The sequence below is a fragment of the Nomascus leucogenys genome, chromosome 14, assembly GCF_006542625.1.
Source record: "Nomascus leucogenys isolate Asia chromosome 14, Asia_NLE_v1, whole genome shotgun sequence".
Classification (NCBI taxonomy): Eukaryota; Metazoa; Chordata; class Mammalia; order Primates; family Hylobatidae; genus Nomascus; species Nomascus leucogenys.
The window spans coordinates 81938145-82226502 of record NC_044394.1 but is presented as its reverse complement, the minus strand read 5'-3'; the positions used below and the strand labels follow the sequence as shown (position 1 = coordinate 82226502).

Genomic DNA, 288358 nt, shown 5'->3' with positions numbered 1-288358 from the left:
CCGGGGCTGGGCTCCCTTTCTTAGGGAGTTTCTCCAGCTAGACTGACTCAGGGATATCCTACTCTAACAAAATCCTTCCCTTGATTCTGCCTTCCCCTGAAGCTACTATCCTATCTTATCCCGGAAACTTCTTGAAAGAAAGGAATCACCATCCCAGACCATTTTGTGTGTCTCTCCCTGACCTAACACACCTGGCTCCCTGCACCCCACTGCACCAATGACATCATCCTCCGAAAGATCACCAGCAACTTCCTGATGTCAAAACCCAGCAGCTTTCTGTCAGCCCCGCTCCTCACTGACCTCTTGCCTAGCTATTTACACTGGCAGCCACCCGTCACTGGGGGGATGCACTTTGCTTCTGTGACTCTACTTCCTGCTTCTCCCACCACCTCTCTGATGCTTCTGTGCTGTCTCTGAGAACTCTTCCACCTATTCCTGTTCTTCTTAAGGAAGACGGTTGTGTCAGTCTTTCAGGGCTGCTAATACAAGGTACCATGACTGGGGGTTTAAACAACAAGAATCCACTTTCTCGAAGCTCTGGAGGCTGGAAGTCTGAGATCAAGGTGTTGGCAGAGCTGGTTCCTTCTTTTTTTTTGAGATGGAGTCTCGCTCTGTTGCTCAGGCTGGAGTGCAATGACATCATCTCGGCTCACTGCAGCCTCTGCCTCCTGGGTTCAAGTGATTCTCCTGCCTCGGCCTCCTGAGTAGCTAGGATTACAGGCATGAGCCACCATGCTTGGTTAATTTTTGTGTTTTTGGTAGAGAAGGGGTTTCACCATGTTGGCCAGGCTGGTCTCGAACTCCTGACCTTAAGTAATCCTCCCACTTCGGCCTCCCAAAGTGCTGGGATTACATGTGTGAGCCACCGCACCCAGCCCCTTCCTTCTGAGACCTCTCTCTGCTTGTAGATATGAGCTTCTCCCTTTGTGTCCACGGTCCTCCCTCAGTGTGTGCCTGTGTCCTGATCTCCTCGTCTAAGGACAGCAGTCATATTGGATTAGGGCCCTCCCTAATGACCTCATTTTAACTTAATCACCTCTGTAATGACCTTATCTCCAAATATATAGTCACATTCTGAGGTACTAGGGGTTAGGACTTGAACATATGAATTTTGGGAGGTAGGGGGACAAAATCTATTTATTTATTTGTTCGTTTACTGATTTATTTTCATTATTTGTAGAGATGGGGGTCTCGCTGTGTTACCCAGGCTGGTCTCAACCTCCTGGCTTCAAGTGATCCTCCCACCTCTGCCTCCCAAGGTGCTGGGGTTACTGGTGTGAGCCACCAGGCCTGGCTGAAGGGACACAATTTTGTCCTTAACAATGGTCTTCCAGATTTGGCTCTTGATCCTTTCAAACATTTAGTTTCATGTATTATTGTTGAATAAACAATTTTATTAATTTCATTATTTAAATTACAGAAGTAATGTATTTTATTTCATTAAAATGAAGTATAATTTCTTTTTTTTTTTTTTTTGAAACAGAGTCGCCCAGGCTAGAGTGCAGTGGTGTGATCTCGGGTCCCTGCAACCTCTGCCTCCCGGATTCAAGCAATCCTCCTGCCTCAGCCTCCTGAGTAGCTGGGATTACAGGCACGCACCACCATGCCCAGCTAATTTCTGTATTTTTAGTAGAGATGGGGTTTCACCGTGTTGGTCAGGATGGTCTCAAACTCCTGACCTCAAGTGATCCACCCACCTCGGTCTCCCAAAGTGCTGGGATCACAGACGTGAGCCACCGTGCCCAGCCAGAAGATGATATAATTTCTGAATAAATAAATTGCTCAAAGTTCTTTACTGAGCTGTAAGATCGAATTCCCAAAGCATTATCGCGGGTCTCCCAACATGGCTGTCCTATCACACGCGGTGTGTTGTCTCCCAAACACCATCTTACTTCTTATCTCCTCTCTGACATCTAAATTCCCCACAGCTTTTTCAGTTCTTTCTCTCCTCTGCCCCACTTCATAGCCAAACATTTTGCTGGTCTCTCTCTCAAGGCTGGTCACAGAATTTGAGAGAACCAGGTCAGAATTGTGGGGCTTCTTGTTCAAAGCCAATTCAGAGTTTCAACAGAGTGATAGCAGAGCATTACGCCAAGCGAGTGAGGGCTCTCCTGCCGCAAGCTGTGAGGCCAGCCCAGACCTCCCTGCCTATCCCTCCTCCACACATTTCTTTCCATCCACCATACCCTGGCCACCACCTGCTCATATTTCCACCGCAGCCTCCTGTGACCCCCACATCCGTCTTATCTTCCTCCCACCCCGTCTGCCTGGTTACTCCTACCCAAGGACGCCAGCCCTTTGAGCCTGTGCTCAGAGCCTCTGGTATTTCAACATTTCTTTAGTAAACTGGGCACAGTCTCTTTGGACCAGCATCTGAGGCCCTCATTTCCTGGTTTGACTTCTACTCGGTCCCCAACCAAACGCAAAGCTCGAGGCCAGTGTTTCCCTGTACAACGCAGCCTCTGTTCTTTGGTGCAGCTGTGCCATTTCTGTGAAGTCTTACCCACCCCACCTGTGTCATCACAACCCCTCCAAAGATCAAGGCCTATCTCTGTTGAGAAGCACGTCCTGGTCTCTGACCAGGGTCTGATCATTTCTCTCTGGTCAGTCCTACATGCTCAGGGACGACCATGCTGAGCCCCTGCTGCACACCGGGCACCCTGCTAAGGGTTCATGTGCTTTTATCATTTACATCTTTAACATCCCTACCAGGAAGGTTATATCAGTACCCTTTCGGGACTCCAACGGGCTGAGTGAGTTGCACAAGGCCACTTATACTGGCAAGTGGTGGACTGGAGTTCAAACCCCACTGTCTGGCTCAAGGTCCACGCCCATGTTGTGCCTTATGGGGCTGACATTGGTGCATTTCTCTTGGCAATACGGTCTTGGAAGAAAATAGATCCTTCTCATTTTTGTTTTCCTGGAGGAGCTTTCTCTATCCCCACATTCAGCCCTTACTGTTACTGTGATGGAGCAGTAGCAGGCCTTCAAACTTTGGGTTAGCCAGGGAAGATGCAGTGAGCAACTAGATCACCTTATCTTTCCCAAAACTCAACCAATTATGGATTCCCTGGAGTGAAAATATCCCCTTTCAAAAGCAACATACCTTGGGCACTATTTAGGGAATGTGTATTTGTCAATCACACTTGACTGTGAATTGTCAGATTCAACTCAGAACTGGCTTGCCTTCCTTCCTTCCAACTGAGAGCAGCCCCTAGGGAATTTCTGGTTGGAGGGAGGCAGGCGAGCTCCCCACGTTCATCCTGTTTGGTTTTGTGCTAAGCTCTGTCTCTGACTTAAACTCCTCTCTGAGGCTCGGGGTAAAGGAGGAAGCCAGACTTCTTTGCTGTTGTTTTGAGACAGAGTCTTGCTCTGTTGCCCAGGCTGGAGTACAGTGGCACCACCACAGCTCACCATAACCTCAAACTTCTGGGGTCAAGGGATCCTCCTGCCTTAGCCTCCCAAGTAGCTGGGATTACAGGTGTGCAGCACCACTCCCAGCTAATTCATTATTATTTTGTAGAGATTGGGTCTCCCTGTGTTGCCCAGGCTGGTCACAAACTCCTGGTGTCAAGTGATCCTCCCACCTCATCCTCCCAAAGTGCTGGGATTATAGACGTGAGCCACTGTGCTTAGCCAGATTTCTTAGCTCCTAATATTTCTTTTCTTCTCACTGGCACTGGGGGAGCCAACTTCTTTCAGAACTTCTGTGGGGCCCAAATGGAAATAGTGCTCATCCCTCCTCTTTGTTTCCTTCCCTGCCCAAAAAGCAGCTCCACCATGATGCAGAGTGAAAACTGCGGCAGGTTTCAGTGGAAGGAGCACCTGACCAACAAAAGTTAGAGAATGTGCAACCGTTAACTACTGCGTTGGGCTGGGCGCAGTGGCTCAAACCTATAATCCCAGCACTGCAGGAGGCCAAGGTGGGTGGATCACCTGAGGTCAGGAGTTCGAGACCAGCCTGGCCAACATGGTGAAAACCCACCTCTACTAAAAATACAAAAATTAGCCGGCCTGGTGGCAGGTGCCTGTAATCCCAGCTACTCAGGAGGCTGAGACAGGAGAATCGCTTGAACCTGGGAGGCAGAGGATGCAGTGAGCCAAGATCATGCCACTGCACTCCAGCCTGGGTGAAGGAGCAAGACTCCCTGTCTCAAAAAATAAAGAAATAAATACTGCACTGCAAAATAATATTTCATGATATGGAAAATGTCCATCACATACTATAAGCAGATTACAAAGCAGTATGTGTAACAGGATCCCGCTCTTCTATTTAAATAAATGCGCATATTATACACAGAAATTAAATGTGTATTGTAAAACGGTAGACATACTTTTCCAAAGATATTCACCAAAATGTTTTCAGCAGTTGGATCTGGGTGGCAGATTTTGAATGAAATTGTCTAACCTTTGCAAAGTGTATTTTAATAATTTTTTTTTTTTACCGTTAAGGTGTATCTCTCAGGGACCTGTGCACAAGCTCTGTGCTGAGCTGTAAGCTAAGAGACAAATCTGCATGTGGCCTTTTGGCCTCCGGATCTGGCACCTGCCTCTACACTTCGCACAATCCCCACCCTGGCAGCTGCCAGGAAGAATAATATGCCACCAAAGGCCCTTCACCTGCGGTCTGCAGGCATGTGAGCGCCTTTGCCAGCAGGAACTTGGTCAGGAGTGTACCACTTCCCCTTTGTTGGGAATTCCAGGCTGACGTGGGGATGTGATTTGAGGGTGTGACCAACCCGGAGGAAAACAGGGAGTTGGGCCGCGTTCTTCTGACTCACCGTCTTGTGTTTGCGCCACACTGCCTGTGAGGTTGGAACAGGGGACAATGGCTCACAGGGGTCTTTCCACCCTGCCAGCCAATGCCTCCTTCTCTGCCTGGCTCGTCCTCACGCCAAGAGTGCCTGCTTCTGACCTCTTCGTGGTCCACCCGGGCTAGCCCATGGTTGGCATTCTAGAAATGCTGCTCAAAGGACCAGGCCTCCATGCTCTCCCTATTTCACTCTGACTCCACATTACCTGTTACATCTCTGCTTGGACAGAAACCCCTTAACAACTCCAGCCCTCTCCCACCCCATGCTGGAAATCCAACTTGGTATGGGAAAGGTCTCGCTGAAAAGAACACCACATTCCCGCCCTTCCACACCCCCCAGCTTCAGACAGATGGAAGGGTGAGGAAAAAGCACAAGCACATGAAACAAGCCAAGAAGAAGCAGACGCTGGACGCTGCGTCTCTGATCACACCGTCAGAACGGGCATTCCCCTGGGCCCGTGCTCAGGCCACTCGCCGGCCTGGACTGCTCTGCCTTCTTCTTCCTCTGGCCCATCCTTCTCAGCCCACTGCAGCCCACAAAAGCGTCTTGTGACAGCGCTTGTATTATGATTTCACTGTTCCATTGTTTATACTTTTTTTTTTGTTTGAGACGGAGTCTTGCTCTGTTGCCCAGGCTGGAGTGCAGTGGCAAGATGTTGGCTCACTGCAACCTCCACCTCCCAAGTTCAAGCGATTCTCCTGCCTCGGCCTCTGGAGTAGCTGGGATTACAGGTGCGCCACCACACCCAGCTAATTTTTGTATTTTTAGTAGAGATGGGGTTTCACCATGTTGGTCAGGCTGGTCTCAAACTCCTGACCTCAAGTGATCCACCTGCTTCGGCCTCCCAAATTGCTGGAATTACAGGCATGAGCCACCACACCCAGCCAACTGTTTACATTTTATCTCCTCCAGATACTAAGGTTTGAGGACAGAAATCCCATTCCTGAAAGCAGCAAAGTGTATCGGGCTTAAGACTGAGACCAGGGCAAGATTCCTGGCTCAGCCTCTTAGTAGTTATATGGCCACAGGTAGATTGGTTGAACTACTTGAAAGCCAATAGAAATCTCCACCTCATAGGACTAGTGGAAAGAGTAAATGCAAAAATATATGTAAGGGTCCTGATAACTAGTTATCCCTCCAACTTTTAATAGCTTCCTATCCTTTACAATACCTGTCCCAGGGCCTTTCAGGTTGTCCAATAAATATTGGTTGGTTGATTGACAGACAGGTGGTGGTTTAAACTCCATTCCTCCCTGAATCTCATCTGCCTATCTCAGAGAGCTGCTCCTCAGGAATGTATTACGGAAAAGTTCTTGTGGATATACCCTGATACTCACAAGAAATTAGAGGTAAACATCACTGATTATTTTTTAACAATCTACCTACGAAATAGTATTTTTGTTGTTGTTTCACCAGCTTCCTGTTCCCAGAGAAAAATAACATGTCTTTTGATTTGTCCTAATTGTCTGTCACATTACAATTTGTATGAGGCCTGTCACTCTAGCTAGTATAAGACCCATTTCCTTCATTGCAAGGGTTATTAATAAAATATAATTAAATAGGGTTTGAGAAAAAGTCCATTCCAACCACTTCTAATGTAGTAGAATTTGTGTGAGCAATTAGTAGTCTCTTCCACAAAAGAGATTTAAGAAAATATAGGGGCCGGGCATGGTAGCTTACACCTGTAGTCCCAACATCTTAGGAGGCCGAGGTGGGTGGATCACCTGAGGTCAGGTGTTCAAGACCAGCCTGCTCAGTGTGGTGAAACCCCATCTCTACTAAAAATACAAAAACTAGCGGGGCATGGTGGCACATACCTGTAATCCCAGCCACTTGGGAGGTTGAGGCAGGAGAATCGCTTGAACCCCAGAGGTGGAGGTTGCAGTAAGCCGAGATCGTGACACTGCACTCCAGCCTGGGTGACAGAGCAAGACTCCATCAAAAAAAAGCCAAACAAACCAAAAACCCATCAAACTCCATCAAAAAATGAGGAAGAAGAAGAAGAAGAAGAGGAGGAAGAAGAAGAAGAAGAGGAGAAGAAGAAGAGGAGGAGGAGGAGGAGGAAGAAAAAGAAAATGTGATCCATCCAATATTGAAATTAGTTCTTATGAAAACTCAACTTGAGGCTGGGCGTGGTGGCTCATGCCTATAATCCTAGCACTTTGGGAGGCCGAGGCAGGCGGATTGCCTAAGCTCAGGAATTCGAAACCTGCATGGGCAACACGGTGAAACTTCGTCTCTACTAAAAATACATAAAAATTAGCCGGGTATGGTGGCGTGTGCCTGTAGTCCCAGCTACTCGGGAGGCTGAGGCAAGAGAATTGCTTAAATCCGGGAGGTGGAGGTTGCAGTGAGCCGAGATAGCGCCACTACACTCCAGCCTGGCTGACAGGGTGAGACTCCATCTCAATAAAAAAAAAAAAAGAAGAAAAAGATAAAAGAAAACTCAACTCGGCCAGGCACAGTGGCTCAGGCCTGTAATCCCAGCACTTTGGGAGGCTGAGGCGGGTGGATCACCTGAGGTCAGGAGTTTGAGACCAGCCTGACCAACATGGTGAAACCCCGTCTCTACTAAAAGTACAAAAATTAGCTGGGCATGGTGGTGGGCACATCTGTAATCCCTTCCTACTTGGGATGCTAAGGCAGGAGAATCGCTTGAACCCGGGAGACAGAGGTTGCAGTGAGCCAAGATCTCGCCACTGCACTCCAGCCTGGGCAACAAGAGCGAAACTCCGTCTCAAAAAAAAAAAAAGAAAAGAAAACTCAACTTATCAACTCTTTTGGAATGCAGCTAAAAGAATACTTATGGGAACATTAGAGCTTTAAATACATATATTACAAAACAAAAAAATCTGTAAATTAATGAGCTAGGTGTTTAACTCATGACGCTGGGGAAAAATAACAATGAATTTGGTATTTGTCTTAAGGAGTATTACACTTCAGTGGGATCACCCACACACACACATATTTTCATACAGTGTGCAGCAAATTTATAAGGTGCTTTTCTGAGTTTTGTAGCTGTTTTGCTTACTTCAGAGCTGGGAACATGTCAGTTTCTCAATAAATGCTCGATGAATGAATGGATAAGTGAATGCTCAAGGCATTTCCCATTTCCTAGAAGCCACGTTAAAAAAATGTAAAAGCACAAAACAGGTAAAATTAATTTTAATATTATATTTTGCTTAAGTCAGTGTATCAAAAATATTGTCACTTTAAAATATAATCAATATAAAAAATCATTGAGACATTTTGCCTTCTTTTTTTTCATATTCCTAAGCTCTCAAAAGTCAGTGTGTATTTTACACGTAAAGAATATCTAAATTCAGATGCTAAATTTTCATCAGAAACACCATATCAAGCTTTATATTTCATAAAATTTACGTTGAAAAGCACTTCCAGATACCCAGACACCCAAGTTGTTTGAAACTTACTTAAAAGTTTTCCATAACTGAATGGAGAGTTAAGTTTTTGAACTTAAATTTAAATACTAAAATTAAATACAATTAAACATTCAATCCACATTGTAAGTGCTCAAGAGCCACAGAGAGCTAAAGGCTCCTGTATTGGACAATGTCGTCCTAGTACATGCAATATTTATACAGTGAGTGATTGTGTCTTTCAAAGTGTTCCACTTTGCCTCAGCTGTCTGCTGGCCCATGTTAAGATATGGAACTTTCCATTCTGACCTCAATCAAAAGCAAATGGCTGGGTGTGGTGGCTCATGCCTGTAATCCCAGCAGTTTGGGAGGCTGAGGTGGGTGGATTGCTTCAGCTCAGGACTTCAAGATCAGCCTGGGCAACATGGTGAATCAAGAAAGAAAGAAAGAAAGGAGAAAGAAAGAAAGAGAGAGAGAGAGAGAAAAAAGAAAGAAAGAAAGAAAGAAAGAGAAAGAAAGAAAGAAAGAAGGAAGGAAGGGAAGAAAGAAGGAAGGAAGGAAAGAAAGAGGGAGGGAGGAATGAAAGAAAGAAAGAAGGAAGGAGGGAGGGAGGAAGGAAATAACCTTCCTTCCTAAGTTACTCTGTAGAAGTAAGGAAGCCTCAGATTATCAAAGCATCCCCTCCCAATATTTTATGTGAATTTCTATTTGACAATAGCACTAAGCATGCTATTGTCTTTCTTTTTCAAGGATCGGTAAATTACACTTCAAAAATATTAATAACTGTGTGCGACTGAAGCCGTAGGTTAATGTGCAAACAAATTCATAGCATTTCATTTCAGAGGACACCAACAAAAAGGAGATGAGAGTTTCCTGGGTCAGTCCTTTCCCCAAACCCCAAATGGGGTGCTTTGGAGAATGAAGCAGAAGAGCACACAGCAACGTTGCTCCCTGAGCTTGAGATCACCACCTACTACCTGCTCAGAGCTTCATGACAGGCCCCACACAGGGCAACACACAGGGCCACCTGTCTCCTCCTTCCCCAGCTTGGCTTAGTCAGAAAAGAGGAGGGCTTATTTCAGCTAAAGGAATTGAACCCCCAATCAGGTCATGCTTTGTGCTGTGGCATAAATGCAAGACTTGCAAAACCCTTGGAAGGCTCTTCCCCAAATGGCTTTGCCCACTCATGGCTGGTCCTTCCAGCTTGTAGAAGGAAATTCAGAGAAGCAGTTTGAGGGCCCGGCTTTAGGAATTGACACTGACTTGCAGTGAAACCCAGGGCAAGTCTTTATGGCTGAGTTTCTAAAGCAGGAATAATAAAGCCTTCCCTACTTACTCCATGACTACTGTGAAGACCCAAGGAGAATATGCATTCTGTGTAAAAATACCTAGAAAAGCACAGAGTACTTTACACACCAAAAGTATCATTGTAAAAATCACATTGGTGGCCGGGAGCGGTGGCTCACGCCTGTAATCCCAGCACTTTGGGAGGCTGAGGCAGGTGGATCACGAAGTCAGGAGATTGAGACCATCCTAGCTAACATGGTGAAACTCCGTCTCTACTAAAAATAGAAAAAATTAGCTGGGCATGGTGGTGGGTGCCTGTAGTCCCAGCTACTCGGGAGGCTGAGGCAGGAGAATGGCGTGAACCTGGGAGGCGGAGCTTGCAGTGCGCCGAGATCGCGTCACTGCACTCCAGCCTGGGCGACAGAGCAAGACTCTGTCTCAAAAAAAAAAAAAAAAAAAAAAAAAAAAATCACACTGGCTGCAAATCTTCCAACATATGCCAAGAAAGACTTAAAACAGGGGTCCGCAGCCCCCAGGCCCTGGACCCGTATGGGTCCCTGGCCTGTTAGGAACAGGGTCGCATAGCAGGAGGTGAGCAGCGGCCTAGTGAGCTAAGCTACATCTGTATTTACAGCTGCTCCTCATCACTAGCATTACCGCCTGAGCTCTGCCTCTTGTCAGATCAGCAGCAGAATTAGATTCTCACAGAAGTGTGAACCCTATTGTGAACTGTGCATGTGAGGGATGTAGGTTGCATGCTCCTCATGAGAATCTGATGCCTGATGATCTGTCTCCATCTCCCATCACCTCCAGGTGGGACCATCTAGTTGCAGAAAAACAAGCTCAGGGCTCCCACTGATTCTATATTATGGTGTGTTGTATAATTATTTCATTATATATTACAATGTAATAATAATACAAACAAAGTGCGCAATAAATGTTATGTGTTTAAATCATCCTGAAAACCCATATCTCCCCCTCCCTCCCACCCAGTTTCAATGGAAAGAAAAAATTGGTCCTTCCCACGAAAACTGATCCCTGGGGCCAAAAAGGTTGTGGACCACTAACTGAAAAGATACGTAAGCTCTGTAGGCCTTCTCAGTTCATGTTGGGAGTACAAATCAGAAAATAACAACTTTTTGGAGGAAAATTTGGCATTATCTATCAATGTTAAATGTTCATGTCCCTAGACCCATAAATTCCACGTCTAAGAGTAACCCGAGGGCCGGGTGCCGTGACTCATGCCTGTAATCCTACCACTTTGGGAGGCCGAGGCAAATGGATCACTTGAGGTCAGGAGTTTGAAACCAGCCTGGCCAACATGGTGAAAACCCATCTCTACTGAAAATACACATACGAACACACACACACACACACACGGATTAGCCAGGTGTGGTGGCATGCACCTGTAATCCCAGCTACTCCGGAGGCTGAGGCAGGAGAATCACTTGAATCTGGGAGGCAGAGGTTGCACTGAGCTGAGATCGCACCACTGCACTCCAGCCTGGGTGACAGAGCAAGACTCTGTCTCAAAAAAAAAAAGTAACCTGAGAAATACATATTGAAGATGTATATACAAGGATTTTACTTCAGTGTGATTTGACATAGCAAGAATTGAATCCTTCCTGAAATTTTAACAGTGAGAGGTAATAAATAGACCGTGCAGCTGCTAGAGAATAAAGGAGACTTATGTGTATCTATGTGCAAATGAAGCCATGCATTTCACTAGTTTTTTTCTTTTCTCTTTTAAAACATTTTTTTTTGTAGAGGCAAGGTCTCACTACACTGACTAGGCTGGTCTCAAACTCCTGGACTCAAGTGATCCCCCTGCCTCAGCCTCCCAAAGTGCTAGGATTACAGGTGTGAGTCACTGGGCACAGCCATTTCACCAGTTTTTAAAAGCAGATTACAGACTGAATGGATAAAATAGTATCAATATGTTATTCTTATTGCATTAAAACCATGGAAAGATATCAGCAAATAACCTCTAGAAAGATGGACCTAGGTGGACCTTACACTTTCTACTTTATGTTTCTATATTGTTTAAATGTTTGCATTGAGCATATGTCACTTTTTAATTAGCAAGAGCAGTAAAAATATCTCCATCTTTAAAAACAGTGAAAGATAAATAATTTTGCCAAAAATGTACTAGGCAATGGGAATTTGAAATTTTTAAATATGATCCATTTCTTTGAGGAACTCACAAAATAGCCAGGCATATTTAAAAGGAAACAGATTTCGCCTTTCTTCCGAATAATTATCTCAGTCTTCCAAATCGCTTTGTAAATTTTATTTTAAAATTACTATACTTCCACTGTTTTTAAAGTTCTTTTAAAGTACTTCCACTGAAGCTTTGAAGTCTCAAGATACTCTTTACTTCACTTTTTCCTTTGTTCATTCAAGAAATATTTACAATTCACCCCACAGCCAAGGTGTTGTACTGTGTGCTAGCGTGGGACAAGAAGATTTCTTATTCTGATTATGGGGAGTTTGCAGCCTGATGGGATACACAAGAGGTTCATATAAATAATAATAACATAAGGGAGACAGGATGATAAATGCAGGAGGAGATGGACCAAATGGAGTGTCCTCTGTTTTAAAGAGCATGCCCTGGGGATCGCAACAAGCAGGATGGCCAGGGCTCTGTGAAAGGGCACTTGACTTGCATTGTGAAGGAGTGGTGGGATTTGGGAAAGTCAGTATTACTTGCCAAATTTAGCAATTAACTGAGAAACGTGTAGTAGCTGGGGCAAGTGCTGAAGCTTACCACTCTTGGTTTTGTTGTTTTTGTTTTTGAGATAGGCCTCACTCTGCCGCCCAGGCTGGAGGGCAGTGGGGGTGATCTCTGCTCACTGCAACCTCCGCATCCTGGGCTCAAAGACATCTTCTCACCTCAGCAACCCCAGTAGCTGGGACCACAGGTGTGCCAGGATACCCAGCTCATTTTTAAAATTTTTTGTAGAGACAGGGTTTTACCATGTTGTCCAGGCTGGTCTCGAACTGCTGGCCTCAAGCAATTCACCCACCTTGGCCTCCCAAAGTGCTGGGATTACAGGCATGAGCCACCGCGCCCAGCTACCACTCATGATTTTAATTCCAGTGACCAAACCAGTTCTCTGCCACACCACCACCCCTTTGTGTTAACCAAAAGGTGAGCCCTTACATGCACTTGGTGGTCCTGGTGGCATGGAGGGAGCTCATGGCTGAGGGATTACAGTGCTGGTCCAGGCTTACCACCCCTCCCCACCAAAACCAGCTCTTGGATAGATTTTTCTGGTCATTGGAAATCTCTCGGCAGACTTGATCTCCAAACTGAGTTTAAAGTCACATGTGTGTGCAAACCACACCCCCTCTCCTGCACATCAGGAGGCAGCTCATGCTCACAGGGCCCTGACATACAGCCAGTGTGACCTTTGTGTGCCGAACCACAGCGTGCCTGGCTCGATGGAACCACGCCCTTAAGCAAAGGCTCCTCTCTGGAACAGTAGTTCCAACTATTTCCTCCCAAATCCTGATTTCAACATTCTAGAACATCCCTCCATAAAGACGTTCACTTTCCCCTATTTTACTTTGTTCTTAGGACAGTTTAAGGAACGCTTGTGTGAAGGTCACCGCTTCCTCTTGTAGTCGTGCTGCATCCTGGTAAACAAGAGGATCTAGTCACAAGGCTAGCAGCTTGGATTGGGGAAAACATCATTCTAGCAATTATTTTGGGAACCACCACAACTGTGAGCAGCAGATGCTCACAGACACAGTTAGCCAGGATTTATTAAGCAGTTAATATGTACCAGGCGTAGGGGATGCAAAAATGAATGGCCTGATCCTTCACCTCTAGGAGTCTGCCGTCTGATAGAGGAGACACTGTTGCAAATCATATTAATAGCTACCATTATTTGGGACACCTCTGAGTCAGGCATTATGTCAGTATGATTTCAGTCATACCCTCTCCAACCCTGCCAGATAGGTTTGGTGAGTCTCCTTCCATACGGGCAGAAGCAGAGGCCCAGGGAAGTCAAGCCTGGAGGAGCACAGAGAAGGTGCTCATAGCCCAGGACGGCCCAGGTAAAGGCTGGGCTGGATCTGTCCCACATATGAGCTGGAAGTGCATGCAAGGCCTGCTGTGAGTAGCAAGGAGTGTGCAGAAGCTGGGAGTGCTAGTAAGGCAGAAAAGGCTGTAAGAGGCATGAGACAGATAGGCAAGCAGCCCCAAGGTTGAGAAGCTTGCAGGAACTGCAGGTTCATGAAGATGGCGGCATCTCTGGCCAACAAACACAGCAGGGCTTTGCTTCCAGAGCAGAGATGGCCTGAGCCCTGACTTCTTTTGTCTAGCCCCGCTTCCCCCGGTAGCCAGTGGCACCTTGGTCAGCCATCTTCAAGCTCAAGGAGGACAAACAGAAGAGCGACGCAGAAGCACGGCTTATCTACTTTCCTGGAAGGGTGATGCTCCCCTGGGAGGGACTTGGCAGAATCACTTCACATAGAACACAGCCACTGTGTGTCTGCCACAGACCAAATGCTCCAGTGGGAAGGAGTGGGCCCACGAGCTGGTCAAATTTACCCCAGTCCACGAGGTTTATTTACCTTTCCTTCCAATTCCTGAAAACGCTGCATGTAGTGGCCAAACTTGATCTGACACTGGGCAAAACACATTACCTGTTGATGCTTGTTTACTCATCTGTAGGAACTGTGAGGTCGGACTTGATAATTTCCAAGGCCTCTCCCTGCTCTAAACATCCACACGCCTAAGCCAGCATCTGGAGAAGCAAGATGAATTCCCACACTCCACCTCTATTTGATGGGCTATTTTTACTGCAATAATCAACTTTTTTTTTTGAGACAGAGTTTCGCTTTTGTCACCCAGGCTAACATGCAGTGGTGCGATCTCAGCTCACTGCAACCCCCACCTCCTGGATTCAAGCGATTCTCCCGCCTCAGCCTCCTGAGTAGCTGGAATTACAGGCATGTACCACCACACCCAGCTAATTTTTGTATTTTTAGTAGAGATGGGGTTTCACCACGTTGGCCAGGCTGATCTTGAACTCCTGACCTCAGGTGATCCACCCACCTAGGCCTTCTAAGGTGCTGGGGTTACAGGCGTGAGCCACCGTGCCTGGCCTACAATAATCAACTTCTACAGATGGAAAACAGTTATTCTACACCATAAACCTGTCGACAGAATATGGTAATGTGAATCTTGAAGATTTTTCAAGTATTTGGTGTCAGAGGATCCATGTTTTAATCTAGGTTTCATCACCTATTGGCTACTGAGCATTAGATGCACTGTGCCCAAACCCGTTCCTACATCTGTCAACTGTAGGAAAGCATCTTACCATGCAGAGTTAGTGGAAGGACCACCTGAGATGATAGATACAGAAGAGGTTTTTGGAAAGTATGTTAGGAATATCATTTCCAGCATTAAATTTTAGGTGGGCCAAAATTTGGTAAGCATGTAAAAGACAAAAGGAAAGGAATTATGGGTGAACACAGCAATTATAGATCAGGACCCATCAGTAAAGTGAGGGAAAGCGCTTGCTGACAAATAAGAATAACAGTGATTTGATTCACTTGAGAAGAGAGGGAGGAACCTATGGTGAGCAGTACTGAGGACTTTAACAGTCCAGGTAGATTTCCCTTAAGCAGGTTCTTCCTTAGGTAAATGTATCGTTCCCTACTGGAAACCAAGCACCGGGGTCAGAGAGTACTGGAGTTCATGTTGCTTCTCAGATTGCTCACTTTGGGATCATATGGCTGCGCCAACTGTGGCATTTAAGTTTGAGGAAACAGGCCAGGGAAGGTGAGATGACTTACCTGAGGTCAAAGGAATAGAAGCATACTCAAAGGGCCTCGGGAGAATTCCATCAGACGATGAGGGAACATGGCCTGAGCCAGAGCAGGGGCTGTGCAGAGGGCAGATCTCGCCTGATTCTAAAGGGGCTGTACTCGATCCCACTAGAAAAGGATTTTTTCCTCAAACATTAGAATTACGAGGCAAACTCTTCTTGTGTGAGAAGCAGGCTGGACCAAACAGGAAATATATCTTAAGCTGTGTCAAGCTGGGTTCAACGATGAAAATGTGAGTTTCTACAGGCATACCTCAGAGACATTGCAAGTTTCTTTCCAGACCACTGCAGTAAAGCAAGTCACACAAATGTTTTGGTTTCCCATTGCATATAAAATTTATGTTTACACTCTGCTATGCTCTATTAAATGTGCAATAGCATTGTGTCTAAAAAAATGTACATACCCTAATTAAAAATACTTTATTGTGGGCCAGGTGTAGGTAGCTCATGCCTGTAATCTCAGTACTTTGGGAGGCTGAGGTGGGTGGATTTCTTGAAGCCAGGAGTTTGAGATGAGGCCGGCCAACATGGTGAAACCTCGTCTCTACTAAAAATACAAAAATTAGCCAGGCATGGTGGTGCTGCACACCCATAATCCCAGCTACTCAGGAAGCTGAGGGACAAGAATCTTTTGAACCCTGGAGGTGGAGGTTACAGTGAGCTGAGATCATGCCACTGCACTCCAACCTGGGCAATAGAGTGAGACTCTGTCTCAATCAATCAATCAATCAATCAATAAAAATACTTTATTGCTAAACAATGCTAATGATCATCTGAGCCTTCATCGAGTTGTCATCTTTTTGCTGGTAAAGGGTCTTGCCTAGATCTTGATGGCTGCTGACTGATCAGGGTGGTGGTTGCTAAAAATTGGGGTGGCTGTAGCAATTTCTTAAAACAAAACAATGAAGTTTCCCTCATTGATTGACACTCTTTTTCATGAAAGATGTTTTTCTGTAGTATGTGGTGCTGTATTATAACATTTTACCCACAGCAGAACTTCCTTCGAAATTGGAGTCAATCCTTTCAAACTCTGTTGCTGCTTTATCAATTAAATTTATGGAATATTCTAAATCCCTTGCTGTCATTTCAACAGTGTTCACAGAGTCTTCACCAGGAGTAATTTCCATCTCAAGAAACCACTTTCTATGCATATCAATAAGAAGCAACTCTTCGTCTTTCAAATTTCATCATGAGATTGCAGCAATTCAGTCACTTCTTCAGGCTCCACTTCTAATTCTAGTGCTCTTGCTATTTTTCCACCACATCTGCAGTGACTTTCTTTTTTTTTTTTTTTTTTTTTGAGACGGAGTCTCGCATTTTCACCCAGGCTGGAGTGCAGTGGCTCAATCTCAGCTCACTGCAAGCTCCGCCTCCCGAGTTCACGCCATTCTCCTGCCTCAGCCTCTCTGAGTAGCTGGGACTACAGGCGCCCGCCACCACGCCCGGCTAATTTTTTGTATTTTTAGTAGAGATGAGGTTTCACCGTGGTCTCGATCTCCTGACCTCGTGATCCGCCCACCTCGGCCTCCCAAAGTGCTGGGATTACAAGTGTGAGCCACCGCGCCCGGCCGACTTTCTTCACTGAAGTCTTGAACCCCTCAAAGTCATCCATGAGGGTTGGAATCAACTTCTTACAAACACCTGTTAATGTTGATATTTTGACCTCCCCCCAAGAATCATGAATGTTCTTAAAGGCATCTAGAATGGTGAATGCTTTCCAGCAGGTTTTCAACTTACTTTGCCCAGATCTATTACTATCTGTGGCAGCTATAGCTTTACAAAATGCATTTCTTAAATAATAAGACTTGAAAGCTGAAATCACTCCTTGATCCATGGGCTGCAGACATGGAAACAACATTAATCTCCTTGTACATCTCCATCAGAACTTTTGGGTGACCAGCTACATTGTCAATGAGCAGTAATATTTTGAAAATAATTTTTTTTTTTTTTGAGATGGAGTCTCACTCTGTCACCCAGGCTGGAGTGCAGTGGCATGATCTCGGCTAACTGCAGGCTCTGCCTCCCAGGTTCAAGCGATTCTCCTGCCTCAGTCTCCCAAACAGCTGGGACTACAGGCGCATGCCACCAGGCCCAGCTAATTTTTTGTATTTTTAGTAGAGACGGGGTTTCACTATGTTAGCCAGGATGGTCTCGATCTCCTGACCTCATGATCTGCCCACCTCAGCCTCCCAAAGTGCTGGGATTTCAGGCATGAGAAAGGAATTTTTTTTTTCCAACCAGTAGGTCTCAACAGTGGGTTTCAAATATTCAGTAAACCACGCTGTAAACATAGGTGCTGTCATCCAGGCTTTGCTGTTTCATTTTCAGAGCATAGGCAGAGGAGACTTAGCATAATTCTTAGGTGCCCTACGATTTTCAAAATAGAAATGAGCATTGGCTTCAACTTAAAGGCACCAGCTGCATTAGCTCCTAACAAATCAGCCTGTCCTTTGAAGCTTTGAAGTCAAGCATTGACCTCTCTCTGGCTGTGAAAGTCCTACATGGCATCTTCTTCCAAAAGAAGGCTATTGCATCTACATTAAAAATCTGTGTGGCCACCTTCATCAATGATCTTAGCTAGATCGTCTAGATAGCTTGCTGCAGCTTCTCCATCAGCACTTGCTGCTTTACCTTGCATTTTTTTTTGTTATGGAGACAGCTTTTTTCCTTAAACCTCAAGAACCAACATCTGTTAGCTTTCAACTGTTCTGCAGCTTTCTCACTTCTCTTAGACTTCACAGAATTGAAGAGTCAGGGCCTTGCTCTGGATTAGACTTTGGCTTAAGAGAATGTTGTGGCTGGTTTGATCTTCCATCCAGACCACTAAAATTTTCTCCACATCAGCAATAAGTCTGTTTCTTTTTCTTATCATTCATGTATTCATGGAGTAGCACTTTTAATTTCCTTCAAGAAGTTTTCCTTTGCATCCATAAATTGGCTACTTGGTGCAAGAGGCCTAGCTTTCTTCCTGTTTTGGCTTTTGACATGCCTTCTTTACAAAGCTTAACCATTTCTACCTTTTGACTTAAAATGACAGGTGTGGGACTCTTCCTTTCATTTCAACACTTAGAGGCCACTATGAGGTTTTTTTGTTTGTTTGTTTTTTGAGATGGAGTTTCACTCTTGTTGCCCAGGCTAGAGTGCAATGCCGCGATCTTGGCTCACCGCAACCTCTGCTTCCCAGGTTCAAGCAATTCTCCTGCCTCAGCCTCCTGAGTAGCTGGGATTACAGGCATGCACCACCATCCCAGGCTAATTTTGTATTTTTAGTAGAGATGGGGTTTCTCCATGTTGGTAAGGCTGGTCTCAAACTCCTGACCTCAGGCGATCCTCCCGCCTTGGCCTCCCAAAGTGTCGGGATTACAGGTGTGAGACACCGCACCCTGCCATTGTGAGATTATTAACTGACTTAATTTCAATATCCTTGTGCCTCAAGGAAAAGGGAGGTCCAAGAAGCGGGAGAGAAATGGGGAAATGGCTGGTCAGTGAGGTGGTCAGAATACATGCAACATTTAACTTTTGTTTGCCTTTTTATATGGGCGTGGTTCGTGTTCCTCCAAAACAATTATAATAGTAACATCAAAGATGACTGACCACAGATCGCCCTAACAGACATAGTAATAATAAAAACGTTTAAAATATTGTGATAATTGTGTCAAAATTTGACACAGAGACACAAAGTGGGCACATACTGAATGAAGCCAATAGACTTGCTTGACACAGGGTTGCCACAAATCTTCAGTCTGTAAAAAAGGCAATATAGGCTGGGCATGGTGGCTCATGCCTGTAATCCCAGCACTTTGGGAGGCCGACGTGGGCAGATTGCCTGGGGTCAGGAGTTTGAGACCAGCCTTACCAACATGGTGAAACCCCATCTCTACTAAAAATACAAAAATCAGCCAGGCATGGTGGCACGTGCCTGTAGTCCCAGCTACTCGGGAGGCTGAGGCATGAGAATTGCTTGAACCCGGGAGATGGAGATTGCAGCAAGCCACGATCGCACCACTGCACTCCAGCCTGGGTGACAGAAAGAGACTCCATCTTGGAAAAAAAAAAAGACAATATATGGGAAGCATAATACATTACCTACCTCTCTATAGCATTAGTGGGGTCCTCATATAACTGTACTCTAGGTGGCTTCCCTGGGCATAGAATATGCAAACCAGCCACTAACAATTGCTTTGTTGGTGTCATCTCCAGTAGAGTGGTGGAAAATATGATTATTGTTATATTATTATGGTTATTATATTCTCAGGGCCTTTCATGTATTCCATGCTATGCTATTATCTCCATGAACTCCAACCTGCACAATGACCCAGTCATGTAGGTATTTGCAGTAAATCTGCTGAGGCTCAGAAAAGTTCGGAAATTTGCCTGAGGTCACATAGCTGGTAAACAACTGAACTAAGGTTTAAACTCAGTTATGCCTGGTTCCAAAGCCCCACCAGTGTTCCTCCCACTTCTTCATATTGCCACAGGGACAGCAGACAAGCAACTGCAATAGTCAAAACCCCAGAGTTCTTGTATCCAAATCACCAAACCAACTGAAAGGTTAAGTGTAAAGTCAGTAATCAAAAGTCATTATTTCTGCAATGTACTACCTAACTACTGTTCTATTTAGTTGAAGCTGCCACTTATTAAGTTTGGTATAGAGAGTAATTGTGCCAAGGTAGAAGCAGTTTCATTAATGTAGGGTCTCAGAGTAATGAAAACCCATGCTCATGGAGCATAGAGCATGCCACAGGAAAATGTTTATTCTCAGGTAGCATGAGCTGAGTCAGTTCAACAAGCATGCCTGGAGCAGCAACACATACTAAATTCTGGGTACACTATCTGGGAATCAGTGATTTCTCCAGGAAGACCTAGAGGTGACATGTAAAAAGACAGTATCATTATATCAGACTAGTGCTTGTTAAGTGTCTCAGTACTCTTTTTAAAGATAATCTTGGCTGGGTAAGGTGGCTCATGTCTATAATCTCAGCACTTTAGGAAGCTGAGGTTGATGGATCACGAGGTCAGAAGATAGAAACCATCCTGGCCAACATGGTGAAACTCCGTCTGTACTAAAAATACAAAAACTAGCCACGCGTGGTGGCAGGCGCCTGTAATCCCAGCTACCCGGGAGGCTGAGGCAGGAGAATCGCTTGAACCCCAGAGGCGGAGGTTGCAGTGAGTCGAGATCAAGCCACTGCACTCCAGCTTGGCGACAGAGCTAGACTCTGTCTCCAAAAAAAAAAAAAGAAAGATAATCTTTATTAGCTGACAATAATTTCATCCAGCTGGATCACTTAGAGAAATGATTTAAGCCCTATTTTTTTTTTTTTTTTTTTTGAGACGGAGTGTCACTCTGTTGCCCAGGCTAGAGTGCAATGGTGCGACCTTGACTCACCGCAACCTCCGCCTTCCAGGTTCAAGTGATTCTCCTGCCTTAGCCTTCTGAGTAGCTGGGATTACTGGCACCCGCCACCACACCCAGCGAATTTTTGTATTTTTAGTAGAGATGGGGTTTCACCATGTTGGCCAGGCTGGTCTCAAAACTCCCGAACTGAAGTGATCCGCCCGCCTCGGCCTCCCAAAGTGCTGGGATTACAGAAGTGAGCCACTGTGCCTAGCCAAGAAGCCCTATTTTCATAACATTATTTAAAGGTCTAGAAGTAAAGACTTAATATAATTCAAGTGACAAATTTGGAGACATGAATCAGTGCCTTAGGCAAAATGAAGGCGAGCATAGTGGCCCAAGACAAGAGTAATGAGAACAGAGTCTCTATGTTGCTGCTATGGGGATGGCCAGAGGTACAGGCCTTAAGACAGCAGCTACTTGCACATCTTGCTGCCTCCAATGGCATATGCATTATTCCTTCACAAATACCAGGAAGCAGGGAAGAGTGGGGAGCCCTCAGAAAGGTGGCAGGCAAGCCAAGCTGGAAAGAGATGAGTGATGAAGGCCTATAAGGTAATACTGAGTCTTAGGGGTCACTGACTCTATTTCAGGAACCTTTAAAAAATATCCAGCCTGAGTAACAGAGTGAGACCCCATCTCTACAAAAATAAAATAAAATAAAATTAGCCAGGCATGAGGTGCACGCCTATGGTCCCAGCTACTGGGGAGGCTGAGGTGGGAGGATGGCTTGAGCCCAAAAGGTGGAAGCTGCAGTGAGCCATGATTGTGCTACTGCACTCCAGCCTGGGTGATAGAGGGAGACCCTGTCCCAAAAAGAAAAAAAAAAAAAAAAAAGCCTGACTGCAGTGGCTCCCACCTATAATCCCAACACTTTGGGAGGCTGAGGCAGGCAGATCACCTGAGGTCAAGAGTTTGAGACCAGCCTGGCCAACATGGCAAACCCCCATCTCTACTAAAAATACAAAAATTAGCTGGGCATGGTGGTGAGTGCCTGTAATCCCAGCTACTTGGGAGGCTGAGGCAGGACAATCACTTGTACCAGTGAGGCAGAGGTTGCAGTGAGCTGAGATTGCACCACTGCACTCCAGCCTGGGTGATAGAGCAAGACTCTGTCTTAAAACAACAACAAAAAAATCCATTAGCAGACTCAGGCTGCAGGATCACATGAGGGCAGGAGTTTGAGACCAGCCTGGAACATAGCAAGACCCTGTATCAAAAGAGAAAATTCATTAATAGGTCAGGTGTGGTGGTTCACACCTATAGTCACAACTACTTGGGAGGCTGAGGCGGCAGGACTGCTTGAGCCCGGGAGTTCAAGACTGCAGTGAGCTATGATCGGGGCACTGCATTCCAGCCTGGGTGACAGACCAAGGCCCTGTCTCTAAAATAAATGAATAAAATACAAATATCCATTAGTAAGAATAATAAAACTAGCATTTATTAAATACCTACTAACAGCCAGACTGTAGCAATGTCTACAGACACTATTTTTATTCTTTATCAACTAATCTATGACCTAGGTTTTAGAGTCTGATTTTTTAGACAAGAAAAAAGCATAAACTAAGTGAGGTTAACTTGCCCAAGTTTGCAAATGCAGGATTTCCATCCTTATTTTCCTAATTCTAAAACCGAGGCATTTCCCACTGTCTCGTTCAAACTTCCCCTCTTCAAGCCAAGCAACATTTACTGAACCTTCATGTTGAAGAGTCAGAAAGCATTGCCAAGGAATTCAAGGAAGCAAAAAGCATACTTCTGGACACCAGGAAGCTTAAAATCTGGAAGAGAAGACAGATTCACCTATGAAGATAACTAACACTACTACCAAACAATAAAGAGATCATTAAACACATGAAAAGGGGGCCCCATGGCACACAGGTGGGGAGTGTTACCCTAGTTAGAGAAGCAGTGTGTAGGTTGCCCCTGAGGTGGTGCTGAAGAATGAGTAGACATTAGACAGGAACAAAGGTGGGGTCACATATATTCTAGCAGAAAAACTTCGCACACAGTGAACTTCCCCACTCCAAAGATAGCAACAACTAATATCTCAGTACTTTTGAAGATTGTGGGAGACACAGGAAGAACATTTTGAGGACATTTGGAAAGACTTGCTCATTTAATTTTCTTTTTAGTTAAAATTTGCATAGAGTGGAATGCATAGATCTTAAGTATAAATTCAATGATTTTGATAAATGCATACACCTGGATAATCACCACCCCAATGAAAATATAGAACATTTATTTCTATTAACCAGAAAGCCCTCTTGTGCCCTTTCTTAATCCTTCTCATCCCTACGGGCAGCCACTGTTCTGATTTCTGCATCTATAGATTAGAACTTCTTAGGAAAAGAATCATACAGTGCGCACTATTTGGTTTCTGACGTCTTCAGTGCAGCATAATGCTTTTGAGGTTAGTTCCAGTTATTTATGTATCTATCGTTCATTTATTTTCATTTCTGAGTAGCATTCCATTGTATGGATATACCATAATTTGTTATTCATTAGTCTTCTGTTGGTGGTCATTTGGGTTGTGTCCAGTTTTGAGTGATGATGAATAAAGCTGCTATCTATGAACATTGCTGTCTTCCCCGATACTGTTTTAAAAATCCATTTTCTGACTGGGCGTGGTGGCTCACGTCTGTAATCCCAGCACTTTGGGAGGCTGAGGCGGGCAGATCACAAGGTCAGGAGATCGAGACTATCCTGGTTAACACGGTGAAACCCCATCTCTACTAAAAATACAAAAAATTAGCCGGGCAAGGTGGCAGGCACCTGTAGTCCCAGCTACGCGGGAGGCTGAGGCAGGAGAATGGCGTGAACCCCTGGGGGGCAGAGCCTGCAGTGAGCCGAGATCGCGCCACTGCACTCCAGCCTGGGTGACAGCGAGACTCTGTCTCAAAAAAAAAAAAAAAATCCATTTTCTGTTCTCTTGCTTTTTTCTCCCTTGTTTACTTTCTTTCTTTTTCTTTTTTGAGATGGAGTCTCGCTCTGTTGCCCAGGCTGGAGTGCAGTGGTGCAATCTCAGCTCACTGCGCAATCTCGGCTCACTGAAAGCTCCACCTCCCGGGTTCACGCCATTCCCCTGCCTCAGCCTCCCGAGTAGCTGGGACTACAGGCGCCCACCACCACGCCCGGCTAATTTTTTGCGTTTTTAGTAGAGACAGGGTTTCACCATGTTAGCCAGGATGGTCTCGATCTCCTGACCTTGTGATCCACCTGCCTCGGCCTCCCAAAGTACTGGGATTACAGGCGTGAGCCACCACGCCCAGCTCCCTTGTTTATTTTCTTAAAATCCCGATGACTCTACCACAGACACCAAGTGACCTGGAGCTGAGGCCCATTCCCTGGTAGAATAATCATGCAGATGAGAGCCTTTGTGTTCAAACCTACCACACAAACCAAGAAAATATCAATAATTTACATGACCTTGTTGTATTTATCAAGAGTTTTGATGAACTTGGTAGTTAAAATGTGAAGGCAGTACCTTGGTAGTTAACTACCACAACATTCTTTCTAAGCAATGTTACAGAAACAATTTCCCCTATACACACACAAGGATGTCTCACTCACCCATTTATGAACCCATGGTGTTAAAAATAAAAGAGGTGAGCCGGGCGTGGTGGCTCACGCCTGTCACCCCAGCACTTTGGGAAGCCAGGGCGAGCAGATCACTTGAGGTCAGGAGTTCGAGACCAGCCTGACCAACAAGGCAAAACCCCATCACTACTAAAAATACAAAAATTAGCTGAGTGTGACGGTGTGCACCTGTAATCCCAGCTACTTAGGAGGCTGAGGCAGGGAGAATTGCTTGAACCCTGGAGGTGGAGGTTGCAGTGAGCCGAGATCATGCCATTGCATTCCAGCCTGGGCAACAGAGTGAGACTCTGTCTCACACACACAAAAAAATAAAAATAAAAATAAAAAATAAAAGAGGTAAAAGATGAAAGTTACATTTCTTTCTTCTTCTTCCATTTGCAACAAACTAAGAGTCAAAGACGTTAAGAAACTAGTAACAAGGAGAAATTTGGCCCGGAATCAGTCCTCTTTCCATACGCCACTTCAGTCTTCCTCTCCATTCCCCCGCCTCAAGCTCAGTCGGTGCTCTATGGATTGCGAATGCTCCATAAGTGCTGAAGATTGACCGCCTCTGTGATGTGGCCGCCATCCGTCCTTCAGTCACTCACATCCAAGGTGACTTTTCTTGTCATCCAACATCCATGTTTGAAGACCTTTCTCATTACCAGAACTTCTGATCCACTTAGGAAGGCCTCTAGAGGGATATATAGTTAAATATGGTAGATGGAATTATGTGTTTACCTCCATTCCCTCCAAAACCTTCACTCAAATACCAGATATGAGACTTAAAAGAATGAAAAAAAGGACGCAGAGCAAGATAGAAAATGACAGCAATGACATTTGGGAGCCTAGAAATCATGAGTTTGTGCTAATGGATTTAGCACCCTTGAGAAAGCCAAAATCTAAACTGGCAGAGGAAGAAATTCAGAAGTAGGCTGGTTTGTACAGCAGAAAGTCAGAAAGACTCAAGAACTAGAGGTACTAGGTGACTTTAAAAGTAGGGGTCCAAGTGAGACTAAAAATAAGTATACTGGTTAAAAGTCACTCTCAGAATCCATTACACCTGAATTTCCCCTCCATGTTTAAGCAACCAGGCAACTGCCCCAGCCCACACTGGGAAGAAGACCTCAGGTTCACTCTCTGGAGAGGCAGGACCAGAGGGATTCCGGGCCCGCAAGAACAGTGGGAAATGGTGTTCCCATACTGAAAACAGGGGATTAAGGATGACACTTGAGAGTGTGACAGCTCTCATCCCTTCTTCAATCTGACTCCAAGAACACAGGCAGCCAGGCTCATATCTCCCAGGAGGAGACAGGAAACTTCCTCCCTTGTAGAAATAACCTGACTTTCAGCCTCCAGAGCTTCGAGAAAGTGGACTACTGTTATTTAAGCACCCCCAAGCCGTGGTACCTTGTTATAGCAGCCCTGAAAGACTGACACAACCATCTTCCTTAAGAAGAACAGGAGGCCCGGTATGGCGGCTCACGCCTGTAATCCCAGCACTTTGGGAGGCCGAGGCGGGCGGATCACGAGGTCAGGAGATTGAGACCATCCCGGCTAACACGGTGAAGCCTCGTCTCTACTGAAAATATAAAAAATTAGTCAGGCGTAGTGGCGGGCACTTGTAGTCCCAGCTACTCGGGAGGCTGAGGCAGGAGAATAGCATGAACCCGAGAGGCAGAGCTTGCAGTGAGCCGAGATCAAGCCATTGCACTCCAGCCGGGGCAACAGAGTGAGATACTGTCTCAAAAAAAAAAAAAAAAGAAAGAAAGAAAAAGAAAAAAGTAGAAGAACAGGAATAGGTCTGGGCCTGGTGGCTCATGCCTGTAATCCCAGCACTTTGGGAGACCAAGGCAGGCAGATCACTTGAGGTCAGGAGTTGGAGACTGGCCTGGCCAACAAGGTGAAACCCCGTCTCCACTAAAAATACAAAAAAATTATCTGAGCGTGGTGGTGTATGCTTGTCATCCCAGCTACTTGAGAGGCTGAGGCAGTAGAATCGCTTGAACACGGGAGGCAGAGGTTGCCGTGAGCCTAGATCGCACCACTGCACTCCAGCCTGGGTGACACAGCCAGATTCTGTCTCAAAAAAAAAAAAAAGAGAGAAATAACCTGCCTGAGAGAAAACACCTACCATTTACATTTGGGGATTTCCCAGTGAAACAGCCCAGCCAGAGAACTGTAAGTGAAGTGCACCGACCAATAAGCCTCACCTACCCTCACAGAATTTCCACTCTTATGACAAATGGATAGCCAAGGATCACCAGACATTTGAGAAATGCTTCTTTTTTTTTTTTTTTTTTTTTTTTTTTTTTTTGAGATGGAGTCTCGCTCTGTCACCAGGCTGGAGTGCAGTGGCGCAATCTCGGCTCACTACAAGCTCCGCCTCCGGTTCACGCCATTCTCCTGCCTTAGCCTCTCCGAGTAGCTGGACTACAGGCGCCCCCACCCCGGCTAATTTTTTGTATTTTTTAGTAGAGACGGGTTTCACTGTGGTCTCGATCTCCTGACCTCGTGATCCGCCCGCCTCGGCTCCAAAGTGCTGGATTACAAGCGTGAGCCACCGCCCGCTTGAGAAATGCTTCTAAGATGAACCACAAAGATTAAAGTAAAAGCAAGTTGGTGAGGGGGAGAGAAATAGGCAAAGAGCAAAAACAAACAAACAAACAAAAGAATCAATAGAGTTAACATCCTTAAAGAGCTAAGGATAGATATTGCACCCAAGAGACAAGAACGAGAGGTTATAGACAAAATTTTTGACAAGAGGACTCTTAGGAATTAAAAATGTGAGAGCAGATATGCAGAAGTCAATAAAAGGGTTAGAAAATAACATTAGGAAATATCACAGACATAGAACAATAACCGAGAAAAAAGGATGAAACAAGATTTTTAAAATACTAGCAAATGGCCGGGTGTGGTCGCTAATGCCTGTAATTCCAGCACTTTGGGAGGCCAAGGTGGGCAGATTGCTTGAGCTCGGGTGTTCAAGACCAGCCTGGGCAACATGGCAAAACTCCATCTCTACTAAAAATACAAAAATTAGCCTGGCGTGGTGGCGCATGCCCATCTTCCCAGCTACTCAGGAGGCTGAGGCCAGAGGATCACTTAAGCTCAGGAAGCAGAAGTTGCAGTGAGGCGAGATTGCATCACTGCACTCCAGCCTGGTGACAGAGTGACCCTGTCTCAAAAAAATAAAGAAAAATAAACATCAATAAGTTCAGATTGTCCAATATCTGGAAGGGAGTTCAAGATGAATAAACAGAGAAAAGTGAGGAAAAGAAATGAAGCAAACCATCATAAGAGACAACTTCTGGAATGGAAGGATGTGCGTTTGTAGATGGAGAGGGTTCACCAAGCGCCCAGAGCTAGGGAGGAATGACAGTTCAGAGGTCACAGGAAATCTCAGAACACCAAGGACACAGAAAACCTCAACAGCTTCCAACAAGTTAAAGAAAGAAAGAAAAAAAGACACAGTCAAAGCCTTAGGGAAAGACTGGGAATCAGAGTGGGTCAGACTCCTTGTCAGTGACCACCGGAAGACAAGGATTACACATCTTCAAATTCTAGGGGAAATGGCGTCAAACTAAAATTCTACATCCAAGCAACCACCATCAGTCTAGGGTGAGGGTAGAATAAAATCTCAAAAAACTTTACCTTCCTGTCCCTATTTTTCGTTTAAGGACAGATATACTCCACTACATGAGGGAATGCTTGAAGCACAGGCAAGCTCAGGGTCCAGGCATGGGAAGGCACTGCCCATGCTGGAGGCTAGGGCTGTCCTGCAGTGACAGTGACCTGCAGGCCTGGAGTGCTATTGAATTGAAACCGACCCAATAGTCCCATAGACATGTGTTTTTTTGTTTTGTTTTGTTTCGGATAAACATAGAAATTGACCCTTCTGATGCTAAAGCTTGAAATTTATATTTGTTTTATCTAAGTTCCTTCCCTGGGAAAATACCCTCAGACCTCTCAAAAAATAGTATCAAAGAACTGCAACTCACCAGATCATTGCATCAGCCATTGAGATGCCAGACCCCTCATTCATCACAATTGCTTCCTTACCCCTCCCTAGTTCCTGTTTTCCTACACATTGTTACTTTTCTTCCCTGCTATGTAAACCCCTAATTTTAGTCCATCAGGGAGGTGGATTTGAGACTGATCTCCCATCTCCTAGGCTGCAGCACCCAGTTAAAGCCTTCTTCCTTGGAAATAATCGCTCAGTGATTGGGTGTTCTATTCGGTGAGCAGTAGGACCTAGACGGAACCCCTGGTATTTCCCTAACAGAATCAGTCTGAAACAAGAGGACAGAGGGTTACAGGAGGGGTGGCCCCAAGGGAAAAGAAAATTGATAAATTATCTACTGTGTTTGAATGTATGGAGAAGCAATTTACATTTTAGGAGATTTGTAAGAATGAAGATAAATTAGCAATTGGCACATAAAAATCTAAAAAGAAAAATTATCTTAGGAAAGCAAAAAAGAAAAAAAGCGTGGTATGAGAAAGAAAATGTAGTTAATTATATAGTATACCACGTGGCTAAGCTTTGAATAGTATTTCCACAGTCATAGTAATATAAATACTGGTAACAGTTGACCAAAGTATTTTTTATTTTATTTATATTGGGAGGGAAATTGTAGTGTATGAGAGCCAATTATTCTCTTCTGCGGAAGGAAGACAAAGGATAGTATTAAAGTAGAAAAATAAAGAAATAGCAGCATAAGCAAGTTATTTAAAAATATGAAGGCAAAAATCAAAATAAACAGCTGAACTAATTGAAACTGGTATTGCCTGTAGTGGGAATGAGGAGTAGAAAACTGGTACAGGAGCTGCTGCTTTTGTTAGAAGCTTGTACAATGATTTCACTTATTAATGTATCTGTCACTCTAAGAATTAAGATTTTCTAAAGAAAAGAAAAAATAGGCTTGAGGGTATTTTTTTTTTTTGAGACAGAACCTTGCTCTGTCGCCCAGGCTGCAGTGCAATGGCATGAGAGCAACAGCTCACTGTAGCTCTGCCTCCTGGGTTCAAGCGATTCTTGTGCCTCAGCCTCCTGAGTAGCTGGGACTATAGGTGCGCACCACCAGGCCCAGCTAATTTTTGTATTTTTGGTAGAGACAGAGTTTCAAGATATTGGCCAGGCTGGTCTCGAACTCCTGGCCTCAAGTGATCCGCCCGCCTTGGCCTCCCAAAGTGCTGGGATTATAGGCGTGAGCCACCGTGCCCAGTGGCTTGTGGACACCTTTTGGTGTCTGGAGACATGAGCACATTGAGTAATGTGGGATCTTACGCATATCCAAACCCCTATCCTGCTGGATGCACCCACCCACAAGTCCCCAGTGTAGTCTAAGACGCCTCAAGGACTCCAGTCTGCGTCTGGTTCCTCCTTCCAAGTTGTTGTAGAGGTCACTAACCAGAAAGACCGATTTCTCTTTGGTGGTTTATCCCCAGTAGCCAGAACACACTATAGATGCAGTGCTATCTTTTTTAGCATGTGAAAGAAATGCATAGGTTGCCAGGCTAATTAACTAAATGTTATATTTAGCTGGGAAGATAACATAGCCCTAGTGTTTGGATTTATCAAAACAAATTCCAGATGGCACACAAGCCACAGAGAGAGGGGCCATCTGGTAAGAAAAAGCAGGGCTCATTTTTTCTAAAGGTGAAAGGTAGTAAATGTCAACACTTTTTTTTTTTTTTTTTCTTGAGGTGGAGTCTTGCTCTGTCACCCAGGCTGGAATGCAGTGGCATGATCTCGGCTCACTGCATTCTGGGTTCAAGTGATTCTCCTGCCTCAGCCTCCTGAGTAGCTGGGATTATAGGCACCTGTCACCACACCTGGTTAATTTTTGTATTTTTAGTAGAGATGGGGTTTCACCATGTTGGCCAGGCTGGTCTTGAACTCCTGACCTCAGGTGATCCACCCACCTTGGCCTTTCAAAGTGCTGGGATTACAAGTGCGAGCCACCATGCTCGACCGTAAATGTCAAAACTTTCTATGGTGAAAATATATCTAGCTGTTGCTCTCCTGGAGGAGCATTCCTCAGCCTCATATCTTTGCTAATTCAAATACCTGTAACATTATGCTCTTACAAATAACTGAATGATTAAGTATGGTGAGTATAAGTGATTAACACTTGGTGAGTATTGTAAGGTTTCAGCATATACCTGTTAAATATATTTTGTACAGTGATAGCTGCAGGCATTAATAACACCATTTAACAGACTCTACAATTACACAAATTCTTTGAGTATATAAACCAATAAAAACTGAAATTATTTTTTTCCTAAATGATTTAAGATGTTGCTGCCATTTTTTTATTTAGCTCAGTAGTGGTATTTTTAGTGCGTTTTCTGTTTAACAGGATGTTTCTTGCACATATTTTCTTCTCTCCATATTCCCACTGTTCCTCTGAAACTAATCATTACCTGCCTGTATTTATTCACCAGTTTCCCACCCCCCTCCCCCTGGCCCCACTTGCACACAACTGCCAGCTTAATCTTCTTTAAACATTGCACTGTTTATATAACTTCGAAGCTCAAAAAACAGTCAATACCCCTCTGATGTCCAGAAGATAATGTGCAGGCTTCTGCTCACAGACACCTCAACCTCGTCACCCAACCCCCTCAGTGCGAGTCCCCCACACCCCAGGGCTGCAGCCAGGCTATCACCCCATGAACTGGAGCTCTGTGCCCAACCTCAGTGCCTTGGCTGGGACCAGATCCTCTCTCTGCTGGGCCCAAACAGCCTTCTCCTTAAGAAGTCTGGGCCCTGCTCCGTCTATCTTGAGCTGAATCCAAGATGATTCAGCATGAAGGTGGGAATTGTGCCCACAGAGAGGCTTCTTGCTCGAGCCCACCTCCAGGTCTGTTTCCAGGGTCGAGGTCATTAGCCCAGATTTTATGTGATGGGAACAGTTGGCTATCCTTGGTGGTAAGCACAATAATAATGTCCCCTTACCCTACAATGTCTACAGCCTAATCCCCAGAATCTGTGAATTTGTTACATTACATGGCCAAAGAGACTTTATGATTAAGTTAAAGATCTTGAGATAGGGAGATGATGATACTGGATTAGCCCTGTAGGCCCAATGTAATCATAAGGGTCCTTATCAGAGCGAGGCAGGAGGGTCAGACTCAGAGAAGGCGATGTGAGGACAGAAGCAGAGGTCAGAGAGAAAGGGAGATTTTGAAGATGCTAAGGGCTGGCTTTGAAGACGGAGGAGGGGGCTATGAGCAGAAGAATGCAGGCAGCCTCTGGAAACCGAAAGGAATGGATTCTTCCCCGCCCTCCAAAGGAGCCAGCCCTGCCAACACCTAACTTTAGCCTAACTCATAAGACTAATTGAGATTTCTGACCTCCAGAACTGTAAGACAAGAAATCTGTGTTGTTTTAAGCCACGAAGTTTGTAGTAATTTGTTCCAGCATCAATAGGAAAATACTAAACTCCCTTTGCAGGCTCTCCTGGTCCCAGTCCTAATAATCCTGGCCTGCACTCTGATGTATCTATTACCAGGCTTTCAGGCTGAGTCTGATAAAGGCTAAAACCCGCACAGTCCAATACATTCACCACCAGTCACATGCAACTATTTATAATTAAACTTAAACCAGCCATAATGGCTCACATCTGTAATCCCAGCACTTTAGAAGGCTGAGGTGGGAGAATTGCTTAAGCCCAGGAATTTGAGACCAGCCTGGACAACACAGTGAGACCTAGTCTCTACAAATAAAAAAAGTAATAGGGCGTGGTGGTGTGTACCTGTGGTCCCGGCTACTCCAAGGGCTGAAGTGGGAGGATTGTTTGAGCCTGGAAGGTCGAGGCTGCAATGAGCCATGATCTTGCCACTGCACTCTAGCCTGGGTGATAGAGCAAGACTCCATCTCAAAATAATTTAATTAACTAATTGGTGTAATTAAATTAAAATAAAACATTCAGTTCCTCTGTTATGCTAGCCATATTTTCGGTGTTTAATAGCCACATATGGGTAGTTGTTACCAAACTGGATAGTGGAGACAGAATAATTCCATTCTCTTGGAAAGTTCTATTGGACAGTGCTGGTTATAATGATATGGCATGTACCACTAGTTTTTATAAGCCACTGAACCCATTTGAATAAGTCGAATGAAATCTCAAGTGGAAGCCAAATATGTTACAGAAACAAAGTCAGAAGTACTTTTATGAGTGCTTTTGTGTCCTCCTTTTTTCCTTTTTTTTTTTTTTTTTTTGAGATAGAGTCTCACTCTGTCACCCAGTCTGGAGTGCAGTGGAGTGATCTTGGCTCACTGCAGCCTTATATATTCTTCTAAATACGGAGGCCTGGTGTTTTTGGGTCCCAGGAATCGGTGTTAACTCAGACATGGTTTAAAAGCCCCTGAAGATATGGTTTCACCTTCCCCCACCAGGAGGCTGTAAATAGCATAAGTCTCTTGGGGGACCTCCCAGGCTTAGGAAACAGGGCTTAGAGGGGACTGATGTGAGCACACTGGAGTGCTTGGCCCTGGCCCAGGACTGCCGCCTGACACCAGAGAGCACTTCTGGTCTGCTGTGTTGCTTAGAAAGTCTGTCCTTGGTAAGGTGATTCAAACATCTTCACCATTTTCTTCTAAGTTTGGATGTTTTCATTCGAACACTTTTTTTTTCTCTGTCACCCAGGCTGAAGTGCAGTGGCACGATTATGGTTCACTGCAACCTTGACCTCCCACTTCAGCCCTCTGTGTAACTGGGACCACAGGTTCGCACCACCATGACCAGCTAATTTTTTTTTTTTTTAATTTTTGGTAGAGATAGGGTCTTGCTTCATTGCCCAGGCTGGTCTCGAACTCCTGGGCTCAAGTGATCCACTCACCTTGGCCTCCCAAAGAGCTGGGAATAGAGGCATGAGCTACTGAACCCAGACATTTTCTTTAATTTGTCTGGTATTTGTCTGTATAATATGAGGTAGTGATCTAGGTTTATTTTCTTCAGCAGATAGCAAATATCCTATCATCTCCCCCCACTAACTTGAGATGCCACTTTGGTGATGTAAGTTCCCATGTAAAAATGGATGTTTGTCTTTTTATCTCTCCCTGCAAGGTTATAACCCTGTTTAATTTCTATAGCCTTGCAGTTTATTTTGTTCTCTGGCAGGGCAGTTCTTCTCCCATTATTCTTATTTTTCAATATTTTGTCCTTTCTTCTTAGTTTCCTCTTCCTGAAGCACTTTAGCATCTGTTTGCCAAGTTTCTTCTAAACAGCCAGTTGAAAGTTATTGGAATTGACAAACTAATGAGATAATTGACATCATAAAAACACTGAGTCTCCAGATTTAGGAACGCCATTTGCTGTTCTGTTTATTTAGGTGCTTATTTTTTTGCTTCTTAAAGTTTTATACTTGTCTTCATTTCATTGTAAGTCAATTTTAAGGCATTTGTTGTTGCTAATGTGAAAGGGTTTTGGGTTCCATACCCCCCATGGATTTTTAAATCACTTAATGAGAGTACACAGAAAAATGAGATTTTTGTGTGTGTGGCTGTCTTACTGAATACTCTATTTTTTTTCTGTCAATTCTCAGAAATTTTCTAAACAAGACTATGATACCATATACAACTATGAGAGTTTCTCCTTTCTTCTCCCTGGTATTTTTATCTTTTACTTCTTTTCTTGGCTTACCTTATTGGAATATCCAGCATGGGGTTGGAGTGGGAATAGCAAGTACCCCTCTATCTTCTTGCCTTTTAATGAGAGCACTTCTATCTTCTCACAATTAAGTATAATGTTTGCTGAAAAAATGTCTCCGTTTTTCTAATTTGCTCAGAAAGTGATGTTGAAATTTAACCAAAATACTGTTTCACATTTGAGATTATTATATTTTTTTCTTTCTTAAATTGGAAGTGTTGAATTCTAATAAGAGATCTCCTAATATCGAAGTAGCTTTATATTCCTGGAATAAACCCTATTTGGCCAATCACTTTAGAATTAATCTTTAGATATATGGGTAAATTCTATTTGCCAGTATTTTATTTGAATTCCCACTTAGGATTTTTGTGTATAGATAGATAGATAGATAGATAGATAGATAGATAGATAGATAGATAGAGATATATCTATCTATATAATATACAGAGATATCTATATATATATAGATATTTTTTGTTGTTGTTGTTGAGACGGAATCTCGCTCTGTCACCCAGGCTGGAGTGCAGTGGCGCGATCTCTGCCCACTGCAAGCTCCGCCTCCCAGGTTCACTCCATTCTCCTGTCTCAGCCTCCCAAGTAGCTGGGACTACAGGCACCTGCCACCACGCCTGGCTAATTTTTTGTATTTTTAGTAGGGATGGGGTTTCACCGTGTTAGCCAGGATGGTCTCCATCTCCTGACCTCGTGATCCGCTCGCCTCGGCCTCCCAAAGTGCTGGGATTACAGGCGTGAGCCACGGTGCCCAGCCGTGTCTATATTTTTAAGAGATGTTCCTTTATAGTTTTCTTTTTTCAGGCTATTTATTTTAAAGTTTCTCTAGACAGCAAGACTGTGTTAGCCTTGTGGAATAATTTGGGAAACTTTCCATCTTTTTCTAGCCTCTGAATCCTTTCTATGTCCTAAGGTCTGAGAGAGCTTTCCTGTAATTGTCTGAGACAAACAGCTTTTTCAGGATGGATTTTTCAGTAACTTTAATTTCTACTGTAGTAATTGGCTTATTCTGTTTTTCTACCTCTTTTTTTTTTTTTTTTTTTTTTGACGGAGTCTCGCTCTGTCGCCCAGGCTGGAGTGCAGTGGTGCCATCTCGGTTCACTGCAACCTCTACCTCCCAGGTTCAAGTAGTTCTCCACCTCCTGAGTAGCTGGAATTACAGGCACGTGCCACCACGCCCGGCTAATTTTTGTATTCTTAGTAGAGATGCGGTTTCACCATGTTGGCCAGGCTGGTCTCGAACTCCTGACCGATCCACCAGCCTCGGCCTCCCAAAGTGTTGGGATTACAGGCGTAAGCCACCGCACCTGGCCTTTTTTTTCCTCTTTAAATGTCACTTTTGGCCCCGATGTTCATTACAGTGTTATTCACGATAGCCAAAAGGTGGAAACAATCCAAGTGTCTATCAACAGATGAATGGATAAACAAAATGTGGTACATACATACAATAGGATAGTATTCATCCTTTAAGAGAAATGAAATTCCGACACATGCTACAATATGGACGATCCTTGAGAACATGCTAACTGAAATAAACCACTCACAAAGAGACAGTATATGATTCTACTTATATGAAATGTCTAGAAAAGGCATTTTCATAGAGGCAGAAAGTAGATTAGAGGTGACCAAGGGCTGGGAGAAGAGAGGAATAGGGAATTACTGCCTAAAGGTCACAAAGTCTCTGTTTAGGGTGATGGAAAAGATTTGAAAACAGATAGTGGTGAGGGCTGCACAACAGTGTGAATATAATTAACGCCACTGAATTATACACTTAAACTGGTTAAAATGGCGTATTTCATGTTACATGTATTTTATCAAAATAAAAACTTTTCGAATCCACATAAAGTGCTTTTTGTTTTAGAAAATAATCACTTTTGATAATTTATGTCTTCTTAGAATATCTTCCATTTCATCTAGCAGCTTAATGTTTTTGGTATGAATTTATAATTTTGTCCCTTTTCTTAATTTTATTGATATGCCTTCCCGTTTTTGTTGTTCGGGCTTGTCTAAAACTTGTCTATTGCCCCCACTTCGGCACCCCCACACAAAACAGTTTTCGGTTTAATTGATTTAATATGCCGGGTTTTTCTCCTTTTCAATTAATTCCTCCTACTAACTATACTTTTCTTTTTTTTTTGAGACGGAGTCTTGCTCTGTCGCCCAGGCTGGAGTGTAGTAGCGCAATCTCGGCTCACTGCAAGCTCCGCCTCCCAGGTTCACGCCATTCTCCTGCCTCAGCCTCCCAAGTAGCTGGGACTACAGGCGTGTGCCACCACACCCAGCTAATTTTTTGTATTTTTTAGTAGAGACAGGGTTTCACCATGTTAGCCAGGAAGGTCTTGATCTCCTGACCTCGTGATCCACCTGCCTCGGCCTCCCAAAGTGCTGGGATTACAGGCGTGAGCCACTGCACCCAGCCCTAACTGCACATTTCTTTTTTAATAATTATTTTCAAGCTTCCTGTGGTTTGTTATGTGGTACTCCCTCTCTCCTTTATTTAAGAAGTTAATGATTTTAGTTATTTCTTATTTTATCCTAGAGGTTGAACTTTTTTTTTTTGAGACAGTTTCACTTTGTTGCCCAGGCTGGAGTGCAATGGCATGACCTCAGCTCACTGCAACCTCCACCTCCCAAGTTCAAGCAATTCTCGTGTCTCAGCCTCCCACGTAGCTGGGATTACAGGCACCCGCCACCACGCCTGGCTTTTTTTTGTATTTTAATAGAGATGGGGTTTCACTATGTTAGCCAGGCTGGTCTGGAACTCCTGACATCCATCTGCCTGCCTCGGCCTCCCAAAGTGCTGGGATTACAGGCATGAGCCACTGCGCCTTGCCGAGAGTAAACATTTTTTGAAAATTTAAAAGCTAATTGATTTCTTTTTTCTTTTTCTTTTTTTTGCTACCCTTTTACTACTATTTCTGATTTTATTGCCTCATAGCCAGAGACTGAATGCATGGCCATGTACATATAATTTGTACTTTTTGAAGTACATTGAAATTTTCTTTTATTTATTACTAAATTTCTTAAAAATATATTTTTATATAGAGACAGGTCTCACTGTGTTGCTCAGGCTGGTCTCCAACTCCTGGGCTAAAGCTATTCTCCTGCCTCAGCCTCCCAAAGTGCTGGGATTACAGATGTGAGACACCGCCCAACCTATATTGAGATTTTCTATGTAGCCTAATTCATAGAGGCTACATAGAGGCTCAGGAGTATTCTGAGGTCAACTGAAAAGACTGCATGTGAATATATACGTATATATGTATGTATAAATATATGTGCATAGGTGTGTATGTATGTATATCCATTATATATAAAATCCAGTCATTTATATTATTCAAATCTTCCATGTGCATGCAGAATTAATTTTTTGTCTTTTATTTGTCAATTTTTGAGAAAGGTATGTTGAAGTGTCCCACTAAGATTTTGATTGTCAATTTTTTTTGCATATTTGCATGTATATTAAAGCTTTGTTATTACAAGGGGAAAGGCTCATGAAAATATATTTCTAGGCATATAGTGTCTTTTATCATTGTGAAATATCTTTTCTCTATCTAATACTTTTGGTTAAAATTCTATTTTGTCCGACATTATTTTGCAAAACTTACTGTCTTTTTTTAATTTTTATTTTTTGGAGACGGAGTCTTGCCCTGTAGCCAGGCTGGAATGCGGTGGCGTGATCCCGGCTGACTGCAATCTCCACCTCCCGGATTCAAGTGATTCTCCTGCCTCAGCCTCCCAAATACCTGGGATTATAGGCATGTGACACCACACCCAGATAATTTTTTTCTATTTTTAGTAGAGACAGGGTTTCACCATGTTGGCCAGGATGGTCTCGATCTCCTGACCTCGTGATATGCCTGCCTTGGCCTCCCAAAGGGCTGGGATTACAGGCGTGAGCCACCGTGCCCGGCCTGAGCCATCGCGCCTGGCCAAAACTTGTCTTTATTTATTTATTTATTTAATTTGAGCCAGAATCTCGCTCTGTTGTCCAGGCTGGAGGGCAGTGGTGTGATCTCAGCTCACTGCAACGTCCACCTCCTGGGGTCAAGGGATTCTCCTACCTCAGTCTCCAGAGTAGCTGGGACTACAGGCATGTACCACCACGCCCAGCTAATTTTTATATATATTTTTAGTAGAGACTGGGTTTCACTATGTTGGCCAGGCTGGTCACAAACTCCTGACCTTAAGTGATCCTCCCGCCTCAGCCTCCCAAAGTGCTGAGATTACAGGCATGAGCTACTATGCCCGGCCTCTTACTGTCTTTACTTTTTAATCTGTATAAATTTTAGTTTACGTGTGCAAATGGTTTTAAAAATCAAATATAAGATTTAAAATGGCCAGGCATAGTGGCTCACGTGTGTAATCCTAGCACTTTGGGAGGCTGAAGTGGGAGGATTGCTTGAGCACAGGAGTTTGAGACCAGGTTGGGCAACGTAGGGAGAACCTGTCTTTACAAAAAATAATTTTAAAAAATGAGCCAGGCATGGTGGTACACACCTGTAGTCCCAGCTACTCAGCAGGCTGAGATGGGAGGATAGCCTCAGCCCAGGAGGACATCATGTCTGCAGTGTGTTATGATCTTCCTACTGCACTGGGCAACAGAGTGAGACCCTGTCTCAAAAAAAAAAAAAAAAAAGAAATGTCTTGCCTCAACCCAACCCCCACTCGATTTTCTCAACCTAGAGACAATCACTTATTACATTGTTTTCAATAATTGCTTCCACATTTCTAAATAATAATCTTCCACCCGGCGTGGTGGCTCACACCTGTAATCCCAGCACTTTGGGAGGCCAAGGTGGGTGGATCACCTGGGGTCAGGAATTCGAGATCAGCTTGGCCAACATGGTGAAACCCCTTCTCTACTAAAAAAATACAACAACAAAAAATTAGCCAACCATGGCAGCTCATGCCTGTAATCCCAGCTCCTCAGAAGGCTGAGGCAGGAGAATCGCTTGAACCTGGGATCTGGAGGTTGCAGTGAGCTGAGATGGCGCCACTGCACTCTAGCCTGGGTGACAGAGCAAGACTCCGTCTCAAAATGAAAAAATAAAAATAAATAAATAAATAATCTTCCCACCACTGAAATCCCTTGAATTTTCAGTTTTATGTTTTCTTCATTTCCTGTTGTCGAACATTATTTTGTTCTCTTACATGACCCCATTGCATTTCCATTTCCATTCTTCACATCCTCCCAAAATAGTGATAATTTTTGGTTAGATCAATATCCAATATTCATTATTACGTCTAGGAAGATGTGATTCACAGCCAACTTATTTCATACACTGTGATTATATATCATTTTCAGATACCTTTCTATTTTCTCAGGAGTTAATGGATTTCCCTCTGCTTGGATCCAAACTTCTTACAACAGCCTACGTGAGGGTAGCCTGTGGAAAAATGTCCTTATTCTACTCTTACATTTGATTGATAATTTGGGGGTACCTGTAGATTTCTAGATTGGAAATCATTTTCTTTCTTTTTTAAGATGGGAGTCTCGCTCTGTCGCCCAGGCTGGAGTGCAGTGGCACAATTGCGGCTCACTGCAACCTCCGCCTTCCAGGTTCTTGCCATTCTCCTGCCTCAGCCTCCTGACTAGCTGGGACTACAGGCACACGCCACCATGCCCAACTAATTTTTTGTATTTTTAGTAGAGATGGGGTTTCACCATATTGGCCAGGCTGGTCTCACTCAAGTGATCCACCCACCTCAGCCTCCCAAAAGTGCTGGGATTACAAAGTGTGAGCCACCTTGCCCAGCCTGGGATGTCATTTTCCCTCAGGATTTTGAAAGGATTGCTGGTTCTAGTTATGTTCTTGAGGCATGTTAGCCAACCTGATCCCCACTCCTTCGTCTATGGCCTGTTTTGTTTCCTGGAAGCTTTTGTGTCCAGAATTGGTGGGTTCTTGGTCTCACTGACTTCAAGAATGAAGCCGCAGACCCTCACGGTGAGTGTTACAGTTCTAAAGGCAGCGTGTCCAGAGTTTGTTCCTTCTGATGTTCAGATGTGTTTGGAGTTTGTTCCTTCTGGTGGGTTCGTGGTCTCGCTGGCTCAGGAGTGAAACTGCAGGCCTTCGCAGTGAGTGTTACAGCTGTTAAGGCGGCAGATCTGGAGTTGTTCGTTCCTCCCAGTGGGCTCGTGGTCTCACTGGCTTCAAGAGTGAAGCTGCAGACCTTCACGGTGAGTGTTACAGCTCATAAGAGCAGCATGGACCCAAAGAGTGAGCAGTAGCAAGACTTATTGCAAACAGCAAAACAACATAGCGCCCACAACGTGGAAAGAAACCCGAGCGGCTCGGGCAGCCTGCTTTTATTCTCTTATCTGGCCCCACCCACATACTGCTGATTGGTAGAGCTGAGTGGTCTGTATTGACAGGGTGCTGATTGGTGCGTTTACCATCCCTGAGCTAGACATAAAAGTCCTCCACGTCCTCGTCAGATCGTCAGATCAGTTAGATACGGAGTATAAACACAAAGGTTTTCCAAGGCCCCACCAGAGCAGCTAGATACAGAGCGTCGATTGGTGTATTTACAATCCTTGAGCTAGACATAAAGGTTCTCCAAGGCCCCACCAGGGCAGCTAGATACAGAGTGTGGATTGGTGTATTCACAATCCCTGAGCTAGACATAAAGGTTCTCCACATCTCCACCAGACTCAGGAGCCCAGCTGGCCCCACCCAGCGGATCCCGCACCAGGGCCGCAGGGGGAGCTGCCCGCCAGTCCTGCGCCGTGCGCTCGCACTCCTCAGCCCCTGGGTGGTCGATGGGACTGGGCGCCATGGAGCAGGGGGTGGCGCCTGCCAGGGAGGCCCGGGCCGCACAGGAGCCCACGGAGCGGGTGGGAGGCTCAGGCATGGCGGGCTGCAGGTCCGGAGCCCTTCCCGGCAGTGAGGCAGCCAAGGTCCCGTGAGAAATCGAGCGCAGCGCCGGTGGATCGGTACTGCTGCGGGACCCAGCACACCCTCCGCAGCCGCCGGCCTGGGCGCCAAGCCCCCCACTGCCCAGGGCCGGCAGGACTGGCCGGTGGCTCCGAGTCGGGGGCCCGCCAAGCCCACGCCCACCCGGAACTCCAGCCAGCCTGCAAGCGCCGCGCGCAGCCCCGGTTCCCGCCCGCGCCTCTCCCTCCACACCTACCTGCAAGCTGAGGGAGCCGGCTCCCACCTTGGTCAGCCCAGAAAGGGGCTCCCATAGTGCAGCGGTGGGCTGAAGGGCTCCTCAAGTGCCACCAAAGTGGGAGCCCAGGCAGAGGAGGCGCCGAGAGCGAGCGAGGGCTGTGAGGACTGCCAGCATGCTGTCACCTCTCACTTTCAGTATCTTTCTTTTGTCCTAAGTGCTCTGAAATTTCACAATGAGTTGCCTTAGTAGGGGTTTATTTTCATCCACTCTGCTAGGCACTAGTGAAACGGGAAAATTTCCTTGTCCCCCTTGCAGGGCGTGTGATGGGGGTGTGGCTTGCTTCTTGGGTGCCCCGATGCTCAAGCCCCTAGGGGTAGCATGCAGACGGGCAGGTTGTGGGGCTCCGACCCCACGGCAGTGTCTACGGGTGAACGTTTACAGCTCCTGAGGCCCCAGTGGGCGCGTGTTACAGGGTGCTCTTTTAGTTTAGCTGTCAGTAGTCAGTTTATGTTAGTCAGCTCAATTAGACCCTCTGCCTTACCACAAAGACAGAGGGCTTTCTGTATCCCGGGGTTTCTTGCCTTGGTGTACCTGAAGAATCGGAATACACCTGGGCTTGGAGAATGAGTGCAAGTTTTTATTGTGTGGAAGAAGCTCTCAGCAGATGGGGGAGCCAGAAGGGGATGGAGTGGGAAGGTGGTTTTCCCCTGGAATCGGGCAGCTCAGTGGACCGGAGTGCCCTCCCACCATCCTGACCAAACTCCGCGATGGCTTGCCGGTGTCTGTGGATGTGCTCTTACGCTAATGTGTTCCTCTTGAAGTCCAGCCACTTGTGACTTCTTCCAGCGATAAGCTCCTCTGCGTGTGCAGCTGCGTGTGTCTCTGCCTGCTAGGGTCTTGCGGGTTTTATAGGCATAGGATGGGGGCGTGTTGGGAAATGCAGCATTTGGGCAGGAAAACAGAAACAGAACATAGGTTCGTGGGCACAGGCCCGGGGTCCTAGCCAGGGACCATGCCTTTCCCTTCCCAGCACTTCCCTGCCCTACTCCTGTATCATCGGTTGGTACTTTCTATCTAGAAACACATGTCTTTTATGTCTGAGAGAGCTCTTAAATTGTTGACTTGATAATTTTTGTCTCCTTTGTTTTCTCTCTGGAACTCCTGTTCCTCAGTAGCCTGCCACACTGATGCACTGATCTTCTATCACTCTAGCCAATTTTCATCCTCTTTCTTACCCAAGCTCTTTTTTTCTTCCATGTCTTATGGAATTTTCTCAAATGTCTCTTCATTGAATTTTTTCATTAAAATTTTTTTTTCAGTTTTTTTATTTCATTGAAAAATTCATCAAATTTTTTATATGTGCTATTGTATTTTTAATTTTTAAGACAGCTGGTCTTCCTATCTTTTTAAATAGATACAATTATCAGGCTGAGCGTGGTGGCTCACTTCTGCAATCCCAGCACTTTGGGAGGTCGAGGAGCGCATCATTTGAGCTCAGGAGTTTGAGACCAGCCTAGGCAACATGGCGAAACCCCGTCTACACAAAATAGAAAGAAATTAGCTGGGCATGGCCAGGCCCAGTGGCTCACGCCCGTAATCCCAGCACTTTGGGAGGCTGAGGTGGGTGGATCACAAGGTCAGGAGTTTGAGACCAACCTGGCTGATATGGTGAAACCCTGTCTCTACTAAAAAGTACAAAAATTAGCCGGGTGTGGTGTCAGGTGCCTGTAATCCCAGCTACTTGGGAGGCTGAGGCAGGAGAATTGCTTGAACCCAGGAGGCGGAGGTTGCAGTAAGCTGAGATTGTACCACTGCACTCCAGCCTGGGTGACAGAGAGAGACTCCATCTCAAAAAAAAAAAAAAAAAGATTTTTCAAAATAAGGTTGTAGATTAAAAAAAAAAAAGAAAGAAAGAAATTAGCTGGGCATGATGGTGTCCTCCTATACCCAGCTACTTGAAAGGCCAGAGTGGGAGGATCACTTGAGCCCAAGAGGTTGAGGCTGCAGTGAGCTGGGGTGGTCATACTGCACTCCAGCCTGGGCAACAGAGTGAGACCCTATCTCAAAAAATATACAAATAAATAAAAATAGATACAGTTATTATATTTTACCTCTTCGAAAATAATGTTCTGTTTTGCTTTCAAAATTTCTTATGTTTCTGCATCATTTCTGGTTCCTCAATTTTATTTTCTCTTTGTTAGTTTTTTGTTTTGATTTGTGCTTTTATTTGTGTATTTATTTATTTTGAGACGGGGTCTCACTCTGTTGCCCAGGCTGGAGTACAGTGGCCTGATCATAGCTCACTACAGCCTCACTGCTCAAGTGATCCTCCCACCTCAGCCTCCCATGTAGTTAGGACTACAGATGCGTGCCACCATCCCAGCTATTTTTTGTAGAGATGGGGTCTTGCCATGTTGCCCAGCCTGGTCTTGAACTCCTGGGCTCAAGTGATCCTCCTGCCAGGGCCTCCCAAAGTGCTGGGACTACAGGTGTAAGCCACTGGGCCTGGCCGATTTTTGCTTTTATGTGGAAAGTTTCCTTAACTAACTGTCAATCCTTAGATGATCATTTTATTCACAGTTAGGAGTGAGTACTTAAAGCATATAGGGGGAAAAAAGCTTAATGGGAGCTCTCTATGAGTGGGTGTGGCTTATTTCCTAGCGGAATTACTATGAGATCTGTCTGGGCAGCGTAGTTGGGGGACTGCAGCCATTAATATTGGAAGGTCTTTTCTTAGGCTAATCCTGCCTGAGAAGGAATGGTCTCCAATGCCTGAGACTAATAGAGTAGGCTACCAGTATTCTTGGAGCCCAGTGGAGGACGGGGACTAGAGGTCTCACATTCCATAGTGTACAGCATTTCCCTTAACTCTATTGTGTTCAGTATGTGCCCTCATTCCTCGCCTAAGCCCTAAGTCCAGGGTCACTCTAGTTCATTCTCTCTAGTCTTCTATGGAGACAGAGTTAGAGATCTAACTGCATCCTATATGGACTTTCAATCAATAATCCCATTTCCAGCCTCATAGTCACTTCATCCTCTTTATCCAGAGTGGTGCCTCCCATACTTGAGATTTTCTGGTGGTTTGTGGCACAAAGCTGCCTACTTCTGGGTTTCAAACAGACATTAGCCTTTTCTGGTCATTTAAGTATTAACCAATTAGATGTCTAATTGCTTTCCTTTTGCTAAGATGTTGTTGCATCTCTTTGTCCTTATGAGCTTATGCGTATTAAAAAATTACTGTATCATTAGTGGGTTTTCAAGTAGGAGTGGGAGCATCTTTAATTCATAATGTTTAATTCCATGTTTTTATTTTATTTTATTTTTTGAGATAGGATCTCCCTCTGTCACCCGGGCTGGAGTGCAGTGGTACGATCATAGCTCATTGCAGCCTCAAACTCCTGGGCTCAGGTGATCCTCCTGCCTCAGCCTCCTGAGTAGCTAGGACTACAGGCATGCACCAGCATGCCCAGCTTACTTTTAAATTTTTTTCTAGGGAGGGTCTCACCATATTGCCCAGGCTATTTTCTGTGGAAGAGGTCTTGCTATGTTGCCTGAGCTGTTTTGTTTATGTAGAAACATAAGAAATTTTGAAAGCAAAACAAAACTCCTGGCTTTAAGCAATCCTCCCTCCTTGGCCTCCCAAAATGCTGGGATTGCAAGTGGGAGCCACCACACCTGACCTCTTTGTTTTCATTAGTATTTTCTTGTTCTATCTTTATTTGTTCCTCCATTTTCACACTTTAAACCTGTCATTTTTTTTCAGGTATCTCTTTATAGTAACAGTAATAGCCAACATTAAGCACTATTCGCCAGGCACTTTTCATGCAATCCTTGTATGGTATTGTCCATATAGTAGAGTACAGGTACTTATTTATTAATTTATTATTATTATTTATATTATTATATATATTCATTTTTTTTTGAGACAGAGTCTCGCTCTGTCACCCAGGCTGGAGTGCAGTGGTGCAATCTCGGCTCACTGCAAGCTCTGCCTCCTGGGTTCACGCCATTCTGCCTCAGCCTCCCCAGCAGCTGGGACTACAGGCTCCTGCCGCCACTCCCGGCTAATTTTTGTATTTTTAGGAGAGACAGGGTTTCTCTGTGTTAGCCAGGATGGTCTCGATCTCCTGACCTTGTGATCCGCCCACCTCGGCCTCCCAAAGTGCTGGGATTACAGGCGTGAGCCACCGTGCCCGGCCAAACTTGTATTATATATTATATATAATATATCAATATTATTTATTAATCACAGTAACTCTATTCAGTATGTAGTAGATACTATTCATATGCTCACTTTACATATATCTAATAGGTGGAGGACCCAGGATGGAAATCCAGAGCCTGTAGTGCTATGCTAATCACTGTACTACTAGTAATGGCATCTAGATTTTTTCTTTAATTCATTAGAGTTTTTGTCCTTTAACTGGGGAATTTCAACTCATCACGTTTATTGGGATAACTAATATGGATGAATGTATTCTTACTATCTGGGGTAAATTGTATTATTACTAACAAATATTCACTCTCTTTTCCACCTAAGACAGGGTTCTACTTCAGTGCCTCTCTGATGATGGGCTTGGACATGTGCTTTCCTTTAGCCAGTGGGGTGTGGGTAGCCTCTCTCTCCTTGCCCCTCTGCCATGAAAATAAGTATGTCTCGGTGGCTCACACCCATAATCCCAACACTTTGGGAGTCCCAGGCAGGTGAATCATGAGGTCAGGAGATTGAGACCATCCTGGCTAACACGGTGAAACCCCATCTCTACTAAAAATACAAAAAATTAGCCGAGCATGGTGGCGGGCCCCTGTAGTCCCAGCTACTCAGGAGGCTGAGCCAAGAGAATGGCGTGAACCCAGGAGGTGGAGCTTCCAGTGAGCGGAGACTGCACCACTGCACTCCAGTCTGGTAACAGAGGGAAACTCTGTCTCAGAAAAAAAAAAAAAAAAAAAAAAAAGAAAGAAAATAAGTATGCCTCAGATAAGGGTGCTCTATCATTACAAGTCCTAAAATGAGAAAATACATGGAACAGACCCACATCCTGAGGCAGAGACAAAGTCAACTCATGACCATCGAGTGATGTGAGCTGGAAATAAATTTTTACCATCCTAGCTGCTTATTGATATTTTTGAATGTTTGGTACTGTAAGAAACTTAATATGTCATTTTGTATCTTCCAGTTACCATTCTTTTTTGTTATAGTTATTTTTCTTTTTCTATCCTCATTGAATTGATGACATTTCCTTTATTCCATTTTCTTTCTTTCCTTCTTTAATTTGGCAGGTATTTGTATTAGTCTGTTCTTGCATTGCTATAAAGAACTACCTGAGACTGAGTAATGTATAAAGAAAAGGGGTTTCATTGACTCAGAGTCCTGCAGGCTATACAGGAAGCATGGCTGAGGAGGCCTCAGGAAACTTAGAATCATGGCAGAAGGTGAAGGGGAAGCAGGCACATCTTACATGGCTGGAGAAGGAGGAAAAGAGAGCACAGATGGGAAGGTGCTACACACTTTTAAAAAACAAGCAAACAAACAAACAAACAAACAAAAAACAACCAACCAGATCTTGTGAGAACTCACTCACTATCATGAGAACAGCAAGGGAGAAATCAGCCCCCATGATCCAGTCACCTCTCACCAGGCCCCTCATCCAACACTGGGGATTACAACTCGACATGAAATTTTGGCAGAGACAAAAATCTAAATCATATCATTATTTATTCTGTTTCTAATTTTCTAGCAATTACCCTCAAATTAGTAACAATATAATTATTATTCAACAGATTTAAACTTACATGTTTTTAAAACAGAGTAAATCAGTATCTATATCTTGAAAAAGACAAGTCAGATTTACCCCAAATTTACCACCCCCATGTTGAAAATAGTCGGAATTTAACTCCAGAGTATTAAGAAAATTATACTCTATTATCCACCAACAATTATTTAAACTTTTGTTTTTCTGACCTTCTTGTTCACTCTTTTCTCTTGCATCCCTTATCTTCTAATTTCTATGATAATTTGTTTTCTTTTTCTGAAATACATTCTGTAATATTATCTTGTAAAAGCCCTGTGGGATGTAAACTTTAAAAATCTTTAATGTCCAAAAATGTCATTTTTTTTACATTAAAAAACTTTATTTGCAGCTGAGTTTAACAACGTGACATAAGAAAAGCATTGTAGGCCGGGCGCGGTGGCTCACACCTGTAATCCCAGCACTTTGGGAGGCCGAGGCAGGCGGATCATGAGGTCAGGAGATTTGAGACCATCCTGGCTAACACGATGAAACCCCAACCCTACTAAAAATACAAAAAATTAGCCAGGCTTAGTGGCAGCAGCCTGTAGTCCCAGCTACTGGGGAGGCTGAGGCGGGAGAATGGCGTGAACCCAGGAGGCGGAGCTTGCAGTGAGCCTAGATCGTGCCACTGCACTCCAGCCTGGGCGACAGAGTGAGACTCCGTCTCAAAAAAAAAAAACAAAGAAAAAAGAAAAGCATTGTATATTGCAAAACTTGTAACTGACTCTGCCACTTAAAATATCTCTTTATAAAACCACACTAGCATGCCTCAGACACAGGCAATGTGGTTCACCAAAAGTTATAAAGAAATAGGAAAATGGGAGTAAGGAAGAGAAGATTTTAGTTTCTGTTTTTACAGAAGCATTAAGAACATTTGAATGCCAATGACCTGGAAAACAGAAAATGAAAGCAGCTTTTCGTCTTACTGCTGGCTAAAGAGACCTTTCTAAATTTCAGGGCATTAAAATAAAATATGTGCTACCTACCACAGGAAGTTGTTTAAAGTAAAGGTTTACTTTTTGTGTTTTTACATTACTCTGAAAGATGTCAGGACAGAGCTATAAAAGAAAGTGATATACTCCTATTATGTTTGATTTATCAGATTAACTAGATTTTTATACATATGAACAATATGTGCCAAATTTCAATGCATACTAATTACCAAGGGTGATTACTCAGTTACCCTAACTGAGTGGGTTCACTAAAAGTTCAAACTGAACAGTAAAACCAGGCCGTTTCATAAAGATATCTTTATTTTGACCTCCCACTTGAATGTTACTTTGGCTGCATATAAAATTTGAAGTTCAAAGTAACTTCCACTCAAAATTTTGAAGTTAATTTTTCCTTTTTTCTCCCTTATGCTGATCTACTGTTTCCATGCTGATCTGATTATCCTTTCTTTCTAGATAACCTGGTTGTTGGTGGCGGGGTGGGGCGGGGGTTGTCTTTTGGAAGTTTTAAGAATTTCTCTTTAGCCTTGGAGCTTTAAAAATTTAAGATGACACTTCTGGATTATTTTTCTTTTTTTCTTGCTCAACACACAGTAGACTCTTAAATCTGAAAATTTATATTTTCCATCAGTTCTGAAAAATGTGCAATTATTTATTTGAATAATTCTTCCCCTCTTTTCCATGTTATCTTTAGAAAGCTTATAGGAAAAATGTCCAATTACCTGTCTTCCATGTCATTTACTATCTCATAATTGTCATTACTTTATATTTGAGTGCTATATTTAGGGAGAATTTCTTGGGTCAATCTTTCCTCGGGGAGGCTTGGGCCGCACAGGAGCCCATGGAGGGAGTGGGAGGCTCAGGCACGGCGGGCTGCAGGTCCCGAGCCCTGCCCCGTGGGAAGGCAGCTAAGGCCTGGTGAGAAATCGAGCGCAGCGCCGGTGGGCTGGCACTGCTGGGGGACCCAGTACACCCTCCGCAGCCACTGGCCCGGGTGCTAAGCCCCTCATTGCCCGGGGCCAGCAGGGCCTGCCGGCTGCCCTGAGTGAGGGGCCCGCCAAGCCCACGCCCACCCGGAACTCCAGCTGGCCCGCAAGCGCCGCGCGCAGCCCCGGTTCCCGCTCGCGCCTCTCCCTCCACACCTCCCTGCAAGCTGAGGGAGCCAGCTCCCGCCTTGGCCAGCCCAGAAAGGGGTTCCCACAGTGCAGCGGTGGGCTGAGGGCCTCAGCCTCCCAAGCAGCTGTGATTACAGGCATGTGCCACAAAGCCTGGCTAATTTTGTATTTTTAGTAGAGATGGGGTTTCTCCATGTTGGTCAGGCTGGTCTCGAACTCCCTACCTCAGGTGATCTGCCCGCCTCTGCCTCCCAAAGTGCTGGGATTATAGGCATGAGCCACCATGCCCGACTAATTTTTTTAACTAATATTGTTATTAAGCCAGATGGGTTTGATATCACTCCACCTTGTATTTCCAGCTTTTGTTGAAAGTATGTGAGACCAGGCTGGGCGCGGTGCCTCACGCTTGTAATCCCAGCACTTTGGGAGGCCAAGGCGGGCGGATAACGAGGTCAGCAGATCGAGACCACTGTGACACCCCATCTCTACTAAAAATATAAAAAATTAGCCGGGCATGGTGGCGGGCGCCTGTAATCCCAGCTACCTGAGGCAGGAGAATGGGGTGAACCCGGGAGGCGGAGCTTGCAGTGAGCTGAGATCGCGCCACTGCACTCCAGCACTCCAGCCTGGGTGACAGAGCGAGACTCTGTCTCAAAAAAAAAAAAAAAAAGTATGTGAGACCTATGTTGTGAACAGAGGCCTCACCTTAACATATGATTGCCTCTGGAGGATAATCCTTTTCAGACTCACTGTATTTAACACGTCCTAATTTCAAGGATGGCTTGCAAGCACGCTTGCTGACAAAACAAAGTGCTCAGAGAAGGAACGCCTTGGGACAGCTAATTTATTCTGGTCTTGGGGATAATGGAAGAAATATTTTATGTTCTTGTCTTGCCAGCCACTTTTTGTACCACCCAGTTAGGCTGAAGCCCACGGTGATCTCTGAGGTGTAACTGTCAGGATCATTGGGAAATATGGGAAATTATAGGAAAGATGCATGTAAAACATGGACAGGAGATAGGTGAGCAGTCCCCCACAGAGCGTTTAGAAAGTGGTCTGAACACTCTTGCTACAGTGGACTTGTACTATACTGTACAGTATAAATCCATAACTATTTATTTTGAGAAATTCAATGAGTATTTGCATTGCATTTTGGAGGAATGAGGTTAAAAAAATTGCATGTTGGCCAGGCGCAGTGGCTCACGCCTGTAATCCCAGCACTTTGGGAGGCTGAGGCAGGCAGATCATGAGGTCAGGAGATCGAGACCATACTGGCTAACACAGTGAAACCCCCTATCTACTAAAAAAAAATAAAAAAATTAGCCGGGCATGGTGGCGGGCGCCTGTAGTCCCAGCTACTCGGGAGGCTGAGGCAGGAGAATGGCATGAACCCAGGAGGCAGAGCTTGCAGTGAGCCGAGATCACGCCACTGCACTCCAGCCTGGGCGACAGAGTGAGACTCCGTCTCAAAAAAAAAAAAAAAAATTGCATGTTTAGTAAGAAATTAAATATCAAATTTCTATTTTTCATTAATGTTAATGATGAACTTATAACCTTGCACAAAATATTTGTTGACATCAACCAACCCCCATGGGGACCTTAATGATTTCACTGATCAAATGCAAACTGAAAGACATATGTCTGCCAAGGACGCATCAGTATCTACTTGAATATTAGTAGGTATTTTAAGATCACTGTGCCCCAAAACAATATTTTAACTTGGGTGATATAGAATGTGCATTTACATATTACTCTGTGAAACATGAGTTTTCATTTATATCAAATGGTTCTTCTAAATTTATTTTATGAGTGAAAAATGAAAAGATAACCGTTAATACATTGGATCAATCAAAAGAAGAAATCTGAAAAGACTTTTAAATGATGCCGGTTTGCATTTGCAAATGACACTTCAAATAGAAAATTAGCTAATTCTAGTAATGATTATTTTTCCCTTCCAACCAAGTCAAGAAATGAAAATATAGTATTTGGGAGTTCATTATGTCGGGAGTGAAACACTTGACATTGTTAATGCTACTGTAAATTCAAGTTGACTCTTTGGTGAACCCAGGCCATTTGTAGGATATCCCACATTTCTTCATGTTGTCATTTAACTTGTTCCTCTGTTCCCTGTATTTCTTGTAAATAGGAGGTTAAGTCTTGACAAGGCTTGATTAGTTCTTATTAAGTATTTTTATCAAGAAGATCTCAATCTCTTTATTTTATTGGCCAAGAAACAGGAATTTGGAAGCAGGCTTATGTATATGGCATTTGGTTTTGAGTCAGAAGGTCTGAGTTGAAAACAAGCTTTACCCTAGCATCTAGACAATTTGCTTTACTACTTTCAAGCTTATTTTCCTCTGTAAAGAGGAAGTGTCAGAACAGACGGTCCCTAGTGTGTTTCTGATTGCAGGTTACATGTCCATTTACACATAATTAGTTTGGTGAGCTTGGACATGACAACTCTAATCTACATTCCCCTGATTCACAGTGCTTTTGACTTTATCATGTATATGTAGACACACACACACACATATATATTTATATATGGTATACATATTTATAATATATATTTGTATATGGTATATATTTATATATGGTGTGTGTGTGTGTGTGTAAATATATATATACATATATATATATATTTGAGACAGGGTCTTGCTCTGTCACCCTTCAGCCTTAACCACCTGGGCTCAAAGTGATCCTCCCACCTCAACCTCCTGAGTAGCTAGAACTACAAAAGTGCACCACCACCACACCTGGCTGATTTATTTATTTATCTTTTTTTTTTTTTTTTTTTTGAGACAGAGTCTCGCTCTGTCTCCCAGGCTGGAGTGCAGTGGCACGATCTCGGCTCACTGCAAGCTCTGCCTCCTGGGTTCACGCCATTCTCCTGCCTCAGCCTCCCAAGTAGCTGGGACCACAGGCGCCTGCCACCAAGCCCGGCTAATTTTTTGTATTTTTAGTAGAGACGGGGTTTCACCGTGTTAGCCAGGATGGTCTCAATCTCCTGACCTCGTGATCCACCCGCCTTGGCCTCTGGAAGTGCTGGGATTACAGGCGTGAGCCACCGCGCCCGGCCCAATTTGAAAACATTTTTTTTTGTAGAGATGAGGTCTCACTATGTTGCCCAGGCTGACTTTTGATTCCTATCAAATACTTTTGACCTTACTGATTCCCATCAAACCCTTAGCAATGTTTGTTTATTTGTTTGTTTTAACTGAGGTATAACACAGTAATATGTGCTAATCTAAGTGTACACCATGATAAATTTTTGCATTCGTATACCAGCATGTAACCCACCAGGCAGGTTAAGTTATAGAATACATTAGCAGTGACAGACTAACCTAGTTGTTTTACTACTACTAAGTTTAGAATGAGTAAGCAGCCCACTGTAGTATGACCTGATATATAAAACGCAAGAAAGATGCAGAGTTCTACCACAGTTTTGAGTTAGAAGTCAGAATAATAGATTTGCCATACTATTACTATCTTTTCATGTGCTTTCTGGAGCCATCTATGTAGAAACACCATGACAAAATAGATTTTAATGTTAATTAAGTATGCTTTGTTATATGCAAATTAAAAAAATATTAAGGCCCCTGTGTTAGCAAACTTTATTACTCACCTCCCTGCCCCCCATGAGAGTCAGTGTCAGGGTTCGATATGTTGTCCTCCTCTTTTGGGTGCTGACCACAGTCACTTTGGGCTTTTTGTTTGTCTGTTTGCTTTAAGATGGAGTCTCACTCTGTCGCCCAGGCTGGAGGGTAACGGCGCCATCTTGGCTCACTGCAACCTCTGCCTCCCGGGTTCAAGCGATTCTCCTGCCTCAGCTGGGATTACGGGCGTGCGCCACCACGCCTATGTCATTTTTGTATTTTTAGTGGAGACAGAGTTTCGCCATGTTGGCCAGACTGGTCTCGAACTCTTGACCTCAAGTGATTCGCCCACCTCGGCCTCCCAGAGTGCTGAGATTATAGGCATGAGTCACCGGCACCCAGCCTGACCACAGTCACTTTGGATGCAGAAGCAACCAATCCCAAAAAGCAGCCAAGTCCATGAGAGACTATGGCTACAAATCACTTCTTTTACAGATTGTCTCATGCTTCTTATTTCTGACCTGCTTTAATAGTATGTAAGAAAAGCAGGTATTTGGTAGTTTAAATCATGTGTGTGCATAATATATTAACCACATCTGAAGTGAATAGGCACATCTGGAAATCTAAGGTTTTGGTTTTCTCCACATTTAGCGAACATAAGTGTGTACCACACACCAAGATCCCTGCCTTGTTTCAACATTACAAAATGGCACACAGAATCGTGCTAGGGGTTGAGCCTTGTTTGCCTTTATTCGAGTGAACAAACTGGGCATTGTCTTTGCACAGTCAGTCAGAGCTGTAAATAGTTGTCAAGAATGTGTAACCAGACATATAATTACCAAGAGTGCCCTTTTTCAGACCCCATTTCAACTAAGTGCATTCCCCTCATTTCTCATATTTGCCAGGCTTGTCGGTTTCTCAAGATTGCAAGCCCAAAGTCTTGAGACCCTCTGTATCTTGGACAGCATCTATTGTGTGGTTGGAATTCAGCAAATGTTGAAAAATAGAGATAATTACTCGTAAAGCAAGTTCAAGGGTTCCTTGATATAATGCCCAGTATTTATTTCCACTTGTTGAGGGGGAGAATCTTTGACACAGGGACTTTTTTCCTTGAGGAGAGACAGACAGCCTTATGCAGGAGAGTAGAACAGGGTCTGGGCTTCTCTGCATAGGGTGGTGTGACCTCACTTAAATCTGAATCTCTCTCAGCAAAATGCCAGTGGTTGTAAAGCTGCATCATTCCAGGGCTGTGATCAGAGGAAACAGTAGGCAGGAAAATCCTTTGTTTTCCTAGGAACTGCCTTTTCATCTTCTGGCTTTCCTACTGCTATGGTTCTCCATGCTTCTCAGGGACCACCGAACTTACAGCCTTGAGTGGGCAGGCAGTGCAGAGCCCTGATGTTACATCCTCTGTTCCAGGTCTTCTCTGACAGACCTAGGGTCTTTCTTGGTTCCCACAGAAAGACAGCAGGTGGCTGCCCATGAGGTATGTCTTGAGAAGTGACCATGCTCTACATTCCCCATGGTATCTCCCTCGAGAGCCTGTATTAGAATCTGAAGTCCCCTCACCTTTAAACTGCTCCTCAGGTCGGGCGCGGTGGCTCATGCCTGTAATCCTAGCACTTTGGGAGACCATGTCGGGCAGATACTTGAGGTCAGGAGTTCAAGACCAACCTGGCCAATATGGCAAAACTCGCTGTCTACTAAAAATACAAAAAAAATTAGCCGGACATGTTGGCGCCTGCCTGTAGTCTCAGCTACTTAGGAGGCTGAGGCAGGAGAATCGCTTGAACCCGGGAGGTGGAGGTTGCAGTGAGCTGAGATCGGCCACTGCACTCCAGCCTGGGTGACAGAGTGAGACTCTGTCTCAAAAAAAAACCAAAAAAACAAAACTCCTCCTCTTATAACTTGGCAGAGCCTTTTTGGAGGGAGTTTGACAAAATGTTCCAAGAACCTAACAGATATTCGTAGCCTTTTTGTTTTGTTTTTGTTTTTTTGTTTTGTTTTGCTTCATTATGTTTTGAGACAGAGTCTTGCTCTGTCACCTAGGCTGGAGTATGGTGGCCAATCTTGGCTCACTGCAACCTCTGCCTCCCAGGTTCAAGTGATTCTCCTGCCTCAGCCTCCCGAGTAGTTGGGACTACAGGCATGCACCACCATGCCCAGCTAATTTTTGTATTTTTAGTGGAGACAGGATTTCACCATGTTGACCAGGCTGGTCTTGAACTCCTGACCTCAGGTGATCCATCTGCCTTGGCCTCCCAAAGTGCTGGGATTACAGGAGTGAGCCACTGTGCCCAGCCTCATAGTCGCTGAATCTGCCATTCCTTGTCAATAATTTGCTTAGGGAAATTACTAGCATGTGTGGTATTTAAAATAGTGACTGATGAGAAACAACCTAGCTACCCAAAACCACAGAAATGGTGAAATAAATTATATTACAGTCAATATAGCCATTAAAAATTAGGTTGTAACATGGTATTTAATGATGTGAGAATTTTAGCAATATATGAAGTCAAAAGAAGCAGGTTACCAAACAGTACAATTCAGATTACATTTATAAATAAATAAACCTAACATGCTTAGGAAAAAGAACAAAGATGTTAATGATTGTTGGTAAGGATTGTAGGTGAATTTTATTTTTTTACTTTATACTTTTCTGTATTTTCTTCAATGAATATGTTATTTTTGAATACATTTTTTAAAAATAATGGATCTTGCTACATTGTCCAGGCTGGCCTCAAACTCCTGGGCTGAAAAATATGCCTGCCTCAGCCTTCTGAATAGCTGGATTATAGGCGTGAGCCCTCATGCCCAGCAAATATGTGTTATTTTTATAATGTGAAAAAACTTCATAAAGTTCCCCTTTTATGTTCCTTTATGTCAAGGAACTGGATCTTCCAAGGCTTGGTTAAAATGCATAAGTTGGCCAGGTGTGGTGGTTCATGCCTGTAATCCGAGCACTTTGGGAGGCCAAGGCAGGCAGATCACTTAAGGCCAGGAGTTCGAGAGCAGCCTGGCTGAATGGTTAAACCCCCATCTCTACTTAAAAAACAAAAATTAGCCAGGTATCGTGGTACATGCCCATAATCCCAGCTACTCGGGAGGCTGAGACATGAAAATCACTTGAACCCGGGAGATGGAGGTTGCAGTGAGCCAAGATGGTGCCACTACATTCCAGCCTGGGCAACAGAGTGAGACTGTCTCAAAAAAAAAAAAAAAGCATAAGTTACCTGAAACTCAGAGGTCAAAACTGTGAGTTGTCCAGATTAGTCTGGTTTTTAATCCTAGATTTGCTATTTTCCGTAAAGGTGCAATCATGGGCAAGTTACTCAATGTCCCTAAGTCTTGGTTTTCTCCTCCATGAAATAGGGATAATGGAAGTGTTTGTTACACAGAGCAGTGAGAGGATTAAATGAAATAGTGCAGGAAAAGTGCTGTGTAGAGTAGCTGGCACCTGATAAATGGGGACTGCTAACAATAGTAATAGTAGTGCTGGGAGAGCTACCACACTGTGCTGCCAACTATCCATGCCATATCAGCACGAGTAGTTTAATTTCTGTGAGTTAATTTCTGGCCGCCTTCTTGTAGGACAGACAAGAGGAGTTGAGAGTCCAAGAGGTTGAGGTCCCAGGAGACTCAGAGCTGGTAGGTACACTCTCCCCAGCTGGTTGGGTCAGCCCTGCCCATGTCCTGTGCACCGAGTGGGGAGAAGTGATATTCTTATCTCCTAGCAAAATTCACACAAGGAAAAACTGTCCCACTTTAACTTTTCTGTCATGTAATGTTCAGAATAGCTAAATACCAGCTCCTGGGAGAACAACAAATTCTAATTTCCTGGCTTACATGTAGTAAAGTTTAATTGTATTGGCATAGCTTTGCCAATTTAAGGAATTTAATTTCCTTAGCTTTTTAAACACAAACAAAGCACTCCCAACAAGAAAAATGGAAATAAAAGGGTATAACTGCACAATGGAATACACATACCAATTTGAAGATGTCACTGACATTCTCATAATTACTCATTAAAATAAATGCATGCAGGCTGGGTGTGGTGGCTCACGCCTATAATCCCAGCACTTTGGGAGGCCGAGGCGGGGGATCACCTGAGGTCAGGAGTTCGAGACCAGCCTGGCCAAGATGATGAAACCCTGTCTCTATTAAAAATACAAAAATTGGCAGGGTGTGTTGGCATGAGCCTGTAGTCCCAGCCACTCAGCAGGCTGAGGCAGGAGGATTGCTTAAACCTGGCAGGTGGAGGTTGCAGTGAGCCGAGATTGTGCCACTGCATTGCAGCCTGGGCGACAGAGTGAGACTCCGTCTAAAAAAAAATAAATAAATAAAAAATAAATAAATGCATATAACAAGAGAAATAAATACTTTTACTTTCAAAGGCATGCAGCAACAATATAACCATATTCAGGGAATATAAACTCATGCTTGCTTTATCCATAGTTCCTTATTTATATTTTTATGTCAAGCAATTCTGTCAAATTTAGCAAAAGACATGATTCTTCCAAAAAATTAAATAAACATGCTTAGATCTCAATATAAAGAAGAAAATTATTTCTGGCACAGCAGTAGAAAAAGTCACCAAAAAAAGTTCAAAGCCAGTAAGACACTATTTTAAAACATTAGCTAATTCAAAAATATCCCCACCAAACTGGACATTACTCAATGCTGAAAAAATATTCCTTTTGGCAAAATCAACTTCTATTTCCATCTGTTTCTATCTTAGTTTTCTTCCTTCTTTTTTCCCTATTAGTCTCTTCCCTGTCATCTGCTATGTGTATGTAAAAAGGTCTAAGAAATTTTTTTACAACTTAATTTTTAAATATTATTATTATTATTTAGAGACAGGGTCTCACTCTATCACCGAGGCTGGAGTACGGTGGCAAAATCATAGCTCACTGCTGCTTCCAACTCCTGGGTTTAGCATCCTGAGTAGTTGGGACTACAGGTGCAGGCCACCATGCCCAGCTATTTTTTTTTTTTTTTTTACTTTTTGTAGTGACGGGGTCTCACTATGGTGCTCAGGCTGGTCTTGAACTCCTGGCCTCAAGTGATCCTCCTGCCTCAGGCTCCCAAAGTGCTGGGATTACAAGCATGAGCCACCCTGACTGGGCCAAAGATATTCTTTATAGTGATTCATAAATTGTAGTTACTTGTTTTGTTTGTTTTTTGAGAGGGAGTCTCACTCTGTTGCCCAGGCTGGAGTGCAGTGGCGTGATCTTGGCTCACTGCAACCTCCACCTCCCAGGTTCACGCAATTCTCCTGCCTCAGCCTCCCGAGTAACTGGGATTACAGGTACCCATCACCATGCCCAACTAGTTTTTGTATTTTAGTAGAGATGGGGTTTTGCCATGTTGGCCAGGTTGGTCTCAAACTTCTGACCTCAGGTGATCAGCCTGCCTCAGTGGCCTCCCAAAGTGCTAGGATTACAGGCATGAGCCACCGCACTTAGCCTTGTAGTTACTTGTTTAAAAGTCAACCTATTTGAAAACTATGGTATAAATGAAAGTAACTTGATTGTTAGAAGAGAGTTTTGTCAGATTTATCTTGATAGATTAAAACAGTGCTATGAACTTGGTATGTGCCTAATTACAATAGTCCCCCCTTATTCACGCTTTTGCTTTCAGTGGTTTCAGGTACCTGTGGTCAACTATGGTCTGAAAATAAGTGACTACTGCACAATAACAATTCTGAGAGAAAGGGAGAGCCATATTCACGTAACTTAATGAACATGGTCTCTCCCACATTCAGGAGCAGGAGAGAGTGAGAATAGGGGAGAGGTGCCACACACTTTTTTTTTTTTTTTTTTTTTGAGACGGAGTCTCGCTCTTTCACCCAGGCTGGAGTGCAGTGGCGCGATCTCGGCTCACTGCAAGCTCCGCCTCCCGGGTTCACGCCATTCTCCTGCCTCAGCCTCTCCGAGTAGCTGGGACTACAGGCGCCCGCCACCACGCCCGGCTAATTTTTTGTATTTTTAGTAGAGACGGGGTTTCACCGTGGTCTTGATCTCCTGACCTCGTGATCCGCCCGCCTCGGCCTCCCAAAGTGCTGGGATTACAAGCGTGAGCCACCGTGCCCGGCCAAGGTGCCACACACTTTTAAAGGACCAGATCTTGCAGGAACTCACTCACTATCGTGAAGACAGCACCCAGCCATAAGGGATCTGCCCCCATGATCCAAACACAACATCTTATTATAATAGTTCTATTTTTAGTTATTGCTGCTAATCTCTTACTGTGCCTAATTTATACATTAAACTTTATCACAGGTATGTATGTATAGGAAAAAACAGTATATTTAGGGTTCGCTACTGTCTTTGGTTTCAGGAGTCCCCATGTGTCTTAGAACATATCCCCTGGAAATAAAGTGGGGGACTACTATAAATACATGTTAGACAATGAGAGGAGTGGCTAGAGAGAAAGTGAGGGGTCACAGCAAAAACTACCCAAAGCACCACTTTCCTAAACCACCCATGTGCTAAAGTATGGAAATCATCACATTAGGGTGAGAAAGAATAAGGGTCTTCAATTGCTGCATGAAACATCAAAATCTGCCAGGTGCAGTGGCTCACACCTGTGATCCCAGCACCTTAGGAGGCTGAGGTGGGTGGATCACGAGGTCAGGAGTTTGAGACCAGCCTGGCCAACATGGTGAAACCCTGTCTCTACTAACAATACAAAAATTAGCTGGGCATGGCGGCACCCGCTACTCTGGAGGCTGAGACAGGAGAATCGCTTGAACCCAGGAGGTGGAGGTTGTAGTGGGCTGAGATTGCGCCACTGCATGCCAGCCTGGGCAACAGAGTGAGACTCTGTCTCCAAAAAAAAAAAAAAGAAAAGAAAAGAAAAGAAAAAAAGAAACATCAAAATTGTTAAAAATCACTGCTATGGTTTGAATTTCATCTCCCCAATATCCCCAAAAAGGTATGTTAAAGTCCTAACCCCCAGAACCTCATAATGTGACCTTACTGGGAAACAGGGTAATTGCAGATATAATTATGGTGGTACCTGCGGTGAATCCCTACAGGTCTGCAGCAACCTCAATTATTGCCTCCTCAGAAGAAAGAATTTGACTGAGGGGCATAAGGCAGAAGGAGAGACCAAGGCAAGTTTTAGAGCAGGAGTGAGTTTATTAAAAAGATTTAGCGCAGGAATGAAAGGAAGTAAAGTACACTCGGAAGAAGGCCAAGTGGGTGACTTGAGAGATCAACTTTGTAGTCTGACCGTTGACTTGGGGTTTTTTTGTTTGTTTTCTTTTTCAGACAGAGTCTCACTCTGTTGCCAGGCTGGAGTGCAGTGGTGCAATCTAGGCTCACTGCAACCTCCGCCTCCCGGGTTCAAGCAATTTCCCTGCCTCAGCCTCCGGAGTAGCTGGGACTACAGGCAGGCGCCACAACGCCCAGCTAATTTTTCTGTATTTTAGTAGAGACCGGATTTCATCATCTGGGCCAGGATGGTCTCGATCTCTGACCTCGTGATCTGCCCGTCTCAGCCTCCCAAAGTGCTGGGATTACAGGCGTGAGCCACCGCGCCCGACCTGACCTGGGGTTTTATATGTTGGCATGCCTTGGGGGTCTGGGGTGGAGGTGGGGTTGCCTGCCTTCTTTCCTAATTCTTCCCTTGGGGTGGGCTGCCCGCATGCGCAGTGGCCTGCTAGCCCTTGGGAGGGGACCATGCACATTGTGTTTACTGGAGTTGCACACATGCTCGCCTGAGGCGTCCTTCCCTTACCAGTCTAGCATTCCTAGAGGAAGGTCGTGTACCAGTTAAACTAACATTTTGTCTCTCAATGTGCATGATTAAGCCCACTCGTCCAACTCCTGAAATCTTATGGGAAGCTGCTGATCACCAGTTTTAGGTGTTTTTTGTTTTGGGAGATGGCCCTTCCCTGGTGCCTGCTGTGACCAATTATTATTTTAGAGAGACAGTTAACAAAACCGTCTGACCATCACTTGATGGTCCCCTGACATTCCTGGTGTGTGTACCTGCGTGTGCGCAGGGGTGGGGGTCAAGGTGGGGAAGTGGGGTGGGATGGGAGTTGGGGGAGCCCTCTTCTGCCTCGCTCATACCTGTCTAGCTACCTACTGTAACAATAGGTCATACTGGAGTAGGGTGGGCTCTTAATCCAATATGACTGGAGTCCTTGTAAGAAGACAGCCATGTGAAGACACAGACACACAGGGTGAGCAGCATGGGATGACAGAGGCAGAAATGGGAGTGATGCAGCTGCAAGCTGAGGAACAGCACATGCTGGCAACCCCCAGAAGCCAGGAAGAGGCAAGGAAGGACCCCCTTCCAGGCTTTAGAGGGAGCAGGCCCTGCTGACCCCTTAATCTCAGACTCCCAGCCTCCAGGACTATAAGGCAACACAGTTCTGCTGTTTTAAGCCATGCAGTCTATGGTAATTTGAGTAGCCCTAGGAAATTAATACAATTACTTTATTTCATTTTATTTTAAAAGCTATTTAAGGCCGGGTGCAGGGGCTCACGCCTGTAATCCCAGCACTTTGGGAGGCTGTGGTGGGTGGATCACCTGAGGTAAGGAGTTCAAGACCAGCTTGGCCAAAATGGTGAAACCCCTGTCGCTACGGAAAAAAAAAAAATATTAGCCAGGCGTGGTGGTGCAGGCCTGTAATCCCAGCTACTCGGGAAGGCTGAGGCAAGAGGATCACTTGAACCAGGGAGGTGGAGGTTGCAGTGGGCTGAGATTGCACCTCTGCACTCCAGCCTGCGCGACAGAGTGAAACTCCGTCTTGAAGAAAAAAAAAATTCACATTTTGAAAGGAAAAAAAACAGTTTTGTCAGTGAAAAACTACTAAAATTTCATGTATTTCTGGCCATTATCTTTCCTCTGAATAGTTTTAAAATTTTACATAGCTATGACCATAATCTCATACAAATTTTGTAGTGATATTTTCAATTCATAACATTCATTCTGTTATTACAAACCTTTTGTAAATATCCTTTAAATTTTTCAATATAGTCAATGTTACCTAGATTATTGTTCAGCAGCTTTTTTTTCTATTTCTATTTTTATTATTATAGACAGTGTCTTGGATCTGACTCTTGAAGGAGTTAAAAATGCTTTTGATTATCCTATCAGTTCCGTAAAATGTGCTCTGAGCAAAATAGGAGGTACGTTATTTAATTAAAAAGCAGGCTACCAAATAGGCCCTAATAGACTGAGCTCACATTTAAATAAACTGGAATGGGGTCACAACTCACTCTCAGGTCTATGTGTTAGTATGAGAACGAAGTGTCAGATAGTTAATGCATACTTAGTCCAAATGTGTCTGGAATTGGCGGGTTCTTGGTCCCCCTGACTTCAAGAATGAAGCTGCGGACCCTCGCGGTGAGTGTCACAGCTCTTAAGGCGGCGCGTCTGGAGTTGTTCGTTCCTCCCGATGGGTTCGTGGTCTGGCTGGCTTCAGGAGTGAAGCTGCAGACCTTCGCGGTGAGTGTTACAGCTCATAAACGCAGTGTGGACCCAAAGAGTGTGCAGCAGCAAGATTTATTGCAAAGAGGGGAAGAACAAAGATTCCACAGTGTGGAAGGGGACGCGAGCGGGTTGCCACCGCTGGCTGGGGCAGCCTGCTTTTATTCTCTTATCTGGCCCCACCCACATCCTGCAGATTGGTAGAGCCGAGTGGTCTGTTTTGAAAGGGTACTGATTGGTGCCTTTACAATTCCTGAGCTAGACACAAAGGTTCTCCACCTCCCCACCAGATTAGCTAGATACAGAGTGTCGACACAAAGGTTCTCCAAGTCCCCACCAGAGTAGCTAGATACAGAGTGTCAATTGGTGCATTCACAAACCCTGAGCTAGACACAGGGTGCTGATTGGTGTGTTTACAAACCTTGAGCTAGATACAGAGTGCCGATTGGTGTATTTACAATCCCTGAGCTAGACATAAAGGTTCTCCACGTCCCCACCAGACTAAAGCCCAGCTGGTTTCACCCAGTGGATCCCGCACGGGGGGCTGCAGGTGGAGCTGCCTGCCAGTCCCGCGCCGTGCTCCTGCACTCCTCAGCCCTTGGGTGGTGGATGGGACTGGGTGCCATGGAGCAGGGGGCGGTGCTCGTCGGGGAGGCTTAGGCTGCACAGGAGCCCACGGAGGCGGGGGGAGCTCAGGCATGGCGGGCTGCAGGTCCCGAGCCCTGCCCCACGGGGAGGCAGCTAAGGCCCCGCAAGAAATCAAGGGCAGTGCCGGTACGCTGGCACTGCTAGGAGACCAGTACAACCTCCGCAGCCGCTGGTCCGGGGGCTAAGCGCCTCACTGCCCAGGGCCGGCAGGGCCGGCATGGCCGGCCAGCCACTTCAAGTGCGGGGTCTGCCAAGCCCACGCCCACCCGGAACTCGCGCTGACCTGCAAGCACCGCGCGCAGCCCCGGTTCCCGCCCGCGCCTCTCCCTCCACACCTCCTCGCAAGCTGAGGGAGCCGGCTCCGGCCTTGGCCAGCCCAGAAAGGGGCTCCCACAGTGCAGCGGCGGGCTGAAGGGCTCCTCAAGTGCCGCCAAAGTGGGAGCCCAGGCCGAGGAGGCGCCGAGAGCGATGGAGAGCTGTGAGGACTGTCAGCACGCTGTCACCTCTCACCAAGATACCAGGTTGGGTGATGTAACCACTATGACAGGGTAGATTCTGGTAAAACCAAATCCAAAGCCCAGGTTCCTGGATTCCCTCCCTTGCACCATTTCTTTTTTTTTTTTTTTTTTTTTGAGATAAGAGTCTCACTCGGTCGCCCAGGCTGGAGTGCAGTGGTGCGATCTCGGCTCACTGCAAGCTCCACCTCCCAGGTTCATGCCATTCTCCTGCCTTAGCCTCCTGAGTAGCTGGGACTACAGGCGTCCGCCACCACGCCCGGCTAATTTTTTTTTTTTTTTGTATTTTTAGTAGAGACGGGGTTCACTGTGTTAGCCAGGATGGTCTCGATCTCCTGACCTTGTGATCCGCCTGCCTTGGCCTCCCAAAAGTGCTGGGATTACAGGCGTGAGCCACCGCACTCGGCCCCTCCCCTGCGTCATTTCTATTTCTTTACTCAGGTCATGGCAATGATTCCAAAAAATGTTTAAAGTTGACATAGTTTGGATATTTTTCCCGACCCAAACCACATGTTGAATTGTAACCCCCAATGAAGGAGGTGGGGCCTGGTGGGAGATGTTTGGATCATGGGGGTGGATCCCTCATGGCTTGGTGCCGTCTTCAAGACAGTGAGTGAGTCATTGTGAGATCTTTTAAAGTGTGTTGCAGGGCTGGGCATGGTGGCTCTTGCCTGTAATCCTAGTCCATTGGGAGGCTGAGGCGGGTGGATTGCTGAGTTCAGAAGTTCGAGACCAGCCTGGGCAACATGGTGAACATGGTGAAACCCTGTCTCTAATTAAAAAAAAAAAAAAATTAGCCAGGCGTGATGGCATGCACACCTGTGGTCCCAGCTACTTGGGAGGCTGAGGCAAGAGAATCGCCTGAACCGAGGAAGCAGAGACTGCAGTGAGCTGAGATCATGCCACTGCACTCCAGCCTGGGTGACAGAGTGAGATTCTGTCTCCAAAATAATAATAATAAATAACAACAATAATAAGATAAACATGTGTTACACCTCTCCCCCACTCTCTCTTGCTCCTGCTTTTGCCATGTGATGTGCCTGCTTCTACTTCGCTTTCTGCCATGAATAAAAGCTCCCTGAGGCCTCCCCAGAAGCCAAGCGATGTCAGCATCATGCTTGTACAGCCTGCAGAACTGTGAGCCAATTAAACCTCCTTAGAAATTACCCAGTCTTGGGTATTTCTTTGCAGCAAACAAGAACAGCCTAATACAAATGTGTTGCTTAGTTTTGAGCTCATCAAAAATATATTTAATAGATATCTCTGCCATGTGATTATGCAAGTCTTGGTTTCAAGTACACTTTAACTCAGGGTTTTTAAACTTCTCTTAGCAGTGGAAATCTCATCTTAAAAAATATTATGAACATTCGTAATTTATAAAATCTAAAAAAGCAGAACTTGTGTGGTGGAAGAAGGGAGGGCCGGGCAATTAGCTCAGCAGTCCTATTACTAGCTCCTCAGACCTCCCCTGGAATATTCAGGAGGACCTGAACCATCTGTAGGGAACCTTAGGGCACTGAGGAACACAGTTTGTACAACAGAACACATATTCTATTTTTCATCCACTCTGCATGGAACGGCAGGGCAGAAAGGGACATTCTTAGAGGTCTGATTCTTTCTAAACAATTAATAGTTCTGAAAAATAGCTTTGAAATTTTTTTCTAGATAACTGGTTCTCTCTTCTGAGTGCCTGACTTGTTCTCAGTTCCTGGAAATTTCAAAATGAGTGGTGACATTTATCAGTGGCGTATGTTGAGGCCATGTCCATATCATTCCATCTTTAATTCCTCTTGCTGTCTACTGACATCCGGCTTCCCCTGCATTTTCTCTTATCTATGTAACTAAAGAGCTAAGCTATGACTCTAAAGATGATGCTTGTGTGACAACTCTCCACAAGTACTATTTCAAATCTGAATATATATATTCTTACAACCCAGGCAGCAAATAGTGATAAGTTCCAATGCAATAAAAGATGCAATGCTGTGAGAATAAGTAGCCCTTCCTTTTTGTGACTCTGAGTTGCATTTCCAGGAGTTGTAGACTTTGTACCCATCCAGACACACTTTGTTTTCTTTTATTTTTTCTTTTTTTTTGAGACAGAGTTTCACTTTTGTCACCCAGGCTGGAGTGCAATGGTGCAATCTCAGCTCATTGCAACCTCAACTTACTGGGTTCAAGCAATTCTTCTGCCTCAGCCTCCCGAGTAGCTGGGATTACAGGCACCCACCACCACGCCCGGTTAATTTTTGTCTTTTTAGTAGAGATGGGGTTTCACTATGTTGGCCAGGGTGGTCTCAAACTCCTGACCGCAGGAGATCTGCCCCCTCAGCCTCCCAAAGTTACAGGCATGAGCCACTGTGCTTGGCCCAGACACACTTTCTCATCCAATTCTTTCCCTCCACCAACACCTCCCTACTCCTCAACTCCCAAATAACCTCCTGGAGTTGTCTGTAGCCAAGAATTAGGACAAATCCAGGTGACCCATGTCAGTCCTGCTGGTCTCTTCACCCAGTTTTTACTATCTTTTCTAACTAGTTGCCCACAGAATATAGAATGAAGATATGGAAAAGAAGATGAAGATAATTATGTTTATTTAAAACAGCAAGAAACACTTCAGAGTCTGTAATTTATAAACATGGCATTTTCAGTTCATAGTTTATCGTTGGTATGTCACCACTTAATCTTTTGTTATAGGACATATTTTAGAAGGTTTTGAGATTGGAATCACTATAATTAACTGAAAACTGTAAATCAATAGGATAGGTGAGCTTGCAGTATCACTAATGGAGCCTTGTGGTTCATTCATTTTTAAAGGGATCAACTTGATTATGACTGAACCTCCTCTTCAATGAGGGCTCTTATGCATGGTGGCCAGGATCTGATGCATGATGTTCCAACTCATGATTCTATTTCAGTTGTGATATATTAAATGTCTGAGCATAAGAGAGGACCACTGGTCTGGTCAATTTTGAGATTTAGCCGCACAGGGTGAGGACACAAATATTTGACCAAGTGTGAATAAAAGTCCATTATCTCCTTAGCTAGCAGGTCTAGCTCAGCCTTTCCTTGGCAGAGTCCCTGATTCCCTTCACCCAAGCACCTAACAAAACTAGACAAACCTGACAATCATTAACATCCTCATCCGGCTTTGCCCAACTACTTCCTACAATCCCATCTAGATTTCCAAAGCTAGGGCTATCTCTGACCCAATCTTTGAGGCCCTTTGAGGATTTCACAGGTAAAGGACTTTATACTATTTAACTTAATTTAAGCAATCCTGATATATAAAAATTTATATAAATTTATAAAAAGGATAAGTTAAGAAACAGTAATTCTCCTTATAAAATGTTTCAAATAGGTCTTCTATAAATAGCAAGTTCCTCTGCATTTAAAATACTATTCTGGGCCAGGCACGGTGGCTCATGCCTGTAATCCCAGCAGTTGGGAAGGCTGATGTGGGTAGCTCACTTGAGCCCAGGAGTTCATGACCAGCCTGTGCAACATAGCAAAACCCTGTCTCTACAAAAAAAAATACAAAAATTAGTCGGGTGTGGAGCCGCACACCTGTAGTTCCAACTACTCGGGAGGCTGAAGTGGGAGGACTGCCTTAGCCCAGGAGGTTGAGGCTATGGTGAACCATGATTGTGCCACTGCACTCCAGCCTGGGTGACAGAGACCCTGTCTCAACAAACAAAACAAAAAACCCAAACAACAACAACAACAAGAAAAACACAGTAAATTCCTATTCTTTTTTTTTTTTTTTTAAACTGGGGTCTTGCTTTGTTGCCCAGGCTGGAATGCAGTGGTGCAGACATAGCTCATTGCTGTCTTGAATTTCTCGGCTCAAAGGATCCTCCTGCCTCATCCTCCTGAGCAGCTGGGACTACAGGTGTGCACCACCATGCCCAGCTAATTAAAAAAAAAAAATTTGTGTGTGTCGGGTCTCACCACCTTGCCCGGGTTGTCTGGAACTCCTGGGCTCAAGCGATCCTCCTGCCTCAGCCTCCCAAAGTGTTAGGATTACAGGTGTAAGCCACCATGCCTAGCTTATTCTGTTTTTTATAAAATGTTCACAAAAACCTTTTCCATGAATAAACCTGTTTTTAAAAAAGTTTTCTAGCAAGCTAAGTTCATCTAGCCCAGCTGCCTGCAGTGGTAACCTGCTCACTAACACTCATTAGCTCATCCCCATTCCATTTTTCACTTTCCCTTCTCTTTGACTTGTGCTTCTGGGATCGTCTCCCAAATAAACTGCACCAAAATTCTTGTCTCAGGATCTGTCTTTGAGAGACCCAAACTAAGCTAACTTCCTCTTGGCAGACGTGGCAACGTCCATGGCTCTGGTGGTTAGGGTAGGGTGTTGGAGCTGCCCTGTCTGCTGCTTCTTTTCCTGCCCTTTGTTCTGTTTCTGCATCCCACACCTTCCATCCTGTTGTGCACTAGAGTAGTTGCTTCCTTTTAATTCAACTGAGGCACTAGTTAAAAAGACTTTGAATCTACCAATGGTCATAGATGGTCTTTCAAGAGCTGAACCTGGCTGCCAAATCTACAGTACTATCCATGTACCATTAACAACTTTCATCACTCATGCCACTGTCTTCCACCCTGGCTAAGAGATGTGAACTGTCATATGGTTGAGGCCAGGGTTGAACAGATCAGTGTCTCAAAGGCTCTCAGAGGACCTTTCGATCATTTCATCTAATCCCCTAATCTCACATGTTAGAAAACGGAGGGGCAGAGAAGATGAGCATTTGCTCAACACGTTGTCAACCAGTGAATAAAAAATCAGGTCTGTGGCCGGGCGTGGTGGCTCACGCCTGTAATCCCAGCACTTTGGGAGGCCGAGGCGGGCGGATCACGAGGTTAGGAGATCCAGACCATCCTGGCTAACACGGTGAAACCCCGTCTCTACTAAAAATACAAAAAATTAGCCAGGCGTGGTGGTGGGCGCCTGTAGTCCCAGGTACTCGGGAGGCTGAGGCAGGAGAATGGCTTGAACCTGGGAGGTGGAGCTTGCAGTGAGCCGAGATTGCGCCACCGCACTCCAGCCTGGGCGACAGAGCGAGACTCCGTCTCAAAAAAAAAAAAAAAAAAAAAATCAGGAGGTCTGCGCTCTTCCCTTTTAAGCTTTTTCTGAACCCACCCCATTTCTTTGCTTGTTTGCCTCATTACGCTTGCTCACCAATACTTTATTTCCAGTTGACCTAAGTCCTCAATGAGTTATGTCTATGCAATCCTCTGCCCTCCTTACCCTGCCCCATTTTGAGGTTGAAAATCTATTTCCCACCACATTTTTCAACAAAGTAAAACCTAGGCACTAAAGTGGTGGACAGGAGGTTGTTGCTGTTCACTTAAGGCTCTTGCATGATTAAGCTCTCCCTAGAATTTGTGTGTGGGTGTGAGAGGACTGCCAGTTTGGTCCATTGTACCCCAGGAAGATAAGCATTCATAGCTCATGGCCTGCCGAGCTCAGGAGAAGCTCATCTGCCATCCAAACTCTGGGGAGCCAAGGCTAGGCTGTTTCTCACTTGATCTAATTGATCATCTGGGTTCTGTTTTCAATTGTGACACTGGGTCCCTGCCTCAGCTTTGCTTTCTGGTTCCACCTAACATGTCTCGCTTTCTTGCTTTCCTTCTTTCTTTCTCTCTCTCTGTCTTGATGGAGTCTCGCTCTGTTGCTGAGGTTGGAGTGCAGTGGCACGATCTTGGCTCACTGCAACCTCCGCCTCCCAGGTTCAAGCAATTCTTCTGCCTCAACCTCCCGAATAGCTGGGATTACAGGCACGCATCACCACTCCTGACTAATTTTTGTATTTTTAGTCGAGACAGAGTTTCACCATATTGGCTAGGCTGGTCTCGAACTCCTGACTTTGTGATCCACCTGCCTCGGCCTCCCCAAAGTGCTGGGATTATAGGCATGAGCCACCATGCATGGCTGGCCTTCCTTCCTTTCTCTCGCTTTCTTACTTTTTTTTTTTTGAGAGAGTCTTGCTCCATTGCCCAGGCTGGAGTGCAGTGGAGTATAGTGGTGCAATCTTGGCTCACTGCAACCTCTACCTTCCGGGTTCAAGTGATTTTCTTGCCTCAGCCTCCCAAGTAGCTGGGACTACAGGTGCAGACCACCACCATGCCTGGCTAATTTTTGTGTTTTTAGTAGAGATGGAGTTTCTCCATGTTGGCCAGGTTGGTCTCGAACTCCTGGGCTCAAGTGATCTGCCTGCCTCAGCCTCTCAAAGTGCTGGGATTACAGGCGTGAGCCACAATGTCCAGCCATCTTGCTCTGTTTCTCAAAGTTCTCTGAACTGAGTCCTCTGCCCAGTGGGACCAGTCTCCTCATTCTTTTAACTTCTTATTCTTTGTCCAAGCAAGCTATATTGTTCTCCTCCCCATGTAAAATGTCAAATTGGTATTTATTTTCCACTGTATCACCTTGATTGTCCTTTTGGGTGGATTTATTTTGTGTCCTCAACAGATTATTAAGGACAAAGGCAGTGACAAGTCTACCTCCTGGCATCATGTACTGCACACAGCTTATTATGAACTGAGCACTTGTGTCCCCTCCCCCAATCCCTCCATTCATTTGTTGAAGCTCCAATCCCTAGTGTGGCTGTGTTTGGAGACAGGGCCTCTAAGGAAGTAATTAAGGTTAAGCAAGGTCTTAAGGGTGGGGCCCTGATGGATAGGATTAGTGCCTCATAAGAGACACCAGAGAGCTCATTCTCCTCAAGCGTGCTGAGGAAAGGCCATGTGCAAACATAGTAAGGAGGCTGCCTGCTAGCCAGAAAGAGAACCCTCACCAGAAATCGATTTGGTGAGAACTCTGATCTTGGACTTCTAGCCTCCAGAACTGCAAGAAAATAATTTTCTGTTATTTGAGCCACCCAGGCTGTAGTATTTTGTAATGGCAGCCCAAGCTAATACATGGGTGTTGATTGAAAACATGGCCCCTATGCTGGGCGCTAGAGTGGAGTTTCAAGCTCGGCATGTGTACACTGCTCCTGCATGAAAAGGTAATTAACTTTGGTTTTGGGTTCAAAACTAAATCTTCCTTTATCGCTACCATTTAATAATTCCCATCCTTTACTCTGTTGTGACAGCATCCTCCCAAGTGTGGACATCCTCCCAAGCTCTGAACCACAAACAAATCTCTTACTTTTCTACACTGCCTTCTGGCATCATATGAGATGCCAAGCCTTAGAGAATCTACTGTCTCAAGACCTCTTGTATTAATATCTCCTGTCACCCTTTATTACCCTGGCGTAGGCTCTTGCCTCTTGCTTGTTCTTCTCATTTCCAGTCTTCATCTGATATGCAGAGGAGGAAAAGGAGGCTCAGAAGAAACACATGCAAGGTTGCACAACTGACCAATAACTAGGGTTCAAACCCAGTTCAATTTTGCCCCAAATCCAGCATACTTTCCACTAGACCTGTTTAGTACTCTTTCCATCTTGCTAAAATCGACACTGTTCTGCTTTGTACTATGGTTATGAAGCTGTCTTATGCCCATTATCAGTGTGTAAGCTCTTTCAGGGTAGTCTGTCTTGATCTTCCTGATATCCCAGGCAATGGCTAAACCAATGCCTTGCATTGTGTAGGCACTTCCAGAATAGGTAATGACTCTAAAGTGGGAGATAATGGTCACAATGGTGATATAGACGATAGCAGCTTAGGAGAGAGACAGATTTAAAGAAAGCCTGCAGGAGAAGGAAGAGATGATTTTGAGTTGGGCTTGAGGTGATGAAGGAATTTGGATAGATGGAGAGGAAGGGGTGGTGTGAGGTGGGCTTCAATGTCATGGGTTTGGAGTTGAACCTGTGGAAGGAGGCTGCTTTGGAGGGGGCCCTGGCATTTCTGCATCAGTTCTAGTTGTGCACAGTGAGCAAGTTACTGAACTTTTTTAAGTGCTAGTTTTCTAACATATAAAGTGGGAATAATGGAGTGTCATTTGGAATTAAGAGCAGAATAATGAGATAATATATGTGAAGGACTTAGCACATTGTATCATCTATTATTAATAATAAACACTATTAAAATGTTAGCAACAGGCCAGGCATGGTGGCTCATGCCTGTAATCCAGCACTTTGGGAAGCTGAGGTGGGTGGATCACCTGAGGTCAGGAGTTCAAGACCAGCCTGGCCAACATGGTGAAACCCTGTCTCTACTAAAAATAAAAAATTAGCTGGGCATGGTGGCAGGCACCTGTAGTCCCAGCTACTGGGGAGGCTGAGGCTGGAGAATTGCTGGAACCCAGGAGGCAGAGGTTGCAGTGAGCTGAGAGCACTCCACTGCACTCCAGCTTGGGTGACAGAGCAAGATTCTGTCTCAAAACAAACAAACAAACAAACAAAAAGCAATGTTATCAATAGTAAGATAGCCTGAAAGTTCAGATGTGTTTCTGTCTAGTTCTCTAAGTAAATTATTTTATTTACACTCATAGATAATGCCATTGCTGCTGACAAAAACCTAAATTATCTAAAAGCACCAACACATTCATAGGAATACTTGGTTACTGTAATTTTCCTTATAAATGGATACCAGGAGCCCCTCAATATATTTTACCCTTACCAGGGATTCTCACAGTCAAAAATTTCGGAAGCCAAACTGTCGGGAAGCAGGAGAGTGCTATACATATTCTGGGTAGAGCTAACTTGGCTGAATCAGAGATCTGGATTTTGGGAACAGGCTAACCTGGTGAAAATCCCTGCTCCACTTCCAGGCTGTGCTTTTAAGGAATTTGGACATATTCCTTATCTTTCAGTACTTTGCTTTCTTTACCTAAAAAGAGGATAACATTCCTTCAAGGCTGTAAATAGAGTGCTGTGTGTAAAGGACTCGGCACAACGTGTTTGTGTGGGGGAGACACAGTATGTGCATAAGAATCGGTAGATGATGAAGGTGATGCTTATGAAAATCCAATCATGAATAGCCGGAGGCCACTTGTCAACGAGTGATCCCTCTAACAGCCACGTTAGCTTCACTGAGAACTTACACATGCACATTCTCAGGCCCATTGCAGACCTCCTGAAACGAGAACTCGGGAGGCAGGGCCAGGCAATTGGCACTTTGCCTGAAGCACTCACGTTTTGAGAACACCTGTCAGGTAACAGGGAACCACTGAAAGTTTTTGGACGGTGGAGGAATGCGATATAAATGACTGTTGATTCACTGGCATTAAAGTGCCTAACTACCGACTGGCTTCCGAGGTTGCCGGAAGAAACCTGTTGGTTGATCCTTAGTGATCTCCAGGTTACAAAACGCGGGTTGGTACTAAGGGCCCCAAATACAGTGCTCACCTACTGAGCGCAGCCAGGAGCGCAGCGCCAGACAATTCCAGGAGCTGTTTTGGATATGGCGGGGCAGCCCAGCGATGCTCAGCGAATCCCGCAACTACAACCACAACCGTACCACACATTTAGCCTGCAAAAGCAGAGAAAGGAAAAGAAAACCGTGCAGGGAAGCCGGAAACGAGGGACTTAAGGGTCTCCTCTGTAGGGGGTGGGAGAGAGGGGGATGGGGCGAGTGGGGCGAGGAGGGGGCGAGGATCGAGAGAGGCCCCTCCTCCGCTCGGCAACACCCGGTTCGGGTCTCTCTAGAGCCGGGGCGCGGTGGGCGGGACACACCCTTGCCCTGGGAGACGCGAGGGTCCATGGCCTCTTAGTGTCGGTCCAGCTCAGTTTCATGTCATTTGTTGTTAGCGCGAGGTAGGGGCGTTTCCCCACCCCAGCTCCTCCCCGGGGAAATCCCAGCCCGTTTCCTCCCCGCTCCTGCTGTTTTCCGGAGCGCCGTGCGGAGTCGAGCGCCGAGGCTCGACCTGGGCGCCCGGCGTCGTGTCGGGGCCGCTGCCCGCGCTGCCCGCCGGCGCGGCCATTGTTCGGTCCCCACCCCTGATGAATATTCACGCCGCGCGGGCGCCTCGGCCCGCGCCCTCCCCGGCAGGGCTCGGGGTGTGAGTGCGTTTCCGCCCGTTTTTCCTGCCTGAGGAGGAAAGGGGGAGCTGTTTTCTCTCCTCAGAATATATTTTTGTTGTCCCGTTTCTCCTCCTCCAGCGCCGCCGCCGCCCCCTCCCTCCCCACCTCGCTCCCCGCCTCCGCCTCCGCCTCCGCCTCCCGGGTTATCTTTGTCTCGCTGCCTCGCGCTCACTCGCTCAACTCTCGGCGCCGCCGCGGCCCCACGCTCCGGGCCCGTCCTCGAGGCGCGCGGCGCGGGGCGCGGGCGCCGGGGCCTGAGGCGGCGGGCGACGCCCGGGGGCCTGACGGCCGGCCCCGCGCCATGGTGTGAGCGCCGCCGCCGCCCGCGCACGCTCCGTCCGCCCTCCGCGCGGCCCGGCCGGCCGAGAGCCCTGAGCGGCCCGAGAGCGCAGCCGAGCCCGCCGCCGCCGCCCCCGGCCCCGCGAGTAGAGTCCCGGGCCGGCCCGGCTGCTGCGCGAGGAGCGCGGTCGGCGGCCTGGTCTGCGGCTGAGATACACAGAGCGACAGAGACATTTATTGTTACTTGTTTTTTGGTGGCAAAAAGGGAAAATGGCGAACGACTCCCCTGCAAAAAGTCTGGTGGACATCGACCTCTCCTCCCTGCGGGTGAGTGGGCCCGCGAGCGGGCGCGCGGGGAGCGGGCAGCCGGCAGCCGGCAGCCGGGGCCGCGCCCTGGTCGGCCGGGCGCTTGGGCGCCGCCGTGGGCAGAGCCGCGGGCGCGGCGGCCCCTTTGTCTGCTTGTGCGGGCTGGTGCGGGGCGGGCGCTACCTTCCACCGCCCCAACGCCCCGAGCCTGCCGCGCAACCCCCGGGCGCTGGGGGACCGCGCGGGGCGAAGCCTACCTCTTTTGTCACCGCCCTTTCTCTCCAACTGCCCTGCTTGATTTATTCATTTTTTTGTCTTCTTTTAAATGATAACCCCTCCCCTCCTTCCTCTCCAGGATCCTGCTGGGATTTTTGAGCTGGTGGAAGTGGTTGGAAATGGCACCTATGGACAAGTCTATAAGGTCGGTGTGGGCGCCTTCTTTGTTTCCCATGGCATGTGGAAACTTCTTGTTGGGGGACGAGGAGAGGGTGATAAACATGCTGACTGGAGGCCACGCCGCTTGGCCAAAATTGGGAGAGGGGTTTCGCCTTGTAGTCCCTCTGTTTTTGCACACTTGAGTTTATATTCAGACTGGCCTTAAAAGACCTCATTTCCTGGCTTTGAGATAAGGAAATAAGCTACACTCTTAGGCATGCACTTTATTTCGATAAAATGGAAAAGCATTTTTTAAAAATAAGGCAACCTGAATTTTTTCTTTTTTTCCCCAAATCTGGCCTTCTGAGTTTGTGTGTAAATTAAAATACAGTGGAGGCGGGCCTTGCCTCTGACGATCCTAAACCACTGCTTTGGCCGTCGTGAAAATTGTCATCATGTTTCAGCCTCCACTCAGTGCTTGCCAGTTGCTCAAGGTGGGGAGTTTGGCGTTACCTGGGAATACTTTATAACTGTGGCTGTCATCCTTTCTATTGATGGATACGTATTTTGGGGAAGCAGGGAGGAGTGTGTGTTTGGGCAACAGCAGCAGGAAGAATTACAGTGTGGGGATTATAAAATCTGAATTCCAGGAATAACCTGTTTGACAGCTGTGTAATTGAAACAGAAATGACGGAGAGCGAAGAGAATATAGAGGATGCCCTGGTTTCACACCCACCCAGGTCTTTCTCTTTTTTAAAAATTTTAACACCCACCCTCCACCCCAGCGATAAATGAAACTAGCAAATCTGGAGACTGAGTCTGCGCTGAGTAGCTGACACCTGATGTGACTAACAGTGTTCATTTTATACATTGCACAGTCTAGAGATTATGAAAGATACGTAGGGAATGGAGGCGCAGGCCTTGAAAATTCAGAACAGAATGTTAAATTCTTCCTGTCTTGATTTGTTTCTCATTACTGACCGTTTTCTAAAAGTTTAATCTGCACTGGGGGAGTGTTCTGTTAGAGTCGGTACAAGGTTAGGGAAGCAGGGCTCTGTGGTTCACCATGAAGAATTGTCATTGTCTCATTAAAAATGGGTGGAGTTGGGGGGGTTGGAAGCCGACTGTAGACCTTTTCTTAGGCTAGATTAAGTGTGGATCTTATTGTCTCTTTTCTGCGTTGTGAGTAGAGTTTATCACTTGAACGCCTCTCATCAGCCTAGACTTCTAGCCTGGGTACTTTACTGACTGGACTGTGGTCCAAACTTGGGTCAGTATTCTTAGATGATCTCAAGTGTATTAGCTTGTGTTTTGTTGGTTAACTGTTGGGGCCGGGGCCAGATTTTTGAATTTGAAAGAGAGCCCCGTTAACTCAGCTTGCCCGGCTCAACTGAATTTGGAAGGCTTTGGAAAATTTTGGAAAAGATTGTGTTGCAACTCACTGAGTGGTTGGTAACTGGCTAAAAGACATTCTCCCCGGTCTCTTGTTTGTTTAAGCACCAGTCATTTTTTTTCTAACCCAGTTTTTTTCTCGCCAAATCTAAGTGGTGATTGTAGTCTTCCAAGTGAATTAGCCAGAGCTTGTTTTTGACCTGGCTACACAGTAGTTGGATTGTTTGTGTCTTATTTGGTCAGCATGGATGTTAAGGGCAGAGAAGAAGTAAGCTTGAAGGCAATATAGTCTTTAAACCTTAAGATAAAGGAAAGAATGAAACCCCAGTTTGTCTTTATTGGTTTTAAGAGGTGGGAGCTGTTTATGGTAAGAGTTTAGTCAGGTTCATTGTTATTTCCCCTCATTGCCATTTTGGTTCCATTCCCCCCAACCTTTCCAAGCTTTTGAACTAGGTTTGCTGAGTGCTATGTTTGGCAAGTATTTGGGATACTGGCATGACACAGCTCTCTGACTACAAAGTCGGTACAGTTGAGAATTTCTCTAATTATGCAAACCTAGGGAATTAAATCTGTGCAAAAGTTGCCTACAGTCCAGAACAAAATAGTGCCTGAGATTTTGCTCATAAGCAGTTACATTTTTATATTATTATGGAAAATTTCTAACATAAAGACTAGAGAGCTCAGTTTATAAGCAGATGACTAATCTTGTCTCTTGATTCTTCTCTGTATTCTTCTTCTCCTTTATTTTAATGTAAACCCCAAATGCTATTGCAGCCGTAAATACTTTAGAATGTTTGTTTTTTACACAATCACATTGCTATCACACTTAGAAAAATGTCTTATATTCACTGTTAACATTTTCCTGATTGTCTCATGCATCAGTAAAATGTTTTTTTACTATAACAAGAAGTTCTTTAATGTTTACAAGCAGGTACTGGGAACTTCAATCTTAGAGGTGATGAAAATAGCAGAACATCTCTTTTTTCCTCTTTTTAACTATTTAATTTCTAGAACCATTTACAATTCATAGGAGTTAATTTAGGATTTTTGTTGGTATGATTTGCTTGTGGTAGATTTGGGATTACATTATTAACACTTTAGAGTTTGTTTATTGCTGCTAAACATCCTTTAGGATGAATAGCATTAAAGTTTGAAAAATATTTGTTGCTGAATTGTTATTTATAAAAGGGTCTTTATTTTTAAATATAATTTCAGGTAAAAAAAATCTGTAAGCTGAACAACTTGTAGTAATTTATTTTAGTGTCCTATTTTCTATTTTTCATTAGCGCAGAGGTTGCTTATTTTGAGGCAACTATATTTACATGAAGTGAGTGAGTTGAAAGAGAGTTTTCCGAGATTTGATATGTCGTATGAAATAGCTTTTTTTGGGGCAAACGACTCCCCTGCAAAACTGTGCTAATGGTAGATCCCTTATTTATGGAAGAAAGGGAGGGGGGGGGTGTATGTGTGGCGGTAGGGCTAAGAGTTACCTTTGGGAATTTCAAGGAGATATTATTTGGACTTGAGGAGAGACATCTTTAAGCATTGAGGAACCACTGAAAGGTTTTTTTGGAATTGGGGATCCCTGAGAGTGGGGGACTCGATCCAGTTTTTTGGGGGATAACTTTGAATTTTCTGTATCTCTGACAACAGTGGTAAATGGTCTGGTATAGTTGAACGTTGAACAGTATATAACTGCATCTTAAGGAGGTGAAAAACGGCATATTCTGTTTAGAGAAATTTATTTTCACCCTTAGGTTTTTGAGAGAAGGATACTCATAAACTTAAAATTGTAAATTTCTCTTCACAAGGTTACATTCAGAGTACCATATATTTATAAAAGAAGTGTCTGGTATGATCAGTGAGGAGAATGATAGTGTGAAAAATTAAAACCAGAAATAAATCAAGTTTGTTTCCATGTTATTTTGGATTTTATTGTTATTTTCAGACGGAGATTTGCTCTGTAGCCCAGGCTGGAGTGCAGTGGCACCATCTCCGCTCACTGTAACCTCCGTCTCCTGGTTTCAAGTGATTCTCCTGCCTCAGCCTCCTGAGCAGCTGGGATTACAGGTGCGTGCCATCACGCCTAGCTAATGTTTGTATATAGAAACAGGGTTTCACCATGTTGGCTAGGCTGGTCTTGAACTCCTGGCCTCAAGTGATCTGCACGCCTCGGCCTCCCAAAATGCTGGGATTGTATACAGGCATGAGCCACTGCACCCGGCCTTATTGTTATTTTAAATATTTATTTGACCATTTTTGTGTTCTTCTTGGGGTAACTACTGTTATTTTGCATTTTGTGAGCATGTGATGGCTGGTGTTCCAAATGTCTTGAATAAAAGATTGTCAGCCGGGCGCGGTGGCTTACGCTTGTAAATCCCAGCACTTTGAGTGGCCCAGGCAGGCGGATCACCTGAGGTCAGGAGTTCGAGACCAGCCTGGCCAACATGGTGAAACCCCGTCTTTACTAAAAATACCGAAAAATTAGCCGGGTGTAGTGGCAGGTGCCTGTAATCCCAGCTACTCAGGAGGCTGAGACAGGAGAATCACTTGAACCTGGGAAGTGGAAGTTGGAGTGAGCCGAGATTGTGCCGTTGCACTCCAGCCTGGGCAACAAGAGTGAAACTCTGTCTCAAAAAAAAAAAAAGAAGATTGCCAGCCTGAGGACAATTCTGAGTCTTGGAGGCCTGACAGAGGGGAAATCCGGTAACAGTAACGTGGAAGTCAGGGAGTTTAGAATCCAGCAGGTAAAATGTCAGAAATCAAGGTTCACTCAAAGGAGGGACCATAGATTTTATAGAAGACTGACCCATTCTGATCTTGTCATTGGAGGAAGGGTATAATGTGGACCTTGGAGATTGAGGACGAGGGTACCCTAGGTCCAAAGACCTTGATGGTAAGGGGAGCTAACACTAAGAGTTTGCTCTTTCGACGCCCATTTGACACTGTGCTAATGGTAGACCCCTCATTTATTGAAGAAAGGGAAGGGAGAGGTGTTTGTGTGTGGCAGTAGGGCTAAGAGTGACCTTTGGGAACGGTAGAAAGGTTAGGGAGTAGTGGGAATTTCAAGGAGGTATTATTTGGACTTGAGGAGAGACATCTTCTTTAAGCATTGAGGAGTCACTGAAAGATTTTGTTGGAATTGGAGATCCCTTAGAGTAGGGGACTTGATCCAGATGTGTGTTGGGAAGGAGCTGGTAAGATGGTTGGCCTTGGGCAGTGGTCCAGCGACAGGAGGTGAAGGCCGAGGCGGGATAGTGGCAGTGGTGGTAGAGAGGAGGAGAGGTTGGGGTGGATACTTGGGCATTACTCTTTGCTAGGTTTAACTTGTTGAATTCACTCGTTCTCTGCAGGCTTTGGTATGTCCCTTTAAGTGGTGGGTACACGGTTTGCCCACGGTATTAGGAGGAGCTTTGGGATTCCCAGCACTTTGGGAGGCCCAGACGGGCAGATCACCTGAGGTCAGGAGTTGGAGACCAGCCTAGCCAACATGGCGAAACCCCATCTCTACTAAAAAAACAAAAAAATTAGCCGGGCGTGGTGGCATATGCCTGTAATCCCAGCTACTTGGGAGGCTGAGGCAGGAGAATCGCTTGAACCTAGGAGGCGGAGGTTGCAGAGAACTGAGATCATGGCACTGCACTCCAGCCTGGGCAACAGAGTGAGACTCTGTCTCAAAAAAAAAAAAAAAAAAAAAAAAAAAAAAAAAGGGCGGGGGCGGGGTGGTTAAAGTGCTAAAATTGTTTTTGATTGCTCAGTGGTAAAGTGCCATATAGATTGTCTGGCTTTTAAAAATCATTAGGGGCCGGGCGCAGTGGCTCACACTTGTAATCCCAGCATTTTGGGAAGCCGAGGCAGGCGGATCCCAAAGTCAGGAGTTCAGGACCAGCCTATCAACATGGTGAAACCCCATCTGTACTAAAAATACAAAAATTAGCCTGGCATGGTGGCGCGTGCCTCTAGTCCCAGCTACCCAGGAGGCTGAGGCAGAAGAATTGCTTGAACTTCCCCAGGAGGTGGAGGTTGAAGTAAGCTGAGATAGCACCACTGCACTCTAGCCTGGGCGACAGAGCCAGACTCCTCCAAAAAAAAAATAAAATAAAAAAATTTGCATTTTGGAGCAAGTACTTAAACTTTTGTGAAGGATTCTCTAAATGTTGTCTTTTAAGTGTAGCATCTCTTGTTCTTAATTGGAGGTAAAGACATCCACTGGGGCAAAATGAATTTTGTAGAACTAGATGTTTTCATTAGGAGGAGATTGTATCAGCTGATCTGCCACTGAGAGGCATGTTCAGGCTTGTTCTGCGACATAGATTTCCTTCATGCTGGAAGATTCTGGACTCGGGCAAGGTGGGAGGAAGCCAGCCCTGTTGAGCAAGCCCTGCTCTCTTAAAGAGTTTCAACCCCAAACTTTCAAAAACTGTTTTACTAACTCAGAAACATCAAAAGCTCTACAGAAAAGCCAACCACCAAACAAAACCCTGCTGATGATGGGTTTTTAACTCCTTACTGCTTAAAACTTTGTGATAAATGTACATTCATTTGCCTAGCTGCAAACTCAATTTGTATTTTGCCTTTTTTCTTAAGCAATTTTTTATGTATATACATATATGTATGTGCGTGTGTGTGTATATATATATATATATATATTTTATTTTTTTTATTTTTATTTTTTTTTTTGAGACGGTGTCTCACTCTGTCGCCCAGGCTGGAGTGCAGTGATGCGATCTCAGCTCACTGCAAGCTCCGCCTCCCAGGTTCAAGCGACTCTCCTGAGTTGCTGGGACTACAGGTGCACGCCACCATGCCTGGCTAATTTTTGTATTTTTAGTAGAGATGGGGTTTCACCATGTTGTCCAGGCTGGTCTCGAACTCGAGTCAGGGTAAAGTTTTTAGACATACGGGGAAAGATGACTAGGAAGAAAATGGAGAAGGCCAAGGTAATCTTATATTTATTACCAGTGACCATTGTGGCAGCAATGGTTGTTAGGTTTTATAATGTTATATCACTGCTCACCAAACAGTTTGTTCTTTTGTTATGCAGCAGGTTCAGTAATAAGAGTTGGTGAGTATTATTCAGAAGAGAAGCTGCCTCTTGGGTTGAGTAATTAATAAAGTGATTCATTGGGAGGTAGTTTTTTTCTGTAAGAATCTCTAAGGAATGATCACAATGATAAGTTTTAGGACATCCCGTTTTAAAAACTGGACTCTTACAAACTTTGATATCTAGATAGCATTAGGTATAACTAAATTGGGGAGACAAAAGTGAAAAATGATTAACCATGCAAGGGTGGTTTCATGCAGGTACTGTGGATGTATGCTGGGCCCTGTTCTGAGAGTTAGATACACAGTGGTAAATGAAGCAGATGATATATCTACCCTTATGGAACTCAAGAAAAACGGGGATGGACACAAAATGCCAGATGTGGGATGTCAGTCATACATTCTGTGTTGTCTGCATCTCCCTGGGTCCTCTGCCCAGCACACGTGTGTTCAGACACAATGAATGCACTGACACATGGAAACAGCACATACTGCAATGTGTTCATTTTAAGTGGCTCAGCCTCATCAGCAGGGCTTCTCTGTGCTTTAAATTACAGTAAAAACAAATGAAAAGTGAAATGAAAAGGTAGACATATAAAATATCAGTCTACTTTTTTGACTTGCAGAATCTAAAGACGTTTTTCCCCTGTCAAATTGCTGTAAAAGTTTTTGTTTTTGTTTTCTTTTTAAAAAAGTATAAGAAACTCAGGTGGTATAAAAGTTTTTATATACTTTTAATTTCAGAAATGATATTGCTGTGGTCAGCAGACCACACTTTGAGGAACACTGAACTGGCAGGATTGAATTTGTAGCAGGGCTCTTAGTAGACTCTGGGTGGTTGGTGTGTTAGTGAGCTGGAGAATTGAGAACTGTTGTTTGTGCCTAGTAGTTGGTTCTCCCACCCTTTGAACATTGGGGAGCTAGAGCAGGTGCTGCTTACAGCTTTATGCTTTAGTGCCAAAACGTCTTTGACCCCTGTGCTTTGGAACTGTCTCAGATATGGCTAAATATGAACAAGTTATCCTATTAAATTTAAATAAGTGAAAGAAAAACCCCTCTTTTACATTATAACTTTAAAAAATCCTTCATATGATAAATAGGGCCTTAACTTACCAGTTATGAATCCATAGTTATAATCAAATGATACTAAAGTGCTCATATCAAAAGTTGGAGTCATCGTGTTCTCCAGAAGCATCTGTTTTCAGTGATTTTAGCTGCTACATCTGAAATTTACTGCTATATTTCTAAATTAGGTACTTATGTGGCCATTTCTTCATTTATCAGTTTTATACATTTATTGACTTCCTCTAGCAGTAGTTGTAGTTATTGAACTACTTAGTTCAATAGTAGTTGAATATTTAACTCCTATACTTGCTGCCTCCCTTAAGTGGGCATACCATAATTTTGGGTTAAAGTGATAGTTGTTTCTTTTATCATGACTATGTAAATACCATTTATATGTGAGCTAAACAGTCTCATACGATTACATTTCCTTTTTTAAACAACACCCCTACCCCCACATCGCTTTTAGTTTTTCATTTGCTTAGTTTTCTTTGTACCTATCATCACCTTCCTCCTCAGATACTCTAAAAGATATAACAAGTGCCTAGCAAAGTTTAGTCTTTATCACATTTTCCAAATGCTTAATTTAACACCACACATCAGATAATTATATTGTTGCAGATAACCTGTTGATTTCAATTTTTTCTCCCTGGAGTTTCCTCATAGCTGTGCAGGTATGGTTGCCCCTGGACCTGGCATGTAGCTATTGTCCTGGAATGTCTGTTTCCTGGATACTGCAGTCTTCCTTTTTGGTTTACCATCTTATTTTCCTGAAGCACATCCTCTAGTAGTTTTAAAAGAAAGGGTATATGGGTATTAAGGTTTTAAGTCCTTGTATGGCTGAAAATCGCTTTTTCTTATCACTGCCTCATCTCCTCTTGTCTGGAACATAACTGCTTTCAATTTCTTTAGGGACTAAATCTCTGGTTTCCTGTGGGTATGGAGTGATGTGAGACAGTTACCAGACTGTGTAAGGCAAAGAAAGGGGACCTGGGGCTTTCAACCACCAAATATGCAAACTTTGATCAGTTCTGATTTTGGCCTTGCACCTCACTTGGTATTGGTTTATTCCAAATGATGACCTTCTCAGGGTTTTGTAGGTCTGACTGTCTCACTTCTTTTTGGTATCCTTAGTAGACACTTAGGTTGTAGTTTTTACTTCTTAGTTACTACTCCATCCACTTTTATTTTATCTTTTTTTTTTTTTTTTTTTTTTTTTGAGACACAGTCTCACTGTTGCCTAGGCTGGAATGCAGTGGCGCCATCTCAGTTTACCGCAGCCTCGGCCTTGTGGGTTCAAGTGATTCTCCTGCCTCAGCCTCCCAAGTAGCTGGGACTGCAGGTGCAGACCACCATGCTTGGCTAATATTTGTATGTTTAGTAGAAATGGGGTTTGACTGTGTTGGCCAGGCCGTTCTCTAACTCCTGACCTCAGGTGATCCCTCTGCCTGGGCCTCCCAAAGTGCTGGGATTACAGGCATGAGCCACTGCCCCTGGTCTGCCTGTCTGTCTGTCTGTCTTTTGAGACAGGGTTTTGCTCTGTCTCCCAGGCTGCAGTACAGTGGTGTGTGATCACAGCTCACTGCAGCCTCGACCTCCTGGGCTCAAGCAAACTTCCCACATCAGCCTCTTGAATAGCTGGGACTACAGGTGTGCACCACCATGTCCAGCTAAGTTTTTTTTTTTTTTTTTTTTTTGAGGTGGAGTCTCACTCTGTCGCCCAGGCTGGAGTGCAGTGGTGCAATCTCGGCTCACTGCAAGCTCCACCTCCCAGGTTCATGCCATTCTCCTGCCTCAGCCTCCCGGGTAGCTGGGACTATAGGCGCCTGCCACCATGCCTGGCTCATTTTTTTTTTTTTTTTGTATTTTTAGTAGAGATGGGGTTTCACCGTGTTAGCCAGGATAGTCTGTATCTCCTGACCTCGTGATCCTCCCGCCTCGGCCTCCCAAAGTGCTGGGATTACAGGAGTGAGCCACCGCGCCTGGCCCATGTCCAGCTAATTTTTTTTTTTTTTTTTTTTGAGGCGAAGTCTTGCTCTGTCACCCAGGCTGGCGTGCAGTGGCGCAATGTCGGCTCACTGCAAGCTCCGCCTCCCGGGTTCACGCCATTCTCCTGCCTCAGCCTCTCCGAGTAGCTGGGACTACAGGCGCCCGCCACCACGCCCGGCTAATTTTTTGTATTTTTTAGTAGAGACAGGGTTTCACCGTGGTCTCGATCTCCTGACCTCGTGATCCGCCCGCCTCGGCCTCCCAAAGTGCTGGGACTACAAGCGTGAGCCACCGTGCCTGGCCAATCCAGCTAATTTTAAAAATTTTTAGTAGAGATGGTATTTGACCATCTTGCCCAGGTTACTGGACTAAAGTGGTCTGCCTACCTCTGCCTCTCACCATCCACTTTTTAGCTGTCAAAACCTGATAGAAATGATCTCTACTGCCTCTCTTCCCCTTTATCTTTTTATTCTTTTGTTTACTTTAAAATCATTTTTATGGGAATTAATTCTTAATAACTCATGTGATCAGTCCACCATGTTTAACCAAAAGTTGTGTCTTTGATTTTAGACTTAGGGTTTTGCTCAGGTGTTTGTTTCCTTTCATCCAGAACAATAACAATACCAACAGAACAATAACAATACCAACGAAACAATAACAACAAATAAAAAATGAAAACAAGGATAAGCAATGCATAACCTCTGTGACCTTACTGCGTGACCTCTATCAGAGATACTTAATTTGGGAGGTGCAAGCCGAGGGAGATGAGGATGAGGAATAAGGAAAGTGAGGCAGGATGCCAAGCAGTGCCATGATATGTATTAATTACCATGCTGGCTGCTGCTTTGAACAAACCTATGAGAGACAGAGGAGTTTGTTCAGCAGTATTTTTTTTTAAAGCAGCTTTATTGAGGTATATTTTCTGTATTATGAAATTAACCCAATTCAAGCTTACATTTCAGTGATATTTAGTAAATTTACTGAGTGGCACAACCATCACCACAAATCAATATTGGAACACTTTGATCATGCCAATAAGATTCCTCATAGTGATTTACAGTTAATCCCCATTCCAACCCAGAGCCCCAGGCAACCACTAATCTGTCAGTATTAATTTGCCTTTTTTGAACATTTCATTTAAATGGAATCCTACAATGTGTGGTCACCTGTGTTTAATGTTTTTGAGGTTCGACCATGTAGCAGTGTGGTTCTTTGTTCCTTTTTATTACTGAATTTTAGGCTATGGTTGTACCACATTTGTTACCTGTTCACCAATTGATAGGCATGATGTTGATGGAACTGCACCTTAAGTCATCCACAGAAGGGAGAAAGGAGGGGGAATTTGTCTGTTTGGGTCTTCTTGTTTCTCTTTAGTGTAACCAAACACTTGGTTGTGATGACCCTGAGTGACTGTCTGGATGAGGGAAAAGCAGTTGGAAGTTTTGCGTCCCTGAATCCTTTATCTTACCCACTCTTATTATTAGTCATTACTGTGAGTTTATTTATTTTTTGAGATGGAGCCTCACTCTGTCGCCCAGGCTGGAGTGCAGTGGCACGATCTCGGCTCACTGCAGCCTCCACCTCCTGGGTTCAAGTGATTATCCTGCTTCAGCCTCCCAAGTAGCTGAGATTACAAGTGTGAGCCACCACGCCCAGCTAATTTTTGCATTTTTAGTAGAGATGGGGTTTTGCCCTGTTGGCAAGGCTAGTCTCGAACTCCTCACCTCAGGTGATCCACCCGCCTCGGCCTCCCAAAGTGCTGGGATTGTAGGCATGAGCCACTGCGCCTGGCCTTAAGTCATTTTTGAAAACATGAATACAGCTTCTTTCTTATCACTATGAAGACAAACTATTCACTATCAGCGAAGGTCACTGGTACTAGGAACTAGGCCAAACTAGTTCTTCCTTCTATTTTTTGGGGGAATTCCCTTGTATAATAGCCAGCTATTTACCATGTGATGCTAGACTGCAGTTTTCCTTTATCTCAAGCAGAAGCTGTTGTCTTGCCTGGATTTTAAAAAAACAAAGCAAAATATGTTATCTTTGGTCAGAAGGATGTATCCCAAGTTAAATAAATGATTTGCTATGTGTTTTGGGGGAATAAGTTTGCTCATTTGTTTCAAGTGTATTTTTAAGAGTATTTTTCTTATATTTTATTCTTAAGTTTTTTTGTGATACCTTTTGTTAGGGCCTTATTGCATTCAGATTACATAAAATTAAGTAATAGTTTACTTTTTGAAAATTCTTATACTGGAGAGCTTTCATTCTTACTTGCTGTGACAGTGACAGAATACTGTTGACTACCAGAGCCCTTCCCCCTCTGAGTTTTTCTAAGACTCTTTATGTAATTGGTGTGTAGTTTTATGACTTCAATTTTGAGAGGTATGTCAAAGACTGAGTATTATCTGAGTTAGGGCTGTGCATCAAGGTACTTAATAATTTGTTGGAGATCCCGGGTTAGACACTGAATATTGCCTGAGGTTGAGTGTGTACATTTAAGTGACACAATTCGTTGGGTGTATTCATTCACCTGCTAGGGCATGACTCAAATTCTAGGGCCATTCCAGTTTGAACTTGGCATATTAGAGCATCTTAGTTCTCTATATGTACACGTTTTCTCATTTATTCTTGTTCCCTTCCTTGATTCCCAGAAAAATCTGACAGGTGTTCAGTGCTTTACTCTTCAGTGATTTCAAGACTTGATTGCTGTTTCTTGTTTCACTGTCTACAGATATTTTGAGACCGTTCTGCTAGTCAAGATTTCCTTTATTTATTTATCTAATACTTAATGTGTTTATAATATGTGCCAGGCACCATGTGAGGCTTGCTCACTGGTGACAATGGACAAGAAAGGCAGTCAGCTTATGCCCTTGTGTAGCGTGTAGCCTAATATGTAAGGCAGAAAATGAACACACAGTTAAAGAGGATGATATTGCAGATGGGGAACAGCAGGGGCCTATGGGAGTGTGTGACATGATAGCTAAGTTAGAGCTGATAAAACAGATACGGTGGTACGCACAGTGAAGCTTTATGATTTCAATTCAGATGCTCTAGATGAGGCATAGATGTATGTGGAGCAGTGAACAGTCTGCTAGGAGTTCAACCCACTGAGCTGATGATTCATCATCTTGGTTAATACTGCTTTGAATAAAGATAGGAGGGGTGTCTTCCATTGATTATGGTAATTGACTGTCTCCATTCAGTTTGCCTTGAGCCAGCTGTCTCAGGAAGCCTTGCCTCCCACGTCTGCACTGTTTGGTGCTCCTTGCTTTTGAATCTCCTGTATCAGTTAGAAGTTAGCATCCTGAACATTCTCATATGGGTGAAGGAGGGGCCTTCATCAGGCCTCAGATTGTTTTATGAGCAATATCTGGAATAATATTTGGTAAACAGCTGGCCTTAAGTAGGCCACATTCTGCCCTACATTACACATGGGGAGACTGCTTTGTTCAGCTGCTGGTCCCCATGATGTTAGGGCTGAAAGGGACCTCTGTAAAATGGGAACAATGGTGTACAGGTTTGTGATATTCACATAGTTTTTAATAAGTTTCTGTAGTTCCGGTTATATAAAAAATAATTAAAAGATAAAGTTTTTCTGCTTTTTTTTTTTTTTTTTTTTTTGAAGACAGAGCTGCAACCTCTGCCTCCAGGGTTCAAGCAATTCTCCTGCCTCAGACTCTCATGTAGCTGGGATTACAGGCATGCAGCACCATGCCTGGCTAATTTTTGTATTTTTGGTAGAGATGGGTTTTCACCATGTTGATGAGGCTGGTCTCCAAATCCTGACCTCAAGTGATCTACCTGCCTCGGCCTCCCAAAGTGCTGGGATTACAGGCGTGAGCCATTGGGGCTGGCCTTGCTCTTTGATAATATGGACAAAAGAGAATTTTCTTTTTCTAATCTGATTAGGTAAAATGACATTGTGGCTTTTTTTTGATGTTGAGTGAGATATTTCTAACCATTCTGTAATCATACTGGAAAATGGGACTTTGTTGTTACTAATGCTGGCTTTCAAAATGTGAAATTCTTTTTGCATTATTTTGTATTGGCAAGGGCTTTGTCAGTCATCAACTCCAAGATTGTATTAGACGTTTCATTAGTTTTCTAGTTAATTAGCTGAAAATATATTCTTATTGTTATATGAAAAAAGCGACTTAAATGTTGAATTTTAAATAGGATGCTTATTTATTTTTTTCTTGTCTTTATACTGTTTATTTTCTTGCTGGCTCTATCAGCTGAGGACTTGATCTTATTGGTAGTCTGTCTTGCCCTTTTTTTTTTTTTTGCTTGTTAATGATTCCTTTTGCTGGCTTATTACCTATAACTTCTACTTAGGTTATTTTATAGGTTGCTTTAGGTTTGTAGCACATGTTTTTAACTTACTACAGTCTACCTTCAAATGATATTAAACCTTACTATGGTGTACCTCCATTTCTACCCACTTGGCCTTACAGTTTTTTAGTATACATTTTACTTTTATTTATTATTTATTTATTTATTTATTTTTATTTTTTTGAGATGGAGTGTCGCTCTGTCGCCCAGGCTGGAGTACAGTGGTGTGATCTCAGCTCACTGCAATCTCTGCCTCCCTGGTTCAAGTGATTCTCCTGCCTCAGCCTCCTGAGTAGCTGGGACTACGGGCGCGGGCCACTACACCCGGCGAATTTTTTGTATTTTTAGTAGAGACGGGGTTTCACCGTGTTAGCCAAGATGGTCTCAATCTCCTGACCTCGTGATCTGCCTTCCTTGGCCTCCCAAAGTGCTGGGATTACAGGCGTGAGCCACTGCACCCGGCCCTATTTTTTATTTTATTTTTTTTTTGAGACAGTATCTCCCTTTGTCACCCAGGCTGGAGTGCAGTGGCATGATCTTGGCTCACTGCAACCTCCATCTCCCAGGTTCAAGTGATTCTTGTGCCTCAGCCTCCTGAGTAGCTGGGATTACAGGTGTGTACCACCATGCCTGGCTAATTTATTTTTAGTACAGATGGATTGTCACCATGTTAGCCAGGCTGGTCTCGAACTCCTGATCTCAGGTGATCCACCCATCTCGGCCTCTCCAAGTGCAGGCATTACAGGTGTGAGCCACTGCGCCAGGCCGAGAAATTTGTTTGTTGAGGAATATCAAAGACCCTGGCCTTGGAACATTGATAGTTCACTTTGAACTTCAAGGGTTGATTAATTAAAAGTTTCTGTTAAACCAAAATCTTTTTTTTTTTTTTTTTTCTTTGAGACAGAGTCTCACTCTGTCACCCAAGTTGGAGTGCAGTGGGCGCCATCTTGGCTCACTGCAACCTCCACCTCCTGGGTTCAGGCAGTTCTCGTGCCTCAGCCTCCTGAGTAGCTGGGATTACAGGTGCCTGCCACCACGCCTTGGCTAATTTTTGTATTTTTAGTAGAGACGGGGTTTCATCATGTTGGCCAGGCTGATCTCAAACTCCTGACCTCAGGTGATCCACTCGCCTCCTCGGCCTCTTAAAGTGCTGGGATTACAGGTGTGAACCACTGCGCTTGGCCTTAAACCAAAATCTTGATTGTGCTTAAAATATTTAAGTAAAAAGGTACTTTGCTATCCCAGTGTTCCAGTTTGACAGTGATCAGTTAAAAAATTTTTAATCCCTCTGCTGAGTGCAGTGGCTCATTCCTGTAATCCCAGCACTTTGGGAGGCTTAGGTGGGCGATCATTTGAGGTCAGGAGTTCAAGACCAGGCTGGCCAAATAAATGGTGAAACTCATCTCTACTAAAAGTACAAAAAAAAATGAGCCGGGCATAGTGGCGCATGCTTGTAATCCCAGCTACTTGGGAGGCTGAGGCATGAGAATTGCTTGAACTCAGGAGGCAGAGGTTGCAGTGAGCCGAGATCATGCCACTGCACTCCAGCCTGGGGTGACAGAGTGAGACCTTGTCTAAAAAAAAAAAAAAAAAGGCTGGGTGCGGTGGCTCACACCTGTAATTCCAGCACTTTGGGAGGCTGGGGCAGGTGGATTGCTTGAGGTCAGGAATTCAAGACCAGCCTCATCAGCACGGTGAAACCCCGTCTCTACTAAAAATACAAAAATTAGATGGGCATGGTGGGGGTGCCTGTAATCCCAGCTGCTCGGGAGACTGAGGCAGGAGAATTGCTGGAACCCGGGAGATGGAGGTAGCAGCGAGCTGAGGTCGCGCCAGTGCACTCCAGCCTGGGCGACAGAGCGAGACTCCATCTAAAAAAAAAAAAAAAAAAAAAAAAGTTTTCTAATTTCCCATCATCTGATCCTACCAAAAATAACAAATACCTGGGGAGTTTTTCATTTCATTTACAATCTGGAACTTCAGATGGCCTTATGACAAGAGCCAATATTTTAATATCTTTGTCTTAGAACCTCACTCATGCAATAGAGACAAACCTCAAATCCAATCCAGAGAGCGTTGCTTCAAGGAACAGTGGTGACTTAAGATAGGTTGGAAGTCTGATGGTGCTACATGAATGCTAAACAATCAAGCCTCTTCAGGTTTAGTTTAATAGTTATTATTCTTATACTTTCAAAACAATTTTCACGTATTTTTTTTCAACTATTTATTAAATGTTAGTAAAAGAGGAACTACCTGAACACAGATTTTGTCCAAGCAACCTGTTTAGAATAAATTATAGGGAAGGAAGTTTTCGCTAAAATGCATTTCCTGTACTTGTGAAGAAACTTGTTGAGAAATTAACTTTGAGAAAGTTATGCCATCTTTATGCAACATATTTATATAGTTAAGAAACATAATTTTCTTACATTTCAAAAGAGGCTGTTTGACAAAAACGGCTAGAAAACCCCTCCCTATACAGTGAGAAATAATATTCTACAATTATGTTATATAACTAATCATAATAATTTTATTTTCTCCAAATAACTATAAGAACCTTATCTTCCCCTTTATCAAAAAACCATGAGAAAACGAGCCTTCCTAAGAAGTTCGACACTGATACCAGCCAACTCTAAATCAAAATGGAAATTAACATTCCTTCTAAATCATGTGCAGAATTCATTTGAACATTCTGATACTTTCCATGTAAACTCTGATACATAAATGTTGGGGCTAGGAGGAGGCTTGAAGATTATCTTGTTCAAACTCTCTGGTAAAAGAATGGATCTAAGATTTGTTCCATAGGCTGCAGTCCACTTCCAGAATCACAGAACTCATCAGTCACATAAATGGAACTAAAATACCTTTTCCTAGTTAAAAAAACAGCTTAAGAAATTCTTGCCACCCAACTTTTCCTCTATGAATCTCTCAATAAGTTTTTGCTATTCAGAGAATGTAAAAATAAGAGGCGTCAAGACCCAAGAGAACGAATGTATGGGAACTCCATACCTGCATTAGTTTGTTAGGGCTGCCGTAACAAAATGTCACAGGCTGGGGGCTTCAGTAATATAGATCATTTTCTCATAGTTTTAGAGGACAGAAGTCCAAGATTGAGGTGTTGACAGAGTTGGTTTTTCCTGAGGCTTCTTTTTCTAATTTGCAAATGGCCAGCTTCTTAGCCTTTCCTTTTGTGCACCCCTCCCTGGTGTCTGTGTCCAGCTTTCTTCTTAACAAGGACAGCAGTCAGATTGGATTAAGGTACACTCTAATAGCCTTATTTTATTTCAGTCACTTCTTCAAAAGGCCTTGTTTCTAAGTCTCAATCATTTTCTGAGGTACTGGAGATGAGAGTTTCAACATGTCAGTAATTTTTGGGGGATCACGGTTCCAGCCCATAACAATACCGTAAAGTTTTTCTTGTACTGAAGACACAGAAAATAACTTTACTCTAAAGTGCTAATGATTTATTAACTAACACAGGTAGAATATCCCTTATCTGAAATGCTTTGGACCAGAAGTAGTTCAGATTTTTTTGGATTTTGGAATGTTCGTATTATATTTAATGGTATAATATCTCTAATCCAAAAGTCTGAAATCCAGAATGCTCCAGTGAACATTTAGTTTGAGAGTCATGTTGATGCTCAAATGGTTTCAAATTTTGGATTAGGGATACTTAACCTGAAAATTTTGAACCTTGTTTTTTTAAACTAAAAAATACATAGGGTCTTCTAATCCAGGGGTCCCCAACTTCCGAGTTTCAGACCAGTACTGGTCCTTGACCTAATAGGAGCCAGTCCCCACAGCAGGAGGTAAGCAGTGGACAAGCGATTGAAGCTTTATTTGTATTTATAGCCGCTCCCCATTGCTCGCATTACTGCCTGAGCTTCACCTCCTGTCAGATCAGTGGTGGCATTAGATTCTCAAAGGAGCATGAACCCCATTGTGAACTGTGCATATGAAGGATCTAGGTTGTACACTCTTTCTGAGGATCTAATGCCTGATGATCTGTCACTGTCTCCCACCACTGCCACCCCCCGCCCACTTTTGTGGAAAAAGTTTCTTCTATGAAACTGGTCCCTGTGCCAAAAAGGTTGGGACTGCTGTTCTAATCAGATAAATAGCATATTCATTAGTATATTCATTGAACACAAAAATACTACAGATGGCCGGGCACAGTGGCTCACGCCTGTAATCCCAGCACTTTGGGAGGCTGAGGTGGGTGGATCACAAGGTCAGGAGATTGAGACCATCCTGGCTAACACGGTGAAACCCTGTCTCTACTAAAAATACAAAAAATTAGCTGGGTGTGGTGGCGGGTGCCTGTAGTCCCAGCTGCTCGGGAGGCTGAGGCAGAAGAACGACATGAACCTGGGAGGCGGAGCTTGCAGTGAGCCGAGATTGTGTCACTGCATTCCAGCCTGTGCAACAGAGCGAGACTCCATCTCAAAACAAAAACAAAAACAAAAAAAACTACAGATGCTATTCTAGATGATGGAGATAAAGAATTGGTAAAAAAAGAAAAAAGATACAGTTCGTGTTTTCATGGGGTTTAAGAAGACAGTAAACCCATCAGATGGTGGTAATATATCAGTTAGCCTTTGCTGGGTAGCAAACCATGCCTGAAACTTGCTGGCTTCATGTTGTATAAGCATCATCATCTTTGCTCATACTTTTGTAGGTCAGTAATTTGGATTGGGGCATACTCAGTGTGGTAGTGTGGTGGCTCTTCTGTCCATCTCTTCTAGGATCCCTCCGGAAGCTGAAGTCAGCCAGCAGTTAACTGGGGGCTGCATGGTGTGACTTGGGTTGGCCGACTTTTTAAGCACCCTGGCCTTTTTCCCATATCTCCGTTTTCTCTTTGTCTCCTCTCTTCCTTTTGTTGTTCACTAAGGAATATTTAAAAAGTTTCGAGTATTACAAAACATTCAACTTTTGGGGAATGAGATGGAGATATAATAAATGGAGATAAATATGTACATTTAATATCTTCATTTTACAAAAGAATCTAATCACCATTAATTACAGTGTTACAGTATGCCCTGTTACAGCTGAGAGTTAGGGTTTTGCATCCACTAATTTGGGTAGGATGATAATAGCAAAATGATAAATAAGTCATGAATTTTGCCTGGGCTTTTGGTGCTCAAATACCTTAATTCATGGATGGCAACACTCTACCTGCTTTTCTTAGCTCGACAGGAAATGAGAGTAGGGCTTGGGCAGGAGGAAGTCATGCATACCCAGCTCTCAGCATGCGGCCTTCTCATTGGTTGTTTAGGAGAGCAAACGAAGCTTATCTCCTTCCCCAAAATGTTGATAATGAAGGCAAAATGAGATATAGCTACAGGTAAACTAGATTGAATCTGCTGTTTGTGTGTTGGAAGATGATGTTTGAAGATGAGTTTTAGTTCTTAGTACCAATACAACAAATGATGGGATTTGAGGTTTAAGTGCCTAAGTTTAAGGCTCTCATATAATAACTCTTAATTTCTTTTTGTGTCAGGAAAAGAACAAACTCTTGCCTTGAATTAACCATGCTCAAAGGGGTATGAACCCCATTGTGAACTGTGCATATGAAGGATCTAGGTTGTACACTCTTTCTGAGGATCTAATGCCTGATGATCTGTCACTGTCTCCCACCACTGCCACCCCCAGCCCACTTTCGTGGAAAAAGTTTGTTCTATGAAACTGGTCCCTGTGCCAAAAAGGTTGGGACTGCTGTTCTAATCAGATGAATAGCATGTTCATTAGTATATTCAAAAGTATATTCATTAGTATATTCATTAGTATAATCCAAAAAATCATAGACTTCTCTCATTAGAGGAAACGGCCTGAACTCCTTTACCAGGTGACTTTTTAGCTTTAGTGGGTGGCACATGGGACTGTCTGTGGTGTGCCATCTGCAGTGCACAAGCCATTTGTTTCTAGAAACAGTCTCACAAGCAATGATTTTGGTGAGTTTAGAAATGAATCAGGATATGCTAAGCTCAATGAGGACTCATTAGCCTTGGATAATGTGATTCTATAAATGAACAGAATGGAGACGATGAAGACTCAGGAGTACAGAGAAAATAGGAAGACACTGGAAGCTAGGCTGATTGGTGGGAGTTTTGGAATCAATGTGCTTCAACTATTAGTTGAATAAGCATATAGTTGAATTAGTAAAGAGTGAGAGACTTGGCCCTTGACTGTGTGTTATAAAAAAAAAAGCTATCTTGGCTGGGCATGGTGGCTTATGCCTGTAATCCCAGCACTTTGGGGGGCTGAGGTGGGCAGATCACCTGAGGTTGGGAGTTCGAGACCAGCCTGACCAACATGGAGAAACCCCATCTCTACTAAAAATACAAAATTAGCCGGGCATCATGGCACATGCCTGTAATCCCAGCTACTAGGGAGGCTGAGGCAGGAGAATCGCTTGAATCTGGGAGGCCGAGGCTGCAGTGAGCCAAGATCGTGCCATTGCACTCCAGCCTGGGTGACATGAGCGAGACTCTGTCTCAAAAAAAAAAAAAAAAAAAAAAAAAAAGCTATCTTGAGTACTGACATGGTCCACCATCTCTTTTATGTACATTTCCTTACCTTAATTTTTCTTTTGTATATGCATGGAGAGGTTAGGTAACTTGCCTAAAGACACATAGCTAGGAAGCAATTGGAGAAACCAAGTGTTAAGGCATTTCAGTCCTGACTTCTAAGTTTAGCTCTTAACCTTTTTGCCAGATTGTTTCCCAGGGTATCGACAGGTTTGATTGGTAGGTAAGATGTGATTTGGCAGAGAGAGCTTGCGAGGGTTTAAGGCCAGGGCTGTGGGGGTGGGGGGTGGGGGGTGGGGTGGTGGTGGGGTGGATGGGTTAAGGGTGGGATTGAGAGGCAAAGGAGGTGCTGAGAGGAGCAGAAGTTGCCAGTCCTGAAGCTTTCCTTTTTCTCTACTTTTCTTTTTTTTTTTTTGAGACGGAGTCTTGCTCTGTGCCCCAGGCTGGAGTGCAGTGGCGCGATCTCGGCTCACTGCAAGCTCCGCCTCCCGGGTTCACGCCATTCTCCTGCCTCAGCCTCCCGAGTAGCTGGGACTACAGGCGCCCGCCAACACACCTGGCTAATTTTTTGTATTTTTAGTAGAGACAGGGTTTCACTGTGTTAGCCAGGATGGTCTCGATCTCCTGACCTCGTGATCCGCCCGCCTCGGCCTTCCAAAGTGCTGGGATTACAGGCTTGAGCCACCGCGCCTGGCCGTTCTCTACTTTTCTGTGTCTTCCTCAGAGCCTCTCATACTCTAATGTACACTCAGTCATCTTGGGAGCTTGTGAAAATGCAGATTCTGATTTCTCTGCATCTGGGAATCTGCATTTCTAATATGCTTCCCCAGTGATGCTACTTAATTCCATACTTTCAATAATAAGGAATAGTAGGGCAAAGAAGTTAGCATGGGAAGTGTTGGTAGTTCACTGGAACACAGCTGCTAGGGTGGGTTATTTGGACTAGGGTTATGTCTTATCCATGTGGTGTAAAGTGTCTTGGGTATCTGTACATTCAAATAAATGATTTTGTGAACAGATTACAACTTTCAGTTAGGGCTGTAGTCTTTCTGAGGCTCACAGGATGTTGATGTAGGAAGGGGTGTTAGAGAATGTGTAGCTCAGCCCCTTAGCTTACAGAGAGTGAGGGACTTTGTGGCCTAGTCAGAGCTAGGGTTGCAGATCTGGCCTCTTACGCTTTCACTCTTCGTCTGTCTGGGTTGGGTTGGAAGGCAGTGCAGCGAAGTGCTACTGTCTTCCCCCCTACTATTTGATGATTTGGTGACATCACAAGGTCATAAATGGATTATGATTCTCAAATTCCATTTCAGTTTGTAGTACATTTCCTGAACAAAAGTAAGTGTTTGTGAGAGTGAACGAATAAAAGGGCTGGTTTCTGGGTGAGGTGGCTCACAGAGTGGGTCAGAGGCCGGGACTGCCCCTAAACCATGGCAGTAAGTTTCTAGTGAAAATAGATGACAGTCATTGTGGTGTTTTGGAGAAGGCAGCAGACCCAGACAGTGGCAGGCTTTCAGGCAACAGCTGTGTTTTGAGGCCCCAGGAAAGAGGGGGAAAGTGGGCAGGTGTAAGTACAATCAGGGAGAACCTGGGGAAAGACTTTTAGGGAAGCTTTTTGTTTCTTGATTATGTGGTCTCTCTTGAACCTAGGAAAGCAGACGGTAAAAAGTGTCGTTGTTGGAATAGAAAATTGAAGCGCCTGATTGTGAGAATAAGAGTTCAAAAAGGGGGCCAGGCGTGGTGGCTCACGCCTGTAATCCCAGTGCACTTGGGAAGGCCAAGGTGGGCGGATCACAAGGTCAGGAGTTCAAGACCAGTCTGGCCAATATGGTGAAACCCCTTCTCTACTAAAAATACAGAAATTAGCTGGGTGTGGTGGCGGGCGCCTGTAGTCCCAGCCACTTGGGAGGCTGAGGCAGGAGAATTGCTTGAAACCGGGAGGCGGAGCTTGCAGTGAGCCGAGATCACGCCACTGCACTCCAGCCTGGGCGACAGAGTGAGACTAGGTCTCAAAAAAAAAAAGAGTTCAAAAAGGGGAGAACAGTGGATGGAAGGTAGAAAGAGTTTGAAGCTTTGAAATACCGTTGAGAAAGAAACAAGGAAAAAAATCAGTCTGGACAGGTATTTGTACAGCACAGTTGTACTTAAGTGTTTTGTTTGTGTTTTTTTGGGGCGGTGGCGGGTAAGGTCAGTGGTGTTTTTTTTTTTTTTTTTTAAGACCCCTGTTGCCCAGGCTGGAGTGCAGTGGCATGACCTCAGCTTGCTGCAACCTCCACCTCCCAGGTTCAAGCCATTCTTCTCCCTCAGCTTCCTGAGTCGCCAGGATTACAGGCATCCGCCACCACGCCTGGCTAATTTTTTTGTATTTTTAGTAGAGACGGGGTTTCACCATGTTGGCCAGGCTGGATTTGAACACCTTAAGGTCAGTGGTTTTTATGTTGAAGTCCTGGACTATAGAATGATAGTTCTGGAAGGAACTTGAGAGAGCCTCTATGCATCTCCCTCGTTTTTCCTGGAGAAACCTCCAAGGACCCAGTGAGGTGGAGGGACTAACTGGCTAAAAGATATGTCAGCGTATAGTAGACTGCCAAATGGACCTTCACATTTTTACCTCAGATGATTAGAGGACACTCTGGGTTTCTCTCATCTTACTCATTAAAACAAAATACAACACTTTTACTGAGTGCCCTTTATGAGCGGGCACTGATCTTTTTATCATTTTTCTTTGATTTTTAGATTGTGTTTTCTGAAAATTCAGATATTCAAGTTAAATAATGTTTTGTTACTGTTTTCTTGATGGGGAATAATTACTAGATCTAGCTCTTGTAGGTCTTAATTTGGAAAAAGAAGTTGAATTATCGCTGAATTTTTGGTTTAGGCATAGTTGATAACATATTTTGCATTTTGTTGCATCAGGTCAGTCTTTAGAGAATAACATTTTTAATACTTCATTTTTCCTATGAGTCACATTAGTAAAAACCACATTTAAAATTTTGTCCTTTCAAAGCACTGTACTGTGGCTGAATTGCATTTAGCGCTACTCATAGGATTTTTACTAGCATTAATTCAGATCTTCCAGTTATTTGAAAGTAGAGAAAAAACATTCCTGTTTTGCAAATAAGCCTTTACAATTTAGTTTCCACTATGGAGCAGGTCAGTAGACGATGAGGTTTAAAAAAGAGAATAAAAACTGATAGTAGAAATTGTCAGTACATCATGCAACACATTGATACAGAGATAATCCCTTAAAGCAGACTTGAGAATTCAAATCCACTTCTGAATGGCTTTGGAGAGGTGCATTTTTTTTCTCTAGGGCAGTGTGAAAAACCATTTCCAAAGAGGAGATTGCCCAAGTTTTGTAAAGGAGGGATAGCTGATTGGGCAGGACAAGAAATAGCCTGTCTGAAATATCTTTGAGTAGCGTGTTAAGGGGTTGGGTAGTATATTGCTTTTTTTTTTTTTTTTTTGAGATGGAGTGTTGCTCTGTTGCCCAGGCTGGAGTGCAGTGGCGCGATCTTGGCTCACTGCCGCCTCCGCTTCCCGGGTTCAAGCGATTCGCCTGCCTCAGCCTCCTGAGTAGATTGGATTACAGGCTCTCACCACCATGCCTGGCTAATTTTTGTATTTTTAGTAGAGACGGTTTCACCATATTGGTCAGGCTGGTCTTGAACTCCTGACCTCGTGATCCACCCGCCTCGGCCACCCAAAGTGCTGGGGTTACAGGCATGAGTCACTGGTGCCCGGCCCTTGCTTTTTGTTTTTACTAAAGCCTTTCGACCCACCTGCTCAGAAGGAGGTGGTAATTGGTTGAGAATTCAAGAATTGTTAAAAAGCAAGGGTGTGTTTTCTTCAGCTTTCCCTAGCAAATATAGTATTTAGAGCAGAGCCTGCCCCTGCAAATCACCTAAACCCAATGAAAGCCAGCAAGACAATAAGCCCATCTTCAGCTGATAGCAACTTCTTTGGCTAGTTGTATTCCGTAACTCCTGCTGCAGCTGACGAACAGAGTGCCTGCTGAGACCTTCCTGTGGGCCTTGAACCTGACCTTGGTTTACAATAGAGGAAGATATGAGTGAGAAATCTGAAAGAATAGCATGGCAGAGGCTCTCAGCTCTGGTGCATCTTGGTATATCTTGGGGAGCTTTAAAGTCTCACTGTAAAGCAGAGAGTCCTAACCATGTCTGTAATTTGCAGTCACTTGAGGAGGCAAGAAAAGGATTGATGCCTTTGCTGCAACCCCAGGATTGGGTATTGGGGTTTTCAAAACCTCATGGATTATTTTGATGTGCCTTTGAGCTTTTAAAACATTGAGTTTGGACGGTATCTGTCTACTGGAATTGGCCAGTTTTGGCCCTGCAACTCTGATGAAGGGTGAATTCGAACGTTTTTTTTTGTGAATTTTTCTCTCGTTTTGTTTCTTTTACCTTCATTTATGATAGCCCAATTTTGGGAAACAGATTCAGTTCACTGTGGAAATTTGCTTCTTAGCTAGTTTTATATTTGAGAGAAAGAGATAAATAAAGGTTTGCGTTTTTCTTTCCTTTCCCTCATTCTCCCATCCCTGCGATAGAAAGATCATGAGTTACAGTTGATTTTCTGATTAGCTTAAAGTTTCCAACTAGGATTATGTTGGAAGTTCTTCCTTTGAGAGTGTATTGTTTTCACAGTTTGTAAAGCCCTTATCTCATAAATACAACTTTACATGTAACTTCACTAGAGGACGCTTTCTAAAGGATACCTGTGTTGTTTTTGGAGGAAGAGGATTCAGAAGGCTAAGGACTAAAATTTTGGTTTCAGAATTTATTTCCTATCCATGTTCTCTATGTTGTACAGAATCACTCATAGTTGAGTTGAACTTGCATACATCACACATTGGCACTGTAGTAGCAGTATACAGCATCTGTATTAGTCCATTCTCACACTGCTATAGAGAACTCCCTGAGACTGGGCAGTTTAGAAAGGAAAGAGGTTGAATTGGCTCACAGTTCCACATGGCTGGGGAGGCCTCAGGAAACTTACAATCTTGGCGGAAGGCAAAGGAGAAGCCAGACATCTCCTTCACAAGGCGTCAGGAGGGAGAATGAATGCAGGAGGAACTGCCAAACACTTAGAAAACTGCCAGATCTTGTGAGAACTCACTCACTGTCACGAGAACAGCATGTGGGAAACACCATGATTCAGTTACCTCCACCTGGTCTCTTCCTTGAAATTTATGGGGATTACAATTCAAGATGAGATTTTGGGTAGGGACACAGCCAAACCATATCAGCATCTTATTGAGGATGTTCACCTCCTTTTTGCATATAATACAGACATCTCATTGTATAAACTAATATGCTAGTAACATATTGTAAATATTTGTACTAAGTGTAGGAGAGAGTTGCTGAAGATGTTTAGATGCATATCTTACATGGTAAGGGTAAGAAAAATAGGCTTTGGATAAGCACAGATGGTAGATAAAGTAGGTTCTAATTTGCTTTTTGCCCAACCTCTGGAGAACTGTGAGAGTCACTGTTTGTCTTCTGTTGGGTTTGGCTTAAGAAAGCCTCTCCCCTTGTGTAGCTTGTGTGCCTTGAGTGGCTGAGCTCCTGGGCCAGAATCCAGGTGAGTTCTCAGTAAGGATAAGTCTAGAGTTTTCACATTAAGAAGCTTAGAAATGATCTTTTGAAGGTTTGAAGCATTAACTACTTGTTTTTAAATGCTTTTTGTTGCCAGCCTTGCTTTGTTTTCTACACTTTGAGAGAGATTGAGAAGAAACCATAAACTGGTCTGGTGGAGTTAAGTAAGCTCTTGACCCTAGAATTGGAGGAGGAGATTTTAGGTTAACTAGTCAAACTTCCTGTTTCGGTTCAGGAAACCCTCTCACAGCATCTCGTGCCAGTCCTTTGCCCTTTTCTCTTGCAGACTCCTAGGGACAGGGGCTCCTGGCCACCATTGTTTACTGTATCACTCACAATTAGGAAGGTCGGCTGACATTTTCTTCCCTGTAACTTCTGCTCTAGTAAGTGATGACTAGCCAGATAGTGAAGACCTCAATCATGTTTCCCTAAGGCTTCTTAGCTGTAGACTGAGCATCTTTAGTTCTTACTATGTTTGACATGTCTTTTTTTTCTGTCTTACATGATACTTACGGATGTGCTTTAGTTTGATGATGACTTATTTAAAAACGGTGGTGCTTGGGGATGGACCCAGCATTCCAGCCAACCAGTCAGTGTGCAATGTCCTGTGCACTTGCTTGCCAGGTTCTGGACACTGGAACAGCCTAAGATGACAGGCAAACAGGCAAAGCTGTGAGGTTAGTGAGTGGCAGTTTCTCAAGGGGCCAGGAGGAATTTCCCTCAGTAGTACACTGGCAGGATTAGTTATCTTGAGCCAGATCATGTCATCTGTTTAGGCCTCGGGTTCCTTTTATACAAAAGGAGGGATGGGTCAGTATGGGCTCTCATTCCTCTTTAAAATGTTGAGTGCTTTCAAAAGGCAGCTGTTTCTGAAACCTCTAATATAGGGATTTAATATAAGGTGATTGGGATTTATTGGGCTCCTGGTTCCACTCAAAGGCTAATGCCAGTGTTTTAGGTCTTCATTTGTCACTTGGTTTGGTATTTCTGCCACACTTTCCACATTCTGATTTCTCTCTTAGGAGGGAATGAAAACAGGATCAGCTTTGCCTTTAGAACTTAAGGAATATGTAGTTCTCTTCCACCTGTGGGTGATTCGCCTTGAGAGATTACAAAACAAAACTGATTCTAGTACTACTCCTGTTAGGCAACAGGGGTACCTTAATGGCGCCGGTTCCGGGTTCTTCTCCCCTCCTTGACCGGGCACTGTCTGAACCCGCCAAAGGAGGGCCAATCAGAAAGAAGCGTCTCCTGCCTTCCCTTGGGCCCGCCCCACGTAGGCCCAAGGGATATAAAACCCAGCACACCAGCAGCTCTCTCTCTTCTCTTCTCCTCTCTTCTCTTCCTTCTCTGCTCGATACCTCCAATAAAGATCTCTTGACCGCGACCGGTGTAGTCTGATCCTTGCCCGGCCTCTTTCAACTCCTACATAGATCTATGGATGAGGCTCAGAAATCTGTATTTTTTTTAAAGCTGGCAAGTGACTGCATAGCCAGGTTTGGGAAGTATAGTTATGTGCACATAAGGATGTGTCCATGATGGACCTAATATATGATGGTGGTCCTATAAGATTATAATATTGTTTTTTACTCTATGTTTTCTGTGTTTAGATACGTGTAGATACACAAATTATAAATAGTACTCAGTATATTGACATGCTGTGCAGGTTTGTAGCCTAGGAACAGTAGCTAGACCATGTAGCCTTGGTGTGGAGTAGGCCATACCATTGAGGATTGAGGAAATACACTCTGTGATGTGATGTTTCTCACATGGATGAAATTGCCTTTCACAGGACGTGTCCTCATGTCAAGCAACACGTGACTGTACTAATTTTAAAAGTATTTGCTTCTTACAAATAGTGAAGTATTTGCAGATAGGGTGGTATATACCTAGAATTTGCTTCAGAATAGCTCAGTACAAGGAAGAGTTGTGGGTAGGAATAAAGATGAAATAGATGTAGCCAGGCTTTCATAATTAGTCAAGCTATAGCCATAGGTGCACAGGGTTCATTCTTCTAATGTCTACTTTTATTGTGTGCTTGAAGTTTTCCAGACTAAAAGATAAGCAAAAAAAAAAAAAAAAAAAAAAAAAAAACCAAAACAAAACATATGTTTTGTTTTCTGAAATAATTTACTCTTGTCCATTTTGTTTATTCTGTAATCACAAAAGGTAAATGGTAAGGTATGTACCATAGTCATCTCGTTTAAGACTGACGTGAATTACATCCCTTGCATAATCAAGCCTTTTCCCTTGGCCTCTGCCTTGGCTCTGTGCAGTACACTTGAACTGTGGGGTGAGTGGAATGTCATGATGGCCATCACCATTTTGGCTTCAAGTCTGTAAGATGACATGAAGCTAGACATTCTCTCACACAATGCCCTGGGCCACAGTCACCATCTCATCAACACTTTTGAGGTGTGACAGGAACGCTCTGGTTGGTGCATGTGTGGCTGGTGACTTGAGGAGGAGCCAGGAGGCCTATGGGCACGTCGTGATCTCACATGGCATTCTGTCCTCTTCAGGGCAGGCTCTGTAGTTGATGTGGTGGGTTCTGTCTCTTCCACATAAACCCACCTTGTCTTCCCCTTACAGCCTATTTTTTTGTGGCCACTTCACGTTTATTTTGGTAGAAATCTGGATAAAAGCTGAGTGTTCTTATGAGTCTCCTGCATGTCTAGTGTCCCCTGTTGGGGATCCTTTATGTGGAGTGTCTTTTAGCTTCACCGCTTCCTCAGGTTGGGTATTGCTGCTAGAATGAATGTGGACTTTGGCTTGGGATAACTCATTTAGCCATTTCATCTCTTACTCTTTACTGTGAAGATAAACCAATCAAATTGATTTCTGTATTAGTTGCAAATTTAAGAGTTTTGAAGCTGCTTGCAACTGTTAACTTTGAGAGTTCAGAATTAAAAAGGGTCTTTGCGCTTATTTCTAGTGATTCAAGGACTTTTGCAGAATTTTGATGACTGCTTCTGAATTAAGGTGGATTTAAAAACTGATGTAAGCATCACTGTACTCAGAGGCTAAGTGGTCTGTCATGGGCGGTTATACAGGTAAATGTGGACACTGTGCCACAGAGAACTGCCAGCAATTAATTTATGAGCCTTCTTTCTTCCTTAGTATTTTAATTTTGATTTTATTGTTGACTAAAAGTCCACTATTACTAGTTAAGTATCAGCTAATATTCATGAATTGTCTGAGTTAGTTGCAGGCCTTCGATGGTTAGTAAGCGGTCCTTAGTTTACTTTTCTCTCCTGAAGTTGGCCTAGTTTAGCTGATGCTTTATATTTCATTATCAAGACCTCAAGTTTTACTTAGAACTAACTTTATTTTGGACTTAAAGAGCCTTAATGGACAGGAGTATAGAATATATTCCTTAAACTACATGGGAAAGAGCAAAATGTTTTGTGGTTTGTTTGGCTGGATTGTTTGACATGAGATAGAAGAGGAATTCATTTTGACCCTCTCAGTCCTTTTTTTGTTGCTCATAATAGAATACCTGAAACTGGGTAATTTATGAAGAAAAGGGATTTGTTGTTTCTTACACTCGTGGAAGCTGAGAAGTTCAAGAATAAGGGACCAAATCTGGTGGGAGACTTTCTTGTTGATGGGGGCTCTCTGCAGAGTCCTGGTGCAGGGTATCACCTGGCGAGGGGGGTGAGCAGGCTAACTCATGTCTCTTTTCCTCTTGACCACCAGTCCCACTCCCATGATAACCTATTAATCCATGAATTAATCCATGAATGGATTAACCCATTTATGAAGACAGGGTCCTCATGGCCCAGTCACCTCTTAAAGGCCCCACCTCAATATTGCCACATTGGAGATTAAATTTCAATATGAATTTTGGAGGAGACAAATATTGAAGCCATAACACCTTCTCATAGCTTTCTAATGAGTTTTCTAACATGTTTGGATGGTATACAGATGGTCTGTAGAAATGTAAACAGTGAAAACACTTAGCATTTACTCATGTACTACCATCTTCAAAAAGAAAAGGATTTGCTTCTGCAAAACTCAGTGGACTGTATTTTAAAGCTGCTATGAGAGTTTACAAAAAATATTATTTCCACAAATACTATTAATATAATCTCAAAATACCTGGAAGTATAAAGAACCTTGTATAGTCAGTGAGGTTGTCTATTGATTGTAATTGCAGAACTCCTTAAAGATAAAGCCAGTATTATCTGAAATAAAATGATTTTTGTCCAACATAGATTACCAAGTAAATGGCCTGTGAGTCTGTGTTTTAGACTCTTAAAATTTTGGGGGGAAGTATATACAGGTTAATATAAGATGAAAGAGAAATAGGCAATTGCCTCTTTATTTGGCATTTAGCTCTCATGTTAAAAACTGTGAAACAGAAAGAAGGTGGTAATGATCGGGCACAGTGGTTCATGCCTGTAATCCTAGCACACGGGAGGCCGAGGCAGGTGGATCACTTGAGGTCAGGTGTTCAAGACCAGCCTGGCCAACATGGTGAAACCCTGTCTCTACTAAAAATACAAAAATCAGCCAGGCATGGTGGCATGAGCCTATAGTCCCAGCTACTCAGGAGGTTGAGGCAGGAGGATCGCTTGAACCCGGGAGGCAGAGGTTGCAGTGAGCCGAGATCACGCCACCACACTCCAGCCTGGGCGACAGAGCGAGACTCTGTCTTGAAAGAAGGTGGCAAGACCAAATAAGGAGCACACTAAGGACTCCAGGGAGAAAACGTGTAGCATCAGAGAGTTAGAAGGTTGTCATGGTAAACTTGCTCTCATTAAATAACTGAGGAAACACCCAGGTTACCTCTTTAAGTACAGCCTAAGTAATCTCCCTATTTCCCAGTCTAGAATGCTCTTGAAGTGTGGATCCCAAAGTACAGATTGTCGTAGCATATTTCTCTGCAGCATGCTAGCAAGATTTTTATCAGTGGTTCCTCTCCCCTGAGGGGCTTGTTAGACATAGATTACTGGGCCCCATCCCACAGTTTTTGGTCCAGTAGTTCTGAGGTAGGACTGAGAATCTGCATTTCTAACAAATTATGAAGCACTGCAGAGGCTACTTACTGGTCTGGAGACCACACTTTGAGATAATGTTTGTACATTTTAATCACCTGGGAAGCTTTCCTCTCAACATTTTATTATGAAAAATTTCAAACCTATAGTAAAGTTGAGAGGTGTAAAATGAATACCCACCTCCTAGATTTTATAGTAACACTTTTTTTTTGAGATGGAGTCTTGCTCTGTCACCCAGGCTGGGGTGCAGTGGTGCGACCATGGCTCACTGCAACTCTGCCTCACAGGTTCGAGCAGTTCTTCTGCCTCAGCTTCCTGAGTAGCTGGGACTACAGGCGTGCGCCACCATGCCTGGTTAATTTTTGTATTTTTAGTGCAGACGGGGTTTCACCAAGTTGTCCAGGCTGGTCTCAAACTCCTGACCTCAAGTGATCCACCCACTGCTGCCTCCCAAAGTGCTGGGATTACAGGCGTGAGCCACCGTGCCCGACAAATCCCCTAGTTGATTTTAATGTGCAACATGTTTAGAGACTAGCTCTAGCTGCTCCTATATCTTGTAGTACGTGAGAGAAACTGATTTATATTCAGAAACCTGGCAAAATTAAGAATAAAATCAATCTGTTGACATGAAGAAAAATTGGTGAGTGTTGCACAAATGTTCAGCTTTCAGGAAATTGTGAAGATGTAATGAATGAAACAGATGAAAGCAGAAGCAACTTAAGAGTTATGGCTCAGAAAATGATTAGAGAGAGAAGAGAGAGAGAGAGAGAGTGTGTGTGTGTGTGTGTGTGTGTGTGTGTGTGTCCTGCTCCCACTCTCTCTATCTTTTTTTCCTGTAAGGCCTTCCCTGGAAATAATCTGCTCGATGTTGTAGAAGACATTATACTCAGAAAATATAATTTTTATTTAATATTATGCTTACAATCTCTTTCCTTTATTTTTGCCAGCTTTTCACAAAGTGACAGAGTGGACAGTGCGCCTCTAGTTGTAGGGTACAATCTGTTTGTGTGTAGTATAGCCAGTTTATTTGGTCAAGACTAGCATCTTTTAATTGAATAGAAAATAGAGTGCATCACATATGCTAAGAGTGTTTTGTAAAACCTTTATTTTGGTTAAAAATACATGTTATAGGTGTCTTGGGTGGTGATTTTAACTGTATTTTTTATTATAGACTGCCATCAAGATAGTTTGAAAGCTACTGTACTGGGAGATGCTAGGTTCCTTTTAGCAAAAGTGAAGAATGGTTTTAAAAAATGCAACTGAATAAACATTTATCTTGAAATGAGATCCAGCCACATTGCCCACTGTCACCTGCAGTGTGATCCTCTTTTTGTTTTGTTCTAGCTTGACTCAGGGCCTCACTGTGTCTACATCCCTCCAGGTAACTCCTCTTGCCCACATGTGTCTAACTGAGGACCCACACCACCCGCTTCTTGATTTGGCATTCCTTGTCTCCAAGCCAAAGGCCCTTCTCTGGTGAAATCCTGTTATGGCTCCTGCCTTCTCCATCTGTTGGTACTCTGGGTGTTTTCCTGTCTTGAGGGTTATCTTGACTAGCTTTGAGGGCAGGTTTGTGTTTCCTACAACCCTCAACACAACATCAGATGGTGTGTAAAGCTGCCAGGAACCTGTCTTTGTGTCTCCTCCTGCAGCTCCATGGGGCCTTCATGAGTGCCCCAGCATGAGACAGAACATCTTCTGGGGCAGCTAGAGTTGGTCCAGGGGCCCTCTCCTTAAGATGCGTCAGTAGACCTAGGACGGGGGAAAGTAAAGGCTTATTATAAGGTTTAGATACTGCTTTGTTCATGTACTTTGTATCTGAAACCTTTTTTCATATTCTTAGTCTTCCTTCTTTGAAATGGCTATGTGGCATTCTGTCAGGTTTCTGAAATAATTGGTAGATGGTCTTTACGGATTATATTCATGACTTAAAAACTCCTTTCCTGCCTTGTGATATGATCATAAGTCTGGGGTGGAGAAGTTTGTAAATGGGGGCCAGCTCTCCACGACTGGAAACTGAAGGGCACACCTTCTGTCTTGCCCCACTACCCTTTTTGGGGTTGTGGTAGGGACAGTTTTTCAGATCATATGTTGGTTATAGCAAAAGAAGGCAGGAGGTTAAACTCATGGCCAGCTAGTGGCAGAGACACTCTTGTTTAAGAAGGTTGGGTGGGGGAAGGAGCTGGTGCCCTATTGTCCCTTGGGTCTTTGTTACAGACACCAGGTCACTAACTCCAGAGCTCTGGTGGGATGAATGCCCAGCAGCACTGGACGCGTGGTCAGTATGGGGGTATTTCCGTCATCTCCAGAGCACATTCACATGGCTTCAGTAGGGTTAAGCATACGTTTTTGAATTTTTCCCCTTAAGATTATTACAAATCCTTAAAACTTAATTCCTGTGAATCACGTTGACTTAGAAATATGTTGAATAGTGGCCGGGCGCGGTGGCTCATGCCTATAATCCCAGCACTTTGGGAGGCTGAGGCAGGCAGATCATGAGGTCAGGAGATCGAGACCATCCTGGCTAACACAGTGAAACCTCGTCTCTTCAAAAAATACAAAAAATTAGCTGGGTGCGATGGCGGGCGCCTGTAGTCCCAGCTACTCGGGAGGCTGAGGCAGGAAAATAGCATGAACCCGGGAGGCGGAGCATGTAGTGAGCCGAGATTGCGCCACTGCACTCTAGCCTGGGCGACAGAGCGAGACTGTCTCAAAAGTAAAAAACAAAAAATAAAAAATGTTGAATAGTATATATTTACATTGTTTTGAATGTGACAGTAATTTAATTTTTTTTTTGAGACACAGTTTCATTCTGCTGCCCAGGCTGGAATGCAGTGGCGTGATCTTGGCTCACTGCAACCTCCACCCCCCAGATTCAAGTGATTCTGTTGCCTCAGCCTCCCGAGTAGCTGGGATTACAGGTGTGTGCCACCACGCCTGGCTCATTTTTGTATTTTTAGTAGAGATGGGGTTTCACCATGTTGGCCAGGCTGGCCTTGAACTCCTGACCTCAAGTGATCTGCCTGCCTTGGCCTTCCAAAGTGCTGGGATTACAGGGTGAGCCACCACCCCTGGCCGACAGTAATTTTTTAAAAATTATAAAGCAAAGAGCAGAGAATGATCTTAAAAAAATGAAATGGGCTGGGTGTGGTGGCTCACGCCTGTAATCCAAGCACTTTGGGAGGCCAGGGTGGGCAGATTGCCAGAGCTTAGGAGTTTGAGACCAACCTGGGCAACATGATGAAACCCTGTCTCTACAAAAACATACAAAAATTAGCCGGGCGTCATGGTGTGCACCAGCTACTGGAGGGCCTGAGGTGGGAGGATAGCTTGAGCTCAGGAGGTCAAGGCTACAGTGAGCTGTGTTGGTGCCACTGCATTCCAGCCTGGGTGACAAAGGGAGACCCTGTCTGAAAAAAACAAAAAAACAAAAAAACGATGGAAGGGAGGGGTAGGGGAAAATAAAAGGGTTTTTGAAAATAAACCAGAATAATGCACCCGGTTCCTGTTTTTCATTCACTCAGGATTCCTTTTAAATGAAAAAGTTTTGGTTCCTGGATACCTTTTGGTTAGTGGATACATTCCTTCTCTTTTCAGAAATAACTAGGAAAATTGTTAAAAGTCCCATAATTTTGTGTGGATTTACCAATATTGTGAACCTTTCCCTTAATTTTGAATTATTCTTCAGAACTGGGGAGGTGAAGCTGGTTCTGCAAGTTTTTGTGGTAACATGTATGTAAAACAGCACTGAAGGAGTAGGGATGGATTTTTAATATGATTTATTATTATTTATAAACTCTGTGGGAAATGAAATGGGCTTAGAAAACCCACAGAAGTAGCTGGTTTGTAATTTACCATGGCCCTGGGGCTGAAGTAACCCACACACCCTTCCTTCATCAACTTTCCAGAATTTATTTAGGTTTATGTTGATTTTATTCCTTTGAGAACTGATTACCCCTCAGGAGTGTAATTAAGATGGGCTTGTGTGGGGTGGGGCCAAAGGGAGAATGGCAGGCAGCCATCTCAGAGAAAGTGGTTTTACCATCTCGAGGTGAGTAATGTTTAAAGTTTTAGCTGCTGTGAAATGGGATGCTATAAAATTCGGGGGAGTTTTCCTTCTACCCGGTTTCATTCCCCCGTCCCCTAGCCCCATGAAACTGCATTTCCCCTCTTCTGTGCTGAGAGAAAGAAAAGCTGCCTCTCCTTTCTTGGTTTTGTAGCATGGCTTCCAGTACCTGTTAGTCATCTCCTTGCACCTTTTTTTTTTTGAGACAGAGTCTCACTCTGTTGCCAGGCTGGAGTTCAGTGGCACCATCTCACTGCAATCTCTGCCTCCCGGGTTCAAGCTATCTCCTGCCTCAGCCTCCTGAGTAGCTGAGACTACAGGCTCACACCACCACGCCCAGCTAATTTTTGTATTTTTAGTAGAGACAGAGTTTCACCATGTTGGACAGGATGGTCTCGATCTCTTGACCTTGTGATCTGCCTGCCTTGGCCTCCCAAAGTGTTGGGATTACAGGCGTGAGCCACCGCATCCAGCCCTCCTTGCTCCCATTTTAAGTGCTGGTGGATTTGGAAAGATGGATATGTAGTCTCTGGGATCATTGTCTTTGATGTATTTAGGGCTTAGCAGCTGCCCTGTCAGCCCGAGCCCTGTGTCACTCGGCATCTCTGCCAATGTTACTACGTCCCAAGAAGCTTTTCAGGTGGCTTCCAGGTCTGTATTGGAAGCGATGACCTACCTGTGTTGTGAGATATCCCAGGAGCCAGCCTCTGTCACTCACAGGCTCACAGATTGCTCTGCCCTGGCCTGGGGTCTCTGTCTGAAGAAGAGCATGAAAGCAGCTGGCCCCAACCCTGCAGGGTACACCTGAGCCTTTGACTGTGAGGAAGGAAATGGCGATGGGGGGATGCAGGGATGATGAGGAAAGGCCTCACTCCTTGAGTGTGTGATGAGAGGGAAAGGATGTCAGGAAGCCACTGAGCAAAAGGCTGTTACAGCTGACCTCAAGAGGTCAGCCGATCCTTTAGCTGCATGGGGCCCAGAGAGGGTGAAGTTCTTTCATTAGATCATGCAGCAAGTTTGTGTCAAGTCTAGAATTAGAACTTGGGTCTCTTTGACCCTGACAGCGGGAGATGAGCAATGGCCATTAGGTGTGGTGGTGGTTGTAGGAGCAGCCACAGGCACTCTGAAATTGAGGGAGAAGAGAAGAGGCAGTGTAGCTGGTTGACTTGTCAGCTCCCTGAGGCTCTCACCTTGTCACACCAAAGGGCAAAATGTATGGAGCGTGCATGGGATAGTAGAAAGAATGGAGGTTTCAGGGCCAGACAAACCCATCAAGCCTTACTCTCAGAAGAACTGCTCTGTGCGCAGGTAGCCACGTGTAGTGCCAGCCGGTGGTTTCCTTCTCCAGGGCTCTCTGGCTCCAGGGAATCTGTTCTGTGAGAGGAGTGTCAGGCCCTGTTACAGGAAGAGCACAGATCAGGAGTCTGATGTTTCTGAGCCAGTTCTTTCACATACTAGCTGTGTGACCTTGAAAAAGTCAGCCTGCTGGAGCCTTTGTTCCCTGAACCACAGCCTGGCCACAGCAGTCCTGGCCTCAGAGGTTAGGGGATGAAACTAGGGACCTATCACACTATGTGGCACCTAGTGTACGTTTCATAAATTCAACCGAGGTTGGTGCTCCCCACACCCCCCAAGTGTCTGGTAATAATTCTTCATCATCTTTTTCCCATTATTATTGACACTATTGATAGAAAATAAATCCCATGAGTGAGTTGATTCCTTATCCATTATACAGGGTATCATACTACAATTTCTTTAATAATAGAAAAGGTTAAAGTTTCAGAATTACTCTTACTTGAAAATCTGTACAGAGTTAACATATTAAGGAAAATGTAAAATAATATAGTAACTTGATAAAATGTGCACCTCCCCTCATTTTGTCTTTTACTGTGTAGAAGCTGATTATGTGTTCAGAACTTACTATTGTATTTAAAACAAAACTGAAAAGTCACAGATAAATCCGAGGCACATAATTACGTTATGACTGTTGTGCTGAGTGGTAATTTATTATGGATATCAGGTAGTTTACTTAAAAGATTGTAATTATCCTTATTACACTGCAAGTCAAAGATTTTAAAATTTACATTCTTTCGTATCAGCAAATACATACCAGTTCAGCTGTCATTAGTTTGTCAAACAGCTAGTGCTTGGTTGTTACCCATTTACCTGCGCACACATCAGAGCCAGCTCTGCATGTTGCTCCGTGAGAACTGACCTGTTCTCTCCACACTCTAGCCTGTGCACCGCCTGGTGGCCAGTGGGCTGGTTGCTTTGTCTCTGTGAGCCAATCCTTCTTTGCCTGACTTCTGTTGCTTTTTCTTGAGAGAGAGATTGCAGCAGTAGAAATCCTGGGTCTGTGCCCTTGGCCTGCTGTTCAGGGAACGGCATGATCCCCATGCTGGCGTTTGGCTGGAGCCTTAGCCTGGGGTGATTGTGGAGGAGAGAAGGCTCTTGGGAAAATGGACGCAGAAGTCCTCAGCATCTAAAACTCTTAGAACAGAATATTGCAGAGGCTAGGAGTCAAAGGGGCTAGGCCCAGTTAACTAATGTTTTGACTTGTTCATGAGCAGGGTGTTGTTCAGAAGACAATGAAAATGCACCAGACTGAAATTGTACTATCTCCCCTCTCACTGGTTAGAACTTAACATTTATTTGTCCAGCACGAAAGCCCTTTATTTTCCCTCGATTAAGAGGCTTAATATGCAAATGTACAGTGTAGTGACTGAGTTTCAGTGGTTGTATGAATGAGACCACTGTTACCATACCATGGCAAGGAGGATTTAGGCCAGAAAAGCAGGAAGGTTCTGGTGCTAGGGCAGAAAGGGGGTGTAGAAAGTATGTGGGGGCTTTCTCACAGGGGCAAATGGTCACCTACAGTAAACTTCTGACTAATCCTTTTTGCCAACGCTAGCCCTATTTATCTTCATCCCTGTACTAGACAGCTGGAAGTTGTCAGAGGGCCAAAGGTATTTATTTCTTGGACAGTGAGCAGAAGTTTTCTTCTGTTCAATGCCCAGTCAGGGTACCAAGTAGGGGCCACCTGCTTTATTTTTTTACTAGGGTTTTCTGGTAAGGTCATATGAAAAAATCTGTAGGTTTTGGAGTAAACACCTCCCGGAATACTCTAAGTCACTCTTCTTAGTCATTTGTTGGGGTGGCCAAGGTCAAGGCAAAAAGGTGGGCTGGGGCCTGCCCATGGGAGGCCGTCTTTGTCAAACCAAGGAATTCAGGCTTCATTCTGAAGCCTCAGGATGAAGAATTTGAAGCAGAAGAGGGAGACCACTCCAGCAATAGTAGGGTGGGTCCCATGGAACAGAGTATGATTGAGTCAAGGAGACCAGTTTGGATGTTGTTGGATTAGGAGCTAGAAAAGAAAATAGAAATGGAAGTAGATAGAAGGGTATAAATGAGTTCTGGCTGATAGGTCAAATTGTGATGGGGACGCAGAAGTCTCAGAATGGCTTTGAATGGTTGCTGACAGATACTCTCAGGATGAATGATGTGAGTGATACTTTTCCACAGGGAAGAAATCTGTTTCCTACAGCCTTCTATTTACTGATGGTGTTTTCCCTGTTAAACTTTCCAGACGCCTACTAGTTACAGGTGTTTTGTTCCACCAGAAGCAAATTGACATCAAATATTTTGAATGTTAAAAATCGCAGAGCTGCTGCAGCTGCTGCTGCAGTCAGAATTCCTTCCCACTTGTTTTTACACAGTCCACTGTGATAACCTCCATCCTAGCTGGCCCCTACATCTGATCTGCTCCCTAACTTTCAGCTGTCCAAATCAGTTCAATCTGTCCAAAACAGTTCCCTTCCATCAGTGGTTTTCCATTGCTGACAGGATAAAGGCCAAGCTCTTTAATGTGACTCTAGGCCCACCTAATGCGTGGCCCTCCTTATCTCCTTGTTGCTGCCACACTGGCCTCTGCCATCCCCTGCTTCTTGCCCATCTCCTGCCTGCCAGGCACTTCTGTATGCCTGTCTCTGCCTTCCCCAGCTGGGTCCTGGTCATGAATACAGGCACTTTTAGCACTGTGTCTCTTGCTGTCATAGCACTTGGCACAGTGGTGTTTTTACATTTGTTTGTGCCATCTTTGGTTAGTAATGGAGAGGGATCATTTGCTTATCGCAATGCCTGGCATGTAGCTGATCCTTATGTATTTTGAGTGTAATAACTTGTTCTATTGCTGACCCTCAGTCATTCAAAAATGTTACATTCAGTATGTTTTTTTCTGATTGTCCTGTACAAGTAAGCCCCTTTGCAGTGTGCCCTTTAGGACCCTGTTCTAACTTTGTAACATCCCTCACTGCTTCTTGTGAGTAATTGTTGATTCTTCCTGCCAGAAAGTAAGTTCTGGGTTGCAGAGTTAGTGCTTGTGACACTTGGTACCTGGTGGGTACTTAATAACAGTTTGTTGACTGAAAGAACAGTTTAGAAAGTTGTCTATTAAATTTAAAGCAGTTAAAGCCCTGGCAGCACAAGTGTTCATCAATCTCCTTCCTCCCTCATTCCTTCCTTTCTGTCTTTGACAACTCATTTGTACTATCACAGTATTACGTACTTGCTCTGTTATGAGCTGTCCATGTACAGGAAAAAGGGGCTATTGGGCAATCGGAGTTTTGATTATGAAAAGTTAGTCATTATGACAAAGCCATGAAACACAGATGATAAAGCTCCTAGTAAAATTTAATCTTTTGAAATTATTTGTCACCTGGGAGAGGTGCCATTCTGACACTTAGTGCTTTTTAAAATCATTCAGGTGTGTATGTACTTCTGTTGGTCAGAGATTGTGAGTGCGTGTGTGGTTTCTGGGAGACCTGAAAATGGGGCCAGGGCTATGGGTTTTCTGTAGCACTAACAAGCTGCCACCCTTATTTTGGTGATGAGGCTTGTGCCCGCTTTTTAATTTTTTGATTAAATTGTGCTGATTACATGGTTCCAAAGAACTTAGGGAATGCACAGTATTGCTCCAGATTACTAGTCAGTTAGGATTTACCTATTGTGAGATATATATATATATATATATATATATATTTTTTTTTTTTTTTTTTTTTTTGCTATTAGTCATTGTTGTCTCATTTGATGGATCAGAGTGTGAGATTGGGAAATGTTACGTATTAATATCAGGAAAAGAGACAGGCCTGGAGTAGGTCTGGAGGTAGGGCTGCTTAGTGTTTTATTAACCATGCTGATGAATGCACACATTCAAGATAATCTGTTTCCTTCCCATTCTCTGCCACTCCTTTTGAATTGCTCAAGGCTGGGATCCTATGTTTAGAACAGGTGACTCAGATGAAATAAAATTTGAAAAGGAAAAAAACCCTGTCATTTTCTGGTTACTCATTATCATTCAGGGTCCAGATTCTGCCTTTTCTCTCTACTCTCTCCCCCTTCTTTCTCCCTCACTTAGGCTCCTGTCACCTTTAACTTTCTCACCACACTTTTTAAAAGTTGGCCAGGAATGAATGGAAATGGTGAGGAATGCCATGAATTAATACTTGTTGATCCTCTGTTCTGTGGCAGGCTCTGGAAGTATTTTGAGATTCGGAGAGGTTACCTAACATGCTAGCATCATATGGCTTGTAGGTGGCAGGGCTGTGCTTGAATCCAAGATTGACTCAGGACCTATTTCTGGACCATGTTGCCTCCAGTGCTTTCTCATCCTGGTTGGACAAGGAGAAACTGTCTTAAAAGTCACCCGCTACATCCCCAAGAAGAGAAAGCCCCTTGTACTTTTTTTTCTTCTCTGAAGTCACAAAAATGCATTCCTAGGTAAAGACTGGGATATTTCCAACACCAAAGAGTATCTACACATGTATGGTTTCTCTCTTAGTCCAATGAACAAAAGAAGTTAGGTAAACAGCTTCTGATCAGAAACTGACTTGGATTCTTAATGAACATTAGGGCCAACCTGAGGGGTAAAACAATTTTAGGCAGGATATGTTGAGAAAGAAAGGCCTTCAGTCAATACTAGAAGTAACTTACATGCAGATTTTTTTAAAAAGCAGTAGGATGCCTTTTTAAATTTTTTTAATATGGGGCAGTTGAAGTCAGTTTGGGTTGAATAGAATCGATAGTTACTGCCTTTGGGAGTCGATTTGTAGAGTGAAAGAAATCGACTTGTAGAATGAAAGAAATAATGATCTGCAGAAGGTTTTTTTTGGCCCAGTGATTTTTTAAAGACATCTTGCACCTGTCTTGTTCTCTCACTGTTCTCCTATGCTTTGGATTGCTGTAAGGACCTTGACTCAGGTGTTGCTTCCTTGCAGATCTGATGACCACTCTTTTCTTTTCTTGCCCTCTGCTTGCTTTCTGGGTTCCTGTCCTTGTGTTTATGCAGTTTAAGGGAAGTACAGTGGTGGAAAGATCACTGTCTGCCTGGCTGCCGCCATATTGGTGGTGACCTTGGGAAAGAGACTGAACCCAAGAATCCATTTTTGTAGTTGCAAATTAGGGTTGATTGTAATAGTCCTATTTCATGGGTGGTTGTGAGGATTAAATGAAACAGCATTCATAAAGTGACACATATGTAATGGTGCAGTGAATACGGTTGCTGCTGGACATCATTATTCCTTGGTACCTCTGGTAAGGCATTTGTTTTATTGTTCTTTTTAGCGTGGTTGTCTACTGTTACACATAATATCTAGAAGGTAGAATCTGTGACTTATGAATAGTACAGGGCATGGTAGGCGGGATAGGAGGCGAACCTACTTAGTCCACAAGCATCTTTGCAGTTGACTCAAATAATTATCTGGCAGTCAACACAATGCTTTTCTTCCTTGCACACATCTGATGTTCAGAAAACAAATCTTTAAATGTGGACAGTAGTTCCCAAAAGTGTTACTTCTGTTGCCTTCAGGTTACAGCATGGATGACCCAAAAGTAAAAACATTTATGAAGTCATTTTAGTGTATAAATGGAAACATTTATTATCTTCATGGATAGGAGTCCTAAAGTCTTTTTTTTCCCTAAAATATCATTTAATTCTAAAGCTTCTGTTTACTTTTCTTACAATTTAAGAAATACAGGCAGAGCATTACCTCTGTAATACTCGGTGTGCTGTGCTATGGGTTTTTAGTGGTTGTAATTTAAGTTCTCTGGAGGTTGTCAGCTACCTTCTCAGAAAAATCTGAGTGCTCAGTGCCTTATTGAACTAGGGCTTATTGGATATATTTACTTTTTAAACTCTATTGACTAAATAAAGAATAAAAAAAACCCTATCCTTACTCTGAAAACTTGTTTCCTTTACAACTAGTAGATAGGAGAATTTCCAGTGAATCTTTAATTCACCTCTAGAAATGAATTCAGAATTCACTTGGATTAGAGTTGTTAATTACGTCTTTGTTCAGCCAACATTATTTGAGTAGTCAGCTATAGAGGTATTAGGAGAACCAACCTTGGGACCATCAGAATGGCTTCTGCCTGTTAACCTGTAAATGAGACAGACTTTATAAATCTTTTGTTAGTAGGGCAGTCACTCTCTCATCTCTCCTTATGTCTGAGATTCTGGCCCTTCCTATGCTTTGGGGAGGTCCATTATTTTACACTAAAGGGAGGAAGGGTGATGGAGAATTGTTGACACATTTGCTTTTGGGCATGTTGACCACAGGTCATAGGCCCCAGGGATGCAGATGTTGAATATCCTGGGAGGATGGAAAGTACTACTGAACCTTCAACACAACATCTGTTGCTTTCTTGGCTTCAAAGTTGCTTTATATCATCTTGATATTTCCCCCTCAGCCATCATAATTTAAAGCCTGCATTGCTGTATTGTGCCTCTAATTTATTATATAAATCTGGAATTCTGCACTAATAAGGTCATTTGCTGTTTCCAGTAGAATAAAAACTTGAAGCCATGCTTTTTGACCTTGATGTCTACAGTAACTGTTCTTTTCAAGCTTGCTGAGAAGACAGAAAGGAATGTTGACTTTCAAGGGGGAAAATAAATATATGAAGATAGGGTTTAGTTGTCTCAGTTTGCACTGTCAGCATAAGCAAAGACCTTCCCTTATTCGCTTTGAAAAAAAACCCTTATTTTTAGAGTAAGGGAAGGAAACATGTCTGTTGAGAAAACCTTGCTAAATTTTGTGGAAGTGGAAAATTCTCTCCTTAGTCCTTCTCTCCTTTTCTGTAGCTAAGAACAGTAACAGTGATTACAGTCAGCATTTGAATGTGTATGAGCCAGACCCTGAACTGAGTGTTTACCCTTAAAATACCTCTGTTAGTTATTACTCTCATTGCTACAAATGATGAGACTGAGGTCTAGAGAGGTTATTTATCATTTAAGGCCATAAAGAGTTAAAAGTGGATCTGAGAATCAAATTCAACTTTGATGCTTGAGGACTCTTGGAACACTACTGTATTATAAACTTTGAAATTTTGACCCTCCTTTGCTGTACATGGGGAAGTGTGGAGGGTAGTAGGTATTTTTTTTTCTTTTTAAGACAGAGTCTCGCTCTGTCACCCAGGCTGGAGTGCGGTGGCGCGATCTTGGCTCACTGCAAGCTTCGCCTTCCGGGTTCACATCATTCTCCTGCTTCAGCCTCCCAAGTAGCTGGGACTACAGGTGCCTGCCACCACACCCGGCTAATTTTTTTGTATTTTTATTAGAGACGGGGTTTCACCATGTTAGCCAGGATGGTCTCAATCTCCTGACCTCGTGATCCGCCCGCCTCAGCCTCCCAAAGTGCTGGGATTACAGGCGTGAGCCACTGCACCTGGCCAGTGGTAGGTATTTTTCTTAAGGATACCACAGACTCCATGTTAATGAAGAGGAGTTCCCTGCCCACTTGCTAAATTAGATCAAGGACATTTTACTCTATCCCCCCGCCAGCCCCCAACCTTAATCTTGCAGTTTTAATTTCTAATGTGGTAAATATTGATATAATCCAGCTAAACATAAAGTTATTTGAAGTTTTCAATTTTTATGAGTGCAAAAAAGTCCTGAGGCTAAAAATTTTGAGAACTACTGGTTTAGTGTTTAAAACATAGGCTTTGGGTCAGCAGGCCCTGGGTTTGAGTCCCTTTTCTAGCATTTACCAGCTATGGGCCTTTGTGAAAGTTATTTTTCTGATTCTCAGTGTACTTATTTGAAAAATAGAAAAAAATTGAAAAATTCGTTAAATGGGGTTGTGAGAACTAAATAGTACATGCCAAGTGTTTCACTTCAGGCTAGGTGCTCTTAGGAATGCCATGCTGCTGTGCTAGATAGTGTGGCTGAAAGGTGAGTGTGTGTTTGTAGATGGTTTAGTGAGGGGTCTAAGTGAAGAGCACGCCCTTTGTATCTCTTTGGTTGTGAAGAAACTGTTGTCAAGAGCACAGGAGGGCTGTGTGACCTGGTTCCAGGGCCCCCGGGCTCCAGTGGGTCATCTGGGTGGGAGAAAGAATTGTACAGGACCCTTCAGAGTCCCGCACTCTTGGGTTGGGCTCAGCCTGACTCAGGAGGCAGAGTGCTGTCCAGGAGAGAATCTGAGCGCTGAGATTTCCTTTGGAGGCTTCCCAGGCAGGTACAGGCAGGTTCTGACCTTTATTTCTTTAGGCAGACTGAGGAGGCAGCAAAGCTGTACTGAAAGCTCATTGGTAACTTAGGGTGTGTCTTTTGTCTTCAGTGGCCTCTTAGGACTGGTTCTGTTTTCCTTAAGCCTTTAGAATAAAATTGCCTCTTTCCTGCTCCTTGGCTTCCTGAGCCACGCTGCCTGTGCGCCCGCCCTTAGCTTGCTTCTCTCTCAGCCTCTTTGTGCCTGCCTGACTTCTCCCTCTAGGATGCTTACAATAAATGTGTGCCAGAGAGTGAAGCCCCTGTAACACAGTGTTAACTTTGGCTTGAGTAAAATGAGTGAGGACTAAAGCCAGCACCGCTTTCTCACTTCCTCTGGCCCCACTTTCTTTTTATGGAAAAAGTCCTGTCCCTGATTGTTTTTCAGCTGGAGGTCTTGCTCACAAGCCTTCTTTCTGCAGTAGTTTCATTGCAGGGTCAAGCAGGTAAAGGAGAGAGAATATTGACTACTTAGGATGACATATTACTCCTAATTGTATTTCCTGGAATGGGAGAAAGAAGAGTAATGAGTTATTAATATCTCCATTAAAAATAGAGTAGCGAGAACTAGCTCTACCTTCCTGCCTAAGCATGTCGATTATAGTTTAGAAGTCTGAAAGAGAAAACCCATTTCTTTTCAGATTTTAAATTCTAAAGGGAGAGGCTTTTTATCAGGCCCACATCCTGTTCTTTTTGAAAGAGGTTTTATTTACTTTAAACTATTAAAATTATAAATCTGTTTATATTCAGTTCTAACTTGTCTTCAAGTTTTCTGCTTGGAAGGACTGGTGAGACTGGAGCAAGATGAACTCAGTTTTCCCCATGAAAGATTGTTAGGGCTATGTGAGCAGAAGGTAGGTTAACCACATGTTAACATACCTTCGGGAGTGTGGCAAGGTGGCTGCCTTAATTTTCAGGGCAACTCAGATGCTTCCATCTATCTGACCTGAGCATGAGCAGATAGATGTTGATTAATGCTCTTTTGCCTTGTTTTTTGGCTTTTTTGGGGGGTTTACATTTGGTAAGCAATATTTCTAACACAGTGAAAGTAACAAAACGACAGAGTTCTCTGTGACAGAACTGTGACCCTTGACTCAATAATAAGAGCGTTGATTTGGCCGTTCATTTTTGGATCCAGTGTTTGTTAAGGCCCTAACTCTCAGTAACAGCCATCCTTTTCAGTCAGTGTGTTGTCTGTTCCCTATTCATGTGACAGGGTCTTGTTGAGCTTTTCATGGGCACTTGCCTTTCACTGACAGGATGCTGTCGTCCTTTATTTCCATTCTGCCCTCCCCACTTCAGACATGATAACATGTTTACTAGGGGGAAAATACTTCACATTTTAAACCACTCCCAGGAGCAGACAATACTTTTTTTTTCTTTTTTGAGACAGAGTCTTGCTCTGTCACCCAGGCTGGAGTGCAGTGGTGTGATCTCAGGTCACTGCAACCGCTTCCTTCTGGGTTCAAGCGATTCTCCTGCCTCAGCCTCCTGAGTAGCTGGGACTATAGCCGCACACCACCACACCCGGCTAATTTTTGTATTTGTAGTACATACAGAGTTTCACCTTGTTGGCCAGGCTGGTCTCAAACTCCTGACCTCAGGTGATCCGCCCTCCTTGGTCTCCCAAAGTGCTGTGATTACAGGTGTGAGCCACCATGCCCAGCCCAGATAATACTTTCAAGAAGAAAAATGTGATAAAGGTAGGACTGCCTATTTTCTTGTTTCTAGCACCTCTCTTTACTCTTATGGCAATGAGGAATCTGGCTGTTAAACACTGAGTGGAAGATTAGCGTGAAACTTGTCTTAGCCTTGTAAAACAAAATGGCAGGGAAGTCTTCAAGCCTCCAGGCAGCACTGCCCACTAGAACTGATGTGAGCCACACAGAGACTTTTCCAGTGTATGCATAAAAACCTAAAAAGAAAGAGGCGAAATTAATTTTAAGAGTAGATTTTATTTAACCTGTTTTAGCCATACTGTTGTCACTTCAACACATCATTTAACAAATACATTAATTAGGCAATTTACATTCTTTTTTGAAATGCAGTGTGTAGTATACATTTACAGCACATCTCAGTTGAGACCCATCATTGTCCAAGTGCCCACTAGCCACATGTGGCTTAATGGCTCTTGAAGTCCGACAGAGCAGATTAAGAGACATTCCTTGCTCTTTTTACTACTTAATGAACTTTAGTTTTCTTTTTTTCTGGTTACTGAATTCTAGATGTTAGATTTGTAGAGCCTACCTTTTGACCAGCACAAGGGGTTCTGATGTCCCTTGAGCTTGGGAGAGATAAGGAGGCCTGAGCCAGTCTGTGGTCTTCTCCTTGGGCCGAGGGTGTGTGAGGAGTGGATGGGGCCAGCGTACCTCACTGGCAGGTCCTAGGCGAGCTGGGCTTTACCTTCTCTCCAAGAGACCTGCCAGCCTCTTCCCTCACTTGAAGACACCAGGGGTGCAGAAGTCATTTTCTGGCCAACTGTTCTTTGCTGATCTCTTTATCCTAAGAACAAAATTGAGTGGCTTAAAACTAAATGTAGCTAGCCTATAGTTCCAAACCTTTAAAGCCTCTGTTATTTAATAAAGGCTGGAAAGGAATTATTCTGAATAGCCAGAGTTTCTCAGAGAGCAACTCTTTAAGCACCAGGAGTTTAGTAACTTTCATGGTGGGAAGAGTTCTAAGTGTTCTAGGTACTTTTGTCATCTATATGGGGTGGAAAATTTTAATTTCACTTTGTTGATGGTGTAGCATCACCTTTTTAGTATGCTGCTTCACTCACTGGATGAGTAGCTAGTGTAGCAGATTTAAAAGTGTGAGATCAAAAGCTGAATATAGATAGAATGGTGACGTTGGGACTTGATTTGTTGACAAGTATTTGATGGTGTGTTTCTTTGGTGTATTTGATGGTGTGTTTCTTCGGTTTATTTGCATCTTTTTCAGAGGTGAAATACAGCATATGCATATGCAGCCGTAAAGGTGTGTGGTTCTAGATTAATTTTCATAAGATTTCTTCTGTAAAATTTCATATTATAAAATAAATTGAATCAGAAATATGGAAAAAAGTGAAAATATCACCCCCTCACAATACTGCTGTCCTCCCTCCTCCCAAATAATACTATTTAAGGGTAGTGTCTGGTCTCTGGTGATTTCCTATGTACAATGCCAAGATTTGCCGCCAGGTAAAAAAACAAAAGTATTAGAATCTACATCTTCTGACTATAAATCCCAAATTTCTATATTTTATATAGCTACCTTTGGGCCATGAGTTCTAAGCTTTTTCTTATTGTATGTGTAACTCTGATGTGTCCAAGTTTGAAATGCCACAGCCATACTTACCTGCACACTTTTGGGGGCTCATTTAGAGCATTGAGTCTGAAGCGCCTTCCAATTATTAGCATAGAATGTATGCAAACAGCCATCCATAAGCTGTTAAGTGCCTAGCTGAATATCAGTGTGTAAAGATGTGGTTAAAACTGCCTGTCTGGTTGTGCATTACTAAATTATTTCTGGATCCACTAGCCTGTAAAACACTGCCCTAGAATGTAAATAAACCCGTTACAAAAAGTTTGTTGCCTACTTTTTTTTCCTTCAAGCGAGTCTGCTACTCAGCTTCTTACTTGTATTGGCCCCCATTTGGTTCTCTGCTGTGGTTGATATCTGTCAGTCTACACTCAGATCAAATTATTTGAAATCCTGTTTCCTTTGTGTTTTTTTTTTTTCTTAAATAAGTTTCGCTTTGTCACACAAGCTGGAATACAGTGATGTGATCATAGCTCACTGCAGCCTTGAACTCCAGGGCTCAAGTGATCTCCCACTTCACCCTCCTGAGTAGTTGGGACCGCAGGGCCATACCACTACACCCAGCTAATTTTTAGTTTTAGCAGAGACATGCTCTTGTTATGTTGCCCAAGCTGGTCTTCAACTCCTGGGCTCCAACTCCTGGGCTCAAGTGATCCTCAGTCTTAGCCTCCCAAAGCACTGTGATTGCAGGTGTGAGCCACTGTGCCTGGCCCTGATTTTTTTTTTTTTCTTCCATGTAAGTGTATACTGATTTTAAAATTTTGGTATGGTGAATAAATATGGTTTTTATTGGCTTAGGGCACCTGTTACTGAGAAACTTAATTTTTTCATGTTTTGTAAGTTTAATAAATGGCTTTTTTTATGCTGGATTTGGATTTGTTTTTCTGCCATGTTAATACATACTATATTCAGGAGAACTGACTACCTCTCACAGCTGAGTCACAGACAGGAAGCTGACTCTCCATGTTGTCCTCTAGAATTTTAATTTTGTGGGATTACTTTTCTTATTGTAGAATGAGACCTTGCTATAAAAATGTTGTCCTTGGGGTCTTGCACATTTTTGGTCTATGTGTTTAACTGTAAATGTTGATTTAAGGAGATTTTAAGCTCACTTTAAAACTAAATTATATTTTGCTTCTGAGAAAAGCCCTTTGGGAAAAAAGATTTTTAGGCCAAATGTGGAGCTGTTTCCTTAAGTTTGTTTTTTTTTCTCCCTTGACTTAGGTAGGTAGGTTTTGTCTTCGCCGCCCCTCCCTCCAACAAGTTCTTTATAGAAACCTGTGATTTCTAGCCCAGTGTGTATTGTTGCTTAAACATACAGAATATTGAGGAACCCAAGTTTTACTGGAAGAGTTCTTAGCAACTGCCTTAGGTAGACAAAACATTCTGCCCCGTGTCCTCCTACTCTTTTTGCTCAGATGCAGGTTGAGGTTGGCATCCTGACATCCTGAGGGTAGAGTGGACTGTGAGAGTTTAGGACAAGACCAGGAGAGACATCTGAGGGTTTCTCCTGTGACTGCTTTTGTGTCCATATTCTTTTTTTTGTTTTGTTTTGTTTTGTTCTGTTTTGTTTTTTGAGATGGAGTCTCACTCTGTTGCCCAGGCTGGAGTGCAGTGGCGCGATTTTGGCTCAGCACAACCTCCGCCTCCTGGGTTCATGCGATCCTCCTGCCTCAGCCTCTTGAGTTCTTGAGTGGCTGGGATTACAGGCACCTGATACCAGGCCCAGCTAATTTTTGTATTTTTAATAGAGACGGGGTTTCACCATGTTGGCCAGGCTGGTCTTGAACTCCTGACCTCAGGTGGTAGGCCCGCCTAGGGCTCCAAAGTGCCGGGATTACATTCGTGAGTCACCGTGCCCGGCCTTGTGTCCATATTCTTAGTCAAGAATGGTATATATTTCTTTTAGGTTTGGGAAGGGGAGAGTGATGTATCTGGTCCCCATAGCAGGGGGTAGGAATTTTCAAGGGTGGAGTAATTAAAGACTTCTTTAAAGGAACAGATATTCCCACCTTCTAATTAGAGAAGATCTGCACTGTAAGTTACCACAAATTAAAACAGCTCAGTGGGGACAGAAGATTGGATGTCATGTCCCAGCAGCCTTATTTATCTCTTTTTCCTTCCAAGGTTTTTTTTTTTTTTTTTTTCCCCCCTTCTTAGCTTTAGATAGAGGTTAGAAAAGCTGTCTGAGGAAAAAATTAACCAGCAAACAAAACAGATCCCAAATATCATTTTAATACTATGTCTAGTTTGGTACAAGAAATAGGCTTGGTTAATCTTTGCAGCAGCCTTTGAAAATGAATGGAAATACTAAGGAGGGTAAACTGCTTATACTTTTTGGCACCTCTTCTGCCTCCAGTGAAGAAATGCTCTGTAGGTGCTTGAGGAACTGGAATGGCACCATCAAAGTGAAGGGTCGAGCTCTTTTTTTCCGATAAGCAGAATGACTTTTAACGTCTGTAGCACATTGATGTGCTATATCAGTTGTATACATTGTAGTCTGTTTTCTATATCCTGTTATTCAGAGGAGTAGCCACAACTCCAGTCTCTGGTGTGAAACAGAGCATCTTAGTATTGCATAGAATTTTTGAGAGAATGTTGGCTGGCTCTGTTTGTAAATACTGTACCTTGCATTTTGGCTTCTGAAGAATAGTCTAAAGTTTACCAAGTGAAGCTGATTAAGCAAGGAAGCACCCAAATAGATTTCCATTTGCACATCTTCAAAAAAGTGTGTGTGGGTATGTGCCTCTGTGTGTATATGGAAGTAACAAATGCTTCCGGTATTTGCCTTTTAAAAGCAAGCAAACAAAACAAAACAACAGCTTCTACTGTTCTGCTTTGGGAAAGCAGGATTTTCTGTCAGATGACAAATTTGTTGAAGAACTTTCATGCGTCCACATAATTTCTATTTCCCATCTCTTGACTCTGAACTTGGAATACAACAAGATTGCTTTTAGAAATAAGGAATGAGGCCAGGTGCATTGGCTGTCATCTGTAATCCCAGCACTTTGAGAGGCTGAGGCGGGTGGATCTCTTGAGCCCAGGAGTTCGAGACTAGCATCAGTGACATGGCGAAACCCCATCTATACAAAAAATACGAAAGTTAGCCAGGCGTGGTGGTGCGGGCCTGTAATCCTAGCTATTCGGGAGGCTGAGATGAGAAAATTGCCTGAGCCCAGGAAGTGGAGGTTGTAATGAGCCAAGATTGCACCACTTGCACTCTGGCCTGGGTGACAGAGCGAGACCCTGTCTAAAAAAAAAAAGAAGGAACGAAGAGACATACCTAGGATCAGCAGGATAATCTCACAAAGGAATGGGGGGTCATCAAGATTGTGTATTCAGATAATGTTTGCTTCTGCTGTGAGTCCTCTACCTTTTTATTTTTCACTTCCTTTTGTTTTGAATTTGGGGACCAGTCCAGGCTCCACAGCCTGGGCACAACACTGATACCTGCCACTAGGAAGGGATGTAGCCTTTCTTGTTTCGTTGGGGTGTGTGTGTGCTGCTTCCATCTCCCTGTTGGTGTGTTGGAAAGTATGATGGGGTTTTAATAACAGCTTTTCAGCTATGCATTGGCATTTTTGTAAAGAATCCAGTGTTCAACAGTTGTACATACACACATTCTTATCAGGTGAAGAAGCATGAAGTTAACTAAAAGGAAAAGAGGAAACACACTGAAGAAACTGGTAAACGTTCGGTGGAACATATTCACTAGGATACCGCCTTTGTAGAAATGATCTTTCTCCTCCCTTTTTACTTTTATACAACAGAGAGGCGGAATACTCTGACACGAGACTGATCCTCTCCTGCTTCCCAGTGCTGCTTTCAAGTCCCAGCTTGTAGTTGGGAACACAGTAGCTTAATCCCTAGAGTCTCAATGTCTCATCTGTAAAATGGGACTCAGACAAAAGGCCAGAGGGGGTGATACCTTAAGGTGCCTTTCTTCATTCAGCACATTATTGGGTACATACTGAGTACTAGGCACTGCTGTTTCCATGTATTTAAATGGAAGGAAATGCGTGGCCTCTGTCTGACCTCATGGAGCAGAGAGGGAAGACTGGCATTAAGCAGACAACTCCTAAATCAGTGGTTACATGACCTGCAAGTTAAGGAACTGTTAGGAGGTGCTGAAACTAAACTGGCTTTCATTTAAAGACAGGTGAGTTGGTAGGGGCTCGACTACAGACACCTGTAGGTAGGATAGACTGGGCATTCTGTCTACCTTCAAGGTATGAATCTTCGCTATGGTCTGGACAGTGTGTCCCATTTATGTATACACTGGCATTGCTTTCTTTTATACTGTTTTGTTTCAGTTTGGTCCCAAAGGAGCCCCGGCACAAAGGAGTTCATCATTCAGGGGGAGGTGTCAGCTGTCATTCTACTGTTTTCCGTATCAATGTTTTACATTTTAGTTTTGAGCATTCTGATCCTCATAGAGCAGGTGACCTCTGTGTTTGTAGGGTGAGCCGTGTGAACGTCTCCGGGGCTGCTGGGGGAGAGCACTGCTTTCCAAAGCTTACGATGTTTCAGTTCCCTATTTGTTTTTTGTTATCTTTTTCTTCTGAACCTCCCTGTTTTTTCAGGGTTGTAGAGTGGATTAAAACTAATTTTATATTGAAATGGAAACTTTTATAACATGCCCAAGGATAAATGAGGTCACAACAAGGTAGTGAATGAAAGATTTCTTGAAAGTTGATGAAAATAAAGTAGTATGGGAATCACACTTGGTCATACAGTTTTAAATTCCTCAGGTTGTATTCACAGTGCACCAGCTTGTCTCTTACGGAGTGCTTAGTTTCTCAGCAGTTCATGTTCTTGTATGAAGGGTGGGATTATCTCAATAGAATTGGTTCATTCTTAGTTCAGGAGAGAATGCCACTCCTTATATCAATCTGCATTTTCTCATATCCTTATTCATATAGTGCCTAGCCCATTTTCTGCCAATCATAGCTAAGCTCACCCTGTGTACCAGAAGTCACATAGTACTGGGAAGTTCCAGGGTAAGGGAGGGAAAGAAAGAGGATGACATTGATGGTGTCTTCAGCTGGGCACTGTGCTAGCGCTTTCACCTCTGAGGATAAATTTGAGGTAATGCTATATTCCCATTTAGCTGAAGAAAAAACTGAAGGCTTAGCAAGGTTAATTTACCTGTCTGTGGTCATACAGATTGGAGGTGCTGAGTTAGAATTCAAGCTTATTCCATAAAACGGCACCAGGAGTTTTACTGGCTGTGTCCACATTCCACATCATTATCGCTACCGGCCACTGTCCACGTCTGTGTATGAAACCGTGTGAGGCTCAGGAGACCTGTTTCTATTTCTACTGGTGCCAGGCTCCGACTGTAGGGAGCATTGGCAGCTCACATAGATAGTCATGGCATTCAAGGCAAAAGCAGACTGCAGGACAATGCCAGTTCTGTGTTTATTGCAGAGTAAATGATGACAGTAACAATAAGCATTTATTGTGTGTTTTATTCACTCCAGGAGTTGTGGAGCATACTTGTACATGCAATATCTCATTTAATCTCTCAAATTAATGCTATGAAGCAGGCACTGTTTTTATTTCCATTTTTTAGATGATGAAACTGAAGCTTAGAGGTATTTGTGCAGTTTGCCTGATATAAGTACAGAGCTGCTTAAGTAGCAGAGCTGTGATTTGACTTCCTTGCCAAGCTTAAATGCCTCCCCAAATTTGCCTTTGATTTAAAGAGTTAATCAGTTTCTACAGCTCACCCTCCCCACCTGCCCTTTTCCCTTGCCTACCCCATAACGTGCATTTTCAAAGAAAATCTTTGTTTGAAATAGTTTTTGAAATGTGCCTTTGGCATTTTGAACATAAACATTCTTATTGTGCTGCTTGCAGGCAAGAGGCTGTGGAAATGCATTCCCTGGAGGATTTAGCAAAATAGAGTAGATATCCATCTTTTTTTGTTGAGGTTCTGGAGTTTGAAAAATCAAGTCAGTGGCATTCTAAGATCTCATCTAGCTCTGATTTATGAAACTCAGTGAGATACGGATTTCAACAAGTATGGGAACCACTTTTAGCATTTTATGAATTACCTTTCAGACATTTTTGTCCACAAGTATACAGTTTTTTTTTTTCCCCTTAGCCCAGCAAAATCCTTTCCAGGCTTTAGTCTGGAAGACAGTCTGTTTGTCTCAAGGAGTGTTCATTATAGAAACTACCAAGGGATTTTGGTGACTGTTTTGGATTTAACCAGTAATGCACTTTTAGGAAAGTACCTCAGTCTTTGGTGGCTTGAGAGTTAAACCATCTTGGTGTGAATGGCTCTTTCAGGTTGGCTTTCTCTGTGGGGTTTGCAGGAACCACTAAAGTTCAACACCCACAATGGCCCCTGTCCAGAAGGGTGGACAGCTAGCCCCTGGGGTCTTGATTATTAGTAGTGGCTATTTCCAGTTAAAGGAAGAGAAGGAGATGATTGACAAGCCGAATATGGCATTTGGTTTTCTTTCTTTCTGTTAACTGGAAAGGCTCAAATAATGACATTACTTTTGTTTTTCAGTGTTAGACACTAGTTAATACTAATCTAGCCCTATCTGCATCTTCTGTTATATGTGAATGTGAAATGCCTTCAAGGGGAAGATAATCTGCAGGGCATCTCAGTAAGTCAGTATGTTTTCATGTCTTCATAGTGCCACCCGATTCTGCCAACTCTGAGAAATCACTTTCAAGGTATGGATTATGACATCGTTCTATTCACGGTGTATTAGAGGCTTTGAGTTGGGAAGCTTGAGATGGAATCTTATCTTGCTCTGTCACCCGGGCTAGAGTGCAGTGGTGCAATCTCAGCTCACTGCAGTCTCCACCTCCTGAGTTCAAGCGAATCTCCTGCCTCAGTTTCCCAAGTAGCTGGGACTACAGATGTGTACTACCTTGCCCAGCTGATTTTTGTATTCTTAGTAGAGATGGGGTTTCACCATATGTTGGCCAGGCTGGTCTTGAACTCCTGACCTCAAGTGATCTGCCTGCGTCAGCCTCCCAGAGTGCTGGGATTATAGGCATGAGCCACCACGTCCAGCCTAGTTGGAAAGCATTGTTGATGTAAGTTTTCATCAAGCAGAGTTAATTCAAACACAGCCCTGGGAATATGCCCAGAGAATGTAAGGTGGCTTACTGGCTGACAGTAAAAGAAATGCCGACTTCTCAGTCCTCAGCAGCTCCATGTTGGAGCAAGAAAGGCTTTTTTGCATTATGAGTTGTTAGGAGGGAAAGCCCTGGAATGGAAGGCAGACAAGTGTGAAGATGAGGGGAAGGAGTCCAGAATATTGTTAATCGTGGCCACAAAAACCCAGTGAGTTGTATGAGGTCTCACAATGGTAAAGTAACATGATATGATGCAATGTAAATATTTGTTTTTATTTATTTATGCCTTGCTCCAGAAATAATTTAAGGTCTATATGGGCAGCTGCTTCATTTATATTAGCTAAGAAAAGTTAGAGGAATTCGCTTTGTTTGCTAGATTTGGTAATCACTAATGACTAAGAATGACAGTGTTTGTCAAATACTTAAAAAAAAATTTAGTTTGTTGTTTTGATGCCCCTTCCTCCCTTTTTTTTTTTTTTTTTTTTTTTTTGCCTTAAAAGCAGAGTGAAAAATTCTTGTATTCTGGGCTAAAATTCTTAAAGGTTTTCTTGTGGACCTCCTAGTAAAGGCCCTTTGTCTGTTATGAAGAGTCTGAATTCACATGACCACTGCTGGGGAATAAATAACTGCTTAAATACAGCAAAGGAAAAGGCTGGCTGGTCTTCTTGCTCCTTTCATACTTGTTTATCTCCCACCCCGAGTTCCTGACCCCAAGAGAAACTCTTGTGGAAGAAAAGCTTTACTGAAATTAGTGGGCGGCCTGAGACAACTGTTGAAGGAACAGAAACTCCAGAAAGTGATACTCTGAGTATCATCTTTATGTCTGACAGATGAAAAGTTTTTGGTCTCTTTCTGTCTGTCTGTCCCTCTCTCCTCTTTGCTAGCTGCCCACTCTTTTCTTCTTCTTTACTTATTTATTTTTGCATTAATCCACTCTCCCTCTGCTCCTCATCTGCCTCTTAAGTTTCTCTATTTAACAGAGTAGATTGTTGTGAACTCGAAATCAATAGCTGATTTAGGCCTGCCCCCTGCCTTGTTACATGGACTTGTCTTGGACAGAGTACTTTGTGCAAACGGGTACTTGTATTTACTGCCTGTCTTTTCTTTCACTAGGTGACTTTAGTAGGTGCACATCTGTCTATAGTAGCTGTTACTGTGTTTTGATGCATGCAGGGAAACTTTATTTATAGTATGAATTCTTTTTTTTGTTTTTTTTTTTGAGACAAGAGTCTTGCCCTGTTGCCCAGGCTGGAGTGCAGTGGCGCGATGTTGGCTCACTGCAAGCTCCGCCTCCCGGGTTCACACCATTCTCCCGCCTTAGCCTCCTAAGTAGCTAGGACTGCAGGCACCTGCCACCACGTCTGGCTAATTTTGTTTTTGTATTTTTAGTAGAGACAGGGTTTTACCGTGTTAGCCAGGATGGTCTGGATCTCCTGACCTCATGATCCGCCTGCCTCGGCCTCCCAAAGTGCTGGGATTACAGGTGTGAGCCACCGTGCCTGGCTGACACTTTGATCTTAATTAAGTCATAGGATCCAAGTGCTGCTGCCTAGACCCTCTTGCAAAATTTCACCGTGGGTGCTAATACAAATTGAATTAAGCCAATAGGGAATCTGGAAGCTGAGTAGATGCCATCTACTCCAGCCCATTTCCTATTTTGCAGCTAGGACTATCCGTGCCTTCTCTGTAGTAGTTGAAAAATACTGTTGACATATTATTGAAGGTCAGACGTACATACAGGTCATTAGTGACAGGACTGGACTCTGACCTGTGTCCTCTGGGATCTGGTTCATCTTTACTACAGGTATGTTTTTTTTGTTGTTGTTGTTACTTATTTTTGAGACAGCCTCACTTTGTTGCTTATGCTGGAGTGCAGTGGCTTGATCACAGCTCGCTACAGCTTGGACCTCCTGGGTTCAGGTGGGTGATCCTCCCACCTCAGCTTCCTGAGTAGCTGGGACTGTGGGCACGCACCACCATGCCCAGCTAATTTTTGGATTTTTTTTGGTAGAAACAGGGTCTCAACATGTTGTCCAGGCTGGTCATGAACTCCTGGGCTCAAGTGATCTGCCTGGCTCAGCCTCCCAAAGTGCTAGGATTATAGGCGTGAGCTGCTGCACCAAGCCATACAGGGGTATTGTGTTAGCAGAATGACCTCCATCACTTAGAAATAAATTACTCTGCTATGAAAAGGTTTCACCTGAGTATTTATTGGGAGTTGTGTTTGGGAAAGATCTTTAACACCATTATTGATTCTTCATTTTACTTCATGCAGAGCACAGTGGTACAGGGTTTGTTCGACTTCTGAGGTGTCATTCAGCTCTTGAGATGGCTTCACAACTATCTGTGTGTACCTTTGGAGTAAGGGATAAGAAGGACGGGGATGTCTTTCATGTGGGATGCTTGGGGCATAAAGAGCCTTGGGACTTTGTTTTGTAACAATTAGTGTCATCGGAAACTCATTGAAATAATTATAGTTTGACAAATGCTTTTTGGAATAATGATATGTTAACTTTATACTTTTATATTATTCTCTGTTAGTAACTCCAGATTACTTGTTACAGGTTTCAGAAATAGCATATATAATCTGTATTTCTGCGTTTATCTCCTTTTCTACAAAATTTGAGAACACCTTCCTAGCAAATCATTGGTAAATACTATAAGTAAATCGACTAGATCTACAGAAAACCAGTCAAATCTGTAGCTCACAAATGGTAGAAGACCTGAACCCAGATCATATTTTAAAAAATAAATCAGATATACAGTAATAATGACAGATTATTTAATACAGACTCAATAGAGATATGAAATTTTAAAAATAACACAGTCCTCCCTTATCCGTGGGGGATACATTCCAAGATCCCCAGTGGATGCCTGAAACTGAGGATAGTACTGAACCCCATGGTTTTCCTATACATACATAGCTAAAATTTAATTTGTAAGTTAGGTACAGTAAGAGATTAACAACAAAAGCTAATAATAAAATACAAAGATAGGCTGGATGTGGTGGCTCACGCCTGTAATCCCAGCACTTTGGGAGGCCGAGGCAGGTGGATTGCTTGGGGCCAGGAGTTCAAGACCAACCTGACCAACATGGTGAAATCCTGTCTCTACTAAAAATAGAAAAAATTATTTTTACAGGCGTGGTGGTACACGCCTGTAATCCCAGCTACTCGAGAGGCTGAGGCACGAGAATAGCTTGAACCTGGGAGATGGAGGTTGCAGTGAGGCGAGATTGCACCACTGCACTCCAGCCTGAGTGACAGAGCGAGACTCCATCTCAAAAAACAAACAAACAAAAACGATAGCAATACATGGTAAGAAAAGTTATGTGAATGTGGGCTCTCTCAAAATATCTTACTGTATATAATACTTTTAGAGTGTGGTTGACTGTGCATAACTAAAACCATGGAAAGTGAAACCTCGGGTAAGGGGGGTACTGCTGTTGTCTATCTTACAGTAATGAACATAGTCATGGAACCCTCTATTCTTGGAAGATGACAAAGCAAAAGTATCTGTCAAATTTGTGGTTACAGTAGCTGTTTTACATTTTTTATTTGAGAAGAGATGCTACAGAAGGATTTAAGGACACATCGTGAGGGTTGTCTTACTCTCTGTTTGGCAGTATAGTACAGTTCACCTTTGAACAACATGGATTTGAACTGTGTGTGGGTCCACTTATATATGCTCAGATGTTTTTCAGCCAAATGCATATTGAAAATACAGTATATGCAGGATGTGAAACCTGTGTATAAGGAGGAGCAACTTCTCCTATAGGCAAGTTCCACAGAGCGTCTATGGGAATTGACTAAGTGCGGATTTGGGTATACTTGGGGGTCTTGGAACCATTCCCCTGAGTCTATCGAGGGAGGACTGTGTATGAAATTTACACTTTCCAGCTGTGTCCTTTGAGAACCATAACCCTGACTGATCCCATAGCTTTCCTTTTAGGAGGAACCACGTGGTCTGAAGAAAGGAAAGAAAACATGAGAAATTTGGCAAAAGTCGGGAATACAGGCATTAGAAATAATCACACTCACATCCCAGGTGGCACACTTTCTTGGAGTTTCAATAAAATTGATCTCTTACGGGTATTCGCCACTATAAAGAAGGGTTGCTGGCGGGACGTGGTGGTTCACACCTGTAATCCCAGCACTTTGGGAGGCCGAGGCGGTCGGATCATGAGGTCAGGAGATCGAGCCCATCCTGGCTAACGTGTTGAAACCCCGTCTGTACTAAAAGTACAAAAAATTAGCCGGGCGTGGTGGCGGGCACCTGTAGTCCCAGCTACTCGGGAGGCTGAGGCAGGAGAATGGCGTGAACCCTGGAGGTGGAGCTTGCAGTGAGCCGAGATCGTGCCACTGCACTCCAGCCTGGGTGACAGAGCAAGACTCCATCTCAAAAAAAAAAAAAAAGGGTTGCCATTTCGTTTTGGGGTTCTTGTTTTAGTTTTCAGTAGACTATAAGGGGTCATTCAGTTAGGTTAGGCTTTTCTGTCTGTGAACAAAGTTTGCTTCCTTTGCTTTCCTTGGTCATTTTTCTCCTAGAAAGAGCTCTTATCTGTTTTCTTTTAAGGAGTCTTTCATGACACCATTTCCTTGGCATTTCCTCTGAGTTGGCGGTGCTGAATTTCCCAGCCAAGAGGAAGGGTTTGTTTGTGAAGGGGAGCTGTAACATCAGTGAAATGAGCTTTTTCTTTCCCTTTCCCTTTCCTTTTCCCTTTCCCTTTCCCTCTTCCCTTTCCCTTTCCCTCTTCCCTCCCCTCCCCTCTCCCCTCTCCCCTCTCCTGCCCATTCCCCTCCCCCTCCCCTCCTCTCCCTCTCCCCCTCCCCTCCCCATTCTCATCCCCATTCCCCTCCCTTCCCCTTCCCCTCCCCATTCCCATCCCCTTTCCCCCCTTCCCCTTTCCTCTCCCCCACCTCCCCTTCCCCCATCCTCTCCCCCTCCCTTCTGCCTTCCCTCCCCTTCCCTTCCCTTCCCCCTTCTCTTCCGTTTTCCTTTTCCATCCGTCTCCTCTGTCTTGACGGAGTCTCACTCTGTCAGCCAGGCTGGAGTGCAATGGCACAATCTCATCTCACTGCAGCCTCTGACTCCTGGGCCCAGGTGATTCTCCTACCTCAGTGTCCCGAGTAGCTGGGAATACAGGTGCACGCCACCACACCTGGCTAATTTTTTGTGTTTTTTTTGTAGAGATGGGGTTTCACCATGTTGGCCAGGCTGGTCCCGAACTCCTGACCTCAGGTGATTTGCTGGCCTTGGCCTCCCAAAGTGTTGGGATCACAGGCACGAGCCACTGTGTCAGCCAGCTTTTTCTTTTCTTTTTCTTTCTTTTTTTTTTTTAGATTTAGACAATATTTTAAGTTTTTAAAATATTTTTATAGGCCAGGTGCGGAGGCTCACCCCTGTAATCCCAGCACATTAGGCGACCAAGGCAGGAGGATCACGAGGTCAAGAGATTGAGACCATCTTGGCCAACATGGTAAAACCCCATCTCTACTAAAAATAGAAAAATTAGCCATATGTGGTGGCGTGAGCCTGTAGTCCCAGCTACTTGGGAGGCTGAGGCAGGAGAATTGCTTGAACCTGGGAGGCAGAGGTTGCAGTGAGCTGAGATTGTGCTGCTGCACTCCAGCCTGGCGACAGAGCAAGACTCCATCTCAAAAAAAAAAAAAAATTTTATATATGTGTGTGTGTGTATATGTATTTATATTCTCACACTGTTTTGGTTCTTAAACTGGCTCCCATACACATTGAGACTTTTGTATTTGAACTAGATAAGATGTTCTTCTATTTAAAAAATAAAGTTTAGAGAGGCAGAGGTAAAATACTGTTAGAATAATATAAGAAAATCGTTGGCCAGGCACAGTGGCTCATGCCTATAATCCCACCACTTTGGGAGGCCGAAGCGGGCAGATCACCTGAGGTTGGGAGTTCGCGACCAGGCTGACCAACATGGAGAAGCCCCATCTCTACTAAAAATACAAAATTAGCTGGGCGTGGTGGCGCATGCCTGTAATCCCACCTACTGGGGAGGCTGAGGCAGCAGAGTCGCTTGAACGTGGGAGGTGGAGGTTGCCGTGAGCTGAGATCGCGCCATTGCACTCCAGCCTGGGCAACAAGAGCAAAACTCTGTCTCAAAAAAAGAAAGATTGTTTAAAGTGGAGTGTTCAACATGTTGGCAATTTAGATAAAAAAGATTAGGTTGAATCCAAAGAACCGACTTAAAAAAATGTGGAATTATACTTCTTCCTAGAACAAAATGTCAAGGCTATAATAATCACAGTTGTAAAGTGAAACATTTCTGTTTTGTGAACTTGCTATAGAAGTTAAAGATACTATTGTTGTGATGTGATTTTCTTTTCTTTTGGTTTTGGTATAAATGAAGTACTTCATATTTAAAATTATGTAAATTAAGGTTTTCAGGTTTGCTGTTATTCGATGTATTTTTTCTTAAAAAATTTTTTTTTATGATAGTGTACATTGTTTAGCTGATGTTGCTTAGTCTTTTCCAGTGAATGGTGTGAGGTTTTGCTTGGGCCCAGTCATCTAGCACACATCAATTTGGTGTGTTTTGTGTGTCTGGCATCACACTAGGTCCTGGGGACATATAGAGAGGAGAGTCCTTGCCTTCAGGATTCTCTCACTTTACAGACAGGTAATTCAGTTACAGGGAGTATGGGAGCATTCCTTTTTTTTTCTTTTGAGACGAAGTCTCACTCTTATTGCCAGACTGGAGTGCAATGGCTTGATCTCAGCTCACTGAAACCTCTGCCTTCCAGGTCGAAGCAATTCTCCTGTTGAAGCCTCCTGAGTGGCTGGGATTACAGGTGCGTGCCACCACACCCGGCTAATTTTTTTGTATTTTTAATAGAGACAGGGTTTCACTATGTTGGCCAGGCTGGTCTCGAACTCCTGACTGCAAGTGATCCACCAGCCTCGGTCTCCCAAAGTGCTGGGATTACAGGCGTCAGCCACCACACCCCCCTGAGTATCGGAGCATTTTAATCCCTATCCTGCACCATCTGCCACCCTCACCGAGGTATATTCAGTGCTGGTGCGGAGTCAGGACAGACATAATTGGAGAACAGTGGGTTAGGCTGTGTGATTGTGTAGACCTGGGTGGACTGAGATAGGTCTGTAAGCTTGGGCAACTCACATAACCCCTCTCAGTCTATTTCCTTGTCTGAAAAAATAGAACCGGGAGTCTCTTCCAAGTAGGGTTGTTTTCAGGATTAGAAGGTATATGGATGGAAAGTGAATTGACTTTTAGTTAAGGATTCAGTAGATGGTGTTTCTGTGATCTTGGTGATGACCTCTGGCATCAGAAATTGTGTATCCCACATTTAAAGGCACCTCATTTAAAATGTCTGGAAGAAATCCTCAGTAAGAGAATATGGAGTCTGGCAAATTGCCACACCTGGGTAAGATGCTTAATCGACCCTTAATCTTCGCTGTGGTGACAAATCCATGCCTGGCATAGGTAGCCCAGTTGGTCTTGTCCCCTGCATCCTTGTCCCCCTGGGTAGTGAAGAATTTTCCTTGCAGTGACTTGAATTCCTGGTATTTGGAACGCCAGAGGAGTTTTCAAAGGAGGCCCTTCTGAATAGAAGCTCTGTCCGGTCCAGGCTCTCATACTCCCATTCAACCCTGAGTACAGAAGTACTTTTGATACCATCTGCTGAGTTGTCAGCTCTTGTGGAGGTAAAACGGCTAAGTGGCACAGGGGAAGATTATTAAGGGCATGGCCATCTAAATGGGAGCTCTTTAACAAAAGTCTGGCAGTAAATGAAATTTCCTCATTCTAAATTGCTGTGAAGAAAACCCCCAAGCATGTGTTGCACAAAGCTGTACTGTTGTCTCACTGGGGCAAGCAGAGGGCTGTGAAGCTCTCTCTGACTTGATAAAATCCCTCCTCCTAGGCTTTTCAGTGCTTGGCCCTCCCTGTGTGGGTGTAATTGGAACTGGGAGAGGAAAGGATTATGGAAAGCAATAGTCTGCTTTCTGCTAGTTTCCAGCAGCTGTTTTGGGCTGGTGGGGGCTGGGGTGTTATGTGTGTGGTGGTGAATTTGAGTGGCCGCCATTTGTGGAAATGTGACAACATGTCATCAACTGATAGGTAGCTAGACATGAGGAATGTGAGGCCAGAAGATTCTAGCTGCAAAGGGCCCCAGCTCTGCAGCCCCAGATGCAGGGTCAGACCTCTGCTCTACTGCTTTTAGCCCCTGCTGTGACCTCGGGCAGTGCACCTGGGTGGGGTAGGATGTGTAAGTCCACTCTGTCATTAGCCCAGTCTTCCAGGAAAGAATCCTGTGAGACAGAAGAATCCGGTGAGACTGAGAGACACAAGAAGCAGAAGTTGTGTAGCACTTATTCTTACCACACCAGCCAGTGGATAAAGGCGCTTTTCTCAGGGTTGCTGTAGAGCTAGACAGGAGTTAGTTCATGACAGAACCACATTGCAAAGAGAAATAAAACACAGTTAAGTTATTAATATATACCCACTTTACAAGTCGTGACCAGGTCAGATGACTTTGGATACAATATGTACATATCATTTTCTTTTGAGTTTTATCTTGATGATTGTGATTTTTCTAGGGTTTTGGTGGCCAAGTTACTGGGCTTATAAGTTTTAAATTAATTTTTTCTTGATTAAAGAATTACCAGAGTTGTTATGCAAATGTCCACAAATGTGCACAAGTCCTCCTTGCATCTTCTAGCAAAAGGAAGTGTGAATGAAGCAGCAATTTCCAGAAGGTTTTAAATATACCAGGAGTGCTGGCACAGAAGGCCTTGGCATTCATGGACTCTAGACTTAATAGAATCTCAGGGAGATGAACTAACTTGAAGAGTGTCTTACCACAATTTCTATGAGAAACAAAGGTGAGGAATTCATAGAATTCTAATCTGAATGTTGCTGTGAAATACAGTTATTTTGTAATTTTGGAAATGCCTTTAACTTAAAAAGTTATCTCCAGATGTATTTACAACATAATCTGACTTAAAAAAAAATCAGTGTTTCATCACGAGGCTATGGCTGGAGAGGTGGCTGGAGAGGATCCTGAGAGGTCAGGGTGCATGCAGTGTGGCTGTGTGATTTTGCCTGAGAAATAGGAATTTATGATGGCATTGTGTCACATCTTTTCATCTTTGTCACGTGGGGCTATAGTGACACAACTGTATTTACAAGGAAGTCTGTGGGTTTGGTATTCCCTAAGGAGGGTTTATTTAACATACTTACAACATTGTTTACTCAGATAAGGAAACATTGAGATGTTAAAAAAAAAGATTGTGCATGTATGTATGTGATATGCGTAAGGGTTTACCTTCCTTTTATAAAATATGAGTGTCATACATGTGTAGCATTGCACTGTAATGTCATACGTAAAGTTCTTTCTCAAAAATTATACCCAAATTGAACCTTGCGGTTAAATTCATAGTTCATTTTGTTAGAAAGGCCATTATACTGAGTGTAAAATGACTTGGAATTTAACCTTAGTTTTGACACTGTGTTCCTGGCTGAATCTTTGCCTTGAGCTCAAATTCCCATTGGTAAAATTAAGATGAGAACATTCTCATCCTGCCTACCTCTTTGAAGTTGATTTATGATGATCCATTGTGTGAATATATTAATATGTGCAAAGACATGTTTGAAAAGTATGTAATGACTTAGGAGATGGTATGCCATATGTATTGCATTTTAAACCTTTATTTTAATGATACCTAAGGAATTAGTTGTAGGGATAGTTTTGCATTGTTATTAATCATCTAATAATTGTGTCTGGTTTTAAAGCTCTTAGATTTCTGTAAAGCAGATTATAGTTGAATTAATATAAGCCCTGTACCTTCTTGCCACTCATAACCTAGAGTAATATAACCAAGACTTTGACCTCTTTGATATTTTGGCTCATCTCCTTCTTTTTGTTAATATTTCCCTTTTCTCCTGCATTCTCTCTCGTTTATAAACATATCCCTTGAAATCCTAGATGCTTTTAAGTGAAATAATCTCTGATTAAAATATTTATTTCACTATTTAAGTGATGAAATTTATAAACATTATTAGTTGGACATTATGTAATTCCCTTGCAATGCTGTAGGTAACATACCATTATCAGATGGTCTAAAAAATGTTAATCAGAATTTAAGTAAGCAAGGTAAACTTGAGGATAAAGGAACAAATTAACAACACAAATAATGCAAGGGAATACTCAGATAATTCAAAATGTGAGACCCAACTGGCCAGTTTCTTTAAAAAGTCAATGCCATGGAATCAAAGGGGGATTTGAAGAAACAAGCTAAAAAAAAAAAAAAAAAGTATGTAGGGAGGAGGGGGTATTGGGAATATTTGAATGTAGACTGGATATTGTGGATATTGGATAATACAAGGATTGTTGTTTTTCTTAGCTGTGCTAATGGCATGTGATAATGGCAAGATACTCGTAACTATTTTTAGAAATGAAGTATTTTTTGTTTGTGTGTTTGTTTTGAGCCTGGAGTGCAGGGGCGCAATCACGGCTCTCTGCAGCCACCATCTCCCGGACTCAGGTGACCCTCTCACCTCAGCCTCCCAAGTAGCTGGGAGGTGCGCGCCACCATGTCCAGCTAATTTTTGTATTTTTTGTAGAGATGGGGTTTCATGGTACTGCCCAGGCTGGTGTCAAACCCCTGAGCTCAAGCAGTCCGCCTGTCTCAGCCTCCCAAAGTGCTGGGATTACAGGTGTAAGCCACTCTGCCTGGCCTTAGAAATGAAGTATCTTGATCTCTGTATTTTATTTTTGAAATGATTCAATGAGGAAATCTATCTTACTAGGAGAAAGATAAATTTGTCAAAATATTAACAAGTGTTGAATCTAGGTATTAAGTAATCAGATATTCATTATATTTAGGACTATTCCTTTTACTTTTCTGTATGTTTAGAAATTTTACAATTAAAAGTAGACAAAATAGTATTTCAGTTTATGAGACAATTACTCTGTGAGGTATATTTTAAAGTGTAGACCCGGTTGAATTTCTCTAAAGGTATTTCTTTGCCTTAGTGAACTTCTGCCTCTTTTCAGCTTGCTTGTTTCATCTTAAATTAAAAAAAAATTAAAAAATTTAAGTGGAAATTTAAAAAAGGTTACATACCCTATTCGGAGACATGGGTGGATGAAAAGTGTGGACACTTTCATTGGCCCTGGCTGTCTCACAGACCCAGTTTTACCTTCACCAAAGTTAAGGGACCATTTTTATCTTTGACTGCTTCTGAGAAAACTTTATCCCTTGCCTGATGAATTGAACTAATGTGGATACCCACTTTCTATGCACGCACATATAAGAATTTGTAGATCTTACGAATTTCTGAAATTACAGAAAAATGAACTGGTCTGATTTTTCCTCTTCTTTATGAGTGCTGGGGGCTGGAGAGGAGGTAAGCTGGTGGTGGTCACCTGGGCTTAGTGGGAAGGATGTCACTGCTTTAGAAGTTATGTCAATCAAATAAATTGACTGGATTTCTGCTTTATGATAAGCGTTATCATAAATGTCTTATAGGCGGTCTGTGGGAGGACTCTGGAGACCTGGAGCAGTCCCTGGCTCACAGTCTTTGGGGGTGTGTCTTGGGTCTTTTAACAGTTACTTCATGGCAATATAAATATAGTTCACGTGATTTGTATTGGTTGGGTAATTTTGGAGGAAATAAACCCTAAGCCACCAATTTCCAGCTTTGTTCAGATTTAGAGCCTTTTGTCTTGACTTTTTTTTTTTCATTTCAAAGTTTTCTTTAACAAAAGTTAAACACTGGATGTTTTTTCCTAACTTGTTTCCGGCTTTGGCATCTCTAAGCTCATTTCCCTTTATGTTTCCTGTTCTAGGAAATAATTATTTCAAACTTCGTCTGTTGCATAGGTTGAGGTACCTTCTCCATGTTACTGGTGGAGGGTGTCCAGGTTCTTGGCACTTTGAACAAAGATTTGGACAAAATGCACAAACAAAGCAAGGAAAGAATGAAACAACAAAAGCAGAGACTTACTGAAAATGAAAGCACACTCCACAGGATGGGAGCGGGCTCTAGCTAGCAGCTTAAAGGCCTGGTTACAGAATTTTCTGGGGTTTAAATACCCTCTAGAGGTTTTCCATTGATTACTTGGTGTGCACCCTATGTAAATGAAGTAGTGGCCTGCAATCAGTCTGATTGGTCACTTTCCGTAACTAATCAGAGGTTGAAGTGAAGTTAGAAAGTTATACCCTGTGCAAACATGTAATTGGTTGTGGAAGGCAACCAATTCTCCTGCCTCACTTCCCACTGGAGGGGTTTGTTGACTATGAAAAGGGGATATATCGCTAAGTGAAACACTGGGCAAGTGGCTCAGTCTGGTGAGAAAAAGCCAAAGTGACATGTTTGGTATCCTCCTTTAGGAAGAGCAAACCGAGAGCCACACATACTTGCAAATATGTTATCTCACTGGGAGTTGGGTGGAGAGGCCCTATGATTTAACCTGGCTTTTATTAGAATTTTTTTTTTTTATTAGCTCACAATTGGGAAGAGTTTCTCTCCTCTCCTAAGTGTATGGTCTTTTGAAAGCTCTTCAGTTAGGAATTTCAGAGGGAGCTTTTGAACACAAAGACTCTCCTTCTGTATGACAACTTGCTTTGGCATGTCTTTGGCTTTTGTTTGCGCTGTAATCTATTTATCTCCAGAGTGGCCTTGCCTTTTAACTTTGAGACCTCAGAAAGTACACCAGTGCTAATCATTTGGTGGGAACCAATGTCTCACCTTTAGAGATGGGTCTGCGTCTGTTTTTATCCAGTTCAGCGTCCCTAGCAGGCAGAGTTCATGCACTGCTGGCTCCAGACTGGTCTCCTCGCAGAGAGAGATGCTCCCCTCTAACTGACACCCAAGTGGAGTATATGACAGGTTGTCATAGCCTTTAATTAGGCAGAAAATTCGCTTTAATAATTGCTGTGACAGCTGGGCCTGCTAATAACTGGGTTAGAATGAGCTGTAATATTCTGTTGCTTGTGTTCAGATCTGTTCCCCGCCCCCCGCCCTTACTTTTCCACAAATGAAATGGCCTTTTGGATTTGGTGGACTTACTATAAATCGAAACCGTTGTTGTTCCAATAAAAGATTGGTTTTCAGGAGTGTTTTGGAGTAGGTAATTGAAACACAGATTTTCTTTTTTTCTTCATTGTACTTGTTTGTATACTTCCTTTTTACACACGGCTTATTAGCTGCAGTTCCTTAAGCTGCCTTTCTAAGAATATGGTTATCTTGTATCATAATGATAGTAATATTTTAATATATAATGAATCGGGGGCACTAAAGTGACTTAAAAATTTGCATTTTCTGCGTCCAATTAAGGGGTATACCATGCCCCTTTCAGTAAAATTTTGATCTGTTTCCTCTATAATTGACCCCAGTGGGCTTGGGAAATAACTGAGCATCATGATATTTAATATATATTGCTTTTCTTTTGATACTACTAACTGCTTTTAACAAAGAATAGATTGTTGGATTAGAGAAGACAAAGCTCTCAAGGAGCAAATGAGTCCTGCGTGCAGTTCTAAAACACCACATTGCTGTCGTCAGTGTTGATTAAGGTTTTGCTTAGGTATTGTATGCTTTTGATTATAGTCCTGACATTTTAGTTTTGTATGCTTTTTCTTAATACTAACCCCACAGTCTACTTCTTTTCTGTTGCAGACCTTAAGGCAATGTAGTAATACATCTTTTACCCATCCCCCAAATAACAGTGTACACAGTGTGTTTTTTCCCCTTAGTGGAGTGAGCAGTATATGAGTGGGGTTGGGGTTAGGTGAGCATCTAGATTTGTTACACAGAGAAGGGTGTTTCCAGCCAGTATCAGTGATGTTGGTACTTCTTGAACAATCTAAGTCTAAGGGTTTTAGGAGCCTGTGTAGTTAAGTGATAAGAAGATACCCTTGTCTGGTGTTTCTTTCAGTGCTGCCTCTTCATCTTTTAGCAGAAGGCACAAATGCCTTTTATTTGCTCTGTGGTGAAAAGCTTCCAGTTCTCAATAGGCACAGGATGTCAGGGGCCACAGTTGGTGTAAGCCTGTTCGAAGTCTTATAATTTGAAACTGTGGTGGTGTTTAGTTTATAAAGCTAAAAGAAGAATCTGTGAGGGTCTGGGATTGTATTTGTGTGTGAATTTTGTGACTTTTAGATGAGAAAGAAAACCTTTGCTTTTGCCAAAATCTTGTGCCCATGTTTGTTATATCGCTTCCTGGAAATAACTGCAGTTCACTATTAAAGTGTCGTTAAGTGACTTGGCTTTTTTAAAATGTGAAAATTAACTGATTCATTATTGTGGTCTCATTTGTTCTTGTATCATTATTATTTAAATAAAAAGGTAGAATGAATTTCAGCTCATTTTCACAAATATTTACCATTAGCCAGTTCTAGAGCTCTAATAGTGAAAATTCAGCAAGGTAAGGTCCCTGGCCTCCTGGTGCTTACAGACATAAAAGTTTGTTCTTAAATAGAGGGATGGAAGTGGTCATAACAGAATTTTGAGAATAAGGATGAGTTAATGGGAGTGGAGAAGAATGGGAAAGTTACTCAAGATTTTTGCAGTATATACCTCTACGGTTTATTTGAAGTGAATTCAATTCTCATGTTTGGATACTAAGCAATAATGAGATTGTGTTATGACAATCATCCAGTAATGTCTTTTTTTTTTTTTTCCTGAGGTGGAGTCTCACTCTGTTGCCCAGGCTGGAGTGCAGTGGTGCAATCTCGGCTCACTGCAACCTCCGCCTCCCGGGTTCAAACAATTCTCCTGCCTCAACCTCCTGAGTAGCTGGGATTACAGGCACCAGCCACCACGCCCGGCTAATTTTTGTGTTTTTAGTAGAGACGGGGTTTCACCATGTTGGCCAGGCTGGTCTCAAACTCCTGACCTCAGGTGATCCACCCACCTTGGCCTCCCAGAGTGCTGGGATTACAGGCATGAGCCACTGTGCCTGGCCCAGAAATGTCTTGAGTCATGGTTTTGAGCCATTTGTTGGGGATTGTGTATTTAAAGGTAAGTCTGGAGGGAAATCGGAGACAACCACCAACCCTAACAGCTGAGATATATCAGTGAGGTAAAATGTTCTGGCTTTTACTAATTAATCAGCAAAATTATATTTCATAAACATTTACTAGGAGGATGAACTCACTTCATATCTCTTCAGTTACTGTGAGTGTATTACATCCCTTGTTCTTTTTCAACAAATAAGTTTTGGAGATATCATTAACATGTAGTTTTCACCTTCAAAGATGAACATTTAAAAACGGTCTTAGGTCTGAATTTCAAAAAAGTTACACTTCTGTTCATTCTGATTTTTTTTTTTTTTTTTTTTGAGACAGAGTTTCGCTCTTGTTGCCCAGGCTGGAGTGCAGGGGCATGATCTTGGCTCACTGCAGTCTCCGCCTCCCGAGTTCAAGTGATTCTCCTGTCTCAGCCTTCCGAGTAGCTGGGATTGCAGGTGCCTGCCACCATACCCGGCTAATTTTTTGTATGTTTAGTAGAGACGGCATTTCGCCATGTTGGGCAGGCTGGTCTCGAACTCCTGACCTCAGGTGATCCACCCACATCGGCCTCCCAAAGTGTTGGGATTACAGGTGTGAACCACCGCACCCCTCGGCCTGTTCATTCTAATTTTTATAGAATAAAAATACTATAGTATGAAGCTCAGTAATGCAAATAATATGATTGGCAATGGCTGGTCTTCCACATAGCTTCATTTCTTAAATAGAGAGTAGGTCTTCATGTCCGCAGTATTCTCGTCTACTGCCCATGGATTGAACTGGGAAGCCTTACCTGGGATTCTTGGAATTGCTGTTGCTGTCTTGTGTGGCAGCCAGCCACAGGACCCATAATTGTCCCAGTGGACATAGAAGCTGGAGTAGACAACTGTCACCAGATGGCGCTAAATTGTGACCAGAATCTAGATGAATGTGGTTCGCACAAATAGCCCCACAGTTGCATGCCTCTCATGTGTCCTGTCTACCAGCTGTGTAGGCTCTACCTGATTGATTCATTCAGTAACCATCCAAGTTGAATATTTTGGACCCCGCTTACAGCCTCATGGCAGGAGTTTACACAACTAAAACAGTATCTGCTTTTAAAAAGTAATAAAATAGTAGTTGGATATATCACCATGTTCACATAAATAGCACACCTTGATTTTATCATACTGAGCTCTCCATGTTGTTTTCCTGCTCTCGGCCTATCCTAAGGTTGGGGGATGGTGGAGGGGGGCTATTTATAAAAACCAGAAAGCCTGGATCTGTAGTAGGGACGAAATGCTGATGCTGAATTGGGTGACCAGGATGGGAAAAGGAAGGAGCAAGAGCAAACCTTCTTGTACCTTTTGGTGTCCTGATTAACATTCCAGGGAGAAATTTGCTTAGACCACCAGGATCTAAAGTGAGATAAGATGGCAGTGGAACTGTGCCATTTTAGTTAGTTGCATTCCCCTTTTCTGTGCTTATGCTTTTGTCTTTAAGCATACCAGCACCTCCCCTTTTGTTCCACCCAGTTATGTAAGCATGTTCTTCTTTCATGTGTTTTCCTCTGAACCAGCTGCTCAATCTTCACTGAGATTTTTCAGGTGCCTTTTGGAGAGAAGGGGGAGGGTTTTTTCACTTAACATTTTCCTAGCCCTCAACTTCCCTAGTTGAATTTTATTAAGTCCACTATATTCTTAAGTGCACGGAGGCTGCGTAATGTGCAGACATGCAGTTTAGTTGTACAATGACTCCAGCAATTAATGAGGCCAGATTGATCTTTGCTGTTCCCTCATTTACATGAGGAGTTGAGCTGCCTGGTGCTCCAGGATGGACACATCATTTGAAGAATTGAAAACTATAATGAGAAGACTCCCAGTTGACCCTACTTACTGTCCTTCTTTAAATAGAAGCAAAATCCCTACATAATTTGCTAGAGTACCAAGAGTGAAACACAATAGCTTGATGACTGGTGATTGATGGTTTGGAAATCTGATTGCTGGTGGTCCTGTGCTGTGGTCCATGGTGGGAAACCCAGCAGGGTTTCTCTGTGGGCCTCTGAAGTCTCCCTCAGCCTGGCAAGGCCAGGCCTCTAGGAAGCCCTATTGTCCCTGTGCTGTGTGATTGTTCTGCCAGGGTTCAAAAGTCTGTTGGCTCAGTGTGTGTTGAAAGGACATTGCCCAAATAAACATGGTTGTCCTTGGACTCTACTTGGGTATGGCCCCTGATGGAGAATACTGGAGGCCCAGATCTGTACTCAACATCTCAGCCACCTGAAAATCATTCAGAAATAAATTCCTTGGTTTTTATTCCCTGGAAGGGCCAATTGTCTCTCCAGGTGTCCCCCATTTTAAACCCTACCTATGTCTGAAGTTGCAGTTGACACAGCTGAAAAAGGATATCCAACAAAATTTCTTTAAACTTTTTAGTGAATGTTGTAAACAATTCTTTGATCCAAGTAACAGCTTAGGCACACACCTGCTGACTGAAAAGAGGCATATCTATAGAAATATTTGTTTCCACGTGAATTTTGTTCTCTTTAAATTGTGGACCATTATGACTCCCTTTCCAAAGACCTAAATGCAATTATTTTATATATCTTCACCCAAGAAAGGATGAGAAAGAAAAGTTATTGCTGATTTTCTCAGTTATCCACTTAGTCTTGTATAGTAGCATGCTTCACTTTCAGCTTTACACTGGAAAAGTGTGCATAACACAAAACTAAATGAAATCTTTTTTTGGCATTCACAATGCAAAATGTTTCATCAGTTTCATGTAATATAAAGAATTGCTTAGGCGTTATGGTAATTGACATTTCTTTATCTTGCCCTGCACCTGGGCACTGTGCTAAACCTCACAAACGTGAAGATGTCAGTCTTCATCTTCACTCCTTGATGTGGGTACAGATGAGGGGACTGGGCTCTGGAAGTTGGTAATGTTACTCACTGCCTCCCTGTCTGAACCCATGCTGCTCACTTGCTTTTCGGTGTAACCCTTCCTTGATTTATCTGGGTTGACAAAGTTGGTTTCTTTGCATTGGGTTTTCAGAAAGTGGAGTACACCATCTTCACATTGGTGTAGGGTAGTGCCTTGTAAATGCTACTGACTCCAAGACCCCCTTCCATGGGCTTCTCTGTGCCCTAGTGGACCCTCAGCACTTCTCCTTGGACCTAATGGACCCCAGCACTTCCTCCTTGATTGTAGCACTAGAGGCAGGAATTATACCTGTTCTGGTTTTGATATTTTCCCAACTCAAGACCCTAAATCACTAGAGACTCTGAATCAACTTTCTTGCTTGACAATGTGGTAAGAATAGGAAAAGGGAGGGTAGCAAGGGGGAGGGAACAAAGACAATGCCAGCAAAGCAAAATCCCTAAGCAGATGTGTCTGTCTGTTGAGGGGCCTCTCACTGAGCAAACAGGAAAATAGGCTGAAGGCCCAGAGGCGACCTGGGTTCCCCACCCCCCAATTGCCTTCAATTTTTTCTTGTGAGTACACAGTAGAAAAGATTTTATGGATACATAGTAGGTGTATATATTTATGGGTTACATGAGATGATGTTCTGATACAGGCATGCAATGCGTAATAGTCACATCATGGAAAATAGGGTATCCATCCCCTCATGCATTTATCCTTTGTATTAGAAACAATCCAGTTATACTGTTTTAGTTACTTAAAATGTACAATTAAATTATTATTGATTATAGGCACCCTGTTATGCTATTAAATACTAGGTCTTATTTATTCTAACTATCTTTTTTGTACCCACTAACCCCCCTCCCCAACCACACTTACCTTCTCCCAGCCTCTGGTAACCATCCTTCTACTGTGTTTCCATGAGTTCAATTGGTTTGATTTTTAGCTCCTAGAAGTAAATGAACATCCAATGTCTGTCTTTCTGTGCCTGGCTTCTTTTGCTTAACATAGTGATCTCCAGTTCCATCCATATTGTTGCAAATGGCAGGATCTTATACTCCATTGTGTATAAGTACATTTTCTTTATCCATTCGTGTTAATGGACACTTAGGTTGCTTCCAAATCTTAGCTATTGTGAACAGTGCAGCAACAAACATGGGAGTGCAGATGTCTCTTCGATACTCTGATTTCCTTTCTTGTGGGTATATACCCAGCAGTGGGATTACTGGATCATATGGTAGCTCTATTTTTAGATTTTTGAGGGACCTCCAAACAGTTCTCCATAGTAGTTGTACTAGTTTACATTCCCACCAACAGTATACGGTTCCCTTTTCTCCTCATCCTCACCAGCATTTGTGATTGCCTGTCTTTTGGATATGAGCCATTTTAACTGGGGTGAGATGATATCTCATTGTAGTTTTGATTTGCATTTCTCTGATGATCAGTGATGTTGAGCACTTTTTCATATATGTGTGTGCCATTTGTATGTCTTCATTTGAGAAGTGTCTGTTGAAGTCTTTTTTTTTTTTTTTTTGAGAAGGAGTCTCGCTCTTTCACCCAGGCTGGAGTGCAGTGGCGCAATCTCCGCTCACTGCAGGCTCCGCCCCCCGGGGTTCAAGCCATTCTTCTGCCTCAGCCTCCCGCGTAGCTGGGACTACAGGCGCCCGCCACCTCGCCCGGCTAATTTTTTGTAGAGACGGGGTTTCACCGTGTTAGCCAGGATGGTCTTGATCTCCTGACCTCGTGATCCGCCCGCCTCGGCCTCCCAAAGTGCTGGGATTAAAGTCTTTGGCCCATTTTAAAATCAGATTATTAGATTTTTTTCCTATAGAGTTGTTTGAGCTCGTTACATATTCTGGTTATCAATCCCTTGTCAGATGGTTAGTTTGCAAATATTGTCTCATTCTGTGGGTTGTCTCTCCACTTTGTTGATTGTTACATTAGCAGTGCAAGAAGCTTATTAACTTTATGTTATCTTGTTTGTCCATTTTTCCTTTGGTTGCCTGTGATTGTGAGGTAACCTGAGTTTTGAATCATTGCTGCCTCTCTTCAGTTTTTTATTTGATTAAAAAACTATCATAAAGTTAAATTGACTTAGTTTTCTTTTGATATACAAGTCTGTAGAGTTTTAACATGTGTATAGATTTATGTAGCCATAATCAGAATGCAGAACAGTTTCATCACCCCAAAAGCCCCTCATGCAGTTCCTTTTGGTTCTGATTTCAAAGGCATGTCTTAGTGCTGAGGAGACTGGACTCCTAGGTAGACTCTTGGGTGTGGTGGAATTTGGGCAGCCCCGGAAGGACTTCTCTAGAGGCCTGGAGTTCACTCTCAGGTAGGGTGGAGGCCTCTCCACCTAGGTCGTCTTGCTTATTTTATCACTTCCGCCCATTTTGTTTATCAATCTAACAAAAACCTAGGGTTTCCTGTCCCCTCTTTATTTTTTAAAGGGGCTGAATGATGGTTGTAGGCATTCATGGATTTTGTAGCAGTATTTCAGGACGTCCCCGCATTAGTCTTAACCTTCACACTTCCTGCATGTTGTTGCTGAGTGGCTTTGTGGGGCCATTACTGGTACAGTTTAGAAGATGAGTTTCTGGGGGCAGCTGGCCTATATCCACAAACAACAACATGGGGTGTTTGGCGCTAGAGAGAGAAGCCTTGTCCGTCACAGAGGCAGTTGAGTCAACTCTTAGGTCATATTTAGCCTCCTCTGCTTGTATTCCCTGTGAAAAATTTGTATCTCACCAAATGTATTTCTGAATGGCCTATTCAAGTGGGGTAACTGCTGTGGTGGACTTGCCAGGAAGCCTTCTTAAAGGAGAGATCATCTGAGAGGTTTGAAGGTTGTACCTCCTATTTGAGATTGTTTGTAAAGGTCTGTGTTTACAAATTACTGAATATGTTTGTCATACAGCACCTGTTAGCCTCTTGATTATTCTTTGAAAAACCATTTACTGAGGGCCTGCTGTGTGTAGGCCCTGGGCTAGTGCTGGGGGTGAGAACTTAGAATCCAATAATTAGTGATTTGCCATCTGTTTTGTTTTTTTTTTTCCTTGAAAAAAATTCTTCAAATTCTCGAAGCCCAGGAAAGGATGGGTGACCATAACCTTCTGTGTGCCCCGAGGCAGCCCTGGTTCACAGCTGGTGTCCTGGCGTACATACTCTTAGTGCCCCATTCACGCTCAAGTGCCCTGTTGGGATGATAGATTAATGTGGTCAGGCCAGTGAAGGGGGAACAGAGTCAGGGTGCTTGTGTGGCCACTCACTGTAGGTCAGTGTTTTTGTTGGAGTGTTATGTGGTGTCTGCTATTTGGGCTTTTCCCATGCTGTCAGGGCCAAACCTGTTTGTTTTCACATGTCGGGGAGATAGAATTGCAGTTAATGAGCTGCCTTATGCTTAACTTACTGTAACATGGGATCCAGGGTGGTGGTGTTTTGGAGGGCTTTCAATTTCTTATTGGGAATGTGAGTTTTGGTGGTCCATATAGACTGGAGCCTTTCTGACATTATTCCCCATCAAGCCATAGTTGCAGTTATTCTGAATTATTTAGAAGTTGATTACAGATTCTCAGGCCCCTCACCTAGGGATTTTGATCCAGTAGATCTGGTTGAGGCCCAGGCATATTTAATTAAAAGTAAAACAAAAAACTCCCAACAATAACAACAAAAAGCTCTCCCAGTGACTGATGGTCAGCCAAGGTTGAAGAGCCATTGCTGTTCTACACTCAAGAATATTGGGCCCACGCTTTTCAGGTTCATGTGTGAGCATTCTGAGTGATCAGGCCTGTGGGGACGCTGGACAGCTCCTGCTGGTCTAACGGGGCAGTTCCCACTGGACTCTAGACATTATTTTCTTGGGCCTAGTCTAGAGGCTCAGCTTTAACAAATCTATTTTTCAAGAGAAGATAGAAATCTGGGTTTAAAAAAAATGTACAGCTTTCTAATTTTTGGAATGTTCAATTAAAAAGACAAAAAATGCACCCCCACCCCCCGAAAAGAAAAACACTATGGGAAATGTTACGTCCAATTTAGTCAATGAATTACTAGGGAGGATTTATTACCAGGGAGAAGAACCCTGCTATTAGCACCTAGAGAGTAGTTTCTGGCTGGAAACTCAGAGCCAAGTGCCTTAATCAGATGCCAGGGTAATTTGAAGTGGAAAAAGTGCAACCATAAGAGGACACACAGAGGCTATTTTTAATATGGCTCTGTTAATTGGCTCTTGTTAATTTATTCCACAATTGAATTTTGCAATCTCATAACCCAAATAACCACATACCAAATAATAATAAGCAATGTTGTGGACCTAAATTTAGGATTTTATTTTTAAATTAAAAATATGTATTTTTCTTTTTCTGACTATTGTCCTTACAGAAAGGAGGGAGACTTTGCTTTCCGTGCTTAATTAGAAAGTCATAGCCAGGCTTTGCCAATATAGGCCTTAGACCTTAACCATGAGTAGAAAGTCATAGCCAGGCTCTGCCAATATAGGCCTCAGACCTTAACCCTGAGTATGAGTTCCGCTTGAAAAGTGACTGAAGAGATGTGTAGTCAGGTGGTGAATGGAGAAGTCTTGTAGCATTTTTAAGCTAAAGCCTCTCATGGTCCTTTCTCTATAACCCAAGCATGAGCTTTGTGTGAGGAAGTAGCTGCTATTGGGAATGACTTGGACATGCCCACAGAGAGTCCTGCTCTGTGCAGTGCCTGTTTTCATAGCGGCACACAGCACTGGGTGTGCTTTGGGCACTGTGTCTGCTATTGACAAGAAGGAATGGAGAACCTGAAGCTTGAGCAGAACCACCACATTACCTTCAAACAGTATGGTAGTAGAGCTAGTGTATCCCACTTTCGGTGCTGGCTCAAGGTTTTCTGTGTAGATTAATTTTGGCTCACAAGGTCCTGCAGGGCAAGTGGCAAGACAGAGTCATTCATTGCCTCCATCTGCTCTCTGCCCAAATGACAAGGTATCAGAGAAACCTCCCTGACCATGCATGTAAATGCAACCTCCCCATCTCTCACATTCCCTTTCCTCAGTGCTCTGCCAGGGTTTTCCCTGTAGCTTATTTCAATCCTTTTTCTTTTAGCTATGAGAATGTATTCAGAAGAGCAGAAGGTGTATTGCTTGATTTTGCTTATATACCCCTTCAAGAACTAGAGCACAGATTTTGCACGCTTTTGTTCACTGTTGTATCCCTAGCGTCTAGACCACTGTCTTGTATATCAGAATGTTGGCCTCAGAATCATGACCGTTTTATAGTGAGATGGCCACACTTGCAAGAAGTGAAGAGGCTTGTTCAGGTTCTTCAGTTTAGTGGCAGAGCAGTTGACTCAGATGATCAGAATTTCTTTTTACTTTTAATATTATGGATTTATCTTAGGAAGACAGATTTTGGTGTACTTGTTGCTGGAAGAGTTTCAATTCAGTGTTCTCCTTCTACCCGTAATTCCGTAGGGGTAATTTTGGATGCTTGTGGGCTGTAAGTTCAGTGGAATGACTTCCTGGAGCAGCAAGTCAGACAGACGTCCTCTCATCAAAGGTTGATGAAGGGGACCTGTGGGTCTGGGGGGAACCACAAGGTGGAGCTCTGAATCCCGGGGAAGAAGCTGTACTGGCATTTCTCCCTCCATTGCAAGTTAAATATGCTGAAAGCTCCTTAGGCAGTTCCATAGGGCTGTGAGTGCTCACCTGTGCTTGTCTCTGATTCGTGTGGCCAGCACAGTGTGTGGGGTCCCCACCTAATCTCCAGGCAGTTGTGAAATTGCTTTTGTATCTTTTTTGTAGTCATTTCCTTTACACTGATAGCCCAGGCTTTACACTGGTAGCCCAGGCTTTGCCCACACCACACACAGGGTGGACAGCATGCAGAGGTGTTTTGTGGGGTAGGGGGTGGCACTTTGGGGGGATACCTTGGCAGCTGGCAGGCTTCTCAAGGTGCCTTGGTTGGTCGAGGCTGTGGACCGAGTCAGGGGTTGAGTGAAAAGCAGGGGCAGGGTTAAGAGGAGTCGGAGAGGGTCTTCAGAAAACAGCCAGTGGAAGATTCTGGCTACCTGAAGGGCACCCAGGGGGAAGGGCAGGGAGTCATATGAAGGGACATACCAATCCCTGACTGCCCGGGTGCTTTTTCCTCCTCAGAGTTTACATCTTGACCTTTACCTACAGGCTGCTGTTGGTGCCTGAGTGGGGTGGAAGCAGGTTCTGGAACACAGACCTTTGATTTTAAATCTCTGTGGCCGGTAAGGAAAAGTGCTGATCCAAATCAGTGATCCGGTACCTGGAGCTTTGAAGCCAGACACACCTGAGTCAGAATTCCACCTCACCCCTCTTTCTAGCTGTGTGACCTTGGGCTCGTTTTTCTAATTTCATGGAGCCTCCACTTTCTTTCTGTAAAATAGGGATGTTTTTCTTCATTGTAACTTGGTTGCAATTACTGCCTGAATTATGTATTAAAAGTATTTGTACACTTCTATGTGCCAGGCACAATAAATAAATGGATATTTATTAAATATATTTGTTGAGAGAATGAACACACAGTGAGTGCTTCTTTATCGGCCCTTCCTTTGTGGAGCGAGAGAGGAGGTTTGTTTATTGATAGGGAGGAGGAGGAGGAGAGGAGGGTGCTGAAAAATAGAGGGAAGCATAAAGCTCATCAAAATTTCCCTTTGCCTGTTCTTTTAGTTATGTAATGTGATTATTGCATGGCCTCATTATACAGAGTAGTCAGGGAAGGTGGTTAGAGCACTGACTTTATCAACTCCACTAGATGTATTTAAGCCTTAGTGAAGCTATAAAACTGCCCTTTTGTTTTCTTATTCATGGTCTTTCATTGTGATTCTTATTCTGAGAAAGTGATGATGGGTTGAGTGTACAACTCAAAAAGAAATGGTTATATAACACTGAGGAAAACTCATCTGTTATAATAATACGGTTACTTGTAACTGATGATTTTTAACAAAAGATGATGCTTTGAGGAGGGAATTTTCTGTTTCACATGCCGAGACAAGAGATCTTTCTGTCTCCATTTTTTTTCTTTTAATTTTGGCCAAGATAAATTTTAGATGGACATGGTATGAGTTTGCATGAGAGTGCTCTGGCTTTGGAAACCTGAGTTGATGGCATGGGTGCATTATTTCTGGTAAGGGATACTATCACATGTAACCTCAAAAGAAAACTCGGAAGGTGGGGTTTCTCTTTCACCTCTTTTTTTTTTTTAAAGGAGGGACAATACAGTTATGAGTAGTGAGTAAAATATGATTATACAGCATAGGCAAATTAAGAGCTGTGTACAGACTTTGAATACCAGAAGGAAAACAAATTTTGTTGTCAGAGACCACGTGCAGGAAAGGAATGTGTCTTCTAAACCATGCTACTGGCTGCAATACAACAACAAAAGTAGTTTAGGTTCACAGACCAGATTATACTTGTTTTTACAATAGTTCAGGGACACACAAAGCTGCTTACAGTTGACTTTATATGAATAGTGTAAATGTACGTAGGTTCAAGGGCAGTGTATTTTAGAGTTAGCTTCTTGATGTGCTGAGAAAGAAGTTAAGAAACAGTTTGAAACCTTAATTGAAGGTTGAGTTGGTAGTGAGTGGAAGGGACCATGGGTGGATGAGGAGCCCAGAATGGAATCTGAATCCCTTCACCCCTTTATCTCTTGCCTTTTGATTTGTGTATGAAACTTTCAATTTTTTTCTCTAAGCCAATGAGAAGAGTTCAGTTTGAGTGCTTTAGTGATGCTTGAAGTGATATTTCAATATTGAAGTTACACTGTGGATATAATTATGAGAAATCTAGTATACTGTGAAGTCACATGGGAGAAATGTAGGGAAACTTCTTGGGATTGAGGAAGGGGACCCCACATAATTCTGTGTTTTGTTTTTTGTTCTGGATAAATGCTTAGCCATTATAATAAAAAAGCTTTTTATTAGAATCCACTCAGTTATTTTGTGTATGATGTCTTCTGATGTCGTATGGAATCATAGACTCTTGGGTTCCAGTGCTACATCTGCCCTAGCTTTACAGTGCGTGTTTTTCTTGTGTAACCTGGGTTCCCCACTTGGTCACTAAGAGGCATAGTCCATTGGATTGTCACCTGGGAGAAGCTCCCTTTCTCATTGGTCAGTTAATGATCTTTTATTTAGTGCTGAATTAAATTATCTTCAAGAGTAGAGTATTTTTAACGTATCTTGACTGAGTCAGATGATTGAATTTCATGGTTTGTATTACCATATTGACTACTTACTTGGCTGTTGAATACTATATTTTTTAGTGGCTAAAATAAACGAATAACTTTATACGTAAGTTTGCCTATAGTAAAAAATGGGAAATTTTTCTTGCTGTTAGACAGAAATTACTGGGTCTTTAGCCAGTTGGGTTTTTCAAGTGAGCAAAGAGCAGCTGCATATGTGTAGTAAATACTAGTGATGGCTGCTTGTAGAATCTGAAATCTCCATTGTTTTAGATGCTCTGACATGAAGACTTGTCAGTGCCCTTTGACTGTTGATGAAAGAAAGCATGTGGTAATCCTTTTTTCTGACCATTTAGTTCATGATTTTTTATTTGCCAGTCTCCCTCTTCAAACTTAGTTCCTCACACTTGATGTTGTAGTAGAGACTGCAAGGCTGTTACAACACACCTTGGAAGGGGCGCTATCCTTTTTAATGCATCTTCACCAGATATCTCTAAAACTCTTCTGCCCGTTTTCCCCACCTGACCCACTGCCTAGCCAGATCTTCCCTCCCCTTTTGTCTTAGTCCATTTTGTGCTGCTGTAGTAGACCACCACAGAATGGGTACTTTAAGTGAACAGGAGTTTATTGGCTCATGACTCTGGAGGCTGAGAAGTCAAAGGTCGAGGGGCTGGCATCTGATGTCTGGTGAAGGCCTTTTTGCTGCATCATAACGTGGAAGGCATCGCGTGGTGAGAGGGAGGGGGAAGGGGACTGAACTTCCCCTTTTATAATAAACTCGCTCTGGACATAACTAACCCACTCTCTTAGACTAACCTTTTTACTCCTCCCTCCTGGCCTTACACCTCTTATGAGGCCCCAGCTCCCAACACTGTTGCGTCGGTAATTAAGTTTTCAACACATGAACTTTGGGGACATTCAAACCACAGCACCCTTTTTGAATGAATTACTCATAAACTCTCATGGCCGGATTTCTTCTCTTACAGCCTTCATTATCTGTTCGTTTAAATTGTCTCCACTTCTCTAACACAGAGGTGATTTTTACTACAGTGATAGCTCCACGAACTGGAACCGAGCTTGCTGTCTGGTCGCCCCACCTGCCATCTGTCCTAGAACACAGCACACAGCTGTAAATGACTGAACAAGCATGCAGAGCCCAAATAACTGGGCCCTTTCTTTGTTGGAGTCAGAGTATTACTGCCTGACGTAATATTCCCGGAGGCTATCCCTTAATTGCAAAGACTGGATAGTAATTAGTGTTCATAATGATTTCCCTGGGCCATTAAGAAAAGTACGTTTAATGTGCTCAAGAATTCAGGGTTTAGAAAGATTTCCATCCAGATTGGCTCCTTAAAGAAAAAAGATGCGGTGCATAATTTATTTTACTTTTAGTTATCTGCTAATGCAGCTATGCAAAATGACTTATTTATTGGGGAGTGGGTGGTGGCATTAGGTAAAGTCTTACCATATTGTCTATTTTGACTGTTTCATTCTTAATAGAAGTCTACACATTCCCTGAAATTGAGGTATAATTTTCTTTAAAGGGAGTGTTTTTTCAGATAAGGTAGCTGCGACCTAAGAAAGGAATAATTCTATGTTGATTTTAAGCTCTTTAGGGAATGGAAGCACTGTCTATTAATTGGAAAGTCCCAACTGATAGCACTGACATATTCATGTGCTTCCTTTGCCTGCCTGCTCATCTGCAGCCCTGATCACAGAAGGAACGGAGAAGTAGATAAGAAATAGTAGTTATGAGGATGAAACGTACACACATAGGAGTCCTCTCACGTTAGACTTGGTTTGGGATCTGGAGGCACATGATGAGAACAGCAGTGGATCTGTGGGCTCATGTTTCCTTACTCCTGCTCTGTTAGGACTCCAGTCTGAAGGGATGATCTAGTACCAACCAGGAGATGTTTAGAAGACCGAGATGTTTCCTGAAGTACTCTGAGCTGTCTCAGGTTGATTACATGCTTTCTTATCTTAGATGGCTCCTGGAGAGCTGTCTGGGTAATATGCTCTCCCACTTTGGTAATTTTGGATTTTTTGCAGATGCTTTTTGGAAAAGAACACCTATGAGTGAGGCCTATGGTTTTGGGGTTTACAGTGCACAACCAGTCAAGCTGGTCTTTGCCTTTTGGGTGGATGGATATAGAAAGAGTGGTCAGTAGATTTCCCAGTGCTGTACTCATGCCATTCAGCTCATGGTCACATAGGTTTCCATATTTGCTAGTAAAAATAAGAAAATTCGGAAAGGGGAGTAGATTGGAATTGTCAAGTTGAACTGTGAATGGTATGGATGAGATATTCTGGGGAGAGAATGGACAGACCAGGTTTGGCTTAGCTACTAGGTGAGTGTCCTTCTAGCTCTCTGGGATTTCTTTCTAATCTGTAAAATCACCTGTTTTGTTGAAGTAGGCTTGCCTGTCCTTTCAGTTCTTGGACATTTCAGAACATAAGCTATGTGTTTTTCTGGAAAAAAAAAAAGGATATTTGTTAAAATTAGAATTTACTTGTTATGAATCTAACCTTCACACACCAAACCCCCAGCTGAGACAGTAAGTTGCATATATAATTATAATAAATACTATGTAAGTCTGAAAGGGGAAAGAGAACTTGAGTTTGAGACTTTTCTTATAATCTTGAAGAAGTAATTCCCAAACTTCAGAGTGTGTAAGAAATCACTAGAATGCTAGCTTAAAAAGGCATGGATTCCTATACCCCAGTTACACAGTTCTTATGGCCTGGGATAGAGCCTGGAAGTCTGCATGTCACAGGTGAAAGGGAGTGATTTTTGTTACTGAAATTGACATGCCTGATAGAAAAACGCAACATACTTTACCCCAGTAAATCTCTTAAATCCAAAATATTAACACTCCCAAACCAACAGCACACCACTAAAAAGTCAACGAACAAATATCAAGAAACAAAGCTTCCCAGTTGGTTGGGAATGAGAAGCAGCCAGGTCTTCTCCCTTGTGTTGCAGGCACACGTCACACCACCATGGAATCTTGTCTTTCGACTTGGTGAGAGAGACTGGCGTCTTCTAGATGTGCAGTATATGACAAGCTTCTCTCATCCTTGCATGTCTGTAGAGATGTGACATGGTTTTGTGACACAGCTTCTAGTCTTGGGGGGAATCATCGTGCTCACCCTTTTTTTCCTGGCCAGTTGCTAACTCAAACCTGTCCCGTCCTGGGATTTAGAAAGGATTGTTTGCAGCTTACATCTTGAGAGATCCATGTTCTGTCCTTTGATGATCTTCAGTGCCACCCAGGCATCCTTGAAGGCTCAGCCACAGCCTCCATGGTGGGTCCATACCACTAGCCCCATAGTGATGTGTCCTTCCTGAACAGCTGCTTTTACACATCCTATGAAAGCAGAGCAAATTGGTTTCACACTGTCTTCTTTCCTAAGTGTTTCTACTCTAGGGCACGGTATTTCTCTGTGATGCTCTTCGTGTGTGTGTGTGTGTGTGTGTGTGTGTATGTGTTTTTTTAAACACCGCTTTAAATTATAAGCTCCCTGCAGGCAGGTTGCTGTATTTTATCTCCTCAGCGGTATGGGGCATGTCGTGAGCACTGGTTAAAGGTAGTCTTCAGGTTACTGAGATGTGCATTAATAGGCTTCACTATTAAGCAAACGTAAAGCCAATTTCAGGCAATTAATCTCTGAAACTTTTGTTTCAGATTAAACTCAACAGATAAAAGGAAGCATTAATTTATGATGAGATAAAGATGGGAACAAATAAAAGCCTCTTACAGTTTCAGAAAGCCGTGGACCAGAGTGGCTTGTGAATGTGTATACACATGCCTTCATGTTCCCTAAACAATTCCTGTGGGATGTTCTTTCTTTATCACAAGAATAAAAAGGCCAGGGGTTGAAAATAAGTTTTTATTATTGGTTACTGTATTGCCATGTTTGATTATATCTATTAGAATATGTTATAGAATAGTATACTTGGCAGTTCCTATGTAAGTTGGTTAATAGGACATTTGTGGTCATTTTTGTTCCAGGTCCACAGCCTGGTATAGAGAACCAGTCTAGGTGTGACTCTTGAGCTTATTAACCTAGCCCCCTCTAAGCTTTAGTTTCTCCATCTGTGAGTTGAGGATAATGATACTTGCGTTGTGTGGGGAGTAAACAACAATGCATATAAAATGCTTGTTCTCTAACTGCCCCAAGAGTAGGGCCAACGTGGTTCCTGTGTCCTGTTTTTACAGTCCCACCTCAGGACTGTAATGCTCTCCGGTGTCACAGGATATGCTTGCTGGAGTTTATGCTGTGTGTGTGCACCCCTCTGGGCTATTTAGGGACGAAGGCGTTTGTTATTCCTAACTTGTGTGTTTATTTACCTTACATAGTGTCATAAACATGATAAATTTTCCTTGTCTCCTATTTATTCTTAGGCTGTATGAGTACGAAAGTTTTATGATTCTGGAAAAAGGTGAAATTTAGGGAGAAAGCACTATGAATGGAAAAAGTGCTGTTGAGTCACGTGCAGTTTCTTGCTAAGATGTGAGGTGGTGGCACCATTTAATAGCAAGGCTCTGTGAGGGAAGGTTGGAGGATGAGTGGTGAAACTTTTTGCTAGAGTGGTTGGTATTAGACCATCTCTTCAGATTGGAGTCTTGAGGTGAAGGCTTTTTCATTTCTTGAATTTATTCACTTTTCAAAGTTCCTCTTAATATGGATGAGACCAATGGAATTTGCCTCTCAACGAATATATTTAATCATCAGATGTGTTTTAAAGGGGTAATTGGAGTTTAGGTAAAGATTATGCAGCATGAAGTTACCTAGCCTTTAGTGATAGTAGAACATTTGAGAAGATAGGAACATTGCCATCTTTCTTTTTTCTTTCTTTCTTTCTTTCTTTCTTTCTTTCTTTCTTTCTTTCCTTCCTTCCTTCCTTCCTTCCTTCCTTCCTTCCTTCCTTCCTTCCTTCCTTCCTTCTTTCTTCTTTTTCTTTTTTTTGAGTTGGAGTCTTGCTCTGTCACCCAGGCTGGAGTGCAGTGGCACGATCTTGGCTCACTGCAACCTCTGTCTCCCAGATTGAAGTGCTTCTTGTGTCTCAGCCTCCCTGAGTAGCTGGGATTATAGGCGCCGCCACCATGCCTGGCTAATTTTTGTATTTTTAGTAGAGACGGGGTTTCACCATATTAGCCAGGCTGGTTTCGAACTCCTGACCTGAATTGATCCACCTGCTTCGGCCTCCCAAAGTGCTGGGATTACAGGTGTGAGCCATTGCACCCGGCAGGCATCTTTTTCTTTTGGGATTTAAAAGCCTCCTTTTGAATGCTGTTTCTTCTACCTCTAGGCTCCTCTCTATGGGCCAGGGACAGATTTCATTAGAGGCAGACAGGCTGCCATAGTGCCCTGCATTTAAAACCATGTGGGATGGGTTTTCTAGTGCAATGGATTTTCGAGTGTGAGGTGGCAATTTTGACTTGGTTAGAAACATAAAGGAGAGTTGAAAATCAGGCCATTTTCTTCATCTTGGACCTCTATTAAGAATAGTTTGAGTTTTCTTCTTAAAAAAAAAAATACATTTTTTCTGAAATTTAAAGACTAAAAATGAACCAGAAACTAAGAAGGTTGCTCTATCAAAGGGGATAACGGTTCTGGTTATTTGAGCCATTCAAGCTACGTGAAATGATGTTGATTGGAAGAAAAATTTTAATTCTAAATCATGCTATGTCTGCTAACCCTTAAAAGCATAGAGGGGAAATAACTTAAGCTGTTTCTTTGAAAACAAAATATTTTGATAGAAATTTGACGGGTTAGTAGCAACAGTAGGAGTCCCTCTCTTGAAGTATATATATAAAATCACTGTGGAAAGGGGATCCTGCTGCCATTGTACCGTGGGCAGATAACTGAAGAAAATTCAAAGTTCCTCATCTGTAGAATAGGCTAGTGACCTGCTTTGTTGCCCTCATAGGATTTTTTAGGATCCGTTGAGAAAATAGATGTAAATAGTATTTGGGGGCTTTTAAATCACTAATTGTCTTAAAAACACATTAATGTTTACATGGTACTGTATAAATAAAGCAAACCATGAATCTTTAATCTCTGCCATCTGGCATTTTATATTTATTTTATCGCTGGATGGGATACTGTGCCCAAGAAATGTAGATAATAGGACAAGAGAGTAACATTCATAAATGGATGCTAGGTATGTATATTTAATACTGACCAAGTAATTTACTGACATATTTAAAGAATGGATGATACAAGGGAAAAAAAAGACCCTGTTAAATATTAAATTCAAAATCTCTCCATGCACAAAGTTAGGTGTTTGAGTGACCCAGCATCAGGTGGGTCCAGAGTGATCCAGTAATCTAGAGTTAGGTGAAGGAACGTGATTTATTGCTCATCTTCAGTGAGTAGGCTGGATGAAGCAGCCCTTAAGAAACATTATAGAGGCCAAAATGGGATGATATAATAGATGTCTAGCCCCAAACATCAGTGAGTAATGCCTTTTCCTGTGTCCTTAAGTTCCCAGCATAATGCAGTCCATTTATGGTTACGTGCATTTTCATTTTCTCTTTAAATGTCCTTCAGGTGGTATGAAGGAGGGTCGTGTGTTGTAGCTAAAGAGATGCCAGGAGAGGTGTGGTAAGGGTCTCCCTTGTGAGTTGGGCCACCCAGCTAGCGCAGGCTTAAGCTTGTAGCTTACCCTGAGAGGAGAGTCAGTATATTCCCTCTTGGGTAGTATTGAATAAATCACAGGCAAACTTTTGTCCTTAAAAAACTCTTGGTGTAGCTTCCTTAGCACACAATTATATGAATATTAACATTCAGTACATTGAGTCCTGGCTTTAGTTTTTCTCCCAAGACTATTTTTGCTGGCCATTTTGGTTCCTTTACACAAAGGTGACCCATCTCAGCAGGTAGATGATTACTATTAGTTTCAAATTTAGAAGTTTGCTTTTTTTTTTTTTTTTTTTTTTTTTTTGAGACAGAGTCTTGCTCTGTCACCCAGACTGGAGTGCAGTGGCACGATCTCAGCTCACTGCAACCTCCACCTCCCGGGTTCAAGCGATTCTCCTGCCTCAGCCTCCTGAGTAGCTGGGATTACAGGTGCACGCCACCACGCTGGGCTAATTTTTGTATTTTTAGTAGATTCGGGGTTTCACCATGTTGGCCAGGCTGGTCTTGAACTCCTGACCGCAGGTGATCCACCGCCTTGGCCTCCCAAAGTTCTGGGATTACAGGTGTGAGCCACTGCACCCGGCCCTTTTTTTTTTTTTTTAAATAGAGAAGTACATTATTTTAGCACCCCATTCCCTCCCCTTATATTGGCCATTCCTTTCAAAAATTAGAAATGGACCTACATTGACTACATTTGAGACAATTGCAGTCTACAAGAAGAAAGGAGAAAGGAAATCAGCATGGGCCTTTGTTGGAGTTGAATGAGGATGAATCCCTGCCAAGAGCCCACTGGGTGTCAGGGTCAGGGCTAAGGCCTTACAGACTCTCTGCACTTGATCTACCACCTGCCTGACTCTCGAACGGGGGCGAGGCACCTGAACACGGGGTCAGAAACTCCTAGAACTTAAGCAACTTTCCTGAGGAAATACAGTGATGGGGTGATGGACAAGGAAAGAGAGCTTAAAGCTGCCTGGGTCCCAGATTAATTTTTCCCGGTACAGTGTCTTGTTTGAAAGGAGGAAGGCAGAATTCTTAGATGATTTTCTGGTTTAAATCTAAAATGGATCTAATTTGGAGACCTAGTAAGTGATAATGAAGACTGATGCTGTCACATGGTCTGGCCTCATCACAAAAATAATTGATTAGTTTTTAGTTCCTGATACTGTATTCCCTTAGTAAGGGAAACTCATGTTTTTTATAAAGCAGATGCTGAGTGAATTCACAGTTCTCAACTTCTATGCCACTTTCTGACTAAGTCTTGAGGATACACACTTGTGGTCTTGAGTTTAGGCATAGAGGGAAGCATAGACCGTTTTCTGTTGCTCCTTATGGCTTTATTTATGTTAAGATTTGTTTGAAAAAAGAAATAAAAAGGTACTACTCTATAAATGTCTGGGGAGGCTTTTTCATAGACCTGTGGATTTTCTTGATTTGTAGGGATCTTAGGTGTTACCATATCAGATACTCAGAAAACCCTTCCATCCCCAACATTTTACTAACACATTGCCAATGCAGTATACTTAACCCTCTTGAAAAGAGGGAAAGCCGGGACAGTGCATGTGACATTTTCCCTCATCATTTGTTTTCTGTCAGCGAGAAATATGCTTTAGTAATTTGGAAATAAACTCACTGCAGGGGGTGAATAACAGGTTTGAAGGTTGGTTAGTTGCCAAGGAGATGAACTTTGTATGCTTATGTGGAAAGTATGAGAGGATCACTTAATACTATATCCTCTGAAGTTCTACTCTTTCTCCTTGGGTTCAAGAAGATCATCATTTGGTTTCAGGTTGTGTTGGCAGTCACAACTACGGGAGCTATCATTAATTTAGGGAAACAAGGTTCCAGGGTTGTGCTTGACCACTGACCATGTGCCACACAATGTTCTTTGTGCCCCATTTATTGTACACAGAAGCCCTATGAAGTGGACACTACTATGATCTCACTTATATAGATAGGAGCCTGAGGCACACCAAGTGGTGTCTTACCCAGGTACAGTTACTCAGTGTCATAGTTGTAATACAGTGTCATTTTCATAGAGTTGCTTTGTCCAAGTTGTAACTTGAGTTCCTACACAAACTCTCCTCAGATTTGAAGTTTCAAAGTTCACAACTCTTTAAGTCATGAGAGCACAAGAGGGACAGGCTTTGGAAAATATAGGGATGTTCTTTCTGTTTTACATATGTTGCAGAAGGACCATTTCTCACAAAGTTGTTAAGTAGATCATGCTCAGCATATTTGGATGCTCCTTGCTACTGGCCTGAGAAATGACCAGCAGGGCATTGTGAAGAGTGGGTAGAGAGTAACAAGACTGACAGTAATTAAACCCAGTACTCCTCATCTGGGTGAAAGGAAAATGATATCAAGTATGTCTGAAATCTAGTGATATAAATGGGTTACAGGATTTTAGATTCTAGGTGAGGCATTATAATACACCTGTAAGAAACCTGTCTCCCTCGTCCCCCCAATTTCTTTATACACTTAAAAAAAATTCCAGAATTTTAAAGAAGTGTATAAAGAAATTGGTGGGAGGAGGGAAATAATTTTAAAAAATGAATTTGTTCGATAGTTTCCTCATGTTATGCTTTAGCTTATTTCTTTCTTGCAGTCCCTGTATTGGGACTACAGGAGAGCTTCAAAGAAGACTTTCAGTGTAATTCTTGTGAAATAAAGGAATGGGTATTGGGAATACACAGGGAAAAGTTACAGTTATCCATTTTTGACAATAAAATGTCTAGAGGGTTTTTTGGGGTCATTTTTTTTTTCCTGTAGCAAGTTAAGAAGGAAAGGAAGGCCAACATGATTTGTAGGAAAAAAAGTTTCTTCGAGATAGTGTTATGTAAATTAAACCTGTGAAGGAAAGAAGTGTAAAATATAGGAAAATATAAAGAAAAAGTTAAATCCTTATTAGAAAAAAAAAAGTTTCTTCGAGATAGTGTTATGTAAATTAAACCTTTAAAGGAAAGAAGTAATTGATGCTTTATCAAAAACTCATTTGTTCAACGAGTTGTCTTGCTTATTAAGTGTGGTTCATTATAAACCATATTGTTATATTAGAGAGCACAGGACTATTTCATCATCACTTTTGGTTAGTAAGAGATAAGTATAGATGAGATACGATTTGTTGGAAACTTCAGCCATTTTGTTCTAATGATTGTGCAAAAAATTTGGTGCCGATTTTTGATCTATTTTTTCTGTTTTTCAGGGTCGACATGTTAAAACGGGTCAGTTGGCAGCCATCAAAGTTATGGATGTCACTGAGGTAAGATTGAGTCACACACGTTTTTAAATAAATTGGTAGATGGAAGACAAAGATACCCCCAACAACATAGAGTATTACTCTGTTTGGAAAATCTGATTACTTGAACAAATTGCCCTCCTGTGACATTGTGGGTTCATAGGTCCAGTGGACTAGTTGGCCTAAATTGTAGTACATGGTCTCCAAGTAACTAAAAGGCAGTAGCATTTTCTCAAAACACACGCAGTGCACACACACATCTGAGCGATGTCATCCTTGGCAACGTAATGGGACATAATTGGAAACATCTTCTCTAATGGAAAAGAAAAAATTTGAAAAGGGATCATGGAGGTCACATGAATAGGGAGATGGAGAGTTTCGAGTGGAGAAAAGCTTCTCTAGGGTATTAGGCCACATTTGTGCCATTTCTTTTATTTTTAACACGGGGGAGGAAAACAGACCCAGCCAAGTTCCCAGAGGTTGGAAAACAGAAACATCTGCTAGAATGCTGAGCAGATTGTTGGCAAAATTTAGTAGCAAAAAATAGTTCTTGAAATGGTTGCATGAGGATTTACTGTGCAGCTTTAGATGGGAAAGAGGAGAACGTGACCGAGACAGAAAGTAAGTGTACGTGTGCCCGTGTGTGTGCATGTAATATATGCACGAGCCCATATTTAAATTCTTTAAAAATAGTAATAGATTATAATGAACTAAATCAATTTTATTTTAAATTATTTTTATCTGAAATTTTACTTCATGCTCATGTTTGCCCCTAACTTGCCTAGTTATGAGTAGGATTCAATATCATATTTCACAGATTCTAGAAAGAGTTCACTCGTAGCATTGGAGATTTGGGATAACTTTAAATCCAGCCATAATTTCCCCAAGTCTGGGGTCTGTCAAGGGAGATACTGGCTAACCTGATCTCCTGTGTGCTATCCAGAGAGCAAAATCTCCTCCTTTGCCTTGCTGTCTGCTGGGTCTCTGACAATATGGTCATCTTCAGCATGGGTATTTGTCAGTAAGAATTGGAAAACACTGTTGTCTCTGGACCACAGGACAACTGATGGAGCCTTTCATAAGTATTTGAAGATGTGACATTTTATGAGGTGACCACTCTCTTTTCTCTGTTAAAGAGAATAATGGGTACTTTAAAATGAAAATGTACCATTGCTTGAATGGCCAAAAGATTCTCCTTGACATACTGTGATGTAGACTATTCTGTTGTATTATAGTGATCCTATCTTGGTGTACAGCTCAGTGGGAAATTGGATGCTTTCCAATAAAATATTATTTTAAGATGATTTTAAATTTTACTGAAGGAACAGTAACTTCTTATTTATAATTTAAATACAGTAGTTGAGCTATTTATGAAGTACCCTCTTTGTGAATGGAATTATCAATACCATCTTCCTACCAAAGTCTCCATTCCGAATGCTGTGCATCTTGCCGGTGCCGTGTTGGGAGTGGTATTGCTGGAAAATACGGTCTTTGCATATTTATTAACACACTTTTTGACTTGTTTACTGGCAGACTTGTAGGTACAATTTTAAATGTAATCTTTTGGAATTTTATGAACTTAGAGTTCACCCTTATGGTGTCATTCAATCTGTGCTGCCTCCCCTGACACAGCTGTTGTGGCCGGTCAGGATATGTCCTCTTTCACATCTCTAATGGAATCTAAATGTGGTTTGCCTTCTCTGTAGAGCTCTTCTTCACCTAAGCCTGGCTCTGATTATAAGTGTGCAATACGTGATCACTGTAAAAAAAAAAGTGTAAAATATAGGAAAATATAAGGAAAAAGTTAAATCCTTATACTTCTGCCACCTTCTCCTCCTCCTCCTCCTCCTCCTCCCTTCTTCCTTCTCCCTTCTCCCTTCTTCCTTCTTCCTTCTTCCTTCTTCCTTCTTCCTTCTTCCTTCTTCCTTCTTTCTTCTTATTTTTTGAGATGGAGTCTTCACTCTGTCACCCAGGCTAGAGTGCTGTAGCGCAGTCTCTGCTCATTGCAACCTCCACCTCCTGGGTTCAAGCAGTTTTCCTGCCTCGGCCTCTGTAGTAGCTGGGATTACAGGCTCCCACTGCCACGCCCAGCTAACTTTTTTATTTTAGTAAGACAGGGTTTCACCATATTGGCCAGGCTGGTCTTGGACTCCTGACTTCAAGCAATTCACCTGCCTCAGCCTCCCAAAGTGCTGGGATTACAGGTGTGAGCCACCGCGTCTGGCCCTCTGCTACCTTATAATAGCTATTGTTAGTGCTTTGGTGAATTTCCTTTCAATCATGTCTCTGTGAACATGACTATAAAATACATACTGATATGTGTAATGGATGCTTTTGTATCCCACTTTTGTTGAGTTGTGTACAAAAGGTATTTTCTTGCCTGAAAAATCAGGCAATGTTGGATACATGCGTGATACAAGTAGTTTTGGGACTCCTTTAAAAGCAATTATTGCAAAACCCATGTATTCAGGTAAAATGAAAACCAGATGGTGAGTCCTCAAATAAGTATTACACAAACACAATCAACTATTTACCATATTGTCCATGTTTCTTGTGTGCTGTTTTCATACAGTGACCTTTGCTATAGCATGGGGCACAGTCATTGCCCGTAGTAAGTGTTGCTTATGGATAGAGGGCCATGTACAGCAGGCAGCCTGCAAAACATGCCCTTGCCAAGCCTGCATGTCAAAGCCCCTCTTAGCTCCTCTTGTGCAGTTGTAGGTATTGGCCTGGCTGGGACCTGGGAGCAAGTGGGGAGCAGGCTGACTGAGAGAGATTTTGCAGCATGTGCTTCTGGTTCCAACTCCAGCAGGAGGGGTTGTTGGAGCGTGTTCTCTTGATGAGAACAGGACTCTTCATGGTTTTTTTTTTTTGTTTTTGTTTTTTTTTTTACCTCCACTTAGTTTCATCTCAGGAGGAAAAAGGTGCAAATACTTGTTTTTCGGAAAAATCACAGATTTGTTCTGACTCTTCAGGTGAAAGTGAGAGGCAGTTACCAGGCCACTAGTTATTCCTCAGGCCCAGAAGGCAAGAATTGTAGCAGATGTGGGAAATTGAATGGTGTGGCTGCTCTTCTCCCGAGCTGTCAGCTGTTGGCAGGCTGAATGAATCCAGCTCTGGAGCTGGCTGCAGACAATGCAAAGATGTGGGCCCACTTCGCTTGCTTTACTTGATTATGTGAATCTGGAAAACAAAAGCAGCTGAGAATTCAGATTTCATCCTGGGGTGAGGTGACAAGGGACTATGGAGGAAACCAAGGGGTCTGGAAGTGGGGAGGCATTTATTTGCAAGAGATGTCAAGTTCTCTTCAAATTTTGTGTGTGAGTACTTTAGCTGTATTAAGAATTGACTATCCTTAGGATTTTGAAAGGCTCTTTTTAGGGAAAGCATGTCTTTTATCTGATTGGTTTTGGGAAGGGCTTAAGGAACAGATTAAGGATGTGCTCAAAGTGGATGGTATTAGGACAGCAGATCTATAATGTGGTTTGTTTTTTGTTTTAAATAATGACAGATTCAGAGGATTTGCAGAAAAATGTATAGGGAGGTCTTATGTACCCTTCATTCAGTTTTCCTGATAAAATCTTGCATAACTATAGTACAATATTATAACTTAAGTACACGCACAAAACAAAGCAAGGCAAATGATTGCTTTTACCAGTGATTTCTCAACTTGGAGTTCATAAACTCTTTGAGGTTTGTCTCTGAGAACAGAATTTTATTTTGCATTTTGATAGTATCCCCCAACTTTTTATTATGAAAAAGTTCATACATCCAGAACTGTTGAAAGAATGAACACTCTCACCTCTTGACTTACATTCAACATTTGTTAACATTTTGTTCGTGTGTGTATACTGTTATTGAAAATAATTACAGCTATCACCATGACACTTCACCTGAAAATACTTGAGCATGCTTGTCTTAAAGACAGTCTTCTATGTATCATAAAATTTTTCCTAATGTTCAGTCTACATTCATATATCTTTGATTGTGCCAAGAATGTTTTTATAACTCTTTTCGAATCATAGTCCAGGTTTATGCACTATACTTAGTTATCTTATCATTTATTTTTAAGCAGTAAGTTTCTCTTTACTTTCCTGCCTCCATTTTTATTTTTATTTTTTTAAAGAAAATTGACTTTTGTAAGAATTTAGCCAAATTGTTTGTAAAGTATCCTGTATTCTGGATTTGATGGTTTCCTCATGTTATGCTTGAACTTGTTCCTTTCCCTCCTATATTTCCTGTAAACTGGAAATATGTTGAGAGGTTTGATTAGATGCAGATTAAATATTTTTTGGCAAGAACACCTCAGTGGTGGTATTGGGTACTTCATACTGCCTCACGTCGGGGGGTACGTCAGTTCTAGGTGAAGCCCACTTCACTCATAGCCTTCCCATTATTAGTGAAGCCAAGTTGGGTCACTTGGAGGTGACTGCCAGCGTTCTCCACCATAAGGGTGCATTATTAGTTTTACATTTCCTAAGTTATCTATCTCAAGGGTGATACTTTGGCACTGTGTGAATATTCTGTTCATGAGCAACCTTTCAACTAATGGCTTTGGCATTCATTTAATGATTCTTGCCTAGGTTAGTTATTATTGCAAAATGATGATTTTACGTTCTTCCTTCTGTATTTATTAGTCAACAACAGTCTGTAGAAGAGTTTCCTACTTACACCTTCCCTTCTCTCTTTGGATATTCCTGTGGACATGAGTGGTTTTATTTAATGTGTTTCCATCAATTACAGCTGTTATTATTACATAATCAAGTTGTACCATATTTGGCAATGAGAGGCTTTGACATGACCCCAATGGGTCCCCAGTGGAGTCTGTGGCCTTTTGACATGCCGCTATTAGTTTTTGAGTACTTCCTTGTTTTCTGGGAAAAGTAGATATTTGAAACTCACCTACCAAGACATGGAATCCTCTCCTCTGAGGAGCCTTAGTTCTGTTGAGTGGGAAATGTATTTGTAGACTAATATCTGGATGCTAAGTATGCTCATTGCTACTGAGGTATTACTGCTTCTAGGCCCTTTGAGTAGACAGAGCTAAGAAATACATTTTTTTCAAAAACCAGAATTTCTTAATTTCTTCTGTCTTGTATATCTTATATTTCTTTGTCTTTTCTCTTATACTGAAAATATTGGTTCCTAATAAAACAACACATTTTTATGTTCAGTGAATATAAAATTCACAGTATTATTATAATATTACTACTTAAAATAGACATGGAGGGGAGAAGTTTAAGATTTTTCTGAAGTTATTTTGGCCCTTTGCTTTGGATAAATCAAGGACAAACATTCTTAGGTTAATGCAGAGAGAACAGAGGCAAACTTACTATGTGGTGTTTTATGTTAGATGGGGATGAAACGGTGCTCTTTGGAATGAATGATGTTTGACTGCATTTCATCAGCACTGAGTAGCAGAGCTGCATCCAGTCCATTCTTCTGGCCTGTCCAGTGGTCTTTCCAACATGTGGTCCTTTTTCTCAGCCACTCGGGCATAGGATGGTGTTAAAGCAGGGGATTCTCAAAATGTAGCTATTGGACCAGCAGCTGCTGCGAGTACTTGAAAACTTATTAGAAATGCAGCCTCTGGTTCCATCCCAGATTACTGCATCAGAAACTCTGTACTGGAGCCCTCCAAAAAATTCTAATGCACCTTCAAGTTTGAAACCCCCTGCTTTAATGGAACTTTAGGAAAGAAAGAGCCCACTCCCTTCTGTCTGTCTGTGAAGAACTGCAGCTCAGAGATGCTGATACTTCTTGCTCAGGAGTGCATTGCTCATTAGACACTGCAGGAATTAGAACCTGGATCTTTGATTCCCTACTTACTGTACTTGTGAAAGTATAACCATTTCAAACATCAGGTTTTTAAGTAAGCTCGTTGAGTGAGCTGATTGGATCTGAACTTTAAAGGATAGATGGATCTTGACCACAGTTCTCCTTTTTAAAATTTGTTTTTAGCAGATTTGTCAGAGCAGACTTTCTTTTAGTGTTAAGACTACAGTGTCTGTGAATGGTAATTCTGTTATATTACTTAGGGGATGGGAAGATGTTGGGCGTGATGTCTTTTGGGAGGCAGTTGGCAGATTGAGCATCTTCCAGTATTCCTAGCGCCATGTTCCATGGATATGTGGAAGTAAAAGCTGTGTAAAAGCCCTTCCTAGACCTTCCCTAGAGCAGCCACATAAGAATCTGGCCTCTGCCTGTCATTATATGTGGAAAGGCAAGAGCCGTACAAGAAGCTAAGCAATATATGTCACTTCTGTTGGACAGACTTTTGAATGCCTTCTGAGCTCTGACCATGCATGGGCAGGACACCTTGCTCTCAGGGAGTTCATGCTTTGGTACGAGGGAGTAAAACAAGCATATTCCAGTGATAACACAAGGCCATGTAACACTGAACAATTTTACCCTCTTCATTTGGAGGGGAGCACAATGTAATGAATGTGTTGTTCTTGTCTAGACTGAAAATAAGAACAAAAGGAAGGGAGGGAGAGATCTCTGTGGGCTGTGGGACCTATTGTTCTATTCTGTTATTCCTCAGAGGCCAGCTAAATGCTACAGGCCTTACAGCTTGGTACTGGCTTCTTCTGTTTTAGAGAGCTGGTGACACTTTCTCCCTGTGCTTTGCATGACTCTGGCAGACTTACCACAGGATCATTCAAGGTTGTCAGGGTGAGCCAGAAATGCATCAGTTTTTGACAGTCTGTATCCCCCTCCTGCACTGCCCCCTCCCTCCTTATCTTCTGCTTTTAAAATGAACTACCTTTTTTCCCTTAGCTACTGAGAGAAAAACTAATGTGTCATGTCTGTGGGATGCTAAATTTCCTCATCTGGTATTTTCTTACCTTAGACAACTTTTAACCTGATTTGAATGATCTTTGATTGTAAATTTTAACTTCCCAATTTGGATTGGTTTCCTTACTCAGCCTTGTGTAGATAGATAAAAGGCCACAAGTTTATTTATTTATTTATTTATTTTTAAAATACTGGTACAAGACAAGACCTTGAAGAAAAGCTCTTAAAATCAGTTAAAATCAACTACATTTTATTTAATTATTGATTTATTTTAACTAACAAGTGTAGTGATTTTGAGAACTAATAGTTCCACTGTATCTATCCTCATATATTACAACAGTGTTTTTCAACCTTCCCTTTTTTTTTCACTGTCTGTTCCCTATGAAGCTTTTAAAAACATTCTTTTCGTTTTTTTTTTGGAGACAAGGTCTTACTCTGTTGCCCATGCTAGAGTGCAGTGGCACAAGTCTAGCTCACCGTACCTCAAATTCCTAGACTCAAATGATCCCCCCCATCTCAGCCTCCTGAGTAGCTGGGACTACAGGAGTGTGCCACCTATAATAATTTTTTTTTTTTTGAGAGATGGGGTCTTAACTATGTTGCCCAGGCTGGTCTCGAATTCCTGGGCTCAAGCAATCCTCACGTGTCGGCCTCCCAAAGTGCTGGGATTTACAGGTATGAGCCACAGCACCCGCCCTTCTCATCATTCCCTGTGAAATTTTAGTAGTACAGATATACTGTATATCTGTATATAACTGTATATATGTTTATGTACTGTATATATGTCTTTACACTTAAAGTAGTAAATTTTCCTGAGGACGATATCAGCCCCATTGAGAACACTTGGTGTAGAGTAATATAAAAATATAAAATATGAAAATTCTCTCTTGCTGTTTTAACCCATTTAATAAGTCAGTAAGCAGAGGAAGGTGAAGACTAGGTTAGCTTTATGCCTCTGATGTTTTACATTTTTCATGTTGAAAAGTCTTCACTTTATTTATGGATGACAGCAGTTGGAATTCAGAGAGGTGATTGACCTGTCTAAAGTCACAATAGAGTCCTGGACTTGCTTTTATTACACCACATCTCCCAGTTCACTACAGGAGTATAGCAGTGGTATTCTGTATTTGGGTTTTAAAGTAGTGGTACCTAGCAAGATGCAATGCTATATAAGTAGTAGACACTCAAATATTTGATGAATTAAATAGGGTGTTCCATTTTTGGTGGTTGCATGAGTTCCGTGTGCTTGGAGAAAACATATTAGATACACACTATTGGTTTCATGCTCCAAGAAAATAGTCTTCTATTGCAATATTTATAATTTTCTATGTCATTCTCATCTTCTGTAATCACAAATATTTGCATTTTAGATGCTAACAATCATAAATAACAGCAAGACCTCTTACTTACTTTCACACTTAAATTTCATCCCTCTAGGAAAGAAAATTATTAGAAGGAGTGGTTTAGGAGTGAGTACATTTCCGGGTTTCATTTTCAGAATTGTCACTGAACTAATAAAAATGATTTAACCTTTTGCTCATCTTTCCCAGGAACATAAATTTGAGGCCCATAAATAATTTTCAAGGTGAATTTATAGTGTATGAGCCTCCTAGGCAGTTAACCTCATTATTTAGTAGTCATATCCTGCCTTTTACCCCAAGACAGCAATACATATTTTTAAGCATGATAAAGCTCAGTTTCCTCATCTGTAAAATGGAATAATGCCTACTTCATAGGCTTTTGTCAGAATTAAAATTAATGTAAAGTATGTAGTCTATTAGTTTTTACATAGTAAATGTGAGTTTCCTTGTTACCTTCTCCTTATTAAAGACATTAAAATATCACTTTTGCTGAAGACTTTTTAACACTCCCGATACCCTCCTCAGCCAGTTACTCAAATGATCCGCTTTCCACCTGCCTCCCTCCACCTGTGGCAATCGTTTTCGCCTTGTCTTTCTTCCCTGCAGGCCCCTTCTTCAGCCCCTCTGTGGTTACAGCCATCACTGTTTGGTCCTTTGACAACTACCTTTGCCCTGTGAACTGTCTTCTTCTGCTGTGTATGTGTGTGGGGTTTTTTTTTTGTTTGTTTCGTTTTTGATTTTTGTTTTTTGAGATAGGCCTCACTCTGTTGCCCAGGCTGGAGGGCAGCGGCACCATCCGGGCTCCCTGCAGCCTGGACTTCCTGGGCTCAAGTGATCCTCCTACCTCAGCCTCCTGAGTAGGTGGGACTACAGATGTGTGACACCATGCCCAGCTAATTTTTAAAATTTTTCGTAGAGACGAAGTCTTACTGTGTTGCCCAGGCTGGTCTCAAACTCCTAGGTGCAAGCTGTCTTCCTGCCTTGGCCATCCCAAAGTGCTAGGACTACTGATGTGAGCCAGTGAGCCCTGCCGATTCTTCTGCTGTTTTAATCATTAGCTAGAGAACAGTGGCCACATGTTCGTTTATGTGTATGTTGTTCTGTTCTAGATCATACCCTCTTGTAGGATTCTTTTAGCCCTTCTAGGTTCATGACAGCACCCTTCGTTCACATGAGTGGTGCTTAGCATATATTTGCTCTTTCTAAAGAATGCCCCAAGACAAAAGGCAGTTCTTGTTGTTGTTATTCTCCTTAAAAAAATTAATTATTGTTATTATTATTTTTTGAGACAGGATTTTACTTCATCCCCCAGGCTGGAGTGCGGTGGTGTGATCATGGCTCACTGCAGCCTCAACTTCCCAGACTCGAGATCTTCCCACCTCAGCTTCCCGAGTAACTGGGACTAAAATTTTTTGTAGAGACCGGGTCTCCCTCTGTTTCCCAGGCTGGTTTCAAAGTCCTGGGCTCAAGCAGTCCTCCTGCCTTGGCTTCCCAAAGTGGTGGGATTATAGGCGTGAGGGACCACACCTGGCCAAAAGGCAGTTTTAGAGGAGAATTTCCGAAAGTGTTTTGAGCAGTAGCAAAAAATATATGTAGTGTCCCTTTTAAAAGATTAGAGACAGCCTTTATATTAATATTTATGTGCTACTATATTTTAATAATCATAGATTTACTAATTTGTAGGCTAGTTTTAAATATTAAAAAGGAATAGAGAAAAGTATCATATTCATTCTTATTGAAAATATGACTACTAATTGCCTTGTTCAGATGTAATTTTGGTTCATTGGTACTGGAAATGGCAAATGTAAACCATGGTTTGTAGGTTTTTTGTTTTTGTTTTTAATGCTGTTCATGGAGTTGCACTAATTCATTTATTTAAACAAGTACTGAACACTTAGTCTTACAAACACTATTCTCAGCTCTGGGGTGGAATAGAAAGATTAATTATGCTTTAGGAATAACTATTCTTGATCTCTTGGTAAATTAAAACTTGCTGTGAAAGGATAATCTTTGTAATTGTTAATGAGCATTCTTCAAGCAGATTGAATATCCACAGTTTCTTAGTTTAATTTCATCATTTTATGAACCAAAGGCATTTTTTCTAAGTAAAATAAATGGTTGAGTAAAAAAATCACCCAACAAATTTTGTATAATCTAAATTGCTGTTTTTTTTAAAAAATGGATACTGCCCTTTCACCATCCCATCTCCTTTCCCCAGCTGCTGCTGCTGCTGCTGCTTTCTTCTTTCTTCTTCTTTCTTTATTCTCTTCAGCTTTGGGTGGCTGTACATGCAAAGTTTTGTTTTTTATCTTGACACTTCCCATTCTTACTTCCATTCCTAGTAAATGTATAGAAAACAGTGTCGTGTTGGAGGTCCTCAAGACCATCCTCAATTTCGATTCCAGCACATAGGTGTACTCTCCGCTGTGATTTGTAGCACAATGACAGGATCCAGAGCAAATTCAGCAAGAGAACAGGTACGTGGAAGGAAGTCTGAAGGGATTCAGGCACAGAATTTCCAGAGTCCTATCCCAGTGCAGTCACATAGGCCCTGTTTACGTCCTCCAGCAGAGCCGTAATGGCACATAGGAAATATTGTCAACCAAAGAAGCTTGCTAGAGACTCAGTGCATTGAATTTTTATTTGGGGATGGCAGTACAAGCAGCCTCTGCCTTGCATGCACCGAAAATTTCAGACTTCCAAAAGGAAAATAGGTGTTTGGCGTAAACCGCATTCTAGGTACAGTGAGCCACTCTTACCAGTTCTGGGAGTGGTGGAAACCCTACCCAGATCAAAATCCCAGATGCCAGCCGAAGGCCAACCTCATAAGCTGCCCTTTTTAGGGATGGTGTCAGGCTTCAGGACTAAGCAGACACCTCTCCTGAGTGCTGCATTGATATATCACCTGCCTCGTCAGCATCTCTACTTGGAAGTCCGATAGCCTACACTCGACATGTCTCATGTGAGTTCCTGTTCTTCCCCCATAAGCTTGTTGCACTTGGAGCCTTGTCTTTTCTCAGTTGGTGGCAACTCCACTCTCCTCATTGCTCAGGCCCAAAAAGGTTTTACATCCTGGGTGGACTGCTTGCTTTCTGTCCTGTACCACTTGGCTCATCTGTCAGGAAATCCTATTGGTTCTGCCTTCAAACAACGTCATTTGTGTCAAAATAATCTTGGTAGATAGTGAGTGTGGATAGATTGACTACAAGTTAGTAACTACTGGTTAGTATTTTTGAAATCATAATACGTTTTAATGAGCCTGATGGTCTCCTCATAGTCTGTGAGAGTCTGTAAGAACAAACACATACAAATCTGACCCTTCTCACCACAGCCTCTGTGCTGCCACCCTTGGCTGCCCCTCTGGTTTTGGCTTCCACCCTCTGTTGCTTAGATTTCTACCATAGCCCCTATCACGAGCCTCCTGCCTCCATGCTTGTTCTCCAGTCACTTCTCACTGTAGCAGCTGAGTGAAGCTTTGGAAACAAAGTCAGAATAGAGTCTTTCATGAAGGCTGCTTTCTTAGCTCAGAGTAAAAGTACGGGTTCTTACAGTGGCTGACACGACAGGGCCCTACTTGATTGGCCTCCCAGCCCTCCTCTCCTCCTTCTACACAGTCACTCCAAGCACACAGGCCTGTTCACTATTTCTCCACCCTGCTCGCCTGATCCCTCCTGGAGACCTGTCACTTGCTGTTTGTTCCCTGTGCCTGGAATGCCACTCCCCCATGGCCGCGCAGCTCACTCCCGCACCTTCTTCATGCCTTGACACAGCAAATGGCCTCTTGCTACTCCTAAAGCTCTTGCCCTGTTCTATGTCACCGTATATAACTGGCGTATTTATTCTACTTAATGTATATCACTGCCTCCACCATGCCACTAACTGCCTGTCCCCCAAGAATATAAGCTCCATACATAGTGACAGGGATCGTTGTCTTGTTTTTTTTTTTTTTTGAGATGGAGTTTCGCTCTTGTCACCCAGGCTCGCGTGCAATGGCATGATCTCTGCTCACTGCAACCTCCACCTCCTGGGTTCAAGTGATTCTTCAGCCTCAGTCTCCCGAGTAGCTGGGATTACAGGCGTCTGCCACCATGCCCGGCTAATTTTTGTATTTTTAATAGAAATGGGGTCTCACCATGTTGGCCAGGCTGGTCTCAAACTACTGACCTCAGGTAATCCACCCACCTCAGCCTCCCAAAGTGCTGGGGTTACAGGCGTGAGCCACTGTGCATGGCCAGTTTTTTTAGTGATATTTCATCCCATGTGCAAATTCAGTGCCTAGCATATAGTAGGCGTTTAGTAAACACTGTCGAATGAACAGTGCTTCCCCTTCTTTTTATATGTAAAAAACTCAAAACTCATGTAAGTTACATATGCTTGGTTGATGGTGTGTGTGTGTTTGTGTGTGTGTGTCTGTGTCTGCCTGTGTGCACAGGCCATGAAACTATTTGATGATTAAACAGTTTGGATTGTCTTTTAATTATATAGTGACATGCCCTTTGAGACGTGGTAAAATGAAGCAATACAGTTGGAAAGAAGGTTTTAGATAACCTGTGTCCATTCCTTTGAAACACTGAAAATGGTGAAGTCGTTTAAAAGGATCTCTTTAGCACCCCTCCCTTTTTTTTTGCCTCCTGAATTTAGTTCCAATAACTGCTTTCCAGTTTACATTCTCTTCATAGGACTGGGGTATAAATTCTAGCCTAACCTGTCCATATGATAAAGCTTTCTGGAATTGCTTGTTTTATTAGTCTGTCAATGTCTCGTGAAAATCTATAGTAACAACATACACAGGATCTTAAACATTTGTATGACAGTGAAATAATTTTTAGAATAAAAGCTCTGATTGTTTAATTAGAGAAACGGACCTCCCCCCCCCACCCCCTTCACTACCATTAGCAGAATACCCTGACAGAAGGAAAGACATTTTTGGTGAGACATTTTTATCTCCTAGTTATTCTGACTTTTGTACTAACCTTACAGAAAAGAGAGTTGACTTCTGTGGGTTTGATCTAAAATGGGATTAGGGAGCCAGCTAGTTGATGGGCTGGGTTTTTAGCATCCAAACTTGCCATGTTGTAGTGTGCCGTTAATCCATAAATGGCCTCAGCATTGCAGAAAGCCAGGCTCTCTCTGCTCCAAGGGCAGAAAATCCCCTTAGAAAGCTGCCTTCTGGTGAATGAACAGCCCCTCTGTTCTATTGTTCCACGTTAGCCTGCAACATCTGTGCCACAGGTCAGACTCTCTCCCTTGGTTCTTAACTCTGTGCACTAACAGGGAACCTAGATTATATTTTGGCTGTGATCCTGCTCCCAAGCTTGCAAATTGTTTTGCAATTTGTTTTAATTGCAAAACGATTGTCCGTTGAACCTTGGGCATTATATGTAGTTCAGTATGTGTTAGAGGTTTTAGATTATGTTTAGAACTATGAAAATGATTTCATGGTGGGGTGAAAGAATTTTATTTCTGACTCCTCTCCCTGGTACTCTAAGATGCTGATTGGTCTCCAAGTCAGAGTGCAAATTCTGCCTAGATGGAAACTCGCCTCTGAAACAGGACTGCCACTGTCTGTCGGTTATCTGATGGTTATCATGATGTCCTTGGGGCTCTGAAGTCCCCAACGTGTCCAGGGGGCTTTTCTCTGAGCACAGGAACCTTGTGCCAGTTTTCCTTTACCCGTGTTTCTTTTATGTCTAGACATTCCCAGACACTTTTTTTCTCTCCTTAACATACCTGTGCTGTAGCAGCATGGCTGACAGGTCTTGGGAAACCGGTTCTCGAGGGTAGCTGTGTTTACTTGCCTTTGTCTCTATGAGCACTGAATTCAGGAGAAGTGTCTTCATATATACAACCCTCAGTAGCTCTTAAATTTTTATATTTTGGGCCGGGTACGGTGGCTCACGCCTGTAATCCCAGCACCTTGGGAAGCCGAGGTGGGTGGATCATGAGGTCAGGAGGCCAGCCAACGTGTTGAAACCCTGTCTCTACTAAAGATACAAAAATTAGCCGAGCGTGGTGGTGCGTGACTGTAATCCCAGCTACTCGGGAGGCTGAGGCAGGAGAATCGCTCGAACCCAGGAGGCGGAGGTTGCAGTGAGCCAAGATTGCACCACCGCACTCCAGCCTGGGTGACAGGGCGAGACTCCAGCTCAAAAAAAAAAAAAAAAAATTGTAATAATATTTTGACCTTTTTATTGAAGTGAAGCATGCATACAGAAAAGTACACAAATTATAAACTCAGTAAATTTCCAAAAACTGTACATAACCCAATGGACCAGTACCCCCCCCCCTCCAAGAAACAGAACTTTGCCAGTACCCCAGGAGTGCACTCATATGCCCCTTGCAGTCACTAACTGTTCCATGCAAGGGTGACACTGTCCTGACTTCTCTCACCACATATTACTTTTGCCTGTGTCTGTTCTTGATATAAATGGAACCGTACGGTATTCTATGTCTGGCTTCTTTCAGTTAGCATTATGTTTGTGAGCTCCACCCATATGGCTGCTTATAGGGAGAGCTCATTTATTCTCATTGCTTTTAGCGTTCTGTGGTGTCCCACTAACTTCCAAGTGAATATATTCCTGCCGTTGATACAATACTGGTTATGTGGCAGGTGCTGAATTGAATTGCTGCAGAGATAGAAGGGAATTTACCTAGTCTAGGAAATTCTGTGATGGATAAGAGATGCTGAGGTGCAGGTTATAGGGAAGATATTCACGTCTGTATTTCCCATAGTTTGGGCATGGTTAAATATCTACTTCTTTTCTGATTTAATTGTGTTATCTTAACTGCAAGAGTCCTGAGAAAGAGTAGATGATGTTGCTGGCATGTGATTACTTGGGAACTTTACTGTCTACTATCTTTGTTGGCTTATAGAGCTTTCCCAACTGCTACAGGTCTTCTGCAAAGAATTTGTGCAGCACTCCTTGGGATTCTTGTTTGGCCTGTGTCTCACTGCTGCTTCCTTCTCACCCTATTTCCAAGGCTGTCTACTTTCCTACCGACTTTGCTGCACTTGCAGCATGTCCTCCCCGTGCTCCCTTAAGGTGGTGTAGGTTTGGGGTGGAATAAAGATAGGGAGACACAGCCAAATACAAAAATTCCAAGCAAGCCTGCGTTCTTGCCCCACCCCACCCACCATACCCTGCTCCTGTCCCCACCTTGTCTCTTACAGATGATGAAGAAAGAAATCTCTGAAGTTCTACTCATTCCTGTTTTTAATGAGAAGGATGTTTTAAAAACAAGGTCTTTGATATGACATTTTGTCATACCTAGGAGAGCAACAATAACAGCAGTAACTGCTAGGTTGAGGGAATCTGTAGTTAGGTGGTATTTCCTGGTGATGAGTCATCTTCCCCCCAGGCCCCTTGGGGATCTTTCTTTCGTGAATGAGTGAGGGGGAAGGCATTTATACAAGAAAAGAGTGAATGCCTTCATTTCAGCTGTTTCACTCTTTTTTTTTTTTTTTTTTGAGACGGAATCTCGCTCTGTCACCCAGGCTGGAGTGCAGTGGTACAATCACGGCTCACTGCAACCTCCACCTCCCGGGTTCAAGCAATTCTTCTGCCTGAGCCTCCCTAGGAGCTGGGACTACAGGCACGCACCACCGCCCCCGGCTTATTTTTATATATATATTTTTAGTAGAGACGGGGTTTCGTCATATTAGCCAGGCCGGTGTTGAACTCCTGACCTTATGATCCGCCCGCCTTGGCCTCCCAAAGTGCTGGGATTGCAGGCGTGAGCCACTGTGTCCGGCCTCAGCTGTTTCACTTTTAATGTGCCCAGTGAACTCACTTCTGTTCACTTACTGGAGATGCTGAATTTTTCTCCCCCTGAAGCTAGAACTGAAGAAGACTCCCTGGTTATTTTTTCCTCCTTAAGTTGTTTAGAAAGCAGAAGAAAACTGTTTATTTGGAAAGTGACTGTACAGATGTTTTTGTTCAAAAGGGAAAGGAGAAAGAAGGCCGTTGAGATAGAAGAGATTAAAATTTGGAACTACGGTTAAAGCAGCACATATCCCTGGGCCTGGCTGGCCCTGGCGATTCTGTGTGATTGGGCACTTGTGGAGTAGTGTTGGCCCATAGCTTCTGCAGCCTTTTCCAGTTCTTTCTTTTAACCTTCTTTTTTTTCTTTTCTTTTTTCTGAGACCAGGGTCTGTCTCACTCTTGTCACCCAGGCTAGAGTGCAGTGGTGTGATAACAGCTCACTGCAGCCTGGAACTCCTGGACTCACAGTTCTCTTGCTTCGGCCTCTTGAGTAGCTGGGGCTATAGGTGTGTGCCACCACACCTGGCTAATTTTGTATTTTTAAATTTTTTTTAGAGACAGGGTCTCACTGTGTTGCCCAGGCTAGTCTCAAACTCGTGAGCTCAAGGGCTCACGCAGTCCCCCTGCCTCGGCCTCCCAGAGTGCTAAGATTATAGACATGAGCCACTGCTCCTGGACATCTCACCTGTATTTTAGCCCAACATGGCACTCCTGTATGATGATTTGAGGAACTGACTACCTTCACAGAAAGTGCTTTATAATGACATCATAGTTTATAAGGTGGGGTGGGGGATGTTAGGGTAAGTGCCATTTCTGTCTCAGCAGTTCCTAGACTGATGGTAACCCACATGACCAAAGATGCTTTTTCTGTATTAGGCCTTTCTCACATTGCTATAAAGAAATACCTGAGACTGGGTAATTTATAAGGAGGTTTAATTGACTCATGGTTCTACAGGATGTGCAGGAAACATAGTGGCTTCTGCTTTTGGAGAGGCCTCAGGGAGCTTCCAGTCATGTCGGAAGGCAAAGGGGAGCAAGCATCTTACATGGTAGAAGCAGGAGCAAGAGAGAGAGAGAGAAAGAAAGAGTGGGGGAGGGGGAGGGAAGGAAGGAGGGAATGAGGGAAGGAGTGCTCTACACACTTTTAAACAACCAGATCTCTTTAAATGACCGGATCTCATGAGAACTCAATCACTGTCGCAAGGACAGTATCAAGAGGGATGGTGCTGAACCATTCATGAGAAACCCACTCCATGATCTAGTTACCTCTAGGCCCTACCTCCAACATTGGGGCTTACAATTTGATCTGAGATTTGGGCCGGGAAACATACCCAAACTGTATCACCGAAGATGCTTCTTCACAGTAAAGCCCAACAACGGAAGTTTTCTTTAGGATAAGCCCATTTTTCATTGCCTTACAAATGACCATCAGTTCTGGTTGTTTCCCTTGTTTTTATTTTATCCATTAGGAGGATGGGGAGAAGAATGCCCATGGCTCCTTACCTTGCTGGCAGAGCAGGGTAACTGAAGATGAGGGCTCTGTGGTGTGGGTGCTGCCTGTGTGCAGCTTGTGCCCAGGGCCCTACACAGAGGAATTGCTGGTTTGTGCAAGTGAGGGACTCTGCATCTTCCTTATAGCCACAGAGCCCATAGCTGTGGGCAGCTCCTGGCTCTAACACTGCAGAATTCATAGATTCATGCTGCCTCAAGTGAGGTCATGCTGGATGGTGAATGTTTTCTTAACTGTTCTCTTCATGCTAGTTTAAAAGTTCAAGGCTTTTTGGCCTTTTGACTTTACTGGTTACTTCTGCTTATCAGGATAAGAAAATTAAAATGTATTCCCCCTGTTACACCACCCTCACCCCCGCCCCCACCACTGTATACCTACAGTGGTGAATTTTATGATTTGTAAATTACAGCTCAGTGAAGCTGCTGGAACAAAAAATTAAGTGACGTTTAAAATTGTATTTCTTAGTTTTTACTTTCTATGAAATATAATTATTCCAGGGATAAAATATAGAGAAGTAAAAAGATGAAAAAAATTACACTCAAATTCCATCACCTTGGCTTAACTCCTGTTAAAGCATTAATGTATATTTTTTTAGTTTCATTGTGTGTGTGTGTGTGTGTGTAAAGTTATTTTTTAAATGATGGAAAGGCTTTTTTCTCTAACAGTAAAGTAATGTACTCATCTAGAAAACTGGAAAGTGGAAAAATATTTTCTTACAGTCTCTCCCCCCGACATTCTGGTGTATTTCCAGTCTTTGCGGAGTAAAGCTATTTCTTATGGCTGCCAGTCACTCAAGGAAAGCCCCCAGTCAAACGTGTTTATCTGTGTGGCTGCATTTAGTTTAAAAATGAGTTTGTATTTATTTATTTATTTTAGAAAGATTTCTCCTGAATAATTCAGTTGGTGAATTCTTTAATCTTGTTTAGTCTCAACTACATACTTCGTGTAACTTTTTTCTAGTCACCACTTCATGGTACACCTCTACAACTTTGAGCTTATATATAGCATGTATATACATTATTTTTACGTAGTGATTTTTTTTCCTGTCCATATGCTTTGGACAGTGTGGCTTTTAGATTGTAAATTACTGAAGAACAGGCCACTGTAAATAATAATATTGTCTGTCTGAACAGACAAGCACTTTTTATTCTTAGTGTTTTTTGTTGTTGTTGTTGGCTTACAAGATGTTGAAAAGTGGATGCTAATCACCACCATACATATGGTGGTTTAATCGATATATTTTCCCTGAGAGATGCTTCTTAAGTGATAAAATATTTGTCATTGTCTTTATTATTTTAACTCATCTGAATATAAATAAAACTGAAGTTAGGGAAAGGAAGCAGCGTATTACTTAGAAAAGGCCTGATGACTTTAGAAAAGGCCTGATGACTTTTTAAAACTTAAGTACTATTTGAAACCTCTCAATAAATTGCTTGTTTTTGATAACTTGACTCAAATATTCCATCAGTTGCTTAGTTAAGGTGGTTCAGCCCCAGTACTTCTTTATTATATCATCTTCAGCATCTGTTGCTTTGTTTGTTTGGGAGGAAGATGGCCGGCTGCTAAGCCTCTCTCAAAGCTGGACTGTGACATTGTGTCTGTGGTTGATGGACACAGCTGTGCAATTTCTGTCTGTGCTTGGCAGCACCATCTTCAAAAACATCTGGTCTAAAGATGTAGTTCTCGTCTCCTGCAACTGTATGTAAATCATTTAGTGCATAATGGGATAATGCCAAGTATACTTACTTGACATGAACACATAAGTGATTTAAAAGCCCAACATGATTTTCTGTGCCGACCCAGAGTTCAGTGAATTGGAAGATTCATTGTCTAATTGGGTGTGTACTTGTATCACTTAGTCTGGTGTTAGTACATCACATGCCATGGATATGCTAATTTTCTTCATTTTAAGTGAAGGAAATGGTTGGTTTGGTATAATAGGTAGCAAAAACAGGAGGGAAGCCTTTGGCTAAACCAAAGTGAATTTGGTTTGAATCAAATCTTTCAAGGATTGCTGTGTCTAAGATACATTCCTCAGCATCTCCTGTACATTTTTTTAAGGGATGTTTAGAGAAGATTCCATAGTACCCCTGTGGGTTTTTTTAAATACAGGTAATTACTGTGCCTTTTTAAATGATAATTTATATTACATGAATTTATGTATTATATTTGCATTATATATTATGAATTTATATGTTATAATTAATTTGTACCCATAATTAATATATAAGTAACATCATTAGCCTCTTGCATTCGACTTGATGAGAGTCTTTCTAGATTGGCTCTTATTTTTATAATATCTGAAAAAATTCACAATACTATTTAAAAGCACAAACGTCTCCAGGATTTGTTACTTACTATATCCCTCAGGTTTTATGATTTTTTTCCCCCAAGTAATTAAAGACGTCTTCAGTGAAATTTACCACTGAAGGATCTTAGCTCTGAAATAGCAAGCCCCAAATTAACCCATTATTTACTCTGGGCTCTCAAGAGGCGTATCTTTTTTTCTTTTTAGTTTTGAGGTTTTCTTTTTAAAGGTTCTAAGACTTAGCGAACCTTAAGTTTTAAATTCATTATTTCCCCCATTCTTTGTCTATTTTTAGTTAGAAAAACTGATAAACCCAATTAATTCTGCAAGCATAGATTACAGTATTCTTCTGTGCCAGTTTTTTGCCCAAGGCTTACTATTCAGTAGAAACACTAGCTGTCGAATGTGCACAAGTCTATAAGCATCCATGCACAAGACGGTGCCTTATGCACACTGCTGATAGATTCTGATGTGAGGCTGCCAATTTATACTGAGCCTGGCAGGAAACGAGGGCATTTTCTTGATTTCTTTTAACAGATTTGTTTTGTTTTATTAAGTTTAGTTAGTCTAGGCTCAAGAATGTGAAAGTAGGGTCAGGCGAGGTGGCTCATGCCTGTAATCCCAGCACTTTGGGAGGCCGAGGTGGGTAGATCACGAGGTCAAGAGATTGAGGCCATCCTGCCCAACATGGTGAAATCTGGTTTCCACAAAAATACAAAAATTAGCTGGGCATGGTGGCGAGTGCCTGTAGTCCCAGCTACTCTGGAGGCTGAGGCAGGAGAATCACTTGAACCCAGGAGGCGGAGGTTGCAGTGAGCCAAGATTGCACCACTGCATTCCAGCATGGCGACAGAGCGAGACTGCATCTCAAAAAAAAAAAAAAAAAGAATGTGAAAGTAGTTTTGCTGGCCCGTGGGTTCCCTGGCTTCATTTCTGTATAGTGTCATTCCTTGTCTAGTTTCTTTTATGCTGGGTCCACCTAGGTTTCTTGGCTCCTCCTTGACAGCTGCCCAAGCTCACCCTCCCAGGTGTTGACTCCCCTTCTCTCTGCATTTCCTTGTCCCTGTGCTCTGCCTGCCTCTGTATCTGCATTGGTCCATGTGTCTCTTTGACGAGCTATCTATCTCCCTGTCCTGCCCCTGCTTGCTCTTGCCGATGCCGCACATGGTGTTTGCTATGAAGTGGGCCCACAGTTCATGCTTACTGAATGCATTTATACCAATGGTTGGGCATGTGGTTGGGGCACTTGTTAAAATCTGCCAAGGAAAGTGACATGGCAACTTACTGACTTTCATTTTTTTGGGTAACAGCAGATGGTAAATTTGGCAGTTGGTATTGTTGGTTGGAGCTGGATAAGTTGGGCAGGTTCCAACATGGTAATATCCTTTGTGCTTGTGAATTTGGGCTGGTAAATGGCCTTTCAGGGTCTTCACTGGAGACATGTATTTGTGTAATTTTAACTGATTTAAGTTTTTGTCTCTATCTCTGTAAGTCAGTACACACTCTTGGAGGAGGAGGTACCTACCACTTGAGAGACTTTGTATGTGTTTTCATGACAACAATACGTTTACTTTGTCATTTGTGCAGAAATGTAGTTCCCTCCTTATATTCAAGATAGGTGTGTGGTAGTTTATGGTCCTCCTTTATTCTGACAACTCCATTCTTTTTCCTGCCGCCCCATGAGAGTTCTAGTTTTAAAACAATTGCTTCAAGTTAGACAGACTGACTCAGGGGACTCCATGCAGACTTTGCATGTGTTTTGCTTCATAGCCAATCAGAGTACAGGGAGATGATGATCACAAGACAGGGAGGACTGTGTTGTTCTTTAGGGAGTGATGTTGTTTGACTCTTCGCAGACGGAGGGCATCTGCAGTGTCGAGGCCTTCTTTTCATGTCTTTCGTTCAGCCACTCCTGCAGCCTCCAGTCCACCTCCTCACAGCACGCCTGTGTGTCCCTGTGTACTTGCAGGTAGATGGAGTAAAGATTAAGGAACACAATGGCAAGTTAATGAACTGTTTTAAGACCAAAATGACTCATTACAGCTTTATGAAATGTGTAGGTAGTAGACTGCCTTAAAGTTGTATATAAAATGATTAATAGCAAAAAAAAAAATGCTAATAACTTACAGTATCTTTCTGGTGATTGTTTTTAAAAATGTGCATCTTTGCTGTAAATAATTGCCATACAGTGTGCTTATGGTGCTGGATGGGGTGGTGGGATGCTAGGGGACACTTCTGAAGTAAAAGAGGTTAAGTGCGAGATAAAATAGCACCAACTTGTCTTCTAAATTTGAGGAAACTGTGTTTGCCTATTTAAATTGGATTACGTTGGCCAGGCGTGGTGGCTCACGCCTGTAATCCCAGCACTTTGGGAGGCCGAGGCGGGCGGATCATGAGGTCAGGAGATCGAGACCATCCTGGCTAACACATGGTGAAACCCCATCTCTACTAAAAATACAAAAAATTAGCTGGGCACCGTGGCAGGCGCATGTAGTCCCAGCTACTCGGGAGGCTGAGGCAGGAGAATGGCGTGAACCTGGGAGGCGGAGCTTGCAGTGAGCCAAGATAGCGCTGGCCTGGGTGAAAGAGTGAGATTTTGTCTCAAAAAAAAAAATAAATAAATAAATTGGATTACATTAATCCTATATTATTGACTTCCACTATGAAGTTAGAGCTTTATTTAATGGAAAACACTTTTTTTTCTGTATATAATAAAGTTTGTATTTTCAACAATAATCTTTTAAAATTACATTCAAGAGAAAAATTATTTTCTGATAAAATACAAATAGTACTCAATGTCAATAGTAATATGTATTGTGTTCAGAGTATGTCTCAGAGTGAAAACACTAAAAAAGGAGCTGTAGCCGGGACCTGCAGCAGTGTGAGTGCCCGTGGTGGTCACTCTCCTCAGTGCTCTGGGACACAGTTGAGCAGTGCCAGTCTTAGCAGCTGTTCGTGTTATTTCCAATTTAATCACATATTGAAGATCATTGGTTGTCTTCTCCCTCAGTCTTTTTGGTATCTGTGAATTTTTGGCATCTTTTCACATTTTTCCAAGAGAAGCACTTGCAGTTTATCATTACCTGGTATGAACAGAGGTAATGACATACGTAGTTAGGACATACATTGCTGATTATTGTTTGGAAGAGAGGATATGGGACATTTTTATGAGTTTCTGTGGTGGTGGAGTATAAAGCATCCAACAAGATTTTCCCCATAAGGACCACTTACATCTTGGGCTAGAACTGAATGTACTGGTTTGGTTCAGAGCAAAACTTCTCCTTGGGTTTAGTTAAGGTCGGTTTGAGTAACTAGTATAATGCAGATGGTAGCCCTGTAGAGTCAGATTTCCTCAAAGCTTGGTCAAGTGTAGTAGTTTTTCCATTGGGACTTTGAAGATTTTGGTTTTGTGTTTCTCTCATTGTCTCCCATTAGATGGTTTGATATGTTTCTAAGAAGTTGAGAAAATTGAGAGGGAGAGACTTCAAATTATTTTCCTAGTTGGGATTGAAAAGTAGGGAGGTGATGTTTAATTATTGAAGGCATGATGACTGGTGCCACCCTATAGTTTTCTTCCACACCACAGTATTAGGAAATGATTCACAGGTGAGAAGCTGTGAGAACTGTTGAGTGACCTCCAGATACATGCTGTCACATTTTCTGCAGAGAATGTGAGTAGATGCAGTATGACATTGCGAAATGTATGCTTGTACCTGAATTTTGTCACGTAATTTTTTTTAAATGAAGGGTGTCTATTAGGGATTAAAATACCTTGATTCTATTTTCTATTTTATCCAAGTCTGTGACACTTATTCATGGTCTTTTTGAGTAACTTCTATGGAAAGCACCTTTGAATTCTTAGAGCTAAGGGAATGGCTCTTCATATGTGGTTCCCATGAGGCTCTTCCAGAGACTTCTCCAGGAATGTGAGCTGTGATACAGAGGTCACTCAGTTGTATTTGAAGTGGAAAATGCCATTTCATAATAAAGACAGGATCCCTTTCCAGATTCGCAAATTATCCACAATGAAGAGGATTATTTGAAAGTAACAAAATGGTAGTGTACACACATGGAAACTAAGGCTTTTTTCCTTGTTACCATATTGGCAGACTATAGCAAATTTCCATTTTCCAGGGAGCATCAAGAGCCAGGATGATTTTGGTTTAATATCATGACATTTGAAAGATAGCTTTCCAAGGAAAGAGTTCACTGCTTTTCTCCAGGTGATCATTGTTTTTATTTTATCTTCCTTTTTTCTACTCATGTACTGTGGTGATTCATGAAACATATGAAAATAATACATAAGCAGGAGTTGGGGTAGCTTAAGAAGCGATAGTGGAGGAGACAGGAAGAATGAGGGAAAGGGTAAGGTAAACCATGAAACATATCAGAAATTGGGGCTTTGCTTCTAATGTCCTCGAGGTCAAAGTTAGAAAGTCACTGAGCTGTGTAAATAATAGCCATTGGCCCTGCCCTCTGAAGTCAGTGCTTCTCCAAGTAGGGTCTGTGGAATAGTTACTAGCTTCATTTTGACAGCCAATACTTTGATTAACACATAAACCAATAAGTTCTTTATAGCAATTGAGATCAAACAAAAATTATTTAAATGATTAGATCAAAAGTAAGTTGATTTCAGACATCATTTTTGTAGACAGTTTTTCGTATGTGTGACTTAAATTTTTTTAAAATTATGATTATATTCTTCTATTGGTGGGAAAGTAGGAACAGATGACCTGTATGATAATGTGGGGCCTTTTACTCTGCCACTTTGGTTGAAGGATTGAAACATCTGTAAATCCAAGTTGTTGCTTTTTAAATGCACTGGGTTCTAATTTAATGGACCATAAAAAGCAAATTGGGTGTCAGGTTCCTTCATGTGTAGATGCCCAACAGACATAATAGTTTATACCAATAGAGGTGTAACAGGTTGTAGCTTTTGTTAAGTTTTTTTTTAATCTGTGAATTCTGTGATCAGTGTTATTCCTGGGTTAGTTTCAGATAATTTTCTTTCCTCCTCTCTCTCATATATATATGGTCCAGCTTCTTTGCATTCCTAGTAATTTTTAATTAGATTCTAGACATTGTTAATTTTACCTTATTGGGTACTGGATATTTTATATTTTTTAATAACATACTTGACCTTTGTTCTGGGATGAAGCTAGTTCTTGGGAACAATTTGATCCTTTGAAGATTTGATTTTGGGATTGTCACATCATGTAGTCTAGGCTTATTTGGCCCCACTATCGAGGCCAGAGTCTCCTGAGTCCTGTAAATGATGAGTTTTTCCAATCTAGCCAACGGCAGGAGGCACGCTTCCCAACCCTTTGAGCACTGAGTACTATTCCGAGGAATCCTTTGGGATCAGGCTCTTTCCCCTTACCTCAGGTGGTTTCCACACGAGGATGTGTTGATAGTGTGCTACTGAGTCTTCTAGGGGAAATTGCTTGCTCTCTGTGCAGCTGTCTCCTTTCTGGTATTCTGTCCTGCGACTGCAGCTGCAGCGGCTGTGGCCTCCCCAGACTCAGTTCTGTCTCCTCAACTCAGAGACTCCTCTGGGCACCGTTCGGGTTTCCTTTCCCTTTGCTGCAGCTTGGAGTCCTTCTCAGGGCAGTAAGCTGGAGTCTGCATGTGTTTCCCAACTCTCAGGGTCACTGCCCTTATGGCCTGAAGTCTCTTCTAAGCACTTTCGTATGTTTTGGCTAATTTTAGTTGTTCAGGTGGGAGGATAAATCATCTGTCCTTGATACTTTATTTTGGCCAGGAGCCGAAGTTCCCTTCATTCATTTTTATTGAAGACACGTTTTGTCAAATATGTAAGCACGAGCTCTGGTGCCTATGAGTGCATGGATGAATCCAGCATGAAGTGCAGAAACACTATTGCTTATCACACCCTCCTTTAGAGCTGTACTCCTTGTTGCCATTCCTTTCTTGGACCTGTTTTTAAAGTTTTAGACAACACTCTATTCAATGTGTATTGTATTCTTTCCCCCCTTGCACTATGGGAAGCTTCATGGAGTTTGTCACTGGGTTAGGGAGAGGTATGAATAGACTGAGGCAAGATTCTCCTCAAGGGACCTTTGGCAGGTCAGGAAAGTGAAGACAGAGGATGATGAGTGCTCCACCTACCTTCTCCTTTTGCTCCAGGAATGACTTAAGTCTGGAAAGAGCCGATACTAAGAAGTTGAGGGTCTGGATTGGTACATCATAGTAAACAGGAAGAAATGACCATGAGGCTAAGGTCAGAGTGGTACCACTGACCCAGTTGAAGGCAGTTTAAACAGCCAAGCTCTAGTTCTTCAGGCTGTCCTAGGCCTTCCCGCACAACTGACCATTGGTGTCAGTGGCCCAAGCAGGGAAACTGGCAGTGACCCTCGAGCAGCAAGGAGGGGAGAGGACCCTCAGTCCAAGGACAGAAGGAGATGGACTGTGTGAGTTGCCAGAAAGCTCATTTTGAATTCTTTGGGGGCCAAACTTTTCTATCCTAAACTCTTATTTTGTTTTTTTCCAAATTAGGAAAATAGTATATGACAATTGTAGAAAATTAGGCTATAATCTAGAGGTAATATTTGGTAGCATTTTTGCCCTCCTCCTCAATGCATTCATTTAAACTAAGTACTAATATGAACTATTTGAAGTATATTATTGAAGACACTTGTACCCATGGTATTTTGTCTATAGATTGGGACTTGATAAGGTCAACTGTCAGGATTCCTGGGTGTTGATGACATGAAGCTTTGGAAAGATCTAATAGTTTCTTTTAGATCCTGGAGGAAATAGTGATCTTATTTGCATTTATTGTTTGAGTAAGATCACCATGTTCGTTATTTGCCATGTGGTGCTTTTTGGTGGGGGTTTGTCAGACGTGTATTTTGTCCTCCTTGTGGGTCATTCAGGCAAGCATCAGTCTCCCAAAGTTGTTGATGGGCAACTGATGCAGAAGAAAATAGAATGAACTATATTCACCATCTGAAGTCCTTCCCACCCCCATCCATCCAGGTGAATGGTGTCATTGTGTAGTTGTCTTCTATATCACATTATTTTTAGATACCAGCTGAGTAGTACAGTCTCATTGAAAGATTCAGCAGGTGGCACTTTGTAGAAGATGGAGGGGATCCAGAGGGCACGCTGGAGGCTTTGCTGTGTGTAGTAAGTGTTCTATGTTGTGCTTTCCATGGAGAAGAGGGTGGATCCAGGGCTTCAGGCCATTGCATGCTGGGTTTGGAATCCCAGAACTAGCTCACTGGTTCAGTAGCAGAACTAGAAAGAGGATGCATTGCGTTTTTGTTTGAAATGTGCTGAAGACAGTGTTTTTTCTTGAGTAGGCTGTCGTTAATTTTGTAATTTTTCCATCGGTTTTTATTGAGACTGATTGATCTTGGGGGGGGGTGGGTTAATTTTACGGAACATGTAATTTCTTCCTTTTGATCAGATCGTATAGCCTTAATTTTGTTCTGGAATCTTTCCTGTGTAGTTAGATTTATCTGTGTTTAGTTGACTAATCAGTGAATTTAAGTTGTAATGTGATGTGCCCGTTTGAGGCCAAAAAAAAAAATAAATTTGATTAATTCTGTGCTGCTTTCATTGGTGTAGTACTGAATAATACTCTCTTAGATGTAGTGGGATTTACCAGGTGAAAAGTGATCTGTTCTCATTTTTCTACCTGTTCACAGTCACATAAAGAAAAGGTTCAGTAGTAGTTGACAAAAACAAACTTGTACACTGTTCTTTAAAAACAGGTATTTTCATTCTAAATGTATATTCATTTGTACATTTTGGTGCTGAAATCTTCCAGAGATATTTGTGTATCTCATTTTATCAGTCCTCTCTCCATCTAACAAAGATAGAGGGAATAGTCACTTGCCTTTTTCTTTTATCCAGCTGTCGCTGAGTCTACTTTTAATTCTGTAAAGAGGGTATGCCAGGTGAAAGGTTTCATTTCACCTGGCAAATGCTCAGAACGTTTCCCGTCCTCTTGGATTCCAGTTAGCTTATCTGGAAGTCTGCCAGTCTCTCCTCACATAGTTACCACCATTGATGGAATGGGAAAAAATTTAGGTAACAAGTTTAAACAGCATTTTAAGGGGTCATGAAAAAACAAACAACAAAACACTCACTCACACCATGCACTCCTGTGTGCTCAGATGGTGGAATGGGCAGGGCTTGTCATATGACAAACCCATTGCTACTTGTGAAAATTACTACTATGCAGATGTTCCCCGCCCCACCCCCACCCTCTGACGGCCTGCAAGGCGACTAAAACTCGTCTCCTAGTCAGGTCCTAGCCTGAGACAAAGGCCTTTTCTGTGAGGGTTTGCTTCCACTGGTTGAAGTCCAAAATGCTAATTGGCATCAGCTGCATTAAATCACTAAGTTAGGGCTAGCAGCTGCCACACCATTCGAGTAACCAGGAGGGGGACCTGTTTTTCCTTACTAAAAAGACCTCTCTCTCCTCTTTAAGTTACTCTTGATTTTGTTTTTCATTTGTTTATACTTGTGACCTGCTAAAGAAGAGCATGGAGGACACAGTAGTTTGGACTCTGCCTGGACACATGGAATATATAAACTTCCTCTATGTAGTTTTGCCAACTCAACTTTCTTTTTATATATGGGATTCGTTGTTGTTACTAAACTTCAGCTTTAGCTGGACCCTAGTCTGTTTTCTGCTGTATCTTCCCAGGCCACATGAAGTGTTTATTCTTGGTGGTGCTAGTGGTGGTGGTGGTATGTGTGTATGTACTTAAGTGCTGGGATGCAACCACCAAACATACGTTTAATAACCAAAGGGAGACTGAAACTCAGAAGTTGATTCATTATTACCCTACTCTGAAGACAACATAAAATACTGTATAATAAGCATTAGTCATCATTAGATTTCCAGTTGTAGCTGGCTCAAAGCCATGGCAGATTCTGTATTTTTAGTATTTTTTTTCTCCAAGTGGGCACTCATAATTGGACAGTAAATGACAGTGATGCTAACTGCCTTTTTATAAGATGTGTAATAGTCATCTATTTTAACATCATAAAATCAAGAGAGGAAATGTTCAAAGTATATATAAACTTTATCCTAAAACAGTAATTTGAGGGCAGAATATAATTTCCCTGCAATATATTTTGTAGTTATTTTTGTATGCTTCCAGGATTTGACTATTTCAGACCTGGGAAATATTCTGGCAGGTGATGTTGATGTGATCACTGTATTTCTGGACGATATTTGGGTGTTTTCATCATATTAGAAAAGCTATTGCCAGACTTGATTGTATTTTAGTTGTTCTTCTAAATCATTGATTCTGAGATGCAACTCAGTTTTGAAGATTAGTTAGAGTGTGTACTTTATGGTTGACAGTGCTTCATGGTTTCGTGACATAAAATAGTGGTGGGCTCCATTCAGGGGCACTTCAGATTCAGTGAAATACATGGTGCCATGGTAATCTGCCAACAGTGTTTACCAGTGTGCCTATTCAGGAGTTTTCACACCGGTGGATAGTATGGAATTTAAGCCTATAAGGACTTTAAAATGTGTGCTTGATTTTTTAACTCAGTGAGCTGTAAAAATATTGAGTGCTGTTGACTCTTTCTTGTACAGTGGTGAACAGGTTAGATCCTAGAAGACATTGGTTTATGTCACTAAAAGAAAAAAATATAAATGGAACCTAGTCGAAATATTTTATAGTTCTTAATTATTGCTCAGGAAGCCTTTCATGGGAGAATCATAGGTAGCATTTCTTTCTTTTAAGAAGTGAAAGCTACTAGCAGAGTGTGATAGGGAACAATGACCCTGGAAATAGTTTAGCCACTGCAGGGAGTGGAGGTAGGCAAAGGTAAGGGTTGGATTGATGAAACAAGTCTGGACAGTCCAGTAAAATTCACTTCTATATGAAGTTCTTACTACAGGAACAAAAGTAAAATCAGTATTTTGATTTTCCCCTATTCTGGTTCCACATTGTTGTTTTGTTTTTGTGTAGTTTTTATACCCCAAATCCTTACAGATTTACTGACTTTTGGATAAAGGAGAAAAACTATTAGTTCACTTTCTGGTCACCCAGCTGCAGTTCAGTGTAAGGAAAGTGGGATGTTTGGCTTTTTAGAGCACATGTTTAATTAACCATGGGCCTTATCCTGGGAGTGACACCACATGCCTTTTCACTGGGGCCTGTTTATGGCCACTACCACGTGCTAACTCTTTTCAGGAGCCTACCTGTCTTGACAAGCCTCACTAGGGCTGTCCCAGGCCACTCACTGCTTGGTCAGGAGACCTCTCAGAAACCCTCAGATACCACTGGGAGTGAGTTGTGGTGAGTCAGGAGGGAGCAGGCTCGATGTGCCCCATGCCAGCAAGTCCTAGTCACTACTGCTCGTTACACTGTGCATGTTGATGTGTGTGTGCAGAGAGCACAAGATAAAACTTTTGAGGCATTAGGTTTCCTGCTTTTATTTGGGGCATGCTTCCTCATGTTTTATGTAATAAAAATTGTTACCCTTTTCTGTTGTAGAATAAAGTTCCTTTGAAGCAAGGTCTCAAATAGAAGTGTTTCTTTGTTTTACTAGCTAGTCTAAACACTGGTTTTGTTTAGAATTAAGATGGTTATCTAGTATTGAGTACCTCATTTTTCATTGCTGCTTTCAACATGGCCATATTTAAATCTCAGATCGAAATTATACCTATTTGGTAGGACTTTCCTATATGCAGGGTTTGAATGAGAATTATTGTATCAACTGTATTGGGTCATGTGACTTGCCATATTTGTAGTCATCTATCAAAGTCACATGACAAGTGTGCCTGTAGAATATATAGTTGTGCATCACTTAACAATGAGGATACGTTCTCAGAAATTTGCATCATTCATTAGGCAGTTTTGCTGTTGTCCATCATCAAAGTGTGTTTATGTAAACCTAGATGGTACACGTGGACTACCTGGTATGGCCTAGTGCTCCTAGGCTGCAGACATGTACAACATGCTACTGTACTGAATAGTGTAGGCAATTGTAAAATAATAGCAAGTAGTTGTGTATCTAAACATAGAAAAGAGATTGTCAAAATATGTTATAAAAGATAAAAAGTGGTATTTCCGCATGGACCTCTGACCATTAATGGAGCTTACAGGGCTGGAGGTTGCTCTGGGTGAGTCAGTAAGTGGTGAGTGAATGTGAAGGCCTAGGACATTACTGTATACTACTGTAGACTTCATAAACATGGTACACTTAGGATACACTAAATTTGTAAAAAATATGCTTTCTTTCTTCAATAATAAATTAACTTTAGGTTATTGTAACTCTTTATAAAACTTTTGGGTTCTTTTGTAATAACAGCTTAAAAAATATTGGATAGCTGTACTAAAATATTTTCTTTTTAAATATCTTTGTAAGCTTTTTTCTTTTTTAACTTTTAAACATTTTGGTAAAAAACCAAGACAGAAACACACACATTAGCTTAGGCCTACACATGGTCAGGCTCATCAATATCCCTGTCTTCCACCTCCACATCTTGTCCCAGTAGGAGGTCTTCAAGGGCAGTAGCACGCATAGAGCTGTCGTCTCCTATAATAACAACGTCTCCTTAGGGATACCTCGTGAAGGATCTGCCTGAGGCTGTTGTAAGTCGACTTTTTTTTGGTTTAAATAGGAGTACACTTTAATATAACAATAAAAGTATAGTAAACCACTAACATAGTCATTATTATGTACTATACATAACTATATGTGCAATAATTTTATACAACTGGCTGTGCGGCAGGTTAGTTTACACTAGCCTCACCACAAACAGTGTCACTAGGTGATGGGAATTTTTCAGCTTCATTTATAATTTTATGGGTTCACTGTTGTATTTGCAGTCTTTTGTTGACTAAAACGTTATGTAGTGCATGACTGTACTATAATACTCTAACGTTTATATTTCGGAACCAAGCTGTAAAGCCGCCATCTTGAGAATTACTATTCTAAGATGAGTACGTGTCTTGTTAATACATTTGTTTTCTAAAGCAGTAATGTATAACTGAAGTTCGTATTTTAAAAATTATTTTTGCCATCTGATCTCATCATTAATATCTAATTAATGATGTTGCAGCTTTTATCTTAAAGTATGATATTTGCAAATCAAACTTCCTTAAGGCTTGTAAGGCCTTAAGAGTGGTTGTAGAGGTGCTAGACTGCAGCAGACTTCCAAGTTGTGTGTGTGTGCGCGTACACACACACACACACACACACACACACACGTACGTCTAGGCTACTCAGAGCCCCTACTCTTCCCTGGAGAGAGAAGGACATCAGTTATGAGTGGAATGATTATGTCAGTGTAGAAAAGTACGGACATTTTAGGGGACTAGTCATCTTTTCCTTTTGAAAATGTATGCGGTATAGGGGATTTTAGAGATCTGGTTATCAGATTTTTCTCGACCTTACACTGTGCTTTTCTAATCAAGGATGATTTTCCCTTTCCTGCACAGTTGCTCTTCTTTCTCACTTTAGTTCTGCTTTCCCCTCATTCTGTACTAACTACAAATCTTCCTTAACCTGACTCTTTGCAGGTAATATGTCATGTATATATAACAAGGAACAGAATGCCTGCCTGGTTAGTGTGCACAGCTTCTTCTCCAGGTTTATATGAGAGAGAGAGGTGGAGATCATCACAGACTTCTCAGCCTTTGTCATTCACAAGGGCAACTTACTTTTATTTTCCAGACTTTCGTCACTGTCTGTTTCCTTCATTCCCCACCCTGATCTTCTCACACAAACTCTGGGTTTCTTCCTCTGCTCATCTCATTTCAATAAACCAAGATGCTAGGAGAGGAGCCAAGTCTGAAACCACGTGCTCTGTGATGTTTTGTTACTGGGGCCCACTGGACTCAGCTGAACTTCTTTTCGGGTTAGTGGATTCTCGCGAGCACACCGTCACAGACTACACCTCAGTCTGCATTCATGTATTCAGTACTCTGCCTTGGCTTCACTAGAGGGTGCTGTCGTGCAGGGTTGTTAGAGGTAAACGTTTTCTGGACTTAGACGGACCAGATGATCTGTATTTGCAAAGGAAACAGACTTTCCAAGTGATAAATTCAAATAGTATCAGTCATTTCCCTTTTTTGGTCCCATTTTTACAGCTGAACAAACCTAGGCTCAGAGAAGTGGAGTGCATTGCCCGAGGTCACAGTTAGTGGGAGCGCTGGCTGGGCAGTCCCCTCGCACTGTCCCTGCGGCTCTCCGTGTCTGTCTTTACCTCCTATGCATCACGTCCTATAATCACACTTCAAAGGATAAGTCCTCTAAGGTTCCTGTTCTTGGCACAAGGATAAAGTGAATGTATATGTGCCTCTGCTCCTGGAGGATGGGAAACTTGTGTTCCTTTCATTATTGTATGTAGTGTGGGGGAAGTAAAGTCATGCACATCATTCAGTAGGCACACATTTTATTTTTATTTTTTCATAAGGATGAAGAAGAAGAAATCAAACTGGAGATAAATATGCTAAAGAAATACTCTCATCACAGAAACATTGCAACATATTATGGTGCTTTCATCAAAAAGAGCCCTCCAGGACATGATGACCAACTCTGGGTAGGTGGATGTTTCCTGAGCATTTGTGGGCATTCCATTTGCTTGAATTGTAAGGGCATCGCGGGGGTGGGGGCGGGAGGAAGGGAGGGAAGAAAAACAATAAAAAGGGGCAGTAAGTAGCTGGCAGGTTCTAAAGGCTTCCTTGGCCTGTATCTCTGGGTTGACTATATGCTGGTTGTTTATTTTGTTGTTGATTTCACATTACATGGAAAAAAGTTAACTTTGTGTTTCAGGAATAAAATGGCAGCATCTAGAAGGAATGTGACCAAATAGCAAGGAAATCAGGAGCTTGAAAGCAATACAATAAAAACTTTTTTTATTTATGGGAACAAAATTAATTTGAAAGCTCAGTAAATTGAGCTTACCACTTGGAAATGAGAGACAGATCTCAAGAAACAAACTCCTGTCAGTAGCTTATTAATAATATTCATGATAATAGTTAAATTCTAGGGAAATTTCTGGAATTGACGCATTCAACCTTATCTCTTTTTGAACACATTTATATTCAAGATAATGACCTGGAGATACCATCAGTTCTGTGGCTATCACATTATTTAAACTTACAAAGCAGGAATATAGGTTAATACTTTTTGTATCAGTATTTTTAAAAGGCCATTAAAGAAAACATTTGCAAAATTAAGTAGAAGGGAAAAAATTTACCCTGTTACCATTGCCCAAATCAGATCATCGTTAAAATTTTAGAATAATTCAATTCAGTTTATTTTCTGGGTACTTTAAACATACCATTGTGATCATATTGTTCAAACATTTAGATACTGTAAATATTGCATTAAAAATTGTATAAGTGCTTAAAAATACCATTTTTTATTCACATTAGACCCAGTTAATATAAAATACAATAGTTTGAGGATCATAATGTGAAAAATAGAATGTTTTTGAGGCAAAACGAAAAAGAATGTTAGGGAATATTTGAGTCAGATATTTGATAATTGAGTAGTGATGAAGAGCAAAGTGGTCCTCCTGTGCCCATGTGCTTCTGAGAGAGAATGACCACTTCAGAATTGCTGCACTTGGGTGTGCCATAGAATACCAGACACTCTCAGTCTCCTGGACCAAATATACGGAGCGAATACACTGGACTGTGAAATGAGCTTTCAGTTATTTAGGTGCCTCCAAATTATTATGAATTATTTAGGAGCCTCCAAATTATTATGAATTATTTAGGAGCATCACGTTTCTAGGTCTTTAGAAAAGAGAGGTCATGGCGGTTAAACTGGTTTTCCCAATTTCTCCAAGATGTGTTACTCACCTTGTGTCTTGTCTGCCCTATAGCTTGTTATGGAGTTCTGTGGGGCTGGGTCCATTACAGACCTTGTGAAGAACACCAAAGGGAACACACTCAAAGAAGACTGGATCGCTTACATCTCCAGAGAAATCCTGAGGGTAAGGAAAGTGGGTGGCTACAGTGCACTAACTCATGAATCCTGTGCTTCCGTTTTCATTTTCCCAGCCCCAAGTACTTCTTGGCATTACTTACACCTATAAAGATTATTCTCTTTGACAGCCAAGGGTTCTGTATATCTAGCTAGCTTTGAAAATTTTAAGCTACATCATGATTTGACTCTGGCAAGTATGTAAAGAAGATAGACTTAAATAAAAAAAGCATTTCTGAATTTACTTTCCATGGCATCACGACATACCTATTGGCAGCTTTCCTTTGAATTAAAAGGAAATCAGAGTGGAAGGGAAGAGAAATAATCTCCAGCTATTGTTTTTAAAGGAATTCTGTGTATAAGCTTATAAATCAATACTAATGGTGCTGAATGCTGGTTTTCAAAATCACCTTGAAGACTTTGGCATTAGCTACTAGAATCTGTTACAATATTTATGAAGAAAAGTTCAAATGTTTAATATTATTTACAGCCATCTGAAAAGTTGGCTAATGATCTTAGAGTAAGTTTCTGAACTGCTATTTTAGCAGCTTTTAAATGGTTCTTTTGAGTAGTAAAGCCATGTTGACAGCACAGGCAGAGGGTTTCTAGGATTTCGTATTTGAGCAGTGCATGTAGGATATTACCAGTGAGTCTCTTCCTTCATTTGGCTATAACAGTTTTTCTCTCTACTTCATCCCTGAATTACACACAGACATTACTTGGTTGCATTTCATTTACCTACCACATTTAAGAAAAAAGATTATGAAGTTAAATTGAAGCCCAATTCTTATGCTTCCCCCACTTATAAAAAAAACTTAAAGTAACTAATAAGTTATTTTAATTTTTTTAATAAGTAAAGTTACCCCACCTTTTATATTTAAGATTCATAGAGGATTGCAGGTTTAAAAACTGCCATCTAGACTTCCTAGAGAAATGTTTAATTTTTTTTTATTTAGATATTTATGTAGTCTTTGAAAATAGGCAAGTTCCCTAAGAAGACTAGTTGTGGGGGGTGGGGTAGGGTGACAGGAGAACCATCTTTTTATAAACACTTACAAATTTCATTAAAATGTCAGGATCTTTTATGACTATTATAGAAAGCAGAGCCTAAATGTGGGAAACTAAGCTTTCTGCCCTATACTACTGTAAAGGAAGTCAGGTACTGGGCCAGATGCATTTATTCTATTAATAACTAAAACTGTTTAGCATGGTAGGCAGGGTAGAATATTGGTTGAGTGGTTGGAGACTAGCGTAAGTCAGACCTGGGTTTGAGTCCTACCTCTGCTGCTTACCTATAGCACACCCTACGTTATTCAACTTTCAGGACTTACTTTCTCCTCATCTATACATACCAACCCTTTGAAATTGCTTTTGTTAGGAGAATTACTGAGTTAGTGTATATTAATCATTTAATGTAACATGTGGATACATAGCTACCTATCAGTAAATGTTAATTGTTGTCATTGTTCTTTGTTTTAAACACCCACTCGCCGGCCATACATGTCCCCACCCACGCACCCACACCCACATACCTTTCTTGTATGTAATTCCAGTATGGGATATCTCAAGCAGAGAACTGGCTTTTAGCATAGTGTCCTAGGCATCAAATGTATTTCAGCCTTAAAGACATCAAAGACAACTTACATGTGTTTCTATACCCAGGCAAGCATTGTTTACCTATCATATGTAATATGTACCTTTAGCCATTTTACCATCAGTAATCTCCAGTAACATTTAAAAGAAGCCCAAGTTGTTCGATGCCTCTAAGCCAACTTGAGTGTGGTACGTGAATGAACATCTTGTTGAGACGTAGCAAATCTTTTTCACCTCACTGGGCATCTGAAACACGAGCTTCTTTCGCCTACATTTCATCTAGAATGGGAGTTTTTCCTTGTGACAAAAGTTTAAATTAACTAAAAACAAGCAAATGCCTCAGGGAGAGTTCGTGTGTCATGCAGCAGTGTGTGTTCATTATAGGGGTTACTAAGAGTGGGCTTTGGTAAAGAGAAAGCAAGATGATAAGCTGGAGGTAAGGTCTCGTGAGAAAGGAATGTAGCCACCCCCAGACAGATAAGCTGTGTTCTCAAAGACGGTTGGGGTTAGACAGTTTCTGTGGTGGCAAAACCTTTCCTTATTTCTCACTAGATGTTGGATTTAGACGTTATGATCATTATGATCAGACCCTTCCAATGGGGAGGGTCCTAAGCAGATAGGCCTCAGCCAATAGAGAAGTGCTTTTTGGAGCCAGCAGACTGTTATCCTCTGGACCACAAGGCTTAGCAGCAAGGCCAGCGTGTTCTTTTCAGCCCACTTCCCTGTTCACATTCCACATGGCAGTATCTTCATATTGAACATGGGAACTTAGAGCTTTCTATAACCAATACTGTATGACAGCCTTTGACTGCTCTTTTATTCTGTGACCATGCATGATACAGAGTTAAGGGAAAAATGTTTCCTAGTTTAGAAACACTGATGCATTTGCTCGAGGATAGGTCCTTCGCTGAGTGTTTGGACTTGGCATCTCTGCTAAGGAAGGATAATTGTGGTCTAATTTCTGGTATGGGATTAGTTGAACACACATACGCTCCCAGGTACTTCATGGGAGAAAAATGTACTTATTATTCAGAATAATCTTATAACATTGTTGCAGAGCTATTAGACACACCTTAATTCCCTGTAGAAGCAGTGATCCTGTAGCAGTACAGACAGGCAAACAGGCATTGATCCATACATTTACTGCTAGTAATGAACAAGAGTGCATGCAAGCCACATTTGTTGGACAAGATGTGGGTGCTTATGTTTGTTGTTAAGATAGTCCTATAAAAGTTTAAGAAGAGGTCACGCAAGTTAGAGAGCAAAAATGAACTGAAATAATGGAAATAGGAATTACGAAGAATTGGGAAGTTAGCTTTTGTGTCTCTCCTTTTGCTCTTTGAAGTTATACCATGCCGAGAGGAGGTACTTTGTTCCTAACTATAGCAATAAGGTACCATATATTTTTAGTGCTTTTTACTCTAGTCAGTGCTTTGTGGTATAATACCGCACATCCTGTGTTGTGAAAAATAAACAGAGCCGTCAAATAAGCTCTGCTCTGTTTCATAGACAGACCAGTAAATGAATGTTTAGAAACCCCCTATGTTAGAAAAATCAGTATTCTAGAGGAGCTGTTGTATTTAATTCATATCTTACAAAGTAATGATAACACTAAAACTCCATGAAAAAAGAATAAACAGGAAAAATCAAATAACTTACTTATAATCTGCCCTTTTCGGATTGAGACATTTTAGAGTAAATAGGTTGCTTGTATCTTTAGGAGGCGAGCTGTATATTTGGCTTCTCTAGCTAAGGACAGAATAAGTAAATGAGTTGTGAGAATGATGCATTGCTGTCTCTTGGACCATATTTGGATGCAACATGTGTTTTTGTTCTTCCACCACCTCTCGTGAGAGACAAGCTTTTGGGCCTCATTCCAGATGCAAGGTCATCAAAAAGTGTTATATGCCCAGTAGGTTTGTTTCCTTGGGAAAGAAAGATATTTTATTTGAACACAAGGCTCTTTTGACAGCACAATCGTTTTATGCTTGGGATGGAGGTGGGATTGATCAGCACTTAGCAGTTCGTCACTGTGCAGTGGGAAGGCTAGCCAGTGTTAAAGAGCCAGATTTCAAAGCCCTTTCTTGCCCTTTGCTTTTCCCCTGAGATGTGTCTAGTTCAAATATGCCCACGGGGTCACCCTCTAGACATTTAGCGTGGGAAAGGAACCACCCTGTACACAAATAGCACAAATTATAGCAGAGAAACTGCAGATGGTAATCTGCAGTGTGTCTTATAGGCACAGCTAGAAGTGGTCATGTTTCTCACACCCGGAACCTAACCCACTGGGAATGTGGAGGGTGGGGAGGACTTCTTTCTGTCTGCGTGGTAGTATTGGTGCTGTCTTCCTGGGAATGCACTAAGACAAAGTTAATATTCATGAGCTCACAAACACCTTTGGTCCACACGTGCACTTTCTTATAAAAGGTGTGTTCCTGGCTGTTTACTTATAGTCACAGAAAACTAAAATTCAGGCCTGTCTTTCCTATTCAGGGACTGGCACATCTTCACATTCATCACGTGATTCACCGGGATATCAAGGGCCAGAATGTGTTGCTGACTGAGAATGCAGAGGTGAAACTTGGTATGTAATGGATGTGCGGCGTGATCTCATAATTGCACCTGGCACAAGCCAGCTGCACTCCCAGTTCTGCTTCCATCTAGCTAAAAGTTCAGTCTTACCCATGTTTTCTATTTCTGTTCTTCTTAAGAATGTGGGAACCGAGCATATTACTTAGCCTGGCTCCAGCCTCCCCACTTCCATGTTTGTTCCCCCCAACCCCATGCCCCCTGGTTCTCTGTACAGCAGCCAGACTGATCTTCATATCAGACCATGCCACTTTCCTGCTTAAAGAACCTTAATGGCTTCCTATTTTACTTTGGATAAAACCTACATTTCTCACCCTTGCCGTAAAAGCCATGTAGGATCTGACCCGTGCTACTTTTCCTCCGCATTTTATGTCCCTCTGTACTTCTCTCTTCATCAGTCACTGTCTTTTTTTCTTTTCTTAAACTTCCTAGGTCTTGCCTTGGGGCCTTTGCATGACTGTTTCCCATTGGGAGGACTTGACTTAAGTTTTGAAGTCACAGTTTTTTTTCTCATGTTCAGGGGTCTTTTCCAGCCTCTGATCTGTCTTGGGCCTTGCTGCTTGTTTCTTTCACAGTATTGATCACAATGTATAGTTATGTGATTTTTTTTTTACTTCTGTTACTGTATCCTTTGCCAGAATGTAAATTCTGGGAATGCGGCAAATAGTGTATTACCCAGCACCTAGCATTGTGACTTCTTTGTAGTAGGTGCTCGATAAATTTCTGCATGGATAGATAATTACAGCCCATGGTGTTTTCCTGGAGTTACTCACAAGGGTTCTTTTATATTTCTTGTTTCCTTTAGCTGGGTCTGAACTCATTCCACTTTCATCTACGTGTTGTATCAAATTTTTAAATAGAGTTTGTATTAATTTTTCTTCCACTAACACATCACAACAAAATTCTTTTATGTTTATATGGGTCTGGTCCACCTTTCTTTTAGAAATGATAGGCACAGCTGTTGTACTGTAAAAATAAGATCTTCATAGTTACTTTCTTGCCTGTGTTTGTGTTTGTTGGTCTTCTGTGGAGGAATTTGCCCAATTGGAAACTCCCCTCAGAGCTAAGATAGGAAGCACTTGAGCAGGTCTCATACCAAATGACTCAGTGAGCTGTGTGTTCCCTGCACTGGTCTCCTGGTACCAGCCTGTGATAGTCCCTGAGTGATCACTTAGTGATTGGTTACCATTGCCTTCCAAGTTGCTGTGATGCTTGCTTAGGCTTCCTGCACTAACTGGCTGGCCTGTGTGTCCCTGTTTCCTGCACTGCCCGGCCCATGTGTCTGTCTCTAAAGGAGTACTCAGTGAGTGAGTCCACACCCTGGATGAGCCCTTTTCTGAGCGTGTTCTGTGCATTAATCTATGATCCCTTTAAGTCATCTCAGCACTTTGTAGGCCTTTTTGCGTGGGCTTCTCCACCTTTGCAGGTTCCTGCTGGGGTAATGGCAGTGTGTGTAGTGATAGTGCTGGCAGGGAGTGATGGCAGGCATTCCGTTAGAGGTCATGGTCTTCCTGCCAGCTCTGTCTCCCATCCTTGAACTTTCCTCTAGACCACCACCACCATTCAATTGGGTGGGATGCAGAAGTCACTGAAAAATCAGCAGAAGTTCCAAGTGCTTTAGGGTGTGTTGTTTGTGAACATGTGATTTAGCTTGATTTTCTTTATTTGATTCAGTACTGTGTTTTTTTCAAGAAAACTTTTGTGAATTTCTTATCTTTATGGTTATTAGTGCTGTTTAAGAAGGTAAGTCAAGTGCGTCTCAGTCAGTTCTCCTGAACCTAGGGCTCTCTGTGACTTGATGTTGTTTGTCGCAGTTCTCTGAAAGCACTGAAGGTTGTGGTTCGTTCAAAAGGCCCTCTGCTGGTCACTGTTGGAGAAGCTGGGGAGGCAGCCAGATCCAGGCCTCACAGAAACTTCCAGACTGGTAGAGGATCTCACAGTCTCGGTGGCTTTACTGTGGAAGGGCACTCCTGACCGGTGGTGCCTGCCTTGAGGAGGATCGCATATTCATGAAGCACTGCTGTTTCAGTTTACTATGAAGACATTTCCTCCTTGTGTTTTTTCCCAAGTATATCTGGTTTGTAGTTGTGTTTATCTTTCTTTATCTTCCTTTCTCTTCCTCCCACAGTTGACTTTGGTGTGAGTGCTCAGCTGGACAGGACGGTGGGGCGGAGAAATACGTTCATAGGCACTCCCTACTGGATGGCTCCTGAGGTCATCGCCTGTGATGAGAACCCAGATGCCACCTATGATTACAGAGTAAGAGAGAGCTGCTCCGTAGGCCTTTGCAGGGCCACTGGCATGCCTGAAGGGCTTTGCTTATAAATTGCACACCCCTTGTCTGCCTGCCTTTTCAGGGAGGAAGACCTTCAGTGAGGAAAATTGCAGGTGCAAATTTTCCAGGACAGGATTCAGATCCTGTCTTTTTTGTCCATTTGCATCACATGACTGTGTTCTCACTAAGGAATACACTGGTTTCAAAGCAGTCTTGAGCACTTTGTCGTGCCTAGAACTTTTTGTTCCTATTTGCTATCCATTTTTTTAACTTGAAAAATATATTAGAATCAAATATTTATTCTTTTTAAAATATTGCCAATATATAGTAATACCCTCATTTGAGTGAAATTTTATATTACTCTTGTTAAACTGCTTTACAGCTTTTATTTGGTACACAAATTTATTTAAATTATTAGATTGACCTCTAGGGACTTGAGTCAGTAACACACTTTAAAAAAAATCTAGATGTAAACCCATATTTGATATCAAACTCAGGTTACTGTGTTTACAAAAACTATTTTTAAAAATCCATGCCTTAATTAGATGAGCCAGACTGGTTAATATACCCGTTAATGATATGCAAAATGGAGTTCATGTCTTAACAGTCTCCCATGTATTTTAGTATTTATTACAAATATCCAATTAATGAGACAATTTAAGACTGTAGTGCAGAATGTATTATTTTTTATATACTGAAGTATCTTAAAATAGATAACCAACTTTGTGATTTTCCACTCTTTACTATGTCATTACATGTCTCTAAAATTTGAAAACTTTTTCCGGCATTCCCCAAATAATTCTTATACCTAAGTAAACACATATAATTAATGCAAAGTTGGTAATTAGACCTGACTGGTATGCAGAACAAGGCAATGTATTTGGTTATTTAGTCTCTTTTAATTTAGAACCCCCCCACCCCCACCCAGTTTTTTTTTTTTTTTTTTCCGTAAAACTGACTTTCTGAAGAGCCTGGGCCTGTTGTCTAATGTTCTACCCTCTAGATTTGTCTCATTACTTCTTTATGTCATTTAGTTTGTTTCCTGTAAACTGGAAAGGTGTAATTTGTATCAACGAAAACCTTCTTAGCAAAATCACCACTGGGGGAGGTGGAGGTGGAGGTGCTTCATGTTGTCTCACAGCAGGGGACATGCAGAACTGCTCATCCCCCATTCATGTTGCCAGGAGTGGCCACTGGGTTAGGGTAATGAGCCCCTTTGTGTACCCTGATAGTATAGAAAGCTTATTGAAAATAAGGGAGGAATGATAGGTCTCTCCCTTTTGTTGTATTCAGATATATGTGTCTGAACTTTGTAATATAAGTATAGATTATTTAGAAAACCTTTAAATTGAGCAACTTTAATTCCTTGGTTAGGATAGCATATAAACAAATATATAGTAGTGATAATAATTATCCTCATCTACTTTTCAAAAATCCTTTTTTTTGGATTTTAAAAAATATCATCTAATGGCCGGGCATGGTGGTTCACGCCTGTAATCTCAGCACTTTGGGAGGCCGAGGCGGGTGGATCACGAGGTCAAGAGATCGAGACCATCCTGGCTAACACGGTGAAAACCCGTCTCTACTAAAAATACAAAAAATTAGCCGGGCATGGTGGTGGGCGCCTGTAGTCCCAGCTACTCCGGAGGATGAGGCACGAGAACTGCCTGAACCTGGGAGGTGGAGCTTGCAGGGAGCCGAGATGGTGCCACTGCACTCCAGCCTGGGTGACAGAATGAGACTCCATGAAAAAAAAAAAAAAAAAAAAAAAAAAAGAAATATCATCTGATAAGACTTTAGTAGATCAGGCAGTGTTTAGTGAGTACCCGCCATTACAAAAGTAAATAAAACTGGCAAAAATGCCTGCCTTTATGGAACTTATATTTGAGTAGAAAGTAAAGTTTAATTCAAATTTTAAATTTAGTATTTCAGGGGAATCAGAAAAAAGATTCCGTGTACAGAAAACCAGCTGACTTGTTTGGTTTGCAGGTAGGGTGGGGATGCTTAGTGGCATGATTTGAATTAGTGAACCACATTAGGTTTTATGAATTCAGTGGTGAACACTTGGTAAAAAATGGTTTCTGGCCTTTAAACTTTAAAGTCTTAATTAAGTTTGAGTTACTATCTGGGCCAGAAGTCTAAAGTATTGAATGCTTATGAAGAAATGAAGAAACATACAGTATTTCACAATAGACAATTCAGAGAGAGGCTTTTAAGTGGACCAGCTCTAGTTCATTCGTAGATGTGAGTGGTTTTAATTAAATCAGTTTTCTCCTTCCTTCCTTTCCTTCCCTCCCTCCCTCCCTCCATCCCTCCATCCCTCCATCCCTCCATCCCTCCCTTCCTCCCTCCCTTCCTCCCTTACTCCCCTCCTCCCCTCCCCTCCCCTCCCCTCCCCTCCCTTCCCCTCCCCTCCCCTCTGTAAGTTCTACAAATGTGCTTGTACTTTTAATTTTCTGGCAAACTTCCTTTTGGTTTATGTAGCAAAGTTGTGTGAATACCCAGATATGTAAGTTAGTGGCTTTGTAGCTGCTCCAGTATCTGTAACATACTGTTTTATTTTTGCAGAGTGATCTTTGGTCTTGTGGCATTACAGCCATTGAGATGGCAGAAGGTGCTCCCCGTAAGTAACTTTCTTTTCTTTTTAGCTCACTTGTTACGTGTGACTTAAACCCCTCCCAAGACTTCAAAAAGAACAGCTCAGCTCCATGGATGAAGGCATTTCTGGTGGACCGTTTAGATGAAGGCATCATAAATGTAGTCAAGTTTTAGATGTAAAAGGAATTCTTGGCAACCACTATTACTATTCCTTTTGAATATCTCTAGGGGGCCTATAGGCTACATTTTCTTTTATTTAAGTTGTACTCACGTGTGACCTGAAGTAGTGCTGAGATCAGGTAATAAGTGGTAAGTTTTCTTTTTACATTTTAAATTGAGTAATTCAGTGAAACTAGTCCTAACACATGAAATTTTAGTATTAACTTTTGACTTTACAAATGGAGGCAAAACTTTATTGATAGAATAATTTTTTTGTGCTGTTAACTGAAATTTTGTGTTTGCTTCTCCATTGGATTAATGAGAACTTCATATAATTCATTTCTGATCACGGATGAGGTAGAATTGCAGAGAACAAAGGAAAAAAACCACTGCATTTTCTGTTGGTCCCCATTAAAAAAGGTATACACATAGAATGTATAACTGTCTGCATGGCACATAGTTGCTGCTGAATAAATATTTGTTGAATGAATGAAAATAATTATTGACAGCTAAAAATTAGTTTTCAGTATAGAAATAGAGATCTGCCTCAAACACCATACATTCCCCTGTGCTTCCCTCTAAGACAGTAAGGCAGGGAAGTACCACCTCTTCCTTTGTCTGAGTTTTTGTTCACAAGGGGAATAGTATTGTCTGCCTCTCCTCATTGCCCAGATGCCTTGTAAGGGTCTTTTGAAGGTAAAGAAACACATGAAAATGCACATTGCATATGGTGACATAGTAGTGCGTACATGTGTGCCTAACACACCTTTATTTGTGTCATAGGAGTACAAACAGCAATTGCACAGAATTAAATCCATTTCATGCTCAATTTTTGCTCCTTCTAGTATTTTTAGCTATAACAACAAACAGCATTTCTGGAGGGCCTAACTGTGCTCATTCTGTTCCAGGCATTGTGTGAAGGCCTTTGCAAGCCATATCTTATTTAATCTCGACAACAACCCTGTGAAAATACAGTCATTTTCATTGTAATCTAACAGATAGTTTAACAACTTAAGTGTTAGTTCCTATAAGACTTAGATTTATGAAAACTTTCCAATGTCTGTTTGAAAATGTATATTCTTCTTGTTGCTCTCGTCCTCCCACTTTGCTGTTTTTAAATGGGAAATTCAAGGTATGCCCTGGAGTTTATAACTAGAAGTCTAGACTGCTTGGTATGAAGCCTATCAGTCAGACTATGGGCCAGAGCATTTCGTGTTATTTATGACTGAACCAGAAATCAAGAATGAGTAAAATAAGTGCCGTACTGACACGACCGTCTCCTCTCCCCAGCTCTCTGTGACATGCATCCAATGAGAGCACTGTTTCTCATTCCCAGAAACCCTCCTCCCCGGCTGAAGTCAAAAAAATGGTAAGCTATGTATGGTTTTTTTGTTGTTCTTTTCCCTTATTTTTTAAATTGTTTCTTTTTAGTTATACTTTTCTCTGAGATAAAATTCTGGCCCTTCTAATTCTGGGGAACACAAGAGCCAGTTCTCCAAAACACCAATTAAAAGATGTGTTGATTTTTTTTAAATGAGTTTTTTTTTTGTTAAATTCTCTCTTAATTACAAAACGGTGACAACCACCTGAAACACTATAACATGTCTAAAGACAAATGTTCCATTTTAATATTTAGGCATTCTTTTAAGTGTAATATACTTCTAAACATTTTTCCATTAAAGAAGGAAAGCGACTGGGCGCGGTGGCTCGCGCCTGTAATCCCAGCGTTTTGGGAGGCCAAGGCGGGAGGATCACCTGAGGTCAGGAGTTCAAGACCAGCCTGACCAACATGGAGAAACCCCGTCTCTACTAAAAAACAATACAAAATTAGCCGGGCATGGTGGCACATGCCTGTAATCCCAGCTACTCGGGAGGCTGAGGCAGGAGAATCGCTGGAACCTGGGAGGCAGAGGTTGTGGTGAGCTGAGATCACGCCATTGCACTCCAGCCTGGGCAACAAGAGCGAAACTCTTGTCTCAAAAAAAAAGAAAGAAAGAAAGAAACAAAGCTGTGTTGACTTGCATTTCTTCAGATGTAGTAGGATTTTAAAATTAATGGAGGCTTTTACTGTAATTATTTTTTTTAAATTGAAGTTAGACATACCAGCTTTAATCGCAGAATAGCATATTAGCAGAATGGTTTTATCTTCTTAGGCTGTCACTTTTCCTTCTCCTTGTAACTCTCACACATTTGTCAAACAGAGTACTGATACCTGCAGAGAGAGAGGAGGATGAATTTCCCTGAGAAAAGCTGTTAGGATTGCAGCGTTGTAGGAACATGCTGTTGGGTTAGTTGTGAAATCTTGAAGAGAGAGAGCAGTGTTTCGGGTTCTCCTGAGAATTTTTCCCCCTCTTTCCCTCCTGAATTTCTTTCTGGGTCCTTTCTTGTTTGTTCTGGTCTGTACTTTGGCTCTTCATGCATGGCCTTCCCTCCTTTTTGTGTTCCTCTTTCTGTTTTTCTGGCCTTATTGATTCCCACCTACTATATGGCTTTTTTTTTTTTTTTGAAATAGTTCTTACTAGTTTTCCAGTTGATGCTGCCTCCTGTTAGGTTCTTGACTGTCCTTCTGAAATATGCAGAACATCTCAGAGTCAAGCTTCCATTCTGAGTTTGGCTTTTTAGCTGTTCCTGTTTACGCTTTTTTTCTTGTTTGCTCACATTTTGGTGATTTGCAGTTCTGTTTCCCCTATATTGTTGCATGCTGACACCCATCTTCATACCAGTTTTCTTCATGCTTCTCCCTGTATCTCACTGTCCTTGCCCCCAACACATTTCACCGTTGTTTCCCCTCTGTCTTCTGCTGGCAGGATTTTTCTCATTTTTTATACAGTCTTTAACCACATTTGTCTCCATGTGGCTGTCTAATTCCATTTACCTGTGTTCAGAATGGTTTTTATTGCCACAGAGTTGTAAAGATTTTAGCCCCAGTCAGTCTTCTGTATTAAGACATAACTCTGGACATCCATGGGTGGTCACGCCTAGGGAAACCATCAGTGTATAGCTGATGATGTCACCAAGGAATCAGCTGTGGAGCTGGAATAACTCTATCCAGTTCATGCTTTAATTAAGTAGTACTCATTTTCCCCTTTTCTTTATCTCTCTCAGATTTTGTTGACAGAAGTCTATACTGGAAGGATTGCTAAGTTAATGCTGTCTTCGGGGTACCTCACACTCTGATTATTCTGTCCATTAGCTACAGTTCTGTATTAACCTCTATGTGTCCAACATACAGTGATACAAAGATACAGTGGTAGACAGCAATAAATGCTTCCTGTGTTCTTTTCTTACACCAAACTTTAAACTGGATTAGATGGCATATTTCATCCATTTATATCTCTGTTCTAATGTTACCCAAGTGTTCTAAAAGGATGAGATAATTATGGACGTAAAGTCCTTCTTCCTTTGTGATTGCTGTCCCCTGTCCACCCGATGTAAATTCTACTGTTTTTTTGAGAAATAGCTTTCAAAAGATGATCAGTGTCCTTCTGCCAGCAGAACTTGATTCTTGACTTTAGGAAATATGTTGTAGATCATTGATTCCCAGATGTTAGTCTGTGGACACAATGCTTAGGAATCCTTTTGGAATATTTTAACTGATGGCTCCAACCTCAAAGTTTCTGGTCTGGGGAGTGACTCAGGTATTTGTATCTTCAGTAAACTCCCCCAAATGATCTTTGTGGACATTGGGTCTTAGAACTATCTCTGTGTTAAAGCATTTCACTATACTGTGTAGAATCTTCCATGTTCCTCATTAAACGTAGAATAAAGTAACAGCTACTTTGAATGACTTTAAGGGCTTTACTCTGAGCTGACCCTAACCTATTTTTCCATTCTTTTTCACTTTTTATACTAGCCTCAGAAAATAACTCGTTATTCTCTAACACTTCCCTACTTTTGTTCATATCATTCCTTCAGTCTGGAATGTTGTCTTCTCTGTCCTACCATATGAATATCAAATATCCCACTTTTTCTTCTTGTCCAGTCCACTGTAACAGGTTTTTTCTTCCTCTGTAAGTTTGATATATGTCCACTGTTGTGTATACCTAAATTTCTCCACTTTATTTCCCATGTGTATGTGTTACAGAGCCTGACATAAACAAATGCAAATAGTTGATACATAAGTATTTGTTGAATTGAAAAAAAGTAAGTTTTACTGGAAATACCAGACAATAGAAGTGATTCTTAAAAGCAGTGAAGTGGAAAGAGTGAACTAATTTTCTAACTCACATTTTTAAAGACCGAAGAATACCTCATTCATTCAACAAAAATTTATTCCATACCTATTGTGGTGTGCATGCCTAGTGTTGAGCATTGCCTACAGGTTGAGATGTAGGAACCAGTTTTTGACGTGTACCATTTCAACCTTTCAGCGGGACAGAAACATAAAGCATGCAGTCTGTTAAAAGCAGATAACCACAGAAGAAAGGCTCCTAACTTGGGGACACATAGGGCAGAGTGTTGCCAGGAAGATTTACCAGAAGTGGTGATTCTTGAGATGAGTCTCAAAAAATAGGATAGGTGATAGGTAAGAGTGTCTTGACCAAGGCTAGGGCCATGGTCCTCATGAGCTGGGCATGGGGAAACAGGAAGAAGTAAAAGTGGCTAGTATGGCAAATGTAGGTGACAGATTCATCTCTTCCCCCCATCCCTCCAAAAAAACCAACAACTGTAATTTCCACCTTTGTAGATTAAACAGAGGGAACTGACAAATCAACCAGTTTGGAACTCTGTTTGAAATATCAAATTAACAGGTTCAAGAGACCCAGCATTTCGTCATGGACTCTGCTCCTTTTCTTATCTCATTGTCTGTCTTCTAGGTACCAGACATCTGTCCCGTCTGCCTTCATTTTATCAAAGACCTCCCTTTACCCCCTTGCTGCCGCCACTCCTGTTAATTAAGTGATTAATGTGCAATATTAGATTTAAATCCAGTTCATTTAAATCTGACTTCCTTGTTAGCTCCCTATTTGTGGTGTGTTGTTAGTGATAGGATGCACCACTTAAACTGTGCTAAATTAATGCTCCTGATCGTCAACAGTCCTGAGTTCCTATTTATGTTTCATACATTATTCCTATGCATTTGCAGAATGTTCACAGTGAATTCTGAAGCTCTTCTTTATGTTGAGGCTTGTGAATTACTGATATTTTGGATCTTTACTCTTTGTGGTGGAAATTTGATGATCTTTTTCACTTCTTACAGGTCGAAGAAATTTTTTAGTTTTATAGAAGGGTGCCTGGTGAAGAATTACATGCAGCGGCCCTCTACAGAGCAGCTTTTGAAACATCCTTTTATAAGGGATCAGCCAAATGAAAGGCAAGTTAGAATCCAGCTTAAGGATCATATAGATCGTACCAGGAAGAAGAGAGGCGAGAAAGGTACTAAGCCTGTTTTTGTTTTCATCCTTTAAAATTTTTATGTTTAGGTTCTTGCCAACTAGAATAGGTCACTCCCTTCCCAGCTATGAGAGTGCTCACTTGGCCAGTGCTTGCTTGGTTTCTCTCTGCTTGCAGTTCAGTGCTTAGGCCTGGAGTCCAGTCTGGCTCCAGGTGGAGTTGGCTGGAGCTTTGTGTTGTGTCACCAAGCTTACAGCAAATAGACAGGCATTGCGATGGGATGCTTTTCTTGTTCCCAAGGGTCACATCGTTGTTGCTGCCCATTTTACTTCATTATGGATGTGTTCATGGCATATTTCACTGGGGTTTATTGAGCATCTGCTGTGAGCATCACCATCAGTGTGTTTCTGTATAATTCTCCTGCCCAAGAACCCCCGCTCAGGGTTTTTTTTACTGCTCTACTCTATTACAAGTGGTGTGGTAGCATGGGCCACATGCATAGTCAGACAACTTTGCTTTTTAAGTAGCACGCACAGCACAAGCATGCTCTTCTGCTAAATAGTGAAGGTTCTTTTCTGTTCCCAGTATCTTTGTTTTATGTCTTTGCACATACTTTGCCCACCTTCCTGGAATGCTCTCCGTTTTCCTTCTGTCCAGCGAGGTGCAGTTCAAACATCATCACCATCTTTACTAAACCATCTTCTCTGAGGCTGCTAGCTTACATTCATCTTTCTCTTTTGTGGGTCCTTATAATAACTTTATAGAACAACACTTGGATAACTGGTATCATATTACTTTTTGGTTCAAATTTCAAGGTCAGAGAAGAAACTAAGAAGAGCAGGTTCAAGGCAGTAAAAGAATTGGTCAAAGTCTGGAGGCCTTTCTGCCTCTACTGGTATTCATAGTTAAGTCATCATTGATGTTCAGAGTAACCTTTTTCCTTCTGATATACTTAGTTATAAAAGTAATTAGGCTTTGTACATTAAGCTATGCACTTGTAACACAGTTAACTAAAGCTTGAAAACAAGACTTTTTTTCCTTAACTCTCATTTGACATGGAAGCGCTGTTTAGGAAAAAAATTATTTGCATATTGGATCATTTTCCCATGACTTTACTTAGTAATAATAGCTAACGTTCATGGAACATTTGCCAGATACCTTGGATCATCTCACGTTTTCCTCATCACCCACATTTTGCAGATGGAAACAGCAGAGCACCTTCCCTTCCTTTCAGTTTTCAAATCACAGTGACTTCTTCATTTTCTTTTTGGGTTTACCTTCCAGATACCATCAGCCTCTTGTCAATAATTAGTAATTTGTAGTATAAAATTATAAACATAGCAGAGTACCTATTTTAAGGATTCTAAAGATTATTTAAGCTGGAATTTCCCTTTGAAGCTAGTATAGTCTATTAAAATAGCTTTGATGGTCTAGTATACAGAAGAGCTTATGTTATATGTGTAGACTGACAAATTTCTATGGAACCGTATTTTAATTGCCCAGGCACTTAAAAACCAGGAAACTGATTTTCATCTTTTTTTTTTTTTTTTTTTTTTTTTTTTGAGATAGAATCTTGCTCTGTCACCCAGGCTGGAGTACAGTGGTGCGTTCTTGGCTCACTGCAACCTCCGCCTCCCAGGTTCAAGTGATTCTCCTGCCTCAGCCTGTTGAGTAGCTGGGATTACAGGCATGCACCACCACACTCGGCTGATTTTTGTATTTTTAATAGAGACAGGCTTTCACCATGTTGGTCAGGCTGGTCTTGAACCCCTGATCTCGTGATCTGCCCACCTCGGCCTCCCAAAGTGCTGCGATTACAGGCGGGAGCCACCACGCCCAGCCTGATTTTCATCTTGTATATCTTTGAAAAAAATAGAGGTGTGTATGTCTAGACTTTGCTTTTAAATCTCTTCAACCCGTCTGGTTTTTTTGATTGATTTCTGGAGTGAAAGTGCTCACTGAAAGTTGGATATTGACATTAAGTGAAGGGACCAATAAAATGGCCTTTTGAGAAAACTGTCTAAAACCTGTAGAACTGAAAATGAGTTATTGATGTTGAAACTTTTGTTTGTTTGAAGTCTGGCCTAAGTAGAGCAAATTTTAGTCTCATTCTTTTGCTATATGGTTTAATTAGTTTTCCCTGGTTTTGCCTGGTTTGTTTGTGGGTACATTTGGCTTGTTTTTCCTGTACCTAGTTAATGTTTCACTTTGTGTCCATCTCCCAGGCTTTTCTCTCTGCTGCACTCTCCGTGGATCCTTAATTGCAAAAAATGAGCAAATAAATTCTCTTGGTTGCCTTAGTTTCAGCAGTTACATATCTTTTTGAATTTTGCCATCAAAGTGGATTTTGGTGAATTTGCTAGTGCCCTCGGGTTCTTTTCTCGTGTGTCAGGGGCTCTGGATCCCCTCTCGTGGTCCTGTACCTCCTCAGCAGTGCATCCCCATACAAGGTTGGCTTGAATGCCATGGAATCAGCTTTTCTATGGGGAGTAAGGCTGACCAGCGAGTAGATGCTGTCACTATGAGAATGTGGTGTCTAGCCCCTCCTCCCCAAATCCTCTATACAAGTTGCTGTTTTCACAGGGAACTTGTTTATTTTCTGCCATGATGCTCCTGGAGATGCTTGTCTGAACAGGCATGTGTCAGGACTTGTGAACTGTCCCATTTATCTTGTCCTTTTCTTCATAGATGAAACTGAGTATGAGTACAGTGGGAGTGAGGAAGAAGAGGAGGAAGTGCCTGAACAGGAAGGAGAGCCAAGGTAACCACGAAGCCACTGTTCAGTATCCTGTTTTATGAAGGGATTAAGTTTTATGTTGTGCCAGGATTTCAGAAGACTCCTGTGTGGTACAAAGAATCTTAAATTACTTAGACAGCATCTTACTATCTTCCATTCTTCTCTATTATTGACATATTCCTGTAAACATTTTTCTTCCCTGGATCCTCTTACCCAGTGATTCTTTACCAAGGGTTGTATTGTGTCCCCTTCCCCAGTCACTGAAAAATGTGTGGGCCTGGGCGGGGGAGAGTGCTCCAGCATTTATTGTTCCAGAAGCCATGGATGGTGAAGGTGCCATTGAACACCATTTCTGGTGGTATATAGAACATGGCTACACACAGAGAATTGTTCCACCCATGGACCAGCAGGACTGTGTGTGTCCTGACTTATTTTACGGTCTGTGTTTTAGTTTATCTCTGGCTCCCCAAGGTTCAGTAAAGCAGGAGGTTAAGGAGTCAGATTGGTTGCATGAACCTCATAATAACTGATGAATCAGAGAACAGGGGATTTTTGGATTGTAATGATGGGTGTGCCTAGCAGTTGTCCATGCTGCAGTATGTGGCTGATGAAGTGAACAAAGGGAGGGTGGAAGGGCATCTCAAGAGACCTGTGGAGAGTCATGTGCCAGAGAATGGGACTTGGAAGAGAGAGAATTTATTGAAGCTACTTCATAATCTCTTTTTCTTCTTATGTAGGAGAGATTTTAATCCATTTTGGACTAAGAATTTCAGAGGAATTTGAACTGATTTCATGAGCAATGTAATTGTTTTTGAATAGGAGGAGCACTGTATGATGAAAAAGGCAATTTAAGGAGATATGTTTGCCATGCTGCTCTGGATGCCGTGGCAGTGGAGAAGTAACTCGGTGGGGAGATCAGCTAGGAGGGGTGTGTTTAATTAATCTGTGCAGTGGTTAATTCATAGGACCTGCTTGGGCTCAGCTGCTGACCTGGAAATAAGAAAGTGGGAGGGGCTTGGTGGGTGACCAGACAAAGACAAAGGAATGGTGTAAACACTGAAGAGTGGTCTGATGGTTCTGTTTACTGAAGAAAAAAAAAGTGGTTAAAGGACTAGTGAAATCAAAGAAGGTGATTTCAAGCTTTCCTTTTACTGAGTTTGAATTGTTATGAGAATCCTAAATAGAAATGCCTTGTCAAGCAAACATCTAGGACAGCATTTTAAGATATTTACTAAATAAATAAAAGAAGATATGGGAGTATTGAATTGTAGATATAGTCATTTCTGTGGATGTATTAGTTGTCTCCCTGGAGTCAGAGGAACTCAGAGAATGAATGTAGAAATGGAATAGTATGCTGGTGCTGCTGTCTCACTTATAGGACAGTGTGATTGGTGCACACCCCTGAAAGCTATGCTTTCTCCAACAGTTCCATTGTGAACGTGCCTGGTGAGTCTACTCTTCGTCGAGATTTCCTGAGACTGCAGCAGGAGAACAAGGAACGTTCCGAGGCTCTTCGGAGACAACAGTTACTACAGGAGCAACAGCTCCGGGAGCAGGAAGAATATAAAAGGCAACTGCTGGCAGAGAGACAGAAGCGGATTGAGCAGCAGAAAGAACAGAGGCGACGGCTAGAAGAGGTAGCAAAAGGAAAATGTACAAGTTGGTCGGTCTTTTCTCTTTCTGCATTTACACTGGTAGTTAGCCACTCAGAGGAATATCCTCTGTAGCTTCCTGGGGTAATACTTATCCCCTGGCACAGCTGTTTACATAACTTGTGAAAGAAAGCTTATGCTTTGGACTGGCAGGCCTTCACGTTCCTTGAGGCCTTAGAAATGTTTTCCTTCCTTGTGAAAACTTTAAGGATCTGCCCCACAGTTACTCATCAACATACTGTGTTAGATGCAGAGCAGGTGTCCCAAAGATGGCATCAGACCAGTTTTGTGAAGTCTTTGCATTATGGTTTAATTTGGCTTGCTCAGGATTGACCTGATTGCTTTTCTACTCTCAGCCTCTGGGTCCCAGTTTGTATGTGCATATTTTTCTGAAACTTCAGACTTTTTCACATGAAAGTTTTTTTTTTTTTCTAAATGCCTTAACCTTAGGTATACTCGAGTAGGGGATGCAGATGAGGACAAATGGCTAATGCGTGCAGGGCTTAATACCTAGGTGACGGGTTGACAGGTGCAGCAAACCACCATGGCACACGTTTACCTATGTAACAAACCAAGTTCTGCAATGTATCCCAGAACTTAAAGTAAAATAAAATTAAAGAAAAAAAAAAAAGGATAAGGTTTGGACATAGAGGCAGAAACACAGTAAGAGTGCTGCGTGGCAAGGGAGGCAAGATGGGAATGATGGTCTACAAGTCAAGGAAGGCCCAGTATTGCCTGCAACCACCTAAGCTAGGAAGAGGCAAAGAAGGACCCTTCCGTAGAGCCTTCAGAGAGAACATGGCCTTGCTCACACCTTGATATCAGAGTTCCAGCATCCAGAACTGTCAGAAAATAAATTTTTACTGGTTTAAGCCAAACACACACACACACACACACACACACACACACACACACACACACACACACTAAGGGATGCAGAAAACAATTTGAACCTGCAAGTTGTAGTGTCCGCTGGTGGAGAAGTACATTTTACACCACCTGCTCATTTAACTCATTAATATTACTAACACTGGTAATATGGTTACCTTACAGTTTTCACGTTTTTAATGCACAGAAATATATTATTTCCCTATACAGTCATGGGTCGCTTAATGATGGGGATACATTCTGAGAAATGCATCATTAGGTGATCCGTCGTTGTGGGAACATCATAGAGTGTACCTACACAGACCCAGATGGTACAGCCTACTATGCACCTAGACTGTGTGGTGTGGCCTCTTGCTCCTAGGCTACAAACCTGTACAGCATGTTACTGTGCCTAATACTGTAGGCAGTTGTAACACAATGGTAAGTATTCGTATATGTAAACATAGAAGAAGTATGGTAAAAATATGATATTATAATTTCATGGGGCCACCATTGTATATGCAGTTCATTATTGACCAAAACATGGCTATTTCACCTGGGGGTCAGAAAAGTCTTTTGATTTTCTTTTCTTGACTGACTCCTGCTGCATACCTCACAGGTCCAAATTTCTCATTCATTATCATTTCTATTTTTATTTAATTCACAGACATTATTGTTTTACCTTTTTTCCCCCAGAAAAATGGCCCAACAACAGTAAAGCCCTGTATTGATATTATCCAGTGGAATTTAACCTATTAGGTAGCAACACGTGCTATTAAATATTATCCTACTAATTTAACAGCACATTTTGGCATGGAATCTTTCATACACTTTGTGTATTTGTAGTCTGGATTCTGAAAACTCTTTATAATTTGCCGCTTGTTTAGAAAAATCATGCCTGCTGAACTAAGGAGCCTGCAAATATTCAGCTAGGACTTTTAGAAGAAAACAGGACATACGTTCCTCTGTAGTAGGGACAACTTTGCTGCTTATATAATGCTTTTTGTAGCTAATTTGCAAATTCCTTGTAGTCTTTTCGTTAAGACTCTTTTCAATGTTCTTTGAACGTAATAAATCTTGAATGAGTTCAGAGGTCTGTTCAAGTTGCATATTGACTGTATTTACTATATTAGAATGCTTGAGTTTTGAGACTCTGGCTGTTTCTAGTTGTTTCTTGAAGTGGTGTTTTCCACTGTCTTTTTTTGATCCCGGCCTGTACTTTCCTTAAGCAGGTGGCATAGATTACTTTGGTGGTTTATGACTTGAAGTGCCAAGGACCAGATCAAGTTAGCACTCATTTGTAACACAGGCACTGGAAATGTCTTTCAGGCTGTCACTAGTGAGACGAGTATCCATTATCCAGCCTCTGCATGTGGTAGGTGGTGTAGGTGAGTGATGGTAGAAGGCGAAGGTGAGCAATGGCTCACAGGGAAGAGCTGAAATTTTAAAGTCATTTTGTTTTATAAGCTAAGTAGATGCTAGTGAATGTCTGTGAAAACAAGAATTTTGTACTTGACATGTTTTGATTAGTGCATTATGGATTTTCAGTGCATGTTCAAACTCAGGGTCATCTCTTTGAGCTTCTTAATTAGGAAAGATTAAGAAAATACTGGAATGGGAAAAGTCACATGAGTAGAATTCCACTGGTTTGGATTTTTGGTCAGCTAGCTGCTTGTTACTAGCCTGGGTAATTAAGCTTTATTTACACTCCAGGTCCGAGGAAGGTAATTTGGGAATAGAGTGATCCCATATTTGGGGGTTTTGGTTCTAGGACTTCCCATGGATACCAGAACTGCAGATGCCCAAGCCCCTGATATAAAGTGGCCTACTATTTGCATATAACCTGTGCACTGCTTCCATATATAGTCATATGTTGCATAACAACGTTTTGGTCAACAACTGACTACATGTATGATGGTGGTCCCATAAGATTATCATGGAGCTGAAAAATTCCTATTGCCTAGTGACATCATAGCCATTGTAACGTGTAATGTGTTGTAGCGCAACCTGTTACTCGTGATTGTGGTGATGCTGGTGTAAACTCATGTATTGCACTGCTGGTTGTATAAAAGTATAGCACATACAATTATATACAGTATATGTTACTGGGCTTATGTATTTATTATACTTTTTAATCATTATTTTAGAGTGTACTCCTTCCGCATATTAAAAACCAAGTTAACTGCAAAAGAGCCTTAGGCAGGTCCTTCAGGAGGATTCCAGAAGAAAGCATTGTGATCATAGGAGATGACCGCTGACAGCTTTATGTGTGTTATTTGCCCTTGAAGACCCTCCAATGGGACAAGATGTAGAGGGAGAAGATAGTGATATTGAGGATCCTCACCTTGTGTAGGCCTAGACTATTGTGTATGTTTGTGTGTTACTTTTTAACAAAAACATTTTTAAAGCTAAAAAATTTTAATTAGGAAAAAGTTTATAGGACAGAAATTTAAAGAAAGAAAATATTTTGTACAGATTTATATGAAGCGTTTGTGTATTAAACTCAAAAGAATAAAATTTAAAAGTTAAAGTAAGAAAAAATTACATTAAGATTAATATTGAAGAAAGAAAAACATTTTAAAATAAACTTAGTATGGCCTGAATGCAGTGTTTATGAAGGCTACAGTAGTGTACACTAATGTCCAAAGTCTTCATACTCACTCACCACTCACTCACTGACTCACCCAGAGCAACCTCCAGCCCCTTAAGCTCTATTCATGGTGAGATAGCATTTGTAATCTTTTATAGCATGTTTTTACTGTACTTTTTTTGTGTTTAGATACACAACTACTTACCATTGTATTGCAGTTACTTAGCATATTCAGTATAGTACCATGCTGTGCAGGTTTGTAGCCTAGGAGTAATAGGCTACACCGTATGGCCTAGGTGTGTGATAGGCTGTACCATCTAGGTTTGTGTGTGCACACTATATGATGTTCATACAATGAAGAAATCACCTAACGACGCCATTTCTAGGAACACATCACTGTTGTTAAGCAACACATGACTGTACTTTATATCATCTCTGGATTACTTAATACCAAGTACAATGTAAATGCCATGCAAATACCTGTTATACTGTATTATTTAGGGAATAATGACCAAAAAAGTTTGTACAGATGCAGTGTTTTCAAATATTTTTTGACCCAAGGTTGGTCGAATCCATGTGAATGTGGAAGCTGTGGATACAGAGGGCTGACTATTTGAGCCATAATTGGTTCGTAGCCCTTTATTGGCAATAAGGATTTAGTCAGAACTGTTTGAGGAACAGAGATTACTTTATGAACAAAGTAAGTAAAGATGGTCAGCCTCACTCATAAGATATTAAAACTGAAAGGAGATAACTGTTATCTATCAGCAGACTGGCAAAACGTGATCCAGAAAGTAAAGGCTGTGGGCAAACACAGTGCAGATGCCACAAAATCAGGCCCACTGGGGTTGGGGATTTCTCCTGCCATCCACATACACCTGTCTCTGCACCCTTTTTGCAGGTGAGGGAGGGTGCTTTTGCCCTTCATAGGTCCTTCATCTTTAAGAAATATATACACTCCCACCTTCCATCTCCCTTGGTGCCCTCTGATAACTGCTGCTGCTGGTATCGCCCTCCTTTGCTTCTCTGCCTCCTCGTCTCCTGTGTGAACTGGATCTCCTTTGGAAGTCCTTGCAACTCTTTTGCAGTTTGTCTCCCAGTTTTGCTGAAAATGAGGTTTTTGTTTTGTTTGGATGCTTCCAAGAAGGAAAAGGGGAGAATGCTGAGCTCATGGAGCAAAGTTCGTACTGAGAGTCTCAGCACTTCTTCCCTGCCCCTCCCCGCTGCTCTTCGTGTGTGTGACTGTGCTCCCTGGGTCCTTCTCTTCTGGGTACACTCATATTTTGTCAGTTTACTCTAAGTGAATTATCGAGATTCAGAAAAGGATAATTTTCTTCCTCCCTCAAAAAGGTGTTTTGTTTTGGAGACAGGGTTTTGCTGTGTCACCCAGGCTGGAGTGCAGTGGTGCAATCTCAGCTCACTGCTCACTGCACCCTCTGCCACCTGGGCTCAAGTGATCCTCCTGGCTCTACCTCTCTAGTAGCTGGGTCTACAGGCATGCGCCAGCACACTAGGCTAATTTTTGTATTTTTTGTTTTGTAGAGATGGGGTTTCACCATTGTTGGCCAGGCTTGTCTCTAACTCCCGGGCTCAAGCAATCCACCCGCCTCAGCCTCCCAAAATGCTGGAATTACAGGCATGAGCCACTGCACCCAGCCAAAAAGTTTTAATACTACTTTTCCTATTTAGAGCATCATCACACCTTTGGCTTATAAAAGACTTTGGGTCTAGCTAAATTTTTTTTTGCATTTTCTTCCCAAGCCAACCTTTTCTTCCATCTAGTATTTATTTGCTTTTTAGGAAAAATGAAGCTTACTTAATTGTGGCGTCATTTTATCCCAATAGTTTTGTGCTCTTTTTTTTTTTTTTTTAACTGAATCATGATTTGGCATCATTTATCTGTTCTCTCTACTTTCATGACATTCACACATTTGGTTAGCATGTTTTCTTTGTTCTTTTTCTAAGTTTAATAAAAATAGTCTGGGCATGATGACTTACACCTGTAATCCCAGCCACTTTGGGAGGTCGAGATGGGATGCTCACTTAAGCCCAGGAGTTTGAGATCAGCTTGGGAATATAGCAAGACCCCATCTCTGTTTAATAAAAAAATAAAAAAAGAGTAAAAGAAAATAAAAATATTAAACAAGATGGTGTCCTGGAGAAAACCTGATTCGTTTTCTGCCACTTGTCATTCTCTTTCTATTCTTGAACAGTACTGATAGGATATTCAGGTCTTTCCTATCTCAGAGTCTTTTAGCTGGTATTTAAAAAAAATTCTTATCTTTCCTTTCAGAGCCTTTACCCCTGGACTCTCAGTTGTCACTTTGTGATTTTGGAAAGTCTGCTTCCTCAACTGAGGGTAAATGTTAGTGTGAGCACCAGCAGTTTCTTTTAGCCTTTCTTACACCAAGAGGACACAGAGTAACATTTATTTCTGTCATTCCTACAAAATCCCAAAGTGATTTCTACAAATCTCAAAGTTAAATTTTAGAGGGGCGGTGGAAGTAGAAGACATTAAAAACAAAGGGAAGCAAGAGAAAAAAAACTGTGTGAAATGGGATTAGTATTGATATTAAATTGTAACACTAGGAAAACATAAAAGTTTCTCAGTAAAAAATTAATAAACTGTGCCATGCATGCATTATGTGTTTCTTGGTTCTGAAATTTAGAAGGAAGGCAGTGAACTCGTTTACTCTGAAGCACCTTCCAGCAGTTGCCATGTATTTTAAAGAAATAACAACCATTTTCTCACTCCTCCTTTCCTACAGAAAAGGTCTTTGTTTTGCAAGCCATTAGTATCTAACATTAGGAGTACATGTTAGCACATGCTACTTTTCTTAAAAAAATAGTTCCAGCTTTAATATACACAGTAATCATAGTGTCCTGGCATGCCAGTGCCCCTATAGCTAAGGCCTTGCTTTCTGTCAAGCTAGCAGCTCAGTTTGTATGCAGAAGGTGGCTGGCTTGCTTTTAAGAACTCCTTATAAGTTCTTAAATATTCTCTGGGCATCCCAGTCTGGTGTTTGGTTATATTTGCAGTTAAATTTTGTAGCGAGTTTTAATTCCTCATACGTGATTTATTACCTAAAGATGGGGAAGAAACGAATAGTTCTCCACTGTAGCTTCATCAGAACTTGCAAATAAAAAAAGTCAAGGGTTGATGGTATATCTGTGTAGTAATATGACCACAGAAGTTCTTGGAAATAGCAGAGTCCAAAGAATTAACTGGTTTATCAAAATATATTAGTTTCCACTGAAGCCAATAAATCCAGTGGAGTGTATTTAACTAGATCTCACTATTACTAGTATAATTCTATTTAGAAAAGTTTTTAGAATTGTGAGATGAAAGCTTTGCTTTTAAATACCAAACGAGAATAGGAACTTAGATAATTAAAGCTTAGTTGGAAAAGTATGTATTTACTTAGGCACGCTTGGGAAAATTTAAGTAATAAAATCTGTATAGTTTGAGAGATTTGATGATCACGTTAGGACATCACACAGTTTTTCTGTCTGTTTGATTTTGTTTTTAAAGAAAGGATAATTTAAGAAAATAAATTACATCAGTTTGTAAAAGCTTCAAAAGATTGTATCATGTTTATCATTCTTAGTTGGGTAAGCCTGAAGAAGCATGTTCATTAAAATTGCCTGGGCTTTGTTATTTGCAATCATAGGCATAAGGTTAACAGTACAGACCGATGTTATTTTGTTGATGCTGTGTATGTTTCAGTTTTTGATATTTTCTGTTTAAGTTCTAATGCAAAAGGCCATCTTTTCACATTACCTATTAAGATATTAAGGGCTTTCTTAATTTTTTAGTGATTCCTCTTAGTGCCCCCAGTTACCTCCAAATTGAGGGCCTATTCTGAATGTAGTGGTTTTTATGGTTGATAGTTTAAATTCTTGCTCTCCATCTAGTTTACCACTTCAACTATTAGAATATAATGTGGAAGAGAAGTCGGTAACTGTCCTTTTTTTTTTTTTTTTTTTTTTTTGCCTTAGCTATTGTTCTTAACTATTTGGTCTCACTAACCAGGACTTGCTTAGTGGGATAGTCTTGGGAGATTTACCACTTTCCACATTGTCTTCTACGTTTTTTTTAAAGGTATGTGACTTACCTGACCTGCAAGATTTGAAGGACAGGAGCTGTTTCTAATTCATCTTTGTATATCTGTCGTGCTTAATAAGTATTTCTCAAATAGATGGATTAGTTGTTTGTAGTCTTGTGTGTATCTCTGGAAAGGAAGGGCTCATTCAAATTTAAGCCTATGTGAAAAGGAACCACTGGGCTTGAGAGCTCTAATTTGAGTACCAGAGGTACCTTAGAGTGAGTACTTTAGAGGACCTTATACAATATCTGGAGCATAAAGGAGGTGTTTTTTTTGCTTTTTGTTTTTTGGTTTTTTTTTTTAGTATGAGGCACTACCCAGAGTAATAATTAAATCTCAAGACTTTGTGCTCTTACTTGGTGATCTTGAAAAGATTGCCTTAGGATTTGATTGGATTTCGTAGGACCTAGAGATCTGAATGGATTCCTGAGTCTGTCATCACTCTAAATGCTAAGTGTTGGGTAAATTCACAGCAGTTTCTGTTTTGGATGTCATATGCTAGGTATAAAGGTTAGATTCAAATATAAAAAGTATTGAATTTCTCTTCTGAAGGTAATGTGTGATATTTGCTATAGGGGAAAAAAAAGAGATAAGACATGGTTCCTGCTTTCAAGACGTTTAGAGTCTCTTTTGTGTTGATCTAGTAACCAAAGGTATGGTAGTATCACCTGAAATTTAAAAAGAAAAAGCCTCTCAGAAGGTTTCAGTTGACAGTTGAACTTTTTATAGAGCATATCCTGTTTGTAAGATGTTGTTTGCTTGCTATTTTTTCTTTGATAGTGTATTTTGAATTAAATTTATACATTTTTATTAATTGAATAAAATGTAATTATGTTGACATTATATGTACATATATACAGAGAGAGTATGCACACGTACGAACATGCACAGTTAGACTACCCTGTCTTGTGCAGCTTCTGTACTGAGCATCCCCTGCCCCCAGCAGGTGCAGATATATACTACCTGGGAAAAGTGAACAGCAGAGACCGGGAACATGGAAAAAACTGTGTATGTGGCGAAAGATGAACTAAAACAAGGGCATTAAGTGAAAATGTAAATACTAATCATTGTGACTGCAAGCATGCTCACTTCACTCAGCTTCCAAAATGGTGGCAGACACACTTATTACAAATGCTGTATCTTTTTCATACACCCTTTCTTCAACCCCATAGGCTATCGGAAGGATTCCCAGAATATTGTGACGATTTCTCTCTGGAGATAACTGACCAGCCCAAAGGAAATAAGGCCCCAGAGAAATGATCAGGGTGAATCATAATCACCTTACTCTGTTGCTAAGTAGTTGCCAGGTGCTATTTGTCTATACAGTCCTTATAGTTTGCATTTTAGGATCTTAAATGTAAATGGACAGCCAAGATTACCAGATGTCGAGAAAAATCTCTAACATGAGAGATTTGGAAACAAATAGGAAAGATAACTTGAAGGATATAGAGACAGTGGGGGAACAGAGCAAAGCATCTCCTACATATATACATATACACACGAACAGACACAAGACCTTATCCTTGGAAAGAGAAGATACTGTATTTATGGAACAAGAATACTCAGAAATTAAGAAGGAATTCTTGAGTTTTTTTTTTTTTTAAATGGACACTCCCAGAAAGTGGGGGAGAAAAGACAAGTTGGTGGATAATAGGACAAAAGGAAAACTTACAGAATCAATCCAGGATGTCCAACTTCTATTTAATAGATGTTCTAGGAAGTGAATACTACAGAAAGAACATACAGGAATAATTTAAGCAAAATTTCCAGAACTAAGAAATACGAGTTTCTGGATTGAAAGCCTCGCTGAATACCCAGCACATGAATGAAAAAGGGCTCACACAAAGGCACATACATTGTCGTGTATGTGCACATACATACATGTATACATACATCATCATCTTTAGAATATTGAGGATGAAAAGAGGATCCTAGAAGCTGAAGTTGGGAGCAGGTAGAAGAGTGTGGAATGGGTCCTGTACTAAGTATCAAGAATCTGAATGGTCTCAGAATTTCTAGGAGCAATATCAGAAACTAGAAGATGACATAGCAATGCCTTCGAAACTCGGAGGGAATGTTAATTTTCTTCAGCAGAAATTGTGTATAGCATGTTAGGGTAAATAACAATTTCGCAAAGTTCCCAGAGATTTTTTTGGTTCGTTTTGTTTCGTTTTGCCTCTTCTTCTCTCTTCTCAAGAAGCTGCTGGAGGATGTGTTCCAGCAAAGTAAGAAAGAAGATGACAAGGATTCCCGGGAAGTTTGTGGACAGAAATATAGGATGACTGGAAAACAGTCAGTATCCAAAAATAAAGAAAGAATACCTGATTTCTTCAACCGTGTTGAAAGGAGTCTTACGGTAGTGCAAGACACTTTATAGATTATTCGTGATAGGTCCATAGAAACCCAGTGGAACAAACAAAAAGATGAGTAATAACACCTTGATAAATAAAGATGGCATAGCCATTGAAGTTGTAGTTTTTAGACACTAGAGCAGGAGCATCATTCATTTTATGACCCCATGTCCACCCATGGGAAGCTGATGAGTTTTGTGTATTGAATTCGAAGAGCAGAGAATGGGGGAAAAGGAGATTTCCCCCATTGAAAACCTATATAATGAGAGAGGCAGGACCAAAAGCAGACTCAGAACTTCACTGAGAATAATGGGGGGATAGTAGTCAGGTGAGAGAGACTGGAGTACCAAATCATTGTTGCTATCCAGTTATTCCAGATGAAAGATACTACTTTACATTTCTTAGGGCATCATTTTTAAGTGTTGGATTTCAGATTAAATACTAGTTGAGAGTGGTGGGAAGACCCAGAAGGAATACTTAAACTATAATAAATATGTACTTTGTATATCCATTATAAATATGTCTAATATCCCTGATAGCTTTACCCTAAGCTTTCTTGTTTAATGGTTAATTTTAGTGTCACAAATAAAGTTTGTGTTAATATTATTGGCTTTCTGTGTCTGGGAAATTTGACGGCTGTGCATCCTCTAGAGTTGTTGCTACCCAGTAGCCACTAGCCACATTTGGCCATTTAAATTAAAATTAACTTCAGTGCAACAAAATTAAAAACTCAGTTTTTCATTCATACTAGCTATATTTCAGGTGCTCATTAGCAACATGTGACTAGTGACTACGGAGCAGTGCAGAGACAGAACATTTTTATTATCCCAGAGAGTCCAGAGTCTAGCTTGTGCTTTACTGGCAGACAGCCTTGAGCTAGAAGAGTGAGTTGTCATCACGTGCCTGGCATGTCATCTTGCTCTGTTCTATAATCAGTCTGGATTTAGAAAGGCTGAGTGAGTCTGGTGATTCAGTAAAAACTTTTATACCTGTTGATGGGATGCAGGGTAGAGGGTGGTTAAGAGTATGTATGGGCCGTAGAGGCAGAGCAGCTCTTCCAGCTGGGGGCTTGCTGGCTGTGTGACTTTGGGCAAGTCACTTACCTTTTCTGAACCTGCTTTCGCTCCTGTAGAGCAGGGATGAAATAATGACTTCCTTGGGTTGTTAGGAGAATTATATGAGATAAAATAAGTGGAAAAGAAATATCAAATACTTAGCATAGTGCCACACACATAGTAGTAAGCATTTGCTCAGTAGCAGTTTCTGAAATACTTTTATTAATACTAGTGGTCCTAGTTATTCTTGTTGATGTCAGTTCCTCATTTTCCTGATGTGTGCTTCTTTTTTTCCTTTTTTAAATTCTTTGTCTTTCTTTGCTGTATTTCTATTTCCCTTTATTTCTTTCTCTTAATGTATTTTTCTTCTGACTTAAGGGTCCTGCATAACCCTATTAATGATCTCCACGAATAAAGAATTTTCTGTCCCCTAATTGCTGTGGTGCAGTGAGCAGTGGGGAATAATTGTTATCAAAATGAAATTAAACCCTATAAGGATTCACAGAATCACAATACTTTTGACCAACATTCATGAGGAAGCCCTTACTTATGGGTCCGAGGGGCAGTGTGGAAATAATTGGCCAGTAGATATGGGGGTCCATGAACCTCACCTCATTAGTGTCCACCTGTGACTGACTGATCAGCACACTATAACATCATGAGAAAGATGGCGGGAAGATCCCTGATAATTATATATTTTTACTTACATAGCAACAAAGGAGAGAGCGTGAAGCTAGAAGGCAGCAGGAACGTGAACAGCGAAGGAGAGAACAAGAAGAAAAGAGGCGTCTAGAGGATTTGGAGAGAAGGCGCAAAGAAGAAGAGGAGAGGAGACGGGCAGAAGAAGAAAAGAGGAGAGTTGAAAGAGAACAGGTTAGTTCACAGATAACATACCAGGCATACACTTGTGAAGTTTGTTACTTTGCAGAGCTGGGGGATTTTTAGAAAGTACACACACATGTGATGCATACACACTTGTACACACATACACATATACTTAGAACTTCAGATGTATGAACGTGGTGAAACACAGTTGGAATGACACCAATAAATTGAGTCTGTTGTCTTAAAAAGGGTTTATAAATCATTACACTTTAGAAACCTGTTGAAACCAGTTAAGTGGTCTCTAAATAGTATAATACCTGAAAGATGTCTGCATGTATCTTCTCAGACTTGGCTTAAATGCTGTGGACCCCAAATATATGGATGATAATTAACTTTTTTTTTTTAAATGAAATTGAAAACCAACATTAATAAATTTCTTACGAGAAATATTTGAATATCCAGTGGCTAAGTGAATATTGTAATATATATCAGCATGTAATTCCCTATATACACGGCACATTAAAAAAACTAACATTGATGCGTTCAACCAAAAAAGATCAGGTTTTAATAATATTTGCAGCATTTTATTAATGTCAGGTATGATTTTATTTAGAATTCTTTTTTTGTTTCCTGAACCACCTGTACAAACACAAATTGCCCTTAGCCTCTTTGCCTTTCTTGTCTTTGAATTGATCCCTTTGTTAGGAGCTTGGAATAAAGAAAAAAATGGTAAGTGAGGACCAATTTAAATAGCACTTGGTATCTGTATTTTAAACTTATAAACCATGGTGTTAACTTTCAAATGTGACTGTTCAGCTGCCGTCATTTATGCTAATCATGTGTCTTGGGCTTCCTAAGCCTTGGGTGTGCGTGCTCCTCGGTGTTTTCCCAGGAATTTCAGTGACGCTTTTTATGTTACCTAATTGACATTGTCAACCACTTAACTGTGTAGCGCGTGTGCTTTAACATTCCACTTATGTTTATACCTGGGGGCTGCAAAGAGGAAAACATTCAAGCTTTTAAGAATTAAATCACCTAGAAATAATGGTTACAGTTCGATCATGAGAGGAGGGTGTGATGGTAGCAATTCATCTTTAATGCTCTAGTGGCAGTCATTAAATTTTGTGAATAGCAAGTATTTGGCACCACTTTTTTAAAAAAAATTCTAAAATCGGTTTTATTCTGTTTTTCCCTATTCTATTGTGAAATAGTAATTCCAATGTTAACAGTGCTGTAGGACGCATTTCATTTCGGCATAAGTGTGTATGTTTGTATAGATGTGTGTTGTATATTGTTTGTTCATTGACTATATGTTAGGACCTTTGTGGTTTGGAGAGGACATGATTTTTCCAGTTGTCCTGTGGTTTGAGGGCAGAAAACAAATGAGTGTACTGACTTGATCTTTCAAGTTAAGATTTAATTCTGTTTTGTTCACAAAAGAAAATGAGTTGAAGTCAGGTTCCTTTGCTCAGTCACAGTTGGGCTAAGGCCACAAGCCTTGCTAGGGTAGGTATTGCTGTAGCATGTACCATGGAGGGTCAGGCATAGACACGAGACGTAGATCCCAGGTCAGAACCAGATAACGTTTGTCAGTAGCCTTCTGAGTAAGTCTGCCCCACCCCCCTGCCCACACCCCACCAGTTGGCTTTTTTGGCTCAGTTTTCTCTGTAAAGTAAGGATTTCTAAGGATTTTTATATGCTGTAATTTCAGTATTCTCCCAGAGATATTGGTTAACTAAAACTTCTCTTCAGCCCATATTGATGGCTATTTTTGTTTCAAGGTGTGCACCATGACACAAGGGGATGGTCAGCAGTAGGCACTCTAAAAAGGGAATCTGAATTTCAGGATAAAATGTTTCCTCGTAGTTCTTCTTAGTCTATTCCTCTTCTAGAGCTTTTTTCCCTGTCCAAAAAAAGGAAGCCTCTTTTGCTTGTAAAATGTTTTATGCTTTTCAAGGTTATTTCATATCGATTTCATGTCTGAACCTTAGAAAAATTCCTGAGGGTTGGGAGAGGAGATTTTGGATGCTTATTTCTCAAATGAGGAGACTGAGAAAAGGGGAGCTTTAGAGCATGCTAGGGATCATAGAGCCAGTCCTCAGTGGAACAGGGACTGAGGCTTCCTGGTATCCCTGTCCTTTATAATACTCATGCAGCTTTGAAGTAGGGTTTTACCCCTCTCCATAACATATTTGGGATGTGTTTACTTGTTTTCATTGTTATAATGACTAATCATTCTCTTCTCATTGAAAAGAAAAACCACCCCCTCCTCACCTCCTCCTGTCTTTCTCTCCCCTTGTCCTTGTCTGTCTCTGTCTGTCACACACACACAAACTCATCATGGAGCCTGGGTCTGTTCATTTGAGGAGAGTTGTCCAAGTCTGGAATGTAGTCATTCCAGGTGCCTTTGGAATTGTTAGTGAAAGCGTGGATCATGTTTGTTGTATTTTATTATTAAGCAGATTTTGGTTTTAGGTTTCAAAAATTGGTGATCCGTGCTTGTTATAAATAATGACTAATAAGCAGATGTTTACTAATCAGAACCCTCTGATCCTTTTTAATTAAACTTTTGATTTCTCTGGGGTTTACCAACCTTAAGAGGAACGGCATACTCTTTTAAAATTCTGCATTTGTATACAACAGCTGTGTTCTAACAGAAGTATTCTTAGATCCCTTCATGTATATTATGGGAATGCATATCATCATTTGTTAGACCCCTTAGATCTTACTGGCCAATTTGAAGTTTTTGGAAAAACCTTTAGCAATAGATTTTCTTTAGGTATTTACCACCAAGTGAATTGTCACTAAAGGTGATTGGAGCAAATGGTTCTTGGTGCTCCATTCAGGTGGTTCTGATGCTTTTCTTTGGGATAAATTGATTGCTGGGTGATTTCTGTGTGACAGGAGTATATCAGGCGACAACTAGAAGAGGAGCAGCGGCACTTGGAAGTCCTTCAGCAGCAGCTGCTCCAGGAGCAGGCCATGTTACTGGTAAAGCCCCGCCTCTGTTTCATTCTGTAGCATCAGGGCTCCTTCATCCGTCCCCTAAGTCGAGCAAGCTGTGGTGGTCACCAGACCATTTTGGTTTTGCTGTGGGCAGCCAGGCTGAAATAGTGTGATGCCCATTTTATGGTCCTATTGCTAGCACATTGCAACATGGTCTTTATTTATTTATTTATTTTCTCTTTAATAAGTTAATTGTTCTTGTTTGGTAGATCAACAAGGTTTTGAACAGAACTTGGCACTCAGTGAACACACTAGAATGCTGCGGGCAGTAGGTTGAAAGCACATGCCACAGGATTTTTACCTAGTATCTATACCATTAAAACTCACATTTAATCGAATTATCTCTTACTCTGTCCAACAATAATTATGGTTAGCAACAGCTGTGAGATTTTTCCACAGGTAATGTGCAATTTAAAATCCCAGCCATTTTGCTTTCTTACAAAACACAGAGGGAAAATGTATGGTCACTTTTTTTAAAAGCCAAACAAATCCAGAGAAGAGGCGAGCTCTCCAGTGTCCCATAGATTTAGTGTTATCCTCTCCCTCTCCAAGGAGTGCCGATGGCGGGAGATGGAGGAGCACCGGCAGGCAGAGAGGCTCCAGAGGCAGTTGCAACAAGAACAAGCATATCTCCTGTCTCTACAGCATGACCATAGGAGGCCGCACCCGCAGCACTCGCAGCAGCCGCCACCACCGCAGCAGGAAAGGGGCAAGCCAAGCTTCCATGCTCCGGAGCCCAAAGCCCACTACGAGCCTGCCGACCGAGCACGAGAGGTATCCTCTTTCCTTTGTCACTTAGACATTGCCCTGGAAAGTCGTACAGCAACTCTTCAGAACTGTGTCATATGAGTTCTAGAACGGGCCATAGAGGTTAGCTAATTATCTGGTTTCTTCGTTTTCTAACTAGGAAATTGAGTTTCAGAGGAGTGGAGGGCCTTGCCCAAGGTTTCATATCCAGTCGGTGCTTTTTCCGTAAAGGACCAGAGTGCCTCAGTTAACATATCCCAGAAGAACTTGAAACTGAACTGAACAAAAAGAAGATTACATGACACAGTCACTCTTAAAAATGTGGATGAGAGAGAGTGGTCTGATGAACTGTTCTCCCAAGCTAGTATAAAGCTAAAGTGTGCCTGTGGCTCTGACTTTGCAGATGTCAAGATGCACTGCTAGATTGGTGTGCGTTAGGGCTAGCCAGAGCCTCAGAGTAGGCTGCGGCAGGGACTGCTCGGGGGTGCAAGATGGGCGACAGGTGTGCCTCCAGAGGTATTGAATCCCGACGCACAGGTGGTGGCAGCCTTCTACTGTGTCTGCCCTCGCAGGCAGTGGATTCTAGAAACAAGTGTTCTGTTTGTTCTGGAATGCTTTTATTTTTGGTGGAGTGAAATGCATTCTGGATTTCTGATGATAGTTTTTTATTCTGTTGGTTTAGTTGCTTGTGACAGATTAGTTTTTTTCTACTTTATCATCATATACAGTCTTAGAATTCTGAACAAGGAGGAGAGCTTAGAGACGGCCTTGCTAATTTTTATCTTCATAAGTATTTTCTTTTTCCTGAATCTAATCCTAGCACTGCTTTATCTACCTTCTTTTTTCCGGCTGCCCCTCTGTTTTCTTGTAGCAGAAGAAAACAGAAAACTTACCTTTAGATTTCTTCCACTTTTAGACTTTCTTTGATATTTCTGTTTTTCCCCTACTAACACTGAGTTATGTCTTCTAATTCTCTGATGCAGGTGGAAGATAGATTTAGGAAAACTAACCACAGCTCCCCTGAAGCCCAGTCTAAGCAGACAGGCAGAGTATTGGAGCCACCAGTGCCTTCCCGATCAGAGTCTTTTTCCAATGGCAACTCCGAGTCTGTGCATCCCGCCCTGCAGAGACCAGCGGAGCCACAGGTAGCGACAGCCAGCTTTGCTGTGGTTGAGGAGACTCATGCAACGGCTCGCTGAGCCACAGGCCTGCTGTAATATTACAGTTTAGTTTGTCACCACATTGAAAAAGAGGAGAGATTAACAGGAGTGAGTTTAGGCTAAAAGAAGGCATAGACTCAGTTGATAGGGAAATATCTTTTTCTTTCTTTTGAGATTTCTGTGTACTCATTAAGAGTATCTAGAGTGATTTCTTCTAACTTTTTGCCTTCTCTAACTCAGGTGTTAAGTGCCTCCTTTTTCTAATACAAAGATCTTTTAGTTTAGTTTTTAGAGAACTGGGATTATAAATACATAGAGGGAGAGCCAGAAATTTTCTTTGAAGTATTCTAAAAGTAAGTGCTTTACCGTGTGATCCCTGGCTCTTGGCCAGTCCTATGAATGGGCCTTAGATGATGCCCCTGAAATTGCATGCAAAATGTCTTTGTTCAAATGTGTATTTTTTTGTGGGGGTAGGGGGAATGACCTTTTATCAGATTCTCACAGGGTTCAAGATCCAAAAAAGTTTAGATCTAGTGGGTTAGGTGTGTATTTCTCTGAAATAGGCCGGGGAAAAGGCAGTGACCTCTCCTTGGGTCTGCTGCAGCATTCTAGCCTTGGCTAGGTGAGGGGAACTGTTGGGCTGATGCTTTGTGGCTGGAGCAGAACCCACAGTGCTGTCCATAGAGGAGAGCAGGCAACGAAAATCACGGCTAAAGATCTTAGAGATCCTTAAAATGCCGATTCCTAATCTCTTGCTGAAAATTACTGACTTTTAGACATTTTCCCACTTGCCACTCTGTAATCCAGAATATTAGGAACAAGTTCTTAAGCTCGAGTTTACTTTTCACTGGTTTGCATGTGTGGGGGACAAAAGTTTATGTTCTTGTGGCAGGAAACTGTGGGATCTGCAGCATGGAGGAGTTGAAAAAAAAAGGGCTGGGGCACAGTGGCACACGCCTGAAATCCCAGCACTTTGGGAGGCCAAGGCAGGCAGATCACCTGAGGTCAGGAGTTCGAGACCAGCCTGGCCAACATGGCGAAACCCCATGTCTGCTAAAAATACAAAAATCAGCCGGGCATGGTGGCAGGCACCTGTAATCCCAGCTACTCAGGAGGCTGAGGCAGGAGAATAGCTTGAACCCAGGAGTGGAGGTTGCAGCTTGCAGTGAGCTGAGATAGTGCTACTGCATGCCAGCCTGAGTGACAGAGTGAGACTCCATCTTAAAAAATAAAAAGAACAGCTAGGACTGAGGCCAGGGCTGTGTGAGGGTGAGTGGGTATTTCCATGGGACCAGCAGTTTCTTGAGTCCCAGGAGAGCTAGCAGATGGGTAGCTCCAGAAAGGAGAGGATAGAAAGGAAAGAGGAAAGCAGGAGAGGGTAAGTGGACACAATTAAAAAAGGAAGAGAAGAGAGACTACTAGAATAGGTCTGAGGACTCGTGTTCTTCAGCAACTTTGCACTGCCTGAAGATTAAAAGTTTTCACACTGCAAGTTAAACTTGGCATAAATGGAGAATCTTATTTGGCCACTAATAGTTTAGAAAATTGGAGTTTCTTAATTACCTAATTTTTGCATTTGTTATGAATTTGTGTAGTAACTAGAATGAGTCTCCCATTTCCTCTTCCTGTTCATTTTTTGGGGGAAACTTTTCTCGTGTAGGACTCTATTTTAAAACTCATTTTTGATTATAATTTCAGGTAATACTTTGAATTACATGCTTTACCTCTGAAAATCTTAAACATTTTAGAAGTCCAGGATTATACCAATATCTGGTATTATACAAATCTCACCTGTATATTGTAGAAATCATACACCAGAACTAATTTCACATCTTGTATTTGGAAAGGTTGAACAAATTGATTCAGTATTTTCAGTTTTTGTCAAGTACATTGATGTAATAGATATGTAGCTATCATTTTTTTAATTGCCATATTGAACAATCATTTTGGAACAGTAAAACATAATTTAATGAAAATATTTTATGGATGTTTCCAGAGATCATTTTCCCAATTTAGAAGCAACCAGATAAACTCAGTTGACAAGTAATTGTCATATTTTTGTAATTTCCCAAGTGGAAGGAATACCCCAACAATAGTCAATTCAGGGAATCTATGGTACTGAATATTTTTAAAGAAATCACAATTCTTTATTTTCATCACTAATATGAAAGTATATGGAGATATCTGGGTTATGGGTGTTTGTAGACTTGGAAAAAATAAGAAAAATTGTTGGTATATTTGAAAAATTAGCTGTTCTTGAGATATTATAGTCTCAAAACGTGGGGTTTGTCTTTGCTCGTTGAACGTGCCATTTTGTTACTCGGTCTGGTGTAAAATCTGACACTGCAGGTAATGTGAGGATGGCTAGGTAGGTTTGCACATTTGGCAGTGCGCTTTATCTTATGATTTTTCTGCCTCTCTCTGCCTTTCCAGTCTCTGCTTTGACATGAATGTGCATGCAACACATCGTACCCCCTTTGGGCTCTGAGAGCCTCTTTGTGGGGAAAAAAAAAAAAAAATCTTCACATTAACTGCTATCTGTAATGTTTGTCTGGATATTAAAAAGAGTTTTCCTTGTAAATGTACATTTGTTCTTTTCTACATACTGTGTTCCCAGACCACTTCTTCACTTTGAAGTGTAACTGTTTCACTGCGTGGCTGACCTAACACTGTACCACCCCGGTGTGTATTCCGCCTCTGCCAGTTCCTGCTTTGGATTTGGTATTGACCAGAAAAGCCAGTTTTATGCAGAACGCATTGAATGTTTTGTGTTTTGTTTTCTTGTAAGGTACAGTGGTCCCACCTGGCATCTCTCAAGAACAATGTTTCCCCTGTCTCGCGATCCCATTCCTTCAGTGACCCTTCTCCTCCCAAATTTGCACACCACCATCTTCGTTCTCAGGACCCATGTCCACCTTCCCGCAGTGAGGTGCTCAGTCAGAGCTCTGACTCTAAGTCAGAGGCGCCTGACCCTACCCAAAAGGCTTGGTCTAGATCAGACAGTGACGAGGTGCCTCCAAGGGTAAGGAGCAGAAAGACAGATGTGTGCTGCTTTTTTCCTTTTTGTTATTTTTTTTTAAAGATTATATATTTTAATTATGGGTATGCAACTTTACCAAATTTAAAGGGGCATTGAAATTTCAAAGGGACTTTTTAATGGTGAGGATAAAGTTCCATAGTTAGGCAATTTTATTTAGCCAGTGGCCAGTTAGCGTTTTATTTTTGTTAACCCTAAATAAAGTAGCAAAATGATGTAAGAGTAAGTCTACAAAGAATAGCCTTCTTGAACAAATTCATGATCTATTTTAGCAGTTTTTCTATATGTTTATACAGAAGCTATGCAGTTTTGCAATATTAATGTCAAAATTTTTAGAAAAAGTCTTATAAGAAAAATTTTCTTTTTAAATGTAGGGGATTTTGTTTTGTTTTTGTGTTTACATAATAGTGAAATTAAACAAAAGAGCCCATGTCAATTTATTTTTCCTCATTTGGAATTTGCTTTCTCTGAATATTTTCTTGCTTCCTGCCAGTCTTTGCTTCCTGCTGATCCATTTATAGACCATTGTTTGGTTTCTTTGAGCTGGTTTTCCTGATTCTCACATTATCTCAGCAAATGCTTTGTATGTCCCTGCTACCAAGCTTCAGTCCAAACATCATTTAAATGTTACAGGAGCATAGAAAGGCTGTTTGTACTGGCTTCTTGGATGCTTGTGACTAAATTTTCTCTCCGATTTTATCAGTGTAGGACCGGGGAAGGAGTTGGGGTGGGGAGTGGAGGTGATAGGAAGGACCGCTTTTAAATATTAGGACTGCTTTAAAAATACATTTTGGTAGGGAATTATTTTTTTTCCTTCTCATGTTTTCAATAATTTAATTGCTATATTTTCTACTTAAAGGTTCCTGTGAGAACAACATCTCGCTCTCCTGTTCTGTCCCGTCGAGATTCCCCACTGCAGGGCAGTGGGCAGCAGAATAGCCAGGCAGGACAGAGAAACTCCACCAGGTAAAAGACAAGTGAGCTCTGAGAACAGGCCTCCTGTGCAGTCTACCACAGCCTTACATTGTCTGTTTCATAAAAATGCTCTTAAACACAGACGTTCTGGGGCAAAGAGATTATCAGTTATAAAAGGAAAAGCTGCCATAAAATCTGTCAACGTGGATGGCATCAAGTTGATGTATAGTAAAAAATGGGTTTGAATCCAGATGTGTATTATAGTAACTCTGAAATTTAAGCTACTTTTCTCTGTAAGAGTAAATGGAGGGAGCAGCAAGGAAGGGGAAGAGGTTCTGAGAGAACTGTGATCAGGGAGAGCTTTTCATCTAAGGGACGTTGTAAGGCCTGTGGCATAAAACAGAAATCACAAACAGGTTACTAAAGAAGTCACTGGTTGACTTCACAGTCTGCAGTAAACAAGTGAATTCACCAAATAGTATCCTTTTTAGGTTCTAGAGCTGCTCTGTCCAGTACAATTAGCTACAGAAGCTTCCTTATATTTAAATTAAAGTTTAAATTTAGTTGAAATACAGTGGAAACTTCATTCCTTAGTGCACTGGGTATATTCATGAGCTCTACAGCCACATGTAGCTAGTGGCTATGATATTATCCAGCTCAAATATAGAACATTTTCATCATAACAGAAAGCTTCATTGACCAGCACTATCATAGGGAAGAAAAGATGATTATGTTGAATGTTTTATATCTTGATCATCACTGAACCTCTAAAGTTAGCCTTGTGCTCGTGGAACCTTGGTCTGACTTGAAGTGTCAGATAGATGATAGCCCAAAAGCTGCACAGAATCCTCAGCACTGCTAATGGCAGGAAGACTATGGTGTTCTTCCCTGACCAAGTCTGTGTCATTAATTTTTACCTAGCACATGTGTGCTTTGGGTCCATCCATGGCGGGAAATCCATCCTAGCTCATGCTTTCTGTACCATTTCCAACAGCCCATACAAAGGACTATTCTTTGTAAGTGTCAGTTTTTGAGAACAGTGACAGGCAGGTGAGAGCAGCAGCCTAGAAACGGAATATAGTTTTGGAGTGTTTTCCTAATATTAAGAACTGACTTGTAGCTGTGACAGAAGTGGTGCTATTTCTACACTGAACAGTAGCATTGTATCTCACACCTGATGATTTTAGATCTACTAATGGTAGGATATCACTTAGCATACAAACTAAAAATAGATAAAAATCCATGAACGATGTCATTATATCTTTTGGTGAATTTAATGTTGAATGCTGTTTATAGACTGTTTTTCGTCTCCCTACACTTTAATGACGTTGGATGGGCACACCATGCACATGTTTATAATTTGGTGCTGCATCTAGAGATGATACATTAGCTGTTCTCTCTTCTTCTTTTCTAACAGCAGTATTGAGCCCAGGCTTCTGTGGGAGAGAGTGGAGAAGCTGGTGCCCAGACCTGGCAGTGGCAGCTCCTCAGGGTCCAGCAACTCAGGATCCCAGCCTGGGTCTCACCCTGGGTCTCAGAGTGGCTCTGGGGAACGCTTCAGAGTGAGATGTAAGCTGCCTTTCCTTTTTCCCTGCTAATGTTTTGAGCTGTGATCCATATATTGGAAGTTTGTCTTAATCTGTGGTTTGCATGTAGCCGCACGTCACAAAACAATGTTTTAGCATAGGTTGCTAGTGACAATAATAGTCATCCTGATTTTAATCATAAAGGAGCTAAATTTTGAGAGCTTTATATATACCTAGCACTGTGAGTGCTTTATAATTTAGTGGGATTAACTAACTAACCAAGGTAATTGGCCAATGTGTGAGCTAGGATTTGAACCCATTTCTTTCGGTCTGGGCTCCAGAGCCTATACTGTCATCAATATTGGTTATTTTAATGTACTCATAATAGATTAGTGAATATTCCGTCTACTGTATTATTGACATACCATGACAAGGTATATATTGTGAACACGTGTCAAAGTGAGTGTGATGATGGAGGGTTTAAGTAAAGAGTCAGGAAGGCTGCTGGAGCACTCCTTGGGCCCCCTCTGCTCTGTAATTCAGACCTGCATGTGGAGAGCCTACCATGAGTGGGCAGACAGGAGTGGGCAGGGTGGGCAGGGCAGCTTCATAATACACATCCATATGTTGATATGTGTCCATCCATCTCGTCCCCTTTGAACCCAACAGCATCATCCAAGTCTGAAGGCTCTCCCTCTCAGCGCCTGGAAAATGCAGTGAAAAAACCTGAAGATAAAAAGGAAGTTTTCAGACCCCTCAAGCCTGCTGTAAGGATTGTGCAGGATCAGTTTTATTTATTTCAGACTTGAATGAGATCTTTCTATTAAAAATATGTGGTTGAGAGGACTGCAGTCTTTTCTGTGAGGGCCCCTCACAGATTTGAGGAATTATAAGGAATGACCTAAACCCCAGACATAATTGTTCCCTTCCATTGGTATTATCTGCTTTCCCTGTATAAAGTCTCAAGTGAGTGAAACCTTTTTTCTATTGTTCCAGCCATACACTTGGTGTACAGTCAGCCTTACAAAATAATGCAGAACAAAGTATAGTTCTTATTTAATGAAATTTCCTTCTAAGGAAACTGATCCTTTAAAAAAAAAATACAAAAGAAAGAAAAGCCTTTTTATCTCTTTCTTGGCATTAACCTTGTTCTTCGTGAGTTCAGCATTTACAATACTGGCTTTTAGAGTAAGTTTTTAAAAATCACCTTCTTAAACTCACTGGTTGCCTACCTTCTGCTTTTTGGTACCTGGGGTAATAGTTGTGACTGCTTCTCCCCCTTCTCTTTTAATCCCTCTGATGTTACCTGACCATGTATTTGTGCACACTTTGTGGAATTTTAAGCCTGTCAGAATTTTCATTTCCTGCTTGAACTGATTTCTGTACTTCTCCCTCTCCCCTTCTTTCTCCCGCGCTTCCTTGTACTGTGCATTCCTCATCAACGATGGCTTCTCGGACTCCACGAAACTGCGCTGTACTGAAGGGCGAAGTGGTAAGCACCATCTCTGAAAAGTTCCGCTTCAGAGCAGCACTCCGACCGCCTGTCAGCTCAGCTTGTATTCGAGCTGCGGTCCTGCTTCTTCCTCAACTTGACTTCTTGTTCTTTTCTAGAATTTAAAAACCTTAAACTTTACTCCAGTTTTCTTAACATAACATTTGCTGTATGTATTGTTATTAAATGTAGCTTTTTTGAGTAACTGTTTAAAAAGCTTCAGCTGTAACCACGAAATACTAATAGCAAGACTCAGAGCCCATCACTGTTATTTCAGAGGCTCAAGTTCAAAGAAAAGAAACATTCTCAACTATGAAAAAAATAGAAAACCAAGTTGGAACTGCTAGAAATAAAAGACAAAAAGAGCTACATAGATTGCCTTTTAAAAAAGTGATTACTTTTACATAAAATTCCCCAAAAAAGATGAATTTGGAGTTTTATATGAAAATGTGGAGTATAAATAGTAATCACTCTTGAAAATTATATTTGGTGGATTGATTGAGTCTTAGAGTATCTCAATGTGGAAGAGTAAAGGGAAACGAAGCCTTTTGAACAAATTCCACTATTGATTTCTTTCGGATGTTCCCTTTCATAGGTGGTGTTACAGGGTGATCAGGGTGATGTGGGTAAGGCTTGAAGGAGGGCGATAGGGACGCCCACAGCCTCCTGCCCCGAGCACTCAGGGTCGCACCGTCTCTTCATGTGTCATGGACTTGTCCGTGAATGTGGCAGGTTGTGAACAGTCGGTGAAGTGAGATGTAAATGGCATCCTAGTGCTCACTTCACTCCTCTTTCATTTTAATGTAGGTTTGAAGTTTTTTGGTTTTTTTTGTTCTTCAGTATGAGGTAAAATTCTAGATCAACAAATGTATATACACAGATCCTTGAGCTTTGGTGTAAAGACACATGCCTGTATGACAAAGTCTTCTTTAAAGGGGGCAGTCCAGAAAGCAAGCCTCTAGTTAAATAGGCCTGATTTAAAGAGCTTTGGGAGGGAAGTTATGTTTTTACAACTTTTATTAATAAAATATTAAACCTAAAATGTTGATTTTAGTAAAATATTAATATTTATTACTAAAATTTCATAAATATCCTATAACTAGTAAATAAAAACATTTATTAAATATTAAACCTTAGAGCTTTGAAGTTTTTAATAATAAAAGTTGAAGTAAAATAAAAATGTATCCCTCAAAACCTTTTATATAAGTCTAAAGAAGACTTTGTCATATAGGGAGATGTCCTTACAGCAAAGCCCAAGAGTCTGTGTATATACATTTGTTGATCTAGAATTTTACCTCATATTAAAAAACAATAATACTATCAGCTTATCATAAGCAGATCTTTTTTTTATTGTCATGGAATTTGAACTGTATATGACATCTTTCACCTTTTTTTGGTGTCTTCTATTTTTTTTTTATCTCTCTCTTGACTTTCTTTGGTCTTTTCTATCAAAAGCCATAGGAGCTCACTCTTATGAAACTGGGTAACTATGAAAGTCTTACAAAACTGACATTGTGGCAATTTATGGTTAAAGAACTTCTCATCTTCTCCTGTCCCTGCCCCCCTTGCCTTACTCTATCTTTTCTGTCCTTTGCTTTAGGATCTGACTGCACTGGCCAAAGAGCTTCGAGCCGTGGAAGATGTACGGCCACCTCACAAAGTAACGGATTACTCCTCATCCAGTGAGGAGTCGGGGACGACGGATGAGGAGGACGACGATGTGGAGCAGGAAGGGGCTGACGAGTCCACCTCAGGACCAGAGGACACCAGAGCAGCGTCAGTCCCCGGTCTCTTTTAGAGCGGATGAGAGTATTCTCTCAGAGCCTGCTTTCCACTGGGACCTAGTTGTTCCTAGACTATTCTGTGACCCCATGAGCACTTACTATGTAGTTCTCATGGATTCAGCAGCAGGCCGCCTTGTGTTTCCCCTTCTCTTCGTTGGTGTGTGCATGTGTCAGTGCTTCCCCCAGCACCCCAGCGTGTACTTTATTTTTTCCTTTTGATTTGAGGATATATGATCCAGGGGAAATTTCAGTTTGGTATAACTACTTTAATTAGCCATAATTATTCATTCTAAGTTTTTGCTCAGAAACAAACGGCACTGGAAGGAAATTCTTTGTTAAAGGGAGAAAGCTAAGCAGTTGCTTTTTTGGAGGAGGCTTTAAATCGGTAGCCTCATCTCATGTTTTGATTTTGAGAAGGCGAAAAGCCTAAACAGGATCTCCTTGACTCCAGAGATTAAGGCCTTTCACTTCTGGATTTTGTCTCCATAGGTCATCTCTGAATTTGAGCAATGGTGAAACGGAATCTGTGAAAACCATGATTGTCCATGATGATGTAGAAAGTGAGCCGGCCATGACCCCATCCAAGGAGGGCACTCTAATCGTCCGCCAGGTACCCGTGTCTTCTCTGTCGTCAGAGGCTGAGCTTCTCCTGTGGTCATTAACCCACTTGCTCATTCACTCACTCATGCTGTTTCTCCATCATCATCTGTTTTCATGTTAACAAGTCCCAGAGGGTCAAGTGTCGAGTGTCGGGGGCTAGGGAGGCAGGTGTGTACTGCATGCCCAGAAGGTAGCGAGTAGTCTCCACCCCACATCGCTGCTCCTCTGCATGTCTGCGGCAGCCCTCATTCAAGCACCGCGCTGAGTCTCACAGTCTATGTCTGAGTGGGAGAGAAGCCACAGGGAGTCCTTAAACAGGCTCGCAGAGTAAGGAAGCAGGTCTGGAGTCTAGCAGAGCAGCCACCATGGCTCTGCAGAGCACACTGGGCTCTGAGTGTCTGCAGTGCCGCAGCGGGAGCGGGTGAGGCAGGCAGGACGAGCCTCATTACAGGCCCAGAGACTCGGAGGGCAGAAGGATTCGGGAGGTTTCTATGTTCCAAAATGTTAGTTTTCTCACTTGTTGAATAATTAAATGTATGCCACCCAGATATGCTCAGTTTGGATCACTAAGCTTTATAACTGTCTGTTCATTTCTTAGCTTAGACTTAATTAAAGTGATACGCTTCTCATTTAAATAGAACAGGGCACCTATTTAGTATTTTGGACTTTGCCCTAAGTGTGTTTCATGCTATGGCAATGCATTCGGATGGAAAGTAGGAAGAACATGGAAAAGACCAGGATTCAGAGAATCCACAGGTACTTTCTGGAGCTTTACAAAGTAAGATTTAAAAAGAAAAAAAGGGTACTGGTTTTGGTAACAGAAGCTAGTGCAACAGATAAACCAGATTAAACACTCACTGCTCGAGTTGTGCAGCCACCAGATTAGGTACTTTGAATTCTGTTGGCTCAAGTTAGGCATTTGGTGAAGAAGTGTGAGCAGTTCAGGCTAATTTCTTTGGTTTTTCCTTGGTAATTTAGCAGAGTTTATAAGTCACACAGCACCTTAAACAAAGCAGTTATCAATAGGGCCATAGGCAATTTCAGCAGCGCTTGAGCGAGACAAGTGTGCCTGTTTTTTCTACAGAGTACAGTTGACCAAAAGCGTGCCAGCCATCATGAGAGCAATGGCTTTGCCGGTCGCATTCACCTCTTGCCAGATCTCTTACAGCAAAGCCATTCCTCCTCCACTTCCTCCACCTCCTCCTCCCCATCCTCCAGCCAGCCGACACCCACCATGTCCCCACAGACACCCCAGGACAAGCTCACTGCTAATGAGGTATGTCTCGCACCACAGCTGGCTGCTTTCCTGGGGTTAGACCAGCACTGCCTAGGAGTTAGTTTGCAAAGGAGATCTTTCCAACAACCTCACCCCTTCCCTTCCCACCCTGCTTTCTCTGTCACCTACCCTTCTCCCCAACCCCAAGTAACATGTTTCAGATCTGCATATAAACCCCTTAACCCTAGATCAGCTCCCCCAAACTTGCCAGTTCACTGTTTACTGTTCTCTAGATAAGTATAGTTGCATGGCTTTATCTAGTTTATTTTTTAAAAATCTAAATAAAATGATTGCTGTGTCCTCAGACCCATATTATGTATTTGGCATGAAATTCTTAGTCATTTGTGGAATCTGCATTTTTCATTCTTTTTATCCAATAAATAAAATATAGGAAGATTCGGTTCAGCAGGCTTGGCCTTATGTGGAAAAACTTGTTATCCTGTACAGGAATCTCTTTCAAACAGAGCTGATTTTTTTTTTCTTTCTTGTTTGGGGGGTGGGTTGTTGGTTGATTACTCTTACTTGTTTTCACCAACCCTATTAAGGATTTCGTTCTTCGAAATTTACAATCACTCAGAGGTTTAGAAGCCAAATTATTTTTGGGAAACCTAGAAAAAATTAGGATGTTAAGCAAGAAGGACAAAGGTTTGAGCTTGTTTTTAATTTAAAATTTTGTGTGGGAAATCTTGTGTGCTCCTTTGAAGGCTTGGTTGTGGGTGCTCGGTCTGGGTGTTAGCTCAGTCTGGGTGATTCTTTGCTCTTTGAAGGGAGTTATACTCCAGGTGTAGTGACATAGCCCACTTGAGCACCCGTATTGAATTAAACAAGTCATTTGATTCCACAGAAGATTTGGTTTGAGTGCCTTTATCTACCAGTTGAGGGAGGTTAGAAAGAATCAGAAAAATCCTCTCCTCCTGAGGAGCAGGGGCAAGTCAACTGCTTCCTAGACAGGCTTGGCATCGGCTAGACTGGCCACTGACTCATGGGACAGGGAGGGAAGCTGCCAGGGGACAGATGTTCAGGTGGGAAGCTTAGGGGAGGGCATGGGCTCTAGGACATGGTGACTCTCAGGTGTCCATGGAGGGGGTCCAATGGTACAGGACAAAAGCACTTGATCAGACATGTTCCTTTTTTCTCCTGAGATATATATCCCACCTACACTCACATTCTTCCTTATATTTATATTTTAAACTTTGCTCCATTTCGCTCTACTGTGCAGTATTTTACTATAACCCTTAACTCACTAAACCGGCAAATTTATTTTTCTGTTTGTTTTGTTTTTAATTGTCATTACATTTCCACTTAACAATTTGTTTCACTTTCTTTGTGTTTTTTTGTCTTAAGTTACGTTATTAACCAAAACACTAGTGCTCCTAAAAGATCAAAAAGATATGCCTTCTTTTGTCATTTGCACCTTTCACTAATGAGTCCTCATTTGGTATGGGTTTAATGGTGATGCACCTAAAACAACAGTAGCCAAAGCTTCTGTAGCTTTCTGGCAAGAGGCTCAATTTAAAATAACTACAATTATTAACGATTGCCAATATTCCAGCATAGATTATTTGGACTCTTGGGTAGGAAAATAAATTCAGAAATTGGTAAATTGAGATCAAGACATTTCAGACCTCCTTTAGGAGTTTCATTATAAGTATTTACTTAATTTTTTTTAAAGCTAGGCACACGAAGTATAGATTTCATTGGTAACTTGCAGCACCGCTTTGTAAGTGAGCAATGTCTCTGGTAGAGATATGGCTCCTGCAGTGGTTCCAGGTAAAGCTGCCCTGAGGGGTGCTATGCCATGTGGAAGCTCCCCACAGAGCATTTTTTGGGGGAATGATGCAAGACAAATAGAGCAAAGTATTGGGAAATAGTGCAATATAGAAGTGAATTCAAATGTGTATTTTTAATGTTCATTTTTAAAATGACGGTTGTATTAATAACACTGAAATTTACATTGCAGACTCAGTCCGCTAGTAGCACACTCCAGAAACACAAATCTTCCTCCTCCTTTACACCTTTTATAGACCCCAGATTACTACAGATTTCTCCATCTAGTGGAACAACAGTGACTTCTGTGGGTAAGTACAGTAGCAACAAGAAAGCAGCTGACAAATGGGACTTTATCTTTGAGTTGCTCTTTTGGGTGGCTTAGGTGTAGCTGGTTGTTCACAGGCACAGACTCGGGTACAGAAACTTCCCATCCCAGTTGTATTGCCTTATTTGCAATGAGATGTAGAGTCCATTTCCTTTTTCCATATACATTGCTTACAGATTTCTTCTCTTTGACAAAGTGTTGGTTATACCACATGAATATTTACTTGAAGAATATTGGGGAAGGGAGGCAGGCATAGTGTGTGTGTACAGAAAATAATTTCAAATATATTGTGTTTCAGTGGGATTTTCCTGTGATGGGATGAGACCGGAAGCCATAAGGCAAGATCCTACCCGGAAAGGCTCAGTGGTCAATGTGAATCCTACCAACACTAGGCCACAAAGTGACACCCCGGAGATTCGTAAATACAAGAAGAGGTTTAACTCTGAGATTCTGTGTGCTGCCTTATGGGGTAGGTATCTAGCCATTACTCCAACACTTCCATTTTTATTCTGAGCGGTGGCTGGTCTTTTAGAGAAGTACTGCATTGAATAGTTTGTGGATAGACAGGATGGAAGACTTCTATGATGCCCATCTCCTGTCATATGCAGAGTGGTATATTAGCAGACTGGTTTGGCACATGTATATGCTTGCACTCATTTTAACTGTGAAATATTGGAATGATTAATGTCCGTCTTATTTTTATTAAACAAATTTTTGTAGTAGTTTTGTTACATGGATGTATTGTATAGTGATGAAGTCTAGGTTTTTAGTGTAACCATCAGCCCATTATACTCAATAGCGTGCATTGTATCCCTGAACCCTGAGGTTGACTGTTTTCACTATAAAATTCAATCATATCTAGCAGTGGAAATGTTGGAGAAGTATATTTATAAAAACTTATTGCAGCATGCAACCCAGTGTTTTTCATTTTTCATGCTCGTAATTTCCAAGTACTTTACAGTGACTGTATTCTTTTGACTATTAGCATTCAGTACTTTATAAAATTATACAACAGTACAATTTTACAACTTGGAAATATATCATGGAGAAGTAGAAGATAGAGTGTAAGTGCCACAATACCTGCAGCTTTTGTGTTTTGAAAAGAGTCTTCAGCTTTATCTTGTTACTCCCTCATTCTTTCTCACTGTAAAATCGAGGTTGATGTTTATATGTTAGGTTTTAGAAACACAAATAATAGGATTTCTTCACAAGGCCCGTATTTTGTGTAGTTATTACCAGATTCTTGACATAGGAGTTTAAAAAAATCTACTTGATACTGAAGATTGACGAGGAAAATATCAAAATATTGTGTAAAGTAGAACCTTTGAAATGGTATCTGTCTGGCAGCAGTTCTATCAATAAATATCTGTCTTTTCTACCAATAATTTCTAAGCTGTTTTAGATCAACTTGCCTAGATATATGCAGGGAAAACATAAACATAATATTCAAATAAGTTCCACCTTGACAAGAATATAGTCAGGGCAGAATGGCCAGCCTCAAAAATAAAATTATATGAAAATGAATCACATATTACATATTTAAATATTTTTCTTATAATCTTTTTAAGTTATACAGCATTTTTTTTTTTTTTTTTTTTTTTTAAATCTCTAAGCATTAAGTCACTAGCCCCACAAGCATTGCTTGGGTAGATACTGTTCTTCAAATGTTGGGATAATCCCAGCTCAACTCGATAAGGACCAGGCACGAACTGAGAGTGGGCTCTAGGAGGGTTGTTCTCTCAATGCCATCACAATTATTTATTTCAAATTATCTGGAAATAGGGTGTGGGTGGATGTGGGCATACATGTATGTGCCATGATATTCTTCCCCCTCACTCCCTCTGCACAAATACTTTATTCCTTGTCTTGGTGAGTTTATGACTGAGGAAATCAGCATACACAGATATGTGCCCAATTCCCTAGGAATGTAAGGTCGTCTGTGCTACATATTACAAAGGTGATTCTGACAGTGAAGGTTCTAGATCAAGGAACGAGCATTTCCTTACATGAGTACATGAATGATCAAGAGGGAGAAGTGCTTTGGCCAAGGAGCAGGCAGTCTTAGATGCCAGTCCAAGGCTTTTGGAACAATTTCTACATGGAATGTGTAGTTTTTGAAGATAGTCATGACTTGAGTATTTTAGCAAGATTAGGATTGAGTGGATGTACATCATGAGAAAGTGGAGAGAAGCTCCTTTAATAACCTTAATTGAGGTCTCTATCCATCACTTAAAAGGTTGCCAAAGCCTGAACAATTGTGAGAGCAGAGGAAAGGGAAAGGAGGGACAGAGAAGAGGTTTTCTCTGGCTCTAGTGGCCAGTTTTAGCTAGCTTTGCAGAGCAGCTTGGGAGCTGTTGATAGAAATGGCCAAGTCACGAGGCTAGTTTCAGTAGAGATCTGCAGTGGGTGAAAAGCAGGAGGCAAAGTAGCAGCGTGGAATTGAGTTACTAGTTCTGAGGCACACTCACGCACAGGTGGGTGTGTGTTACCAGATGGACAACAGTGGAAATGTCTCCACTGAAGAATCTGAGGGCAGGTGTGGAAACAAGGAAGGAGGCGTCACATCACAGCAGAAGAGTGTGGAGACTGTGACAGTACCAGATTAGAGAAGTAGGGTGAGTCAAATATCAAATCACAATATTTTGATAGACCTAAGAAATGGAGGGACAAGAGAACTGACTACAGTTGTTTCTTGATGATGGTGGAAAGTGATCTTTAAGAAAAGCTTAAATGTGAGTGATGGAGCTGAATCATAAACTGTTAAGGATTTGAGGGCTGTATATGGCCCACTCCAGAGATTTGCCAATGAAAGATGAGGAAGCACAAAGAGATCATGGTATCAGATGAAGGCTTGTTCAGATGTGTGATATGGCTAATTAGACAGAGAATCTGTAAAGATAGGAAATAATCAGCATATAACATTCTCGAGGAACTGAGGAAGAACTAGAAACTAATGGATTATTAAGGAAATTGATGGGATGAGGGTTTTTTGTTCTTTCCCTTATCTTATGTTTAAATATGTCAGCATCATTGCTACATGGTGATGTGTTGCAGGATTGGTTACTTTAACTGTTTAACCTTTGACTATTTTAAGGATTTCTTCTTCTGGGTGAATTAAGGAAGCTGCACTTTTTTCCAAATAGATGATGTTATCCTTTCTATACAACCTGGGAATTTGCCAAGCACAGCATAAAATTGAGGCCTTTCTGTGTCCCTGAAACAGGAGTGAATTTGCTAGTGGGTACAGAGAGTGGCCTGATGCTGCTGGACAGAAGTGGCCAAGGGAAGGTCTATCCTCTGATCAACCGAAGACGATTTCAACAAATGGACGTACTTGAGGGCTTGAATGTCTTGGTGACAATATCTGGTGAGTGTTTTGTAAAGCAGAATATGTGACACCATCTTAACAATATTGTAGCTTTACACACTAAACTTCAGTTAGCTCATTCTCTGATGTACTGGCTAAATAAAGTACAACCACATTGAGACTTGACAATAATGTGAGCTAAAGATCTATTCAGAGGTAACAGACATGCACATTTGATCTCTGGCTCCTCTGAAAGCAGTCTTGAGAAGCGTATGAATGTGTTCTTTCTCACTGGCATCTCTCACTGCCCTCTCTGCCCAGTTGCTTGTTAGATTTCATTTGCCTTATCCAATATGTAGGTCTGTGTCCACTCCTTTCTACCAGACTTTTTTTTTTTTTTTTTTTTTTTTGAGACGGAGTCTTCCTGTGTTGCCAGGCTGGGGTGCAGTGGCACGATCTTTGCTCACTGCAAGCTCCGCCTCCCAGGTTCAAGCAGTTCTCCTGCCTCAGCCTCCCGAGTAGCTGGGACTACAGGGAAGTGCCACCACGCCCAGCTAATTTTTGTACATGCAAAAGGAAGTATTCTTTGCCATTATTGTAAAAGTATTGTATTATGGTTTTTATTATGTGAATTAACACAATTATGTCTCTTATTTATTTATTTATTTGTTTATTTATTGAGACAGAGTCTCACTCTGTCACCTAGGCTGGAGTGCAGTGGTGCGATCTCCGCTGACTACAAGCTCTGTCTCCCAGGTTCACACCATTCTCCTGCCTCAGCCTCCCGAGTAGCTGGGACTACAGGCACTTCCCGCCACGCCCAGCTGATTTTTTGTATTTTTAGTAGAGACGGGGTTTCACCATGTTAGTCAGGATGGTCTTGATCTCCTGACCTCGTGATCCACCCACCTTGGCCTCCCAAAGTGCTGGGATTACAGGCATGAGCCACCGCACCCGGCCAATTATGTCTCTTTTTAAGAAGAGCATTTTTCTTAGTATAAATTGTATAATATAAACTTCTACGGGAAAACAACTATGAGAAATAAAAAGTAAAATCATCCAGAGATCATATCTTTTAACTTTTATAAGTTTTTAAATTCCAGCTTTTTAAGCATATACCACACTCACTATATACTTAAGGGAAAAAATCTGCATAAAAATGGTTATACAATATTTCAAACATACAGGGGATAATAGGAATAATGGCACCCAAGTACTAACTATAACTAGCTGGTTTGAACAGTTGTTGCAGTACACTGTTGTACATACAGTCAGCATCCCCGTTCCTCCCACATCTACCTGTCCATGGCAACCTCTGTCCTGAAGTTACGGTGTATCCCATCCAGGCCTGATTGTCCAAAACACATAGTCTGCTTTCTCCATGCCATTGAACATCCTTCCATGGCCTCCATTTTATATGGCTAGAGGATGTTTCCTTGCACAGATGTATTAAAATGTGTTTATTTATCTTCTCTTGTTGCCCTTTAGGTATATTCCCTTTTTTCTCTGATGTGAACATTTTTCACAGATATCCTTGTAGCTTACTTAACCTTCAGGCACATATCATGTTGCATAGATCATAATTTCCTAATAATTAGTGTTATTGCTTGGTCAGATGGCATGCAAAATTATAAGACTTTAAATGAGTCTTATATACCACTATTTACAGTCACTTATGATATTATAATCACTTATGATACCACCAGTGATTTTTATTTAATTATCTGCTTGTTAGTACAAGCTTGTTATGTAACATATTTGCTTGAAGTTATTTTACTTCTAATACATGCTTTTGGTTGTTAAGGAGTTTCTTGAAATGCAAAAATTTCACTATTTATACTTAAATGAGGAAAACAGCCATTTAAAACTAGAGTGCTGATGGATGGTAGTTTTTTAAGTTGGAGAAAACAAATCTGCATTTAGTGATCCAGTGAAACATGACAATTCATGGGGATCAATACTCAGCTGAGACCAGGTGCGGTGGCGTATGCCTGTAATCCCAGCAATTTGAGAGGCCAAGGCAGGAGGATTGCTTTTGCCTGGGATGTCAAGGCTGCAGTGAGCTGTGATAGCACCACTGCACTCCAGCCTGGGTGACAGAGTGACAGCCTGCCTCCAAAAAAAAAAAAAAAAAAAAAAAATTAATAATCAGCTGATACCAGTAATCATTTTTTGGTCTACTTTTCTGTTTTTTTTCCTTCCTTATTAACTTTTAATGGTTTTCACAATCATAAATGTAGTACATGTCAATTGTAGGAAGCTTCAAAAATAGAAAAAACTTAGGAAAAATAGAACAAAATGTCACCCCCATCTTGGAGATAAACTCTTATTAACATTTTATATTTCCTTCTCCTCTTTTCTGTAAATATATCTCACAAGATGGAAGCAAAACATTGTATATAAAACTATGTGGTCTTTTTCTTCTCTTAACATACATTGAATAGTTTCCTGCAAACAATTCCCCAAAAGTTAAAAGGATTATACTGAAGTATGATGTACACAGAAAGTACAGATAAGCATACAGCTCAGTGAGCTGTCACATGCAGAATCCATCCAGATAGCCCCACCCTGGTGAAGACATGAAACATTGCCAGCACCCCAAAACTGCCCTGTGAAGCCACCCAGGGACTGCCCCCAGAGGCAAGCACTGTCCAGACTTTGAACACGTTAGGTTGATTTTGAACTGATTTTATATAATGGTAAAACAGTATGTGTTCTAGTGACAGCTACTGCTTTTTTTTTTTAAGTAGACTTTTTCTAAACGTTTTTGCAGTATTTTGCAGTTTAGCCATTCTGAAGGGGTGTAGGAATTAATAGGTGTATCTCATTTTAATTTGCAGTTTCCTAATGATGTATGGTACATCTTTTCTTACGTTTGTATATCTTCTGGTGAGGTATTCTATCTTTAATCCATTTTGTAATTGGATTGTTGCTTGCTTAGTGTTGAGTTTTAAGAGTTCTTCGTGTATTTTGGATCTAAGTCTCTGATCAGATATGTGTTTCGCAGATATTTTCTGCCAGTTTGTGGCTTGTTTGTTCATGCTGTGGAATGATGTCTTTTGCAGAAGAGAAGTTTTTAATTTTAGTGAAGTCCAACTTACTAGTTTTTTCTTTCATGAATTGTGCTTCTGGTATTGTATCTAAAAAGTCATTGCCAAATCCAGAGTCACTTGGATTTTCTTCTGTTACCTTCTAGAATCTGCTTTATAGCTTTGTGTTTCACATTTAGGTCCACAATCCATTTTGAATTGATTTTTGTGAAAGTTTCAAAGTTTGTGTAGATTTATTTTCTTTTGCCTGTGGACATCTAGTTGTTTGAGCAGCATTCATTAAAAAGACTAACCTTTCTCCATTGAATTGCTTGTGCTCCATTGTAGATTACTGCTATATTTGTATAGTTCTTTTTTTTTTTTTTTTTTTTTTTGAGACGGAGTCTCAATCTGTCATCCAGGCTGGAGTGCAGTGGCAAGATCTCAGCTCACTACAACCTCTGCCTCCCGGGTTCAAGTGATTCTTCTGCCTCAGCCTCCCGAGTAGCTGGGATTATAGGCATGTGCCACCACGCCCGGCTAATTTTTCTATTTTTAGTAGAGACGGGGTTTCACCATGTTGGTCAGGCTGGTCTCAAGCTCCTGACCTTGTGATCCACCCATCTCTGCCCCACAAAGTACTGGTATTATAGGCGTGAGCCACCGCGCTTGGTGTATAGTTCTGTTTCTGGGCTCTATTTCTTCCCATTTATCTATTTGTCTCTTTTTGTGCTAATAACCACACTGTTTTGATTACTGTAGATTTGTAGTAAATCTTGAAGTCAGGTACTGTCAGTCTTTCGACTTTGTTCTTTTTTAATATTATGTTGACTGTGTTGGGTCTTTTGCCTCTAGAGTCAGCTTATTGATATGTACAAAATAACTTGGGATTTTGATTAGAATTGCATTGACTGTGGATCAAGTTGGAAAGTACTGATGTCTTGACAATATTGACTGTTCTATCCATTAACATGGAAATCTCTCTCCATTTAGTTCTTTGATTTCATCAGAATTTGTAGTTTTCCTTAAATAAAACTAGCAAAGGGCTAATTTTATTAGATTTATTATACCCATTTTGTTTTTTTGAGTACTAGTATAAATGGTGTTGTAGTCTTAATTTCAAATTCTAATGATTCGTTGCTGGTGTACAGGAAATACAGGAAAGTGACTGACTGTTTTATTTTATTAGGCTTGTATCCTGCAACCTTGCTATAATTCTTGCTATAATCACTTATTAGTTCCAGCAGGGTTTTTGGTTGGTTGGTTGGTTTTGGATTTTTTTTGGTTGATTCTTCAGGATTTTCTACCTAGACAGTCATGTCTTCTGTGAAGAAAGACAGTTTTATTTCTTCCTCCCCAGTCCTTGTACCTTTTATTTCCCTTTTTTGTCTAATTGCATTAGCTAGGACACCCAATATAGCATTTACTAGGAGTTGTGAGAAGGGAAATCCTTCCCTTGTTCTCTATCTTACGAGGAAAGCATCTAGTTTCTTGCCATTATGTATGACATTAGCTGTAAGATTTTATGGTAGATGTTTCTTGTCAAATTGAGGCAGTTCCCCCACTATTCCTATTTCCCTGAAAGTTTTTATTATAAGTAGGTGTTGGGTTTTGTCAAGTGTTTTTCTGCATCTGTTGATATGATCATATGATTTTTCTTCTTAGCTTGTTGATGTGAGTGTGTGGCTGACTTTGCCCACCATCATTTTTGTTGTTGTTGCTTGTAGCTGTAGTTTCTCTTTATTCCTTTAGATGACTACACCACAATGTATTTACTCATTTTACTATCCATTCAGACATTATTGTTTCCTGTTTGGGGCTATTAGGCACCATGCTGCTATGAACATTCCTGTTGGTGTACTTGGGGGCATACACATAACATTTTATATTAGGAGAGAGATTACCAGATCATACGTAAGATATGCACATATCCTACTTTAATAGATATTGCCAAACTTACAAAAACAGTTCTAACAGTTTACAACACTAGTTTCTGAAGTTTCTAGTTGTTCCACACCTTGCCTACCTTTGATATTGTCAGTCTTTTAAATTCTAGACATTCTGATAGGTGTATGAAATCATCTTATTATTGTTTTAACACACGTTATTACTGTTGAGAACGAGCATCTTTTTGTGTGTCTGTGAGATCACTTCTTTTGCAAAGTTCCAGTTATAGTGGCATGTCTAGTTTTTCTATTGTTATCTCCTGTTCTATTTGATTTATAGGAGTTCTTTACATATTCTGGATATGACTCCCTTGTCAGCTGTTTCTGTGGTACACATCTCCAACTTGTGACTTGCCTTTCACTAGGTTTAAGTGCTGGCCTTAAGTGATTGATTTCTTTTGGTTACTATTGTTATTAATGATGAGACCTACTTCTGAATATGCATGTAAAATATTTATATTTATTTTGCTAGGCAAAAAGGATAAGTTACGTGTTTACTATTTGTCCTGGTTAAGAAATAAAATACTTCACAATGATCCAGAAGTTGAGAAGAAGCAGGGATGGACAACCGTAGGGGATTTGGAAGGATGTGTGCATTATAAAGTTGGTAAGTTCTAGAAGCGTCATATTTCGTTTTTCCAGAGTTTGATTAGAGTTTGAATTTTAAACTGTAAATTTTCACAGGTTTTTTTGAAGTTTGTAATAATAAACTTGTTTCTGAAACACATGGATCATTTCTGGTGTTCTGTTTCCAAGGCACATTCTAATCTTGAAGTCTCATCTAGACATTGTCTTACTCCCTCTGTGCACCTATATGCGTAACAGAGTTCGTCCCTGCAACTCACTCTGCCCTCAGTCTCCCCCACACTGTGCATCTTGTGAGAGTCTTTCCACTCCTCCTCTTTGACAGTCCACATTCTTCTCCTCTGTAAGATGTGGTTCACAGTAACCTCTTTAAGGAAATCTTGCCAGTGGAAGCCAGCTGACTTGAGTCCTTTTTTTACATGCCAGGCTTATTCTCCCCTTAAAGGTCTGGAGGTCCTTGGCAGGCACTGATAAGAGTGTTTGAGAGTTTGACTCAAGGGCTTATGGCCTGCCATTTTGAATTAAGTGCCTGTGCACAGCTACTATGCTCCTCACTAGTAAGTGAGCCCAGCTGGCCAGTCAGTGTTTTATGGCAATTGTATTGTTTTTTCTCCTTGGCATGAAGCAGTGATTCTCACGAAGTAAAATCTCACAGGAACAAAACCAAAACTCTTTTTTTTTTTTTTTTTTTTTTTTTTGGGATGGAGTTTTGCTCTTGTTGCCCAGGCTGGAGTGCAGTGGCACGATCTCAGCTCACTGCAGCCTCCACGTCCCGGGTTCAAGCGATTCTCCTGCCTCAGCCTCCTGAATAGTTGGGATTATAGGCACCTGCCACCATGCCCAGCTAATCAAAACAATTTTTTTTTACATATGAAAAAAAATACTGGCACTAATGTTTACATATACAGGAGAAATAATGGACCTGAGCCAAATTTAAGTTTTATAGGAAAGATGTTACAGTCTAACAGAATTTAAACAGGAAGTTTTTCTATATACCGAAAACTGATTAATGTTACAGGCCTATTGAATGTTTGTTTCTGCTTGCGTGTTTTCTTTTTTCTGTGTTTATGAAAATATATACCTCATCAGTTCCTCTGTTCCGAGGGATGTTGTCATGCTTGGCATTGTCTTGTTCGTGTAGTCTGTTTGCATCCCTCAGCTCATGGGTTAATGGTGATTGTGGGAGCTGCCTCAGTATCTCAAACAGTTCTAATGATATGGGAAAGTAGAACTATCTGCTTAGGATAGATTTTAGGATTAGGGTTTTCTGTGTTTATGTGAAGTATTTTTATGTGTTGAGGTATAACTAAAATCATCTAAGGCTAAATGTGATGAAACAGCTCATAACAGATGAAATGTACATGAATAGATTATCCTGCAGGGGGAGCAAGAGGCGGACGGGTTAAAAGTCTGTTGGGCTTTTCCCCAGAACAAAACAGTAGGCCTTCAGGCCTGTCACTTGTACAGAATGAATCACAAGTATTTTCAGGAGATAAGTGTGGGTGATATCATTCATTCATTGTCATTATGGTTGCCACCAAGAATAGGGAGCTATTTAAATGTATATTAAATTAATAAAAATTAAGTAAACCTTAAAATTTAGCTCCTCAATGGCACTAGTACATTCTAAGTGTGCAACAGCCCCATGTGTTTAGTGGTTATCATATTAGCAGTACAGATACGGAGAATTTCTATCATCGCAGAAGTCTATGAAACAGTACTGGTTTTGTCAGACTCTTATAAACCTTTGCGTCTTAATGTTCGTTTATTGATTTATTTAAACAGTGCTAATATATAGAGTTTAACAAGGGGAGTTATCAGGTAACAAGTTCTCGCTCATGCACAAAGAAGGAATCAAGTAGCAGTGTGATGTTAGCTTGTAAAGAAATCATGGATCTGCATTAGTAAGTCACAGGTACTCAAGGACCCCTGGGAGTACCTGTTTTGGCAGAGTTGCCTGGCAGTAAGGGCACCAAAATAGCTATGAGAAGGAGGCAGTTTTACTACTTCTGTAGATCAGGAAATGGTCTTAGTGATACTTGGACTTGTTCACAGATACTTCTGTTGGTAGAATTCAAGACTCATGAATATTTTAGTATAAGCCTTTTTTCTTCCTCAGTCTCTGTGAGCCCCATGCAGGACTAGGGAAAGTCGTAAGGAGGACCTTGGTCTCTCTTTGTGTTTCAGGAGTCTCTTGGCTGATGAATCATGTTGTTACTCATTTGGAGTAATACTAATCCCTTGAAGACTTTAGGTGGTATACCTGGCATTGTCCTTGATTATAAAATATCTTGGAATCTATTACAAGAAGATTAGGATCATTAGTGAAAGTACTCATTGATGGTCAAAATACATTAAAGAGCTGGAAAAGGAAACTGTGAGGTGTGATCTCTCTCTGAATTTTTCCGCTGCTTGTTTGGATGAATGAATAGAAGGCATATTTATAAAGTTTGCAGAAGACAGCTAAAACAGTTTAGAGGGCTATGTTGATACTGACCTGTGCTTCTCTTGCTTTTTTATTTGCTGCTTTTCAGTAAAATATGAAAGAATCAAATTTCTGGTGATTGCTTTGAAGAGTTCTGTGGAAGTCTATGCGTGGGCACCAAAGCCATATCACAAATTTATGGCCTTTAAGGTAACAACATCAAGTGAATTTAAAAGTAGTATTGGCCATTCAAGCTGCAACCAAGAGTCAGGGAATACGTTTAAAAAGTCTGAATGTTAAAATTGCTAATATAAAAGCTATGTGCTAATATAGCATATAACTTTATCATAAGAAATCATTTCTAATGTAATGTAATAAGCTTAGTTAATCTGCTTTCTAAGCCCACAGAGTGAGAAGGAGAGAGAGATAAATGTTGGGTAGACACTTTAATCGATGTGGCAATGTGTTAACAGAGGAAAAGAGAACAGCACTTCCACCCTTCAGTTAAAAAGGTGACCTTCACCTGAGTCATGGATGCGTGTAAAGATTTAGATGTGTTTTTGATAACAAAACTGTGTCTAACTGGCAGTTTTAAGGTATATCTGTTCATAAAATACTAATTAAAAATTAAATTACAGAAATTCTAATGACAGAACATTATTATATAGTAAATGAAAAAAGTTAAACTATTTCATATGATTCCATTTTTGTTTCAATAAAAAACTCAGATATAACATCTGAACTAATGTATAAATTAAGATGTTTGCCATTTTGCATGTATACAGTTTTAGGAAAGTAAATGATTGAGTACTTAGTCTTAAAATTAGGACCGTTTTCATTTGTGAGTTCACAAAAATACTCATGGAATTTACAAATATACCTCACATTGCCTGGTGATTGGCTTTTTAGAATAGTTTTTTTGTATTTTATTGAAGGGGTAAGTTTCATTTATTTGCAAAATTTGAATTTTGGATTGCTTACTGCTTGATTTCCCAGTGAAGCAGGATAGATGGAGTTACAATATTTCCTTAAAAAATAAATCCAAGTGTTACTGAATAAAGAGAATTGGTTATACAGTTATATTATCTTCTGAGATCTGGCCTTAATATCCTTTATATACTAGGTACCGTACTAGTTGGTTTTATACATATTACCTTATTTAAAGGTGCTGTTTTATTATCCTAGTCTCATGAACTGTGGGTAGTGATGTCAATGAAAAACGGAGACCACCAGCACAATCCAGGCTGTTGTAGCACATACAGCATTTTCACCATTTTAGTCTAGTCAGAAAATTAGAGATCTTTATAGTTCAAGTAGCTACTAGTATGATAATAGTGGTACAATTTTCAGTGTGTGACTCCTACAATTCCTCTCGCTCTACTGTGCATTTGAATAGTTGAGTAGTATGCTTAGGAAAGTCCTCACTATTTTACTTTGCATGCTTTTCTGATCAAGGCAGCCAACAGCACAGTAAGTGACAGAGCAGAAATCTTGATCTGGAAAGGGAGATTTGGAACATAACTTCTGGAAGAAGTGTCTTCTAGATGCTAATTAACAGGCAAAAACATAATAAAGACTAATTTTGTAAAGTATTATTGCCTTACGGTTGTTGCCAGTGTGGCTCAGTAACTGAATAACTGAGTATGTTGGGTCTTCTCTAGTTTGATCTATTAGAAGTAAGTTCTCCGGCCGGGCGTGGTGGCTCACGCCTGTAATTCCAGCACTTTGGGAGGTCGAGGTCAGCAGATCAAGACCATCCTGGCTAACATGGTGAAACCCCGTCTCTACTAAAAATACAAAAAATTAGCTGGGCGTGGTGTCGGGCACCTGTAGTCCCAGCTACTCAGGAGGCCGAGGCAGGAGAATGGTGCGAATCTGGGAGGCGGAGCTTGCAGTGAGCCAAGATGGCGCCACTGCACTCCAGCCTGGGTGACAGAGCGAGACTCCATGTCAAAAAAAAAAAAAAGTAAGTTCTCCTTCATCTTCTCACTTCTCTCTTATGGCTTCTTTGCAGTCATTTGGAGAATTAGTACATAAGCCATTACTGGTGGATCTCACCGTTGAGGAAGGCCAGAGGTTGAAAGTGATCTATGGATCCTGTGCTGGATTCCATGCTGTTGATGTGGATTCAGGATCAGTCTATGACATTTATCTACCAACACATGTAAGAAAGAACCCACACTCTATGGTTGGTTGACTGGCTTCATTTTGTTTTGACTTTTTTCTTTACTCTGCTTAGTGAACTAACACAAGCAAGGATTCATTTCCCCTTGGTGTGGGGGTGAGTATTTAAATGATATGCAATTTTCAATAGCTCCATGCTGTTAGACAAGTGGAAATCCACCTTCCTGGCTCTGTGGAGCCCTTGTGAAAACCTCTTAGCTCTTGCTTTGACTAACATGGGATGGATTTGGGGCAGTTGCTGGCAGGCCAGAATATCCCTGGGTTGGGAGTGGTTCTCAACTGGAGCCCAGCATCCAATGTTTCATGGGCCTCAGGAGATGTGAGTCAGTAGAGTATATTACTGGGAAAAGGCAGAGTTGGGGGATATATATTGCATGAGTATTCTAAAATGTTAATCTAATTGCTGTATTTATCACCAGAGATATGGTACCAGTGCATTCACCAAGAGTCTTACTGAGCACTTGCACAGGGCTGGAAATAACCACAGACATTCTTCCCTGTACTTTGTTCCTGTTTTCTAGATCCAGTGTAGCATCAAACCCCATGCAATCATCATCCTCCCCAATACAGACGGAATGGAGCTTCTGGTGTGCTATGAAGATGAGGGGGTTTATGTAAACACATATGGAAGGATCACCAAGGATGTAGTTCTACAGTGGGGAGAGATGCCTACGTCAGTAGGTATGAAGAACTTGGGGAAAGGCAGCATTTGTGAAAGTGGAGCTGTGTCTGAGACTGCATTTATTTATCATGCTGATTTTGTATGTCCTTCAGACCTTTTGGCTACCATTGAATAGAGTGGTTGGCAGTGTAGATGGTGGAAAGTTAGATTGTAGGCCGTGGAAATAGTCATAGGTCTATTTTAGAACAAAATCCAAGTAATTATTTTCTACTTTAAAAGCCCTATTATTATAATCTCTCATTTAATCCTTAAAACATCCAGAGGAAAATCGGACATGTTTTTGTTGACCACTTTGTAAAGGGAGACAGAGAATTGGTAAAGAGACAGAGAATTGGTAACGAATTGGTAAAGGGAGACAGAGAGAAAGGGAAGTTATTTGCACAGAATGGTAGAGCCGTAACTACAAACAGCCTTGTGCATAGTTTTCTAGTTTGCATTCAGTAATAAAGACTGACAGTTGACATTTTCATGGGTTTCTATTCAAAACTATTTTGGTTTTATTGTAATTAAGTCACTGTCTCTGATCACTCATGATTTCTCTTCCCTGCCGTCTCTCATGACTGGATTGATAAAAATCTGTGCACTAAACTCTAAACTCAGTGGGTAATTTTTCTAGATAGGCGTGAAAGGCTTAAGGAAAATGAAATAGATCAACCACTGATGCAAGTAACTACTTCACAGGATAGACAAGGTGGTTACAAAGGCAGAGTTCCTTGAAAACAAATCTTTAAATGCTAGGCATTTAAATTTTAAATTTTAAAAAGATTTAGAAGTATAAAAATACATTTTTATTTATCACATAAGCAACATCTTTTCAGGGCTGTTTCCTTATCTTTAATGGTTTACAATTTTTCCCTCCCCAAAAGCATATATTCGATCCAATCAGACAATGGGCTGGGGAGAGAAGGCCATAGAGATCCGATCTGTGGAAACTGGTCACTTGGATGGTGTGTTCATGCACAAAAGGGCTCAAAGACTAAAATTCTTGTGTGAACGCAACGACAAGGTAATAGTTTCCTCATGGATTCTTTTTAGTTACTCTATCTTTTAATAATGGCTTGTTTTCCATGGAGTTTGATGATTAATTTCCTTGGAGTTTTGATAAAAATAATCAAGGAACTTTTTAAACGTTGCTTTTTAGTCATGTTTGTGAGGATTGGGGTATGTCTTGCTTTTTGCTGTGAGGGGATAGAGATATTTTTCTCTGTAGAAATTAACATATTTGGGTTTTGCTTTGTATATGTATTTTTAACTCTGTTAGATGACCAGTCTAGGCTATAATTAGTTTAGAGACAGGGAAGATAAAAGCTGCCAGTTTAGTTGGCTGGAATTCTTTTGTGAGTGGAAGGAACCACCGTGCGATTTGGGTACATCAAAAGGTTCCTCTGACCTGATGTGTGTCAAGAAGATGCCCCTTGTTAGTCTGTGAGCGGTGAAATTGCTTCCTAGGTTTGCATGTCAGAAATGTTTCACAGTAAAAATCATCTTATGCAGACATAACATACCTCCTGCACCAGAGACCCCATGGCATGACACCCCCTTTGCTTTTCAGAACTGGCCATACCACTCCAGGGACGATTCCTGTGGCACCTTCCTCCCAGGAAGTCCCTTTCAAACCGGCTTTGGAGTGGAGCAGATAGATGGCCAGGGGTGTTGACCCATCCCTGTTTGCCAAGGGAGAAGGCATTGAGGGTGGAACTGATTTTTACTAAGCCTGCCCTTTCTTTCTTCTGCCCAGTCAGACAAAGGCATGTCTGACTACCTAAGGCAAGACACCACGACCTTTGAAACTTGGCCCTGAAGAACGTTTCCACCTTTTGCCTCACATTGACAGACTGGCAGTCAGCCCAGTTCTCAGATTTAAACATTTAATCATTTAATGCAAGAAAGAAGAAGCTACACATCTGTCCTTGCCAGCTGGTCCTGCTTGCCTGACACATCCCAAACACAAAGTCGCTTCACTCCTACCCACTGTCTTCTGCAACCCTACACTCAGTTTCAAGTGGAGTTTTGCCTACAGATTATCTCCCAAATCTGTGACCTTGAAAATCTCTACAGCTCAGACCTCATTCAGGATTTTGTCAGCTTGTTGGCTTATACTTTCCTAAGTATGTTTACCACAGCTGCAACTATAACATTCTTTGAATTTCAGGCATTTAAATATTTTTATCATGTGTGTCATGTCCTTTAAGATTTATTAATAAGAGGCACAAAAGTTCTATTTGCACAAAAATTCTATTTATGGATTATATGAAGTAATTAATACATTTTTTGTTGATTTTTAAAAAGAAATTAGGTTGTTAAGGAGTCTTCCCTGTTGCTCATTGTGGTTTTTAAAGACATTTATTTATTAGAAGGTGTTAACAGTAGAAGTGGAAAGAAATAACTCTTCAGAAACATCCATTTTTTTCCTTTGTGGTCTCACAATATGCCAACGTGTAAGGAGTTAGTAGTAACAAGCCTGAGTTGTAATAAAAATTGGCTGCAGATGGTCACTCCTTACAAATTATAAATTGATAATTGCCCCAGAGGTTTTTGTGGGTTGTTTTTGTTTTTTTGTTTTGGTGTTGGAGTCTTGCTCTGTCACCCAGGATGGAGTGCAGTGGTGTGATCTCGGCTCACTGCAACCTGCGCCTCCTGGGTTCAAGCAATTTTCTGCCTCAGCCTCCTGAGTAGCTGGGATTACAGGTGCCCACCACCATGCCCAGCTAATTTTTTGTATTTTTAGTAGAGATGGGGTTTCACTATCTTGGCCAGGCTGGTCTTGAACTCCTGACTTCATGGTCTGCCTACCTTGGCCTCCCAAAGTTCTGGGATTACAGGTGTGAGCCACCGTGCCGAGCTTTTTTTTTTTTTTTTTTTTTTTTTTTTTTAAGACAGAGTCTCGCTCCGTTGCCCAGGCTGGAATGCAGTGGTATGACCTTGGCTCACTGCAACCTCCACCTCCTGGGTTCAAGTGATTCTCATGCCTCAGCCTCCCGAGTAGCTGGGATTACAGGTATGTGCCACCACATGGTATTTTTAGTAGAGACGGGTTTTGTCATGTTGGCCAGACTGGTCTGGAACTCCTGGCCTCCCAAAGTGCTGGGATTACAGGTGTGAGCCACTGTGCCTGGCCTCAGAGTTTCTTCTGAAAAGGTTCTTTGGGAGTCTAAGCTTCTCGTACTTGACAGTGTTGAGGATGATGGTGGCTTAGATTCCCTGGCTGGAGGTGCTGCATGACCATGGTAACCATGCCCTCTTTGTTCTTGCTTTTGCAGGTGTTCTTTGCCTCTGTTCGGTCTGGTGGCAGCAGTCAGGTTTATTTCATGACCTTAGGCAGGACTTCTCTTCTGAGCTGGTAGAAGCAGTGTGATCCAGGGATTACTGGCCTCCAGAGTCTTCAAGATCCTGAGAACTTGGAATTCCTTGTAACTGGAGCTCGGAGCTGCACCGAGGGCAACCAGGACAGCTGTGTGTGCAGACCTCATGTGTTGGGTTCTCTCCCCTCCTTCCTATTCCTCTTTTACCAGTTTATCCCCATTCTTTTTTTTTTCTTACTCCAAAATAAATCAAGGCTGCAATGCAGCTGGTGCTGTTCAGATTCTACCATCAGGTGCTATAAGTGTTTGGGATTGAGCATCATACTGGAAAGCAAACACCTTTCCTCCAGCTCCAGAATTCCTTGTCTCTGAATGACTCTGTCTTGTGGGTGTCTGACAGTGGCGACGATGAACATGCCGTTGGTTTTATTGGCAGTGGGCACAAGGAGGTGAGAAGTGGTGGTAAAAGGTGCAGAGTGCTGAAGCAGAGAGCAGATTTAATATAGTAACATTAACAGTGTATTTAATTGACATTTTTTTTTTGTAATGTGACAATATGTGGACAAAGAAGAAGATGCAGGTTTAAGAAGTTAATATTTATAAAATGTGAAAGACACAGTTGCTAGGATAACTTTTTTGTGGGTGGGGCTTGGGAGATGGGGTGGGGTGGGTTAAGGGGTCCCATTTTGTTTCTTTGGATTTGGAGTGGGGGGTCCTGGCCAAGAAAACTCAGTCATTTTTCTGTGTACCAGGTTGCTTAAATCATGTGCAGATGGTTCTAAAAAAAAAAAAAAAAAAAAAAGAGAGAAAAGAAAAAGAAAATGTGTGCATTTTGTATAATGGCCAGAACTTTGTCGTGTGACAGTATTAGCACTGCCTCAGTTAAAGGTTTAATTTTTGTTTAAACCTAGAAGTGCAACAACAGTTTTACCACAGTCTGCACTTGCAGAAGAAAGAAAAAATTCAAACCACAGTTTATTTTTTTTTTTTTTTGCCTACCTCATTGTTCTTAATGCATTGAGAGGTGATTTAGTTTATATGTTTTTGGAAGAAACCATTAATGTTTAATTTAATCTTAATACCAAAACGACCAGATTGAAGTTTGACTTTTATTGTCACAAGTCAGCAGGCCCAAGAACTGTCCATGAAGATGGGAAATAGCCTTAAGGCTAATGGAATTTACTTCCAAATTTAGAAAGCAGAATGCTTTGTTTTCACCGGATTCGCCATTAGAGGTTGATGGGGCAACTGCAGCCCATGACACAAGATCTCGTTCTCGATGTAGGAGGGTTGGTAGCAGACAGGTGGTCACGTTAGAATAGTCACAAACTGTTCAGTGTTGCAGGAACCTTTTCTTGGGAGCGGGGGAATTTCCCTTTTCTAAAAATGCAATGCACTAAAACTATTTTAAGAATGTAGTTAATTCTGCTTATTCATAAAGTCAGCATTTTCTGTGTTTTAGATGTAATATCGAAGTCCTGGCTTTTCTCGTTTTCTCACTTGCTCTCTTGTTCTCTGTTTTTTTAAACCAATTTTACTTTATGAATATATTCATGACATTTGTAATAAATGTCTTGAGAAAGAATTTGTTTCATGGCTTCATGGTCATCACTTAGCTCCCCTAAGCATGTTACCGTCTCAGAAAAGGATCAGGACTCCATGTCACAGTCCTGCCATCTTACTTTCCTCTCATCGAGTTCTGAGTGGAAATACTGCATTATGGCTGCTTTAACCTCAGTCATCAAAAGAAACTTGCTGTTTTTTAGGCTTAGTCTTCTTCCTTTGTGGTTAATTTTCCTGTATATTGTGAAAATGGAGGATTTTTCCTCTGCCCCCACCCACCTAAACACAGCAGCCATTTGTACCTGTTTGCTTCCGATCCCCTTGGCACCCACTCTGTCTGGCCTCTGTCAGTTTCCTGTTCTTGGTTCCGTGTTTTTGAAAAAGGCCCTCCTTTGAGCTACAAACATCTGGTAAGACAAGTACATCCACTCATGAATGCAGACACAGCAGCTGGTGGTTTTGTGTATACCCGTAAAGACAAGATAAGCTGAGAAGCCTTACTTTTTGGGGAAGTAAAAGAAGATGGAAATGGATGTTTCATTTGTATGAATTTGGAGCAGTGCTGAAGGCCAAAGTCGCCTACTGGTTTGTAGTTAACTTAGAGAAGGTTGAAAAGTTAATCCTACCTTTAAAGCGATTTGAGGTAGGCTGGATTCCATGGCCACAGGACTTTAGTTAGAATTAAATTCCTGCTTGTAGTTTATATTCATGTTTAGGCTTTTCATAAGAGGAAACATGCCACAGTGAGCACACTTGTGTACATATCAAGAGAAGAAGGAAAGGCACAGGTGACTGTGGCTCCTTCCCTGGCTTTAGAGAACAGTACAGGGTGGGCAGATGTCTTTGAAGAAATGCTCAATGTCTGATGTTAAGTGGGAGAAGGCAGAGAACAAAGGAGTGGCATCATGGTCTTACATTATCCAAAGACTTGAAGCTCCATGTCTGTAAGTCAAGTGTTATCCAAAAAAAATGCAAATGGTGTTTCATTGGAATTACCAAGTACTTAGAACTTGCTGGCTTTCCCATAGGTGGTAAAGGGGTCTGAGCTCACACCAAGTTGTGCTTGCCCCGCTTGTGCAGCTCCAGGTACCTGCTGGGCACTCTCGTGGTGTTTGTGGTGAACCGAATTGAATCCATTGTGTGGTCTTAAGTTACTGAAATTGGACCACCCTTTGTCCCTCTCGGCGGAGACTTCCTGGTCTGTGCTTTACTTGGTTTTTTTTCTTCCCGTCTTAGCCTCACCCCCTTGTAAACCAGATTGAGTTGCTATAGCTTGATGCAGGTACCCAGTGAAGTTTCTCCATAAAAGATTGGGAGTCGTTGAAATGTTTAGATTCTTGTAGGAAAGGAATTACTTTCCCCCCTTTTACAGGGTAGTGACTTCTCCACAGAAGTGCCAATATGGCAAAATTACACAAGAAAACAGTATTGTAATGATACCATTACATATGGAACATTGAACTGTTAGAGGAGTGCTCTTCCAAACAAAACAAAAATGTCTCTAGGTTTAGTCAAAGCTTTCATAAATAATAACCTTCCTGTTTTAAAATCAGAGTAACCCTTTCTGTATTGAGTGCAGTGTTTTTACTTTTTTCTCATGCACATGTTATGTTGGAGAAAATGTTTACAAAAATGGTTTCGTTACACTATGTGCACCACATATTTATGGTTTATTTTAAGAGATTTTTTTATGGGTTATTTAGGTTTTCATCTTAGTTGTAGCACACTTACCCTAATTTTGCCAATTATTAATTTGCTAAATAGTAATACAAATGACAAACTGCATTAAATTTACTAATTATAAAAGCTGCAAAGCAGACTGGTGGCAAGTACACGGCCCTTTTTTTTGCAGTGCTAACTTGTCTACTGTGTATTATGAAAATTACTGTTGTCCCCCCACCCTTTTTTCCTTAAATAAAGTAAAAATGACACCTATTTTATGTGGCATGAGTTTCAAATATGTTCTGACCCTTCAGAATGTTTCCTTCCTGTGAGGATCCACATTTTATGCATACCTGCCTACCCTGAGCCAGAGCAGGCTCCTGTATTTTGCTATTTCAGATGACAGGGGCTTGCCCAAGGCCAGGTGTAGATTATGAAAGTAGCAAATGTTTGTCTAAAGATCTCAGAGATGAAGTGGGAGATGAACCTCCATCACCATGTTCCTGAAGACAATATGGAGTAAAGCTGGTCCTTTAAAGAAATAATGTCGCATTTTTGCAGTTTTGAATTTGGATCAAAAAGTACAACAGCGTGATGTCTGTAATAGGACAATTAAAGTAGCTCTCAGTTTGGTGCATAAATACTAACTTGGGTTTAATGATTGGAGCCCCTTCAATGTAAGGTCATTGTGTCTTCAGTGCTGGGATTCCCCGTCAACCCCCCATAGGCCTGGTAGGCATGATCCCCGTCGGGCAAATCTGGGGCCATGCTCTCAGCGTTGGCACCTCATCTTAGTCTCCAGGGCTGCCCGTGCTGCATCATCATCATTTAGGTATATTAATAAACCACTTCGTGCTTCATCCTAGAAACATGCTATCTCTCTAACAGGAAAATAAAATTATAACTCCTTAGGCTGTCAGATGAGTAAGATTTTTCTTTTCCTACTTGGTGTGTTGCAGTTGGTGGATGATTACGAATAAAAATCTAGTGGAGTTTTCTTGGGACCATCATGCAACCTCCACTGGTTGAGATTTCACTTACTGGAAGCAACGGGGGGATCCAATCAAGACCCTTCAGCCAACACCAGCTCTGTGTTTTGGCATCATATTCAAAAATACAGTAAAATTGGTGCATTCTCTGGCATCTACTTCAAAAAAAAAAAATCCATGCTTCATTTAAGCAGAAGTAGCTAATGTATTTTATAAAGCAAAATGGCTAAGGAATCAAAACTTGGGGAAAGTAGTTACTATATTTTCTTACGTGAGAAGATAGGCACTCAAATACTGTGTTCCCATACCTGGTCTACCTCTCCCTTAGGTTAATCAGACTGTATTCTTGTGTCAAATTCTTCCTGAAACAGTCTCATCTTTGCCTCTGTCCTGCCCAGCTTCTTTGCTGTTACCTTGTTCACTATTTCCTAATGGATACATAGCCTGCATATTAGCCGAGATTGTTTCTCAGATTTAACCACTTAATAAATTCAAACTCTGCTCCTCCTGAACTACCAACCATGCTGGCACAGAGCAGGCACTCAGATTCCCTGGCTGTTTGCTTAAGTAGCATGGGATAACTCCTATGTTAATCCAAGGGAAAACCAGCCTGCCTGTCCAATGTGGGACGGGCAAGGAAGTGCTCTGGTCTTCCTCTTCCTTCCAGGTCGTCCTTCCAGGTAGTGCTGGGGAAGTGTAGTCCCAGGAGGGCTGCAGAGCTCCACTGCAGTGGGCATGGGCCATCCTGTCCCATAACAGGTTCCTGGTACTTACCAGTCCCTCCAGCTGGAGCTTGGTGTTGGAATAACACTGCAAGGACTCTTGATTTCCGAGACCAATCTAGTTGGCTTGTTTCTAAGAAATTTGGATTAGATATTCCAGCACAAAGTGACTTAAAAAATACTCATTTCTATTTTGGCCGAAAGTGTAAAATTCAGGCAAGTTACTCACCAGAGTTCTGTGGAGGGATGCGGACAGAGCTGACCAAGGCCATTCTGCTCTTACCCTGATCTAACAGCCCTTAGAAACTAACATTAAGCAACTGTTCAACAATAAATGGTATTGAATACTTCTTGATTCTTTGACAGCTTTATTGAGATACAACTCACATACTGCGTAAGTCACCCATTTAAGTAGACAATTGGGTGGCATGTAGTCTATTCAGAGTTATGCGTCCATCACTAACAATTTTCCCAAATTTTTATTACCCCAAGATGATACTCCATACCCCTTTGCTGTTATCCTCCAATCTCCGCCTCCCTCCACTCTGCCTCCCCAAGCTTTAGGCAGTCCCTAACCTACTTTCTGTCCCTGTGGATTGGCTGTTGCGGACATTTATAGAAATGGAACCAATCACCATGTGGCCTTTTGTGACTGGCTCCTGTCACGTAGCATAGTGTGTTAACAGCTCATCCATGTTGTAGCACGTGTCAGCGCTACATTTCTTTATATTGCCATCCTTGGTTCTTAATCTGTGTTCCTGGTGTTCTACTTCAGGTTCAGGGCCAACTAACTCACTGACAGCTAGGTCCCCAGCCTCAAAAGTTGCAGAGTTAACCTTTCAACCCTCAGGGGAAACAGCCCCAAAAGCAGCTCCAGAAATGGGTTCCTGCTAGGTGTGTTTTCAGTTTAAGCTCTTAGAAACCCAGGGATCCCTTTCCACAGATGATCTTGATGCCAAATGTAGGCTTATCATAGGTCAGATGCAGCGAGTCAAATTTTGGAATGGGGTACCATTCTGGAAGCACAGTTGCCATCATAGGCCCTGCCTGCTGTGGAGAGCAAACCTCCAACCTGGAAAGGTTGGGACCTATGGGCGTTCTGTCCAAATCTTAAATCAGGGTTCTGAGGTTGTCCCCTCTAACTTACGTGGGCTCACCCCTAGGAAGGGACATAGAGCTGGCTTTGCTGAGCTGGGATCCGTTTCTGATCCTTGGCAAACACATGGAGCTGTCACATTTCACAAGGGCCTTGTCCTGTTGGCACCTCATGTATCTTACTGGCATAGAGCACATTTCCTCAGTGCTGTCTCCTGGAAGGCCTGACTGACCCCAGACTGTCATTTGCAGGGTACATCATTGAGTAAGTGTAGACACTAGTAAACTTCTGGGAACTTGGTGGCATTCTGGTCAATCTAGCCAGTTGAGCAACCACTGTGTGCTGAGCACAGTCTTAAGGTATGGTGCTCCTTTGGGGAAATGCAGAATTAACTAAAGGGGTTACTTGGAACAGTGCTTAGTATATTCTAGATGTTAAAGCAGAGCCTTTAGTAACTGTGTATAAAAGAGACTTAACACTTTTAAGCTACAACAGCATGCAGCTGCCAGAATAGCTGGCGTGAGTTTAAACTGCATGGATTACGAAGTAAGAGATGACCCCCTTTGGTGGTCAGGTCACATTTAGATACACTCATAGAGGGACCACCTGTAGCCTCATCGCAGGAAAGGGACACAGGACAAGGCTCCAAATTAGATCCAATGAAGACGGGTCAAAAGTAAAGAAATTAATTGGTAGAAGTAAGCATATATTCCTTTAAAAATCGAAATATTCAACCCTGATCAATCCATCCTGCTTTGGGGTAATTAACAATGATAGCAATGGGATTTTATGTATATTTGCTACGCACCAGGCCCTGTGTGCTAAGGGCTTTTATGCTTGCCTTCTCAGCCTATAGAAGAGGAGACTCAGGCTACCCATTTGTTAATTTAAACTTATTTGGAGAGACACAAATGCAGGAGCCAGAAGATAGAGCTAGGAAAAGTAGGTTGAGTGTCCTGGGAGCAGCATCAGCCTCCAGTATGAAAGGGACAATCAGAACTGTCTTAACGGGATGAAACAGGCAACTTCAATGACTGGCCAGGTTCACGGCCCTTGAGGCAGGCTTTGTTGGGATGCAGAGGACCTGAAGTCACTTCAGCACCCTGTAGAATCACCTACCTTGAGGTAAGTTGGGACTAGATATGTGTAAGGGTGGTGTATTAGTCCATTTTCATGCTGCCGATAAAGACATACCCAACACTGGGTAATTTATAAAGAAAAAGGTTTAGTGGACTCAGTTCATGTGGCTGGGGAGGCCTCACAATCATGGTGGAAGGCAAGACAGAATGAGAGCCAAGTGAAAAGAAAAACTTGGGAAACTATCAAAGCTCATGAGACTCATTACCATGAGAATAGTATGAGGGAAACCTCCCCCATGATTCAATTATCTGTCACCAGGTCCCTTCCACAGCACCTGGGAATTATGAGAGCTACAACTCAAGATGAAATTTGGGTGAGGACAGCCAAACCATATCAGGTGGTGAGCAATTCATGAGCCACTTAAGAACACTTCCGAACTCATCAAATGGCTTCGATATTCTTTGTAAATGTGAATGGACTCTGGATGCAACAGAAATGGGGTCTGCCATGGTAGAGGTGGAGACTTCTTCAGGACACATGGATGTCTCATTGGCCTGGTTAGCGCACTCGCTGGGACCTCTCTGTGGAAGGCTGGCTACACTTGATTCTTTATTCCCGGTACTGTGGCTGGCTCCCCAGTGAACCCTATAGCAACCAGGTTAGGAAATCTACAGGCTTTCCCACCACAGGAAATGGGCGGATCCTGCTAGATCAGAGATCAGGCAGAGTTCTGTCTGGCCCTGGAGAGCTTTCCACAGGTAGTCAACCCTTTAGGTGGCAAAAGAGAAATGGCTGCATGTACCCAGACCCAAATCTGCTAGATTTCCAACGTTAAGCATAAAGTGCCCATATATATTTTTTTAATTTTAAAAAAGAGTGTCATTATATAAGGTCAGTTAAAGAAATGGTGTGGATTTTAAGTTTGAATTCAAAGGTCAAGGAATGAGAATAGATACTGCCTTGCTGTTGGAGTTTATAGATAATATTTGTCAATGTCTGTATCTAATTTTTAGTTGTCTAATATGGAGAAAATTCTGATGCCCAGGGGTACATGATCACAATTTTTAAACAGTTAACCTTGCAAGATAAGAACCTAAAAAGTATATGAAGTCAGCAATTTTGGGATACTTTTTAATGATTCAGGAGTAACAGAAGCTTTTAAGATAGGCACAAAAATAAGTCAACCTGTCAACACAAGCTATCATTTTTTTCCTTGATCTCTAGTGTAAAATGTATAATTGTGCACATTTTTAAAAAGTAATATATTTCACAGTATATTGCAGAATATTATTTCAACATGTATATCAGTATTATGAAGAATAGGATAATTGACTTTTTTCATTTCATACTAAACTTTGAAACCTGGTATGTATTTTACACAGCATTTGCCAGGTCCCACTAGCTGCACCTGAGCACTGAATAGCCACACGAGGCTACCATTTTGCCAGAGGCTTTATGTACATTATTATGGTTACTCCCCTCTGGTGTCTTTGGAGGTAAATATTGTTGTCTACATCTTACTGAGCTCCTAAAAATTACATAACCTGCTGGAGGTTGTTTTAGAGTTTATCAATGGAGGAGCCAGGATTAGAACCTAGTCTGCCAATCTTTAAAGGCTAATTTTTCTGTACTTCAGTGCACATTAGTTTGGTTAGTGTTTTCAAGGAGTTTTCAACACACTAATTTTTGAGTCAAAGGCTTGCTGACTAAGACGTGGTTCCATTGGAATGTTACCTGGAATGCAGGCTGGGGTGGGATCCTGATAAATCCATTGACTCATTTCATTCATTCACTTTTCATCAAGAAACCTGGATTTTAGAAAATAGATTTTACACCCCCTCATCTATAAAGCTTGTGTTCCCTGCCTGTAATAAAACAAATGCAAAAGAGCCAAAAATAGGTGGAGGACACAATTTGCAAATCTCAAAGGGGTGAATGTGGTGGTGCCTGGAGCTTAGGAAGACCTCATTCCCCGTCTGGAGACAGACGTGGCACCGTGTTTCCTTCATTTCCTTGATGCCATGAGGAAGAGGGGTATCAGCCGAGGTGTTTCATGTCCCCACAAGAAGTTGCATGCCACACGCCATAGCATCCGTGTCCAGCCGATTGGCTGCACTTCCCACAGCAGGTGGTGGGTGTTGTAGACAGGATGCCGTGTCCTGTGCAGGGAAGGGGGTGGTAGCAACCTCTGAGTCACCTGATAGGAGCGAGGTGGAGCCCATCCTGCCTGGAAATGAAGTTGTCAGAGACTTCTCATAGTTGTGGGGGAAAATCCCACTCCACCATTATGTATAGTTACTGGCGCCTGTCGCATAACACATAAAAGAAGGAAAGGAACACAGACTCCTGTGGTAGAAACTGAGAAAAGTGACAGTAACTCTTGGTGTCCTCACGGCATGTTCATACGTAACCTAGTCACTGACTAAGAGGATGTTGAGTGTCCCATTCTTCCTGCATCACTCCGTACTGCAGGAAAGCTCAGGAGATCTCCTAAGAGTCCAGGCTCGAAGTTCCCTACTGCTAAGTGCAACCCCATTGTCTTAGTTTATATCTTTAGTGCTTTGATGCCAGTCTAGAGAGCTAAATGCAGGTGTTTCCACCAAGTTGTTTATGGGGAAGCCCTCATTGTAAATTGAGAGTAACACAGGAGGATGCTCATCTTGGAATCCACCAGAAGTAGTAACTTATCACCTAGGACTGAACCTGTATCTTACACAACATTCCTCTTAATTTCAGATAATCAAGTTTAGCTATCAGAATCTTTGTTTTTTTAACCTACATAAAACTGAACATGAAGGATCTGCATCAAAATTAGTGTTTTATGACAGTATGCACTAACTTGTTTATTCAACAAATACAAAGAACCATAGTATGTACAAGCCACTGTGTTACATGCTGAGGTTATTGTAAAAAGTTAGAGGGTCTGATTTGAGCACAGATTCCAAGAGGAAGTTCGCTATAAGGAATTTAAAAGATATAGTGCTTAGAGAACCCTGAGGAACACTTGAGAACAGTGCAGCCCGGGGCTCGAGAAAGACTAACGGAAAGGGTGCATACCCTTTCCAGGAGTAAACCTTTGAGCTTTCTAAATTCATGGTTTGAAACCTTAAGCATGCATCAGATCCCATAGAGGGCTTATTATAACAGATGCCTGGGCCTCACCCCAGAGTTTCTGTTCTAAAGATCTGATGTGGGGCCAGAGAATTTGCATTTCTAGAAAATTTCCATGTGGTGCTGAGGCTGCTGGTCTGGGGATTGCACTTTGAGAACCACTGTTCCATAGAAATTGTTAGTAAAAACAGGACAATTAAGGACATTGGAAAATAGATTAAGATAAGCATAACCATATGAGGTGAGTTCAAGATCAGAAACAGAACTGCCAGAGGGGAGAGTGCAGACTGTCACTTACCCACACTTCTTAAACCTCATCAGAAAATTCATTAATGAGAAGGAATCGGAGACTTACACCTGACTCCCTTGTCTGTCCCTGCTTGTTTTGTACATACACATTGATTGATACAATAGGATGCTGAGTTTTGCTCTGGAAGCTGTGAGACGTGGAAGGCTTGTATTGGTTCTCACTGGAGGCAGCCAAGCCTTTGCTGCCCACTTCTCTCCCAGAATACTGATGGGTTTTGCATGTCAGGGCCAAAACAAGCTGCCAGGTCCCTGGAAGACAATTTCACCGCCAATGTCTCTGTTTAAGAGGCCAGGCCCATTTAGGAAGTTTGGCCTGGAGAGGCAAAAGAGGGATCTGTTATGGACTGAATGGCCCCCCTCCCCCCACCCAATTCATATGTTGAAGCCCTCACCCCCAGTGTGACTGCACTTGGAGTTGGGACCTTTTTAAAGGTAACTAAGGTTAAATGAGGTCATAAGGGTGGGCCCTAATCCAATAGGACTGATGTCCTTATAAGAACAGGGAGAGACATGGATGCACATGCACATGGAGAGGCCACGTGAGGACACAGCAGGGAGGCGGCCTTCTGCAAGCCAAGGAGAGAGGTCTCAGGAGAAACCACCCCCCTGCAGCCACCTTGATCTTGGACTTCCAGCCTCTAGAACTGTGAGGCAATGAATTCCTGGTGTGTTTAAGCCACCTGGACTGTGGCGTTTTGTTCTGGCAGAAAGCAGAATTACACAGGGTCCAACCAAGGTGAAAGGGTGAGCCTCCTGAAGCTGGCGATGAAGACAAGTTTAGAAGGGGGTTCTGCAAATGGAGGCTTGTCCAGTTTGTCCTTCACCAGGTGATGGGACCTCGGGGAGGTGAAGTGTTTTGGGAAGTGAGCAGTCACAGAGGCAGATCCCATAGGCTGGAACAATGAGTGTTCCATGGAGTGACACTCCAGACCTAGCTCCTGTTTCCAGATGACTTTAAAGCCCCAAAGGTTCTGGTGCAACCCTACAGGGAAGGAGCCATCCCCTGAACACTCTGTAGGTTAGATTCCTCAACATTCTAACCAGTGGAGGCTTCGAGCAGATTGGACCTGATTCTTAAAAATAATGTGCCACTTCTTGCCCTGAAGTTGTGAAGCAAACTCGTATCTACTAAAGTTATTTAAAGATATTTATATGAAAGTTACATTGTATATATAAATAGTAGGCTAAGCTTATAGCACTTTTTAAAACTTCTTATTATGGAAAAAATTTAAATATATACAAAAATAATAGAAAGAATGGACCCCTATGTATCCATCCCCCTACTTCAAGTATTATCAATTTTTTTTTTTTGTATTTTTAGTAGAGACGAGGTTTCACCGTGGTCTCGATCTCCTGACCTCGTGATCTGCCCGCCTTGGCCTCCCAAAGTGCTGGGATTACAAGTGTGAGCCACTGCACCCAGCCCAAGTATTATCAATTTACGGCCATCTTTTGAATCTATTCTCCCACCCCACTATCCTCATGGCTTATTTTGAAACAATACCCAGATGTTATAGCATTTTATCTGTAAATGTTTCAGTATCCATTTCTAAATCCACTAAACCATTATTATACATTAAAAAACTAACAATAATTCCTTAATTTCATCAAATATTCATGATTCAAATGTACTTGATTGTCTCGTGTTTTTTTGAAACAACATGTTTGAATCAAGATCTAAATAAAGAAAACACATTGTAATTGGTTGATATATGCCTCTTTGAAAAAAAAAATCAGAATTATTGATGCTCAAATGGTCCCAGCTTTGGCCAGTAGACATCTCTTCACATTGGCTCTTGGGTGTTTTAGATATGATGACAGTAGTCTTTGATAGCTTTCTTGCTTTCTGGTATGACAAGTTCCAGGATCATTTTGTTCATTTCCCACCTTAGCCCTGGAGTCAGCCATCTCTCCAGGAATTAGGATTCTTTTCATGGGAAATGGTATTTTGCAATCACAAGCTGCTGTTGGTGTTGCTTATTGCTGCAAAGGTCATTTTTCTTCATCTTTTCAATGTAAAGTTTTCCTCCTTCCTTCCTTCCTTCCTTCCTTCCTTCCTTCCTTCCTTCCTTCCTTTTTGTTTTCTTTCTTTCTTTCTTTCTTTCTTTCTTTCTTTCTTTCTTTCTTTCTTTCTTTCTTTTCTTTCTTTCTTCTTTCTCTCTCTTTGTTTCTTTCTTCTTTTTCTTTTTTTTTGAGACAGGGTCTCCCTCTGTCAGCCCAGGCTGGTACGCAGTGGCACCATCTAGTCTCACTGCAACCTCCACCTCTCAGGCTCAAGAAATCCCCCACCTCAGCCTCCCTAGCAGCTGGGACTACAAGCACGGCCACCACATCCAGCTAATTTTTGAATTTTTTTTGAGAAACAGGGTTTCACTATGTTGCCGAGGTTGGTCTCAAACTCCTGGGCTCAAGTTATCTGCCTGCCTCAGCCTTCCAAAGTGCTGGGATTACAGGCCATGAGCCACAGCGCCTGGCCATTTATTTTAAATGATAGAAAATGCATCATGAATTTATACTGAAATTCGAGGTGATAGTGTTTTTCTTTAACCTCTTTCAATCTCATTGTCTATATCTCCTTTCTCCCATCCTGAAGGTCCCTCTTCCCAATAAGACCACCAACATCATGGGTTTGCCACAATACATACACCACAGGCTCAGAGTAACATCAGCACTATCACCAACCACCAACAGTATGATGACTGAAAACAGTTTGAGGCTTGTTTAAGAGACGAGTTTGTTCAGTTTTTGTTTCTTTCCCTTTTCCACCTCTCAAATTCTAACTTTATGATTTCACACTTGATAACTTTTGAATTTTGTTCTGTTACTATATTTAAAGTTATTTAAAGATATTTATATGAAAGTTGCAAGTAGATACATAGTATTTACATTATTCTAATTCTACATATTATTCTCTACCTAGTCAAGGGATTGCTAGAATTACCTTTCCCTCTACAACCAAACGTTATGATCTCTATACCACTGAGAGGAAGGTATATCTGATATCTGGATCAAATGAATGATCTTTTCCTTTATTTTAATTGCTCAAATCTTGGTTGACATTTTAACCATGGTTTTTCTAAGTAGCATGTTTTTTCCAAGTAGCATTTTTTTCCTAGAATCCTGAAGTAGTTTTAAAAAAGATGTCTTCATCTTATCTTCAAAATCATCTGATTTTTCACTGATATTACCCATTGAATGCAATCTACTTTTCTTAGCAACATCCCTTGTAGACCACTGCCACTTCCTGTTCCAGCCTGGATTGGTTGCTATCTAGGACTGCTGGCCAGATATCATTCTGGAAATTCCCTTCACTGATTACTGCTCCTCCCCCTACCTGGGTTAGATTTCAAGTGAGTTCTGAATTTCACTTCCTTCTCTTTTTTGTTTTCCTTCCTTATTTTCTTGAAGCACATCCTTGAGTAACTTCCTTAGAAAAGGTACATGGGAGGAAAACTTTAAGTCCTGTCTTTCTGAAAATGTCTATATTCATTCCATCTCACATAATTAATTGATAGTTTACCTGGAAATAAAATTATATGTTAACATAAGCTTCCCATAGAATTGTGAAGATATTGTTCCATTGTCTTCTATCACTTGATTGGTGCTGATGTGAGAGGATTCCTACCAGAAAGACTTATTACTTGGTACTTGGAAGTTTTGCCCTCTGGAAGCATCTAGCATTAAAAAAACACATCTTTGGTGTTCTGAATGCTTTCATTACATTTTGGATTCATTTATTGGATTTTTTTCAATTATCCTAGTTGACATTTAGTAGTCTCTTTTAACCTGAGGTATTCTGATCTATCCCTACTTTCACTAACTCTGACACTGCAGGATCTCCTATTAGTTGGATGTTCTACCTGGTAGATTGACTCTTTTTCTCTTTATCTTTTTGACTAAAGTTTGCGACACTGTCTTTCTGCTTGTTTACTGAAAAATCTTGACTTTGACTTTCAGCCCATCTACTAATTTATGTTTTCATTTGACAATCATAATTTTATTTTTTTAAGCTCCAGAAAAGGCATCAGGTAATGATAGAAATACATGTTCCAGACCACCAAAAACAATTAGAAATGCTGTAAAAAATCACCACCCCCAAAAATATTTATTTGAAAGCATTGGAGAGTCACTCATGAAGACTGGACTTGGGATACCAGAGGGAAGGAAGGGCATAGGAGTGAGCCCTACATTCCATAGTGTGTCTACCTTTGAGAGGTTTGCTAATTTGAAAGTGGTGTGGGCCAAAGAGCAGGAAATAGCAGCTAATAAGCCTGGGAACAAGAGTTCAGCTTTCAGTAGCCTTGTAGTAAGTGAGGAAACAAAACATAGATGTCAGAGCTCCTGAGGAGGCCAAGACTTGGAAGTCTAAGATCCCAGAGAAAGAAGCCAAACTGAGACGAACCAACATTTTTTTCCACTTTTTCCACCATAGACAGTATGAATTCAAGAGCTAAGAACCTGGAAAATAATGAAGAGTTTTGGTAGTCATGTAAGTCTGGGGAGGCAAAACTTTAGTGAAGAGCCCACTTAGAAGGTGGGGCTCTGGTAAATGCCCCAGGTTTTCTATTAATATCATGAAAAAGGTGCAACCTAGGATTAAAGGGCAAGGCAGAAAAAAGCCAGCTCTCCTTCAGAATTAAAACCTAATTTTGAATCAACTCAGTCTCAGACTGGATAAGGTGTTCCACCTCTACTTTAACTGCCTGCCAGGGGCCAAAATCGATTCTCTGTGGAGGAAGATAACGTTAGCAAACTTCAAATTTTGTCTATAATTTTTCATATACAATATCCAGCATGCAATAAAAAATTATCAGACATCCCAAGGAATGGCAAAAATTAACAAGTAAGAAAATACTATAGAAAGAAACCTGCAGGTGATACAGTTACTGGAGTTATATTGGAATATTTAATTATTATGTTAAAGAAAATAAGTGAAAAGATTGAAAATTTATGCAGAGAAATGTAATCAATGAGATAGAATCAAATGGAAATTTGATAACAGAAACTACTGTTAAAAGTTTCAGGGCAGGTGCAGTGGCTGACACCTGTAATCCCAGCACTTTAGGAGGCTGAGATGGGCAGATCACGAAGTCAGAAGTTCGGGTGAAACCCCATCTCTACTAAAGATACAAAAAATTAGCCAGGCGTGGTGGTGTGCACCCGTAATCCCAGTCACTTGGGAGGCTGAGGCAGAGAATTGCTTGAACCCGAGAGGTGGAGGTTGCAGTGAACCGAGATCACGCCATTGCACTGCAGCCTGTGTGACACAGGGAGACTCCATCTCAAAAACAAAACAAAACAAAACAAAACAAAACCAACAAAGTTTCGTGAATGTGAAAAGACAACCCGTAGAATGGAAGAAAATATTTGCAAATCACATATCTGTAAAGGGGTTAATATCCAGAATATACAAAGAACTTTTATAACTCAACTACAAGGAACAAACAAAAAATTGTTTAAAAAACAGGCAAAGAAATTTAATAGATATTTCTTCAAAACTGGTACACAAATGGCCAAGAAGCATGTGAAAAGGTGTTCAACACCACTAATCTTTACAGAAATGCAAATCCAAACCACAGTGAAATATCACTTCTCACCCATTAGTATGGCTATTCTTAAAACAAAGCGAAAAATAACAAATTTGGGCAAGGATTTGGAGAAATTGGAATACTCGTGCCCTGTTGGTGGAAATGTAAAATAGTTCAGCCACTAAAGAAAACAGCTTGGCAGTTTCTTAAAAACTTCAGCACATAATTAGCATATGATCCAGCAATTCCACTTCTGGGTACATACCCAAAAGAACCAAAAGCAAGCTATCAAAGAAATATTTGTACATCCATGTTCATAGCAGCATTATTCCAGTAGCCAAAATGCAGAAGCAACCTAAGTGTCCATCAACAGATGAATGTATAAACAAAATGTGGTCTATCCAACAATGGAATATCATTCAGCCTTAAAAAGGAATGAAATTCTGGCTCATGTTACAACATGGATGAACCTCAAGGACACTATGCTAAGTAAAATAAGCCAGTTACAAAATGACAATTAATGTATGATTTCACTTATATCTGGTGTAGTCAAATTCATAGAGGCAGAAAGTAGAATGGTGGTTGCCAGGCCCTGGGGGAGGAGAAAATGGAGAGTTGTTCAATGGTTATAGTTTCAGTTCTGCAAGATGAATGGTTATAGTTTCAGTTCCTGGAGGTTTGGTTGCACAACAATGTGAATGTACTTAACATTATTGAACACTTACAAATAGTTAAGATGGTAAGTTTTGTTATATGTTTTAAAAAGAAAATAAATTAAAAAGTTAAAACTCACCTCCACAGATGGGCTTAACAGCAGGTTAGGTACAGCAAGATAAAGGAGTAGTGAGCTGAAAGCAAGGTCAATAGAAAATATACAGAATGAATCACAGAGAGAAATAAAGAGTGGAAAACACAGAAAAGAGAATAAGAGACATAAGAGACACAGTCCAAAAATCTAACATTGGTGGATACGGACGTCTCAAAATAAGAGGAAAATGAAAATGGGGCAAAAGCTATATTTGAAGAGGCTTTAGACAATGATTTTTCTAAACTGATAAAAGACATTAAGCGATAAATTCAGGAAACTCTATAATCCTTAAGTTGGAGAATAAACAAAGAAACACACACATGAAAACATCATTAAAAATTTGCTGAAAATCACTGATCCTTTTACTGTCTACTTAGCTTTGACTTCCCCAGAATATCACGGAGTTGGAATCACACAATACGTAATCTTTTCAGACTGGCTTATCAGCAATTTCAGGTTCCTCAATGGCTTTTTGTGGCTTGATAGCTCATTTTCATATTGGGGAATAATATTCCATTGTGTGGATGGGCCACATTTTCTTTATCTGTTCATCTCTTGAAGAACATTTGGGTTGTTTTTCAATTTTTGGCAATTATGGATAAAACACCTGTAAATATTTTCATGTAGATTTTTGTGTAGACACAAGTTTTCAACTCATTTAAGTAAATACCAAGAAATATGATTGCTGGATTGTAAAGTATGTTTAACTTGTAAAATCAAAAACAAACAGACAAAAACCACTACCAAGCTATTTTCCAAAGTGGCTGCACTATTTTGCTTTACCACCAACAATGAATGAGAGTTCCTCTAGCTCCACATCCTCACCAGCATTGGTCTTCTTGGAGTTTTGGATTTTAGCCATTCTAATAGGTGTGAGGTTGTTTTTCATTGTTAATGGTATTCTGTTTCTGAGTTCTACATATTTATGTTTTGTATATAAAAATGTGATTAATAATTGTGTGTTTATCTTGTATCCTACAACATTTCTGAATTTACTACTCCCAGGAAATTTTAGTGTAGATTCATTGGGGTTTCTATGTTGTCAACTCTGTTATCTGCAAATAGGACCAGTTTTATTTCTTCCTTTTAAAACTGTATGCCTTTTATTTCTTATTATAGCCTAACTGCAGTGATTAGAGTTTTAGTACAATGCTGAACAAGAGTAGTGAGAGTGGATATCCTTACCTTGCCCTTAATTGTAGGGGAAAATATTCAGCCTTTCACCACTAAGTACAATGTAGTTTGTAGATATTTGTAGACATTCTTCATCAAGTTGGATTAGTTTCTCTCTATTTCTATCTTATTGAGAATTTTAATCACAAATGGGTATTGCTAAAGCAGTGGTTAAAGAAAAAAATAGGTAGTATTAAAGCTTCTATTAGAAAAGATAAAGTTTCTTCCACCCTGTTGAACTAGAAATATTAGAGCAAATTAAACCCAAAGCAAGCAAAAGGAAATAAATAATAAGGGTAGGAGCAGAAATCAATGAAATGAAAAACAGAAAGAATAGAAAAAAATAAATACAGCAAAAGGCTGGTTTATTGAAAAAAATTAATATAATGTATAGACTTCGAGCAATATTGACCAAGAAAAAAAAAAGAAGACACAAATGATCAATATTAAGAAATAGTGGATATCACTAGAAACCTCACAGATGTTAGAAGCATAATCAAAGAATTTTATAACCAAAATATGACCATACATTTGAAAACCTATTCAAATTTGGGTTTTTGAATTCAAAATTCAAAAAACCAGTTTTTTGAAAGACAAAAGCTACAAACATTCAGGAAGAAATATAACAACCTGAATGGTCCTATATCTACTAAAGAAATTGAAGTCGTTGTTGAAAAATCTTTCCACAAACCAGAACAAAGACTAAGAAAAAAACTATACAAAACCATACACTCAAAACATTATAAATAGGTCAAGATCAAATTCTAAAAATAAACAAACATAAAAACAATTCTAAACATAATTTCACAATTATAAACAACTCTTTTTTTTTTTTTTTGAGAAGGAGTCTCGCCCTTTCACCCAGGCTGGAGTGCAGTGGCGCCATCTCGGCTCACTGCAGACTCCGCCCCCCCGGGGTTCACACCATTCTCCTGCCTCAGCCTCCCGCGTAGCTGGGACTACAGGCGCCTGCCACCTCGCCTGGCTAATTTTTTGTATTTTTAATAGAGACGGGGTTTCACCGTGTTAGCCAGGATGGTCTCGATCCCCTGACCTCGTGATCCGCCCGCCTCGGCCTCCCAAAGTGCTGGGATTACAGGCGTGAGCCACCCCACCCGGCCAATTATAAACAATTCTAAACAATTTACAATTCTAAACAATTCTAAAAATAAACAAACATAAAAACTGTAAATCGCCCCCATGAAGACAAAAGAGAAACAGGAATGAGAAACAGAGGATACGAACAAAAAACAAGTAATAAAAAGGCAGACAATAGCTCTAATATAAATTACTACCTTAAATATAAATAATCTAGTTTTACTAGATTAAATATAGGGACTGGGGCCAGGTACGGGGCTCACACCTCTAATCTCAGCACTTTGAGAGGCCAAGGTGGGAGAATCACCTGAGGTCAGGAGTTTGACACCAGCCTGGCCAACATAGTGAAACCTATTCTCTACTAGAAATACAAAAAACTTGCTGGTCATGCTGGTGGGCACCTGTAATCCCAGCTACTCGGGAGGCTGAGGCAGGAGAATCACTTGAACCCAGGAGATGGAGGTGGCAGTGAGCCAAGATCACGCCACTGCACTTCAGCCTGGGTGAGTGACAGAGCTGGGGATTCATTTGTGACGTATATATACGGATTGGTAGATTGTATAAAAAACCATGACTCCACTGCAGTTTACCCTTGAACAACATGAGTTTGAATTGTGTGGGTCCATTTATAAGTGGGTTTTTTCAATACAAGTTACACCAAACGTGCTTTCCTCTCCTACTTTCCCTCCTAACCTCTTCTACCTCCTCCACATCTGCCACCCCTGAGACAGCAAAACCAACTCCTCTTGTTCTTCCTCCCCAGCCTACTCAACATGAAGACAATACAGATGAAAACCTTTGTGGTGATCCACTTAATAAATGGTAAACATGTTTTCTCTTCTGATTTTCTTAATAATATTTTCTTTTCTCTAGCTTACTTTACTGTAAGAATATAGCAGATAATACATATAACCTACAAAACGTGTTAATTGACTGTTTAGGTTATGGATAAGGCTTTGGTCAACAGTAGGCTATTAGTAAAGTTTTGAGGGAGCAAAAGTCATATGCAGAATTTCAACTGTGAGAGTTAGGTCGGCCCCTAACCCTCGCATCGTTCAAGGGTCAACTGTATATGTGTTTTTTAAAAACTCACTTCAAATGCAATGAAAATGGCAGGTGGAAAGTAAAAGGTAGACAAAGATATACATGCAAACATTAATCAAAATAAAGAAAGACTAGTTATGTCAGTATCAGATAAAGTAGGCTTTAGATCAAAGAAAGTTACTAAGGACAAGGATTAGGCATATTACATAATGATAGATGGATCAATCTGCCTAGAAGACAAAATGATCCTAAATGTGTATGTATAAAAAAACCATAGCCTCAAAATACTTCAAGCAAAAATTGATACAGCTGAGAGCGATAGAGAAATAGACAAAGCCACAATTATAGTTGGGGATTTCAACACCACCCCCCTCAGAAACTGGTATAACTAATACACAGAAAATCAGGCATATAGAACAACTAAACAATACTATCAATCAACAAGATCCAATCAATCTGTACACAATACTCCAGCCAATAACAGCTGAATACACAATCTTATGAAAACCTGTGGAACACTCACCAAGATAGAGCATATCCTGGGTTGTAAAATTCACTTCAATAATTCACTTCAACTCTGTGATTTAAAAGAATTGAAATCATAGAGAGTGTGCTTTTTCACCATGGTAAAAACAAACTAGAATCAATAACAGAAGATAACAGAAAAATCTCCAAACATCTGGGAATTAAACAATGTGCTTCTAAATAATCTGGTGGTCAAAAAGTCTCACAGAAATTTTTAAAAAATACGTTGAACAAAATAAAAATGAACATACAAAATATTAAATTATGTGGAACACGGTTAAAGCAGTGCTGGGAGAGACACTAATAGCAGTAAATATTTGCATTAAAAAAGGAAGTAAGATTTCAAATCAACAATCTAAGTTGCTAGAAACTTAGAAATGGAGAAACTAGAAATAGCAAAATAAACCTAAAGCAAGTGGAAGAATGAAAATAACAAAGACAAGAAACCAATTACATTGAAAACAGAAAAACAACAGAAAAAAGTCAAAGAAACAAACTAGTTCTTTGAAAAGATCAATAACATTGACATACTTTTAGCAAGACTGACAGAGAAAAAAAGAGATAGCACAAATTGCCAATATCAGAAATAAATGGGATATTAGTACACATCCAGCAGTGAGTAACATGATAAGAGAATACCAAGAAAAACTCTACACACAGTAATTCAGCATTTTAGAATAAAATAGACCAATTACTTGAATTGCACAAATTACTAAAACCTCATGGAATAGGAAATAGATTATTTAAATGGGCTTATTACTAATAAATAAATTGGATTAATTGTTAAAAATAAATGAGATCATCAAGGTCACAGGATATAAGATCAACACAGAAAAGTCAAATGTGTTTCTTTATGCTAGCAAAGAACACATGAAAACCAAAATAAAAACACAATACCATCTACAATCTCAAAAAAGACAAGTACTTGTTATAAATCTGGCAATTCATGTAGAGAACTCATATGCTGAAAACTATAAAGTGCTAAGGAAAGAAATCAAAGATGATGTAAGTCACTGGAGAGGTGTAACATGTTCATGAGCTAGAGGGCATCAACATAGTAAAGATGCCCATTTCCCCTAAATTTGCACATAAGTTTAATGCAACTGTATCAAAATGCCAGGAAGATATCTTTGTAGATATAGACAAGCTTATTATAAAATGAACATGGAAAGGCAAAGGAGCTGGAACTGCTAAAATAATTTTAGAAAAAAGCATAAAGTACCAATTTATCTGATTTTAAGACTTTCCTTATAGCTATAGCCATCAAGACAGTGTGTTGTTGACATAGAAATAGACACAGATCAATGGGACAGGATAGACAATCTAGAAATCAAGTCACACAATTATAACTGCCCAACCTATTTTTGACAAATGTACTAAAAACTGTGCAATAATGGAAACATACCCTTTTTCAACAAATGGTGCTAGAAAAACTGGACATCCATAGGCCAAGAAAAAAAAATTCTCAAACAACCACGCTACCTATACAAAGTTAACTCAAAATGTATTGTGAATGTGTATATAAAACATAATATAATAATACTTTTAAAAGAAAATATAGGAGAAAATCTTTGAGATCTGGGGCTAGATGAAGTGTTCTTAAACATGACACCAAAAGCAGGATCCATAAAAGAAAAAATTGATAAATTGAACTTCATCAATATAAAAACTGCTCTTTGAGAGACCTTCTTAAGAAAGAGAATACAAACTTCAGAATGGGAGATAATATTTGTAAACCATATATTAGGCACAGAATGCATATCTAAAATACATAAAGAACTCCCAACAGCAAAAAACGCCTAACATCCAGTTAGAAAATGGGCAAAAGACATGAAGAATCATTTAACCAAAGAAGATATACACATGGCAAATAAGCACATGAAATAAGGTTTAATATTATCAGCCCCTAGGAGACAAATTAAAACCACAATGAGATATCACTATGCATCTGTTAGAATTAAAATACAAAATAGCAACAATACCAAATGCTAGTGAGAAAATGGAGAAACTGATCTCTCATATATTACTGGTAGGAATGTTAAGCGGCTATAGCCACTCTGGAAAATAGTTTGGTCATTTCTTAAACACAAAAATCAAAGCACACATTTGCCATTATGACCCAAC

At 41.8% G+C, this 288358-nt stretch overlaps 1 protein-coding gene and 1 pseudogene across 34 annotated transcripts; both read left to right on the top strand.

The window, feature by feature from the left end:
- The first annotated feature begins 73270 nt into the window (after nt 1-73270).
- Nucleotides 73271-269024, top strand: MAP4K4 (mitogen-activated protein kinase kinase kinase kinase 4). 33 transcript variants are annotated; one of them, XM_030828527.1, is made up of 33 exons: nt 73271-73710; nt 74045-74110; nt 164988-165044; nt 198178-198303; nt 199597-199707; nt 203784-203874; nt 206008-206138; nt 208723-208777; nt 210202-210280; nt 214112-214287; nt 216934-217006; nt 218409-218619; nt 230315-230476; nt 233333-233419; nt 234080-234208; nt 235165-235326; nt 238130-238363; nt 239238-239344; nt 240711-240862; nt 241489-241586; nt 242303-242311; nt 243912-244087; nt 244585-244705; nt 245780-245971; nt 247932-248049; nt 248365-248535; nt 251290-251433; nt 256821-256955; nt 259468-259568; nt 261373-261546; nt 262064-262223; nt 263091-263230; nt 265485-266323. In XM_030828527.1, exons 1-33 carry the CDS (start codon nt 73654-73656, stop codon nt 265566-265568), a joined length of 4089 nt encoding a protein of 1362 aa, XP_030684387.1. In that variant the 5' UTR covers nt 73271-73653; the 3' UTR covers nt 265569-266323. The 33 variants fall into 33 exon arrangements, with proteins under 33 accessions (XP_030684387.1, XP_030684383.1, XP_030684386.1 ...); XM_030828523.1 differs by having other exon boundaries at nt 233987-234208; nt 240714-240862; XM_030828526.1 differs by having other exon boundaries at nt 233987-234208; nt 261373-261522.
- Nucleotides 267068-269024, top strand: LOC101176450 (annotated as a pseudogene). Its single transcript, XR_179404.3, has one exon. The product of XR_179404.3 is annotated as an uncharacterized LOC101176450 (transcript).
- Nucleotides 269025-288358: the final 19334 nt, after the last annotated feature.

Excerpts from the sequence above, each read along its gene's own strand:
- MAP4K4 (XM_030828522.1), top strand. The coding sequence starts at position 73,654 with ATGGCGAACGACTCCCCTGCAAAAAGTCTGGTGGACATCGACCTCTCC. Across the intron at positions 238,364-239,237 it reads GTGACGAGGTGCCTCCAAGG|GTTCCTGTGAGAACAACATC; the intron begins GTAAGGAGCAGA and ends TTCTACTTAAAG. Across the intron at positions 244,706-245,779 it reads GCACTCTAATCGTCCGCCAG|AGTACAGTTGACCAAAAGCG; the intron begins GTACCCGTGTCT and ends TTTTTTCTACAG.